This window comes from Dunckerocampus dactyliophorus, chromosome 9 (genome assembly GCF_027744805.1).
Source record: "Dunckerocampus dactyliophorus isolate RoL2022-P2 chromosome 9, RoL_Ddac_1.1, whole genome shotgun sequence".
NCBI classification, from domain to species: Eukaryota; Metazoa; Chordata; class Actinopteri; order Syngnathiformes; family Syngnathidae; genus Dunckerocampus; species Dunckerocampus dactyliophorus.
The window spans coordinates 29,072,320-29,360,677 of NC_072827.1; the positions used below are offsets into that span (position 1 = coordinate 29,072,320).

General features: G+C 41.3%; 7 protein-coding genes, 1 non-coding gene and 1 pseudogene across 12 annotated transcripts; 5 read left to right on the forward strand and 4 right to left on the reverse strand.

The window, feature by feature from the left end:
* The first annotated feature begins 2,191 nt into the window (after positions 1–2,191).
* On the forward strand, positions 2,192–2,278 carry trnay-gua (transfer RNA tyrosine (anticodon GUA)). The gene is given in 2 exon segments: positions 2,192–2,228; positions 2,243–2,278. It is a non-coding gene; the product is annotated as a tRNA-Tyr (tRNA).
* An 8,667-nt stretch (positions 2,279–10,945) lies between these two features.
* Positions 10,946–136,476, forward strand: igsf3 (immunoglobulin superfamily, member 3). 2 transcript variants are annotated; one of them, XM_054786138.1, is made up of 9 exons: positions 10,946–11,693; positions 43,555–43,932; positions 85,687–86,106; positions 93,461–93,847; positions 101,516–101,923; positions 106,766–107,185; positions 126,032–126,442; positions 130,271–130,720; positions 131,950–136,476. In XM_054786138.1, exons 1-9 carry the CDS (start codon positions 11,654–11,656, stop codon positions 132,198–132,200), a joined length of 3,165 nt encoding a protein of 1,054 aa, XP_054642113.1. In that variant the 5' UTR covers positions 10,946–11,653; the 3' UTR covers positions 132,201–136,476. The 2 variants fall into 2 exon arrangements, with proteins under 2 accessions (XP_054642113.1, XP_054642112.1); XM_054786137.1 differs by having other exon boundaries at positions 10,947–11,693; positions 43,552–43,932.
* A 17,463-nt stretch (positions 136,477–153,939) lies between these two features.
* rpe (ribulose-5-phosphate-3-epimerase) lies at positions 153,940–156,613 on the reverse strand. The gene is made up of 6 exons (XM_054787241.1): positions 156,427–156,613; positions 156,029–156,108; positions 155,804–155,943; positions 155,598–155,732; positions 154,674–154,760; positions 153,940–154,596 (listed from the first exon to the last, which is right to left on the reverse strand). The coding sequence occupies exons 1-6, from the start codon at positions 156,546–156,548 to the stop codon at positions 154,474–154,476; spliced, it is 687 nt and encodes a 228-aa protein (XP_054643216.1). The 5' UTR covers positions 156,549–156,613; the 3' UTR covers positions 153,940–154,473.
* A 36,222-nt stretch (positions 156,614–192,835) lies between these two features.
* Positions 192,836–200,715, reverse strand: ackr3a (atypical chemokine receptor 3a). The gene is made up of 2 exons (XM_054787132.1): positions 200,575–200,715; positions 192,836–196,064 (listed from the first exon to the last, which is right to left on the reverse strand). The coding sequence occupies exon 2, from the start codon at positions 196,038–196,040 to the stop codon at positions 194,904–194,906; it is 1,137 nt and encodes a 378-aa protein (XP_054643107.1). The 5' UTR covers positions 196,041–196,064; positions 200,575–200,715; the 3' UTR covers positions 192,836–194,903.
* Positions 200,716–224,144: 23,429 nt separating this feature from the next.
* LOC129187801 (NAD(P)H dehydrogenase [quinone] 1-like) lies at positions 224,145–227,522 on the forward strand (annotated as a pseudogene).
* Positions 227,523–229,832: 2,310 nt separating this feature from the next.
* LOC129187749 (NAD(P)H dehydrogenase [quinone] 1-like) lies at positions 229,833–231,549 on the forward strand. Its single transcript, XM_054787404.1, has 6 exons — positions 229,833–229,981; positions 230,063–230,227; positions 230,547–230,677; positions 230,741–230,854; positions 231,082–231,183; positions 231,253–231,549. The coding sequence occupies exons 1-6, from the start codon at positions 229,978–229,980 to the stop codon at positions 231,547–231,549; spliced, it is 813 nt and encodes a 270-aa protein (XP_054643379.1). The 5' UTR covers positions 229,833–229,977.
* A 2,812-nt stretch (positions 231,550–234,361) lies between these two features.
* Positions 234,362–245,273, reverse strand: LOC129187315 (ribosyldihydronicotinamide dehydrogenase [quinone]-like). The gene is made up of 9 exons (XM_054786391.1): positions 245,126–245,273; positions 241,805–243,935; positions 239,779–239,930; positions 235,930–236,123; positions 235,684–235,848; positions 235,233–235,363; positions 235,058–235,171; positions 234,728–234,829; positions 234,362–234,658 (listed from the first exon to the last, which is right to left on the reverse strand). Exons 4-9 carry the CDS (start codon positions 235,931–235,933, stop codon positions 234,362–234,364), a joined length of 813 nt encoding a protein of 270 aa, XP_054642366.1. The 5' UTR covers positions 235,934–236,123; positions 239,779–239,930; positions 241,805–243,935; positions 245,126–245,273.
* Positions 245,089–271,720, forward strand: LOC129187313 (vang-like protein 1). Of its 4 annotated transcripts, none has more exons than XM_054786386.1 (10): positions 245,089–245,194; positions 254,757–254,901; positions 256,206–256,380; positions 264,095–264,523; positions 264,789–264,964; positions 265,573–265,706; positions 268,133–268,168; positions 268,882–269,029; positions 269,654–269,888; positions 270,539–271,720. In XM_054786386.1, the coding sequence occupies exons 2-10, from the start codon at positions 254,840–254,842 to the stop codon at positions 270,797–270,799; spliced, it is 1,656 nt and encodes a 551-aa protein (XP_054642361.1). In that variant the 5' UTR covers positions 245,089–245,194; positions 254,757–254,839; the 3' UTR covers positions 270,800–271,720. The 4 variants fall into 4 exon arrangements, with proteins under 4 accessions (XP_054642361.1, XP_054642360.1, XP_054642364.1 ...); XM_054786385.1 differs by having other exon boundaries at positions 245,091–245,194; positions 254,685–254,901; XM_054786387.1 differs by lacking the exon at positions 245,089–245,194 and adding an exon at positions 252,813–253,549 and having other exon boundaries at positions 254,685–254,901.
* Positions 271,721–272,609: 889 nt separating this feature from the next.
* casq2 (calsequestrin 2) lies at positions 272,610–279,810 on the reverse strand. The gene is made up of 11 exons (XM_054786390.1): positions 279,205–279,810; positions 276,757–276,841; positions 276,576–276,676; positions 276,383–276,494; positions 274,115–274,188; positions 273,917–274,047; positions 273,446–273,491; positions 273,304–273,358; positions 273,082–273,182; positions 272,942–273,016; positions 272,610–272,801 (listed from the first exon to the last, which is right to left on the reverse strand). Exons 1-11 carry the CDS (start codon positions 279,439–279,441, stop codon positions 272,610–272,612), a joined length of 1,209 nt encoding a protein of 402 aa, XP_054642365.1. The 5' UTR covers positions 279,442–279,810.
* Between the last annotated feature and the right edge of the window lie 8,548 nt (positions 279,811–288,358).

Here is a 288,358-nt window from a genome sequence, read left to right on the forward strand (position 1 = left end):
AATCGGTTGATGTCGGAATCGGAAATTGAGAGTTGGACATTATCTACATATCGGTTATCGGCAAAAAAGCCAATATCGGACATCCCTAGTATTTACCCAACAAAAAATTTAAATAAATAAAAACAACAGCTACTAACTGCTTAATTTTATATTAATAATGATAAGAAAATACTGGTTATTATTTGTATTATTATTGTTATTATTACAATTATACATGCATAGTTATTTGGATAACTGCACAAATCCAAATGCACCTTTTGATTAAAGTTTCCCAATTCAAGCAATAAAAAATACATTGAAATAAACACAATTTAAAAATACATTTATTTGTGGCTCAAATACAAATTTGTTCCCGTAATATTGCAAAAAAAAATTCCTCATACAATACTGCAACTTTATTCTTTTAAAAAAGTTTTTGTCATTTTTACAAATGTTGTGAACTGAATATCAAAATGTTATTCTGTTATTATTACTATTAGTATGAGTTTTTCCTCATAATATCATCATTTTATTCTCATTATAATTTTATTTATTTATTTTATATATTTTTATTTTACAACATTTTTGTCACAATATTCCCACTTTATTCTTGTAATTTTCATAATTTTCATGTAATAAATGTAAAATTCCAACTTTTTTCTGTAGCTAGATAAGATTGCTGGATAATACACACGTGCATGTTTTCAGGTAGGACATGATGGATAAGCGTCTGCTTTGTTGTTGTTAGGCAAGAGCCAAAGACAAGACTGTACCTGTCATCTACGGTGCGTGTATGTCCATGTGCGAGTTGTGTAATCTCTGTGTTTTTGTGACTTTCAAGCCAAAGTAGCTTTACCCAGAACATGTACTTTTCCATTCTTGCAGTATGTTTGTGAGTCAAGTACACTGCACATGAATAATGGATGACAGTCAGCTGGGTTTGCACCCACATCATCAAGATGAAGAAGGAAGACGAGGCAGACAATCAGAGAGAGCGAGGCGGATGAAAGCGGGTCTCTTATTTCACTATTTTTCTTAATTACAGGTGATTTGATGTGTTCTTTTTGCTTGTTTTTTTATGCATATACTGTATTGTACATAAACATCTGTTTTCTCTTTCATGCCACCACAGAAGGGTACAAGTGAGCCAAAAATGAGATGTACGATGATAACCACAGAAGTAGAAATGGAACTCAAAGGAAGGGTCTGGCTGCCCAGTACAATACAAACAATACTATTTGATACCATCACAGGGCTTTATTAATTCCAGCAATAGCTATAAAACGCCAGCAGGTGACTCCATTTCTTACCTATGGAAAATTTAGAGTCACCAATTAATCTAACATTACAATTTTCGTCATGAAATATAACAAATTGTTATGAATGTTTCTTTGAAATTATTTTTTCTCACAAAATTGTGACTTTCTTCTCATAAAACTATAACTTTTGTTATTGAATATAACAACTTTACTCTATAATTCTGACTTTTTTCTCATAATGTTACTACTTTAGTTTGTCAATATTATGGATTTTTTGTTTATAGCAACTATTTTCCTCACAATAATATGAATTTATTGTGGAAAAATTATTACTTTTTTCATGTTATCATGTTTATTTTTTTTGTTACTTTTTTTTAAAAATTCCCAATATTTTTGTGTGTAATACTACTACGTTATTCTTGTACAATTCCAACTTTTTTGTCCTAATGTTACTACTTTATTGAATTTGGAACATACAATATAATGCATCCCTGTGGTTGGGACAAAATGCACATTCAATTTAAGAGTTTTATTGTCATATGCACAGTAAAACAGGTAGTTATACTATGCAATGAAATTCTTGTTCTGTTCATTCTCCCCAAAAAAGAAAGAAAGAAAACACAAGAAAATGAATAAGAACAGAAGAAACATTAATGGAAATAAATTAAGCAACAACAATAGAAGAACAAAAAATAGAAAAAAACGGGAGAGTGACACAGAGACGTCTGCCACGGAGGGCGCCATCGTGTAATCATGTGTAGTGTAATTCATGCAACAAATATGTGGCAGAGAGAAAACTCAGTTTCCCTTCATAATCATGATTTTCCTATGTAAAGTCAGCCCAATACATTAGATGTAAACATTCCAAGTGGGAATATCAGCAACAGCTAATGGTGATCTACCTGATATCATTACTGTGCTAGTCTGGCTGGATCAGTGGGGTAGTGTGCATTCCTTCGATAGCTCAGTTGGTAGAGCGGAGGACTGTAGTGGCTGTTGTGGACATCCTTAGGTCGCTGGTTCAAATCCGGCTCGAAGGACTCCATTTTGCTTTTGAACCGGAGGGTGGATGACATGACAGCTGGTGAATGTGTCTTTATGTGGACATACTGTACATTTATTTACATTGTCGTGGGCGAAATATGCATTTTTTCATGTCTGTTCATTAGTGCTTGACATTTCTACTTTCTGCAGATATACGACTATGGTTGTTTTGCCGTAGTTGTTCGTTTCAGTAAAGTGATAGTTGATCGACCACCTCTTCGTCTTTCTCTCAATGTCCGGACAAAACCTACGGTATTTTGTATCAACACTAAAACATCACAATCTGCGAGATGTGTAACCCAGAAGAGTTTGCAGCTGTGGAATGGGCGGATTACGCGTTTCCCAGCATGCTTTGCTGTCGTTGAAAATGATCACTTTTGACTGGCTTATGCGTCTTTAAGGTGTTTGTACAGACAGTGTAGTACTTAAAGTGCTGCCGTTTTTAGCTGTGTACACTTCAATTATTTTGACTTTTGGTCTGAATCTGGAACCTTTGTTAAGAATGGTTGTGAATTTCATGTTCCCTCGCTACATCGTGGTTCACCTTTCACGGATTCACTGCGCATTGTGTTGTGCGTTATTGTGGTGTATTAGAGCGCTCTATCGGTCCTCTGTTGTGTGTGTCTGTTATTGTATTTACTACTGCTACCAGTAGAGGGTGCTGTATACTCATGTTGAAGACGTGTGCAGCTCCACCTGTCTCAATGTGTTTACGTGCCTGTAGGAGCATATTAGGAACCCACAGTAGACAATAGCCAGCTGAATATAGAGCCACAACAGTCCTTATTGGCTAAGGGAGAACCCGCTCATTGTGTTCTGCATCCTGATTGGTTGTAGACCATTGTCAATCAATCTCCTTTGCGCCGTCGCTAGCAAACCAGCTAACTGCGTGAGCTGCTTGCTAACCGCCAATAAACAATAGAAGAAGAAGAAGAAAAAGCAGCAGCTAACCGGTTAAATGAATCTTCGGTTCAAGGAGTAGGACGAGGAGGAGGACGACGGCAGGAGCAACATGTTTTAACAAGGATACAAAAACGCTACAACCCAACGACGCCATGTATTCACTCCATGTCAGAGGAGTGAATACACGTGAGTCACTTGATCATTTATTGTGTCCAACCTAGTACTATTATTAAAATTCAAACAAAATTTGAACTTTGAGAGTTTAAAATGTGAAAAAATGTTCATGCCTGTCTGAGAAAAGTGTATAAAGTGTATTGTGAGGGGCTTTACAGCCTTAAAACATATATAATAACTGTAAACAAATAAAGTTGGCTACTTTGCGGATTTCACTTATTGCGGGCTCTTTTGGGAACTTATCCCCGCGATAAACGAGGGAACACTGTATACAATATCGAGTCCACTTTTAAAATGATAATGCCAGAGGAGTAGTTTGCATCGGAGGAATCGCTTAATTACGCAGATCGCCCTAAGCACTTTGTCTGACAAGGTCCGCATGGCAGACCAACTCAACGCTATTTTCCAGACTGTTCCGCAGACTGGATGAAATTGCAGCACAGGCCAGATTCGGCCCCCAGGGCCTGAGTTTGACACGTATGAAGTAGAGTATTATAATAGCATGCATGTCATCATCAGGTGTCGTGACTTTTCAAAAGGAAAGAGAAGCACTCAGTCTGATTAAAATGTGAGGCAACGTGACAGAGAAAGGGAATGAAGATGTCAATCAAAAGGTGAGAAATGGAAAAAAAGGACACTTAAGTGTGGAAAAGAAGTGCTTGATGGTCATTTTGTATTAATGGTCTGCATTAGGATACCCCTATGATGAATCATTCATCTGATGGAAAATGGAAGCTAATGCTTGGTGAGGCAAAGTCCAGCCAAAGTAACTTTGTTGTGTGTGCAGCAGCTTGCAAAACTTTGATTGTTCCTGGGAATAAGTCTACTTGCATGACGGCTAAATTGCGCCTTTGACGACACGCCGCCTCAGCTGTGCACAATCACAGGTTAGGGCCGATTGAGTGTGTATTCTTGTGAGCTGGTGTTTAATAACTGGGCTCTTTGGCGATGCTGGTTACTCACGTCACTTGAAATCTCACCTTCAGTAGACGGCTTGGAATGTTGTCTTTTGCATGTCGTCTAATTTAACCTTGCAATATACTCGGGTCTTCCATATTACTGACGTTTTTTCCATTTTAATGTGAGTTTTTCTTGGCTTGGAAAGTGCTTTACAGCAGGCTTTGTCCACACTTTAAAGGAAAACTTCCCTTTTCACCCACAATCTTTATGTGTTCCAAAAAAAAAGGTGCAGTTTTCCTTTAAGGTTGTGACCTAAATTTGGCCAAAAACATAACGTTTATTCATCTATAAATTATATCATACATTAAAGTTAGAGTTACATAGAAAAACGACCCAAGCTAAAATTCTACATTGACACCAAAGTAATGTATTAATTCCATTCATTTCAGCACTCATGTTTTTATTGTTCAGTGAAATAACTTGATTTTACTTTAATCACAATGTATTGACTTGCATGTATGGCATAAAATTGCCATAACACCGCCAGATGTGTCCAGTTTTATGATGACAGCTTGACCCTGGAACGGATTATTTCTATTAACATTATTTTATACATGAATGGTTTGTCTTACTTTTAATTTGCAGTGGTTAACTTCTCCTCTCGTGTGTAACCTTGTAAGAAAGTTACTTCAAATATTGCCTGTAGGGTCAATTTGGGTTTATGATGTGGACAGTTTGACCATCTATTATCATTATTTCCCACTTTATTTGATGTCATCTATGATGAAAACTCTTCCACGCTGACCTCTCTTTGCGCACTTGCGCTACATTGAACGCATCATCTCAACAAATAGCGATAAAGGCCACTAAAATATTAATATTATCAAAGAAATTAAATGGCTCTGCACACGTTTCATGCAGTAGCAGGACGCCGGTATGAAGTGCTGCCTCCTCTGTTTCCATGGAGACCCAATACACCCCCTTCCCCTCCCCTGCACCCATTTGCAAATATTCTTCTGAATATTTTCCCCCGGAGCAAACATATTTCAGGATACTCCCCATAGCTGGCTTGGCTGTGTAGTCAAAGGTGATCTGATTGCTCTAACAATGTCCACTCAAAGCTGGCAGGCGGCATGTGCAAAGTGTGCCATCACTCTGCCGTGCAATGACGAGTCTGTGGAGAGCGGAGCTAAATTTAGGTGCAGCAATATGTAGACCAGGTGTAATGAACGTAGCCAGCTGGATTCAGCACTGTTGGATCTGGGCGGCCCTCTGAAGAACCAGTAACTGATGTCAGAATGCTTTTTTTTCATAGTTCCATTGCCAAAAGGCGAGGTAAACCTACAGTATATCCCACCTCCTATACGGACCACTCGGCTCATTCCAATTACAGTTGAACGTCTAAGGTACGGACTATTTGGACCACACGGAAAATAAATCATTTATGACCATTTTATCTTTGAAAACATTATCATCATTTTACAGGAGTAATTGTTTTTTTTTTCAAAGAAACTGTTTTTCACCAGTGAGGTCATAGATCTTTTCAGCAAAAAAAATTAAGAAAAGAAGAAAGTTACAATTTTAAAAAGTTGCATTTTTTTAAAATAAAATTTGAATTTTATGACAAACTAGTCTTAATTTTGATGAATTACTGGAAAAAGTATAAATTTCAGCTTTATACTCTTTTTAGTGAAACATGATTTAATTCTCTGTGGTCATAATCCGGATTTTTTGACAGAGTTTTTTTTAAGAAAAAAGTGAGAATAGTTAAAAAATATCTTTAAAATTGTGATCTTACAATAAAAAATATATATATTGGATAAAATAAAGTAAATTTTGACAGTTCGCACATAAACACTATTTTTTCTAGTTCAAACTTACAACTTTATTCTCCAAAGGGCACTTTTTCAAAAACCTACAGTATGATTTAATTCTCTGAATTCTCTTTCAAAATTGCAAGAATTTACATTTTGCACTGTTGGTTCTAAAAGAGGTTCTAAATAGAGCTTCAAAATGCAAAAAGGCAAAAAAAAAAAAAAGCCTTAAGTCATGAGGAATGCCCCCTGCATCATTTCACATAGCCAGCTACCGTTTGACAACCCTGCACGAGTTGAAGCTCCATTGTTGGATGATGGCACCCCTCCACTGTGCCGTGTGGAACACATCTCAGGTGGGATTTCCTTGTCATGCCAGTAACATTGGAAGCTATCAGGACCATAAAGGTTACATTTTTTCTCATCAGAGAATAAAACTTTTCCCACCTTTCAATGTCCCATGTTTGATACTTTCCTGCAAATTCCAAACAGGCAAATTAGTGGCATTGAAGGATACGAGGCCTTTGGAGACGTTTTTTGTTGTTAAAACCCTTCTCTTGCAGATGCCGTCTGATGGTTATTGGACTGCACTTGGCACCAGTAACAACCTTCATTTGGGCCGAGGATTGTCCCATGTCTTGATAGGCAGCCAATCAGATCCTCCGGCTCAGGGCTGGTGGCATTTTTTTGGGTCTACCACTTGACTTTTCTGTTCCGTAACCCTAAGGCTCTTTTAAAAAGTTTAAAATGACTGTCTTACTGTGTTCAACCTCAGCAGCAATGGGCCACTGAGAGGCTTTGCTCATGCAGCTCAACAATCTGACCGCGTTCAAAGAGAGAACACTTTTTTGCCTTTGCCATCGAGAGATCACGACAGTGTGAATACCTGACAGAAAGTAATACCGAATCCACGTTTTTGCCAAGATCTTGGCTTTTAAAGGCTGTGGTCTTAAACTTTTGATCAGCTGATGAACGGCCCGCTTCAGTTTAATGCTCGTTTGTAATAAATTGCTTCCTCCCCCCAAAAATTGTCTGGCTCCCATTTCTTCTTTTTGCATTTTGAAGGGCTTAAACTTTTGATCAGCTGACAAAAAACAGCCTATTTCAGTTCATTGTTGTTTTCAATAAATTACTTTTTCAAAATGCTTTTTGTCTTGTTTTTGTAAATTGTAGCTCTACTTTAAACCTCATTAAGATCCAAATGTTCAAAATGCAAATTCTAGCAATTTTTCAACTGGTGTTATGATTTCGATTAGGAGTGTATTTCCATGCTTTCCTATGAGAAAGATCAATGCTAAATTCGAGCGTCGGGGTTCCACAGCAGAATGTAGAGCTTATTATTAACACACTGTGTTGGCCTCAAGGCTGGGAACTATTTGACTGCTTGTTGAGGAAGCTTGAAGAGAAGTCCACCAGCAAAGCAAAAGTTCCAAATGAATAATAACATTTAAGTTGCGTCCAAACAGCGTTTGGGAACTTGCCATTCCCTGTTGATAAATGGAGTAGCAGATGGATCCGTCACTCGTTTGTATGCACACGTAAAGGCCTGCTTATTTATTTATATTACACAGCAGAGAACACCGGGTTTCACTTCCTCGATTCTAGATTTTTTTTTGGTCCGCTCACTAACACCGATGCGGTGATGCGCTTGGATCCATTTTTTTCTTCCCAGCATACTTTCACCCATGCTGTTTATTTTGAGATCATCCCCAATAATGCTGCAGATTTATGCAAGTCAATAATCACATGTGTTATGCTTAACCACTTTCAGCAGGATCTGGGTCTGGATTTCACAAACTTTTCACTTCGCCCGGGATCCAAAATGATCAAAATATAATATATTCTGCCATAAAGTACATGTAAAGTATTTCAACAACGTCGCTCATTTGCCAGCCGCCATTTTATTACATATTCTCAACAGAAACTTGGATATCGAGTAGTCATTGTACAACGTTAATAGCCGTACACTTTCACCCTCCACTGAAAACTCAACACACATACATCATCAAAATTAAAAGTTCTCAAACTTTTTGCACCAGCTACCACCTAAAAAAATGTTTTTGCTTTACCACCCTTATTTTTAAGGGTTTGCCTACAGTCAAGCATGGTGGTGGTGGCGACATGGTCTGCGGATGGACTGGTGGAGCTGCGGTTCATTGAAGGAAACATGAATTCCACCATGTTATTTTCAGAGGCTGGCGAAGCTACACTAATATACAAGCTGTACACGGACTACTCCAAAATATAGCCAAGTTTCATTTCTATTATATTGTCCTTTGAGAAGATATGATATAATAGTTACTGAAATGTCCCAGGTATACTCACTTTTGTCACATACTCTAGGTCCAGAAGTATTTGCACGGTACTGTAGAAATGAAACTTGGCTATACTTTAGAGTACTCAGTACGGCTTTGTGGTCTGGGGCTGCACGAGTGCTGCCGGCACTGGTGGAGCTGCGGTTCATTGAGGGAAACATGAATGCCAACATATATTGTGACATGTTATTTTCAGAGGATAGTCTATACATCTATACTGCAGTATCTGTACATCTATCCTGCTATACAAGGTGTACAGTGACTACTCTAAATATCAATTTCCATAGACCCATTACCATAGATATACAGCCAGTGTCATAAAAATGGTTGCTGAAATGTGAGCGGTCTACTCACTCTTGTGAGATACAGCAATCCCTTGCGGCTTAAGGCGTCAAATTTCGCAGGTTCACTCAACCATCACGTTTTTTCAATAATATATTAATTGATTCATTAATCATGCTGGTTTGTGGTTGAGTATGGCCTATTAGTAAAGCAAATATGCATATTTCTGCAAATTGTACATTTTTTGTAATTAAAACTAATCATTTTCAAGCATAAAAGTGGCTATATGAACTAAAATATAAATAAAGGGCATCCATAAGACCCATTCAAAGATGTTGTGATGATATGTAGTAATTTACACTGGCCACTAGGTGTCACACAAGCACCAGGCTCGATCGCTGAAACAACAGGCTTTTATTGCAGGTTTGAATTATGCCACAGCAGCGGCCGTAACACACATGCCAAGGTAAAACTCTACTCTGAACCCCTGATGTCACTTTTTGTCTGCATCACAGGAGCACATTTACAGCAACACACACACGCAGGAGTCTTATTTATGTCTTAAATGGCTTATTTTCTCTTATTATGTCTACTTTATTGGGTAATATGAATGTAAAGATGACCATAAGGGCATTATCTTATTTCTAGAGGGCTCTTTTAATGTTAAAAACCCGTATTTAGAAGGTCATAAACGGGTTTTCTATGCGCTTAATAAATAAAATATTTCATTTATAAATAAGGAATCCTATTCTGTAAAAATTCACTTATCAAGGTCAGGTCTGGAACCAATTAACCGCGATAAACGAGGGTTTACTGTACTGTTTTGAGTTTTAGTCTTCTTGGTGTATCCCTACTACCTTAAGCTTGTAATTTGTATGCCAGACCAGTAGGTGGCGGATGTTGGAACTGATGCAGATACTTCAAAGCTGTAAAAATGATTACTAAAATGTTCCTTTTTTGTTGTGTCTCTGCGTTGCACATACTTTACATGGTTCAGTTATTACATGACTGCATTGTTTTAACAACTTTTTCGTTGATTGCTATTGTTTGCCTGACCCCCTCAGTGTCCTGGCTGTGCTCTTAGCCTACATTTTCATTCATTCAAACATGCAAATTGTGACCTCTCCCACCCACCACAGTTGTTGGTGTCTCACACGTCTGGGGCGTCCTGGCGGGGAGGGGGCCAAGGAGCCAGGCAGTGGGTTGTAGCGATACTGCAAATTTTTGTGTCGATTCGATATCAAGTACATACATGTCCAGTATTGCCGATACTGATACTTTGTCGTTGGAATTTTATACTATAACAATATGAACTGTAAATATAGCAATATCAAGAATGAAACAGTTTTGCGCAACGCAACACAAATACACGGAGTTGTGAAAATAATTGTAGAAGAAATAGGGAAAACATTGATCTAATCACGCTAGTGTCAATTCAATACTTCAAACTTAATTTGTTGTCTGTTGTTATTAAAATAATAAAACACAGGAAAATTTATTTTTTATCAACAAATTTTAAACAATATAGACAAGACAATAAAAGAAAATGAACAAATATCAACTAAATCGTATAACTATTCCCTTTCCCCTTGTATTTGCTACACTTGTTTGAGAAATTTCACTCACATCCTTTGGCTTTTTGCCCCCGAAGCCCTCCTGTGTCCAAGAACTTATTTCCTGAGTTTGTAAACAATATAAAATTACAATATTGGGGTGCTCAGAAATAAGCGAGGAAGAAGTAGTTCTTTATTTGGCAGGGAATAGTCATGAACTACGAAGAAACTCACAATGAGTTTGTCAACCCATTGGAAATCGCAGGAGGTCATTACTCAACATAACAGTCTGACTCACGGCATCATACAAGAAAGCAAGCTAAAATCATCACACAGCAACTCAACACGCCACAGGTAGATAACAAACAAACAAGACACTACCACTACTAGTGGAGAATAAAACAACTATGTTGACTCTGAACATGTAACTTTAGCAGCTATTTCCAAAACAGTCTAGCAAAGCATGCTGGGAAGCAGGAAGTGCTCATAGCAACACTACAGTATATTTGAACAACACAGCAAAACCACAGCTATTTATGAAAATATAATAGAACTTTAAAATATCAATGTAATCACACAAGTATTGAACCGATATGGACGCACCCTTGGTATCGACACAATCGGTATTTGGATTGTCCACCAAACAGGCAGCATGCCGGTTAAGTTTTCAAACTGGTGGGGGGAAGCAAACAAAAGTGGCGTTTTTGTTTGGGAGACAACCAGGGAGTAATTTATAAGGCGGACTATTTTTTTCAATTCATTCAGTTGCTTGTCTTTTCTGATTGCAAGTCTTGATTAACGTTGAACTCTTTTTGGACATTAAGGCAGTAAACATTACGACTCTTGTGTTTAATAGTGAGGCCGACTAACATTCATTGATTAATTTGATGCATTGTCTGCTCCGTCCACAGTGCCCGCCCCATTTGGCTTTTACGTGGGCCGATAGTGGGAGATTGATCACATCTCCGGGATTTGCTGTGGAGACAGAGCACACAGGCGGACTGAGATTTGCTCTCTTATCAGATGGACAGAAAACACTAACACGGACTTGATTCAGCTTCTAAACAGTATTTAGTCATTTCATGTCCCCGTGGAGTGTCCCAAGTAGTCGTACCAGACTTGGACTTGAGTACCGCGGATCTCCTCCGCAGTAGTTCGTGGATGTGTGGTGGTAGCACGCCGGGGAGTGGGTTGGGTCGCCCGGGTGCCTGGCACACATCCTCGGTGATAAAACGGCAAAGGTGAGCGGAAGAAAAGACCCCAGTAAAAGAGGCACAGCGCTTGTGGAGGGCGCCGTGGGAGGGGAGAGCACCTTGCGAGGATTTGTCTCGTCAAGACAAGCTGAGCAGGATTCGTCTTTTTTTCCCCCGCTCCTTTTCCGGGTCTGGAGGAGCGTTCATCCAAGCAGGAAGGGGACATCGCAAGGCACGATGACAACCGGTGTGCTCCTCGTCGCCTTAGCGCTGCTTGGTAAGTCATCCAAGAACCTTTTCATGTGCCCTTTTACTGATGGCGTTCTGTTCTAGAATGCTTTACTAATTGGAAGCATAAGTCAGGCGGGCATGTGGAACATAAAAAGTGTCTAAATATGGTCCAATATTAACATCATGTCATTACAAAACTACAAATGAAAAATTCAGTAACATGCATGTAGTTATTTAACAGAAAATATATTTTACATAAAAAAATACATCAATTAAATAAGTAGCAAACAAAAACAAAGAAAAACCCTTTTAAAATAATACAAAAGTCGTTGGAACCTTTGACTTGAGACCTTCAAAGACATCAAAGACGTTAACGTTCTTTTTCACTTGTAGTGGTTATCTTTTTGAAGAAAATAAAAATACAGTTAAATAAGCAATAAAGGGTAATTATTGGACACCTTAAGAAACAAAATTAAAATATTTTCAATAAAATGCAATTTATACAAAATGTATACAAAAATGCATTATATTAAAAATATAATAACTAGTAACCTAAAACAAGGCAGAATAAAACGGATTTTAGTCCTTTTATTCTTGTGTCTTTGTGTTGTGTGTACCTTATGCTGGTCATCAAAAATAAATATACATGCAATTAAATAAGTTATTGGACACATACCAAAATAAAATGTAAAAATTACTTTAAAAAATAATCCAAAATGCATTATATAATTGACAAATAATAAGAAATAATAAAAATAATCTTGGAATCAAGCTTTTGTAACCATATAGATAGATAAATGGACTTCATTAGTGCCTGTAAATATAGTAACTATAGCTCCAATAATGTCTGCTATATACTATCAGAAAAAGGGGCACAGTGAGAGTCCATTTCTGTCCCTTAAAGTACAACCTGCACTTGTGTACCGTACATAGCTAATTATTTGACTCAAATGTAACTGTTGTACGTTTTCCAGGCTGTACAGGTGCAATGATGCCCTTAAATGAAATAATGTGTTTTTTTTATATGTCACTGCGGTAATGACATATGCATGTGAACAGCTGTGCATGTGCTGATGAACTAGGTTAATGTCATATTTAGACTTTAGTCACAGATTAACCCTATAGATGGGCGTGGACAACCTATTGTTTGTTGTTTAACACACACACACACACACCTGGATGATGATGCATCACCTGCAGGATATGACATCACTCCCTTTGCTTGTCCAGTCAGACAGCCATTGCAAGTTTGTGGTTTGCAAAACGTGCGTCACCTTGTTCCACCTCATTGTGTGTCTCATCACCTTATGACACCCTGAGACTGGTAGAAAGAACCCAGCATACATATTGTAGATACAGGCTTGCTGGCACTCAGTGCACACCCCTAAACAAACACCAGATGGCTTTTTTTTGCCTTCCTGGATGGGAGGCCCCGTCATCAGCTGCGGGGTGGTGGAGGGAGGAAGGCGCAAGAGGATTATCGTCTGCGCCTGACTGCCTCTTGCCGTCCCGTTTCAGGCACTTTCGCTAGGACATGAGCAGTGTTCCATCTGAAAACCACCGCAAGAGATCTTATCTACAGTCAAGGCTGCTATTATATAATAAAAATGAATCACCTGGCGAAATAGGAAGCGGTTTGAGCGTGGGGTGGTTGTAGGTGTGTTACAAAACAGTGATTTTCTCACATGGTGATGTGTTGCTTGCATTACGGTGGATATTGATTCTGCAATAAGCGACATGATGCTTAAGTCGTTGGCTTGTTTGTTCGGTTGTCATCCGTGGCAATTGAGGTGATGGGTGAAGAAAGTAGCAGTGGAAACTCTCTTTAACAGACTGTATTTTTTGATGGATACAGGTGAACCTGTAAAGTTGAATACCCGAATGACCGTTCAATTCGGAAAACAGTACAAGCAAAATTTGGGGGGAAAAATCTGCGTCTGGTACTCTGAGCTGGATCAAAACTGGAGAAAGTGATACTTGGTGCACACTTTGATGTGGTTCGCTTCGTGTTCACACTGGCGTTCTTGTCATGGGACCCAAGGCTGCACACTAAAGATGAGTCAGATATTGATTGGGCAGCTTTTGTGAGATATTATGCATATCCTCCAGGATTTCACAATGTTGCAATTCATGCAAATTCAACCAATCCCTTGCAGTTTTGTCCAAAATGTGCTACACTACACAGACCAAAGACAGTGATTTTTATTATTTCTATACCGGGCCGTACTCTCACTGCTTTACAGCCATCACTTCATGATACAAACCTGTATTGCCACAAGACTTTGAATTTGTGGCTTATTTCCTGTTTTCTTTTGATTGAACCTGGCTGTTTTCATGGATAACCTTCATTAACTATATGACCGGTGTACGTTTAGCCAGTTTTTTTTTTTTACACCTATGTGGTGACAGTTTGATCCTGGAAATGAACTATTTCTATTATATCCTATGGATAAACAGTTTCTAATTTCAAGCAAGATACAGGTTGACTAGTGTTCCGGAATAAATTGTGTTCCACTGTAATTTGGAGCTGTCTATCCTTTTCCTTTCCCAGCTAGACAAAACCCAAATTTTGTGGAAATAACAGAAAAAAGTAGAACTCTCTGCAAAACTCCCAACTAGTCAATCACAAAACTTTCCATGCACAGAAAAACAGAAGTAGGTGTAAGAGCCATTCATAGGGAGTCCTCTTACATCACTCTGTTTTGCATCAGAATGTTTAAAGAAAACTGCTGCGTTTGCAACCAGATGCGTGTTTACGTGCGGGTCTCATTTGCGTGATGTAAACCTGATGAAGACCGGCGCCCAAAGGCTCGCAGGTTTTGCTGGCTTTGCAAACACGGAGTGAGATGCTCCAAAATGTGTGTTTTTCTTTGAAGGGTGGGCGTCTGTTTGTGTTTTGAAATTGAAAGAGCTGACCCAAAACATACAACGACTCAACATTTCCATTCTGTTTTAACTGGAAGCAATACGTGCCAGCTACTTTAATTATGGAAAACCTGAGGTGGCTTGGAACTGTTCGGGTTGACCAGGCGTTCATATCGCCCTAATGCAAGTCTTGCTTGCGAGCAGGCCGCCAGGTCAAAGGTCAGATTGTCTGCTCGTCAGCACTCTCTCCAGCCTCAAATTTACACAGACAATTATTTTGAAAGCTTTACAGATTGTTGCTCAAAAGCAAAACAAGAACCCTCTGCTTTTTAGAAAATGATATTCCATTGGTTCCGAAACCTTTTACAGTCGCATATGCGTTCAGACGTTTGACTTGAAGCCATGGACCCCCCACTGCTGCACACTTAGAGAACATAAACCATTTTTTACATGTCATTACACTGAAATATTAAACATGATTAATTGGTTCATTAATTTTATAGTAAGTCATTCTGGTTCACAAATTTGTATCGTGCATGGTCAAATTTGGATAAAAGTTTTACATGAGCACTGGTAAATAGGTAAGATGTGAATTTCTCTTGGAGATGAATAAAGTATCTCAGCATTCGTCCTACACATCTTTTATTTCAGCCTGATGTTGGGATCCTTCCCTTTGAATGGGTTGAACTTGATCTTCGCTTTTGTCCACTTGCAATCGCTATGATTTCAATCTGCATATTAATTTGATACCAAATTGAAAGGGAAAGTTGAACAATCATGATAAAGCAGCATCCAAAGTACAAAAACACATACAAGCAGCGATAAAACGTCATTTTCAGGGGGAATCTCCACTCTCTCATCCTGACACGCACATACATTGACAGTTTTTCACGGTGCGCGGATTGGAACACCAATATAAATGAAACCTTCAAGATTAAACACTCTTAATACACAACATAATCATCAAACGTACTTACTTATTCATGTAACGCACACAGAGCAACGGCGAACCTCATGCCGTGACTCCTTTTTCTTTCTGCTATGACCGTGCGCTCTGTGCTATGAGGCGTTCAGGTGCGCTCGTAATCGTGAGTGTTAGGCGTTAATTGTTTTTCATTTTTATTCACGTACCGCCAGTAGCCCACGTTGGGAACCTAGGTGACATGCCAAACAAGATGGCGGATGTGACCGAGGTCACAGATCAATTTTTTTTTTAACTGTCATGTTTACTTAAATTACTATTTAGAAAATTTCTATATAAATTTATAATTTTTTAGTTTAATATTTTATTTGGGCAGAAGGTTCCATGTACAGTACAAACCCATGGAACCGTACATCAGACTAAATTTCCTCAATTATGGGAAAATTCAATCTTAAATCTATATATTTTAAATAATTATTAAAGATTTTTATGAATTAACATTTTGTCATTGGGTTAAAAAAAATCCTTTCTTAAATATTTTTTAAATGGATGGAAGAATCTCTCAATGTTCTGAACTCCTGTTTCCAGAACACTACTGCCTGGTGGCGTTGTGCCGTGGCATTCGCACTCGTAGCCGACGCCCTGTGCTTCTTTGAGACAGCAAACTAGCTGAGGCGGAACCATTAAGACCGAATCATCTCTGCTGGTTGCAGCCGTCGTGCACTCTGTTTGACCTCAATTGCTCCAGGACATGATTAATCAGTTCCATCTAATCAACTGAATTTTGAACTCACACAGTACAAGCTAGGCAAATAAAAAACTATTTTGATAGGTTTGTTTGGTTGTCTGTCAACTTTGGAATGTTTTTGAGGCTATTTTTAATCAGCTGCTGCTGTATTTTAGTGAGTGAAAGAGCTTTTTAATCAGAACTGGCTTTGTGTTAATCTGTTACTGCGCATTTTGTCACAGTTAGGAATCTGTCATGCTGCAAGTACTTAACCAATTTGTGTCGTCTTTGGGGGGCCACTCCGAAGCATGTCAAACTTCCCCCGGATTCACAGTTTGCAGTGCCACTCCCTGATGCCCAACCTTGTCTCGAATGCGAGCGGGAGCAGCTGGGTGCCCAAAACGCTGCATGACGGGGAGCTGTGTGCATCTTGAGTCAGCTGTTAACTACATTTGGAATGTCTTCCACGTGTTAGCTGACACATTAGGGAACATGCCATAACTCTCTATCTAGCGCCATTAATATGCAACTTTTGTTACATGTGGAGACATGTCGAGTCGTGCAGCCGCCTGTTTTTTTTTTTGCCCCCATCTCTTATTTCTCCACGCCTGCCGTGTTCCGTCCTTATTTGCATCGTAAGCACATCTCCGTGTGCACCCATGACAGCGTGTCTTTTGTGCTGTTGTTTGTCTATTCGGGAGACGATCAGCTTGTCAGTCACCCAGCACCTCTCTGATGGTTCGCTGTAAATAATGATGAAAGCTCACGTGTGTAGTGGAAACAGGCGTCCGCCTGCTGAGGGCTGAGATGTTTTCTTTGTTGACGGTCAATTGTTCTTGCAAGGCAGTGGTTGTTTGTGTTGTTCTTGTATCGGCTGAGGGCCCACGAAGAGGTAGAGTGAGTTGTGACGCTGGTTACTTGTGTTTTCTACCTGCAGGGCAACCTACAGGCCTGTAATACAGACTTTACAGTCAACTATGGAAAGTCAAACCAAATTTCCACATGGTTCTGCTCACATTTTACGCTTTTCCATCGGGAAAAGCAGGAACTTCAAACTACTATTTGGAGCACCTGACCAGCCGGCGGGGTTCCAGTTGTGTTTATGGCTGGTGTAAATCTTGGCAACACAAAAAATCTAAGAATGTTTGACCTGAAACATCTAAAATGACATTTTTTTCTGGTAGATTATTTTGCTTATTTTGATAAATATAAGCCAAATTCCAGTTTATACATTATATCTTAAGATTTGCAACTTTGTTTACCAAGAAAATATCCAGGTAAAAAAAAAGAAAGTATTTTTGACTTGTTGGCTGAGTTGTCGTTCATGTTCCATACTTTCCACTTTGCTGTCTTGCCGCTACTCAAAATCAGACGGCAAGCTACTGGCAGCTCATGAGGAACCTATTGGAGACCACTAATGTAGACCGTTTTCACCTAGAAATATTTTTGAAGTTTGTTGACATGGCAACAGTTTTGGAGCCTTAAAATGCAAACTTTAGAAAATATAATGCAATTTTTTTAAAAAAGGAACCAACATGTAAAAGTGTAAAAGGCGTGCAACGTAGGCATGCACATTTACTGTATTTACTGTGACAAACAGATATTGTTTCTTTGCCATCTATTGGCCTGGCGTGCGTGCACATACAGACGCCCCCTGTTTACAGCGGGTAATTGGTCCCAGACCCGACCGCGATAAACTTCCGCAATACAGGATTCAGTGTTAATAAATTGAATATTTTCATAGTTAAAGCATTGAAAACCTGCTTATGACTTCCTAAATACGGCTTTTAACATGATTAAGAGCCCTGTATACATGAAATAACACCCTATGGCCACCTTGACACTCCTTTTATTCGTTGTTTACACCACATTACAACTCTTACGCTGTAGGGACTCGCGATGGCGCTAGCTAGTGAGCTAACAAGTTAGCCTCAAATTTATTTCTTCTAAACTTAAGAAGCCAAAAACTTACCAGTCCAACACGGGATGGGAGGTGAACTGTTTTTCATTCCGTCATGTGGGACATGCCATGGCTGACCTCATGACCTCATGCAGTGTTAAGGTAATGTAATGTGAAGTCAGGTCTCAATGTTTTGTGTCCTTACTGCCACCTAGTGACCATATTACTACATATCACTTGTATTTCAATATGTTTTGACTAATAATAGACCATGTCTACCACGAAACAATGATCATTTATTCATTAATTCATTTCTGAAAAACGTGATATAGCTAGGGAGTGATAATCGAACTGCGATACTGCGAGGGACGACAACTGTATATAAAATTCTATATAAAAGACGTTTGTTTTTGAATGTAAAATAGTTGACTATTGCTATTTATGACCGTATTTATATGTATTGTTTGTGTTTTTGTATACGGGGAGGCCATAGACCACTGCTGTCCTTTTTGAATGTGCAGTTACCTCTTGGCTGCCGGTACTTCCATTTAAATTCTGTGCAAAAAATGCTGAAGTACAGTGCTCTTAAATAGTTGGCATTTTCAAACAAAGTAGTGAATTTATGGGTTCATTTTTTTTAAATTGTGATATTGAATCGAGAATCATGAAAATTCTCAGGTATTGGTATGAACTACTGAAATTCTGGTAAGCAGGGCAGATTGAAATGTATTGTATCTTTCAGAAGAAATAGCAAGAAATGCAAAACACAGATTCTCTTGTGTTGTTGAAGAAACACCCCCAACCCCCTGACCCTGATGTGATATGTCTATCTGCTTCATATACAAAGATGAGTGAGCGTGTGAAATGAATCAAGTTCTTTAGGGAGGCTTCCTGTCCGTTACAGTCAATCAGCAGGAGAATGACTGAAGCTAACGCAGAAGCATCTCCAACATCTAGTTAGCTATCATCAGGACTCCTCCGCATCAAAACTTCCTGCCAGCTTTTTTGAACGACCTCTCCTCCGTGATTCTATCTCTTCATGTTTTGTCAGAGTGACCCCCCCAAAAACATCTCTGTTGGAACACTGCAGTGTGTTCTCAGCAGCTGAATGAGTGGTGCTCCAGCTTCCTCCTCTTCCTCCTCCAGTGAATAGCCCCTGACCTCCCTCCCCCACTCTATTTCCAAACAATGCTTTCTGCCTAGCCCACCTCCTCTTCAAAGAGCGCTAATTAGAAACTGCCATCTCCTCCCCTCCAGGAGGGTCCAAAAAGGAGATTTTCAACTCCCTCAAGGTTGTGTCAATACATTTCGCTTTTAAAAAGTATGTTTTATAACCATCTACCGCCCAGTGGGCTTTTGGTAGCACACTTAAATAAATATATTCTCTATCTGCAGCATTATGTCCATAAGATGCATGTCATATGACCAGTGAAACGTGACTATTTATGACTGATAACCACATTAGACGATGCCTCCTGCATGTGTAGGCGGTAGCAGGGTAATAAAAGGCACAGTGTAAGCTATACTAAGGCTTTCATTGTTAACAAGGTTAGCAATGCCTGTAATTCATTATCCATGTTGGTACATGTCCATGTTGGCTTGTTTTCCTCGAGAAATATGGTGTCTGATGTTGGGGAAAGTGTGAACTCTTTGCCCCAAAGCCAAGCAATCCCGGCTATTCACGGGCGTTATGTTCCAAGACAAGCTGCATATGACTTAACATCAAATGACGTAACGTTTGATCAGTGTGAAACAATTACATTCACATTGCTTCACAAGTGAAAGTGCATCCTTAAGAAAAATGACGCACAATGTGTTTACTAGTGCAATCACTTTTGCAGTTTTGCTGACTTTTTGGATTACAGTATTTTGGATCGTGTTTGTTTATAATATTCAGTGTGGTGGTTCATTGCATAGCAGAACTACCTGTTTTACTGTGCATATGACAATAAAACTCTTGAATCTTGAATCCATACTCTTGTGTGCTCTTGTACTTTCGCTGCTATAAACCTGGAATTTCTCCTTGTGGGACTAATAAAGGCTTATCTTATCTTATCTTTATCGTGCGCTTTGACTTTGTGGATTATTTTGACTTGTCCTGTTTATTTTATTTCTAGGGATGTCCGATAATATTGGCCCAATATTGGCGTAAAAATGTAATATCGGTCAATATCGGTATTTTTTTTTTTCCCTATAATGAAAGCCGATATGGCCCTTTAAGCGCCACAAGTAACATTCCTGTCGCCATAACAGTCAACACGCAGCATATACTTGAGCCGATGTTTTGCTTAACCGTGTTCGGGGTGGCAGGACTTGGTGGGTTGTCAAAACACCGCTAATGGTGACCGGGGTAGCTCATAGACATACTGTATGTAGCACTGAGCCGTACGCCAACGCCGCCGCCGTGTATTTTTGATATGCTTTTACTTTGATAGCGGTGACCTACTTGAGAGACATGAGATGGTGTGTTTCCCTCTATTGTATCAGTGATATTTACACAGAATACTTGCAAAACAAGGTGTAAAAAGGGCTAAAGTGACATCGCCACCTACAGGCGTGGGATGCGTATTACAGAGTGTTCAGTTGTTTTTGCAGTTGCCTGTGACAGGGGAAGGTTGTTGTCTGTATACAAAATGTTGCAAAGGAAAATTACTTGTATTACATAGTTGTCTTGTGAATGTACCATTGGTTGGATTTGACAATTCTTTATGTTCCCATTTCCAGTTGTAGAACTGGAAACTAATAATTACCGATTGCACTGGAAGGCATCATGCTTGGGCTCCACATTTTGTGTTGGGATTGAAGAATAAATGAGTGAACCCTCCTGCATTTCACAGGCACCTTTATTGCTTTCCTGAACACACCAGCTAAACCCCATCCCCCTCTTTGGGATTTTTTTTGTCTGTTCTGTTTCACCCGCTCCTGCTGTCAGGCTTTGAAAGTGATAATGACTGGCCAGCCAGAGGCTTCCACTTCTACGCCTTGTCTCTCACGCGCGTGCACACACACACACACACACACACACACACACACACAGACAGATCCAACAGTACAAGGTGCTGCTTCATTCATTGTAGCCTTGCATCGCTCCCACACCGGTGGGATTCACGCGGGGTCTTGTAACTATGGTGACCACTCCGCTCCTGATGTTTGACTAACTGCCTGCATGCTTTTCATTATTTTTTTTTAATGTGTATTAGTCTGAAAGTACAGTGTTGCAGCCACACAGAACATTTTGCTCACACTGGCAATATGTGCTTTCTCCCCGTGTTTAAAGCAGGAACGAAAGAGTTGTGTATGTAAGTGTTTTTAATTGCTTATGAATAAATGCATGACTTTACAAGCACGCGTCTTTTGCTGCCTGAAAGGCAAAATGACTGACAATGGTAGAAAAGTCTGTTTGAAGCGGACTAATTAATAGTTAATTAGTTTTCTTTTCCGATCTGCAGCTTAATCCGCAAACTGATAGCAAGCTGCCAGTCACACAACAAAACTCGCCAGTGTACACAAAGTATGCACGCATCTGTCACGCTGTAATCGTGCATGAGTGCAAAATGGATAATGAGGGAAGACGGTGGAGTGTTTTTTTTGTTTTTTTTTGGAGCATGCATTTTGACTAATTAACAACAACACTTAATGTGATTATGCTTGAACATGACACGGTATTAGGAGTAGATTTTTTTGTGTGTGTGCAAAATTTCGGAAGCATTGGACATGTTTGAGAGCAGACTTTTTGTCTTTCAGACTGGATGAGGCATGCTTGTGGGGGATGGGAAGACTAGACTGGTTGGGGGAGCAGGTGTTCTGATGGAGCTAATGTTTTTGGCAATGGTGACACTTTAGTTGTGCTACAGAGAGTGTGTGTGGGCGTGGGTGTGTGCGCGCGCGTGCGTGTGTGTGTGTGTGTGTGTGTGTGTGCGTGAGAACCAGTTTTACAACTTATTGTACCCTTTTTATCTCCCTTTTGTTTATCTCCCATGTTGCCCCTGCAGTTGGAAACCAAACCTGAAGTCATCAGAGGAGGTTTAACTGCTAACTGATGCAGCATCATGTGACTGACTGGCGGCTCTATATTATGTTCGGTGTTCATTCTATCTACAGTATGAACAATGTCCTCTCATGTTACTAAATGAGATTAACACAGTTGAGCGATTCATTCCAGGACACTGGCTGAGCTCCGATTTTGTTCGGCTTTGGAAAAAACATTTTCCCATAGTAGATATCCGTTTCAGGGTCAAAGTGTGGCAATGATATGAAAGGTTTATGAACTGTACAGTTAATTTTTTTTTACATCACAAAATACACTAGCTAATATGACAGTCATAAATTAAAGGGTCCCTGACGCGAGCCATCCACTTTGCTTAAATATGTTATACATTGTTTGTAATTATGTTCTAAATTGTTGGATTTTTGAAAGCGAATGGTAAATTTGCAAAAATATTTTATAGTTCATAGCCAGCCATGACGCACTAGCTCACAGCTGAGCCTCATTTCCGGAAGTAGCAAAGTAGAGTAAGCAGAGTAAACAAACACCTCTCGCGGTAGATCGTCGACTTGGTTCAGTATATTTTTCATCAAAACAGTCGTCATGCCAAAACATGTTGCGGCTGGATGTTCATAGTATCTGAGTGATACTGTAAGTTTTGTTTTCTTTTCGAAAAGAGGAAGGTTTAAGACAACAATGGACAAAGCAAGTGCAGAGAACGAGAGACAGATGCCCACCTCGAGTTCTGTTTTTTGCAGTGATCATTTCACTGATGACTGCTTTGAAGGAACACCTTTTTATAAGAAGCATTTGGCTTGAAAATGTGGCATAAATGCATTTTGAAAATTATGCTATTCCAGCGGCACACAGGAAAAAAATAAGACAACGAAGAACAAACACTACTACATGTATACGTCAAAGTTGGCACAAGAGAGTAAGTCATGTCTTGTTTATATAATGTCTTCCAAACACTATTCCATGATAGCGACAAGGCTGCAAAACATTATACACGTTATATAAACATCTTTTGAATAACATTCGAACAAGAACTGCTGTCAGCCACCACTCACGTCAGGTTTTCACACACAGCCAACTTTCGCTCTCTGACGTCACTCAACAGGCACAGCCCCTTAAGGCGCACACAGCAAGTCACAAATGTTGCAGTAGAAACGCTACCTAAAAAAACAACACACACCAAATGAGCCTGGAAGAGTCGTCGTCCAAAGGCACAGTCGATGACAAGCAATCCCGCAGGCACTGAGAAAAAACAGATGCCGTCTGTAAACTCGCATGTGTAGACATGGCCCAAGTAGACTCTGTCATAGAAGAGCTTCAGGGTTTTTGTTTGTTTTTTTTACGAGACAATTAAAAAAAAAACAAGTAGTAACAAAAAGAGGGATGAACGATTTTGTTTTATAATGCTTGTGTCCTTTTTATGCATAAAATATTTTTTTTATAAATAAAAGGAGAAAAGAGAAATTGGTAGTAATTTCATGTGTGGATATATACTAGAGGTCTAACGGTTCACATGGATGTATTGAACTGTTTCGGTTCTGCATGTTTGGTTTGGCCAATTTGCGTACTGATTCAGTTATATTTTATGCAGTTTTTCTCATGAAATTTATTACTAGAGTGATCTAAGCGCTTCAGGCGGAACTAACGTCCTGGGCGAGTTTCCGCACGGACGCCTCTGAGTGTCGGACACTACGGACTGAGGGGGAGGAACGCATGGCCACAGGCTTACGTCCATATTCAGTTGTTGAGAGCGCTGTAGTACAGTCACAGTACAGTCATGGACAACCAAAATAGCTCATAAGAGTTACCGGTACATTGTTTGGCAGTACAATGCTATAGCTATCCATGTAAGATCTCTTATGAGCTATATTTGCTATCATCATTAGATTTGTCCAAACAAAGGTACCTTTACTTGTACCAGGCATTAAAATGGATCAATAAACTGAAGAAACAAGGGCGGTCTAATCATTTTTTCCATGACTGCATTTGATTAAAGTTCTTGAACCTTGCTACGAAATACCATCACGTCCTCACCTTAGCCAGAAAGTTATACCAGCACTTCATGAAAAAGCTAAAAGTGACGTCAGCGAGGTATCATGTGTGTCCGCTATTTCACTTACGACAGATAGTTGGACTTCACGTACAACAGAGAGATATTTAACTGTAACTGTCTATTAGATGTCACCACAATGGATACATTTCAGTGTACCGTTACACCCCCCCGGGATATAAAATTACCTATATCGGGATATATAATTTTGTTTATCACACAACACTATGATATAGATAATGACTTGTTAATTCAAACCCTGGGATGATTCTGTTTTCCAGTTGTTGTTTTTTTTTTATACAAAAATGCAAACAAAGGTGGAAAAGTAGAACATACAAAAATAAAACACATTTACAGGCAGTGTCAAAGGAGATCTTGTTCAGGCGAGTCCACCTTTTGAAAGATGTGTCACAAAAAAGCCACACAACAACCAAGACATAGCAAGAGACAGGGAAATCTTTTGATGCTGTGGACTCGCATGTTTGTTTTGTCTAACTTCAGAGGCATATTAGTCTCCAAATATCAGTCTAAATTATAACTGCACAACATCAAAGAAGGCGCAGTGCAGTTGTACACCACTGCTAACTACAACCAAGTAATAAACATATTGTTAAAAGTACAATACTTCTCTGACAATCCAAATTTGAGTAATATCATCTCTGAAAAGGCATCTGTGTATTGGATGTCATTAGACTGTGCCGCTAATATCATTTTCCGTATGTGTAGTTCACATGAGATTATCTGAGGCAGACAAATTGTTTTCTCATGCCACCCAGCTGCAGCTTGGATTGTTTATATTAAGGTTGGTTTAAAGAAAGCAATCTGGTTACTCTCACATCAATATTTCCATGCCACTCTGTCATATGTGACCATGAGGCTGTTATTTTTTGGTTATTTTTAGCACAACTGCGATGTGCAGCTGTTAAGCGACAGTTTGAAATGAATCAGTATGTTTCACATGCACAAAAAAAGTGGAAAACACGTCCACATGTAAGAAAAGGTACATAACATTTAGCCTCTGCAGGTATGCAAGCAGCATGTCTTCAGGTGTCTTCAGCTGACCCTGAGTCAACCCTGCGATGACATAGGTGAGGAACCTTCTCACACAGACAAAATGCCATTTGCATAACAATGTCTTTCTCCACATGTACAGAAACAAACTGCATCGGGTGCCACTGATGAGATATTGAAGTTGGCAATCTTTGAAAATGTCATTTAAAGAGTTCCAAAGACTCACTGAGTGCTTATTATCCGTTTCAAACACACACTTCCACATCGTGGTCCAACTGAGAGGCAAATCAGCTGTGGGAGTGGGCGGAAGAAAGACGTCTCTTCAGCAGAGAACGATGGAACATTCGTCTTTCAGCATTCGCTTGATAAATCACTATCATCACTCGCAAAAAGCCTCTGATGAAACAGAACAGTGTAAAACGTGGAGTACAAGTAGCGTTTTGCTAGTTGGCATACGTTTCACTTTTAATATAGTCGTCCCTTGTCACTATGTGGTTTGAATTTTGTGGTAGTTTTTCAAAAACATGAATTAATGATGCTTTTCTTGTGGTTGAATATGGCTGAATATTATCAGTCCAACAATATGGCTATTGAAGCAAATTGTATGTATTTATTAAGCATTTTCAAACATAAAAAAGGCTAAATGAGCTAAAATACAAATACAAGACATTCAGAAGACGCATTCAAAAATGCTGCAAATGATATGTAGTATTCCACACTGGTCACGAGGTGTCAGTAATGTTAGTGTAATGTTTGAAACACAGACATTGTTTGAAGGCAAGTTTTAAATTATCTCACAACAGCCAGAATAATCTTGAGTTAAAATCCCTAATAAAGGGCTGCTGTTGCGGGCATAAACCACAGCAAGCTAAAACTCAACTCTGAATCCCCGACATCACTTCTTGTCCGCCCGCCACTAGGGAGCCCTCGGGAGCACATTTATAGTAACGCATGAACACTCAAGGGCAGTCTCATTCATGGCTTAAATGGCTTATTTACTCTTATTTTGTCTACTATATTGGGTAATACGAGTGTAAAGTTGGCTATAGGGTTTTATTTCAATTTTCAACATTTAGAAGGTTGTAAAGATTCTATACTCTAACTATGAAAATATTCCATATGTTAATATTGAATCCTTCTTCACGGAAAGTAACTTATCACGGTTGGTTCTGAAACCAATTAACTGAGATAAGCGAGGGATTACTGTACTCCACATCTTTCACCACTACATTGTTTCACTGCATAAAAATATTTTTTTGGTATTTGCGGAATCAAAATTCGACTCTTCAGCTCTGGGCCACCTATTATCATAATGCGACCATATGTTTACAATAGAAACAAAAAAAACGGCAACAACAGTCACCTCGGTCTAGCATGCCACAGATCCCACAGTGGTGTATGGGAATTACATGTTGCCCAGACTCTAGCCTTGATGCTACAATTTAGACAGTTGAAAGTGTGTTTAGTAAACCCTACAGGGAACACGCCGTTTTGTGTGTGTCTGTAGCTTTCATGCGAATGTGCATACATACATATGCACTGTAACTCGCACTTGTCCAATGCAATAGGTGCAACATACAACAACGTAACATTAAGGAGTGGGGCAGGAAGACCCAAACATTAGCAAAGCTATGTGAGCTACAGTGCTAACATTACACTCACATTTTAATGGCAACATCATGCTAGGTTAGCCTGTTTGCGGAAGAGAAACTAAATGATCAAACTTACAGCTCCCACGTCTGTAGCTGACTTACGGATAATTAGTAGAGCTCTATTTTAAGATGTATAGTGAAGCCTGCGTATGTTACAAAGCTGTCCTTTGTGAAGCGGTGGGCGTATACACGGGGTTGGCGAGTCGTAGGCGCTGTCGTGTCCATGAGTAAGGAGGTTTTTCCCTTCTTGAGGGCATCAAAACCCAGAACTTCCAATGCGACTGTTTGAGTGCCTCCCTTTTCAAAAGCGGAGCAAATTAAGCGAGGGAGATGATGGCTTTTTATCACGTTTGGTGGTCATAAACGGCCTCTTGGGACACACATTACCGTCAATAAAACATCAATAAAAAGTCAATTTTGCATGAAAGCGGACATTTAAGTTTCAATGTGGTCAATTCAGGTAATGTCGTCAAAGGCCCTCTGGTCCATGTGAGCCACTTCACACTCTTAAAACTATCAAGGTCTTCTATCTGTCAAGTCTGTCCTAACGAAACAGCAGGAAGATGTAGAGCGGCCACATGTGTGCTCAGCTTACACAGCCCCCCAGTGTCTGGTGTGTACACACTCCCACATAGAGTACACTGCAGAAACGTGTCGACTTAGAAGTCTGAATCGGGATCAGGCGTAACCCCCCTGCTGTTCCTGTCCTGCTCGCAACAGCTGTTATGTGCAGCCGCACAGGTGGGGTCATGGCGCTCGTAGCCCACGGGAGCCATAATTTAAGAATAGTTAGCTTAGCGAAGGAGGCGATAGGATGACGTTAAGCGTGTGTAACAAAAAGCAGCGGTCTGATTTCAGGCTTTTATGTGTCGACCAACAGCAGCATGGAATGACCTCCCGGGTTTCACTGACTGTGTAAACATGAGGCAGGCAGCATAGCTTCGAACAGGAGCATGTTTTCATTATGTAACCCTTAGCAGTGTAACGGTACGCCATAATCACAGCTTGGTACACGCCTTGGTTTTAACTTGTAGCTGATCCCAATCTCTACTGAACAATGTCAGCACACTGCTTTCGTCTTATCCACTTGTCTTTGTTTACGTATTTCACCGGGATCGCAAAGTGTTCCCAAACAGATGACTTTAACGACGGAAGAGTGTTTTCAAGCTCTATTGTGTGGGAACTCTGTACGCCTCTGCACCATACTCAATGTTTCGTACGGAAAAGCATGTACTCCGACACCCCGAGTAAAAATGCGTACAAACTATTGGATGCAATTAGATGTGCAGGTGTACATAATATTGTTTGTTCTTAAAGTCTAGAGGTTTCATCTATTTGGAGTGAGTCAGACTTAATGTTTCCTCCAGTTACAGTGGGCAAAAGACCACAGCTCTTTGTTTGACTCGCTCGTTTGTTTTTATATTTGACATTTCTAAACGCTGTGAATTATAGTATGAAGACAAGGTAATTGGTTGTAGGGACAATGCACTACAGTATATCAGCAAATAACAGCTGGTATTTTAGCACTGCCAAAAAAGTGTCTTTGCATTAAATTTGACAGAGCTTTTCATTCTGGATGAAGCACTTTTGGTAATTTAATAGTCTGCCTCTGACCAAGCGGAACCAGAAGTCAGGCCATATTATTGTTGCCCTGATGCCCGATGAGTTTTAAACCGAAAAACAGTGAATACATTACAATTTAAACTGTCTTGAACCATTGATGTGGCATTCACTGATGGTAAAATGAAAACCCCAGCATGCATTCATAACTCATGCTCGAGAGCTATACAGTGAAAACTGTCAGCGCCAGTGCACATTCAAATCATTCAATAGCAGACTAAGTTGTGGTCCTGCCACCTGTTGGTTCTTTTGAATGCCGACAGACTGAATTGGCTCATTGGTCAGTCACCCGATTCTCCATGTTCATTCGGACCCTTCTCCTTCATAACTGAGTCCAGTACATCCCATTCCTGCAATTTACTGTATATTCTATAGCAACTTGTATCATGTATTTTGATTACATGCTATGGCTACCCCCTCCAGTGGGACAGGATTACCAATTGTACTGTGAAAGCTGGAAAATGGTGGCTCATGCATGTCTTTTGTCACCTTATCTTCCAGGCAACATCAAGGCACAGCCCTTTTCTGCCTTTAGCCGGGGCAGCGCCCCGCGTGTCGCTACCAGCCAATCAAATTTGCATTTTCGCTTAGAGCAGTTCTGCAACCCATCATATTTTCAATATCAGTGAAATAACTTTTAGATTGCAATAAAAAAGGATATCATTTCTTAGCTGCTCGTCACTTGTTGGATCACTGATAAATTGGCCATTATCAACATCAACAATCAACGTCATAACTCCTCCTCTGGTTGCTAATCTGCTAACAGCCTTTGAGACACTTTGTTGCTGGTCTGTGTGTCGTGGTGGCCACATCTCTCCAGGTCACTGCTAGGTAGGTGTGGGTGACCAGAAGAAAAGCTCTGACCCACTTGGTGAGAAGTCGTTTGGTACCACGGGTTGTGGATGGTGCATGTATAAATCTGTAACCTGGATTTTAAAACAACCTGGATTTTCAAGGGAAAATTACTGTAAATTCCGGTGTATAAACCGCTACTTTTTTCTTTGAACCCTGCGGCTTATGGCTAAATTCTAATCTCGTGACGTCTCCTTTACTTCAGAACTACTAATAATTGTTTAAATACTGTTCCGTCAGTGAGGAGACGATAGCGCTTTCGTCAGCAGGAGCCAATCACGAGTTATCAGTGCACCCACAATGAGCTTGTCAGCCCAGTGGAAATCACAGGAGGTCAGTATGTACCAGTGTAACAAGAGTCTAACTAAACACTAAATTCATCACACAGCAACTTAACACTCAAAAGGTGTATATACAATATGAGTTTAAAATCAAAAAACAAACCCAACATTTTAAAGTTTCCCAATAAGTTATTGCGTCTGAGCAACACATTCATTGGGACGCTACAATAAAGTCCGCTTGCTCACCTCTCGGCTTTGGGCTCGGGGTTCTCTAGCTCCCTCTGGTGGACAGAAGCAGCATTGCAGCGCCAATTTCTATGTTATCTCCTCCAAATAAATGGTTTTCTCAAACGAAATGCATTCTGGGAAAACTTTTTAAATGTTTTTTTCATATTAAACTCGTATCGAAACATGTTTCTGTATTTGGAGGTATAATGTTTGAGTGGTAAGTTGCTGTGTGTGAGTTTCAACTGTGAGTCACTGTTTTATTGAGTCCTTCAATTTCCACTGCGTTGACGAGCTCGTTGTGAGTTTTTTCATAGCTCATGTTTGGCTTCTGTCAAATAAAGAGCTGACTGGTCCTCACCGACTCATGCACGCCACAATATGCCATTTTATGACATGGACATGTGCGTCTTACACACCGGAATGTATTGGAGTCATTGCAGTAACACCTGTAATCCAATCTGGATGTATTGTATATAAATGTACATGCTGGCCACTATGACCATGTTGACCATGTTGTCTTCTATGGACGCTAGTATTTCTGCTTCTCCACACACAAATAGTATCTGTTGGTGCTGTTTTGGAAAAATGTATCTTACCCAAACCTAAAGGGGATTGCTTCTTCACGCTGCTGGCTTATAATACCTCCCTCGGTAAATGATTTCCCCCCCTGCATGTAAATCTTGTAATCCCTGCACCAACCATGCACACCACCTGGCTGCTTCTCTCTATTTATTTTTTTAAAGAGGAAAATGCTGACCTACAATGGAATCCACTTCCTCTTCCCATTGTAGACTCTGCTCAGATTGAAGCCGTAATGGCCACTTGCTCGAAGTGTTTGTCAGCTGCTGGCCAGCCCGTCTAATGGAAGCTGAAGGCTCGGCCGCTCTTCCTCGGATTTGTTTCTCCGTGTCATGAGCACAGTTGGCAGGCATCTACACCAGAAAACAAGCTGTTTCTTTTCCATAAAAAACATGGAATATCCAATATCTCTTTCTTAAAAACCCGTCCGTATTATTTGCACTGTGGGACACTAGTGAGAGGTTGGCTAAGACAGCCCTGCAACACTGATTTATACAATTTAATGCAACGCCTGATTATCACCGCGGGAAGGACACCACGTCGCAACTGGGAGGACACGGCCTGAATTGTAATATGAGATGCTGCAGGGAGCTCATCAATCATAGGTTCAAGAATGTGAGCTAGCTGGGGAAAGAGATATGAAAGGGAAAATGAGATTCGGTCCTGAAAAGACCGAAACTTCTCCTTAAACCGAAGACATTCTGTAAATCATCGTTTACCATATGTAATTGTGTTGCCGTCATTCCATTTAGGCTACGTTCACACTGCTGGGTATGATGCACAATTTGGAATTTTTGTTTAAATTTTCTGTGGTCGTTGCGAGATGTTATTGTGAACGCAAAGCACCTGGAAAGTCACGTGCATGCGCAAAAGCGCGACATGACTAGCATTTCCGTGTGTTTATTGAAGTACAGATTGCTGCAGTGTGTGCGCTAGTGATGTGCGATACCATTGACTTCATTTCTGATCTGATACTGGGTAAAAATTTAGGCTGGTATCAAAGATACCGATCCGATACTATGTGCAAATTCACCTAATGTGTAGGGTAAATTTTCAAAAGTAGGGTACAGTATTTCAAACCATAGCATAAGGAATACAAGCCATCAGTCATTTATTGATTTTTTTTTTTAAACCCTTAAGAACAGTGAGGTAGTGGGGTGAGTTACGATATAGCCAAGCTAATATACAACATCAGAAAAAAACAGGACACAATCATGTAGCTAACGTACAAAAGGATCACTATTTTGATTTCAGAATCGACTTTGGAGCACAAAGGAGCTGGTATTGATATTTCAGTATCGATCTGCACATTACTAGCGTGCTCTCCTTACGCGTTTGTGGTCATTTCAAGGATTTTGTGAAACGGGAGTCAATATTTTCTCAACCAAATGATTTGTAGGAGATTAAGGAGAATGAGTTTACTTCCATTATCTTAATAATTGGAAGGTTACATCTACCAACATATTTGCCATTGTGTGTGTGTGTATATATAGAACCAACAGGAAAAGTAAATTGAGCCAGTTGCCAGCATGTATAAAATTAACACAAACTTCAGCATATTCTGATTAACCAACATAAAAAAAAATCTGCCTTTATTCATAAATAAATAATAAAGACTACTGAATTCAAACAAAAATCCTGAGCATAGAATATCTGACTGTAAAGCAAAGTCAAAAACAGCTTTCATGCAAAATATAGATTACTGTACCAGCAGCTCTCATACAAGAATACATCTTGCAGACTTCAATATATTATGGATAACCAGAAAAACTAGGCTACCCTTATTCACAAATAATACAAAATATACAAAGGAATAGGCCCAAGAGATCAACATCACTTCCAGTCGTCAGTAATGAAGTGCGCTGTTACGCTAACGTCGCCTTTTCCAAGTTGGGTGGAAAAATAGTTATCACTTGCTCGTTGGTTCTCTGGTCGGCAGCAACTTCAGCTGGCTGTTTTTCATCCTCGTTCGAACCACGTGCTATGTGGTTTCTCATATTTGTCGTGTTCCAAAACATATTTTTAAGCTTGTATGACAAAGCTTGCATACTGTCTGGCTCTTGTCCAGCTCATTTTTACCTTCAACTACATGAAAGCCAAAGTGCTTCCAGACGTTCGCTGTAAATCCAGCGGGTTCGGGTCGGAGTTTACGCTCAGCCATTCTGGTAGCGTCCTTGGTGCACCACCATAAACTCTGCGTGCGGCGCTTCCGCTTTCCGTCTTTTTGTTCCGACAGCATCGATTGTTGACATTTATGAATCGACTGATAATCATCAATGTCCACACCGCAGTGCTTCTAAGAATTGATTATTTCCTCCACCCCTATGTGTGACTTTCTTGTTTTGCCTGCAACACAAATATAATAGGTCTGGTTTCATGGATGACTAAGGAAATGAAAAAATAGTCACATTTGAGAGGCTGAAATCAGGATATTTACAGTACATCTTTAAATGAAATATATCATTGATTACCAAACTAGTTTAATTCATTGGATAATCGATTAATCATCGGTTAATCGTTGCAGATCTAGACTTTTTTTTCCAAGTATTAATTTTTCAATTATTGCTGAATTTCCTTTTTTATTACACAGCATGACCAACAACATTGTTTGGCTTTTGTAACAAACCTCTGTGAGTTAGGTCCCTAATCCAATAAAACATCCAATAAAAGATAAAATTGGAAAAAATGGGTGTGCAAAATACTTTTTGGGTTGTACAAATCATTTGATATGGTTATAGATCAATTTGTGGTGTCATTTTGAATATATTAGTTTTTTTTTGGAACAAACTCTTCAACGTAATAATTTAAACAACCAGCGATTAGAGCAGCACTTCCCGTGCAAGCTCCCCGCACCATGACACAGCAGTCCGGGCATAGTGACAGGGAACTACCGCTGTAGCTACGGAGCCGAATATCCGTCCAACGTGAAGCTAACTTCACCACAGTACACCGCCGACATGTCTGCATGGTGGTCTTGCATTTTCTTCTACTTGCGGGTGGCAGGAGTCGAGTGGCAACCAGCTTTGAGGCTCATTACCGCACCTACCGTGTTGGAGTGCGGCCCAGAGTTACGAACATTATATGGCAAACAGATCGGCCCGATGTCGTGGCTGAAGCCAATATTATCTGATCTTCAAAATACGGCGGATCGGCAGCCAATCCCGATCCTGAAGACCAGATGGGGACATCCCTAGTGATATTGTTTACATACGTTACTACACTGTCAATTATCGATGCTGGTTGGGTGAGAGGGTTTATGGGCTTATGAGTTCAAGGCAAAATACAAAAATATGTAAGCCATCATCAAGGTAAGGTCATGTTTCTATTCCACACCCCACCCAAAAAAGGATTTAAAAGAGGCTGCAGTTGCGAGTCTCACTGTCACGTCGGGATTGATCTTTCTATATATAGACACCAGCAGGCTAATTTTGTCAGGCCTGGATGACTGTCTTGTATACCTTTTTTTACAGAGGACATTTGGAGGTGCTTGCATTTATCAAAAAACATTCTGTTCTTTCACTTTGCAGGCGAGGCTGTCACAGTAAACTTGACCACCGCAATCCATAAAACGCCACTCTTTCAACTACTACTAAGAGGCTGAATGCTTTTAGAGCTCTGCAGGGGAAAAAGACGACCTGCTGAAAAATGTCGTGTTCTTCATCTTTTCTTTTGTGTCACACATATATGTTCTGCACATGAGGCGCTTGTAGATTCTTCTCGTTCTGTGTGGTTTCTCTAGTGTTCAGCATCCTGGAGGCGGCTGTCGCTTCTCTTTCTGGCTTCTCCTCTCTTTGCTTCACCTGACACCCTAACTTATTTTCCCTCTTACCTCGCTTTCTGGGAAGCTTCATAGGGTCTCAGATCGTTGGGATGAGTCTGAACCTCCCCCAAGAGGACGGGACATTGACTGCTTCCACATTTATAATTAATTCATACACGGCTGGTCGGAGTTTATTCTGCTGCCTGTCGCTGCCAATTTCTTTCCCCGAAAAGTTTGCAGTGCACAAGTTAATGGGTGTGAGAGGAACATTTGTTCGTTCACACAATAGGATGTGGGCAGGATTGCCGTTATTAGCTTCAGAAACATAATGACATCCTCATCATTCTGGTACTGTAGACTGTGCCAGTGTTATTTTTGGCGCAAAAGCTTGAACATCTGCTATCAGATTTCAGATGACTTTTTTGTTATTAATAATGAATGGCTAAAGAAGACACTTACTGCTAATTACTGGCAAGTTCTGATCTGAAGGATGATTTCACAGAATGTGGGATATGTGGTAGTTATGACCAATCTGACTCCAACGGAGCGTTCTTTGGACCGTTACCAGCCAAAGGTTTGGCAGAAAGTGTTTTTAGTAAGCACGAATGGAAACATGCAGTTTTGTGTATCTGTAGCTTTAATGTTAACGAGCTTTGTTTGACCACACCTGTCTCTGACATTGTTCACTTTATCTACTTTTCACATATACTGTCAAACCTCGCTTTCCGACCACTTCGGGTTTTTGTATGATTTGGTTTTTGACAAAGTTTACCAAAACTTTGCCTTGCTTTTTCGGCACCGCCTCGGTTGTCGTACAGTACTGTGCGTAACAAACTAGTCCGTTTCACCTGCACTGCGCTGTCATTCCGCTGAATCAAGTTCGATTCGATTCCTTCACAATGTCATGGAAAGCCACAACTTCAAAAGTAGCCGTTTGAGCGCCACTTCTCTCAAAAGTGGAGCAAACTGGTGAAGACAGATGATGGATTTTTCTCACATTTGGTGGCTCTAGGGCAGGCGTTGCCAGCCTGTTGATCGTGATCGCAATGTTTGGGACTTGCCCGGTCGATCGCTGTTCTAAATGTCCTAAATATACGTTTATAGTTAGTACAGGCACTGTTTGCAGCGGACAGCCAAGGGTCCTTCTTAGGACGATTGGCACATTGGAGCCATTCCGGCAATGCGCGTATGCTGTATGTTTGACTGTCTTTACCGGTCATAAAAGTTACCAGACAATACATTACATCAATGTCAAATCGGCTGGGTGGATGAGGACAACCAGTGAATTTGCTTAAATCACATGCATTCCTGGCGCTTCGCTACAATTTCGAAAAAATGAGGAAAATAAATGCATCATCACATCAGGGGAGTAGAGCTTGCCTAGGTTCACGGCCGAGACGAGGGATTTTTAGCTCAAAGGTTGGTGACCACTGCTCTAGGGGACACATAACATCATTTAAAAAGTCACTTTTGCATAATAGGGGAACTTTAAGATATGTATCGCTAAATATTCAAATAAATACAAACTTTTTACTTTACACTTGTCCAGTCTTATTTAAAAGACCTGTTATGACATCATCTACCTAGAGAAGCACCCTTTGAAACCACTCAATTGGGACACACTATAACAATATTTAAATAAAGATTAAAAACATTTAAATAAAACCATATTTTAGGATGAGGTGGACAAATTATAGCTTGATTTGTCTAATTTTGCAAATTACGCCTTTTCATATTACCATAGCACTTTTTCCAAATTACAAAAACATGAAAAAGTTGCTCAGGGTGTTCAAACAGGTGCCAAGTCAGCGTTTGATCAAACTCATCAATAAGCTGTTGTTTTAAGGCTAAATGTTTATGCTGTCATTTTGGCGTTATTTATTGATTTTGAAGAACCTGACACTTCAAAACCCACTTAAAAACTGCTTCAATTGGCATTGTGTGTGCATTGAGTTTGACGAGAATTGAAAGTGTCTGTGCAATTACTCCATTGCACGCACGAGGAATCTCTCCGCATTGTACCCCTCGTTCACTCACCATGTGCGTGTCGGCTCTGAAATAACGAGTCAAAAGCAGCCGAGTCAGACCGTGACAGTGCAGCCTTTTTTTCTTTTTTTGTCTACTGGAGACGATGGTTTCTCCTGTCAAAAATAAGTGACACAGAGGAGAAAGTCACTGTTAATCATCAAAACGCAAATTAGCGCAAGGGGAAATGCAGCTTGAGGTGCCAGGTGGTGGCATAATCTTCATTTGTGCACTTGTCTTATGGCAGTGGAGGTCCGAAATTGCACATTAGCGCATCTGCTCTTGTGCTCTAGGTGCCCTCTATATCACTTACACCCCGCAGTGCTTTTATTATACACCTTCCTAGGTGTGTAATTATCATGTGTCATCGAAGAGTGATGATGAGTGCAGGCACGAGCTCTGGTAGCCTCACTCCTGTTTCCTCTGAGAATAAGACAGTGGCCACAAATGATTGGATTAGTGTGCCCCCCTCACTTCCTCTTAGCATAATCCTCTTTTTTTTTTTTTTGCAGCATCCCGTGTGCGGATGTGTGTGTGTCTCTGTCTCTTTCTGTCCGTGAACATCCGGCACGGGACGCAGGTTGGTTGCGCACTACAGTAGTGTGGGATGCAGCGATGATACATTTGCAAGAGTGAGGGCTGGAGGAGTTTAGGCTGCGTTCACATTTGTAGCTCGGTACTCTGGGAGATGGCCTTGTGTGTGTGTGTGTGTGTGTGTGTGTGTGTGTGTGTGTGTATGTGTTTGACAACGGCGGTCTTTTAATTTTAGAAGCTTTTGGTGAAATCTCAGCTGGTAATAGCAGAATATAAAAATAACTTATGTATTCGACCTAGCACATCGCATTTTGGTTTGGAGTATTTGCATTATCCGTCCATCCATTTTCTATGCCGCTTCTCCTCATTAGGGTCGCGGAGGTATGCTGGAGCCTATCCCAGCTGACTTTGGGCGACAGGTGGGGTACACCCTGGACTGGTCGCCAGCCAATCGCAGGGCACATATAGACAAACAACCATTCACACTCACATTCATACCTATGGACAAGTTAGAGTCACCAATTAACCTAACATGCATGTTTTTGGAATGTGGGAGGAAACCGGAGTCCCCGGAGAAATGCCCAAGCCAGAATCGAACCCAGATCTTCCCGATCTCCAGACTGTGACTGTGCGGCTAACATGCTAACCACTAAACCACCGTGCGGCCGCATTTGCATCATGGTACATAATATTTAACAAAAACAGCCTAATGAAGTCCTTACTTTTTGTATATGATCTTTGCTTTGCAGCCTTTGGTTCCATGACAAAACTACTAGTGTGAAGCAAAACACACGAAAGCGCACACCAAATTGATGTACGTAACTCCGGTCTTGCGTCACCATGTCAGCTAACACTCCAGATACCTGTTCCAAGTGTTTGAGCGGAAAAGGCACAGTACTTTACTGCATGTGGGAATAAACAAATAAACAAATTGGAGTATTCTGGAAAGATGTCTTTAAGTGTCCATCAAGACGCTAAAGGAGCTACTGCACTCTGTTGGATGAATATGGACGCTCCCACATTGGGACTATGGAGGACAGAACTGTATTGGCCTTTCAACATAGGAACAACATACTGTATATAGGGCCCTGTCATTTACGCGTTAACGGAATCGTGGACGGCATCGCAGAATTGTCCAAATAAAACTGAATCTATTGTTAAACGCGTAATCTCACGGAAGTTGACATATTGTGAATGAAACGCTGTCATCGTGAGGAGGAGTGTAACTAGACGTTGTGACTAGATGGCGCTGAATGGAAGGTAGCGGTGTTAGCTGAGTTGATAGCCTGCTAGTGCGGCTGTATTGCGTGTTTACACAGTGTTGTTTTATCCCTTGTTAATGCGAACAAGCGTTTTACGATGCCCGTTCTGAGTGAAATAAGGATGAGAGGCATGTTTATTCTTTCTCCCAGCACCTCTTAACCGTCAACAAACACACTTCCGGCCTTCAAAATAAGAGCACTGTTTACCATATACTGACTTAATTGCGTCAACACAATAAGGGTGTCATAAAAAACATCTTACATTAATAATGCAATCGGAATTGCATTGTTGACTACGTCTGCCTTCACCACAAGCATTACAGTTTGTTGAGGATTTGGACACATTGCTACATGTGTGCAGAGGCTGACATCCCATTCGAATAATTAGCCTAACTAAATGGGCCAATGATGTATTGCATCAATACATGGAAGGATTTTTGCATTTAATTAACGGACATTTTATTTACTGTCACAAAAGTACACACTCCATGCTGGCAAAATACGTGTAAAAGGTAAAACACGGAATTTAAAAAAAATAAAACTGAAAAAAATGAATTTGGGAAAAAATCCAGCAGATTTCATAGGGTCCAGTTGTATATTGATCAGGGTAAAGACAAGGACTTTAACCCAGCATGTGAGTGTTTGTAGTTGTTATAAAAAAGAGGAAAAAAATGTTGACAAATATTTTTGGGGGAAAAAAAGTGCACATCGAGTATCCTTTTTCAAGTTTTTGGTTCGGACCAGAGTACCAAACAGGAAATGTGAACACAGCCTGAAACAGTCTTGGCCCGCTTGTCTGGTGCACACCAGGGTTCGGATGACTGCGTTTCCACTTGACCAAAACAAACCAGAGCTCCTTTTGACAGAGCCAAACAAGTGTCAACGCACTGTTGATAATAGACAAGTGCCAGGCTTTATTGAGCAAAATGGGGACCCCCCCGGGATTAATGTGAGTGAGTGCGTTGGATTATTGTGGGTGTGAGGTAGAGGAATGGAGTTGAAGGTCTGCAGGGTTTGGTATGTCATTGTCAGCCTCTCTAAACAGCCCACAGAGCGACAGGCACTTTGAAGTCTGGTAGAGCTGTTTAAATCCTGCCTGAAAAGACGCACACAAGCACAGAGAGGAGTAAGAGAAGGCTCGGAGGAAGATGATGGCGGAAGAAGGTTACAATGTAATCAGAAGTGCAACTTTGCCTCAGCAGCTGCCGGGCGGTGTGAGTCCTTTGCTGTTCTTGGTTTTTTTTTGTGGGCTGTATGAGTAATACAGTATGTATCCAGCAGTTTGGAGATGAGTCGCTGTAACATGAGAAGCGGTGATGCAGCAGCGGTGCAGCCCTGAGACGAAGCGGGCGCTGCCAGATTAGCGCTCTGACTTCACAGCGAAGTAAAACGGGAATCGGGCCTGAGTCAGAATTAGAAAGCGGATCCTTTTACCAAATGTATCCCGTAGCACGCCCTATGCTGTATTTATATTTGCATTTCCTCAGAGGCATGCTGAACCCCGAGACATACCCTGCAAGTCTGATCATACACTCTCAGGAGAAAGTATTTTGCCTAATGAAGGCCTCAATTAACATTTAATTGGGGTTCTAAAGGCACCAGGTTCTTGCATCCGTGGCTTTTTCCATTGGTGCCATATGTGACTACTACAGTACAAGCTCCCAAAGTGTGATTTTGTATCTTTATTTGTACGGTGGATTGTCACGAGGTGGGTACCTTCAACTGTACTGCTTTTATGGTGGTAGTATCTTACCGGGTACAGGCCTCAAAGGACCCAAAAGCACATTCTGAAGGCATTGGGCCCACGCATGGTCCTCACACCCGTACCAAGGATCACGTGGTGCAGTGGCTGATTTCGTGTTTCCACATTGTAGCAATTTTGCTTCAGAACAACACTTTGTGTGCTTTCCTCTTGATATTGCCACTCGTAATCAAGATTTCCTTGTCTTATAAGAAGGTCAACCAAACAAAGCCTCTTAAATCTTTTTTTCCCAGGCAATGATTGCCTTGTTGAATTCATTTTAAGCAATCATAATGCTCTCTTGCAACCTTGACACTTGCAACTTGGGAACTTATTTTATTTCTTTTTATTCCTGCAAACATTATAGTTACCTTGGAGTCCAATAATCAATGTAGATTCTACCTTGAAGGACCACAATGGATTCCTACGTTACCTGCATTTTTGACAGTGTATTTCTTATTCTACTTCGGCTTCTCTATTTATCTTGGTTCTGGTAATGGTGTCATCTGTTTCAATATGCTTAACAAGTTACATTAACGAACGCCACATGATTACACAATTGCACAATTGATGTTTAACATTACATAGGTAGCTTATGCAACTAGAAGAGGCTCTTGCAGGAGAAAGTGCCTGGGAATGTTGAAATGTTGAAATGCTGAACTGAAATGTAGAATGCATGTTGAAATACCCTAGAAATGTGTTAAAATATCGATCACCAACTGCGGATGGAACCATCAACCATCAGGGTGGGAGACAGCCACTCTACCACCTGAGCCAAGCCACCGTGGACAGAATAAAAAAAAATGTTACATGTAATGTTAAATGTAAAATGAATGTCCACCAATAGGGGGTGACATTGAGATTGCCCTTTCATTTTCAATGAGAAAAATGTCATAGAAAATATTGAATGAAGGAAAATGTGGAAATTAGGGATGCTCCGATCAGAGTTTTATGCTGCCGATACCGATATCTATCACATAGATCAAGTGTAATTTTTGTTTATTTACTATTGGCTATATTAGGGGTCACCAACATTTTTTCTTGTGAGAGATACTTTTACAAAAGGAAATGGCCAAGAGCTACTAAGTTTTCCAACATTTATTTTCATAGCTTATTTCAACCCAAACGAACCGAATATGCTTGTTTTACCAGAACATGAACAGAATGCTGGTATCCACAACTCACACTTTGCATTTCAGAATGCATTTCTTTCTAGTGTTCTCACATTATTAACTGAAAGCGAACGCTTCTCAGCATTTACACAGTGATGAAAGAAAGAACTCAAAAAAGAATGAAACGAAAAGAAGTGTTCAACATAAAAAAGAAAACTCTGCAACTAACATATAAGATATAGATTTAAAAAAATAATTACACATGGACAATTGTTATGAATAAAAAATGAAAGATAAATTAATAAGTAACTAAATGCAGAAGTAAAAAAAAAACAGTAACTAAATGCAGGAGTAAAACAAACGTATAAGGTTTGAATAAATGCAGGATATGTCATGATTGCTAACTTATTAAATAATGATAAATGAATGATTTTGTTGACATTGACATACATGCATCTGCTGTTGAAATGTATAACAATAATTTATTGTCAGATGTAATTTTGTATTATTTCTTCCTGACAATCCTAGGGAATGGGTGAGTAAAGAAAATCCCGACACTGTGTTATGAATGGTGGTCATTATATCTGCCTGGAGAGATATAATATATTTTCCAGCAGGACTGCAGTGTGTAGGAATAAGCAGTGCTAATAATGAGCACTAAATAATTACAAAGCATTTAGCTTATTATCTAAAGCCTTTTATATCATGCCCCCCACAACCCCCACCCCCTCCTTGTATTCCCCGGAGTTTTATCAGTGAACACACCAGGTTGAGTGGGAGTTTTAGCCCTCTTACCGATCTTGAAAGCGATTTCCAGCATCAACGTGTTATTTTAAGATACTGCTTCAATAGAGCAGACGTGCAGATAATTGTATCCTTTGGCCAAATGATGCTATTTTTCCTGTCAGAATGAATATAATAATATTCACTTTCCAAAACTCATACATTTAAGTGCTGCGTCAGATTTTATAACCTGGTAAGTCCAGCAGGGGGTCATTTTCACAAAAAAAAAAAGATATAGGTTATGCTTACTTTTTCAATTTGGGTCACTGTTGTAGCTCCTATTTAAATCCCATTGAAAGACTCTAAAGGAAATACAAGATTTGAGGGGATTTCAGTAGCACATGAGTGGAATGCAATTGACAGAAGACTTGAAGCTGAAGGAAATAAGATGCATGAGGCACTCACACACACACACACACACACACACACACACACACACACACACACACGTGCAGTATCTCACAAACGTACACACACCGCTCACATTTCAGCAACTATTTTAATTGCAGTATATCTTCTCAATAGAAATGAAACGCGCAAATATTTGAGAGTAGTCTGTGTACAGCTTGTATAGCAGTATAGATTTATTGTCTCCTGAAAATCAGTCAACACGTGGCCATAATCTTGTAACACAATTGAGTACAGCGAGTCCTTCCTTTTGTGTGAGGATGCCCCATCGGTGCCCAATTGGGTTCATACAGTATGTGGCCACTCCATCAACTTCATCTTCAGTTCCCTCAGCAAGGCACTTGCTTAGTCTGATCTTGGAGGTGTGTTTGGACTCGCTGTCATGTTGGTGAACGGCCATGCTGCCCGGTTTCTGCTTTAGAATGTCGCAGTACACGTTGGAATTCATGTTTCCCCTCAATGAACCGCAGCTCCCCCAGTGTCGGCAACACTCAAGCATATTGGCCTGTGTTGCCAGCTGTTTTGACATTAATAGCTTTGGGTTGCCGTATTCTGTGGATAGTAAATCTATACTGCTATACAAGCTGCACACTGTCTACTCTAAAGTATATCTATGTTTCATTTCTATAGTATTGTCCCTGATGCTACAGTATAATAAAAATGCTTGCTAAAGTGTTCTAAATGCTCTTATTAAAGTGTGTACACTCATTCATACAACTGGACTTACACTAATGACTTAGAATGAACAAGAGGTTACTATGCAAGAAGGAGAGGATGTGGAAGATAAAAAGCTGTCTGGTGAATTATTAATGCTCAAGCATTGTGACCACTGCCTCATAAAGACAGACACACACACACACACACACACACACACACACACACACACAGCTGCACACCCCAGTTGTTTGTGCAGACAGGAAATAGCATACTTGTCGCTCTGTCTGGATTTCGGGCATGTGTAACTGCTCTGTTGTGTCCGTTCCCAAAAGAGGGCAGGGTGTGTGTGTGTGTGTGTGTGTTTCCACGTTGGCTGAATAGTGAATGTTGTGCGAGTCTATTGGGTGCACATGAGGCAACATTCGCACGCTGCCTGCCAGCAAACACTGCAACAATGTAGCAAACCCTGCTTTCATGTATGCAATATTCAGCATTCAGTTTGCTATAATAACGTGTGCAATTTGTTGCCATCCATTTGTGATTAAATGAAAACTTGACTTATTTATTCACGCCAGAGCGTAACGTGTGTGTGTGTAGAGGTAATTTGAGATTTTATTGGTTAAAAAACAGACATGTTTATCACCATAGTGTTTATTTATTACCCCCCTTTCGCAGCTTACACGCATGCATCCGTTAAAGCTTGTGAGCGGGATTGGATGGCAGCTGTTAAAAAAGCCAAAGTGAATAATTCAAGTGTTAAGCTGTGCTGAGAAGCAGTGTGTACGTGCACACCTCAGCCTCACTCCAGAGAATGTGTACCTGCAGATGTTACTTTTATTTCCTGCGAGAGGTGTGGTGCGCAAACACGACCGGTGCTAAATATTTTAGCCTGCAGTTTTGTAACCCATGTTCTCCATCTCCATGTCTTTCTCTAGCAGGTGCCGCCGTGGCCCAGAGAGTGGTGACGGTGCAGAGCGGGCCGCTCGTCCGGACGGAGGGTTCCCACGTGACCATCTGGTGCAACGTGACGGGCTACAAGGAAGGGGTGGAGCAGGACTTTGAGTGGTCCATGTACCTGGCGTCGGCGCCGGACCGGGAGATCCGCATCATTAGCACGGCCCAGCCCAACTATGCCTACGCCGTTTACAGCCAGAGAGTGAACAGCAAAGACATCTATGTGGAGAGGCTGAGTCGTGACTCGGCCCTGCTGCACATCACCAAAGTGCAGGCCAAGGACCAGGGCCTGTTTGAGTGTTACACGCCCAACACGGACGGTCGCTACCTGGGCTCTTACAGTGCACGCACCAATCTCACTGGTAAGTTTCAAAGGCAACAAATGCTCCTCTTACCACATACAGTATGCTCACATATTTCCAGCTGGACGTGTACTTACTGTAACGTAAATGTAAAGGTACTTTATTCACATGACTACATATTGGTTTGTGGAAGCTCTTTTCTCTTCTACCGCTACAAACAAAAGGGTGAACATTTGTCAAAACACGCACCCCTATTGTTTTGATATTATTTTTCTGACAAACATACCACAGGGCAGTGCTGCTTAAACCCTCACTCAGTCAGATTGACTTGACATTTGTCACACAGCTCGATGCCCGCTACAAAACACACACACACACTATAACTTTTGGGTGTTTTGCCGAATCACCATTAAATTTGGTACACCTTTGAGGGACTGACAAAAACATCTCTGTCAAATTTGAGCATGATTGGTTGAAAAACATGGCCTCCATCAAGCAAAATGTCATTTAAAAAAATACATTTGTAATAATTAATTGTTCAAAGTCATTGACCATTTGTGTAATGATTATAAATATATGTTCGGATGTCTTCTAAAACAGTGGTCCACAACCTTTTTGGACCCACGGACCGGCTCTCGTTTCCACAAACCTCTGGCGGCGGGTGGGGTTTCTCACATACACTTTCGGAGAGATTATAATATCCGTGTTCGATGTGTGTGATAACAGGTTTGCATGAATTAACTTGAGGTTGTGGACCGGACAAACTTACACATTAGCACTCAATAAAGTCATCAAACCTTACCTTCACGCATTCTAACATCATATCAGCGTTTGGGACCAAATATGATATATATAGTATAGTAGTCTATCTGTGCAGCGTGGAAAAAGTTAGATGGTGTGTTCAAAGACCATCGAACAAAGTGGGATGGCTAGCATTTGCAACAAACACGCAAAAACTGTGGGATTTCTAACTGTATATTGTTTTTTGGATTAAAGTAACAGCCCGTATTTCCAAAATTGATATCCATTTTCATAAAATGTTATGTAGTTATTTAAAAAAGTTTTTGTTATTTTTATCATTCGCCTGAAAGTTTCCTACGGCCCGGTTTTTCCCCACCCACGGACCAGTACTGGGCCAGGGCCCGGTGGTTGGGGACCCCTGTTCGAAAACATTTTCAACACAACCCATAAGGGGTGCCGCACATGTCATTGACAGTGCTATAATCCACAGTCTCGACTTTGCTGCAGCACTCCGTTATATCGGTGCCCTCAGTCTCCTCTTGAATGAAACGTGTGGAGTAAATTGGTATCTTCTTTCTAGTCCACTGTTGTTGGCATTTGGTTTTGTTTGGGAGATACGCTGCCATCCATCCATCCGGACTTCCCTCTTCGTCCAGCTCCTCCCGGCGGATCTGAGGTGTTCCCGGGCCACTTGAGTGGCAGTCTCTCCAATGGGTCTACCGTCTGGGCACTCCCCAAGGAAGCGTCCGGGAGGCATCCTGACCAGATGCCCGAGCCACTTTATCTGGTCCTCTCAATGCGGAGGAGTAGCGGTGCTGCTCACTCTCCCAAGGGAGAGCCCCGCCACTCTTAAGGAGGAAACTCATTTTGGCAGCTTGTACCCGCGACCTTGTCCTTTCAATCACCACCCAAAGGTCAGTAGGTGAGGTTGGGAACGTAGATTGACTGGTAAATTTAGAGCCATTCGACTCGGCTCCCTCTTCGGCACATCACTGGCGCACCAATCCACCTGCCAATCTCATGTTCCATCTTTACCTCGCTAGTGAACAAGACCTGGAGGTACTTAAACTCCTCCACTTGGGGCAGGACCTGGAGACGACACTCCACACTTTTCAAAGGAAGAGAACCAAAAATCATTCTTTTTGGTGTGTTTAATGGCATTAGCAGTGCTGATGATTGGTGTGCTGTTTGTGCAAGCACATGAGCAGACAAATGTCCGAACATTTGACCACCGTTCCTAAACAAATGGCAGCTGAAGAGTGTTGGTGTGAGCATGACGGGAATGCCATCAGCTGTGAACGCTTGGTTCAACTCATGCTCACTGCGGTACACTGGTGGCCTCACCTGCTAACTGTCTTACAGCTCACATATAGGACCACAGTGTCTATCCAGCAGGCCCACACAGCTGTCATAGTTGGGAACTCCCTTCCATTCCTGGCGTCATTAAGAATGCAGACCTTTGTTGACCTTTCTCCCCGGGTCAAAGTGCAAATTAACTGGCTGAATATTCCTAATGCACTTATGCTGCATTGCCACTGCACAGTATCGACAGGGCTCAGTTCTGCTTGTCTCTAATCACCTTGGCTTGAGGCTTGTTATCCAGTTCAAAACAGTATCACTTTGGTAGTTGCCAAAAACGTAAACAATGAGACACGCTAACAAACAACAGCAGTGGAGTTTTATTCAAGAGGAGGCTGAGGATGCCATTAAAATGAAACGCTGCAGCGAAGTGGAGACTGCGAATACAGCGTAATACAGATGTAAACGCTTAATAATCATGAGACAAATGGACAATGACTTATGGACAATTGGTCCACATTTTGCAGGATGGAGGCCATGTTTTTGAACCGATCTTGCTCCTATTTCCACACGTGCTTGTCAGAACCCTAAAGGATTTTACCAAATTTCCGTCTAAATGCGTCTAAACATGCTTAAAGTTCCAGTGGGTGTTTTGTAGAGCGCCTTGAGCTGTGTTGTTATTGCAGTTGTTTGTCATTCTTCGAACCTCAGCAGTTGTGTTAACTGTGAATGTGGCGGCACTATTGATAATGCAAGGTATTTATAGACTTGTGTGCGTGCGTGTGTGTGTGTGTGTGTTAGGGGGACTTTATCTCCCTTTTTTCCCCCGTATCGGTAACCTCTTAACCTACTTTTTAGAAGTCAGGGCTGTAGAGTCTCATAGTCCTCTGTCATTGGTCTCCTTTGTGATCCAAGAACAGCTGCACGCCTTCTTGAAGCTTTGGTGACAAATGAGGCCTTGACACCCCCACAGCCGGTTCTCTACTATTCCAACGCCTTTTATCAGCCCTTGACTCTTTCTCTAATGTGTTTAGCTGCTTTTGATCATGCAGCCCTTTTATGAAGGGAGTGTATTGCAAAGACTGCCGTACACGAGGAAGCTTGTAGAACCTCTTGAGGTCATACAGTACATAGATTGTGGGATTTGACCAAATAGGAAAAATAGACCTCTTAGATTTGCTGTAAAGCAATGGTTCCTAAGTACCACCTCAAAAATATTTTTCTTTACAAGTAGCATCAGTTTTGCTCGCATGGTTTAGGCTCCAATATGTGGCTTGTGGTGTATGTGGAAAGTTAAACTTTATTATTTTATTTATTGTAATACTTCAGCAAAGGCCAATTTAATTTAAATTCAATTTTAGCAACAGCATGTATGTGTGTAGTTATTTTATAGAAGATTCTCATAGTTTTTCCAAGCTATATTAATAAAGCACGCTGAATGTTGCCAAGTCATATATTCATATATTTTGCTTAAATTAAGCATTTTCAAGCCTAAAAATGGCTAAATGAACTAAAACACAGATATACAGTATGTAAGCCATTTCAAAGAAGCATTAGAAAACATTGATGTGTAGTATTTTATCCTGGTCACTAGATGTCAGTAATGTCACTGCAATGTTCGGTGAGACACACAAGCACCAGACATGATTGCTGGAACAAGAGGCTTCATTCCGGGTTGGAATTACCTCACAACAGGCACAGTAATCCCCAATAAAAACACAGGCTAATATAACAGCCATTATCCACACAAAGCTCAACTCTGAAACCCTGACGTCACTTCCTGTCCGCCCCTCACTCAGCTCCCCTAGAGAACACATTTATAACAACACATTTATTTTTGTCTTACGTATCTTACTTACTCTTATTTCTATTGGGTAATTTGAGTGTAAAGGTGACTATAGGGGTGTTAATTCTTGTCTAGAGGGCTCTAATAATGTTAAACATCGTATTTAGAAGGTTGTAAACAGGTTTTCAATGCTCTATGAAAACACGGCCGGGTCTGGAACCTTTTAATCTTCCCTTGTTTATCACGGTTACTGTAATTTTATTTTTATTTAAAAAATGCTGGTACCACTAGATACAGCCCGTATACCACCAGCGGTACTCGCCCCACAGTTTGAGAATCGATGCGCTAAGGCCAGTTCAGCCAACATCACAGGATTACAATGTGTTTTGCTGTTTCTTTGGCTTTTTGACTCCAGTGGCAGCATACAGTGGTGTGTGACAAAGATTGTTCAAAAGTGAGATGCATAAAGTACGTCTGCAACACTGTCATCAAAGAGCGTTAAAATGCATATGCAATTAAAATGCATTAAAAGGATACGTAAACATTAGTGTGTACAGTTAGTAAAGGTTTTGTCAAGGCAGCAGTTTCACTCGAGGAACAGATTATTTCTGTTTTCATTGTTTCTGATTTGAAAACTACAAAAAGTTTTCCAACTTTGAACAAACTGGAGATCAAACAGCGTCCTGGAAGACCGCGTTGCCATTAGCGGTTCCACTGTACTACAAATGATAGGTAGAGGATGTGCGTTATAGGGATGTAGGGTGTACAGGACAGGAAGCTTTTTGATGAATTGATAACCTGGACGCTATCCAGCATGATTTCAGGAGAGTGCTATTCCTACTTTGCGTGTTTTTGTTTGCAAAGATGCTATCTGCATTCAAACGCGAGTGAACTATCAGAAGATCATCAGTCTGTACGCTTTAGGATGCTAAACTTAGATCAATCAAATAAAAAATGGGACTTTGCTCAGGCCGCTGTGCAGTGTGCATTTGCTTTGGGCACTGCGGTAACATCCATGAGAATTTAGTAATTGGCTATCACAGCACAAATACAGGATTATTTGCGCTAAGTCACAGAGGAGGGGTGTTAAGCGGCAGGAACGTCACCTTCACTTGATGCTGGAAAAGGTTACATTTCACTTTTCATTTAGGGTTTTTGCATCTGAAATGTTGAATTAATGTCCCTGATGAAAACATGGATGCGTTGATGGCTTTCAGAATGCATTGGAGAGCCATTGGTCAGGTTAAATATGACAATTTAGACTGATGAGTTTGCAGGGATTCGCCTCATTTGCTGTGACAGTAGCAATGGTCCCATATTATGTTGTTTTTCAGTCATTTTAAATGAGTCTCAGAGGTTCCACTTCTAATGCGCTATGTATTAGAAGTGTCTTGGCCAAAATCCAGCCTCAATGCTGGAATTTAGAAGTTATTTTACTGGAAACACGCATTCTGTGTGTCTGTAGCTTTAATGCTAATGAGCTGTGTTTGTCCACGCCTATCTCTGACAGTGTGTGGCTCCAAGAAGTGCTATTGTGTGCAGGAGTGGGACAGGAGGACACAAACGCTAGCTACACTAGCATAGCCATGTAAGCTAGAGCGCTAACATTGCAGTCATTGTTTAACACCAACATCATGCATCTGTTTGCTGAAAGAAAACAAAATGATGCTACTTTCATCTTGACAGCTAACTGATGGATAACTGGTAGAGTCCCTGGCTTTATTTTAAGGTGTGTAGCTTGTTTGTTTTTTTGTTTTGTTTACAAAAGCTGTCCTTCGTGAACTGGTGGTGTATACACAGGCTTCTTCCTTCATGACATCACAAAAAGCCACAGGTTGAATGCTTCTCCTCTCAAAAGTGGAGCAAACAAGTGAGGGAGATGATAGATTTTTTTTTTATGTTTAGAGCTCATAACCAGACTCTCGGGACATATGATTAGGGTATCGTTTACGTATTATCTGATACCGGTGCCAAATTGGTGCTTTTGAAATGTTGCTGGTGCTTAAACGGTGCCCAAACTGTCACTTTAGCTTTGTTTTGTTAATTAAGATCTCCATTAGCTGCTGCAATAGCAGTAGCTATTCTTCCTGCGGTCTAAACACTTTAAAAAACATCTATATTTACATAAAATATGCACATGTACAACATGCAAGGCAAAAGGAGTACAGACATACATGACAGACAAACTTAATAAATGGAAAACATACATTTTTTCCCAAAAGCAATGCCTTTTATTTTTACAGAGTTTTGTGACATGCACGTTGAAGAGAATAGTAATTCAAATACTTAAATAATATAAATAAAGTCACAGCTAAGTAATACATTCACTAGTATATAATAAAATCCACAACAACAAATGATCATAATTAGCACAGCAAAAGGATCAGCAATACAGAACACAAGGAATGTGCACAAATATTTGCAAGCCTTTACCCGATTTTGAGTGCATACATTGCGCTCAAATTGTGTTTGCTAGTTAATCCCACATGCAAGGAGAGTCATGTATTAATTGAGCACAATTAAGTTCGTATGACGACCCGCTTGTGTTGTAATGTTGATGTTCAGAATTCTGGCATTCATGAATACACCTCGCACGCCATGAGCGTGATTGGTGGATAGAGCAAGTGTTGTGTTGCTGTTGCGGAGCGCGACAAAGAAACGTGTGTGGGAATTTATAAGAATATTGTGTTGCAAGTGAGCACTGCCGTTGGCGTGTTAAGGTCGGCAGTAAAGTTTAAAAAGAGCGTCGGACTCTGTGTGTCTCTGTCCTTACAAGACTTGCACAATATCACCTTCAATCACTTGTTGCAGGGGGCTGAGGCAGCATTGATTTAGTACCGAAACGAGGCACCGATAGCACCTTTTGTTTTTTTTGGTTACTACCGTTTACGTCGGGGCCATTGTGATAGAGTTTCGGTACGCACCCCTGCATGTGATACTGTTAGAACATGTTCATCAATGGCAAAATATTGTGAAAATATGATGTTGTCAATAACTCACTCCAGTTGGTTGATGATATTAATTTACTACTTGACAAGCAGTCGGCCATACTGTACCTGCGAGCTACCTGGGCATCACCTGAACCATCTGTGAATTAACATATCCTAATGAGATATATGCATGTCATTTTGTACAGCTCAAGCCTTATGAAGCCGATGTTATTAGCATATTTGTTTGAATTTCCTTACAGATGACATGAAGCTGTATGACATCCCCACCAGCAGTGTAGTACATTAAGAGCGACTTACCCCCCACTTGGTCTCCTAAGTCCAGTTCTGGTTGGATTTTGGTGATGAAGAACGTAGTTCCGCTTAGTTGCGTTATTTGTCTCCTGCTGTATCCCTGTACATTCATGTGCATGTGATGAACACATTCGCGGTAATGCCACTCTTCTTCTGCAACGGAGCGCCGCGTCCATCTTGTTTACGTATGCGTTCCACAGCAGAAGAAGATGCGAGTGTCCTCATCACATACACATGAATGCCCAGGCGACGGCGCGCAGGGATACGGCGATAGACATACTGCATATAACGCCGGGCGTTTTGTGAAGTCCCTTTTTTTTGGAGAAGGCATTTTTGTAATGCAAATGTATGACTCTTTTGAACGCACATTGTTTGGAGAAGCCAACCTCTTTACTCAAATGTCCCCAGCAACTAAGTGGAACTACGTTCTTTATCACCGAAATCGGACCAGACCTGGACTTAGGAGACCAAGTGGGGGGTAAGTCTCTGTTAATGTACTACACTGCTGGTGGGGATGTCACACAACCTCATGTCAAAAAATCCGAATGATCTCTTTAATAATACGACAAGAATTGCGCCATATTGTATGTTAAGCGGAAAGTACACAAACCGAGGCAACATTTTGGCGTATACATTTTTGATGTCAACCAAAAAACACGCTAATCGGGGTGGACGCTAACTGAGGCTCCACTGTCTGTATATTGAATAAATAGGTTATTTTTGTATTCTGCTATATTTTCCAGCTTAGAGTGAACAAAAAGCCTCTAAAATATAAATACACTGTTAGAGCATCGTTGCCTCACACCCACAGAGGTAGCGAGCGCAGCACCTGCAGCCTATTTTCTCTTACATATTTGTCATCCCTGTATGTTTTTTGCTGTCATTGCAGCACTGGTCCAGTCTTTGTTCCGTGTAGCGTTCACATTGGAGCTCAAGTGATGGTACATGCCAGGGTTTGGATGCATTTGCATTCATACTTGATCATAGAAGCCACACCAGCAGGGAAAACGTGGCAGAATTCTTTTTAACCCAAAGAAACACGTGTGAACACAGTCTAATGCAGTGGGCTGTCTCTTCAGTGATGCGCTGTGTGTGTGTGTGTGTGTGTGGGGGGGGGGGGGGGGGGGGGGTTATGTGAGCATCACAACACACCCTCTCTCTCTCTCTCTCACACACACACACACACTCAATTATGAGGGTGACGTCCGTCCACTGACTGACAGCTCACTGCTGTGTGACGAGGCAGAAGGTTTTTGTGGACATAATGACAGTAATGTTGCAGAACCTCGGTTTTTAAAGTAGCAGGGACGTGCGAGGAAAATGGCGAGCCAGACGCAGCGCCAAGTTTCTTTCCATCTGGACGCCTGACTTGTGTGCAGCTTAAGAGTCACTACAAGAGGCCTGGGTAGAGGAATAAAACGCTTAGGTGAGGGTGAGGGCAGGCAAGGGGAAGCTGCCAGCGTCCCTCCAAGGAGAGACCTCGGAGATAAAATGTCTCGCACACACAGTCCTCCAGTCCCAATCAATAGCAACAGACTCAGAAATACAACTTCCCTTGTCTGTTCATCTCGACTTTTTAACCTCCATCCACCAATCCCATTATTTCTCTACTTGTCAACACAAGGCTTCCCACGTGTCTCTCCAAAGATGCTTATCGGCGTTTTTTTCTCCCCTGCATTCTTTCATCCAGGTGTCTATTCAATCACTGGTTCCCTCCATCATTCTGCACTCCGGTGCTTCAATCAGCAGTATTGACAAAACGGTGCCTACCTGGCCAGCGCCAGCTTAAGGCTGAGGCACGGACCGTGGATAAATTGACTCTGGAGATTTGGATTGATGGAGAGAGGAGGAGTCAAAGAGGGGAGAAGAAGTCGGGAGATGGGCCTCATTGTCATTGACTAGATTAGGTCATTAAGTGCATTGTGTTTCAGGGGAATTTGGGAGCAAATCCGATGCATATGTTACCAGTTGATAGTAGGGTTGTGGGTATGGTTTCATATTATCCTATGGGTATTTTTAAAGCGGTGCCAGCGCTTGAACGGTGCCTGAACGAATTTTTTGGCATGCAATTTAAAGAGTAATTAAAATAGTAATTTAAATACTTCAATCATATCAATCAAATTAGAACTAAGTAATAAACTCACCAATAAAAACGTAAATTCACAACAAATTGTCATAATAATCACAGCAAAACCAGCAGCCGTAGAGAAAACAAGCAATGTGCCACAAAATGTGCAAGATTTTTTTAAGCGCGTAGATTCTGCTGTACACATTCCGCAAAATTCAAGCTGAAATTGATCACTGATACATAATCCTGAGCCTGACTGCCAAAATATACTCAAACGTGAGACAGTTTAGATCAGATATTTTGGCATCCTTTACGATGGAAGTGTGTATTTTAACAAACTGTACTACTAGGTGGATTAAGTGCTGCACATGGGGGGGGGGGAGGATCCAAGCCAGTAATCTTACATTTCCATTGCTTAGCTTATAACAGGGTCACATTCTTACATGTGAATGGATTTATTTCCTCCGATGAGGATGGAAAGAAAGAACTAGGCCATAAATATGAAAAAAATCAATTGTTCAACTGGAGAAATGAGGCATTTTGCAGGCGTCTGGTTAAAAAAAAAAAAAAAAAGACACCCGCCAGCTTTGTTGTGCCTCCATTGAAATTCTCTACCTTTTTCCTCCCCGTTATTTAAGTCTGCTCAATTTGTGCAGGCTACTGGCAATTGGAAACCGTATGAAGGCAAGTTATCGTGTAAGCAGTCACATCGGACGCAGACTATTTAAAATGCACCTATGTGTTGCTGGTGGTGTGGTGGATAATGCCCGGAGGAGGTGTAACCAATCACACTGCACTTGAGTGGAAGAGCTCATCATTTATTGGTCACACACCAGTCGGCAATGCCTCACTAACCATCTCCACTACTGCTGCTGCCTCTGTCTCCTTTGTCTTTAATCCAGCGTTTATTCTGCCTTTATGCATGTCACTTTGTGTATTCTCCTCAATTGTCACATATTTAAAAGATGGACAATTTCATTTTCTGTGTAATTAAGCGTTAGTGAATAAAAGAGGAGCTTTCTGCTATGGGCTTCCAAATAATGTGGGGGCTTAATTCTTACATGCATGCCCACACTGGGTGATTCCTATGGTGCATTTTACAGCAGTGAAGGGTGAAACGTGACTTCTTAAGCAGGAGCAGTGTGATACTCTGTCGTCCCGCTGCTCTTTGGACTCGCTCACACACAGGCTGGTGCGTAGGATAAGGACAGCCATGACGGCCATGTCTGCCTGTTGTCCTTTTCTTTGCCAATCTGATGTGTAGGAGGAAGTTGAAGTGACTTTTAAGTGCGGACAAGCATGCGACAGATGGCGCTTAGTCAATCGCCTTGGACCCAAACATTGTAAGGTTTCGCTACAAAGCAACTCTTCCACAACTGTTGATCGGTTTTCCCTCCCAAAAGCTGTAAGTACACGTGACCTCTGAACTTCAAAAACCTGGCGTTACATGCTGGCATCTCACTAGCAACAACAACAAAAAACACAAAACAGCATTAGATATAACACATTTACAAAATGTAAGAACATAATTAAGTTTTTGAGCTGTAGCTACATAAAGTACAAGTTCTAAGTACACGTCTGAAGTCGAAGATCAAGCATCATAAGCGGGCGTGAAAAAGGTCACCTTTAGCGCGTATTTGGCTATTCTTTGTTTGTCTTGTTTTTATTCTAAAAGAAGAACCAACAAGGGTTATTGAAGTAAGAAGAATGTGAGAAAACTCCAGCATTACCATTGTTACTATTGAGTATTTTGTATGTGCAGTCGTCCCTGGCCTCTTCGGCTGGTTAGCATGTTGGCCACACAGTCGGGAGATCGGAAAGACCTGGGTTCGAATCTCCGCTTGGGCTTGTCTGTGTGGAGTTTGCATGTTTTCCCCGTGCGTGCGTGGTTTTTCTCAGGGTGCTCTGGTTTCCGCCCACATAAAAAAAAAAAAAAAACATGTTAGGTTAATTGGCGACTCTAAATTGTCCACAGGTATGAATGTGACTGTGAATGATCGTTTGTCTATGTTTCCTGCGATTGGCTGGCGACCAGTCCAGGGTGTACCCCGCCTCTCTCGCCCGAAGTCAGCTGGGATAGGCTCCAGCATACCCCTGCGAACCTAATTAGAATAAGCGGAATAGAAAATGGATGAATTTTCATTAATAAATCATGGTGTTTTGCAGTTGCATGCGGCCGGTTATTAGTCAAAAATATGCATATTTAAGCAAAAAAATGTTTTTTTTCCTAAGTTAATCAGCATAGAAATGGCTAAATGGACTAAAATACATATATTCAGACGATATATGTAGTAAAGATGATATGTAGTGTTCTACACTGGTCACTAGGTGTCAGTAATGTTACTGTCATGATCGGTGAGACATGCAAGCACCAGACTTGATCAATGGAACAGGTTTTATTTGCAGGTTTGAATTATCTCACAACAGGCACAATAATAATCTATAATAAAAATCTCTAATAACAACACGGACTACTCTTGCGGCCATAACCCATGTCAAGGTAAAACTGAACTCTGAACCCCCAACTTCACTTCCTGTCCACGCTAGAGGAACACATTTACAGCAACACACAGGAGTATGAGTCTTATTTATGTCTTAAATTGCTTATTTTTTGTTATGCCTACTATATTGGTTAATATGAGTGTAAAGGTGACTATAAGACTGTTATTTCATGTTTAGAGGGCTTTAATAATGTTGAAAACCTTATTTAGAAGGTCGTAAAAAGGTGCTACCTTGAAAATATTCCATTTGTAAATAAGGAATCCTACTTTGCAGAAATGTCCTTATCACTTTCGGGTCTGGAGCCAGTTCACCTCGCTAAACGAGGGATTACTGTAATGTTTTACTATAACAGTGGTTACCTTCTTTTTACACTTGTAAACTCACCTTCCAATTATGCCTCTGTCATTCAGTTCTAATGCTTTATTGTTTTTGTACGTTACATTTTGTCCATTTGAAATGAAACACATCAAACACAACGCAATATTGAAGCTCTGCAGATTTGAATGTAGGCCTGGTTCCAATCTGAGCTACCAGTAGGTACTGAAGCTGCTTCCTGCTCCAGATATTGCTGCTGTGAAGCAATCAAAGCGTAAAAACCACTCTTAAGCAGATTCTGCCTCTCAATTTTTGCCCTCTGAAAATGTAAATGATGTCAGACCCTCTATACATTTAGCTTTGTCCAATGCCCACCCTACCGAGCAAGGGTAATGAGAAATATTTAATATGTTTGCAAATACATTTGTTGGTGTGTGCTCGGTACACTCTATATTTGTATTAATGTTTACATAATAGGCTGAAGATGCAGCACTATTCCTCCAGTTGATTTGATTAGTTAAGCAAAGCACCAACCCTCGGGGGGCCCTGCTGCCTCTTCTTAGTGAGATTACCTCAGCATAGCCACAGTTTGAATATGAATACAGCATGAATATGGATGTGCTAACGAGTATTTGTGTTCATGCCTTTTAAAAAATGTGGTGCAAGTAAAGTGTGGAACTTGCTGCATAATAGCCTCCAGGAAACGTGCGGTTGGGAGTCTAGTCGAGGACGGGCTGCTTGCGCGTTCTCCATGCTTTGAAGCCTTATCTGAGCACGGCAAGGTCAGCAGGGGTTTTTCTTGGTCGGTGTTCGACAATGTATCGAGGGGGGAACATACACGCGCACATGTATATTCACAAGAGTACCCATAGGCGTTCACAAGCTGGGTTATTGTAACGCTTGACACACTTGTGAATGCTGCGAGACAATTTCTTCAGAGATGCTCAACCATGTGTGGGGAGCTGGATTTGTTTGAGTAACCTTTTGCCTGGGTAACCCTGCAATGTCATCTCGTGGGTGAAAGTTTGTTTTTGCACAAAAAGTGCAATACGCTTTGCTTTGTGGCATGAAGTGCGGGCAACATATGAGTGAGTCAACAGGTATCCTAGCAGGATCAAGTATTTTACAACCAACATATTATGTTGCTGCTGTAGTCTCAAACTTTGTAATGTTAAAGCTAAAATAGTTTTTCAAAACATGCAGGAAAAATTTAGAGCCCACCACTGTATGTGTTGTGGAATATTAGCGCACCTGTATATAAGCTGCACCCACCAAATTGAAAGAGAAAAACATTTTTTGTGCATCTACAAGTATAGGCCACACTTGTCTATAAGCCGCAGGTGTCCACGTTGTAACATGGGATATGTACACAGAAAGACACACTATAAACCTTGAAATCCTACCTACACTTGCTGTTCCCAGCGTCGCCATTCGTTAGCTTCAATTAGCAGAAGTTGTAGTAATTCTACACTTGATCAAACTTACTTAAGCGTTGTCAGATCAAAACACAATTGCTGCATAAGACTTCCATACACGATATTAGCATCCACTTCACTACTTCCTGAATCAGCACTCCAAGCATCATAGGAACTGTAGTTCTTTTAGCTATAAATTAGCTGCATCATTGTTTAAGTTGCAGGGTTCGTAGAATGTGAAATAAGTAGCAGCTTATAGTCCGCAATTTACGGTAAATAGCTGTACTCAGACACAGCTTGGCGGTGAGAGAGACAAGTGCTCCTGAGTTAATTGTACGTTCATTTACAGTGTATAGTGCCCCCACCACATAACACAATGACATGTATCAGCAGATATCTTCCCAACACAACGTTTAGGAACATGCATACGCATAAGTTTCAGAACAGATAACGTTGATGTGTAGAGGACAGGCTTCACTGCACATCTTAAAACAAAGACTGGAACTCTGCCAACTTTCCATCAGTGACGTAACTGCAGATGCGGGAGCTGTCAGTTTGATCATCATACTTTCCCACAAACAGAATTACCTCTTCATGAATGTAATTCATTACCTTGGAAAGTAATTATTGCGTAATTTTTTTGAAAATCCTTCAAATACGTAAAATTATTCCGGTTTTTGAGCGGGTTTCACGGGCCAGTTGCATCGGGTATTGGCATGTGCCATTTAGAGATGTTTGATGAGATTAGAGTTGCTCACAACGAGCGTAGACAAACACTTTACTCTGGGACATAGTGTACACGTCACATGTATGTTCTTGCCCTCTACATCAGTGATGTTGAATTAGTGCCTGAACTTCCTGAAAGCGCCGGTTTTAACTCGACTGACCCGTCTGGACTCGCCATTGTTGCATCGAGCGTGGCTGTTGTGCATTGAGGTTTGTAACAACACTACCCTCCTGACTCAACTCTGGCATTGATTGGGGGGGAAACACATTTTACTTGCAGCTCCTGTCCTGTGCCTGGCTGAGTGAGCCAGGTCAGATAACCGCTGTTAGATTCACTGCATAGTAAGGCGCCACATTTCACTGTCTAACGGTAACTGTGTTGTAACGTTTGGAATAGTAATTGACTTGATTGCTCGTTGCTGGAAACCAGTAAAGCAGTTATTTATTTTAAACATTGTTACTCCCAACACTGGATATATGATGTCTTTTATGCTGTGCGGAGTGCAGCGTTACAGTGTATATGTACAGTAAAAAGTGGATAAAGTGCACAATAGCGCTTCTTGGAGCCACACACAGTCGGGAATAGGCTTGGACAAAAAAAATAAAAGAAACACATGTTTTTAAAAAAAGTTTTGATAAATAACTACATTGTATTTTATTTAAATGCCTATCAATTTTGGACATAAAAGCTATAATTTTATTGCAAAAGTAATATACTGTTAGAAAGCTCATAGTGGTTTTACATGTTTGTGTCGTTTTGTTTCATTGTTTAGCAGAGCATTTATTCCCAGCGGTTCATGAATGCACCATAGTGTGCGCTGAGACAAAGCAAACGTTTCTCCGATGCTAGACTTATATCTTTCCAGTTCTTCTTTCACCATGTCGTCGTTCCCAAATGCTGATGCATAAAGGTGAGTTTTGATGACTTTATTATGTGTGCATTGAGAGACCACGGTCATATTTATTCAGTGTCAAGTTAATTCCTGCTAGCACCCTGGCTTTCTCTCTGGAAACATACTCCAGGCTCATACCAGTGGTGAGTCTGTGTTCATTGTGTGCTTTTACAGTCATTTGATGTTGTTGGAAGCTACTTTTCTGAGATTTTTGTTCAAAAGTGTGTTGCTGGTAGTCGTTCTTCCTTCATGTTAAGCTTTCACAGCGTCAGTGGTTATCTTAATAAGACGGTTATATTGTGTTATACTGTACCATCCCACCCCGGTCTGCCAGAGGTTTGTTGGAATGTGAACTGGTCCGCGGATTAAAAAAGTTTGTGGACCACTGCCTTAAAGTACAGCGTTGTTGGCTGCTTTTGTTGATAGAACAGCGTCACTAAAATCACCATAAAGTTCCCCTTCAAACATGTTCTTGTCCCCATTTTGGGCTTTTCCCCCCTCCAGGTCTACTTATGCCGGTTTATAGATTAGCATAGCAGCCATCTCATTAACGGTGTAATCTAGTCACAATCTCAATGTTTGCTGAGGGAACAGAGGTGGCGTTAGAAAGAAAAGTGAAATTAAAGTGAAGATGCTTTACGTTTTGGGTGCAATTAGTGTATTTTCACTCAGGGATTGACTGGCGACTAGTCTGATGTAGCCTGTGCCCTACCCCACCCTTGACTCTGAACAGAGTATAGAAAATGGCTGGATGGAGATGATTGACATCCTCCAGTAATGATAGTTTATTCTGTGTAGCCTCTATCTTAGGCTAAGACAGGAAAAGCACATTTCTGCAAAGTAGGATTCGGTATTAATAAATCGAATATTTTCATGGTTAAAGCATAGAAAACATGTTTATGACTTTCGAAATACGATTTTTAGCATTATTAGAGCCCTGTAGACATGAAATAACACCCCATAGTCCTTTGCACTCCTATTTTCTTTGTTGCGCAACACTAATGCGCAGGCTACAGGGTCACTGCAGGGATATAAGAGATGGCTGCCGCTGATAGCATATAGCAAGCTACCACACTCATTAGTTAGCATCCAATTTACAGTCATGGGAAAAATAATTAGACCACCCTTGTTTCTTCAGTTTATTGATCCATTTTTAAATGCCTGGTACAAGTAAAGGTTTGTTTATTTGGACAAATCTAATGATGATAACAAATATAGCTCATAAGAGTTTCATTTAAGAGCTGACATCTAGCAACTTCCATGGTTTTCTTGATAACCAAAAACACTTAAGTTCTTTCATGAATACCTATAGCATTGTACTGCAAAAAAAAAACAACTAAAAACTTGTATGGGCTATTTTTGTTGTCATTGTTGTATTTGTCCCAACAGTTTTAGTTCTATCAGGCATTAAAATGAACAAGAAACTGAAGAAACAAAGGTGGTGTAATCATTTTTTCCATCACTGTATTTGTTCTAAACTTAAAGTGTTTCAAACAGATTGGGGAAGACGGACAAAGAAAGAAGCCAAAAACGTACCGCTTCTACACGGAACGGGAGGAGAGCTTTTTTTCCCACTCTATCATGTCGGACATGTCATGGCTGACTCCATGCAGTATTTTTTGACCAGGCCATGGTCAATGGTATTAATTAATATATATATATTTTTTAAAACGCAATAGAGCGAGGGAGCGCTGTCATCCACGATGTATCGGGGGATGACTGTATTGCGTAATTATTTTTTTTAACCCAGGAATATTAGTCACTTTGGTGTGTCAGACCGCTGATCCTCTGGAAGCTGCATGTGGTTTTGGACGTCCGTCCGTCCGTCCGTCCATCCATCCATCCATCCATCCATCCATCCATCCATCCATCCATCCATCCATCCATCCATCCATCCATCTTCTATGCCGCTTATCCTCACTACGGTCATGGGGGTTTTGGATATATTAGATACAATTGATAACAACAGCTAGAATAGCAGACCTCAGCCAAAGCCAAACAATTCTAAAAATGGCTGTCTGACTTGTTTGAGGGGAAAACAAAATCACAAAAATCAAATGTGACTATGTGCCCTGTCGGTAGGGGGTGCTCTATCTTCTGCGTCTGCTTGTCCCCACTTGACCCCGGTGCACTTGCATCCTAACAGCAAACAGTAAAAAAATACGATTGTACCTGCCCAATTATTCGGATTCTTACCAAAATGAAATGGAAATTCTTTCTGCAGCACCACAACCCTTTACAAAGCTTGATGGGAATTGGTTTTGTTTAGTGTTTGCGTAATTCTTCTTGGTAACAAACTACCAAAAGGCGATGCAATCAACACCTCTTGCCTACTAATTCCAATGAATCACTTCTTATGTTAAATCTTACTAAATCCTTATGAGAACACATTATTTGCAGAGGCGTTACCATGCCCTCAAATCTTCAAAGAATGAATAAAAATGAATAAAAAGCTCACAAGAAACATTGCTAAAAGAAAGAAAAACATACCGTATGTTAGCCCTGTGCTAAAGCAGCCATGGAGTGAAAGTGTGTTTATCCCACCATAAACTGGCAACGCAGGCTGGCAATGGCTCCTTTTGTCTCAGGTCCTGTCCACACGGGAACACTCCTGGGCTTTGCGGTTTTTTGCAGGTTGGAAAAAAAATTGCGTCCACACAGTATCAGATCAGTTAATAGTCACATCCACACGGGAATGCATCGCTGGGTCAAAACGATGTAGCACGTGGAGGTACACGCACATGTGGCGCTGTAAACACACACTCAGGACCACATGCCACACCAACAACAGTTTAGAAAAACAACACATGCGCACAAGGTCTGTCGTCGTCAGCTTTTCTAGAATGACGAAGTGGAATTACTTCAGCAAGTCACTTTAGAGTATACAGAAACACGTCAAAACATCAGGGGAATGTCAGCTGGGAGTCATCCCAGTCTTCTGGCTGTGCCGCAAGTGCAAATGAGCAGACAGAACAGAGCTCCCACTTTGTCAGGTGGGTGTCTGTAATAAGTGGTCGAACAAGTAGGGAATCATTTGTTCCGAAAAATAAAATCACAAAACTGCTCCAGAAGTGACTGAGTTACAGATTTAATTCATATTGTAACCAATTGTAGCCAATCAACAGACAGCAAACATTCAGACACGAGCATTTGTCAAGTAAATGCCTGCATGTGAGTAAATAAACCCATGGCCACTATTTGATGAGGTCGCATTGGAGCTTTGGTTCCATGTCATTGTGTATTAATTAGTCTACAATAGAGGAGACAGACATGACAATTTACCTCTCATGGAAATGTACCTCATATTTAGAGGGGGGGGGGATGTGTGGAACTGGCTCCAGCACACCCCTGCAGCCTTAGTGAGGAAAAATGGCATAGAAAATGGATGGATGGATGGATGGATGGATGGATGGATGGGTGGAACTGGCTGGAAGACAAGCCTTTGTACACTGATTAAAACACAACGGTATGATTTATAAGCTTTATGAACACAGAAACACACACACACACACACACACACACAAAGGGGTATGCACACAAAAAAACGGTCAGATGGCTGAGGCTATAACTGGTTCTGTCCTCAGGGAAGTCTTTAATTGGTCACAGTGCTTTACCATCTGGGGTTGGTGGGACGGATGGTGGGGGGAAAAGGGTTTGAGGTAGGAAAGGGATGAAACCTATTAGGATGTAGTACTGGCACCCTGTCTGCAGTGCAGTCAAGGTATGCTTGATCAATGCTGTTTATAGTGTCACAGCGTACCACTGCACACAGAGACGCCATGTGCAGCGGTGCAAGCATGTGGGTAGATTAAGGAATTGCCATCGTGGTTTTTTTTTTTATGTGTGTGTGTGTGTGTGTGTGTGTGTGTGTGTGTGTGTGTATACGTGCACGTTAGGGTGAGGTTTCGTACAGGATGCTTGCTGGAAGTCCTCACAAAATCCAAAATATGTCCCAACAGCCTCAGGGACTATGGTAAAGACAAACAGTTCCGCTGAGGGGTGTAATGTACATGTTTAATCAGATTTGTGCTACGAAACAGACGCGTACTGAGTTCCCGCACAGTACACACAGAGTGAAGGACAGGAAGTAACTGCCTCGCGAAATTAGGGATGCAGCGGTACACGGGAAAACAGGTCCCGTTCGGGTCGCCCTGCACAGGACAGTCCACCTTATGGATCGGCTGTTGTGGGCATTGTAGCAGTTTCCTACAAAGAAACCTTGTCAACTATTGTCTATTATTATTCAAATGTGCCGGGCCATATTCACTTTTGCGACATACATTTGACCCCTGCAACTTGCCACCAGTTTGACAGATTGACATGAAATCTGGTGGAGAATGTCTGTTGTGATGGGATGAACAAAAGTCAGCGTAGCCCGTGTTCTAAAACGTACAGAAAGCCGGCTATTTGGGTTAGAACCGCTCGCAGACCCGGGCTCGTATTCTAACAAACCCACCCTACAGACTTTGACTAAATGAGCCCAAATCGGAACCATGGATTCTAGACAGATGGCCGATGACCATTTGCGAACAGATTTGGGCTGTGCTGTACTTTGTGGGATCCCACTTTGATCGCTTTATAAGTGGGCCCACAAGTCAGACAAGTGATGGTGATGCCGCTAGCCAATGTGGCTATGATGATTTTTCTCTCCATTGAAAATAAGCGGCATAGACAATGGATGAATGGATGAAAACGTATGGCGGATGTTTCAAAGTTACATATTTCGATTCGAACCGATGAAATGGTCAAAGCATTTGGGCCCCTTGACTTTTGTGAACATTTTTAGAATGCACCATACGGCCTTTGATGATTCACCCAGGTGAGAATTTAGAGCTATTATTATTATATGTGCAGTTCATAAAGCTGATTTTGATTGATTCATACTTTTTACCACAGGATGGCACTGTTGGCCCAAAAATGGTATGCTGAGTAGTAATATTTGCAGTTCAAACTTTCCACCAAGAGATGGCACTGTTTTTCACACTGATGTTATCGTCTACCAAATCATAGTCATGTAATACACATCTTGGTATTCAATAAACATTGTAAAACAATACTCATGAGAAAGGAAGGTGTATTGCATTTGAAAGGGTGTGTATTGTATTTCATTACATTAGTTGTTCATTGGTTGTTCATTAGATGATATTCTGGCATAATGAAGAAAGGTGGAAATGGTGGAAAGGAAAGACTGGTCCAAACAAAGCTGCTAGCAGCTTTATGCAGTGTCCACAAGGGACACATAACCCACCAAATGGAAGACAAATTCTGTAAAGGATGGTTTTGTCCTGAGGGAGACCGCACCAGTGTGGAGCGTAGCGTAGCTGTGATTATGACACTGCATCTCGAGTATTAGGGATGTCCCGATTCGATCTTCAGGATCAGGATTGGCTGCCGCCGCGAGATCTGGTCGATCCGGTGCCGTATAACGTTCGTAACTCTGGGCCACACTCCAATACGGCAGGTGCGGTGATGAGTCTCAAACCTGGTTGCCACTCGACTCCTGCCACCCGCAAGAAGAAGAAAACGCAACACCATCATGCAGACATGTCTGCGGTGTACTGTGGTGAAGTTGGTTTCATGTTGGACGTTAGATATTTGGCTTCGTCGCTACAGCGGTAATTCCCCCGCACTGGCGGAACGCTTAATTGTGGCGGAATCTCATCACAAACACTGATTAACATGTCGAAACTGGGGCGAAAAACCTTGGAAACTCCTGCTACGGAGCGTGAATGGAAGCTAGTGGGGTTAGCTTAGTTTAGTGTAGCTTAGTGCAGCTGTGTGTGTGTGTGTTTGTTAAAAAAAAATCACACCACAGATTGATCTATAACCATGTGAAATCATTAGTCCTGCCCTAGTATTTCGCACGCCCATTTTTACCAATTTGACCTTTTATTGGACGGACTTTTATTGGATTAGGGACCTGACTCACAGAGATTTGTTACAAAAGCCAAACAATATTGTTGGTCATACTGGTTGCTTGCACTATTTGTTAATGCTTTGAAGAGCTAGTTTCATAACCATATTCCATTCCACAAATTCATGTTTGTAACAAAATTATTATTAAAAACAAAAATATCAGTATTGTATCGGCAAGACTATATATATATAAAAAAAAAAATTGGATCGGAAGCCAAAAAATGTGCATCGGGACATCCCTAGCGAGTACCGATGGAGGAAGTTGTAGCCGGTAAAGATGGCAGGGAGGGTGATGCTGAATGGAGGGGTATTTGGTGCCGTTATTTCTTGGCCATGAGGAATAAATCTTTGATGTTGTGAAGGATTTTTGTCAACGATGGCTTTGCGTACAGCTCCCCTCAAACGCTCTTAGAAAGATTTGTCTTTCATACTCCCACCTCTCTTCAGAGTACCCCTCCTCACGCCTCACCATTTAATCTCCCACTTACTCTCCATCTTCTCAACTCACTCACTCAGCCTCATTTCCTGGCTGGGCCTCAGTGAGAGGTAATGTCATAATTGTATGTACACCTATTCTGTGTGTGTGTGTGTGTGTGTGTTTGCACGCATCTTGTTAAATCCTCCTCTTGTGCCTTTGTATAAACAGCGTCTCATATTTGAGTCTTCTCACCGCGAATCCTTCTCTTATCGCAACACTCAGCCTTTTAAATCCACGTCGCCATTCTCCCGCTACAATAACAAAGCCTACCACTTTATTCTTGGACCAGCTCTCACTTCTCTCCTCTCCTCTCCCACTTCTTCTCCTTTTGTCGCACCTTTCGTCTCGTGCTGTTCAATTAGAAAAGCGAACGCATGCAGGGTTCAACAAAGTGCTGAAACTCCTGTGAAAAGTGCATCACGTAGAAGCCCGCCAATGCCGCTTTTGTGTTCGGAATGCACACATTAGTGATGAAGTACAATCGCAATCATATAATGCTTTTTCGTGAAAGTACTGTACTTTAATTATTACTAATACATTACCACACTGACCCCAATATAAGACAATCTTGATTGTCCTTTTGTATATCCTGTTTTTCATATACACAAATGAAATAACTGGTAGATAGCAACAAAGAAAAGATATCAAATTTCTTAGGTGCAGCACAATTGTAGTACTCTCACCCTTGTGGTAAAATTAGCATCATAACGCCACTGTCTCCACACACTGATTTTTTTTTTTTATTGCAAATCAACATTTGCAATAAAAAGAGTTGTAACGCATCAGTTCCAGGTACAATAAGACTCTCCTTCTCTCATTAATGACCATGGCTCACTCGCTAGGTACGAAGCTAACAAGCTAAACGGTCGATGAGAGTTGAGAGTTGACGTGACTGACAAAGAGCTATAAAACCAGGTTGGTCAAAAGTACACCACATTGTAAAAATAAAATTGACAAAAAACTCGGCAAAAATTTGAAAAATACAGCACAATGCAGCGAGAGAAAATGAGAGATACGTCGATACTAATAACCAGTAATAACACAAAGCTGTATACATGCAGTGGAAACTCGGTTAGCGTGTTTTCCGGTTTACGGAAAAAATTTCCATCAAAATTCCGCCTACATTTACAGCGTACTATATGACACTCATCTTGCCGTGTTATTAACACACTGCATGAGTCCAACTCAGTTCTTTATGTATTTTCAGCATAAAACATCCTGTTAGCATTCTTAGCTTGCTAACATAATGGAAACCGGAACCGGAAGTCAGCTATGTTGCCTGTCTCTGATGTCATCGGCAGTTGACTCTCAAAAATGTTAAACACAAAACACGTTTACAATTGACACTTGACAATTGTTTTGACTTTGCACACACAAGTGAAGCGAGTCCTTCAAGTCAAGTAGGGCATTTCTGTATCAATGTGTTACAGGGTAGTAGTATAGAAAAAGGTTGAAAGTGTCAAAAATAATCTGAAAGAAAAACATTATCAGCGGTATCTGCTGATTATAATTTTAATAAAGTTACTTTTAACATCACTGAAGACGTGACTATTCCCAAAGACACGATGTAGCAGCGAGGTCAACACCTCTAACGCCACCTTCCTCTTTTGGCACGAGTTATTTGTTGAATTCAAGAGTGTTTCTTGCCTTCTTTATCAAAATGTGAGCACTTGCAACTTTGTTTGGCTCCATTTTGGGTTATTGAGGTGAGAACCACTATTGAATTTGAGAAATAACTCACGGCAAAACAGGAAGGTGGCGTTGAAGAGGAAGGTGTTGGTCTCGCTGTCTTTGGGAACAGTCACGCAAAGAATCACATCTTCAATGAAGGTCAAAGTAACCTTAAATATTCATTATCATTTTCATTCATTCATCATTTGTATGCATCGATATGCATTTTGAATTGTTTTCTGCATGTAATGTAAAACTATGAAAATGTGTTTTGTGTTTACATTTTTGGCTCTCTGGAACAGATGAGTTGGATGTTGGACCTTCTGGAACTAATTAATGACGCTAACCAAGGCTCAACTGTATACGTCTCTTTAAAATCATTTTTTACCAAATCTAAAATATCAAAGTGGACCCTCACATCGTGTTGACTTGTCAGTATTTGGTCCTCGCTGGAAAACGTTTGTGGCCAGATTACACCGAAGCGTAATCCTAGTCTACATCATACACGAAGTGAAAGCTTTGTGTTTGGACGGTACATTTTGATCCTGTGAAGTATAACCTGTGTACTCTTTGGAAGGAAGCGGTAGAGTGTGGTAGGAATTTCAAGTGAATCCGACTGATAGGGTCAAACTTTGGGGTTTAATAACAGCGCTACCATGGAGTGTATTTGTCCGAAAACTGATATCACAGGCAACACAGTCGGGGTGTGTGTTTTGACAATTTTTCACCCTTTTCTGTGTGTTGGTTCAAGAGTAGAGGAGTTTACTTTCCTTACTCCTACTCACTCCAATTGGCAAACAGATTACAGATTACAGAACTATTCTCAGTTAGTCTGCATCTGCATATTTCTATGGGATTGCTTCAGTATACAAATCCAATGGGGCAATGGAAATCAAGCTGTGCTGGATTAATAAGGCAAACACAAGCAACGTTTTCACTGCACAATCACAGCTGCACATTGGCTTTGCTCCGACCCTTGTTAGCGCGACATCATTGCGGAATCATTTTTACTGCTCAGGCTCTGTGTGAAAAAGGCTACGACTCGCTGATCCTCTCCCATTTGATGTTGTTCGGAGTGTTTAAATGCAGTTAAGAAGAGTAAAGGTGATGAGGATTAAATTACGTGCACAGTACAGAGCAGCTACAAGCACCTGGCTATTTCCAAGATAAATAGCCGGGAGCTCAGTTATATTCTGATACCGCCACTGTTATGTGGTGAAACAGTTTGAAGTGGAAGGATGAATCCTGATGTTTTGCCAGCGTGTAGGCAGCATCGTGATAGCGCCATCCGCTACGTAAATAGCATGACTTCATAGCGGCATCATACAACGTATTCAACAAAGAGAAACATGTCGCAGTAAACAGGACAGGACAACCAGCGCTTCGTCTTTTATTTCTTGGCATGTGGCTGTTTAATTACAAGAGGAAGAAGTGCCTTATGTCATTCCCAATTATTCGTGTTGTCAAACGGAAGGACCGTTTTCTGTTAACTAGTCAATGGATGGTACGATAGATGATCTTGTCTGCTGATCATGGAAACTGACCTGATTTGTGAGCCGCTCCTCTCCCCGGACACTTTGTCCATCTCCTCCTGGCGGATCCCAAGGCGTGCCCAGGCCAGTTGGGAGACATAGTCTCTCCAAAGTGTCCTGGGTCTTCCCCGAGGCCTTCTACCGGTCAGATGTGCCCTGAACACGTCCCTAGGGAGGCGTCCGGGAGGCATCCTGACCAGATGCCCAAGCCACCTCATCTGGCTCCTCTCAATGCGGAGGAGTAGCGGTTCTACTCCGAGTCTTTCCCGGATGACAGCTCTTCTCACCTTATCTCTAAGGGAGAGCCCAGCCACCCTACAGAGAAAACTGATTTCGGCTGCTTGTACCCGCGATCTTGTCCTGAAGGTGTCCAATAATAAATAAAATACTTCTTTTCATGAATGCGACTTCTGGTGCTGCATGGCTTTGCACCGTGCTCCGTGTCGTCTTTGTTTTTTTTCAGAACATTTGATTAAAGGAGGGAGTTTTACTTCTTGACATCTCAGTGACGCCGGGTAGGCTGCCGCATTATCCAGTCATTATCAAGTTTGTTGTCTGACAGCTTTTAATATTTTCAACGTCATTTTTAACACTGTGATTTCTGTAATGTTTGACTCTAAAATGTCAGCGGGAAAAATAGTAAAATACATTTGATCACGTTTGAGCGCCAGATGCAGCCATCAAAAGAGCCACGTCTGGCTCCCGAGCCGTAGGTTCCCTACCCCTGGGCTAGACGGAAGGACAGCAAGGAGACCATGATCCTTGAAGGCGAATAAAGCACATTTGATCGCTTGAGGCAGACGTCTAAGGGTGACGCTTGTCAACCCCCCCCGGGACCTAACTTAGGACGCTCCTTGCCTATCAGAACGTTTCATTCATGATCGACAGGGCTGTTGATGATCTGGCTGCTTTCAACAAGTGGACTTTTGACTTCTTTAAGCAGGAAAGCTAAACGCTTGCATGTTTAATCTCATGTAAAATGTCAATGAAATGCACTAATGAGTATGTTTTGGCAAGTAAACGCACAGCAGATGTTCAGCCACAGCTGAAGTGGTTACCGTTTTCACCGACTAAGTGTCGTCGGCGTGTTGGTGCAACGCAAGTGGCCATTTGGCAAAGCCAGCAGGGCAATTAATGTTAATTACTCTGTGAAACAGATAGAAGTGCCGAGAGGACAGGGGCGATCCTCCGCATCACTTAGCCAGGATGCATGTGACTCAAGCAGGCGTACGGGGGCAGGATGCAACACAATTAGGAGTAAATACGCCTGCGCCTCGCCTACACCTGTCACTGTCATCATTATTATCCATCAGATCGTCAAATCGTCCGCCTCTCAGAGTGCTGCTGAGGCGTTCAATTGGGGGACGAGGACGTTCGACAGGGGGAACAGAGATAATTGGGGTTTAAGTGTGGTGGTGGTGGGGCGGGCATGGAAACATGATGAGGAACAAAGGAAGTGTCGTTCTGCTTGGCGCATTCAAGACACGCCTCAACTACAAGAGCCACAAAGTGTAAGATGATTATTTTTATCATTATTCTCTTTGTAGCCTCACATATAGATCGTGTTCTCCACGAAGGATATTCCTCCCGAGCCTGGGAAATCAAACAAAAAGATTGCGAGCGCCGAACACAAAGTCTGACAAAAGCGAAGTCCACAAACAATCCCCAAGAGTTTTGTTTTTTTTAATGTGCAGTACAGCATAGCACTGCTATCACATAAACCCCTTTTTTATATACAGTATACCCCCAACTTTGGTGTTGGTGCACATTTCATTCAGAACCAGTGTTTGCTTATCCTCATTAGGGTCTCGGGTCCCGGCTGACTTCGGGCGAGAGGACTGGTCGCCAGTCAATCGCTGGGCACACATGGACAAAGAACCAGACAAACACGCTCACATTCATACATGACATGCATGTTTTTGGAATGTGGGAGAACATGCAAACTCCACAACGGAGATTTGAACCCAGATCTTCCCAATCTCCTGACTTTGTGGCCAACATGCTAACCACTAGGCTACCGTGCGGCCCTCACGTCACAAAGAAAGAAACTACATGCAGTCAATAATTTAATTTCCAGCTATTAATTTGTGTAATATTCAAGTAAAGGATAACTGTTCTGTACAGTAAGACTACAGTATGTACGTCACCGTGAAGCAGTGACCAAACACAGCTCTGTCACGGAGATTAAACACTTCCTGCTCTCCAAAATAAAATGCAATACATGATTGTATGCTAGAAATTACCATAAAAAACGACGTAAATGTAACATGAGTGTGGATTAAAGGAATAAACCTAGATGGTGACTTATGTTTATATTTAGTTTGTATATGGTGGAAACACTCCTTCATAACAAATAGTTTAAGAAATGTGCAAACAAATTTCAATTTTAATAATCCTCCACTTCATTCCCAGCATTGTTTGACAGACGTTGGTTGTGGTTGGCGGTACAAAATATGTTGAGAGATTTGCACATAGGACGGTAGAATTACGGCATGTGCTGACTAAATTAAAGTCTGACCTGACTCTCATATTTACAAAAAAAATTGAATTGGAGGTAACAGGCAGGTATATCCTTGAGGTAACAACAGCCCCCACTTCATTATGTCTCTTCTGTCTCTTCTGTAATTGTTGCTTAATTTATTGGTATTTATGTTTCTTATGTTCTTTTTCTTTCTTGTGTTTTCTTTCTTTTCTTGGGAGAATGAACAGAATAAGAATTTCATTGCATAGTATAACTGCTGTTTTACTATGCATATGACAGTAAAACTCTTGAATCTTGAATTATGCAAACGGTTAAAGCTTTTGGAGCCAGAGTTGAACCAAAAAATACCAGTTCAGCACCCCTGCGGATCCATGACAATGGAAAACCAAAGCTCTTAAAACCTACTCTGAACCCGCTTCTAACCAGCCACAGTGGAGAAGGGGTAATAGAGGATTGTTGAGTAGCATTTTTGCAGTAGTTCCTTAAAAACGCTGATGTGTGGTAACAGGCAGTGTGCTACAATGAATGAACTTGAGGTGGTGCACCACCCCGAACAAATACGCACATTAGCATTCATTAACGTCATCAAACCTTACCTTTTATGCATTGCCACATAGTAGTAAATATGAAGTGAAAGAAAAATGTAAAAAAAAAAAACAGCATTGTAGTCAATCTGTGGTGCGTTCAAGTACTGTCAAACAAAGTCGGACGGGTCGTGGCTCGCCAAAACACAAAGAGGCAAAACATAAACCTTCAAAAGCTGGGAGATTTCTAATTTTATATTATTTTTTGAATAAAATAATGGCCCATATTTCTAAAATGTAAATGCATTGACGTGAAATTTGATGTAGTTACTTACAAATTACATTTTTTTTTTCATTTAATTTTTTTTTTTTAAATCATTTCGTCTGAAAGTGGGCGGGCCCGGGACCTGATGTTTGGGTACCCCTGATATAGAGGATCTTTGACTAGTGATGTTGTATTATGTTCTTTAAAAATAGCAGCGTACCGCTGTCATACAGAGCAGTGGTTCTCAACTGATTTGGCTGCGGGACCCACCATCACTCCTCAATGACAAGTGGTGACCCAAATTGAGGGAATTTTTAAACTCTGAAAGTTGTCATTAGGGCTCGTCAAGATATAGATATTTAAAAAATATTGATATTTCTTTTAAGCACAATATAAAAAACCAAACATCATTCATGTTGATATAGACTGGATTTGCCCTGTAACTCTGGAAAAGCTACGCCTCGCTACAGGCGTCATCTCCCGCTAGCACTGGCCTTTGGAAGCACAGGCTAACACCGAGCATTCCAGAGGTCACCGAAAGGTAAACCTAAGGAAACTACTAACCCGGCCCATGTAAATGATGGTGCATCATCTTTTCCTGTGGAACATGGAGACAATGACAATGTGAAAGACATGGTTAATCAGGCATTAAAGCAACAAAAAGCCCCCAAGTATTTGGGTTGCTGCTGACATTGAAACATTTCCTCTTAAACAGAGCACTTTATTTCATATTTCGTTCTTTTGTGCTTTTGGTATTAGTGAGGATTGAGCATTGCTAAATGTTTGTTATACAGTAGATTGATGATTACATAGTGGTGATTATATTTGCCTTTTTCTGTATTTATTTCAAAAATAGAATGGACTATTTTATTTTACCAGCTATCTTTTTATGAGGTTTTTTAAATTAGAATGAAACAGTGTCTAAATTCACTTTGTGGAAAAAATATCAGGACATATATATCGTATATCGATATTCAACACAAATAATGATTGGGATATGAGTTCTGGTCCATATGGCCCGGCCCTAGTTCTCATATAGCTTAAATTTTAAGGGACTGTTTTCAACTCAGCGTGAGCTGTCTCTTTTTGCAGCGCTCTTCTCCAGCAGATATCTGCAGCTGCACGTCAAGTCCCCACTTGATGTTTGCCCTTTTCCACTCAAGCTTGACAGCCGCCCAGAAACTCGGCGTACACCTCACGGCTGCATAGCAAGCGGATAGCGCAGACAAGAACATGAGGTGTATTCACAGTCATCGTGTCATCATTACATTATTATTTTTATTTTTTTCAAGCAAAGATTTGCAACCCACTTTTCGGTCCCGACCCACCAGTTGAGAACCACCGATATAGAGGATCTTTGACTAGCGTTTTTGCGGGTCCAACAGACATTCCTCCCGGAGGCTGGGAAATCAAACAGGTCATCAACCAAAACGACTGAGCGTGTAACACAAAGTCTGACAAAAGCGAAGTCCACCACCTATCCCCCTGGAGTTGGAAGTAAAAAGAAATAAGGAGTGAACATGGAGGAGATTAAAAAAAAAAGACAGAGTAAAGATTATACCAAACGAGACATGAGGCTCTGGAACAGGCAAAAAGTTGGGTGGGGGTTGGGTTTGAGGCTGCAGTGTACGATGGGTCCTCAGCAGGGGTTACATCCATAATACAACACACGAGCATGATCAGTGGAACCTCGATGAAGCGCTACCAGTTTGCTGTTCTTAAGTGTTATGTCACACCATTATCATACATGGTGGAAATAACGTTACATAACGGCACGACCGTGCTCTGGAGAACGTATGTCAGGATGCTGTGTATGATATTAGCCTTGTGAATTGATGATGCTCTCTTCTCCGGCAAAATACCAGCATCCATCACAAGCGCTCGTCCAGAAAGGCAGACTGTTCTATTGTATTTTTAGGAACTGTTTATATTTTCACGCTCTACTTTTAGTTTTAATGGCATACTTCATCAGTATGCTCAGCTATAGTAAATCTATGCCGGCTGTTCTTCAGGAACGTGTTGCTTCTTTTCCAAACAAACAAGTTAATTGGTTTCTGATGTTTAGAATTCATACAAAGCGATTTTAGTCAATATAATCAGTGTAGGGGGAGGAAAAAAAGGCCAAAAAATAATGAGCCAGTTAATAACCCTTATGTATAATTGGGTCAACAGTGAATGCGTACGGAAGCATAACAGGGGATTTCTTTGTTTGCACAAGGATGTGCACAAGCGCTGTGCAAAGCTGTCAATGTTGACGCTGCAGACTTCTTACAAGGCATTCTAGATCATCATATAGCTGAGGACATTCAAGGTTTAGTAAATAAATGTCACATTAGCATTAGGGCTGGGCCCAAATGTCAATATAGTGATATCAAATTATTATCTCTCGTCATACAGTGTCAGTACAATTACATTTTATATCACGATGTCCGGGTAAAGTATCTTACACAAGTGAGTACACTCCTTACATTTTAGCAACCGTTAAAAAAATTGTGTGCACAGCTTGCATAGCAGTAAAGATGAACTTATACACTGAAAAGGACTCAGCACACAGAAATGACTGTCAAACATTTTGTCAACACGAGCGAGTACCAAGATAATTGTGTCTGACCTACAGTTTCCCCTCAATGAACCGCAGCTCCTCAGTGCCGGCAGCACTCAAACCATACCGCTACCACCACCTTACATGACTGTAGGAAATACACAAGTATCCTGCATGTCGGAGTTCATTCTTCTCCTCGGTGAACCATAGCTCCCCTCGGTACCGGCAGCACTTGTGCAGCCTCAGACCATGACCACCACCATCACTTGCGTTGCCAGCTATTTAGACAATAATGGCTGTGTGTTGCGTCATCAGAGCATATGACATAATGGTTGCCGAAATGTGACAGGTGTACTCACCGTACCATACTTTAAACGTCAATATTGTCAACATTCAAAAGGGAAAATACCCATAAAAAAGCTAGTTTTTCTCACCCTGCTTCCAAGTTGTGCTTTATTAAATGGGCCTAATGAATGACGTGACAAACAAGCAACACTATACACTGTATGTTGTGAGTTCTCATTTCACTATGTGGAACTTATACTGCAATGTGAAAGCATTAAAAATTTGATAATCAGGACCGCAGAGTGAGGGGGAAAAATACATTCCTTAATGCAAACATGCCCGATTTGAAAGTTGAACCAAGCAAATGACCCAAATGAAAACAAATGGATCAGCGACTATGCTTAACAAATGAGGCGCTATGAGCTGAACGCCTCATATGTACGATCCAAAGTCTGATTAATGAGGTTTCACAGCACAGCCAATATTCCCGGGAATCCCGGAAAAAGAAGAACATGGGCGGATATGAGCAATCTTAGGGATGCTGCTATGAGATTTTCAGTTTAGGTGTGAGGTAATAATGGTTTAATTTATTTTGGAAATCAAATGTTGACAGTTCAGCATGTCTGAAAAGTAGTAGGATGAAGCAGAGTTGAATTATTCCTTCCCCTTCTCCAAGTCTCTGCAATTACTGGGAGTTTGTTGGCTTCTTGTGTTTAACGTGTATCAGGTTAAACGTTTTCTATCAGAGATCATTGGAATGTTCTTTCCAGTCCAGAAGGTGTGAGGTCTTTCACACTGAGGAGCTATCCGCACGGGAATGTTTTCAGACCAAAACGGCAAAGTATTTCAACGTTTCAGCCTCTCATCCACACGGAAATGGTGTTCTGGGTGTCCTGAAACGCTATTTTTTGAAAACCTGAAAACTGAAAATCTGAAACGTCGTCGTTTTAAACAAAACGTTGACATCACCGACCTGCCCGTCACCGTCACCTGGCCTGAAGCCAACATAATATCTGAATATTTGGACGGACATGACTCATCCCAGTCGATATTTTGATATTTTGTTGTCGTAATGACTTGCAGAAGTGATTCCACTTCTCCTAAGTCTAGATGAGCCCTGGAAAGCGGAAGACAGACTTATGCGCGTGCATTCTTTCTTCTTCTGTGTTTTGGTGTGTCACGTGGTTCCGTCTGCTCACAGCGCCACACGTTGGTGTGCCTTGTTTATTACATCGTTTTCACTCAGTGGTCCGTTTCTGCACGGTGAGGTCACCAATTTTTTTTCAAGCCGTCAAAAAATAAAAAAATCTCAGGAGCGTCCTCGTGTGGACAGGGCCTCAGACAAAAAGGGGCGGAGGGTTCTGGGATACGGCTGAAAAGGTTGATGAGAAAAAGGAAGAGGGCTTTTTATTTAATAAAAAGGGCTCTCCAAAGCTTTCTTTCCGGTGTCACCACACAGTCATCCTTCTTTAAGCTCTGTCCCATTTTCTCCTCACTGGCTCGCTCCACCTCGTCCCTCCCTCGCTTTCTCGCTCGTCTGCAGCCAATTATCACACGTCTTTGTCTCCTTACTGCATCAAGACTTTCTCAGAACACAGCGTGCGCATTTTTTTTTTTATTGAATTCCGAGCCACTCATCATTTAATGCTCTCCTTGATTCTGCTTTATTTGGGTGAGTCATAAAGCGTCTGCAGCATGCAAGGAGGAGACCCCCGTGGCTGTTGCAGCTCATTATACATGGCAAGAGAGGTGCGTCACAACCGGCCAGCGTGCCCCCTCCAACAAGTTCGAAAACTGCAACTGCAGCCCACTGAGTTGTAGAAATAACCCCTGCACTCCTCCTTTACTTTACTAACCCATCCTTTAAAGATGTGCTGCTGCGGGCCTACCCAAACGACACAAGTGTTAAGGCACTCGCCGCCTATTAACCTTTTTCAAAAGAGCACACAGAAGGTTAAACCAATCACAAAGACGCAGTGTATGCTTAAGGAGCAGAGTGTGAACTGTAAAATGCATGATTTTAGACGGCTACAACTCGAATATAATGAAGACATTTAATGCAGGGGGAGTTTAGCCATGAGGAGGTCCCGTTTTTGTGCCATTCAGTTTTTTTTATCAAGCCATTTTGCTGTGTTGAATAAGTATAGATGACATTTGCCAGAGGATATTCATTTTTAAACATTTTTGCGTTGTCACCTTTGTCCCTTAAATTTGCCTGATATGGTAACGCTGCACAAAAAGCGACACATTAGTTCCTCGTGACAAAAACTGTCCAGTTGAAACAGAATTTTTTTTAAACCCATTGTAACAATGTAATGCAATCCTTTATGTTAAGATTTCAATTTGGATTACTGGCTTTCAAGATATAATTTTTATATTTGTTCACCCGATTGTGCTTCTTTTTCCCCATCCAAAGCATGCAACAAATCTTCCCTTTGTTTTTGTTTTGTTAGTGTTTTCTGCAAGGACGTCTGATAAATGTTTGTCTCATTTGGTGTTTGATGACGGTGTTGACATACAGGAAAAAAGTACTAGTCAAAGACCCTCGATATGACAGGACCGCACTGCTGTTTTAAGGACCTCCTGCAAAAGCACGAGTCAAAGATCATCTATATGCAAGGAGCATGAGAGTTGGAGCTCACCTCTCCTTTGTTTTTTTCTCAAAGTAGCTGTAATAGTGATGACAGTTGGAGACCCCTGCTGTGACGTAATAGTTTGGTGTTACCTACTTGGTGTTATTACTAGGGCTGTCAAATTAAAGCATTAATTGTGATTAATTAATTACAGTCATTTTACATACTGTATTTAGTGCATCATTTTTTAAAATCGCATTAATCACATTTTTGATCTCTACTGTGAGGAGCGGTGAGAAGTGGAGAGGAGACTTGAAAATGGAAGAGCACGTGAGAGTTGTGAATGCATCGAAAATACCTCGAGGTGAGGTATTTATACGAGATTTCATAAGAGATCAGATCAATTCATTACAGATCATAATTAATATCTCCATTTTTTTTAATCTCTTGACAGCACTAGTGACTGCATCATGCTTTTGACTCTGTACTGTGTTTGAGCCTGTTGGTTGTGTACGGCAGCTATCCAATAAATTATACACCAATGGAGAGAAAAGAGATTTTTGGGGGGGTGAAACAAAACAAACAAAAGCACACATGTCGCCTTGCCATCAACCTTGACATGCACACACTGAATTCTTTCATTGCCTATTCCTCTTACTTTAATATGCATTCAACACAGTGACAAGAGATGTTTACATGCATGGAATAGACTGTACAGGTCACATTGCATATATTTGCTTTTTTCCCTGATGTATTTGCTTCTTTCTCTCCGCCCACATTTGCACTACATCTTCGTGCGTGTGGACTTGAAAGGGGCAGCTTCAGCGACGATCAGCATCACTCACTTCAGGGAGCGGATTGGTCAGGAGGCAAGATTAAAGTAAAAATATAAAACTTGTAGATGACTTACAACAGGAGGGAAGTGTGTGTGTGTGTGTGTGTGTGTGTGTGTGTGTGTGTGTGTGTGTGTCTAAAAGACTGAATAACACCCGGAATGTTTTTTTTTTTTTTTACGCTAATCTCAAAGTAAAAATATGATCAGCATCAACTGCGTAGTGGAGTTTCATTCGGATGATGTGCGTCCTACTAAATCCCGAATGAAATTATTGGATTTATGGTCAACGTTTTGAGTCATTTTTGGCATGTTGTTGTTGGATAGAGTATATGACATGTCCTCCGAACCTGCTGACAATTAACTTGACAAGGGAGCCCAGATTTAAAGTTGAGGTGCACTCAAAACAAACCTGATCCTTAATGTGGCAGCGAGATCACCACCACCACCTTCCTGTTTTGACATGAGTTGTTTCTTGAATTCAATCGTGTTTCTCACCTAAATACTGTAACCCAAAACGGAGCCAAAAAAAGTTGCAAGTGCCAGCATTTTGAAAAAAGAAGGTGAGAAACACGATTGAATTCAACAAGTAACTCATACGGTGTCTTTGTGGTGTCTCACTGCCACACAGTGTCTTTGGGAACAGTGGAATTATTTCACGCATGGGGTTATAAAATATAAAAACATGTTTTGTGTTAACGTTTGTGAGAGTCAACCACTGATGACATCATAGACGGGCGACGTAACAGTGCCAGCTAATACATAAGATGCTAAAAAGGAAGGACATTTTCTGATTTAAATATATATATATATATATATATATATATATATATATATATATATATATATATATATATATATATATATATATATATATATGAATAATACAGATAAACTTAACAATAGAAAGTTAGTGGCATCGGTCTTGAGAATTAGGAAGTTATCTGTATCAGCTTGGGGAAAAAAATATATAGCACCACATTGCAAGAATGGATTGCAAGAATGGTCCATTATGTAACAATGCAACATTTTTTCACCTTACTATGCAATACCACATTTTGTCGTATTTTGTAATAAAATTTTGTCATAAAAAAGTGCAGCGTCCGTATTTTGTAAGAACGTTTGCAATGTCTCACAAGTTTCTGCAAAATGCATTTTAGATTTTTCATTCAAAATGTGGCATTGTTTCACGATGTGAAAATGGATTGGATTTTACATAATGCACCATTATTACCTCATGTCGTGCTACAATCCCTACTCATAATTTAAAACAATCATTTTAACACAAGTAGAACCATGTGACTTCCCAGTCAGTCAGCATAGAAAGCTTATTGAAAAAGTTAATGTTGAGAATACAAATAGACATAGTGTATGTTTTATAAAGTCTTGTAATACACTACAATAAGTTTCCAGTGTTAAAATTTGGACGTTGCATTAATAAGTTATCATTTGTAGAATAATTGTGAGGAGTTGGGAGCACTGCATTTGCCCCCACAGTCGGTAAAAATGACATTTAGATTAGCACCAGGCTTCAGGTTGACACCCCAGTATGACACACAGTGGTTATGGATCAGGTGGCGGGATAGTCCGATAGTGAACTGTATGTTCTCTCAAGTGACAGGATAAAGTGTGTGTTTGTGCCCGGCAATGCCATCTCATTCTGTTCCTAATCCTCCCCAGATTGAGGTCAGTGGGGATATTGCAAGATCTCCACAGCCTCAGTCCGACCCTCACAAATGTTGAGATTGAGTGAAAGTCTCTCTGATTGGCTAAGGGGACTTAGACCTCGTCACAATGTTAAATGGCTGTGTAAGGAGTGAGGCCAAGGGGCTTGAAGCATCAGCGCGATGATAACTTTCGGTCCTGGTGGACTTGCAGAGGGTTCACAAGGAATATTGGATATGTGTCTGAGGGATGGGAGGGCACAAGATTGCCCTCTGTGATGCTTTGCTTTAGCATCATGTGGGAGTATTGCTATGGCAACGGAAGCTTGTAGCGTAGGTGTGTTGTTGTGGTACCATTTCTATGTGGGCTGCCACTCACTCTAGCTGACAAGTCGGACTTTTATTGCGTGGAGACGTGTAGAAGTATTACATTAAGATTTAAGCATTATTCAGGTAGGGAAATGAAATGCTTTATTGTGGTCTTTCGGGCTGGATTTGGGGTTTTCTATAATATAATGATGATGATGATGATGATAAATAATAATAATACATGACAATCATACATATAGGCCTTCTCAGGACACTCAGGGACACTTTGCAGGTTGTTTTCAAGTGTGGCGTCAAATCCTCTCTTTGAATAAGAGCTTTGTACCTTTTTTGTTATAAATCTGAAAAAAAAAACATTCTGATGTAATGCTTTGAGATCCATTCTTACGTTACTAAAATGTTTTTTTTTTTTGAGCATTTCTTCCTTCTTCTTCTTCTTCATTTAATTTACAAACAAATTATGCTTGACTGCTTTCTTATTTTTATTTACTAAAAATGTTGTTGCTGCAAATATATGCAAATAAATGTTAGCGTTTGTAGCTTTTCAAAAATATTCACATTTAATCAAATTTGCACGTATGCTTTTAAGCATAAAAATGGCTAAATGAACAAAAATAAACTGGTCAAAAAAATAACAGGATCACTAAAATAACACATCCTAGATCTGAATGAGTGAAAGATTCTTATTAAATGCTTCTTTACATAGTTGACAATCACACAAAAATTCCACAAAAAACTAAACAAGTCAAAGTGATGAAGACATTTTGCCAAATCTTCTTAGCATGTTTAATAAATGTACAATGTATTTTATTTTTTTCCATCCTTCCTTGCTCAGGGTCCCTAATTTTGACGACACTAATTTGTGGAACAGCAACATAAGATGGTATCATCCCAATATGGTTCCACATCAATTCGATTACCCAGCAGTAAGACCCACAAATGCCCAGGAAAACGCAGGGACTTTTTTGGAATTTTGTCCATCATCCACGCTATCCTTATGTGAGACACATATGTCTTTCTCTTTTCTGTACGTTCCAAAGATATAAAAGCAGATCAAATGACGGAGCTAAGAATGCAATAATAGGAAACACTTTTTCCGCCTATAAAGCCGTCTGAAAAACACTCCAGAAAAGCACCCACAACCTCTTCATTTGCATGTAATGTGACATGCATATTAAACAAGCTACAGCAACATTGTTATTATTAACATTGTTACGCCGATCGAACTGTGTTACTGGCTTATTGACACCTTGCCACACCACACTGGGTAGCTACTAGCCGGCTAGCGACTAGCTTCAGCACACAATCACCCGCAGCGCATCACAACACACTCACAACGCCTCAGGCGACTACCGAAGGGTTAAAGCTACATTTTGGAGCTGCTGCTGGGTTTTTTTGTTTTTATTTTGCTTTTATTTTGTTGAAGTTGTGGTAATTGTTAAAAGGACCAAAATATGAGAAAATACTGTAAGTATTACATGTTATCATGAATGTACCCGTTACTACGTGGTCACTACGTGGTCACAGCAGGTGTATAAAACCATAAAACCTTGTTGGAAGTTTTTGGAGGTGTTACAATAGCAGTCTTTGCAGGCTGTCTCTTTTTATCTGTTTTTATATCTTTAGAACACACAAAAAAGAGAAAGATGTGCGTTCATGTCGCAATGTAAGGATTGTGGATGGACAAAATTAAAAATAAAAAAGCGCAGTTTTCCTTTAAGAGAGCAAGGTTGCTTCGCCTGAAAGCATTATAAAGTGAACCTCTGCATATAAACACTGGCGCCGGCCTACTTAGAGTCCCATATTAGTAATTATATCATACAAGCAACAAAGGTGTATATCAGCAGAAAAAGCTTTACTGCACCCATGACTAACATAGCTGTAATCACACACTTGAGGTGAGCGAGGATGGGAAGATGGTCGAAGAATTGCAGCAAATTGCTCTCCTTCATGTACGTACTTCATGTACAGTAGCAGAATGTAGCACCTCATTAGAGCTGCTGACTATAACCCACCTTATTGCCCACGTTGCCTTTTCTGCTACATCTATTTTAGCGCCATTTCTCACTCCAGATGCATCAACCGGCTGTGATCCTCTTCTCTCCCTGCTTGTCTGTCTTCTTCTCTCTGATCTGTCTAACTTTGGCCTAGTTTGTGCTGCTTCTCTTTCTGGCTGGCCTCTCTTTCGGTGGAGCTCCTGTTTTTAGATGAACACAGCATGTGTTGTCATTGCCTTTTTGTGCATGTAGTCATGTTTAGTTAATAGTGTGTAGTCTTAATAGAAATATCTTTATATGTCTCATGTACAAAGTACGTGTAAGAGCCTAATAATGACAAAGCCTTTACATTGTGACAAAGAACATCACTGGCATCATAAAACGCTGACGAAGACAATAAAACAATAGGTGATGCTGTTTTCCTGAAACTCTACAACTTTATTTTTTGTTGTTTTTAGTTTACTTCTTTACACCCCAGCTTTTTTTTGTCATTTTACTTTACTAATTGTGTGTTTACTTGGGCCCCATAAAAGGCCTACATGTAGAGCAGGAGTGTCCAAAAGCTTTCCACTGAATGATGAAGGGCCACTTTGATACATTTTGATCATTAAAGGTGCTAAAACTTGTCCAGTGTAGGTCAATATACTGTATTCTAAGCCAGGGGTCACCAACGTGGTGCCCGCGGGCACCAGGTAGCCCCCCACAACCACATGAGGTGCCCGCAAGCCTGCTTTTCATTCAGGTTTTCAGTTAATAATGAAAGAAGAGTAGAAAGAAATGCATTCTGAAATACAACATGTGAGCTCAAGCCCAGGACACTTCATTCAGCTCCTCCTGGTGGACCCTGAGGGGTTCTCGGGCCAGTTGAGCGACATCGTCTCTCCAACGTGTCCCGGGTCTTCCCCGAAGCCTCCTACCGGTCGGACGTGCCCTGAACACCTCCCCAGGGAGGCGTCCAGGAGACATCCTGACTGGATGCCAGAGCCGCCTCATATGGATCCTCTCAATGCGGAGGAGCAGCGGTTCCACTCAGAGTACCTCCCGGATGACAGTGCTTGTCAGCTTATCTCTTAGGGAGAGCCCAGCCACTCTACAGAGAAAACTCATTTCAGCCGCTTGTACCTGTGATCTTGTCTTTTTGGTCACTATCTGGGTCATAGGTGACAAAGCAAATTAGTGTGATATGTAATAATGAATTAATTTTATCCATCCATCCGTCTTCTATGCCGCTTATCCTAATTTATCTGCGGGGGTATGCTGGAGCCTATCCCAGCTGACATTGTGCGGGAGGCGGGGTGCACCTTGGACTGGTCGCCAGCCAATCTCAGGGCACATAGAGACAAACAACTATTCACACTCACATTCATACCTATGGGCACTTTTAGAGTAAAACAAATTTTATTTTTACAATATTCCGATGGTCAATACAAAACTAGCTGTGTGCCCAAAATGGCCCCGGGGCCGCACTTCGGACATTTCTCATGTGCCAGTAAAACTCAGTCTCTCTTTATATACAGCATATAAGGATGCTTTATTTTATTTGTATTTCCTTTTTTTGTTTTGTTTTTACTATAAATTGGCCTTAATCACACTGTACACAATAACATTCAGTCATAGCACTGTGTTGCCTCTAATAACGACCTCTGCTCTCGATGCCATGCCCCAATTAATCGTCATCTGCGTGAATACACAAGCACAACCTTTCCCAAACAAATAACCTGTAGTAACATTTAGTATGACTAGTCTTGTCACGATAGCAAATTTTGCTGGACGATAGTTGTATTACCAATTACTGCCGATAAACGATATTATTGTCAACATTATTTTGAGATTATTTGGCATGAATGTAATGATAATACATGACATAATAATGAGAGTATACCGTATCAAAAGCAGTAAACTTTAATTTCTCAAGAATATTTAACATTGTAAGTGGAATGACAAGAGCTTTAAAAAAACAATAAATTATACGAACAAAAAAACCCTCAATGAAAATAAAATGCGGCATTTTAAAGCGCATGCAGAGGTATAAAACGCTGCTGGATTCATGATAATTCAAATGTACCAACCACCATTTTAGAGCTTTCATAAAAGCTACTACAAGAGGTTGCCTACGGCCCCAGACTTTGGCGGTTATTTGCCTTTGTAGACAGTGCAAAGTTGGATGATTTTGCTTTTTTTTTTTTTAATTTTTTTATTCAGAACACCTAAAACCAGGTTCTCTCTGCCTATGAGTAATCAAGAAACCAATAACGAAACACGATAGGAGGAACTGTGGTATTTAAGATGATGTGTTGTGGCTCTTGTCATATTGTCTTGTGGGGTCCTGGCTGGTCTATAAAGATGTCAGAGCACTAAAGCTCTCTTTCTGTGGTGGCCTCAGTAATCATAGAGATGTTGCTCTTCTCTTTACAAGTCAGGGACCCATCACTGTGATTTTAAAGGTGTTACTTTAAGGCGTTGTTACATATTGTTGCTTTAAATACACTACAAATCTCTCAGCTTCTCCCTGCTCTATTAATTTGTTGTCACACCATCTTAAATTGTGTACACTAAACATTGCACACGTCTACATTCTATCGTCACGTCTGCAGATAAGCACATGCATATGCAATCTATTACAGTAATACATTCAACCTCATACAGTCAGTGTTAGGGTCATTCCGTCCATAGATTACAACATACAAGCACACTTTTGCAAAATGCTTGAGGCTTTACTGAACGCATCTCGTCCTCGTTCATGACCTATGTTAATCCACATATGCATCTCTGTGGAGGCGTGTGCTGGTGTGAGATGTCAGCACACAACAACATGTGAAAGTCGTACGAAGATGGAACCAGGATATGGAGGGCACGCGCCTCCCACAAAAAAAATAATACAACACCCGTTCCTCCTCCACAAATGTCAGTTCATGACGCTACTGATCTGCATGCCTATTTATTTGCACCGTGAAAAGACAAAACCCCTAATTTGTGCGCGGCTGTGTATGCAAGGGAGTCCGGTACATTTAACAGCAGCATCGCTCCGTTTCTTTATGGGCTGTGAGAGAAATGGGTAATTCTAACCTACAACAACTTCTTTTCAGCACACTTAATTTGTACGGTACAACATCTAATAGGGTGTATTTGTATCTCAGCAAACTATAACTGCATGTGATTGTATCTTTGTATTTTTATATTGTATCAGAGCATTGCAGCAAACTGGACCAAAGTCTTGGTTTAATTCATACCGCGATTGCTCCAGTTAACACTTTTGTTCAGTTAACTGCATGGTCGCCGGATGTGTGGTCTACAATGCCTCTAATTAGCGTGGAGTCGAAAAACATTTACAGCTGTGGCTGTAGGAAACCCCCTTGATGTAGTTCTTTCTGTTAACTCCACAAGAGGGCAGTAGATACATTTGAAGACCGGGTGGATGGTCAGAATCCACCAACTTTTTGTACCTCTGCGTGCACTTCAAAATGTCGCTTGCAAGGTTCCGCTGTTGGTGTGATAGTCATGTGTTTCACTTGCTGTACTGTTGTTTACAGTGAATTCATGAGCGGTGTTAGTGCTAGCTGAGCAGTTTGCTCCTTACCGCTATTACAACATTGGCTCTGTTGCTGCTGTGTTGCTCAATATACTTGCTAATAACTTATCATGTGGTCAAAGAGTTGTCATGACCAGCATTACATGAACAGCCTCTCTCCAATTATCGCCTGCTTTCAATTAACGCCCCTGTTTTTTCTTCTTCTTGCAGTTATTGCTGACTCGTTGACAGTAACAGCTCCAGCCCAGACTCTGTCCAAAGTGGAAGGTGATACACTACAACTTACCTGTGAAGTGTCCAGGACCACAATGCAACACACACACTTATCAGTGGGCTGGTACCTGAAGGCCCCAGATGACACGACATCCGCCACACAAGAGTTGCTTACCCTGTCAAAGGACTTTGTTCTACGGTCCGGGGGTCCGTACCGCCAGAGGATGGCAGCAGGGGACCTCAGACTGGACAAAACCAGCGCCACGTCCTACCGACTGACCATCCACAAGCTGCAGCCGGTGGACCAGGGCCTGCTGTACTGCCAGGCTGCCGAGTGGATTCAGGACCCTGATGGCAGCTGGTTTGCCATGACCCGCAAACAGAGCGACAAGACACAGCTCCGCGTTCAGCCCACCGGTGAGTGAAGCGCACATTTGCTGTCAAAGACTAGATAAGCAGATGTACATCAACCATGTGGGCCAGCTTCCTCTGATTGCTGATCAGCCTCTCGCGCTAAGCTCATTAGCTTCCTTAAAAGGGCTCATTCAACCTACACAGACCTCCCACTGGTGCATTTGTGTCGCTTTGAAAAGCAACATTACAAGAACAGTCAGTGATAGTGTAAACATCTCCAAGACAGTAAAAGTATGCACAGCAGGCATTCTTGTGATGTCGTCTCACGATCAGAAACAGCAACACAAAAGGAGTCCATTCCATAGATATTGGAATATTATTATTAAGTTCAATGACGGAACCGTGTACATACGCATGTTTGACATGGATGCAGATCAGTTTGTTTGGGTTCTTGATTCCTTCTAGTGTAGAACCATATTTTTTTTACCTCTTTTGGAGGAGGTGTTATTTGTGGCGTCAGAAGTGGGATCATGCTGAAGCAGTACTTTTTGAGAGTCCCAGTCCGGGATGTACAGTGAAGTAGAAAAATAATGCAGAATCCAAACAAGCAGAACACCCTCTGTGGTGAAGTGTGCCAGCACGAGGGCTACAACAGGGCTACAGTAGCTAGCAACTTGACTACCATGCCATAGAGTCTGGCACTGAAGTGCTCTGGTCAGTGATAAAAGAGTTCCACGCCATATGGTGTCAGAAGTGGCATCGTTAGCTTTGGAGCATCCGTCCCATTGTAGACCGTTAGTACGGTTGTTTATGCGATGTAGACAGTGTGATAAACAGCATGTCTTGCTCTCGTATCGAGGTTGAGGGCTACTTCTGCGAAACCCAATTTGCCTTTTTCTTATTATTTTCCTTTATTTAGCATTTTGGTGTGTGTGTTTTTTGGGGGTTATGACTGATGATAAGGCACAGAATGCCCTTGAATGGCTCAATTCTATTCTATTTTATATGGGGCGTACTTTACTGTATGGGGAGTACTGTATTGACCAAAACACAAGTCTATTTTCCTGCTAGAAAAAGGTGAAAAGACAGGTCGTCTTATATTCAAGGTCTACAAACTTATACATGTAAACCAACAGGTGGCGCCAAATTATTTTTCCCCAAGTGAGTCAGTTTTTGTACCTGTCCTTGTACCTTTTGTACCTGAGATGGAGAGATGCAACCGCAACAACGAGACCCGTCGGTGGGGGAGGAAATGTGTGTCAAGGGTTGCTAGCAAGTTGGAAAACAGACGAGGAGGTAGGATGCTAATTTTAAGGTAACGGTGATCAATGAAGCAGTCATTAAACAATCGTCCAATTGTTTTTTGCTGCAAACTTCCAATTTCTATTTTAGTGATACTGACAAGCTGATTTTCAAAAAGATTAATTTTTAAAACATATTTGTACCAAAATACGGGTCATGAAAAAGAGGGGACATCTTTTATCCAGTTCGTCGTATATGCGGGCCAGTACAGTCAAACTTCCGATTTTGAACACCTACTTTTTGTATGATTCGCTCGAAAATATTTGCCAAAATTTAGCCTCCTGTTATCGTACAACATTTTGTTAAACGTGTCAGTTTGCCCCGTATGACATCATTCTGTGGGATCAAGTGGCCAAACAAAGCACCCTATGCGTTGCTGACTTAGTCTGCGTCCATTTTTTATTGAGCCAAAGAAAGTTTGCGAGTGTCATCAATTTGATTAAAAACAAATGTGTATCATACGTTTCCTTTAAAAAAAGAACTCATCGCAAAGTACAAAGATGGCGTCTGAATGGCCGATCGGGAAGTCTGCATCAATAATAAGTTCCATCCGAGCAAAGACAGAAGAAATAAAGGAAGTTACGAAAGGGTTAAAGGTGTTAACGAAACAGAGGTGACAAATGATCGAAGATGTTTAAAAGTTGTTGTGAGACTCTACCTCGGACGCTACATTCAGCGTTTGAAGGTCCACTAGCCAGTAACGTTAGTCAAGGATCCTCTTGAGTGCATTCGCCTGAGGAAGTGTGCTGACCCTTACGGCCCACAGCAACTGTAATCGGTCACATGTCTAATAGAGACTACGAAGTGGGGGAGGACGAGTCGAAGGAAGGGAGGGAGGACAGTGGGTCAAGTAACACAATGAGGTGGCTGTCCATTGAATATGCATCATACGCAGTATGTCTGCAGATTAGTGGTCCAGGTCATGGCAAGAAGCCTTTTGATTTAAATGAAACTAACAAGAAGATTCCAGTTGTGTCGGTTGAACCTTTTGCGGACCTCATATGATAATTATCTCACAAGTAGTCGGGTGGATCAAACACAATGACAGCTTTGTGGCTCGTCACTGGACGCTCCCGCCTGACTCAAGCTCCTCACCCCATCATAATCCACACGGAAGAAGAAACCCATTGTGTGTTTCCCAGAACTGCGGCATTAGCTCCCATTACCGTGGCAGAACACGGTATTGGGTGTCTCATACAGGCTTCAAATTTGTATTATTATTATTATTTTTTTGCCAATACAGCATCACATCCGCTACAAGATGACGGCGCCCCAGATAGTTGGTGGAGACAGGAGAGCGGGAACAAAGATGTAAAGTTTGTCAGATGACTCCCTGCTACTTCAGGGAAGGAGACAAAAGGCACAAAGAGTTCTCTGTCAGAACCTTTTGTCACTCTCCGTCTTCCCTGTAATCTATAATAGATGGATGTGTTGTTGCATGACGGAGAACACAGCAGAGGTGTGCTGACGTGAGCGCTCAGATTTGATGTGTGTCATTTTTAGATTTCTTCTTGTTTGCTTACTCCAAGACAGAGACGGAACTTGTGTAACATTTTGGGGTGAACTTGGGTTTTTTTTTTGGGCCCGGTGCATATTTGACAGAAGGGAAATGTGATTGGCGAGGGCACAGCACCTCCATTAAGCTCCCGTCATAAAAGATGGAGTAGTTCTCAAGACAGCCCCATCACTAACTAATCACCCACAGCCAGCATCAAAGAGGCAAACCTTGGACCGACTCTTAATGGAGCTTTCACTCTGTTTTTAAGTTTTTTACCCCCTCCATCTTTTTCATAAATCAGTTTTCTCATATTTCCTCTCTGGTCTGATTCTCTCTTATCACTCATATTTTTTGCACTTTTTTATGTTTTGAATGTTTGTTTTTAGCACAAACCAGGTTTCCATATTTTATTTACTTCATCCTCTTTAAAGAGAAACCTTCTCCCTTCCATGATACCTACTTGCTATGGCTTTACTTGCTATTCACGCTCCATCAGGTACGATGAAGTACTAGCTCATCGTTCGCGCATTGGTAGGGGTGTCACAAGACGTAACGATACGTGAGATTGGGTCTACGAGACGAGACAAGATTTAAGGATTACTTTTAAGAAAAGTACAATGAAAACTAAAATATATGACAATATATTGCAATCTACTAACTTAATTTCTACTACATTGCACTCTTTTGCACTCTGTGTGTATGCTAGCGGCCCCGCCTCCACCCACAGGACAAAGAGTATGAGTGACAAAAGGGCTCACTCCGTTCATGCCGTTGTTCTATGGAACAAATGTGCAAAGTTGCTAAAGCAATGCACAGAGTGAACTTTCTTCCTGCCTGTTTTGAGGTGAGAGACGAGGAAAACAGACACGCAGGCACATGTTCATTTATTTTTTTTACACCCCCTATTGTTAAATGCAGTATTTACATGGACACGGCAAAACACTCATATATTTCCTCATATTTGAAAACCTAGATCAAGGGATGGGATTTTGAAATGTATTCGATTTTATTAATGACATGAATCAAAACTTGATTATCCTATCAGGAAGGCAGCGCGCAGGGAGCCAGTGATGAATGGTGAGCTGTCACCAGTCCTTAGTTTCTCTATCAGTATACCTCATCCCCTCTTCGGCTGCTTAAACGCAAAAGATTGTTGTCTGATGAGAGGAGGGGGTCTGACATCCTAATGTATGCAGATTATACAGTTATTTATTTATATATCAGGGCAGCCATTGGGTTTTAGTGCAGATGGCATTGAGCTCCCCAAGGGAAGTCACACATGCGTCTTAGTTATGTCTTAAATGACTTATTTACTCTTATTATGTCTACTATATTGGGTATACGAGTGTAAAGGTTATAGGGGTGTTATTTCATGTCTCGAGGGCTCTAATCATCTTAAAAACTGTATAAGGTATAGGGTCATAAACAGGTTTTCCATCCTTTAATTACGAAAATATTCAATTTCTAAATTATGAATCGTCCTTTGCAGAAATCCCCTCCCGAAAAATATGTTTTTGTCTTTGATTTTGTCAGAACAATTTTGTGAGATATTTAGGGGCTATCCACACGGAAACGTTTTAGTTCGTTGGTCGTTTCAGCCTCTCATCCACGGCGTGAACGGCGTTCTGAGTGACCCGAAACAATGTTTTTTCAAACGCCTTCCAGACTGGGAAAATCTACAACGCCGGCTTGTCGTTGCTGTGTATACAGGCGATATAGGAAAACTGTGACATCACCAACTCACCGCCGTCACGTGACCACAAGTGATAGATATATGTCAATATTTTGACGGACATGACTCACCCCAATCGACATTCTCCTCATATTTTGTTGTCTCCATAATGACTCGCAGAAGTAATTCCACTTCTCGTAAGTCTTGAAAAGTGGAAGACGTCGGACCCGTGCGCATGCGTTCGTTCTTCTTCTGTGGTTTGGTGTGTCACGTGGTTCCGCCCGCGTGTTTGTTCACAGCACCACACGTAGGCGTGCTTGCATATTAAATCGTTTTCACTCCGTGATTCGTTCCTGTCTGGATGCAACAATTTACTAATCCGGCAGAGTATGGATGCAACTTTTTCTTGACCCACCAAAAAAAAAACAACATCTCAGGAAGGTTCCCGTGTGGACAGGGCCTTGGACTTTAGTTCATTTATCCCTTTTTATGCTTGTAAACGCTTAATGTAGGCAAAAAATGCATAGCATTTGCTTTCATATATTTTTTCATATTTTTGGACTAATGAATGGGCCAAATTCAACCACAAAACAGCATGATTTATGCAATATTTTTTTGAGAAACCGTGAGACTGAAGCCGCGGAATTGGAGGTGCGAAGTGGCGATGGACGACGGTACAGTAATTATATTTTATGTGCTCTTATTATTGCTACATTTGTTGGGTTTTGTAGGTGTAGTTATTGTAGTTGTAAACACAATCTCATGTTATCCACTCAGACTTTTGTGCATAATGTGCTCTATAGTATAATGTGTGGTTACATGTGGATATTAACCCCCTTCCCGCTCATCCGCCTGCTCCTCCACATTACAATTTAGTACCAACGGGAGACTTCCAACATTTCCACCGGAGAGTGTTTGTCAGGAAGTGTGTTAGTCTGCGTAATTACAGCTGGAGGCTACCACCAACACAGAGAGAGGCAGAGCAGCCGTTTCTGACACGTAGCCTACCGCGCTCATCATCTGGAAATTAATACTGCAAATAAACCCAGCACACACACACACACACACACACACACACACACACACAAATGCAGTAGAACATGTGCAGAAAGTGAGTGTAATTTGGCTAAGTGGAAGAGCTAGCACCAGTTTGCTCCCTGCAAGTGGAGGAAGGAGGAGAGAGCGCTTGACTCCCTGTCACAATGCTAGAGAGAATTCTAATTAGGTTTATTTTTTATAGCAGAGGTGAAAGCGAGGAGTGGGGGGGTGGCTAGAGCGAGCAGAGCACTCTGAAAAATCAGCGTTTTTTTTTTTTTATCCCAGCCGTGCGCTGCGCTGTGACCTCAACCTTTCCTCTTTCTATTCTCTTGGCATTTCTTCTGTAGCTGCAACTGACACAATTTTAGTGTCACACTGTGCCCCCGAGAATCCTCTTAATATTCTGTCCTATAATTTAGCATTCAGGCAACGCACCTAAAACCGTCTTTTCAGTTTGCAACACTGTTTTGTCACCTTTTTGTGGGTGGAAGGCTTCAAACAATTGGAATATATGGACAAAGCTCTCAGCACAGTGTGTTTTCATTAGGATGCGTTCACTGTACTGGTGTATTGATCCTGTATCAGGAAAAGAGTGTCAGATTATTCTTCTAAATATGAATACAGGTATTGTGCTTCTTTATTGACTTTATGCGGTAAAGGTACGCCATAATCACGGTTCGATACATCACGGTCGGTCATGCTTTGGTTCATTCTTGGTGTACGATATGAGAGCAGAATACAAAAGTGCTTAGTTTTTGTGCAAACAGCTTTAATGATGTTTAAAATGAAACATGAAAAACTGCAAACTGCTAGCAGGTAAATCTTTCGTAGCCCTGTTTTCGATCCCTACTGAACAATGCCAGCAAACTGCTTCTTTCTTATCCACCTGTCTTTGTCCGTTTACGTATTTCAGCAGCAAGGCGAAGAGTACTTAAACAGGACTTGAATAAGAGGGTTTTCAAGCTCTGGCTTCTCTTAGGCATGACCCCTAGTCGATGGCTGGGCTGCACAGTACTTGTTTACAGAATAATACAAAATCAATTTGTAAAATGTATTTGTGAAATGAATTTGAAGATGTTGCAGTATGCATTTTTTAGTCTGTATTTTTAAAAAAACACACAAAATAAACAACAAGTAACCATTGATGATAAACAAGTAACCATTGATGATAAATGTATTTGTTTTGTGCAATTACTACTATATTTATATTTAGTTCATGTATTTATTCAGTGTATTTATGTATTAAATTAGGACACACAGTTGTTCCATTGTTATTACTAAAAACAAAAAAACAAAAAAAAAAGTTTGGACACACCTGATTTAAAGTTTCACAGAACATTGCGATCATGTTTGTTCTTTTTGGTGAGCGGCTGGACCACAGCATGTTTCAAGGCAGTTGGGAAGTAACCAAACATCAGGAGGAATTCACCATTTGGACAATAATGGGCCCGATAGTTGTTTGTTTTGTTTTTTTGTGTTTTTATTTTGACAAATGTCAATAATGTCCAGATCTATTGATCTATTGATCACACACCCACTTACTTGGATTGCACCGTCATTAGATTATTATTCCTTTTGCACATCTCAATCTTACTTTTTCATGATTTCTTTATTTTATAGTGTTTGTGTAACATGTACACTGAGATCTCATTTAGCCTGAGTCAAATTCCTTGTTTGTGTAAGCATACTTGGCCAATAAAGCTGATTCTGTTATATTGGGAAAATATTCCGTTTATTAATATTGAATCCTACTTTGCTGAAATTCACTTATCGCAGTCGGGGTTGGAACCATTTAACTGCGATAGATGAGGGATGACTGTATTTTTAGTTCTTACTATCAATGAGTATTTTAATAAAGGATGTGGAGTGTATCGCTAATGATGTCTTTGACTCGATTTCCTGCACAGATCGTGACTTCAGCATCCAGGTGAGCACGGAGCGACGGCCCTTCACGGCCGGTGAGCCGCTGGAACTCCGCTGCGCCATCGAGGCGCAGAACGTCCCCGAGCGCTTCTTCTCGGTGTCGTGGGTCTTCAGCAGCTCACCGGTGGCCGTGGTGGGCCCCGGTGCCGTGCCCGTCCTGGGCCCCGACTACGTGGCCCGTGAGGCCGCCGGCCACATGACCGTGCGCAAGGAGAGCGCCAACGTGCACCTGCTCAAACTGCAGCACCTGCGCACCGAAGACGCCGGCAAATACATCTGTCGTGTGACGGAGCGGGAGAAGACGCCCACGGGGGACTTCATCGACCGCAGCAAGAGGTCCCGCAATGTTCAGATCACAGTGCAGCCGCTCAGTGAGTAATAAGCCACTTGCTCAGTTGTCCTGTCCTTACTTGTCAATTACACTAAGAATGATAAACTATTCATAAGAGCAGTTTTATCCTCGTTTATCTGTGCTATTGAATGACCGCCCCACTCACCTTGCACACTCTATTGTTGGCTATGAGTAAGTACAGATCACATAATGCTCTTACTCCTAATATATTTTCCCTTTGAGAGGATTGCTAAGGAACTGTAATGTAGAATTATTGCCAGGGAGGGAGCGGGTGGAGCGCGAGTGGCTACAGTATGAAAGCTGCAAAATGTACACTTACAGAGGTTGAACTAACAGCCATGAAATAAGACTACAAAGAAATAAAAGAAGCATCCCCTCTGCAGAGTCCTCCAAGAGGTGCCCCAGGCCGGATGATGGGGTTCTTCCCAGACGGTCCTTTTGGGATGCATGGCGGGTTCAGTCGGGCTTACAGCTGATCACTGCAAATCTACCTTCAAAACCTGTGTTTTTTTTGTTTTTTTTTTGTGGCGGCAGTGTGATTTGCTTTATTCGCGCCTCACTTTTGACTATCAAGTCTCTCTGGACCGGAACAGAGTGTGTCGCCAGCTGCCACTGGTGTTTAAAAAAAAAAAAACATGGTCACCACAATGTAGCCTTTCCTTTCAAGCGGCTAACGCCAGCCAGCCTATCCTGACCTTTTTTTGCGTGTATTGCTAAATGAGCCCGAAACAATGGCCCCAAGCCAGCGAGGGTCTCCAGGGAAACTCTCTCTCTTTATGGAGGGATTTGTTCTTGCAACAAAAGGCGTATGTTTACGGGGTTTACACAGGTTAATTATAGCCGTGGTTATTGGAGGGGAACCTGAAAATGAAGCAAGGCAAACAACGGAGCGGTAGCAGGTTTTTCATGCCCTGAAAAAGCAGACTTAAAGGCCATGTTTCCACCAAGTGGTAGTTAGGTTTGCGAGATCAGGTAAAGCCTAATCAGGCTTGCGTTTCCACCGTGGTGTGTGGAGACAGGATGGCAACAGATACTTAACGGTCCTGTATTATATTGTTTTTTAAATAAGTGTGAGAGGTCCCACAATAGTAAATTGGAAGTGAGCCTTGTAGCCTTGATGTTGGAGTCGCAGGCCGTTTTGTGTGTCTGTAGCTTTAACCCTCATGAGCTGCGTTTTGTCCACGCTTGTCTCCAACAGTGTGTGGCTCCAATAAGAACTATTGTTTATTTAATCCACTTTTTACATGTGCTAGCACATTGTAACTCTTACGTTGTCCAAAGTAATAGATGTCATATATCACATAGAACATCCTAACATGAAGGAATGGGACAGGGGGACACTAGCATTGCTATGCTACAGTTCTAACATTATACTCGCATCATGCTAGGTTAGCGTAGTCGCTAAAGAAAAACAAAATGATCAAACTTAACGCTCCCATGTCTGGACAGATAATTGGCAGAGCTCTGGGCTTTATTTTAAGGTGTGTAGCGAAGCCTGTTGTGTGAAAATACACAGGGCAGACTCATGCAATTAGGGGTGGGTCAGAGGCAGTGTCATGTCCACGAGGAAGGAGGTTCAAAAGTGACGCAAAAAAGTGAGAGAAATTTTTCTCACGTTCGGTGCTCTCAAGACACATTACTCGGGGCTGTCCGATAATATCGGCCCACCGATATTATCGGCCCGTTATTGCCATAAAAATGTAATATCTGTATCATTTTTTTCCCCCTACAATGAAAACCGACATAGCCCCCGAAGTTGCTGAATTTGCTGCGATCCCTCATGTAATTAATACTGAACACTAGGAGATGGCTGACATCTGTAACTTCAATCTGAGCAACTTTTGTGGGTGTGTTTCTATGCAGAGTCTAGGCGTTTATAGACTTTGAAGCCCCGTGTGCGTGCTGCAGCGAGTCCGATCGCCATGGAATCCACACGCAGCACATACTTAAGCCGATGCTTTGCTTAACCGTGTTTGGCGTGGCAGGACGTAGTGGGTTGTCAAAACACCGCTAATGATGAGGGGAGTAGCGGGAATGTAAAAAAAAATAAAAAAATAAAAAAACGCCGAAACAGCATCAGGCAGACACGGTACTATGGTACTGCGGGAGACCCTCCGGCAGAAAATGCACTGCTGCTGGATTCACCAAACTTGTGGAGTTCCTCGAGCCACGCTTTGCCATGCCCAATTGCAAGTATTTCTCAGATGTTTGCATACGCGAGTTGTCCAGTATTGTTTACAGCCACGTCAAGAAGCTGAGTGCTGACGCTGTATCCATTAGCTCCAAGACAGGAGATATGTGATGTTACGCATATCTGTATTGGTATCAGTTGATATCGGAATCGGAAATTGAGAGTTGAGAGACAATATCGGCATATTGGATATCGGCAAAAAAGCCAATATCTGACATCCCTACACATTACTGTTCAAACATTATTAAAAAGTATATTTTGCATAATGGAGGACCTTTTAAACAGGGTAACCCTAAAAACACTACTATGAATCTTCCTTCCATCATTTATATTGCACATTTTAAAACAACCTCAGTGAACCAAAGTGCAGAAATAAAATCAAATACAAATGCAAATACAGTTTCAACAAACAAAATTGATGACAGCAAAATTAATAAACTAACAAAAGCTCCAAAGAGAAGTAAAATATTTATAAATAGGGAACAAAATCAACCAAGATCGATAAGGACTGGGAGCATCTAACCAAACAGAGAGGAAAGCTGTTCCACAATCTGGGAGCTGCCACTGAAAAGGTTCAATATCTTCTGGTTCTCTTCTGGCTTTGGGCACAGCCAACGGGAGCTGCAGACCTCAGGGATCTGGGCAGAGTATAGAGAGACTAAAGCAGCTCAGTCCAATAAGGGGGGGCCATGAGGTGCAAACATTTAAAAACACTCAAATTTAAAATTGGACTCTTAAAAGTAACTGGGCGGCAGTGACGGGAGTGAGTACACAAGTCACTTGTTTTTTTGTCAGGAGACAGGCTGCCACATTCTGCACACTTAATAAGCTCTGGTCCAACACTATACTGTACATGATACAATGAATTACAGTAATCTAAGCAGATTACTCTTTCAAAGTCAGCCTTTTATTTTGGCGAGGTTCCTTGCAGAGAAATGGCAATAGGCGTGTCCTTTCTGTGTTATTGTCGTTCAAGTTTAGGAAATTAGCCCCCATCCATGACTGCACATCATGCAGACAGTTCTGCAGAGTTTTCATGATCGCCTGGCTATCACTTTCAGGCACAGGCAGATAGACCTGCACGTCATCTTCAAAGCAGTGAAAGGAAACTTGGTGCTCTTTTAAAACCGAGCCCAAGGGAAGCATGTATGAGGAGAAAAGGACAGGTGACAAAATTGATCTCCGGGGTGCCTCACAAGACACAGACACGGAAGGAGCACCGGCCCAGCCTTACACAAAAACTCCTGTTTGTCAAATAGGATTGAAACTATTTGAGTGTTGTGCCCTTAATGCCAACACGTCTCCAGGCGAGTTAAAAGAATACTGTATACAAGTATAGTGTAGTGTGTCAAACGCTGCTGTTACGTATAAAAACACAGACTACAGATTCAACCTAGCCAACATTTAAAAGGGCAGTTTCTGTACTGTGCCATGATTTTACCCAATTTTATTATCTATTATTATAGGTTATGTTTTTGCTGGCATTTATCAGTTTGTTTGTTTGTTTGTGTGTTTGTGTTCAAAATAACTTAAAGTTCTGAATGGATCTGGATGACATTTTCAGGATTTGTCGGAAATGGGATTTGGAAGAACTGATCAAATTTTGGGGGTGATCCGGATCACCATCTGGATCCACACATTTTTTAAAGTATCCTTTAACATTGCAAGATAAGACTATTTTTGGCATTTGGCCATATGACTCCACATAAAATGGACAGAGCACTTGGAAAAAAAACAGGACAAGTTTCCAACAGGTTGTACAAAATACCAAAGACCGATCCAAAAAATGTAAGATTATTATTTTGGTGTGACTCACAATATGGCACCTATGGCGCTTGGCGGAGGTCTGCGCTCTCTGAGTGTTAGTCTAGTTGAAGTTAAGACGGGTCAGACATTGATCATAAGCAAGAACGGCTGTTTTGATTTTAAAGCTGGGAAGTCGAGAGTGCAGCCCGGGTGCCATTTGCGGCCCGTGGCTGTATTTTATTATTAAAAATGTAATTTAACAAGAAAATTAAAAAGAAAAAACTGCAAAAATAAAAAAAAAATCCACAGTAATTTTACAAGAATAAAGTCAGAATATTAAGAGAAAAAAGTTGTGATCTGAAGTGAAAAAGATGGAATTTTAGGAGAATAACGTAATATTATGAGGGAAAATAATGTCATTTTAGTATAATATATTAAAAAATCCAAAACATGTACTTTGACCAAACACCGACAAAACGTTACACCTCATTAAAAGTAAACAGTATTCCACGCACAATTTTGCTAAAAGTGGATCAAGGACGTGTGCATGTGCAAATGAGCTGACGTCTACCTTCGTTTTTTTGTCAATATTCAGACAATAACGAAAGTGTCACTCATTGAAAATAAGAGAACTATGGAGTAGTGTCCATGATACATGTTACATTTCGGTTTTCTACTGATCTATTTTTCTAACCAATACACGTTGGGGAACTATTGTTTTACATCATGTTTCCGCACAAGTTTATTTTATTTAACCAGCGCTTGACATTCCAATCACAATGTTAAATGCTCTTGACAAATTGCTTTAGTTCGCATTAGTAATGGTCTCCAAATAATGCTGATCATAATATTGTTTATCGCCGATAATTTGTAGGACAATTATCGTCCAGCAAACTTTGTTATTGTGACAGGCCTTGGCACTTGCATCCTTTTTCAGGAAGTGGCCCTCGGTGGAAAACGTTTGGACACACCTGGTTTAAAGTTTCACAGAACATTGGGATCATGGTTGTTCTTTTTGGTGAGCGGCTGGACCACAGCATGTTTCAGGGCAGTTGGGAAGTAACCAAACATCAGGGAGGAATTCACCATTTGGACAATACTGGGCCCGATAGTTAAAAATGTTTCTGCAGAGACAAGATGGGATAACGTCTAGTGGGCACACAAGAAGGTTTTATCTCTTTAACTTTATTTATTAAATCAGAGAGAGACTGGGTCAAAACACTCACGAACACCATAGAATACTGTATAATAATACTGTATAATAATAATAATATCCACTGGTTTTACAACACAAGGAGACAATCTATGAGTGGAGGTGTTTTCTATGATTCGGCAGAGTGTAGAGGAGGGCACCACACTGTTGGAGTTACATGGGTTTCTAAAAAGCATCTGCGGTTTGTGGCAATTTGACAGAAGATTTGATAAAACAGCTTTGACTGTCTCCTGATGTTTAGTGAGACTGTTTATTAGTATTTGTAAAGAAACCTGAAGGTGGTCGGTCTTCCATTGTCGCTCAGCGCATTTACACCCACGTCTGAGCTTGCAAGTTGTATCATTTAGCCATGGTTCCGTCATAGGCTTAGTGCGTTGTTGTCTACACTCCCACTGCGTCCAAAACCTTGATGCGGGCGTTATTAAAACAAGAGAGCTGTTCGTCTGGAGTAGGGTTACACAAGTCTTTATACAAGACCTCAAGATGAGCTTAAGCTTCAGAGAACAAAGACGCAGTCTGAGGGCGTGTCCAGACGCCAACCTGGCTATGAGAAAATGTTACAGAAAACAAGACAGCAAAATGATTGGATAAATGTGTTTCAAAAATTTTAGTCAAGGTAACGGTGCAGCCCAAAGAAAACTCAAGGTCCAGTGCGTCCTTTTTTGTGTGTTGAGCCCGACACCGAGTCGGAAAGTGGCTATCAAGTTTAAAAAGACTTTGGCCAAGGATCAAGATTATCAACAGACATGGATATTAAAATCTCTAACAACTAAAAATTAATCATAACTCAATGTTAGCTTGCCACTAAGTCTGTGGAGTCTTGTATAAATCTTTATTAAACTTTAGTGGGCAGTATCTCAGAGCGCACAAAACCAGACTATCAAAGCCACTGCTTGGTGGAAACAAGCCTAAAAGGAGGTTTAGAGGAAAAGTTACATGAAATTAATTTATTTTATGATTGCATTATATATTATTGAACAAACACAATGCTCTTGGTCAATCCAAAACCTCAAATTTGAATATTCAAGGAGGTAAACATGAGGCTTTGCCTTTCAAGGAAAATAGCTACGTGTGCACAATTGTTAAGATGCACAATAGTGCAACTGAATGAAAAAACAACTTTTTTTCAAATTCACTTGCTTATTTTCATCTTTTAAGGTGATAATAACAAACAAAACCTCTACAAATAAACTTTAGGTTTAGATCAGGTGAGGAAAAGGGGTCATGCCATTTTTATTTCATCTTTCGGTCTTCTTAAAAAATGCAGGCTTTTCCCTGTACCACTACTCTACGTCCACCGCTGTGCAGTTGAATTTTTGTAGAGTGATCTCAGGTGTTTCAAATGAAAGGGGTGACAGGCGTTCCTGGTTTGACTGTGATAGGAACGAAGAGGCTAACGTGATCTATATTCATATACCGCTCATGTATATGAGGAAGGAAGTAGCCGAGTTTGCCCTAAGGTGAGAAAAAAAGCAACCCTTCCACCACATCCCTTTTAGTTTTTGGGAGCTTTGTAATGTTTCCGATGCGATGAGTTTGAGATAAAGCAGCACAAACAAGCAACAGAGCCTGTAAGGACTTTTTGCAGCCTGTGATCCAAGCTTGTTCACCTCGGTCAACAAGCTACAGCGAGTTCCGAATGACTTAACAACCCTTCCCCCTTCTAACACGAACCCAAAACCACAAGGGTCTCTTCTCTGGCTGTCACTGGGATACGCCTCAGGCCAGAAAAGAGCTGCGATATCAACCTCGAACACAAGCAAACACTTGTGTGCTACACTTCGCAGCAGGATGGTGTTGTACTCCGGGGAATGGGCTCTGTAATTTGTTCCACTGCTCTCATGTTCTCCTGCATGTTTTAACACCAAATGTGTGATTCTTGTTGTCTTGTGGAACTTCAGTTCATTACATGCTGACATTTGAGGCTGTTTTCACACTTTGGTTCGGTACTCTGGTCTGGACCAAAAATGGAAAAAAAAAAAAAAAAAGATACTTGGTGTGAAGTTTGGTACCGTTCGCTTGATTAGTATCTTTTTCACGAGAGACGAAAAGCTGGCCAGTGAAAACATACCGGTGCATGTGCATGAAGTAACGACTTGATTGGACAGCCTTCATGACGTATTACATGATGTAACTCAAATATTCCAAACCAAAATACTGTCTGCTGGTTTGAATATGTTGGTTATTTTTATATTCTGCTGTATTTACCAGCTAAGATTTCATAAAAACATCTAAAATCTACTTTTAAAAGCACCCTTGTCACACAGAGCTGAGAGATGGCACTTCCAACACATTTTCTCTTTCATATTTGTCATTTCTGCATGCTTTTTGCTGTCATTGTACACTGGTTCCTGTCTTTGGTCCACGTAGCGTTTACATTTGAACTCAATTGAACCAAATTCACTTGCAAGCAGCCTGGTTTGGACGATCATGTTACCCAACGAACCATACCAGCATAGCAAACACACCAAAGTTCCTTTTATGTGAATCCAACATGACAAGTGTCAACTTCATTGTTTATTTTGTTTTCCTCACAGAGAGCAACATCACCGTGTTGTTGTCAAGCAACTCCTCCGAGGTCCTGGAGGGCAACATGATGCAACTGACCTGCGTGGTCCACTCCACCACAGGCCCTCTGTCTGTGGTCTGGCGGTGGATGGCCAAGCAGGGAAACGGTCCGGCCCAGGAGGTAGCCTCTTTGGATCGTGACGGCACCGTGCGACACAGCGATGCCTACAAGGAGCGCTCCAGCTACGGCGAGATACGCGTGGAGAGGCTGCAGGCCGACACGTTCTCGCTCTCCGTGTACAACGCCTTGCCCGATGATGAGGGGCTGTACAGCTGCACTGTAACGGAGTGGTTTCAAACGGGAACTGAACCGGAGATGACTTGGGGGAAGATTGGAGAGAAGTCCGCCACGGAGACGATCACCGTCAAAAGTGTTGGTAAGTTTTTAAAAGTCTGAACTGCTTTGCTCCATTTAGTTCAGTTCAGTTTAGTATGTTTTTGGGTCGTTTACACTTTAATAAATTAGAAATGATACGAAGAAAACGCATCCATTCTGTTGGTGTGTATTATTATGCAACCTAAAGGGGGGTAGAATGAAAACAAATGCAGTGTTGTTGTTTGGTCAACAGAGAATTGTCAAGTATATATTACTTTTAGGCACGTTACCATTCAGTATTTCACACCGAAAGATAGACAATATTGACCCAAATTCTAGACGACCCTGAACATAACGGGATCCCTCTTGATCAAGACCTTTTTTCCAGAACCCGAATGTAGGACGACCCCGAGTATAAGTTGACACATCATTATTAGGCTTTCACCTTGCAAAAATATACCGTCTTTGCGTAAACAGCTGTCCGTAAAATTGGTCTCAGTTAACTGATGAGTGATGATGACAATTGTTCAGTTAACTCAAGATGCCAAATGAGTAGGAATAAAACACTCTCACCACCATCCCCGCTACGTACTATTTACTATTTACTGTACACGTGCAAAGCAACAGGTGGCGGCGTCGGTACATGGTAACCACTATTTGTCAAAGCCAAAACCTAAGTAGAGCTGCAGTGTTGTTGGATGCACTACGTGTCCCATTACTTCTGTTCATATAGAATAGAAGAGTACTCCATGGTTTATTCATGTTCTGCCTTGGGGGAAAGAACTATTAGGACACCCTGTCACAACACCTGCCTGTCGTCAAGTGTGCTGTGCAGCAGTGACAATCACTATGGACACACACGCACACACACGCACACGCACAGATTAGTTAGAATCATTAGAATGGAAATTCAGCACCACAGTCTCAGTCGGTCAGTACAGAGTTAAGCTGAAAAACCAGCGGAGCACAACCAAGGGATTAACTGTGTGTCACTGCCAAGAGGAGATGTCCGTTTTTTAAGTGCCTATTTGTTAGTTTCAGGCAAAAACATTAGTTTTAGGTACAAGAAGTGCATTATGTAAATCCGAGGTTTTCTCCTTGACATCTTGTCCGTGTTCGTAGATGAAAGTGTGTGCTCTCCTGTGACGGCCATTTGTTTTATGTGTGTTGTATTTTATCTCCTATTTGTTTGTGTTTCTCCCTCCCAAAAAGTATTATTGGATCCATCCCCCCTGTGCATACAGGTTGCTTCTGCTTGTTTTACACCTAAAAAATAAGAAACAACGTATTTCCTGTTTTCTGTGGTGGCCTACTGAGCACAGACTAGTTTCTACTTTGACTCGCCACCCCCTTGAATCGATTGACAGCCTAATGCTTTAGATATTATATATGGTCACTGTACCTTAATTGAATTCATAGCCTCCTAATGGACTCCTGCTGCCTGCTAACAAAACCTCTGAAGGGCATAAGAGAAAGACGTCCTCTGGGAGCCTTTTTGGGGGGCGTGTTATTGTTGTTACCATAGTGAAACTGTGTGGTACAGAAGCTCGCTTTCCAGCTGATTGGTTTTAATAAGTAATGACTAGACTCGTCTTACCTGTGTAATTGAGTTTTTGTCTTACATATTGCATATATATGTCTTATTTATTTGCATCTCATGTTAGCGTCCAGTTAGCCACTTAGCGAAGGTCAACCTAATGTACTGTATATTGTCATATAAATGGTCATTATGGTGAGGGTTTTATCCAATCAGGAACAGTCCAGGTTTAGCTTGTAGATGTAGTCAGCTGTCTGTGGAGCAGAGGTGTGGACTCAAGTCACGTGACTTGGACTCGTCATAATTTATGATGGGCTCGACAGTGTCATCAAAGACTTGCATCTCGACTTGAATTTTGACATCAATGAGTTGGGATTTGACTCAGACTTTAGTCTGATGACTTGAATATACTTGAGATTTTCAGTGAATGTTTGGGGTAAAATGAGTCAAAGTGTGCAACTAACGTGATCATTAGGTCATTTCCAGCAAGAAAACCTATTTTCCCTTTGAATCTGCCTCATTGAATGCATCCATTATCATCCAGTCAGGTCTAAGAACAAACAATGAATTTGTGGATTGCATTTCTGTGCACTTAAATAAATACTGACTGCTGTGTCAGCACAGTTTTTCTGTGACTAAGTCTTGTCACACTGACCTTATTTTATTCAATGAATAAAACAATTCAAAATGCATTCATTGTATCTGTCAAATGTAAAATGGCATTTTATTTAGGAGACACTAAACGGTGCTTATGACTTGTAAGGAGTCGAAAATTTCAAACCTATAACTTTGGACTTGACTCGACCGGTCTTGTCTTGAATTCAGTTTTGACTTGGACTTGCACATCATTACTTGAGTCTTGACTTGAGACTTGCATAACACTGACTTGTATATTTGCATCACAAAAATGCCTCCTCAAAACAATCAGACCTCACAAAGTGCTCTGCATTATATTTGTCTCCCGCCGTGTCCCTGCGCACTGTGACCTGTCCATTCTTGTACATGTGACGAAGCCGCTCGCTTCTATCAGGTGGTTACGTACCTGTTCTGTTCCTAGACTGATGTAAGTTGAGTTTTGTTGTCAGTCGGATCTTATAGCTAAATTGTCCCCTAAGTCCCACTGCACACTGAAGGGCATATAAAACATACTGGAATTTTCAACAGATAGAGAAAACCCATTTTCCTTATTTCTTGTTTGTCGATAACCACTTAAGTCGAAGTCAATCACCTGATCAGAGAGATGTCCACTTCATAGTAATTAGCATTAGGTACCAGGCAGCAGTAGCTCGTGGCTAACGTTAGCTTCATCAGCACCCCCTCTGGAGTCTTATTCTGAGAAGTAAACAAATCGACAGGTCATTTTTTATCATGTCAGTGCAGGGTTTTTGTTTTTTTTTTTCATCAGTGAGAAAATAACGACACCCCAGGCTAGAATGAAAGCCATTGATTACACAACCTGAAGGACACCGGGGAGGAGGACGGCTGTCACAGAAAGAAGGGATGCGGGACAGCGGGGAAGAAATGACACGAAGGGAGAAAATAAATAATGTAGTGAGTCACATTTCCTCATTTTGCATTCATCGAAATCGCTTTTCAGAGACTTGGCTCTGGATCGTTTATGGATCTCGATCCATCCGAATGTAGGACAATGAACGTTTTTAGCCTAATGAGCATAGTTTCGACTCGGCGGTTAGATGGGCGGAGATCGAACACTGGTGCTTAAAGGAATTCTCTCCCTTGTGTGTTTTTTTTTTTTGCATCGCTGTTAATCTTGAGGCACGCTCTCGCCGTCAATGAAACACACACAGAAATGATGGCAAGCGTGCTGTAACTGGTGTCTTATATACTTGCTGCACTGCACTTGTCACCATAATTATGTAGATGGAGTAGTGCTGAGAACATGTAATCAGTTCTAGGAGGCTGTATATATTGATTTGTAGCATTTTTAGGACTAAATGAACCTTTTTTTTAATCATTTCAGTATGAGTAAAATAACTGGTAGATTACAATATAAGGACATCATATGTCTCAGCTGCCCGACAGTTGTTTGATTGACCATCATTTTCAAATTGGCATCATAGCTTCTCTTCTGTTGTTTGATAACTTGTGAACAACCTTTGAGACACCAGCGCTTGTCCGTGCCGTGGCTGCTTCTCGCCAGGTCACGTGTGTGTTCGCGTGCGAGCGATGGGAAGAACAGCGTTAGCAACAATCACCGTCTCTGCTTCGTGTTACGTTTACAGTCGTCCCTCACCATTTTGCTGTTGGAATTTAACGGCCACGCAGTACCACGTTTAAAAAAAAAAAAAAAGCATAATTAATAAGTCATGCTGTTTTGTGGTTGAATACGGCCTGTTTTTAGTCAAAAAAATGTGTATATTGAATCTAAGTTGACATGATTTTTGCCTAAATTAAGCGTATTCAAGCATAAAAATGGCTAAATGCAGTAAAATACAAACGTAAGGCATTCGGAATGCTGTGAATGATATGTAGTATTTTACACTGGTCACTTGGTGTCACAAACGTTACTGTCATGTTTGGTGAGACACACACAAGCCCACTTGATCACCAGAACACCAGGCTTTTATTGCATGTTTGAATGACCTCACAACAGGTACAATAATCTCTACTAAAACTCTCTGAACACAAGGTACTATTGCTGCAGTAACCCAGTTATGTATTGCACAACCCGGTTGTGACAAATGTTTTCTTTTGCTGGGTTCTGTGTGAAATGAACCAATGCTTAAGTTTAGGATCTACTGTTATGGTTCAGATGCGCCATGTGGAGGAGGAACTTTACTCCCTCTGTTGTGATATTTATCACCAATTCATGTATGGAAATGTTATGGTTGACAGTAAATGACATTTGTGGAACCCCCTATGGTTTGTGGTCATGCGTTGGAAGACATCCTAGAATTAGCCAATTAGTTGCAAAGACGTTTTGCTGGATGGGGGCCATATCCTTCAACCAATGTGCTCATCAGTCCCTTAAAGGTGTGTATTGTATTCTGTTATTCTGTGGCGATTCGGCTAAAGACGCTGAAGTTACAGTGGGTGTCTTGTCGAGAGCATTGAGATATGCGGGAAATTTCAAGGCAGTATCACAGAGGTTTAATAATAGTGCCACCATGTGGGGTGTTTTCTCAGAAAGGTTTTAGCACAGGCAGCACAGCAGGGGTGCAGTGCATGTTTCGGCACATTTTCACGCTTTAGTGTGCGGCGGTTCAGGAATAGAAGAGTTGCAGCACAGGGACAAATTGTAGTCAGTTGTCAGTTGTAGTCAGGCTGTCAAAGTTTGAAGCCATGTTAATCATCAATAATTTTGATGTTGAATTATCAAAATCTCCTCTGTTCTTCCACCACTAGAGTCCTCCTTCATGGTTTCAGCCTCGTCACGGACTCCATCTGTGACTTTCGGAGACTCCTTCGACCTTCTGTGCTTGGTCAAACCACGTCACAACCCTCGTGTCCCAACCTCGGTCACCTGGCGCTTCATACCGGCTGGCACGAAGGCAGCCGACGAGGGAGAGTTCAAGGAGCTGGTGACTTTCACCCGAGAAGGTACACTGAAGTGGGGGGAGCAGTTGCTCGGCCTGGGCACCCGCACCACGGTGGACCGCTCTCATTCCAACACCAACTTCTGGCTGTCGGTGACACGGGCGGGGCGTCGCGAGGCCGGCAAGTACCAATGCACCGCCGTCCTGTGGAGGAAGAACTACGACAACAGCTGGAGCAGAGTAGCCAACCGCACTTCCAACCTGCTCGGAATCAGCGTCCTGCAGCCAGGTAAAGCTGATTCTTGTCATCTTGTCATCCCGACAACACACCCACAGGGGTGCTTTTCCACAGAGGGCTGCATACTGAAAAATCATAAAAAAAATAAATCCAACATAGATATGCTCAGACGTTATATATCGTATCAAACAAGCTGCATCTCAGCTTTGCTGTACGCAACAAGGCCTATTATTATTATCTATTTATCTAGTAGAAATGTGTAAGTGAATAACGTATGTTTTTATTATTTGTTAGTTTAAATGTCCTGCGGGCCAATAAAAAAAAAAACAGCTATCTTGCAGAAAAAGCCCCCGTGCTTCAGTTTGGACACCCCTCGCTTAGATGGTTTCTGCTTGCTCTAATTGCTCTCTGGTTTAGCTACTAATTGGAGTGTGTGTGTGCAGACGTGGGCATTTATGTGCGCGTCAGGGTGGGGTCTCCTAATGGAGCGGGGTGAATGGATCGCTAAAGATCCCACAGGAAGAGAGACAAAGTGGAAGAAGGCAGGAAGACGGGAAGCCAGGAACAGAAACCGTTGCGTTAGAGTGGGAAAGTGTGATAAAGAGAGCAAGGAATCTCTTCTTACTGTGTTTTTTTTTTTCTCTGCGGGGGCATTAAACTGTCCACATCACCTGCACTGGACCTCTGTGCTACACACACAGATGCAGAAAACGGCCCAATTAGTGGCTGAAGTCAAAGACACACAAATACACACCGGTCCAATTTAGCTCGGTCTTGTATGGCTCAACAGCACAATACATAATTCATGATGTAGGTGAGGAGAGCATCCCTGTGGTGCCTAAAGAACCAATTTGGGAGAGAACGAACAAGTCATGGGATTGACTTTAGATCTCAAGACGTGCATTCAAGGGGAGTATCGGCACATGTATTCATAATCAGATTATTCCGTACGATACAGCAGCATACCGAGTTACCACGTGGAACACACTGAGTGAGAGACAGGAAGTGCCTTGCAATATACTGTAATTTCCCAACTATAAGCCGCTAATTTTTTCACACGCATTTTTTAACCCTGCGGCTTAAACAATGATGAGGCTAATTTATCGTGCAGAGTCAGGAAGCAGCGATTTGGAGTGGTGAAGTGGACGCCGATACCACGTTTTGAAGTCTTTATGCAGTGATTGTGTTTTGAGCTGACAAATGTTAAGTAAGTTTGATCAGGAGTAGAATTACTACAGCTTCTGCTTGGACCGCAGCAGTTGTACAACTCCAATGACAAAAATGTCTCAGGTCTCACTGGGGCCAACGAGTGATGCTGGGAATTTCTGAGCACCCCTTAACACTGAGTGGCGGTAAATTGCAGTGTTTAAAGTGTGTCTTTTTGCATAAATATCCAATGTTACAATGTAGAAAGGTACGACCTGCAGTAGTGTTCAAAATAAGAGCAGTCCAATGTGATGAACCACATGAATCCAGGGTTTTAGGATCATTTTTTTTATTGCTATATGGCAAGCAAGTTACCAGTAGGTGCAGTAGATTCTCAGAAAACCAACAAGACCCAGCATTCATGATATACACACTCTTAAAGCTGCACATTCCATCAGTGAGGTCATCAATTTTGTGAAAAATCGGTGTGAATCAGGTGGCCCCTAAGAATGAAGCCTTTGCGGGGGATTCTTGCAAATAGATTGGCTTCACACAGACGTCTAACTGTCACAGTACTTCAGGTAACTCCAGACTGTCTTTGATCGTCGGCTGAGCCTTTGCCATTCTGGTTATTCTTCGATCCATTTTGATGGTTGTCTTCCGTTTTCTGCCACGTGACTCTGGTTTTGCTCTCCATTTTAAGGCATTAGAGGTCATTTTAGCTGAACAGCCTATACTTTCTTGCACCTCTTTATAGGTTGTCCTCCCTCTAATCAACTTTTTCATCAAAGTACGGTGTTCTTCTCAACAATGTCTTGAACGACCCATTTTCCTCGGCTTTCAAAGAGAAATGCATGTTCAACAGGTGCCGGCTTCATTCTTAGGGGCCACCTGATTCACACCGATTTTTCACAAAATTGATGACCTCACTGATTGAATGCACAGCCTTAAGAGTGTATATCATGAATGCTGGGTCTTGTTGGTTTCTGAGAATCTACATTGGACTGCTATTATTTTAAACACTACTGTGCATACAGGAGTATATATATGTACAAAATAGTTTTTCTCTTTTAAATTTTGTGGCCGCACTCAATAGTCCGTAATTTACGGTAGTCATGTGTCTACTCTGTAAACAAATAAAGTGCAGCACAGCCTTTGGCTTTTTCTTTAAAGCAATTAGGGTTATGGCATGTTCTTAATAACAAAATAACGCATTTTCAAGTAATGATGTGTCAGTTTTCTTCACATAGCTTTCTGTCAAAAATGTACGAAGTTGTTCCCACCTAGCCTCATATTTGACGCCATGGATATTTTTTGTTTGCTTGTCCTTCAGCTCGCCTGCAGACAACTTTTGTGTTAACAAAGACGTCACATTTGGGTGATCAATAACTCTTTTACAGCGAGGCAGAGGAATGTATTCGCATGAGCAGCACGGAGCGTCTCTCGTTGCGGCTATTGATTCCCTGAGACACACACGTACAGTATATGCACGCCATTGTAAAGTCATGCAGCAGCACTGTGCTGTGTGTCTGGTGTGACCTTAGCCATCCGCACAGAAGACACAGCATCTACTAGCCCTTCACGACTTATTTGGAAATCGCCACATCATCCTGAAAGCTCATTTGCGTTCCCCAGTGTGCACTTCACACACTCTACAGGGGGATACAACCAAGGTCCTCCTCCTGACTCATATTTTTGGTCATCCACCATGCGATTCTACCCTGATAGCGTAATAAGTGGAAGTCAGTCAGCGACTGTTGCTCAGTCCTTGTCGCACGTTGTCCTTCGTTCATATGGATGATTTGCGCTTTTTCTCTCACTCTCTGGTTTCCTGAATGCTAACCAATCAGGGTTAAGTGAGCAGCTGGCTTCCTGCTCTCACAAAGACTGTGTGAAATGAGGTGTGAGCAAACACAGCCACTGACCAGATACATAATTGAGTGGCTCTAAATCATGTTTCTCCGTGGTACCCACTCAATATGCATGAGCCGTGTGCCCGGTTACATGTGCGCACACGTATGTGTGTGCGCTCTCGCATGAACGGCAGTGCACACGCCTTCCTCGCCATGTGCTTCTGAGAGCTTTTTCTGTGCTTACTATGCATATTCTCACCAAGACTGACTCGCCCCTAATTCCCAGCGACACGAGAGCTGAATTATTTCGGCCTGTTTCCTGACACTCCATTACATTGAGGTCCCATAATGTATCACCGTCATATCATAGAATATACGTATCTCATTGTATACAACTATTATTTATTTGCAATATTAATTATTTTTTTATTTTACTTTAATGATTTGGAATGCATGAGAAAGTGAGAAGTAAAGCGTAATTTTCTTTGACCACATTGTTACTTATTAACAACTACGGACTTGCCAACACGTATTCATTTTTCGTACTCGGCACGCATTTTTGACCCTTAAGCACGCTTGCACTCTCCAGGTACACATTTTGTTGAGTTCAGTTTGTGTCTGAAAGCCTATTCGCTGAACGCATCATCACTGAACACAACAGTGCGTAGACAGCGCAGAGCACAGTGCTTCAGGTAATGCTGCTTCAACACAGAAAAAGACAGACACGGAGTTGTTCATTGTTTTGTGTGCGTTACAGTATATGAACAAGTCTGATTATTAGGTTATACATTAAGAGGGTTTAATTTTTAAGATTTCACGTCTTATGTGGTGTTGGGACTACTGTATTGTAATTTCTGGTGTATAAGCCGTTACTTTTTTCTCACTCTTTGAGCCCTGCGGCTTGTACAGTGATGCGGCTAATTTATGGTCACATTCTAATCTCACGACATCTCATATACTTCAGAGCAGCCATTTTGCGCTTCATGAGCGCACCCTCATCATGAAAAACACACAAAGAAATACATATGAGGTAGCTTTCAAGGTACAGCGATGCAACTTTTGCTCAAGTCTGCCAGTGGATCCTGACAGCGTGGAAAAGTGACGAAAAAGGCTGGACTACTGCGTGGTCGACAGGACAAGCTCAAGCGCTAATTTGCTTTGAAACGAAAAGTGACAACTGAGAGCGACAACTACAGAGAGAGACTGACAAAGTGTGTAACGAAGGAATTATGAGGCTGTTCTGTTCCGACACTGAAGAAGATGCACGGGAAAGATGGCGTACAAAGTTGTGTAGCATTGTTCTGTGTACTAAATATCCCATGTTACAACGTGGACACCTGCGACTTATAGACAGGTGCAGATCTTTTTTTCTCTTTAAATTTAGTGGGTACAGTTTATATTAAGTTGAACATTATTTTCTGTGTATATCCGACTGTCAAACAGCCCCCCTCCGCGAACGCCTTCTCATCCGACTTCAGCGACCGTAGGAGACTCAGCAGATAAATAAATAATTCATTGGAGCTTTTTTGGTATGACTATTTTTAGAGGTGCTAAGATGGTAAAATGTCTTTGTTGTGTGTGTGATTGGTAGAAATCCTCTCCCTGTTCCAGATTGCATGAGCAGAACTCACCACGAGGAGCTGAGTAACATGCACTGTCTGCACTCATGTACTTTATTTCCATTTAGCTTGAATGATCTACCGCAGGCTGCAAACAGTGGGTGGTCTATTGCTTAGCGCCATCAATCTAATGTGTGCACGCAACATGCCAACACAGCAGGGAAGGGGGCTGACCTCCCAGGACCCATGTGTAATTTACGTAGAGAATTTCCATGTAATCCGCCCTCCTCCAAGAAAAAAAAAAAAAGACACAATGCACAATGTGATCCACTTCCGCATACACTGGCTGTATTATTACATTTCACCTGATTGGGTTTTCTCTATTGTGTCTTGCAGCAGCGCAATAACCGCAAACACATGTTCAGCATGGCGGCTCACCGGGGAAGCCTCCGTCTCCGCGACACAATCTAATATCATCCTAACCTAAACTACACACACACTCACTCAAAAATGCATGCACACACACAACTAATTATGCTGAATCTTCCCAAATGGAAGTGGAGTTTAGATTAATGATGGTTCGGGGACTTCAATAAAACATTTTCTCATCATTTTAGCAGGCGCGTGTGCATACGGGCGCACGCGTGTCTGGCATGAGAAGAGGACATTAAGAGGTTATTGGTCGAGCCAGAGGGATGATGGGGATGTAGCCTGGGGAGGGGGGTGTCCTACTTAAGCGTTTCCCTCACCAGGGGTGGGCATTTGACAACATGTCCTTGATTGACTGTGGGGAACATTAACAATGTATTATAATTATTATTTTTGTATTAATATATTGTCAAAAGTGTGAAGAAGCAGGTTTTCCGACATAGATGTTTCTGAGTTATGTATGAAATGTATATTATAATATCCCCTGGGCACTGGATCGATCGCAGCTGGACTGGTCAGGTTGTCTTAGTAGGCTTCATCCGTCCTTGCGCAATGACTGGGGGCACGAACAATAGTCCGGCCTGGTAGAACAGCCCCAGTCTGAGGAGTTGCTGCAGAATCCAAAGTATTTATTCTGTGAAGGTAGAGCCATGTCCGGGCACTCTCTTGAGGTCAAAAATGTAAATATTCTGGACAGAGGAGACGGATGGTTTGAAAGGGTCTTGAGGGAGGCCATCTATGTCAAGTTAAGAAAACCGTCTCTGACCAGAGGGGGAGGTCTACGACACCATTGCTCCCCCGCATAAAATATTGTCCTTTCATCCCTTCCTAAAATATTCCATCATTAAGCCTCTACCAGATAAAGAAGACACAGCCGCCTTGGTTTTAGGCGTGAATATGACCATCATTGCATCTGCATGCCGGAGGCCCCACTCCATTGTATCCTAACGACTGCCACTTGACGCCACAAAAGAGCGAAACCGTTCTTCTTTGTCCCATGTAGTCATTGAGCATGAAGTGATGAAACCTGCTTGATTTGGAGGCGAAATGTCTTCTAAGATAACCAACAGTCTAACTGCAATCGACTCAGTGCCCGGAGAACACAAAGATCAGGATGAATGAGAATATTCACAGGTGTGTTATATTCTTTCAGTAATATATTCAAGTCAATAATGTATTTGTACTAACAGTAAGCATGTCTTAATAAAAGAAAAACACTGCAACAAAATAAACTAGAAGACAATGAAATTTGAACAAAAAGCGTGATTGATGGTTGAATAATTGCATATATTGAAACAACTGAGGCAAAATGAACGACTATGCACTACTTGGCTGCAACCAGCAGAGGTGCTGTGATTCACTTCCAATGAGTTTGCAGTCCAAAGAAGAACTCGAGGTCATAGTTGTGCACTCCGTGATGCCTCCGTTGCTTCAAGACACAATTAACAATCAATTCCACGCTATCGTCAGAATTCTCAATGATCAATTAAGCGACTTATTGCTTATTAAGGCTCTGTACACCTCCATGCTCGCTTGGCTACCTTTCACACGCCTTCTCATTATTCCTTATCTCTCTCCCGAGTTGCGTTATCTTGCCGCAGCGCTTTGAATTTGAGGATTTATGTCGTCGACTCCCCGCAACTTTTATCACGTCTCTCTCTAATAGTTCTCGCGGGTTATCCTCCCCTTTTTAATATGGGCTGGCACCAGCAGATGTGCTCCCTCCTTTCATTCCGGTGAAGCGCTTCCCACCATGCTGTTATTGATAGCGAGCGCAGTCGTCACAGGTTCTCCCTTATCAGGCCATGAATAGAAGCTGTCCGTCTTCATTACGGCCCGCCCTCTCATCAGGCGCTCCATCTCTGTCTCCCCACATTTGGGTTCTCACTCTCCTCGTAAGTCTCTTTTAATGTCTTCCCGGCCCCTCCGCTCTCACTTAGCGCCGTGTTTTTCCTCGGTGTGCGCCCCCAGCTTCTTTACACTCTTGTGATTTTTCAATATTTTATAATTCCCTGATTCCCTCCTCCTCGTTGTGATTCTCTCCATTATGTTTACATTTTTCTCCAAATATCTTCCTTGCCGGTATTTCATGAATAATAATGCTACGGTGATTCTGCTTGCACACAGCGGTGGCGTTATTGTCGGTGACATGGCGGTAAATCTTTTGCTTTTGTTTTTGGGCTGATATAGTTTGCTTTGCCCGCGAGCTCACCTGAGGCGGCACTTATGCCTGCATGCATGCCACTCTCTGCAGCACACTTATTTTTTGTTTTTTTTTTATGTTCTGCCTGTTTTTCCGAACACGCAACATGCAGGGTCATAAGTCTTCAAGGCGTGCACTGAAACGGAAAATCATTTCATAAAAGGCTTTTTAATTCATAGCGCTTGTTTTGAGACGCTCAAGGTCAAGCTCCTTTTCGTTTGTCGTCATCCTCTCACAAAAGCAAACCTGTGTACTCACGAAGACACGCACACGGGTGCATTTCTCTGTCAAACCTTATCTGGGTTTTCCATGTTGCGCCCAATCTGCAGAGATTCTCTCTTCGTTGTGTCTTAAGTATCCATAATCCTTGTTCGGCACGTACCTCGGTTTTAAGGTCATGGTTTGGTTCTTTTTTATAACAGTCCGGGAGCAAAATGCAAAACTGCTTAGCTTTTGTGTGAACAGCTTTAATGTTCATTTTTAATTAAACAGGAAAAAAAAACGCAAACTGCTGGCAGGTGGGTTTGTCCACATGGAAGGTATTTTGTTGCTCCACACCGAAATGGCATTCTGGGAGCCCTGAAATGTGTTTTTTTTTTTTTTTTTAAATGACTTCCAGAATGGAAAAATCTCAACACAGCGACTTGTCATTTCCATGTAGACAAGCAAACCACTACTTTCTGAAAACGATGACATCACCACCCAACACCGTCATGTGACCAGAAGTGACAAGCGGACAAAACATCTGAACACTTCGACTAGCATGACTCACCGCATCTCATCTCCTGATATTTTTTGTCACACCTCCACCATTCGCACTTTTCCCAACCGATTCAAACCATTCCACCATGAAAACATCCAACGTGTCCAGGGCTTCAAACGAACATTCCGAAAATGCCAACCTTTCCCGACATTCCCACTTTTCCTTTGATCTTACTCACTCCACTGTTTCGACGTTTTCCAACCAATTCCGACATTCCAACATCAAGTCTTTCAGCACAATGAATAATATCTGTTTACACATTTAAACATTTTACATTTCTCCCCAAATCCCATTTTCCCAGCAAACTGATCAGCCTAAGGATATTCCTTGCTAACTTAATTACTCAAGTTTTCAACATTTTTCCAGCCATTCGAGGGCATCCACACATACTGGACAAGTTTCTCCACGATTTTTTCATTTCTTCCCCCATTTTGTCTGCTAACCACTCCTTCATTTTTCAACTGATTCATACCATCAAGCATCAAACCGTTCAGCTCGTTCGGGAGTCGTATGAGACCATTTCAGTTTTTTCAAAAAAAAATTCCCGGATTTTTTAAAATCCAAAAATACCACAGAATTTTTCCCATTAAAAATGAATGAGGCATTTTGTCACACCTATAAGTTCCTCCACGATTTTTTTTTTTTATTTATCCCCTTCCATTTTTTTTCCACTAACTCCACCTTCATTTTATCCAAAATGACTCACAGAAGTAATTCCACTTGGTCGTCAGTCTAAACTTTAGAAAGCGGAAGACGACAGACTTTATGCGCATGCGTTCTTTCTTCTTCTATAGTTTTGGTGTCACATGGTTCTGTCTCCGTGTCTGTTTACAGCGCCATAGGTACGTTTGCCTCATGTATTACAGCATTTTCAACCAATGACCCGTTCCCGTCTGCATGCAACTATTTACTCGTCCAACACAGTGCGGATTAGTAAATTTCAAACCAATCCCAGGAATGTTTCCATGTGGGCAGGGCCTTAGGCCTAGGCCGAGTATGTAGGCGTCGTATAGGAAGAGGAAATAGGAACTGTATTTGTTTGCAGAGCAGACGCATGTACCATGTGGGAACCCTGTACGCCTCTGTACCGTATCGAATGTTTCGTACCGAAAAATCAGCCCACAAGCACCATTACACTCCTAGTTGTAAGCATGCTTGTGTTTTTCTGCGTGTCCTACTGTTGCTGTAATTGAAGTCGTAACTCAAAGCTAGCTACAGGGATGCATAGCTAAGTTGCGGCAGCTAACCGACTGAACCTCAGCCAGCTTGGATCAGCAAGCTCTCTTAATGAGCGCATGTTTTATGCGTATTGGAAGACCTGCTTCAAACGCATCCACAGTCTGATGTGTCTTTTTCTCTCCACGCCGTGTGCGAGCATCTTGAGGTGCATTCATTCATGTCGTGTGTGTCCACCTTCTTGCGGCTCGAATCTCAGGGATTGGTGAAGAAGCTACAGAAACCTTGTGCAATGCCAAGGAAAATTGTAGGTTACAGATTGTTTTTTGAGTTGTTTTCCCCTCGAGGACCGGAGGAAAGGTGAATTTTGTCTGAACAACTATGCCCATTCATGGTCATCATCCCTTCCCTCGACTTCCCAATTAACAAGGACCTCTGAAGAAGTGTGCCAAATCCAGCAGAACGGAGCTGTTTTTCCTTTCTTATGCTTCTCAATATTTCTCTCACAATATGTAAAGTGTTTTCAGAAACATAGTGATTAATAAATCGTGCTCTTTCGTGGTTGAATATGGCCTATTAGTCAAAAAAGATGTATGTTTAAGCTAATTTTGCATATTTTTTACCTAAATTAAGCGTCTTCAAGCATAAAAATGACTACATGAACTAAAATACAAATAAGGCATTGAAAAGACTCATTCAAATACATTGATGAAATGAAGTATTCTACACTGGCCACTAGGTGTCGGTAATGTCACGATAATGTTGAGTGAGACACACAAGCATGAGACTTGATCGCCAAAACAACAGGCTTTGTTATTTTTGCAGGTTTGAATTATCTCACAACAGGCACAATTAAAATCGCACAATAAAATCACAGGCTGCTTTTGTGGCCGCTACCCACGCCAAGCTGAAACTCAACTCTGAACCCAAGACGTCACTTCCTGTCCACCTCTTTCAGATCCTCCAGGGAGCATATTTATAGTAACACACACAAGCATGACTCTAATTTAGTGTAAAGGGTTGTTAGTTCATGTCAAGGGGCTCCAATAATGTTAAACATCGTGTGTAGGAGGTCATACACAGGTTTTCTATGCTCTAACTGGGAAAATATTCAATTAATTAATAAGGAATCCTACTTTGCAGAAATTCACTTATCACGGTCGGGTCTGGAGCCAATTAACCGCCATAAAGAAGGTATTACTGCGTTCCTGTCGTAGTTCGCCTAGTGGGATGACTGGACACCATATTGGCCCAAATGTGAGACAGTTCCTCGCCCTACAAATAAGTCTGACAAAGACAGGTCATCTCATTCAGGGCGTAGAGACGTATTCAAAGCTAACCAACAGGTGGTGCCAAACGATTTCTCCCTTGGTGAGTCAAAGCTTTTCCTCCGGTCGCTCCCACTGCACCAGTGGCATGGACGAGATGCCGCCATGACACACACACCCACTGGCATCTCAAAGCAAGTTAACAAACTGATGTTATGATGTTGATTTTCAAGATAATGGTGATCAGCGACGCAGGTGACCTTGGAAATACAGAGAAAAAAGTAGCACGAATGAAATATAATTCAACTGACTTGATGTCTTGTCTGTATTTACAATTGATTTTGTTTTACTTTTCCAAAAATGGGCATGAAGAAGAGGTATTGCCTTATATTCAGGGTCATCTTATAGTCCGGTCAATAGGATGTGGGGCGTATTATGTATGAAAGGATATCATATTTCTGGCCATGATTCATTGATCACCATTATCTTAAAATGAACATCATATCTCCTCCTTTGTACCCTCTGAGACACTTTGTTCGTCACCGGTGTGTGTGAGTGACAATAAGAAAAGCTCTGACTCACTTGGGGAGAAGAGCACCTGCCGGTTTTCATGTATAAATCTCAAGAAACTAAATAGAACACTTCCTGTCTTTTTCAGTGTTTTTACTTTGGGGGAAAAAATACTGTTTATATTCTTGTCAATACGGTAAGTAATACAACTCCGCTGCACGCAGTAGTGGTTTAGTAAAGGCACTCAGTGATGGATAAGTGTTAGCAACAGTGCAGTGATCAGCTGTTAATCAGCTGCGACTGAGACCCCTTTTTAAAGGTTTGCCTTTTCAAGCCTCACAGCGCTGTTGTTTGCTACCATTGGTGGAGGATATCAGCTTTGTTGGCTTTACGTGTGCAGATCCTCATAATTAGCCTGCCTTAATGACGTTAGGGGGATGAGAAGTTGTATCCCTCTGACACAATGGGATCACAGACGCATTGTTGTCATTAGCATAGAAATCATTCTCCCAATTCAGTCAGGAGGGCAGGACGGGTGTCCCACAGCCCTCATTTTCTCCTCCCAGCTGTGTGATGTGGCCACTTTAATGTGTTTTTATGGCATGGCGAGGAGCAGCCAGCCAAAGTGAGATGTTGTCAAGGGGATCAAGTCATGCCTAAGCCCTCAGAGTCCTGACATGCATGGCGGGAGGGGGGTCCCGGCCCGGGATTAACCCCGAGCTGTGCTAATGCTAATGCTAAAGGTAGAGCAGGCTGCCTTTAAGACTCTGTAAGTCCTCTGGAGTGGAGCTGCAAAGACCCCCTGCTGCTTTTCCAAACTCCTTCCCCACCACCCCTCACCATCGACCCCCCTCTAGGAGCATGTTCTCTCTTTTACATCTCTCTCATCTTCACCAAACGCGCCCTCCCTCCCTTTCCACATCTCCTCATTCGCTTCCATTCTGGAGCAGTGTTGCTAACCACTGTACGGTACCCACTTGGCCCCGCTTGACTCTACTTGCTTTTTATGAGGGCTGGTCGTAGGTGAAGGAAGAACCCTAAACGTGTTCATGTTTTTTTCACAGTGAATTATGTAAAAATCTTTATCAAATATTTTAAATAAAAGACAACAACACAATGGAGTGAACAAGAGGGTATTTCCAAAGGGATACTGACACCTAGTGGCCTTTTATAGGTAATGCTGCAATTAATTAGTGCGCTTTATATGGGTGATTCCTCTGAAAGGGGTGCAAGCGAGTGTGCGGTCACGTCGGGGGGCATGACACACAGACTACAGTGATTTGAAGCCATAACAATATCAAAGTATACTACAAACACGTTGAATAAACAAATATGCAAATGAGCTGATGTCTGCATTGACCAACTATGTGAACTTCACAGCATTTCAACATCCGACGCCGCTCTGTGCTGAAAATGTTGAAAAATGTGAAAAGTGTTGGCAATTTCAGTAAAATTTAAATTAAAAAAGGCAAGGTAATTTATTTTTTGTATCAAAAAAATTATCGAACCGTAACACCAACAAATTGAGCCGAACCGTGAATTTTGTGTATCGTTGCACCGCTAGTTTGTATACGAGTGAGATTGATTTGCTCGTGCTAACCCACCTGCAGCACAGTAGTTTTTATTTTTAATGTTAGCGTATTTATTGATATGACATTGTAATTCCTAATATCGGCGCGATAATCATTGAGCACCGCTAGTTAGAATCTACTTGGTAAAGTTGATTTGTGTATGTACACTAAGAGACCTTTTCCTATGTCACAGTAAGTTCCGTTTCTGGTTCTATGGTTACCAGCACACATTTTCTTTTTTTTTACCACCACAACAAGGAAACAGCTTTGTTTGACGTCGGAGCGTACCCCGTGCACGACTGTGCTGTGCGTCGCTCCAATGCATCCCCATTGATATACAGTATGAGCCAGAAACCTCATAACAGATTTAAAGTTAGCCTTGAACTTTTCTTTTGACAAACTGCCATACATTTCATAGGCCGCTGCGGTTTCCAGGGCAACCCAGCCTCCGTGAACACGACAGCATGGCCAAGATAACTTAAATAGGACCACAGGGATTTGATCCTCCACTCAGAAAAGCAACTCGGCAGCGATTAAGCAACAAAATTTAATTAAAAGTGTGATTGTTGCTCTGCGAAATGCATTGGAATGTTTTATCGGGGCGGAATGGTGATCTAATGATGATATGAGGCGTCTCCCAGTTGTGCCTGTTACAGTACAACACTAAGATGGTGCTTGTGATGTCGTGCCTCTGCATTTTCCTGACTCTGTTGTGTCATTACAGTGTACACAAATGCAGACATTACAGCATCTAATTGGCTCATTGAACCCTCATTTCAACCTCGTCCTTTGCGCGTCCAATTTGTCTCCTTTAATGGCAGCGCAGCTGAAAAGTGAGCAGTCATTTTTTTCGTGGTTTGCCCACAAATGCTACAAACAGTCCAGGTTTGATAAGAAAGCATGCTGGCAAAGTGCACACCAAACCCCCAACGCAACGCTGTTGTTTTTTTAGCCAGCGGAGGGAGTCGGTGGGAAGAAGATAACTCCATTATACATTTTAGGATTACTTCAAAGTAGCATGGATGGACAAATGTTCAGAAAAAGGATGCAGGCTGCGATGGGAATTAAAAAAAAAAAAAAATTTCCATCCATGTGGTGTCTTTTAATACCTGGTAGGCTTATTTCCCCCCCTCTTCAAAACAGTTTTGAGCAGCTATCACCTTCCTTCTCCAGGCTGATCTATATGTCTCCTGATCAACTTCTGTCTAATCATCTATCAGCAGCTTCATGCATATTCAAGCGTTCTCCCAACCTGTGCTCATGAATATGAATGCAGTCTTAAGTGAAGTAGGTGCCGCTGTAGCCTCTTTGCCTCGTTTTTAGATATACCTGCCTAATATGCACTTAATGACTGCTGAGCTGCACACCAAAAGCGTTAAAGCAAAGTGAGGGGGAGAATTTCTTAAATTGGACCTCATGAGAGAAAGCTGGAGTAGTTAAGAACCACCAAACTAATGCTGCATTACTCAAAACAATACACGCTAACAAACAGCAGTAATGGAGCAGAACGAGTGTCTCGTGCGTGCATGAGTGACCGATTTTAGCAGAGAGGAGATTGAAGGCAGCAAGAAAACGGGCCACCGCAGTGTCCTTTGCTAAAGCACTGCAACAGGTCTTAGCCTGTGTTTAGTTTTGTCATTTTATCCAAAAGAGAGACTGTGGCCATAGTCACCCTTACACTCATATTACCCAATATAATAGATATAATCACATGCTGATGATGATGATTATGTTATTATTGTGCCTGTTGTGAGATAAATAATGATAAAATCATAAAAGCCAGTGGTTTGGTGATCAAGTCTAGTTCTGTTGCTAGTGACACCTAGTGGCCAGTGTGGACTACAGCGTATGAACATCTTGTATCGCCTTAAAGGAAAAACTGCACTTTTTTTGGAATATGCCATCATCCACAATCGTTATAGGAAACATGAACACGTATTTCTTTTGCTTTTCTGTGCGTTCTAACGAGAGAAAACGAGTTAGCATGCATGAGCCAGCTAACAATGCACGGGAGGTACCCATTTTGGCTATGAAGCCCTCTTAAAAAAAACCCTCTAACAACGTTTTATTGTTTTATATACATGCTGTGATCGTACATCAACAAGTACGATGATGATAACGTGTAATACTTGAGTATCTTGCCGTATTTTGATGATTTAAAACATTACCGAAACGTCTTGCTTTGACATAGCCCGCAGGAGCTAACACGACTTCCGTCAACAACAGCAGCATAGAAACAGACGACACTTACAATGTCCGCTCTCGTTGGGATGGCTGTGTTTTCCAGCACGAGACTTGTTCTTCAGTCCTCGGGTGAAAAATGCTGACAGCGAACGAGCATCTTGTTGAGTCTTCGTAGCGAAATTGAGAGCCAGTAGTATCCACTCTTCCGTCTGTCCTGTTGCAGTGGCTTGAGGCGTTGTGACGCTGAGACGAGCAAGGCGTCGTGTTACTCCGCCGGATAGTATGGTGTTTGGTGCTAGCTGCTGCAATAACAATGTCGCTGTAGCTTGGTTATTATACAGGTCAGTTATTTCAATGGAACACTCTTGGTGGGTTTTGGGGTTTTTTGTGAGGGCTTTAGCGTCAAAATAGGTACCTCCCATGACGTGCATTGTTAGCTGGCTCAGACTAACTCATTTTCTGTCGTTAGAACGCACAGAAAAGAGAAAGAAATACGTGTTCATGTTTCACATAAGGATTGCAAATGATGGGCAAAATAAAAAAAAAAAACTATTAGTATTTTAGTTCATTTAGAACATTTTTAAACACTTAAAAATGCTTAATTTAGGCCAATAATATAATAATACATGAAACTAATACTAGGCGGCCATTTATTAATTTTTATCCTTTTTAATGTGAGAGTGAGGGAGCGATGTTGGAGCCGAAATGGAGCGAGGTTCGACTGTATTATATTCGACATTCTTTTGCTGCGGTGTTTGGTTTTCACGCTGCCAAGAGCCTCGTCGTGGATAAAATACGTCCTTCTGACTGCTGCGTTCAGTGCAGCGCGGTTTTCACAGTTTCAGGTCAACGGTGCTCTTTGAAGTGGGAAAAGTGGCAAACGTTTTGTAGAAATCATCGAAGCAGTTTTTGTTACAACTTTGTCAAACAAACGCGGATGAGAAGACAACCCCCCTGGCGAAGGTGAACGCAAGAACCCGCACTTGAAGTTTGAATGCCAAGTTAAGGCACAACAGAGAAACTGTTGACGATCCCGTGTTGAGGAGGTACCCTGGAGGCTCATTAAGGCAGCGCTCGAAAAGGCACGAACCCCACTCTTTGCTGAGGGAGAGCAAACGTAAACGACGAGCCAGCCTTGTTGGGGTGTGATTGAAACAGCTCCCTTGTGCTCGTGTATGAAGCAGGCCTAATCAATAGCCCGTGCACTAATACTTAGCATCCTTGCATCATATGGATTCCTTTCCTGCATTTTCTCCTGCGACGTTGCAGCAGGGAGGAAGAAAGGCGTCAATATGGATATGTGTGAGAGGACGTGACTGGCTGCTCTATGAAGTCGCTTCTCACTTAATGTCACATTTCACTGGCGGTCTACTCTGGAGGGAGACTTGAAGGTTGTTTTGGAGTAGAGGAGGCAGCATTTTCGCGTGTCTTTATTATTCGTCTCTCGCTTATATTGTGACTTCTCTGTCCTGCATCTGCTTGAGCGAATGCTTAATTAGAATAACTTGTAATAGCTTGCCATGCTTCTTAATAGGGCTTGAATAATTAGCATATTTTATCTTTGAAAAGGCATTTTCTCTAAACACTGATGTACAGCTCCTGCCTTTCAATCTCGCCTTTTTTTCCCTCCTGAACTTGAAATGAGAACAGCAATTTTTTTCTCCCTCCTGTGCCAATCCAATCCTGCATGGCTCATCTTTTGAAGGTTTGGAAGTAAATCTCCTTGTAAAAGAAATGATTGCCAGGATGCTGCTGGGCTGTGCCATCATTAGAGCGTAGGGGACGGGGAGGCTGTCTATCATGGCTCATGTGGACGACTTAGCAACAATGACTCATTTAGCAACGCTACAACAACACCTTATTGTTTTATATAGTAAATGTAACCTAAAGTAGCAAATATGCACGCAACATGTCAGTAGTTGACCTCCAATTTTTGCAGAAATAGAAATAATCGATTCCTGGGTCAAACAGCCGCCATGATACTTGTACAATAATTGCTGTATAAGCCTTGTTTACTCACATTTAACTTAACTGTCATCCATCCAAGTTTGAAAAAAAAAGTGAACCACTAAAACCTGAAAACAAAACATGCTGCCTTAACTTTGATGGTGAATTCCAACATCAGGGGACAATACAAGAGCAGAATGAGAAATCTATTGAACACTGTGCACAATTCTCAATTGACTGATCAGTTCGGGAGCTGTTTTGTGCCCCCTGGTGGACAGCAACAGCCACTACTGTAGTCTCATTGCTTAGATCAATACGTCTGCTCAATAATATAGGCCAGTCATTTGGAGCGTGCTCTAGCAGCTATTTAACTTTGATACCCTATTGATGAACACTCCCTGGACACACACAGCACAATGTGGACTCCTTATCATAACATTATGGACGCCCGCACAATCACTTGACAGGATGTTTATCATTGTCGCTTGCTGTGGTGTAGCGTGCGTCATACCAGGAGACTACGTAGCCCAATTAGCCTAATCTGATAATGTTAGACATTGGACTGTAAGCAAGGAAGTCACACCACCTGACATCGACTCCCCTTGACTTCATTGGCAGAGACACCCTTCTCCCCTAATAATGTCTCCTCGCCGCTTTACAAACCTTCACCTCCTTTTCACTCGTCTGCCGTTGTCTGCTTTGTCATACATTTTCTTTCTACCTTGATGCCGAGCAGCTTTCAGATGTCTTCCATTCCTGTCGTCTTCATGTGGGCTCGGTGTGTGTCACTTCCTGCTCAACAGGTGGTCTTTCACCAAGTGAGAATGCTAGAACTCGCTCCAAGGGCTTTGTGGAGGATTTGGGCATCAGACAAATAAGAAGCTATTATATGTTGGTGCTGATCCAGGACTTTTTTTTTTTTTTGGAAGATGAAGGCCATTTTTTTTACATTTTCTGCAATTTCTCATTCAAGCATTGGCAGTAGGTGGGTTTCTGTGGTGCTGATCCAAATGACGATTGTCCAACCTTGGTGGAGGTTTTTGTTTGTTTAATGGCCGTTACACAAAAACTGCTGAGCCACTTTTCATGACACTTTGTGTAGGGCAGGGGGGAACACTGTTCGTTTTGATGCAAATCCAGGATCCTCACTTATTTGTCCTCAATGACAAAAAATGTCAGCTTCCCAAAAACTGCTATAAAAAAATTCTATACTGTGAAACCTTTGTTTTTTTTCGTACGCCCCCGTTTTTTTAGGATTTGTTTTTTGACGAAAATTATTGGCATAAATACACTCCTGGTCAAGATGTTAAGACCAGTTGGGAAATTGCAAGAATTGACATTCTGCACTGTTGGGTCTTGAGGCTCTAAGTGGGCCTTCAAAAAGAAGAAATGGGAATGAGACAAATCAGCTGATCAACAGTTTAAGACCACAGCCTTTAAAAGCCAAACTCTTGGCAGAAATGTGGATTCAATGTCATTTCCTGTCAGGTATTCACACTGTCATGATCTCTTGATAACAAAGGCAAAAAAGCGTTTTCTCTTTTTGAACGCGGCCATCATTGCTGCTGAGGTTGGACGCAGCAAGACTTCAACAATCCTGAGGGTTGTCGAACAAAAAAAGTCAAGTGGTCAACCTCGAATGTCACTGGCCTTGAGCCGGTGGATCCGATTTGCTGTCCGTCAAGACACGGGACCACCCTCGGCCCAAATGAAGGCTGTTATTGGTGCCGAGTGCAGTCCAATGAACCATCAGACGGCATCTGCGAGAGAACGGTTTTAAGAATAACGTATTCAAAGGCCTCATCTCTTTCAACGCCACAAAACTGCCCTTTTGGAATTTGTACGGGAGCACCAAACATGGGACATTGAAAGGTGGAACAAAGGTTACAGCAAAAAATGTAACCTTGGCGGTCCCGATGGCTTCCAACGTTACTGGCATGACAAGGAGATCTCGCCTGAGATGTTTCCACACGACACAGTGGCGTTGGCGCCATCATGATCTGGAGTTGTGTTACCTTCAATGGAACAATGGAGCTTCAGGTTGTGCAGGGGCGGCAAACGCAGATGGCAACAGGAGAGCATGTCTCTCGCTCTCTTTTTTTTAATTAACAATGAAAAAACAATAACAAATAAAGAACACTAATTAAACGTATTTTGTGTGCAGAAGAATTAGCTTTCACAAACAAATAGCATCTATGAAGGTGACAAAATGTGTCGCTAATCCAAAAGAGGTGTTGTAGTTCTGCCTGTTTCCCTTCCTTCCCTAATCTACTCATGTTTCTCTGCAGAGAGTAAGCTACGAATGCAAAAGACCAACCAGTCAATGGTCAACCTGGAGGACAGTCGGGTCAGGATCAATTGCTCCATCGCCTCCCAGAGCAGCCAGGACTCCCAACATGCTGTGTTGTGGTACGTGAGACGAGCCAAGGGGTCGGAGACCGACGAGCTCCTGCTGAGGATTGAGCGATCAGGCGCCATCGAGTACGGCACTTACGCAGACGAGGAGAGGCTCCGGCGGCGCGTGCAGGCCGAGAGGCTTTCGCCTCGCCTGTATGCCCTGACGCTGAACAGGGCGGAGAGCAGCGACTCGGGGACGTACTACTGCCTAGTGGAGGAGTGGCTGAGCGACCCAGATGGAACGTGGTATCGCCTCTCGCGGGACACGTCCGGGTTCACGGAGGTTCTGGTTAGACAGCCAGGTGAGTGTCTTTGACAGTGTTGTCCTTTTTACTGGTGGATCTGTGAGACCCGTTTTTGTTCCCTTTTTTACAGGGACTCGTACCCCACTGGGGTAAATGGCCTTAGTATTGGAACCTTATTCTGTTGTTGACTTTTATGGTACATTTTCAGTACCAGTCAAAAGTTTCTACACTCTTGCTAATACTATTGAGAGAGAAAGTGTCTCCAAACTTTTGACTGATAGTGTACACTACCAATTGGGCTACATTGTGGCCATCTATCATCACTCACATCATTACTGGACATTTCATCAGGTACACCTGCACAAAATAAGAACCAAAACTAGGGCAAAATGTTATCATTAGAGAAATATCTAGACTAAATGTTCCACTTGCAATTTCAGAATAATTCTAAAAAAAATAAAAATAAAAAAAATTCTGTTATCCAAATCAGCATCAAAATTGATGAGGTTAACAATCCCATATTTAACAATATTTCATTGAAGTGAAAAACATTTTTTATGCTACATTTTTATTGTAAAATGCACTGAATGTTGTTAAAAATGTTTCACGATGAAGCTGATATTAAATTTGTTCACATTTCATTATTCAGTCTGTCACGATAATCGATAAATCGATTAATCGAACGATGCTTCATCTGCTGGGCTCTCTGTAGCACACAGGCTGGATGACAAGAGGGTTCACTCTGCATCTGCCTGTGCACATTGGTTCTGTAGTGGAATGAACGGAGAGAGTGAACCCTCATCTCAGACAGCATCTTTGTGGAGGCGGGGCTGCTAGTGAGTGGATACAGAGTGCTAGCAATTAGCCTCTTGAGGCAGCATACAGTATGCTAACATGAATGAAGGCACAGAAGCGATGGTTTCTGAGGCTGTGTGGGAATATTCTGGTTTTAAACAGAATGAACAAGGTGAGCTACATATGAAGGTGCCTCGGGCAGGAGAGCCTTGGTTGGCAAAGTAAATATAAACGTTGTCAATGTAGTGTCGTTCACTACATTGCAAAAGAAGTGCAACCATTCAATACGGTTATATGGCATACAGTTCATGCCATATAATTGTGATGTTTTCGTGAAACATTAAGAACAGCAACAGTTGTTGATCTCGAACGTCTTTTACTGTCAACAGCTTGCAACTCAGCCAACAACACACAGTACATACAGGCAACTACTGTGTCAAGCTAATGTGGCTCACACAGGTACACAATACTCGAGTACCATCTAGTGGTTCAAATGTGAATTACACTTCTCATGACCATAACTAATGAAAAAAATTGTCTCAAAAAATGTTGTCCATAATATCGATTATCGACGATAATTTGAAACACAATTATTGACCAGCAAAATGTGTTATTGTGACAGGCCTGTTTATTACAAATAATGATAATAATAGTTGTAATATGAATATAACTGTGGCATATTGCAGTGCTGCATCATATTGACAGCCGTTTCAAATATTTTGCCCCTCCTGTAATTAAACCAAAATATTAGTTTTACACCAGTTAACCAACGCCAACCTCAATGATAATCATATCGTTTAATGAATACCTCGCTGACCGTGCGATTTAAAAACAAGTATGACGCAGGTTTACCTAATAAAGTGACTGGATGCTGGGTCTTAGCAGTGGTTTAAACATTTTTTGCATTTTGTCGTTTGTTACTAATGTTGGATTTTTAGATTTTTGACACAGCCAAACATTAAAAATAAGACTCAGTCAAGATTACCCCGAAGAGCACTCTCACCGAATCCTTCTTGCCCACCTACGTCAGTCCTATTTGGACTCCTTTGCATGCACAGTATAAAAAAAGCTCATCTGATTTCCTGCCTTTGCCTCCCCGGGTGCTAACAGCCTTAGCCGCTAACGACAATAACAAGCCGTTCAATATCCTGACGGCAGTCAAATCCGTGGAAGAGATCAGCTGGCACCAAATAGTTTGAAGCCAAGACAGCTGTCAGGCGCCACACGGAAGCTTCTCGTCAGGTCACTTCTTCTGGGAAAAAAAAAAAAGTTTCCAAAGCACTCAAAGGCGTGATGTATTTATGAGGCGTGTAACGGGACGTATTCATCAGCAGATTTTTCAGTACACAGAAATACGGAAACGGACAAGACAAACGCACTGTCTGCTTTGTTCAGTGGAGATGGCAAGCGGGGCGACAAGCTGGAACTAAACTGTTGCACTTCCCTAAATTTGTACATTTTATATATTATCATATTTATTTAGTTGTATTTTATATTTGAGAATTTTATTAAAGAATTAGCTGCTAGCAAATTTCCATTGTTGTTTCATTTTAACGTAATAATGCAGTAAATATTACTGAGCACTCGTGCAATAATGCCACAATTAATAGTGAGCATATAACAATAATGAATTCATTACTACTGAAACTATTTTTATATATTTTAATTTTTGTTTGGGATTTGAGAATTTTATTTATTGGAGAATTACCTGCCAGCAGCTTGCAGTTTTTTTAACTTTAAAAATCATTCACAATGTTTACACAAGCAAAGCAATTTTATGTGTTTTGTTCCCTTATTGCGCCCAAAAAGAACCGAACCGTAACTACCGGGTTACACATTGAACCATGATTGTGGCGCACCGAGTATTCATGTGTATTCACCTCCAAATAAACTCCATGAACAAATAACCTTTAAAATTCTTGAAATAACCTATTCTCTGTATGAATGGATTCCAAGTATATGAAATACATAGCTACACAAATTCAGCCATGTGGGATTACAGTGTATGCAGCCTTGTATTACTGTAGGTGTCTACTGTGTGTTTCAGTTCACAAGGTGGCTTTAATGTATTCCTTCAATGGCAATGCTTGTTTCCTGGGACTCATATATAAGTCAACATTGAGTCAGGAAGGTACAGAATATACACTACATGCTTGTCCTATATTTATAATTCAGCACTATATAGTGTAGATATTTAATGTTGATGATTAATTAACCTGACATGACATAAAACATGCAGCATACACACGAGATTGATTAAGGCACGTTTGTCGGTATAGGTGTGATTATTGTTCCTTTTTTTGTTTGCACACTTTTATGCCTGTTTAAAGGATGATTTGCTAACTGACGAGTAGATTTGAATATATATATATATTTATTTTTTACTGTGTTATACTTTATTAATCACCAGAGGGGGAATTCTCTATCCACACTTGTTTATGGGACGTTAGTCAATTGTCGTTTTGTTGAAATTCAGACTTTTTCCCCATAAAACATAACGGATATGTAGCGAATCTGTTCTACATTCTTAGCGGTCAATTACTGCTAATATTAGGACACAAAAGCAAAAAATGGTGGCCCCACCCCTACTTGAAACGGCAATTCATATGATTATTGTGGCCATCACAGCATTGTTGACGTTTGCTGGAATGTTTCCTTACAGCAAAACAAATGTAGCGCTATAACAGCATAACTGTAAATACGCCAATGACAAGGATTAACCGTCTGAAATGTGATCACGGTTTATCTATAAACTGTATAGCCTCAACTCGCAAATGGGGAACCTTAATCAGTGGTTTGACCGGCAACTGTCCCAAATATACATTTTTTGGGGTCCACAATATGATTCTGATCTTTCAACCTTCACCTAAGCCGAGTCCTTATGGACCTCACGGCAATTTCTTCAGAGAACTTCAACTTCCTCAAGGAAAGACAAATCCAGGGAAACTGAGACTCAAACCACCATTTTCCATCAACTTTTTACAGCAACTAAACAATAACGCTTCAAACAAAATTCAAACAAGACAGTAAGTTGACTTCTAGAATAAAACTTGATTATGTTTTTCTCTATTTCCCTGTTAACCACTACAGAGGCTCGACTGCAAGTAGAGGAGACAGAGTCAAATGTGACTGTGCCGGAGTCCGGATCCATCCGACTGGGCTGCAGCATTCCCTCCCAGTCGTCCCGGGACTCTCGCTTCTCCGTGTCTTGGTACGTCGAGCGCTTTGACGATGAGTATGAAGAGCTGCGTCCGGGGGAAGAAGAGCACGGCGAGCGGGAGTGCGTGTTCTCAATTGGACATGACGCCATTTTTGGGAACGGAAACTGCAGCCCCAGAGAGGAGGCGGGACCAAACTCCCGGTTGCAGTTTGAGAGGACAACGTTGGATCAGTACAGCCTGACCATTCAGGGAGCTCGGCCCACAGACACGGGTCGCTACTACTGTCACGTGGAGGAATGGCTGCTCAACCCTCGTAATGCTTGGTACCGCCTGGCAACCAACAATTCTGGCATTATTACAGTCAACGTGCTGCAACAAGGTGAGTCCGTCCTCACAGCTAAGAATCCACTTCTGACAGCATTCCTGAAGTTGGAGTTGAACCCTTTTATTGGGTTGACTGGGTTTTAATATCAGTTTGGGTGTTTACCCATCCCAAAGGTCCCTCAAACTAGGCTTGCTGTGGAAGGCCTCATGGCTAACCCACTTCTGACACCATTTGTCATGCAATACTGAGGAGTATTCAGATACAAAGCCGTCACGCCCCCTCCCTGGTGGTGGATTTATGTCCCATATAGGTACTGCATTCTAATCATTCTAGTCATCCCATGACTGGGGTCTAATACTCAGGGGTCCTCCATCCCAAGGGTCCTTCAAGCTGGGCATGACTTGGATGACCTTCCACTTCTGACACCATTTGTCACAGAACCCCTTCACCTGAATCTGAGCCCACACTACTGGCACTATTGGGTTTAAAAATTGATCGGCTTCTGTACAGTTTTGGGTTTCTTTGACAAGGCGTACCCATCCCAAAGGCCCCTCAAACTAGGTGTCCCACTTTTGACACCACAGAGCGCTGAGGAGGTGCCAGATTGCATACGCAACTGTAGTGACGACACACATTCTGTCACACTCCCTCCTTTTTGTCCTTCATGTCTGGGATCTATTACTCTGCGTCCACCCTTCAAGTTGGACATTACATGGATGGCTTCACAGTTAACCATTCCACCTCTGAATCCTGTCAACTGAGTTTTAAAATCAGTCAGTTTCAGGTCTCTTTCACAAGAGTCAGCCATCTCAAAGGTCCTTCAAACTAGGCATGTTATGAAAGGCCAACCAAGTGGAATTTGTAGCCAGCTTGCATCCACAACTGGGGTGACCATGCTCACGTACCATACAGGTTCCCCGTTCCACTTATCCTAGTCATGCATTTCTGTGGGCTGTTGGACAGGGGTCACATATCCCAAGGGCATGCACCGGTGGCCTTGTGACCCCACTTCTGACACCATTTGTCAGACTGCCCAGGTCTATTAAGTTGAAAAACCTGTGGAGGGACCACAACACCAAAGCGCCAGCCTATTTTGTATGACTCTCTTTAAACTGTTGGCCAAAGAATGAGCTGTCATTATAACAACTGCTTTATAAACTCCCACTCCAACTCTTACACATGCACTACCGTCGAGGAGGATGTTTAGTGTGGGCGACTGCAAGCATGCATTTCTTGCTTCCTTTCTCTAATGACCTCCATCTCCATTTGTGTCCGTCCAACAGAGTCCACCGTCAAGTCGGTGGTGTGCTCCAACGACGCTCTCTTCTACTTCGTCTTCTTCTACCCATTCCCCATCTTCGGCATCCTCATCATCGCCTTGCTGCTGGTACGCTTCAAGAGCCGCAACAACAGCAAGAGCCAAGAGGGCAAGAACGGAGCCCCCCTCCTGTGGATTAAAGAACCACACCTCAGCTACTCGCCCACCTGTCTGGACCCGCCGGCGCTCAGCCTGCACCCCGGCTCTGTGGACTAAGAAACGCGGTGATGCCCGAGTCGCTGCACGTCGCCGATCCAGTCGGCGCAAGGAGCGTCAGGACTCCGCTGCTGTCTTGATCCATCGGTCAATCGGCTGCCTGTGTGTGTGCGTGTGCAAGAGCAGTGTTATCTCTGTGCCTCATTGGTGTGTGTCTCATTTTTTTTAATTACCCTGAATATTGGTCTATTTTTCAAAAACAACTTTTAAGAGAAGGAACTCAGGCATTGATTGGATGCCCAAAAAAAGTGTCCACAGTCCAATCTAAGCGCACCCACTACGCTGGTTGCCATAGTGATGCTCCGAGGAGACTACTGACTCCGTAGCTGATGACTTGGCAGCCTTGCATGGAGGCAAAGGAAAGGTCCACCTGGTCCCACTATGAGTTTGGCCCACAGAAGAAAATCCTGGCGCGCCACTTCAACACTGCCAGACAGACGGACTTCTGGACCTACCCGGCCCCCTCTCACCCCCTTTTTGGAGACCACAGAGAAACAAATTCAACACATTTCCTTTTCTGTCCTCCACATTTCCACAAAAGATGGGGGGATTGTAAATACCTCCTTTTCTGGCTGTTTGAGTTGTTGAAGGGTGTTGAATGAAATTCAAATATCACACATTTATTTTAATATATTGCCCTATTTTATCTTTACAAGATATCTCTAGATATTGGAAGGCAACTAGTGTGTAAAATTGCGAAATAGCTAAATGGGCCCACTGTAATTATGGTATATTGGTGTCAATGATACCAAACTGGGTATTGTATCAATAAGAAATTTGGTGGTATCACTCACCCCTAAAGTCAACCAACTTGACCTCAGTGAGCATCTCAATGAAACGCCGCAGGTGTGTTTTCCTTGTTGTTTGGCTTTTTTGTGGTGCCGCCGGAGAAAAGGGGTACCGGTGATATCAAAGTGGAAAATGCGCTAATAACCGTAGAACAGGAGAGGAGTCATGTGGGAAAGTACACGTCTATTCTGGCTGCTCAGTACAAAGAGCCAACAGACAATAAGTCTACAATAATAGAAGAACGGCGTACACCACAAAGTGAGGTGAGTGATGAGACACGCCTCCCAAGCATGCACATGTGTTAAAAACATGTTTATTCACGTAGGGATTATCGTCTTTTTACGTTTGTATGACTCAACATATTGTCTCTTTCTGTGCCAAGTCCTCATTCCCCCAAAAAGAGTGGCCGGATTGTAAATACCCCCTGCTGTGACCATTTCAGGTGCTCCGAAATTCAAATCTCACACATTTCAAAAATTGCCGTATTTTGTCTTGAAAGATGACTAGTGTGTAGATACTGTAATGTAGTCAAACATACATGGTATCGTATGAGTACGTGGCTGCGAGCACGTGTTTTGTTTTAAAGATGTTTTTTTCTATTTATTGTTTTATACTTTTTCATTTATTTTTGTTTGTTTTGACTTTGAAATTCTCTGCTGCTTACGTTGCCTGGCAACAGCACCAAGCAGATGATGCTAGAGATGTTCCATTTCCTACCAAGTGATTCAATTCAAGGGTAGACCAGTTCCAACACTGCACAGCTATGATGAATACTACTGTGGCTTCACGTGTAACGTTTGGAAAAGAACAATAAAAAGGTTTTGCTTGTTCTTTTGTGGCACTACTCCTCGGCAGGATTTTTTTTTTTTTATACAGAAAGTGGCAAAGGGTTGAACATTTGCATCGCCTTGCCTAGAATGCAAGAGACAGGACAGCTCCCTTTCACTGCCAGACTGGACCTACAAACCCAACTGTCATCTCAGTCGTGTGAACGTGTATATTGCATGACGATACTGCTGGAGGCATTTTAGATGTTTCGTAAACATGGAACTCTCTGGGTGTTTGCTTGTGGGACAGAGCGCCACGCCTGAAACCGACGCCCGCCCTTCCATAAGCCCCGCCCCTCCCTTCATTACTCACCAACCTCCACTGCCAACTCATGACCATGTGATGTGTGTACTAGAATACTGTTGCATGTATCGCCAGGTTTTCTTAGATACAAACAAAATAACCTCGGTTGGAGACACATGCTTTTCATTTAGCACCACAGTGGTCTCTTGCAAGAATTTAGTAGGAAATCCTAAAAATGTCATACAATACTCCCTCGTTTATCGCGTTTACCAGTCTCAACCGTGATAAGTGAATTTCCGCAAAGTAGGATTCCTACTAATGTTTTTGGAGTTAGAGCAAGTTAGAGAAAACATGTTTACAACCTTCTAAATACAGGTTTTAACATTAGAACCCTCTAGACATGAAATAGCACCCCTATAATAACCTTTACCCAATGTAGTAGACAAAATGTCAGAGAATAAGCCATAAAAACGACTTACAGTAAGCTTTAGTGATCAGTGTAGAATACTACAGATCACGTCTTTGAATGCGTCTTCTGAATGCTTGAACAAATCTTATGCTTGAAAATGCTTAATTTAGGCAAAGAGCATGTAAGAGTTCCTTAAATACGCATGTTTTTTTTGACTAACCATAGACGGTATTCAACCAGGAAACAGCATGACTTATTTATTTGTGTATTTTTGAAAAACCGTGATGGAGAGAAACCACAAAATTTGACGCGAGAAGTGGCAAGTTGGATTGCGCTTCAAACTTCACTTCAGTCTCATGTTTTTTCAAAATATATTAATGAATAAATATCACAAATATATTAATTATTTCACAAAGTGTTTTGTGGTTGACTACAGCCTAATAGTAAAAAAAAAAAAAAAGCGTATTTTAGCATATTTGACATAATGAAGCGTTTCAAGCATTCAAATGACTGAATGAACTAAAATACAAATATAAGGCATTCAGAAAAAGCATTGAAAGACACATTGTGATATGTAGTATTCTACACTGGCCAGTAGGTGTCAGTAATGGCACATTGTTACATTGATGAGACAACAGCCACAGCAGGAAGAACTCTCTGGACACCGGTTAAAAAAAAAAAAAAAGCAGCTCTCCCAATGCTAACATGTGTGAGTCTATGATGTCTTTGTTTTTGATGTCTATTGTTTTTTTATTATGTCTGCTAGATTGGGTAATACGAGTGTAAAGGTGACTGTAGGTGTGTTATTTCATGTTTAGAGGGCTCTAATATTGTAAAAATAATATATATATATATATATATATATATATTTAGAAGGTTGTAAACAGGTTCTCTATGCTCTAACCATAAAAATATTCCATTTATTAAGGAATCCTACTTTGTGATGATTCACTTATCACGGCACTGTCACATCATTAACCGCGATAAACGAGGGGTCGCTGTATTCCCAGTGCATGACTTAAGTGTGAAGTCCTACTAACTTGTCGCAAGAACATGCTCAGAGCTTTTTATTTCCTATTATTATTGTTATCATACGAGAGATTATCTGCATCCTTCATGCCGAAGCACCACTTCAAAAGTAATAAATAGTGTACTAAATAGCCTCCAGCTATGTAACCTTGTAGGCGCGTTTCAAGCATCGTAAACTTTTATCCAGCAAACTTCTACCACAGCAGCTTCACATCCAATTAGAAAATCCATTTAGAACTTGGTAAAGCGAATAGTGTATTCCTTACTGTACCAAAGCACATTTTTCACACACGGGCTGTGCTGTAAATGCAACATGTGCAGTGAAAAGAGTGTAATTGTTAGAGAAGAGTGTGCATGTCCACGTAGAGGTTTGTCGTGTTGAGGTGCTTGGAAATGCTGCCTCATTAAATAACAATGTTTATTGACCAGCTCACCTTGTCCTATGATTAATAGGCTTCCTGTTGGCCCCAAAGCTCCACAAGTTATTGACGAAGCTGCTGGTGGTTTGACAGTAATGGTTGCATTCGTTATTGACTTGCATTTCACTTCAAAAAAAAAAAGTTTATGTGCATTTTCTACTCATTCCTGTCGCCAGGAAGTGGAGGGAAGGGCATGGCCACACCCTTGCTAGAGCTGTACAGACGCGCTCTGACTGGTGTTTTTGTAGTAATAAATACTATTATGAATAATGAGTACCATCCCTAGCTGCCTACAGACGGTGTTGTAGCTGCCTTTGTGAGGGCTGCATGTAAGGACTGTGTGCTGGCTCCACATTTAGCTGTAAAATACTGTGTGGTGATGTTTTCAGTTCAGCCGGTGATGCTCAAGTGATGTATTTTTATATCTCTATGATTTTGTTCTTTTTATTTGGGGATTTTAATTCTGTCCAATAGTTGCCATTGTGACCGTTTAAAAGAAGAAGAAAAAAGGCACTTTGCTATTGTCGATTTATTGCAATAAAATCACTTACAGATGGAATTGTTTTACTTTCATTACCAAAAAAAATCCACTTTTCTGGCATATAGATGGCCATCATAATACAAATCTATATATACAGTATATATACGGTATACTAAATAAGATAAGAAAATGAATACATGACATAGTTTGGGTTTCCAGATAGTTTAGCGGTTTCAATACAATGCAGGCTTAGGGTGTCAAGTTAGGGCTATGAGTTTCATGATAACCTAACCCTCGTTATTAATACACTGTACATTTTTACAACGTACTGTACATGTATACGTTCGTTTTGTCTGTTTACACTATATCAGTTTTGGACAAAGCAGTTCATTGAGCATGTGATGTAACACATGAAAAATGGGCCACAACAAGGACTGTATGTTGTTTGACTGGAGAGGTCTATGCAGAGACTGCAAAATGCAGTACAAGACGAGTGAGCAGCAGTCCCTGTTTAGCTAGCCTTGAAATTTGGCATGAAAGCCCATGTTATTCCAAGATTCGTAGAACCTTGGCACGCCTTTCCTAAGTTAAACTGTTCCATAGTGTTGTACCTCGCGGATCCTGGTAGAAACATCGCCGGGACAACTGACGGTAGAAGCACGCTGCTAATACACATTCAGTCCCAAACTTTTCATCCTTGACCTTTTTAATTAGTTCTTGTGTGTTTTCCCCAGAACAAAAGGCAGTGGTATCAGCCGCCAATAATACCAAATTAAGCCCTTTGTCACTTTACAAATGTCGTTGACATACAAATTGAACATTTTTGGTCCCAATATTGACCCCTGAGGTACTCCACACGTGATATTTAATCTCGCAGACGTGTATTCTCCTAGCTTTACAAATTGCTTCCTGTTTGCGAGGTAGCTTTTAACCCAATTGAAACCCTAGCCTTTGTTTGAAATCCCTTGTTATTATGATGATGATGAAACACCCTTATCTTGAACCCTAATTTAATCTAGTAACCCTACCCCGGCTTGAAACCCTAACCCTAACTTGAAACTCTAACCGCCCTATCTTAAAATCCTAACCCTGGTTTGTAACACTCACCCTGTCTTGAAACCCTAATCCTAGCTTCAAACCTTAACCCAATCAGCTGGAACCTATAACCCTGTCTTGAAACGTGAACACTAATTTGACCTCATAACCCATAACCCTGGCCTGAAACCCTTATCTAACTTGAAACCGGCTTGAAGCACTAACCCTGGCTTGAAACACTAACCCCATCTTGAAACCCTAAGCCTAACTTCAAACTCTAAATCCCTTATCTTAAAATCAATACCCTAATTTGAAACCCAGACACTACTTTAAAACCCCAACCCTACTTGAAATGGGGTATCAGGACAGTGTTATGCTTTCCAATGAGGGTTTCAGGGAAGTGCTGATATAACATGATCAGTATTTCCAAGGCAGTGTTACTTTCATCTCAGCCATGTACAGTAGTTAGGCTTTGACTGTAAAACCAAATTAAAAGCCCTGCAGGCATTTGTGTGTTGTTGCTGTTGAGTCTGCGTGGGATGCTGACCTTTGAACCCTTAACAGCAGGAGTATTTACTTACTCTGCATGCTTGCAGTGCTGTAAGTAAGCGGCAGAAAGTAAAAGGTCGGCATGCCGGAGGACAAATGATGCCAAGCCAGGTAAACACGGCTCTTTGTTGTGCATCTTCTGTTTTCTTTCATGCGCTGGCCTGCCTCTTCATACATCAGTGGCGTGAAGGAGAACGCTGCATCATCGTGTGCTAGTTCCACCGTGCTTTCCCTGTGCTCTGTGATTTGGGGCAGCTAGTGGCAAAATCATCTGTCTTGACTGAAAGGAAGACCCGCATTCAAAGCTTTCTCGCTTAACGCCAACGTTACTGAGCACCAGTGCCTGCTTCACAACTTCTCAGCATGCAAAAAAACATACAGTCTTGTCTTTGAGCATCTATTCGTCTTATTGTCCTATTTTCTTCCCCGTTTGGGCCCTCCATCTTCTTATTTCTCAAGCCATTCGTAGATCTCTTATGTACTACACTGACAGCAATAGTGGTGTTTTACTCCAAAATCTTCATTTGTACATTTTTGTAATGTATTGTATAACACAGAAAAGAATAATATATTATAAAATATTTATTTAGACTTTTTTATTAATTTAAACTAGAGTCAATCAATTAAAATAGTTAATCACAATTAATGGCATTTTGTCCTTAGTTAACTCCTAATTAATCACAGATAGAAGTATGTTTTTATCTATAATAAGTAAGTAAAGTAATCTCTTTGCGGTGAACGATTTGATACGCAGCTATGATACCTACATCAAATTTTATGTAAAGGCATATCAATTTTGGATATGGGCCATTGTTTTATTCAAAAAATAATAGGCCTGTCACGATAACAAATTTTGCTGAACGAGAATTTGGCCTAAAAATTATTGGCGATAATCAATATTATTGATAGTAACAAGAGTACATCGTATCAAAAACAATAAACTTTTCATTTCTCAAGATATTTACCATTGTAACTGGAATGTCTAGAGCTTTTACACAAATGAAACAAACAACATAGTAAATTAAAGACAAAAGAAACCTCAATGAAAATAAAATGGACCATGTCTCTTTTAGCAAAACTTGCACTTGAATAAAAATCACAATCATAACCAAAAACCCAAAAAATAGATCGTCTCTGTTAAGAAAAAAAACACTCCAATAAAATCCACACACACACACGTAGTATTGTAGTGTGTTGTTGAACTAATGTAGGGGATCACATTGGAGCTGGACCACACATCTGAGGTGGCGGAGTAAAATGAAATGTTTGTGCCGTCCTTCAACACGTCGTCTTTCACTCGGTTTTACATTTCAGGAATTGCTGTTTGTCGACTGCCCGATACCCAGAAGCCTCGTCGCAAGACATCCCCTGCTGGGGTCCCAGACCCGCAACCCAGATCTCGAGCATGCATGTATATGATAGGGATGTATGTGGATGACAGCTAACCGCCCCCACCCACCAGAACCCCCAGGAAGGCAGCCCAGCAGACAGGACCAGCGACACCCAGCGACCATAATACAATTTAGAATGTATTTGTGAAAAACATTGAATAGTATTGGACAGGCATTACAAAATATAGTATTTTTAAATAAGTTTTAAATAGGCTTAATGTACAGCAATGAAATCTTAATATTCCTAATTTTACATGTCATTTTACAATTTTGTATGAACTACAATAAATGTTATATAAACAAAAAACGTTGCTTCTTTATGAGGCATAAGTTGTGATATGACAAAAATAATTTACAAGAAAGATGTGATGTACAAAAAAAGTCGTAATTTTACCTGAATGAAGTAGTACTATTACAACGGACGAGTTTGCAATTTTACCACAACTTAACATTGCAAGAAAAATGACAGAAATTCAACCAAATAAAGCCGCAATATAATGAAATATTACAAAAAATGGAGATAATATTATGTCACATTTTATGAAAGCAGTCATTTTTATTTTTTTATGAATTTTTTTATGAAAGCTTTACCGCTAAAAAAAACAAACCCAAAAGCGCCTGTTACTCTCTACAGTTGAGTAAATAATGATATGTCGTATGACCCATTCGTTCTGCAACTGAATGACTGCTCTGTATTGAATATAAAATACATATTGCAAAGCAGTGCCATCTGCTGGATCCAGCGGGGCACTGCCATACGTTTGTAACCCATAAAAGACATAAGTGGAGACTTTGAAGACTCGGGAATCGACATTTGAATATGATATTTTTCTCACCGAGCCAGCTGAGCCTGAGCAAAAGGCGCAAACAAAGACACAGGTTGTTCTGTTCAGGGAGCTGGAGGCATGATGCCCCGTTGCCCTTTGTGTGATACCACACTGCTTTGTGTGCTCTTGACTCACACACTGACGCAAGTATGAGTCAATACGAGGAAGAAATCCTCTTCGGTCTAAGTGCAACATTCACTTTCCCAAGCAAGCCGCATGCCAGAAGAGGTAGAAGATGAAATGTGCTATTGATGCAACAGCAGCAGCATCCAGTCAAAGCTCTACGGCGCCACTGCGGGACATCAACAGACACGTATTAGCAGTTGCAACGCTGGCAAGTTTGCCCATCATGTCAGTGGAAACACAAAGTGGATGTAATGATTCAAACTAAACACACACACCTTGTTTTGCTAATCTAGCCCAGAAGCTGCTCGAGACTGTTTGGGAGAAGGACAGGAGAAACACAACATTGGGAATAGGGCTGTCTCCAACGAAGGATTTTCATAGTCAAATCCGATTCGTTACGTTTTGTCCGTAGTCGATTAATCGTCACACGTTGATGTTGCTGTTTAGCCATGTTTTGGTGAAAATAATTACATTGCAGTGCAAAAGTCTCACACTGCAGGTGATGTGGAGTCGAAACTCATCCATTTTATTCATCGTAGACCACACATCAGCAAAAACGGTCGGTAAGGAGAGCCTGGGCGGTGTTAGCTCATATTCCTCCACGCCTTCCTCGCCTTTGTTTATGTTCTCGATGCCGCTTACAAACACTTCCGCCCTGCTGGGTGGTGTGTATAGACTCTGGTACTCTGGAGATCTCAGGGATGAGTAGAAGATTGGTGATAAAAACGTCCGAAGCTCTTGTCAGGAATAAGATGTTAAACCAAAGCGGTTCTATACAAACAGACACGATATCACGATATAAGAGAGACTGGGCTTCACTGTGTGTACGCGCCGCCATCTGGTTTGCTTTGATTTTAGACGGACCCTTTGGACCTTTCAAAAACTGAAGTTCTTTTATAATATTAACAATAATAATAATAATAATACGACTTTTTTTCCACACCATCATTGGGAACAATTTTCATTCAGTTTTCAGATTATGGCTTTGTTGACTTTTGGAGACTCAAACCCAGGTCTTTCTGATCTCCTGACTGTGTGGCCAACGTGCTAACCACTCAGCCACCGTGCAGCCACAAGCTCGTCAGCCCATTGGAAATCACAGGAGGTCATTACTCAATATAACAGACTCACGGTGTCATCTTACAAAGAACGCTAAACTCATCATACAGCAACTCAACACTGAAAAGGTGGCTAGGAAATACACATTACCAATAAGATTTAAACATATTTTAACGTTTTCCCATAATGCATTTCGTCCAAGCAAAGCATTTCATTGGAGGACAAGCGACATAGAAAATGGATGGATGAATGGCTACTGAGGCACTGCAATGCTGCTTCTGTCCACCAGAGGGAGCCCATTGGGAGGCTGACATCATTGCAGCACCCCGGCAGGCATCAGCAAATGCTTTCCTCGGATTCAATCTATTATGGGAAAACTTTAAAATAGTTGTCTTTATTTGAAACTCATATTGGTACTTGGACTTTTATATTTGCTAGCTACCTTTTGAGTGTTAAGTTGCTGTGTGATGAGGTTAGCGTGTAAAATGAAGTGAAGTGAGTCAGACTGTCATATTGAGTAATGACCTCCTGCGATTTCCAGTGGGCTCATCATGAGTTTACTGATAGCTTGTGATTGGCTCCTGCCACAGAAAGAGTTAACGTTTCCTTGTTGACTTGCGAGCGGCACAGCAAGTAAAGAAGATCTCAAGATCAGAACTTAGCCATAAATTAGCCGCATCGCGGTATAAGCCGCAGGATTCAAAGTTTAAGAAAAAAGTAGCAACTTATACACCGCAAATTATGATACGCATTTTTTCTTGCAACATTTCTTGTAACATTACAATTTTGACTCGACTGTCAGCCAATATTGAGATTTTGTGTTTCCATCACTTCCCTCCCATGATGAATGCATTTTGATGTATTACCACAAGATGTCAGAAGGTCAAGCCAGACAGCCTGTGTGTCTTCCCCATCAGATCAATAAAACGCGTCTCCCGTTAATACACCAGTGCCCTTCATTGCTCCTTCACTGCCTCAGCATAACATGCTGCTATTCCTACTAGCTACAATCGCTAATTTCATGCAAATGAGGTGGAGCCAGGGCCGAGCCAGAACAATAGATGCTAACGAGCCAGTATCAGAGTCGTTCATACCCAACTACAGGGAGCTACACTTCCCTTTGATCGGAGGTGCTAAAGGAAGGAGAGGATTAGACCACCACTCCTCCCAGTCTTAGTGTAAGGAACCAATAGGAGGAGGGCATTGGCACACCAATTCCGCCCTCTCTTACTGTATTTAAGGCCTAGGCTACCAGCACTTGTTAGTTCGCTGACGAAGCTCTTCGGATGAGGAGCGAAACGTTCGACACCTTCTTCACAGAAGTACAGATGACGTCTCAAGAAGCCTTTCCCTCGTTACAATCGCTAACGCACACAAAAAAACACCCCCTGTTGAGCACTCGTGTTCAGCACTTCATGTCTTCTTGCTTTTGACTGCGTCTCTCCTGACTGGAGTGACATCCAAACAGCAAAGACACCAACAGTCCCGCTGCATGTATTATGGATCCAAAACATGCACAAACACGCAACATTTACAAACACACTAAAATACCCTCTCCACATTCATAATTCATACAACTGAATGTGTGTGTGTGTGTGTGTGTGTGTGTGTGTGTCAGAGAGGGATGAACCTGCTAAACATGCTAAATTTAGAGCTGCGTTCACACTTGTGCACTCAGTTGCAGCCTGCTTAGCGTTCACACTGGTATTCTTGTCATGAGGCCAAAAGAACCTGGGTTAGCGCACACCCCGGTTTCGTTTCACATAAAAAATGTACACCAAAATTTTGCCTCTGTTTGCGTGCATTTTCCGGTTAGCATACAATAGCATACAATAAGTATTTTTATCACAAAACGTCCTTTTTAGCTGTCTGTTAGCTTGCTAACACATGGAAACAGGAACCGGAAGTCAACTCTGTCGCCTGGTTGACTGTAGTTCTTTGCTAACTAACACAAAACACGTTTTTATAGTTTTACATGCATAAAACAATTCTAAATGCATATAAATGACCCATGAAAGGGCTTAGTGAACATTTAAGGTTGCTTTTACCTTCATTGACGACGTGACTGTTCCCAAAGACACCGCTTCCTCTTCCTACTTAAGGGTTCATTGGTTCATTGGTTCCAGGCTCGACAACGATAAGTGAATTTCCACTGAGTAGGATTCCTTCTAGGCCATTCCTTCTATAAATGGAATATTTCCATAGTTATGGCAGAGAAAACATGTTTACAATCTTCTAAATACATTATTAGAGCCATCAAGGCATGACAGTCACCTTTACATTGCTATTACCCAATATAGCATTCTGGCGATATGCAAACTGTAGAGGGTCCACAGTTGCCGCCGGGATGCTCTTCATGACCCACATCAAAAAGAGCATCCCGGCGGCAACTGTGGACCCTCTACAGTTTGCATATCGCCAGAACCGGTCCACGGATGATGCAGTCAACACTGCCATCCACACAGCCCTTTCTCACCTACAGGGCCAGGACACATACGTCAGAATGCTATTTATAGACTATAGCTCTGCTTTTAATACAGTCTGCCCCCACAAACTCACAAATAAGCTCCTCACACTTGGCCTGTCTCCCTCCCTCTGTAACTGGGTGTTTAACTTTCTAACAGGCAGGCCCCAGTCAGTCAGAGTCCACAATCGCACATCCAGCTCAAGAATTGTGAGCACTGGGACCCCACAGGGGTGTGTGCTGAGTCCACTCCTCTACACGCTCTTCACCTACGATTGCGTGGCCTCCCAGAACAACACCAGCATCATTAAATTTGCGGATGACACTACAGTCATCGGACTGATCACTGGTGGTGTTGAAACATCATACAGAAGAGAGGTGGCGGACCTCATAGCTTGGTGTCGTGCTAACAATCTCCTTCTCAATACAGATAAGACTAAAGAGATGATCATCGACCCAAGAACAAGGGAAAAGGAGCCACATAGACCCCTGTTTATTGGTGAGACTGAGGTGGAGAGGGTGAAAACCTTCAAGTTCCTTGGCACACACATCAGCGAGGACCTCACCTGGTCTCACAACACCCAACAAATTCTGAAGAAGTCCCAAAGGAGACTGTACTTCCTGAGAAGACTGAGGAAATTTGGCATGTCCACCACAATCCTGAGTTGCTTCTACAGATGCACCATCGAAAGTGTCCTTACCACCTCCATCACTGTTTGGTACGGTAACTGTACAACACGTGATAGGAAGGCACTCCAGCGGGTGATCAAGACCTCACAGAACATTGTTGGGGCAGCCCTCCCCTCACTGCAAGACATTTATACATCTAGAGTCCTACGCAGAACACACAACCTCATCAAGGACAGCACACATCCACAACACTCATTATTCACACTCCTACCGTCAGGCAGACGCTACAGGAGTTTGAAGTCCAGGACCACAAGGCTGGCAAACAGCTTTTACCCACAGGCCATCAGGCTTCTCAATGAAGCACTCAGACACGCCACACGCAACACACACTCATAGCACTTTATTTATTTATTTATTTATTTGTATTATTTACTTGTATTAATGTCTCTTCTGTTGTTGTTGCTTAATTTATTGGTATATATGTTTATGTGTTTATGTTTCTTGTGTTCTTATTCTCTCTTGTGTTTTTCTTTCTTTTCTTGGGAGAATGAACAGAATAAGATTTTCATTGCATGGTATAACTGCTGTTTTACTATGCACATGACAATAAAACTCTCTTGAATCTTGAATCTTGAATCTTGAATCTTGAATCTATAGTAGACATAATCAAAGAAAATAAGCCATTTATAAGCTATCGTGGTTAATATTTTCATTACTGCTATTACCACTGATTATTCACAATTCAGGATTATCACTGTGGCTGTTGGGGCTCTTTTGTTATTTCCATTACGGTCTTTATGGCTTTTGTAGACATTTGCTGATGTAGTCTGTTTGTTTCCGTTATTGTTGTTGCTGTTGTTCTTGTCTTCCTCTGTATTGTCCCCCTCTTGTCCCCACATTCCCCCCTCTGTTTTCTTTTCTCTTCTTTTCTATCCCCTCCTGCTTCGGTCCGGTCGCTCCAAATGTGCATAATAAACATCAAATAAAATCTATAAAAAAGAGGAAGAGTATCTTACCCTTTTGCCTGGTAGAGCAAATCTGTTTAGCATGCAAGGGCATTTAGATCAATAATACTATCTGACCCAAAGGCTGGGCAGGACAAAAAAAGACCCCAAAAAGAACATAAGCCATTTAAGACAGTTTACCTTGTAGGGGAGCAGAATCGATGGCGGACAGGAAGTGACATCGGTAGTTCAGAGTTGAGTTTTAGCTTGTTGTGTGCTATAGCCGCAACAATAACCCGTGTTATTATTATTATGAATATTAACTCCTTCAATCACAACCATTTTTCAAAAGACAACCCCTTCAGTACCGACCATTTTAGACCATTTTGACTGATATTTCTTGGCACACAGAAGATTGTGTTCTATGGTTATACAAACATGGAACCTAACACGAAAGATTAGACTCCTGCCTTTCATCAGAAAAAAAAAAAGTTGTTTCTATCTTTTTGCGTTCTTCAGTGATTAGCAGTAGAACATTGGTAAGTTTCAGGAAAATATCAGTTCCCAACTAAAACAGGGAGAAAACGAAAAGATACATTTTAAGCAGAACTTTCACTTTGACACGAATATTGTTTTGCTTGTGACAGCTCATATATGTAAACAACTACACCACAACATAAACAACCTAAAAAAGGCATTGTTTTACATGAAAATAACAATTTCTTTACAAATATAACACCATGAACTATTTCCAATTGTCACATTTGGAACTAAACTGTTTGTGTGCACACGTGTGCATGCGTTAAAATTTCCCTACAATGCGTAACCTTCTGCACGCTACACTCCTCCATGTTCTTCCACTTCCTCCTTGCTGCCGAGTGTGTTTTTACCTGCAAATGATCCTTACCAAACGCACTTCTGCCACTTTGTGGCCGTTTTTATGGGCTTAAAACGGCTCTAAAAGTGACATCTGTTAGTGCGCAATTGCCTCATCACCTCTTTTTGCCTCTTGCACAAAAAAATCTAAAAGACGTATAAATACGTCTTTGGGATCGGGCCTTCAGGTTTATAAAAACGTATAAATACATCTTTGGTATTGAATGAGTTATTATTGTGCCTGTTATGAACTCATTTAAACTGCAATAAAAGCCGGTTGTTCACGTGTGGCTGCTTCGGTGATGGTCTCACGGAACATGACAGTCATTCCTGACACCTAGTGGCCAGTGGAGAATACCACATTAACAAGTTGGTGTTAATACTGGATTTGTATTTTAGCGCATTTAGCCGCTTCTATGCTTGAAAATGCTTAATTTGGGGAAAAAAATATGGACAATGTGCTAAAATATGCGTACTTTTGGCTTCCAATAGGACGTAGTCAACCACGAAACAGCCATCATTTCTGAATGAACCTTTGAAAAAGCACAATAGAGTGAGGGAGCTGTGTTCGAACCGCAATGTAGTGAGGGACGGCCGTACATGTAAAATGTATGTACTTGTTTTTCTCATCTGTACACAAAAATGGCTCTCATTGAGGATATACTCTCCGCGCTGGAGTAAATAAATGCCCCCGTTAGCATGTGACATACAATTTCACACCCACGCGCATACAAAATAAAGTTGAGCAAGAGTCTCCACTTGAACTTGATTCTTATGCATCATTTACACCGCGGCCGTCCACGGCGCTGCAGGGCATGCAGAGCAGGTCAGTGTTTAGTTAGGATTTGTAAGCATGCTACAGTGTATCTTCATTGGTAACACACTCAGATAAAGCCTTCGTGCACAAGCGAGGCCTGCAACAGCAAACAACACAACAAGCGCAGCAACAACAGCAGGGATGGGCATTCTGTTCTCCTGTGGGAGGGCAGGTAATTATGACTAAGAAGGAGACGGCAAACACTCTCCTAATGTTCCTTTAGCGCTGACGCACAATGATGTATAGCACATCGCTAGAACGGAATGACGAGTGTGAGAGAAGACAGAGCATGAACGCGAGCGGGAATAGATTCAAAAGTGGCAGCGAGAGGAAGGAACAAAAAAAAAATAAAAAATGAGAGATGCAGAAAGTCTTTCCTCCTGGGAGGCAGCGCTACTTCAAACAGCCTCTTTTCATGAGTTCACTGAATATTTGACTATTCCACATACACGACTTCCACCCCCAAGCCCTCATTGTGAATAAGTTTGAAGTCGCAAGCATGTCAGATGTACCCATGTACTTTTATTAGCTGGCGCCAAGACATTTAGCTGCAGCTCCGCTTTAAAGCCTCATTAATGAAACACATGATGGAGTCAACACAAGACGACGCAATACGCTCAGCATCCATCCTACGGCAATACAAGTAAGTATGTTACTGTACACCTGCTAATCACACATACGATGTAGAAAATACTACGCCTTTACAAAGATAATGTTTATTTTTGATTGACAGGGCCAAAGAGGCAGTACAGCTGAATATACATTAAATGCATTTAATATGCAGGTAAAAACAAATTAAATACTGACATTTATGTATTAATGTCTTATTTTTGTTAAATAATGTATTTGTAAATTCAAACGTTACCATTTTTTAACATGTCAATATATTCAATAAATGTACAATAATAGTTGAATTAAATTGTCCTTTTTATTGTATAATCAATTATAAAATGTTATGTTAGGTAATAATTGTTTTTGTTAGCTGATTTATCAAAGTAACAATAAATTCAAATCATAAGCATATTCTTTGAATATATTGATCCATTTATGGTGTTTTTTAATGAATAGTAAGTCCTGCATTTGAAGCATTTAGCATATTTAGGTTGTTTTGATGTATTGATACGTTTCGTATTTATTTCACCATATCTTCTGCAACATATCAAATGCAACAAAGTCAGTTTCGATTTTCATTTTTAAGTCAATATGTTGCATCTTTAATTCCCCCCACCCCCGCCCAAAAGAAAGTTCAATAAATGTGAATAATAACCATAGGTAACCACAATATGAATATAGTTTTATGTATGTTCTTTAGAACTGTACCATCCAGTAATTTAAAGTAACCATGTTTCATTCATATGTTGGATTCTGTATGTAATCCCTTGCTTCCCCAATTCATTCATTTACATAAATAATTCCTTTATTGATACATTATTCCATTGATTTTTTAAAATATAGTGATCCATTCGTAATAGTTTCACTTATTTAACACTTTTTTTGCTGTTCATTTTTTATAAATAAAGAACTTCACAGAAGTAAGGGAATACATTTACTGTAAATACTGTATATTTAACGTGTTTGTTTAACAAAAATATGTCATTATTACCTGTCATGCAACCACAAAATTAAAATTGAATGTAAGGTATTACTTTTTATTAGATATTAACTTAGTAAAACACGTCAAACTTAACAGTACATGTCATGATAAACTGTTTGAATATTTTTTTTCCATTATTATTTCATGCATTAGACGTTGTTCAACTAAAGTCATTTAACCAAAAACAAAAAAGTCGGTCGTCATTAACAATCTACTGTTGAAAGAAGATGCATAGGTCAAATATTGAAACGGAAATGAATACAAATTATTAATTGAACAGTTTCACGTTCATTCATTGTAATTAATGGTCTTTTTTTTAACAATATAGTATTAAATTGATAACATTTCACAATTAATTTAATGAGATTTTTATCAACAAATTTATAAGCAAATTTAGGCACTAGTCATTAATTATCAAAATAGGCACTGCTGTCTCATGTAGAATAAATATACAGTATACCCAACAATACTACCACGACTACTATTAATAATATGATAACAATAATAATAATAATATTTGTGTCTTTGGCCTGAGACACATTCATTTCCAGGAAGGGCACTGTCTAGTTAAAGTTTGCACAAATGCATTACACACTGGAACAAGGAAAGTAGAATATGATGAGAGAGTCGTTATCAAACCTCGGAAGTGTGTCTATTCTCCAGAGTTAATGTGGCAGCTTTCTTTGTGTGATTTAGAAGAGACAAGTTTAGAGTGGAGCTGAAGAGTCCATTAAGTCTCGTCTCACGCGCTGAGATGAAGTCTCAAATCCTCCATCAGTCCATCCATCACCTCCAGTTCTGCTAATATCACTGGAAGGAAGGGTGGACGTGATGGAGCCACCTACTTAAAAAGGAGGACCGTGGTGGCGTGGTGGTTCTTTTTAAGGATAGAGCTGTCTGTCTTTGCTCTGATCAAGTCTCTCCATGCACGTCTACCCAGGAAGGACAGACAGTCCCTCACGGCACTACTCCGAACATCAAAAGTTACACATGATGGCTGTCTGACTCCATTTAGGTGTAAAAGCCTATCTGGGGGCTCTAGAAGGCTTACACACTCGAATAGACTTTATATTAGAACTGGAATGCAGAAGCACAACCGTTAACAAAACTAAGTAGTTTGCAAAGCATATCTTAGTTCCTGTGTAAAAGTAAGTGTGGTATCCATGCAGACTTGAATAATGGTCTTTCTGGAAGCGTTAGCAAGCTACTGTAGCGTAAATGTGACCACTTCAACGTGTAGATAAACAGATACTGTAGATTGTGTGCTGTCTGGGCCAGCAAAACCTTCTCTGCTGGCCTAAACACTATCACAAAGCACTGACCTCCATTTACAACTTAAATTCTAGTATTTTCACCATGAAACTGTGTTTTTTTTTTCCTTGGCTGCACTGCTTCTGTATGTTAGATGTTTTTGTCCAATCAGATTTCAGTTTCTACATGTTGCCAGGTCAAGCTAATCTGCCCAGGGCCTTCAGAATCAGGAGTGCTGGCCCATGTCGGGGCTGTTCCTTTAATCAATCAGATTTCAGATTGGCCTTACCAGGACATCAGCATTTTTTCATCCTTTGATTGGCTGATCAGAGCAAAAGTCTTGGACAAGACAAGTTACGCCCACAAAGGCTGGCTCTCTGGTGTATGTATGTATGTATGTATGTATGTATGTATGTATGTATGTACTTTATTTATCCCACAGCGGGGAAATTTACTTGTTACAGCAGCAAGCAAGCTGCTTATTCTCACTTGTATGTGATAGAATGCTACCTACCTGGTGAGTAGATAAGATGTATTTTATTGACAAGTTTTATGTTTTTGTCATGGTTTCAGATGAATACTGATTCTGAATTGCTCCAGATGATGTTGTAGTGCAGAGGTTGGGAGTTGCCTCAATCCTAGTGAATTTCCCCGCTGTGGGATAAATAAAGTACAAATACAACCCTTTATCGACGAGCCGTTCCATTTAAGTTTGTAACATTTGCCTGAGCGACAAATCCACAAGCACTCCCGCCAATGACCGGTGGAAGTTGCTAATGGTCGAAGCTACTAGCAGACGTCGGGCGTGTCAGTGATGATGTATTGCAAGGTAAGGGGTTAAGTGAGTGTCTTCATTTATTAATAATGGTACTCAAGCGACCTGGCAGTTATGGATAGTTGGAGTTTGGGTTTTTTTTTTCATTTTCATGTGACTGGAGGAACGGTCATTGCGTGTATTTCAAGGGATAGTCATCGGAGTAAGAGGCAACGTTCCCTCTAATGTTTCAAGTTATCAACTCAGCTCCAGTAGATTTTCTTGACTTTTATTTCACACTTCAACTACTTACAGGAGCTCAGGTTAGGCTGACAACCTTAGAATCAAATTATTACTCATTGCGACACAGTTTGTAAGTTAAGAAGAAGAACAGCTGTCACGTACCAGTGGTCCCTCCGGTCTTCTCGTGTTTCAATCATTTCAATAGTCGTGACAAAGATAGTCGAATGATCCTTAAAGAGTCTTGCTTTTTCTCCTTCCTTTTGTTTACTTTGTAGCGCCACCTAGTATTAATAATGTGTAATAACACGTGTCATGGTTCTGTCATATAAGTATTCAAATTCATCACAGTTGCCACATAACTTGTATCAGGGGTTCGAAAGACAAGTGCTTTTACGATCATAATTGTCAGAAGAATTGCCATATTCTTCTATGAATGCGCGTACAGTCATGTGACACTTGTGTGTGACAATATTCCCAAATACGCCAAATTTGACAGAACACTTAGTTGATTATTTAATTTTCATTTCTTTTCTTGTTTACCATTTATTTTGTTAATCATTAGGGCTGTCAAATGAAAAATTGTCCTCTAATTAATCAGTTTTCAAATTAATTAATCATGATTAATCACCATTTCAAACTATGTGTGGGTTATTGCGTTCAAAGACACCACATCATTTCTTAAAGTGTAGATTTTATTTCCTGGGATTCCCAAGTATACTTAAATGCAGCAAATTGTACTTCTGCAGTAAGAGTTAGTGACAACAATATTCACTTAATGTTTTTGTCTTTTTGTTTATTTAGACCAAACATGCACGCATAATAGAGACATTGTGATGTTCGGAGTGTCCCTGAATGCACCTCACTGTAGTCGAGTGGCAATGAAGGAGTGTCGTTCTAAGGAGGACCAGAGACGTGTTTGTGAGTTGGAGATACAGTGTTCCCTCGTTTATCACGGGCCATAGGTTCCCAAAATAGCCCTCAATTTCGCTCTGGCGCCGTTCCGCTGTACTGTAGCGTTTTTGTATCCTTGTTAAACCATATTGCTGCAGCCCTCCTCCTTCGAACCAAAGGTTCATTTACAAGCTAACAAGCTAGCGATGAGACAGGAGACACAGCAGGGCCGAGACTGATTGACAATAGCCTACAGCCAATCAGGATACAGAAAACAATGGTCGGCGCAAGAGGGTCGAGAGAGAGAGAGAGAGAGAGAGAGAGACACTCAACTTCCCACCATGCAGTTCTTCTTAAAGGGCCACGCTCGGCCTGTAACGTTCATATGCAGTAATAAAAAAAAAATAATAATAATTAAATAAATTTAAATAATTTTTTAAAAATTCTGCAAAAGGCGAACTGCGATAGAGGGAGGGAACACTGTACATATATGGTGTTGGAATTGCACCGCTATTGATGTCTTCAGGTCAGAATAAAGTAATAAAAGCGCGCCAGACTCAGTGGGGACACTATTATGTCGTCATAACAGAGAGGGGGGGCTGCTCCTCTCTGTTAGGACGGTTGTGCTGCAGGTCAAAACTCAAGTCAGTCGGGCCGCGATGGCCCAACGATTGTGTTTATGAGGTTGACATGGTGCATGTGTCAGTTACTGTAAAATGTAACCGGTTGTTTAGCGGTTGTCATGGCGTCACTCTGGAGTGCCTGTACTGTACTGTACACGTCAGGACTCGTGCATGTGTGATGCTTGCCGCTTGTAATTGAAAGCATGCATTCACGTCCCTGCTGAAAGTGGCAAAGAGGAAGCACAGCGCAATGGGAGACATCCTATTTCGCTGTCGGCATCTGACAGCTGCCTCACGCCACGCTGCATCACTGCCACTGACACAATGTATGTACTATGAGAACATGTGTCACTACGCATTAAGCACAGGGTTTTTTCTTTAAACACGTTACATACACAAACTGTACCACAAGCACTTTGTCAAAAAAAAAGCATGTGACGTAGGCCCCCCCACGAAAAAAAAAACAGATTTTCAGCATCAATAATTTAAAGGTGTGTGATTTGCCTCAAAGACGTGCTGCATTATTGAGCACGGGCCGCTCGCCGTCTGAAGTATGTCACCAGTGATCCTCATTGACAGCAGGCGTCTTCCTCTGCAAACACGTCTTTAAGACTCCCTGCTGCAACTTTTACTAGCCATTCCTGAATGGTTAGCACCAAGATTAAAGCACTGTATGTAACAGTTGACCCTGAAGCTTGAACATCACGTTGTAGTAACAAAAATAATAAACGCAAAACGTCGCAAACATAAAAATCTCTAATTGAAAGCTGCTGTCAGAGCGCCTGCACAGATGAACCACATCAAGTGGAGGCAAATAGCATTACTTGTTTTAAATGTTGGTTGTGATAAGAAACACATCCAACGACAACACTTTCCACATCTCAAACTGAAATTACTTGCTAATTCTATCAAATCTGTTCGTCAGACTGAGACCGTGGGGCCATAGAATTTTGACTTTCATGTACGAGGCGTTGTTTATCAACAGGGAAGGCTTGCTCAATCCTCAAACTGTTGCTCCTTGAGTGACTCCTGTACATGTTTGTACATGGTGTGGGGAAAATGAGTGTGTTGGTGTGGTGCTGTGAGGCGGATGAGGTGTTTCGGCAGCACACTCCCCACACACGCAGCTCATGATGTGATGTGGGAATACAACAGAGCATCCTCCATTACAACCCATTCCAGGCCTGGTTCTACAGCCGTGCAAAAGGCTGATTATAAAAAGCTTCCCTCTCAGTTTTACTTGCCACACAACGTAACTTGAATGACAAGCATCTCTTCGCACCTGTTTGAAAACGCTCCCTGGTAGTTCAACGTACAAAAGTACATATCCACTTTCAAGTTAGGTCTGTAACAAAAGAGAAAGAACATGCCCCGGTAGCAAAAAGTATACACGCGGCATGTCTGCAAAACGGGTCCGCTGTGGAGTCACTTGCACACCGCCCTGGAAGCATTCCAAGTGCCAAACAGAGATGATTTATTAATATATTTTGCAAAACCATCATAGAGAGAAGCCGCAAAATCCGAAGCACGATATGGCGAGGGGCGACTGCACATACTGTAATATCGTTGCGTACATACACACACATCCATACACAGGGCCTACATAGTGTACATTCACACAAAGATCATTACAGAGTAGTAACTGTCAAGTTCCAATTGCAAGGACACCAAACAAAACAATAACAGATGATCGAAGGCTGTTTAATTAACAAAACCAATTTCCACGGACTTATGTCAAAAGCACATGTATATACAGTTGATAGAAAAATATTAAGTTTGATATATCATTTCCAGGTGGGTAAAAACTATTTTCAGGAATGTTTACAGTTCAGTGTCATTAATTGGCCTCCCATCCAAAGAAGCCTCACCTTCTACATCCAGCACAAAAAACATCCTACCCAAAGAGTGACTAAGTGCTGCGGTGAATGGACAGGTGTGGCGTCGCCATAGTGACTTACCCACACACGCACGTACGCACAAACAAACAAACAAACAAACACCTCAGCGGTCTAACGTGCGCTTCTGTATGGCTTCAGCCACCACGGTGCGCAAAAGGGCGATGACGGAGCGAGGGTCATCGCTGCCGATCACGGCGCTGCCTGACACGATCATGTTGGCACCTGCCTGCAAGTAACAGCAATAGAGAGCAACCATTTTCTGTTTACGTTTAATCAGATCGAGGTGCGTTTTATTTCGCTCACCTCTGCACATTTGTAAATGGTGTCCGGGCCCACGCCGCCGTCTACTTCAATGTCCAGTGAGGGGAACTGATCCCTCAACAATGTTACCTGGCCGCACAGATGGAAAAGACATGAGACAACACGAGGCTAAAATGTAAACAAAGTTGTAGCATTACAAAAAAGAAATGATACGTTAGGAAATGTTGCAGGAATAAAGTTGTGACAGCAAGAGGGAACAAAAAAAGCCATTTTGCAAGAATAAAGTAGGAAAATGATGCCTTCATCTGTGAATCTGTAACATAACTCATAAGGCTATCTAACGTTATGTTATCAGAATAAATTGTTCATTTTGAAATACATTTGTATTCTGACACAGAAAAAAACTTACAGGACCTTATGGGAACAACTTTATGACAAAAAATGTGGGCTTTATGAAAATAAATTCATTAAAAACGGTCATTTTAGGGAGGAAACTGATGTATTTTTTAAATATTATATGTAACATTTATTTAGCGAGGAAAAAAAACAGTAAAGAAAATATATACACTTTTACAAGAATAAATTTGTAATAGTACTTTAAAAAGAGAATATAGACAAAATATGGGGGAAAACTTTTAATGAGATGAGAATTAAATTAACCAGAAATATGCAGAATTCTTTTTTACACAAATATTTAATATTACTTGATAACTATTTGTAATTAATACAGACATGTTGCATGTTGGGAATGAAGTCATTTTTATTTTCAAAGTATTTTATGTCAGAAAAAAATAAATATATATTCTGCTAAACTTTTTTCTAACAATTTCACTCCCCTCCTTTTCATTGCACCCCTTCGCTAACTTCTTTGTACAGACAAGAAATTGCGTAAACAAACTGCTGCTATTTTACTTCCTTGTGTCCTCTCGTGCGGTTGATACTCCCCCTGTGCAATTCATGCTGTACCTTGGACATCATGTCCTCCATGAACTTTTGTCCTCCAAAGCCAGGCTCAACAGTCATGACCAGAGCCATGTCAATCTGGTTGGCCCAAGGTGCTAACATTTCCACTGTAGTACCAGGCTTTATGGCCAAGCCCACCTGCACACAATGACCACAAAAGATCAGCTTATGTTTGTAGTATTTCCTTCTATATGGCGGCACATCCTCACCTTCATACCACTCTGTTTGATCTCCTTGATGAGGTTTCCGGGGTTGCTGGTGGCCTCCAGGTGGAACGTGTACTGGTTGGCTCCGGCTGAAGCCATGGGCTTCACCCACTGCTCGGGCCTGGAAACCATCATGTGCATGTCTGCAAACACCAGCACAGTCACAACAAGATGGATAGTTAGACTTCGAGCTTGTTTTTGTAGATATGGTTTTAAATAGATTCTCACCAAAGAAAGGGTCTGGGCCTAATGACTTTCTCAGGCATTCCACCATGGGATGACCAAACGTTATATTTGGTACAAAATGGCTGGAAAAAACGGGCTTTAATTTAGTGACAAAGATGAGAGATTATACAATCTAATGTTGTCATCTTAACAATGTCAATAAAGTTGAATAGTGCAGTTCTGTTGACGAAATTATTTCAGAAAAGTTACGTGTATTGCGTGCCAGTAAAACTCAATAAAACACTACAAGTATTACACATAGGACACCCTGTTTAAAAAACATATATTATGTTAATTTAATTTAAAAAGCAGACTGTAGATATTTGCAAACTTTCCCTCGTGCACTGCACTTTGACGTTTAGCATGCGAGCTAGCTACTGAAAGACAAGTGATAAACTAACCCGTCCATGACGTCGAGGTGCAAATAATCTGCTCCACACTCCATCATCCGCACACACTCGCTGCCCAGACATGACAGATCACTGCTTAGGATTGACGGGCCGATTTTAGCAGAGTAAGGCATTACTGAAGTTGTTGTTATAGCACTGGGTGCTACACAGCCGGGCAGCTAAACTAGCGATGTCACATTCGAAACATTCAACAAAAAAACTTCCGGTCTTCGTCGTCAACGTAAAAGAAACATGTATCTTCATTGCCAATATATATTTAATAATTTCATTTTTAAAAGATGAATGTAATATAAATTTTAATCCTTTTTTTATCGCACAGTTTCTTCATTAAAATAAAATATTGTGTAATCTTCTAGTCGGCTGAAAAGGGCTTTTACTATGAAAGTACGTTTCAAAAACAGGAAGTGATTGTTATTTTGATGGATGACTTGATGGATAAAATTGAACTCACCGAAACCTTTCACTCCCGCTTTCACAATAAACTATAGCAGTTCCTTGACACTTGATGGCGCATTGCTCCTATGTGAAGAATAAAAATATTCGAGAAGGTATTTGTTGCCATTGCACAGGCAAATTCTAAGGTTTTATTCCACCTAAGATTTATTACTTAGTATTTAACATAGATGTAATTATTACAACTACCTACCGTTTATAGCGTTGAAAAATACTCCCTTTGTTAATTGTTAAGCAATATAGGAAAATGCAAAGTAATTTAATAATAATAATAAAAACAACAAACATTAAAAAAAACAATTGTAAATGCCACTTATTTTGAACGGGCTATGCTAGCTTTTTCCTTACACTGCCTTTTGAACACACACGCTAAAACGTATGTATGCTTTTTTGATTTAAGCGGAAGGCTGGTAAGTTTTTATTTTTTTGGAAAGCCTCTGCAGCGCTCACCTTTCCACGCTTGGTAAACATAATCTGACATTTATGAGTTTTGCCCAACGTCTTGCATTACTGCTGCAATGATGGAAACACATCCTGGCAACGCCAAGTCTGAGTGGGTGACACACAGTCAAGGGTTGCCTCAAATGCATAAAGCTCTTTTTCCAGAAGAGGGCAAACTATAAAAATGGAAGCTACTATGGATTTGCAGCAATAATGGTTTCTGGAAAGGCGTTTTACAAGATTTTGGAGTGTGTCTGGGAATTTGTGAGGTCAGAGGTCAGTGATGTTGGACTTGAAAAACGGCCTGGCTCATAATCTCTCGTCTACTTCATCCCAAAGATGTTTTTTGCCACGATCGTCCACACAAAACTCCTCCAAGCGTGCCTTTATGGACCTTGCTTTGTGCACTGAAGCACGGAAAAGAGCATTCTCCTAACTGTTCCCACAAAATTACAAGCATGTAATTATTGGAATAAAGAACCGGGACTGTGGAACCTCCAAAGTCCAACTTCAGTCACAATATTCAGCGAAAAGTACGCCTCAAATCACAAAAGAAACATAACGTCGGGCCATGGCATCACATTACACTTCAGCAAATCTCACGCGACTTCATCTCAGTGAGAATCTAAACAATTAACCCAACAAGTGTTCTTCTTGGTGCATTGTTTGAGTTCCTCGATCAATCCATTCCATGCATGGATTATTGCACGATTATTGCACGGTTTATTGCACATTTATTGCACGGTTAATGTACAGGATTTTGGGAGCAGATTTTGTCATCGAGTCTGACAGCTGTACGTATGATTTATTTTCAAGTTGTCTCTCCAACGTCAAAGGGTTCCTTGTGTGTGGAAGGATCCTATTATTGTTCCTGTGCCAAAAATGAACTGTCCTAAGGCTATAAATGATTATAGACCTGTGGCCCTCACTTCTGTGGTGATGAAAACTTTTCAGAAAATTGTCAAAGGGGAGCTGTTGAATTTTGTTCAGGCAAATCTGGATCCGTTCCAGTTTGCTTATAGGTCTGGCAGGGGGGGTGATGATGCGATAGGTACTCCGCTTCATCTGATCCTGACACATCTGGAAGATGCAATGACTTTTGTGCACCTAGTTTTTAATGACTTTTCCTCAGCTTTTAATTGCATCCAACCGCATATTTTAGCAGAAAGACTGAAGAGCGTCCACAGCATACAGCATCATGGTTGATGGGCTTTCTATCTGGGAGGGTGCAGCGTGTGAGAGTAAACAGTGTTTTATCTGATGTTCTTTTATCTTCCACTGGGTCACCACAGGGATATGTCCTCTCCCCTCTTTTATTTGTCTTGTATACCAATGAGTGCCAAACTCCATACCCAAATTTGCAGATGACTCTGTGATTGTGTCTCTTCTCAGGGATGATGACTCTGATCATGGCCCGGTACTGTCTGAATTTATGGACTGGTGTAGCACCAGAGTCAAACACCATTGTATGGCTGTTTGTTCTAGTTTTTTATTTTCTTTTTATCTTATCTTAACACATTCTTCACCTATTTGCATCCTTTCCAATCCCTTTATTCTCCCTGCCTGAGCTATGATTTTTTTAATTTTTATTATTATTAATATTTTTCTAAGAAGAAAGGAGGTAAGTGGAGGACACGGAATACAGCTTGCAGCCACTTCCAGGGTGCTGACAGGCTGTTATTTATTGCTCATTTTTAACTGCTGTTCCCTGAGGAGGCTGATGTGTACTCTGAAAAAAAAAAAACATGTGATTGAAAGCCAGGAGTTTAAACACATATAATAAAGTTTAAAGTGCAAAATATACACACACATAATTCAAGTCACCAGTGGTGTAGAAACACTGATGTATAAGCTTAACTTGTGAAATGAGATGTAAAGTTTGTAATAAAAGCTCAGCAGACTTCGGAGGTCAAGCCCATGCAGAACACATTTACTATCTGGATTTATTTGCTTCATTAAGGAGTGGAGGAGTTAGAATGTTGGATATAAATTCTACTTCTTCACGGTTTGTGAAATATATATACGCTTGGAATGATTCTAATGAGTCTGAGGATGAAAGATTCATTATACATGCGTTCCTGCTCTTCAGTCATCTGTATAGGCCATTTTTAAAGCCGTTTACTGTATTTAATCGATAAATACCGCCTCCTTTTATATAAACTATATTAATTAAAAGATATTGTGACTATCCAATGAAAATCATGCAAATGGAGGAGTCTTATAGCCACAATGCAAAAAAAGCACAGATAACGAAGCAAATATTACAAGAATTTTTTTATGACAAAAAATGTATACTTGAAAATACTTGAAAGCGAAAAGACACTACTGCTACAAAAACAAATTAAAAAAAAAATACAAGCATACTTAAAATATTAAAATAAATCCAAAAACAAAAATAGAACAAAATAATAAAACTGTATTTACATGAGAATAAAACTGTAATTTTGCAAGAATGAAGATAATAAAAATAGTACTACAATGAGAACAAAGTGCAAATATTATGACACTAAAATAATAGTTTTATGTAAAAAAAAAAATAATAATAATATTTTTTTTTTAAAGAAATAAAATTTGTGTGGGAATTTTGACATTTTTTTCTTGAAAGAATACAGCTTTATTATCATAATATTAATAATGAATTCCATTAAAATGTATTTATTATCATACTATAACATATTTATTCTAGTAAAATTATTATGATGTTCTCATAATATTACATGTATATTCTCACATTTTTATTCATTCATTTTCTATGCTGCTTAATCCTCACTGGGGTTGCGGGGGTATGCTGGAGCCTATCCCAGCTGACTTTGGGCGAGGCGCGGGGTACTGGGCACCAGTCAATTGAAGGGCACAACCACTCACACTCACATTCATACCTATGGACAATTTAGAGTTGCCAGCGAACCTAACATGCATGTTTTTGGAATGTGGGAGGAAACCGGAGTACTCGGGAGAAAACCCACGCACACACGGGGAGAACATGCAAACTCCACACAGAGATGCCCAACAGAGATTCAAAACCAGATCTTCCAGATCTCCTGACTGTGTGGCCAACATACCAAGTATTATTTGGAAAAAATGGAAGAAAATATGATGGTAATATTACTATATTTTTGTTTATTGTTTTATGTATTATGTATAATTGTTACTTCTTTTTGGTGTATTTTTTTGTTTTAGTATGGCTTCTTTTTTGAACATGTATCATTTTTTTCTTTTTGCTTGAAAACATCAACAATAATATTTTTCTAAATCCGAACCAAAAAAGAAAAACAAGAGTGGGGCAGTTGCAGTCACTATCGAATCCAGCAGATGGCGCTAAAAAAGTGTGTTACTCTTTAGTCAAGCGTGAGTGAGTCGACTTCAAAATGAATCTGTACCTGCCTGGCCTTTCTGTCCCAGTGCAGAAAAGCCGTTGGCTGCTTGTTGCTACGGAAACAGCATTGTAGCAGTGACTGACATATGGCATTTTCTTTTTATTAGTCTTTGGAATTCCGCCTGGCAACAGGTGAGGTGACCAGGGAAAAGAATCTGAGCAATTCTGTTGATTTGAATTCTAATAAGAAAACATGTGATAAGCAGGAACTGCAGTTTTCCTGGTGTGTAGCTGAGCTAAGGGCTGGTGTCTCCAATATTGAATTAGGTGTCTGCGAAATCCATGACAAGCAAAGCTCTCATTTGTGTCTCCGCATGGGAAAGGCCCAGTTGATTCCATGTCGGAAGGAATTCCTGTGTGTACTCTAGGTGTTGCTCAAGAATCGTATTGTGAATGGGTTTATCTGACCCGTCACCTTTGCAGCAGAGGACAGGAACCCTGACAAGAGACACTGTTGTTTTCTTTTTCCTGCAGCAGCTGCTTATTAAGAACTTGGTGCAACTCCAACTTTTGCTCATGTATTATCTTGACGGAGAGCTTCCACCTGCTTCCTGCCAGCAGCTGATTGCGGCCTCCTGAACAGAAGGGGAAAGCCGAACAGCAGGTTTTACTTGTGACGGTCGGAAGGAGCGCGTTTGGAACGTGTGTCCTTGCAGCTTCACGCTTCCTGACCCTTGGATGTCTACTTGAATAGGAAATGAAGGTAGGGGTGTATACATCCTCTATCTGTGGACATCCTTGGAATGCAAAGACTCCGTAGAGAATACTGTATTTCATATCTGCAAATATTCAGTCAGGACTTCCAGTATTTCCCTATGTTGACTCCCTAAAATGCGACTTTGAAGGTGTTTGACCCAAGTCAATAGGAAAAATAAATTATAGTATTTGGCAAAAGTCAGTACACTCCACACTTTTCAGCAATTTTTATTAACAAACAATACTGTCGAAATGAAACGTAGATAAACTTTATAGAAGTCAGTGTACAGCTTGTATAGCAGTATGTGTTTACTATCCGCTGAATCAACCCACAGCCATCATTGTCTAAATGGCTGGCATGGTGATCGTGGTCTTGCGTCATGCTCAGTCGGAAGGAAGGAAGGCGGAGGAGCTCAAGGAGATCAACATCCACCAGCTCCACTGTGATGTCATCATGGAGGAGTGGCGGAGGGTTCCAGTAACAACCTGTGCAGCTCTAGTGAATTCCATACCCAAGAGGATTAAGGCTGTGCTCGAGATCAGTGGTGCTCACACTAAATGTTGACATCAAGGGCACATTTTGGACATGTTCGCTGGTAGGTGTACTCACTTGTGTTGCCAGATATTTTGACAATAATGTGGTGACTTATTTGCAGGGGACAGTACTGGGTGTCCCAAAAAATTGACATCATTTTAAAAGCAATTATCTTGAAAACTATTAAGTCCGGCTCGATGAAATTGAACAGTTTAGGTGTCAAACATCGTGAGTTTATTATGGGACCGATTTCATAACTGTTCAATATGTGCACCGCCTGTGACACGGCTGCACAGTCTTGGGTGAGTGTGTGCGGGCATATTCCAGGACGCAAAATGAATTCCCTTTGGGAGTGAACGGCATGGCTCAACCTTCAACAAGAATTGCCAAAATGATCAGCCTGCGAACTCATGTCAAATCTTTTGAAACACCTTGTAGATTTATACTGCTACCCAAGCTGTACACTGACTGCTCTATCGAAAAATATAAGAACATCCATCCATTTTCTATAGCGCTTCTCCTCATCAGGGTCGCGGGGCATGCTGGAGCCTATCCCCGCTGACCTCGAGCGACAGGAGGGGTACACTCTGAACTGTTCGCCAGCACACAACACAGCACACTCACATTCATACCTATGGACAACTTAGAGTCACCAATTAACCTCACCTGCATGTTTTTGGAGGAAATCGCAGTACCCGGAAAAAACCCCCACACACACGGGGAGAACATGCAAACTCCACACAGAAATGCCCAAGGAATTGAACCCAGGTCTTCCCGATCTCCAGACTGTTACTGTGTTGGCCAACAGGCTAACCACTAGACCACCGTGCGGCCCGTGTAAGAACATATTTGCTGAAATTTTAAGGGATGTACTCGCCTTTGTGAGCTGAATATGTGCATGTCCATGGTTACACGGAACATCTCAACAAAAGGATCAATAAAATCAATAAAATCAAAAAAAGATCAATAAAAAAGGCTGTTCTATTTCTTCTTCAAATAAGTTCATGTTTTTTTTCCTTTCTACTGCCGTTTGTCTTTGTCCTGACACTGAGCACAGCACACTTCAGTGTCCACCACATAATAACCATTTCCTCTGAAAGGCCCCCGAGGGGAACATTGGAGCTTTCACATGTCATAATTTAGCACTTTATGGACGACAGTGTGTCACCTCAGAGCGGCACCAGTGACATTTCCAAGTAGCCATGCGGGGGGGTTATGAAAAGAAAGAAAGACAGCCTTATCGCTGGTATTTCAGGTATTTCATTCCTGAGCAATGCTTTGTCTCTTGACTTCATAAAAATCATATCAGCCAGATTTGACTTTTAATATTAGTTGAGGCAAAAGGGGATTGCTGGATAAAAAAAAAGAAAAAAGAGCAAAAAAACCCACTTGTTTTTCCACCAGTGGAATGTTGGTCCACTTCTCTTCAACGGCTGTGCGAAGTTGCTGGATATTGGCAACTGGAACACGCTGTTGCGCATGCCGATCCAGAGCATCCCACACATGCTCAACGGGTGACAGTTGGGTGAGTATGCTGGCCGTGCAAGAACTTGTGTACGATCCTTGCCACATGGGGCTGTGCTGCAACATGGTCATGGATCGTGCATTCAAAATTCCATCAATAAAATGCACCTGAGTTCCTTGTCCGTAACATACACGTTCCCATAAGCCCACATCACCATGGGCCACTCAGTCCACAACGTTGACATTAGCAAACCACTCAGCCACACTACGCCATACACGTTGTCTGCCATCTGCCCTGGACAGTGAAAACCAGGATTTATCCGTGAAATAAACCCCTCTCCAAAATGTAAGCATTTGCCCACTCAAGTCAGCCAACTGCAGCCAGGTGGAGACCCCAATGAGGACAACGAGCATGCAGATGAGCGTCCCCGAGATGCTTTCTGTTTGTGCAGAAATTTGATAATGCAAACCATTGTTGCAGCAGCCGTCCGGGTGGCTGATCTCAGACAATTTTGGCCGTGAAGATGCTGGATGTGAAGGTCCTGGACTGGTCTGGTTACCAGTGGTCCGGTTGTGAGGTTGTGGATGTACTGCCAAATTAAGGCAGTACATTCAGCATAAGTTAGAGAAATAAACATTCAATTCACGGGCAACAGCTCTGGTGGACTTCCCAGCAGTCAGCATGCCTATTGCTCCTCCTTCAAAACGTGCAACATGTGTGGCATTGTGTTTGTGTGATGAAACTGCACATTGTAGTGTGTCCTTTTATTGTGGCCACCCTAAAACACACCTGTGCAATGATCATGCTGTCTAACCTGTGAGGTGGATGGATTTTCTCTGCAAAGGAGACGTGCTCACTGACACAGACTATCTTCTGCTTCTTGTTCCACGTTTTTCCTTCCGCATTGAGAGGAGCCAGATGAGGTGGCTCAAGCATCTGGTCAGGATGCCTCCATGGGGAGATGTTCAGGCCACGTCCGACCGGTAGAAGGCCTTGGGGAAGACTAAGGACACATTGGAGAGACTATGTCTCTCAACTGGCTTGGAACGCCTCAGGATCCGCAGGGAGGAGCTGGACGAATTAGCCGGGGAGAGGGAAGTCTGGGCTCCCTGCTTAGGCTGCCGCCCCCATGACTTCACCCAGGAAGATGCAGGTTCGTTTTCGGCACATGGCAGATCCACGATACGTTCTCGGCTTCCCCCTGAGGACATTTTTCCCTGTTGCAAGTTTGTATTCTGAGATTATTTACATCACTTTTTGTCAGCCACTGCCTTTTTTGTCCCTCCTGGCGCAAACCCAGCAGTCTAATTATTTTTAGCCTGCTGTTGTGCATAGTTTTTTCCCCTATCCCATGTGCTATGCCTTTTGTTGGACTACACTTATTAGAGTAATATTTTTGCTCCAGTCTGTTTTCCTATTTTTCGTTTGAGTCTGCCTCATATCTCAGGTTCCTCTGCTCACACAGCGTAACAGAAATTACTTTTAAAGGTCAGATGGAGACATGCTTTTGATGTAGTTTTTTTTAAATATGTTCTTGTATTTATATATTCTATCCAGTGCACCACTACATAACTCAATAAGCAAAGAATGGTAAAAAGAATAAGAAAAAGCTAAATTTAATACGATGAAAGTTGATGATTTTACACTGCTATAACACAAATGTAAATGAAATGCTTATTTTTTGTTACATTTTGAAATTACACGATTAAAGTAAGTATTTAAGTAGGTTTCCAAAAAAGGGTTAAAGCATGGTTTCTCAAACTGAGGGTCAGGACCCAAAATGGTTGCAGCTTAATAGGAATATTTTGTAGTAAATGCTGTCAGCTATTTTATTGGCGTCTCTTGTTGTCTTGTTCTGTCATTAGTGTCTGCTAAGTATATGTCCATGATAGGGCAATACATGATCAAGTTGAGGTAAATCCTGGGTTAAAGCCACTGTTGCCAACCTTTCAGTAAGAAAAGTAGCTATTGGCTGTCGTAGAAGTCGCAAGATGCCGGCATTGTCTAATTTGCATGTCATTTGCATACGATTTGTAAAATGCTGTAGGAAAAAAAGCATTACCTCACAGGAGAGACAAAAAAGTGAGTAAAACCACCTTAATTACATTTACAACTACAAATGAACATGATTCTTGGTGTGCTCATTTAAAAAATAATAAATAATAATTCTCACATCACAACTCTTTAAAATGAGCACAACTGAACAGCAAATAACAGATTATGCTGAGTTTATTCTATGGCTCACATTCACATGACTCAGCGTGGTTCGTGAGTAGCACCCTCTTCTGGTGAATATACGTAATAGCACCTCAGCTTCATAATAAATATAGCAAGACAGTCGGCTTATCACTTACTTACATTTACCCGAGTAATTGTAAGATAATCCACTTCATTTTACAAATAAAGCGTAGCAATTGACTAACAATAAAATATAAACACAATAAACACAACCTCCTCTTTTATCCAGCCTTCCTGAAGATAAAGAAACATTTGCGTTTTAGATCTCGGTGTGTAAAACAGGGCGAGCTCCCCCTGCGATACCACGGGGGTGATTTATTTGAACTTTCAGAGCTCCTTTGGGCGGAGCGGACCTGTCAACAGCACCCGCTGCTGCTCAGTGAGAACACAAAACGCAGAACAATACGTGCTTTCACTTTGAAGTCACCAAATACCAGAAGTCGCTAGATTTGTCGCTCGTCGCTTTTGAGAAAATATGTCGTCAAGGGGGGTTGGAATGTCGCCAGTTGGCAGTTGGCAGTATAACACTAAAGCATCACACCTCTAATGCAATCCTTCATGTTAAAATTTCAGTTTGGATTGGTTTTCAAGTTGTAATTTTTATATTTGTCCAACAGATGGTGCTACTGTTTCCCTTTCAAAGCAAAATGCAGCAAAATTCCACACCTTTTACGAAGGGTGCTTCGCTACGGAAACGATACAGTTTGTCTCTGGTGATGTTCGGATAATGGTGTGTATGTAAATAGAAAGACAAGTGTTTGTTATTTTAGTTGTTTTGCTTCCGTCAATAAAAATTTGTGGAGCTATATCAACATCCTGACCTTTAAAGGGTAAAATCCCCCAAAATACAATTAATATTTGATATATACATTTCAGGCTGAAGTCGTTTCGACAATAATAATAATAATAATAATAATACAAATGAAAAAAATGGTCTATATATTTTTTTGGGGGGTAGCTCACATTTTTTGTCGTAGAACCTTGAGTGTGAAAAATGTAATATACAGCAGTTTTTGGGAATCTGACATTTTATGTCATTAAGGATAAACGAGTGAGGATATTTAAAGGACTTCTTAGCGGCTAAATGAATATGGAAGGAATATATACATGTATATATATATATCTATATACAATATATACATATATACAGTATGTTATACATCAACTATATTACCTGTATATTAAACATATTACAGTTATGCACCATAGAAAATGAGGCCAATTATGCTTAGCCTCTAATGCAAGCATCAGCTTCTCAGCCGTTTTGCATTCATTTTTGCTCAGCATGTTAAATCTATTAAGCACTAAAAGAAATAAATGTGTCATGAAAAACATATATAATATTATAATTCCACCAAGTACAGGGTCCGAGCGGGAGTGTGTGTCTTGACCCCCGTGAGGTGTTTCCACCAGCTGTCGGAGCCCACTGCGGAGAGCGCTAAATTGTGGAGGAGTATCAACAAATTCTCACAGCTCCTCCTTGTGAAGTGAAATGAAAAGTAATTAGGGATTTCACTTCCCAAAAAACTGGACGTGTAATGTCATCTACAAACGCTGTTCCTCAGCAGCTGGATGAGATCCACACGGTAACTCTTGCTGACATTTTGTCCTTTACGTCTGTGAGGTTAAACACTCTCCTGATGAGGGCTGACAAGGAGGCTTCTCCAGGAAGGAAGGAAGGGAGTACGCCAACCGTACCGCTGGGCTCTGAACAACGCTAAGACTGATTTTATCTGGCAACAGAAACGCCTGTCAAGACACTGATGAACGGCAATGAAAATTATTTATGATCCTAAGCGTGCCAATGTCGATCTGTTTGTAAGATCTAAATCATTCACATCATGTTTTGGCTTCCACTTGGTGTTCCAAGTCATTAGAAGAATGGCACGTTGAAAGCGGTTCCGTCTCAAATTCAAATAAAGTCTTTTTACAGTCAATGGTGGAGAAAGACATTCATAGTTATTATTCATATTTATTGCCTGGAACATAACCTAGAATTCTATATCAGCATTACAACAAAACACCAATTTCAACCTTCTGAAAAAGATAATAATATTTTATTTAAAGACTCGTAATAACAAATGGCTTATTATTATGACTAACTGCTCATGGGTTCCCCCTACAGTTTTTAAATGTAATACACTTTTATATAGAAATACAACAAAGAAAATAGTAAAACTGTACAGTAGTACCTCGCATAACGTAAACCTCCTTTTACGTAAATTCCACTGAATGTAAAGAATTTATGTAAAGTTTTTGCATCATATTACGTAAGAAATTCCATATAACGTAAAGCGTCAAGTCGGTACAAGTTCAGAAATTCGATTTGAATAGCGTGACAGAGAGAGGGAACAATTTTCCATGACTAACAGAGTACACTTGGTGACGTCTTCTGACACTTCACGCTGTCATTGGCTGATTATCGGGGCACCGCCTACGCTCTCATCTCATTGGTTGACTTATACAGTGCGTACGTGAGTTTGTGTGAGAGACAGGCTTCTCCCTTCAACCTCCCTTCCTCTTCGTAGTCGCCCTTAAACTAGTTCGCACACATTGAAATCTCTTCTTAATTTTTTTACTTTTTTTTGTGTTAACTTAACGTAAAATTACCGTAATCATGGGTCCTAAACCAAGTGTTTGGTTTGGTTTGGTTTGGTTTGGTTTGGTTTAGTTTATTTGAACATGAAGGTTACAATGGAATACATGTAAGTGATAAGAAAAAAAGGGAAAAGTTGTCGATAGAAACCAAGCAGGAAATTATCCAGAAGCATGAAGGTGGTATGAAAGTACTTTGAATATTTTGAAGGGCCAAAGGGGTGAGTTTGGGAAGATCTTGGAACGGATTAGGCTATTTACATGTATTTCACGCTTCGTATAACGTAAAAACCCTATAACGTAAACGTTCTCCGAAGGGATTATTTACGTTGTAGGGGCGTCTACTGTATTGTTAACTGTCAAAGACATCAGAATTGAAAGATACTCAAAGAAAATGGTGATCAGACTTCAATGTTTCTATGAACATATTCCCTTTTTGGCAACTAAATAAATCATTCATCCAGGTTCTAAAAATGAATTTGTGACTATCATTACCTCAGTCGGTATGTATTATTAGACTTACACTACGGCTTGGCTTTCTCTTGCCTGATCTAGAGACTTGATGCAGTCTTTGGCCGGTTTACAAGTGGTCATTACTCACAATGTCACTTTACATGTCCGTCGTTACACACTGCACCCCTGATTGTTTTTTCATCCTTACGTGCTGCACCAACGATTGGTCACGCTTCCTCGGTCAGTTTGCATGTCAACTCTTATGTTTCACCAGTGCTTGGTGAGTCTATAATTCAGTAATTAAACATTGCACCGATGGATTAGTCAGTCTACCTGTCGGTGCACTTTCTGATTGGTCAGTGTTCATGTCAGTCTTTACATACAGAACCAGTGATTGGGCAATCTACATGTCAAACTTAATATCGTCATCATATGCCAGTCAACAGGTGGTCATTGTACTTAGGAGCAGAAGTTGGTGAGTCTACATGTCAGTCATTAAATTCTTCACCAGTGGTTCTCAGCTGGGGGGCCGTGGCTCCATTCTGGGTGGGTCGCAGATAGCCAGTAAAACATTCTATTTAAATATGTAATACACAACTCATGTCAAACTTCAAATGAAATATCTGATTTTGTGGATGCATTATTTGTATGCATGCAGTTATCATGTTCTTCCTCAATTCCTTGACGTTAATCAATTTCTCTAAAATGCACTTTGGGCATGTAATTATTTATATCAATGTTCAAAAGATGACAGCTGATTTTTAAAAGATTTTTTGATTTAAGTTGGATTTAAGTAGGAAAAATATTAATTAATCAAAAAAATAAATGAAGGCATAAATAAAAAATAAATAAATAAAAAAGTCTTAAATAAAAGTGTAAACAAAATAAATAACAATGAAACTGACTAAAATAAAAATGCAAAAATAAATGAAAGTGTAAAAATAATAATAAAATAAATATGACTAAAATAAAAGTGTAAAAAAAAATACAAATACAAATACAAATGGGTTAAATAAAAGTGTAAAAAATAATAATAAAATAGATACAAAATAAAAATGACTTCAGTAAAAGTGTGAAAAAAATATTAAAATAACTAAAAATAAAAATGACTTAAATAAAAATGGGTCGTGACTTTGGAAACCACATTGGAAAATGTGGTTCCCAGACCATTTGAGAAACCCTGCTCTACACCATGTACGGTTCACTCATTCCTCCTTGGTCAGTCTGCATGTCAGTAAATCCACACGGCCCCAGTGATTGGTCAGTCTACAAGCCAATCATTGCACACAGCACTGCTACACTTGGCAGTGTAGATAACAGTAATTGCACCCGACACCAGTAACTGGTCAATCTACATTAAAATCTTTACACATTGCACTAGTGCCTATGTTCCCAAAATGGGGTACTCGTACCCCCAGAGGAACACCAATTATCACTGGGGGTACGTGAATAAAAATGAAAAACAATTAGCGCCTAACACTCACAACTACGAGCGCACCTGAACGCCTCATAGCACAGAACGCACCGTCATAAAAAGAAGAAAAAGAAGGAAGGAGACACGGCATGAAGTTCTTCACTGGTCTGTGTGAGTTATATGAAGAAGTAAGTTTGACGATTATGTTGTGTATTAAGAGTGTTTCATCTTGAAGGTTTCATTTATATTGGTGTTCCGATCCCCGCATCGTAAAAACCTGTCCATGTATGTGATTTACTATACGATTTAAGCATGCAGGCTTCATCAGTTTATGCTCAAAAACTTCATAGGAGTAAAGCTGCCTTACCTGATGAATGAACTGATGAAGCCTGCTCAAACATTATAGTATATGAGAGGCGAAAAGTTGGCGAAGACAACCTGAACAGTCCAATTGCGATCGAGTCAATGCCCTGAAAGTACAATGACATGGATAAATGGGAATATTCAAAGGACTTGGAGCAAAAGTTGGGGGAAAAATCCACACTGTAGTGTTGGAGGTTGAATGGTTGGAGGAATGTGATGGCATGTTTTTAATGTCATTCCACACTTTAAACGGTCATGTATAAATCTTGCCGGTGCTTTGTTATCAAGGGAAAATGTCTTATTTTTGGGAAGACGCACAACCCGACCTTGTGTTGCCCTGCTGGCCAATTAACCACCCACAGAGAATGGATGGAAGCATGGTGGGTTGCAGCGCTCTGGAGACGTGGACCAAGGAGACAGCGCTCGAACAATTCTTGGATTTTATTGCGGGCACAGAACTTTAAGTGTTTTCATTCAGTCTTTAGTAGCCCTTTGAGGCACTTTCTACTTCTTTTACTCCTTCCCTGCTGGTCGCCAGTGTAAAAGGCCAATATTGACTTTGCAGATGCGTTTTTGTCTAACACTTGAGGTTTGGGTTGAGAGTGGAGTGGCCCCTGGCAGAGAGCCCAGTGTGTATCAATGGACATCAGGAGTACAGAGAACATCCTGGAGAGACAGACAGAGTCTGTATTCTGTGTTAGAGGTCATGCAAAACCCCCCTGCATTGGAGTTATGATGTCATCCATCATGCTATCTGTGACAGGCAAATAAAAGTGATCTTCGAGATTAATAGACCTTCTAACTTGGCCTGTGCTGCTATCCTGCAGCCTGAGGAAAGTACAAGAGTGAAACTGCTCCACAGAAATGATGTTGAGAGTAAAAAAAATATTGAGGCACAAGGATCAGCAGGCGCCGTGCCAAAAACATTTCACCTGCTTTTACATCTGGAAGCCACACAGCACCCAACAAATCTCGCTAATGCAGAAACTATTGCCAGCAATGCCTTAGTGTTGTTTCCCAGGCTGGGTGTTCTCTCACTGGGTTACATTAGTGCAGAACTGAAGGATGGAGGTGCTTCATTAGGATAAGAATTCAATTAGAGAGCCTGTTTGGTCTTCAAAAGAGATGCAAAGAACACGCAATGCCATGGCTGAAAATCTTGATTTATAGCTTTAATCCATGCCAAGCGTGACATGGATGAACTGACGACTGATAAAACTCTCATCCATCTGTTCAATGTGCCAGTAAACGCTGTAAAAGAGAAAGGAATTCGTGACCCGACAATGTCCAAAAGGTGAAACCATTTGGCAACTAGAACAAACTAAAGCTCATTAATTAGCAGATTATAGCTGGTCTGTTTAATCTGTACAAAAAAACACAACAATTCACATAGCAGACAACGTCTTGGACAGGAACAACGACTTCATTGTCGTCAATGCCAGTTGCCTGGCAACAGATCTTACATGTACTATATATGCCAAGAGACAGTGAATGAATCAGTGTTTGTTATTTTTGTTACGTTGAGGTTTTTTTTGATATCATTATAAGTGATATCAATATTGTTTTTCAAATAAACAGCCAAAAACAACAACAAACACAGTGGTGTGAAAAAGTGTTTGCCCCCTTCCTGATTTCTTATGTTTTTGCACGTTTGTCACACTTAAATGTTTCAGATCATCAAACAAATGTAAATATTAGTCCATGACAACACAACTGAAATTTAAATTTTTATTATTAAGAGAGTAAAAAAATCTAAACCTACAAGGCTCTGTGTGAAAAAGTGATTGCCCCCCCGCCTCCCCCAAACATAACTTAACTGTGGTTGATCACACCTGAGTTCAATTTCTCTTGCCACACCTGTTCTCAATCAAGAAATCACTTAAACAGGACCTGCCTGTCAAAGTGAAGTAGACCAAAAGATCCTCAAAACCTAGACATCATGTCAAGATCTCAAGAAATTCAGCAACAAACGAGAAAGAAAGTAATTGAGATCTTTCGGTCTGGAAAAGGTTATAAAGCCATTTCAAAAGCTTTGGGACTCCAGCGAACCACAGTGAGAGCCATTATCCACAAATGGTGAAAACATGAAACAGTGGTGAACCTTGCCAGGAGTGGACAGCCAACCACAATTACCCCAAGAGCGCAGCAACGACTCATCCAAAAGGTCACAAAAGACCCCACAACAACGTTCAAATAACTGCAGAGTTACAGTATGAAGCTCTGTTCAAAAGTTCAAAAAGTTCTGATACAAAAACCACTGCTGAACAAAAACAACATTAAGACTCATCTCAATTTTGACAGAAAACATCTTGATGATCACCAAAACCTTTTTGGGTATGACGTGACAAAGTTAAACATTTTGGAAGGTGTGTGTCCCATTACATCTGGCGTTAAAGTAATTTCAGAAACAGAACATCATGACCTTAAAAAGGCAGTTCATGCTGCAAAAACCTACAGTGTGGCTGAATTACAACAATTCTGCAAAGGTGAGTTGGCCAAAATGTTTTTTATCTTCCTTAATAATGAAAACTTTCATTTAGCAACTGCATTTTGTGTCCAGTTGTCACTGACTAATGTTTAAATTTGTTTGATGATCTGAAATATTGAAGTGTGACAAACAAGCAAAAAAAAAAGGAATCAGGAAGAGGGCAAACACCACTGTACATCCTGGAATACTGTGACATATGTAGTATCAAGCACACAAATGGCTAAATGACTGAAAATACGAATACAAGGCACTCAGAAGACACATTTAAAGACTTGATATGTCACTAGGTAATATTACTGTAGCGGCGGGTGTATTGTGTTGTTTATTGTGTATTGTGTAGTTCTGAGCTGCTCCTTAGTGTGTGGGCTATACAAGGCAGTGACATTCTACATGCTGAGTTAGTGCTAGCTTTTAGGAAATACCATAAGTCAGTAGAAGAAGAGAAATAGGAAGGGTTGAACTGTTCATGCTGTGTTTCAGGCATCTGCCTGTAAGACAAAGTGCCCTAGTGTCCATTTCAAATTAAAAGGCAGACGAATTTACATCCATTCTGAAGTGGTGGCAATAGCCAGCAAAAAACAACAAGGGACTCTCCCAATTCTACAGTGTGAGTCCATGCTTGCTATGTTTGATGTCTAGTATGTATTATGTTAGTGTAGCTTGGGTAATACTAGTGTAAAGGTGACTATAGGCGTGTTATTTCATGTCGAGAGGGCTGTAGGGATGTTGAAATTGTATTGAGAAAGTGGCAAACAGGCTTTCTATGCTCTATGAAAATATTCCATTTCTAAATAGGAATCATACTTCACGGAAATTCACTTATCACAGTTGGGTCTGGAACCAATTAGAGGAGGGATTACTGTATTTGCTTATTATTATTAGGCCCCAATGTGGGTCAATGATTGGCAGCAACACTGATTTTCAAGTATTTTTTCTGTAGTGCCAGATTTAAAAAAACAAAAACAAAAACAAACAACAACCTCACACTCGAATTCTTAAGGACAAAAATGTCAGGTTTAAAACAACTGCTGTAGATATGATAATTTTTATACATTCATATTTTTTTACACATTAAAAAATCAGTCTTTCAAAACTTGCTCAGCCTGAAATATACTTATCAAATATGATTTATATTTTGGATGGGTTTAACCCTTTAAAAGCCAGTATGTTTGCATAGCTTCACAGTTTTTATAAAATAAAAATAACATCGCAACACACTACTGAAAAGCAGTTTTAAAAAACAGCTTAAAAAATTGCTGCACGCTTTGAATGGGAAAAGGAGCACCATCTGGTAGGCAAATACAACAAAAATAAATTGAAAGCCAGTAATCCAAATTAGTTTATGTTAAGATAAATGTGGGACAAGGAAAACACATTTTCACTGGTATTCATTGGCTTTCCTATTTTATTCTAACTCTAAAATGTTTGAACATTTTCAAGACAAATTCAACCAGTGTTCATTCAGCACAGCCAAAATGACTTAAAAATAAAACAAACTGAATGGCACTGAATATCTAAAAAAGCGCCCTCTTGTTAGTGTAGTTCTATATGAAGACAGGCTGGCTACGTCGGCCGTAGCCTCAGAAATACCCTACATTGTTTTTTTAAGTTATGATTCAGGGTTAGATTTCCAGTTATATGTCCCAAGCCGTCGTTTTCTGGTGTGTTCAGTGCTGTGATGTTAAATTGGCAGTAAATCGCTGTCCTCTGTCTCCATCGCGTCTGCACCTAACCAATAACAAGGCGATAATCAACTGCACAACACGACCTGGCACGACCCCCGGATTTATTTTGCTGAAGTCCTGACAGTCAGTCACTAAATTTTACTTGTGCATTCCCGCGGTATTAAGACACTCAAGGATTCCTGGCAGGAATTTCCCCGGGCTCGCTGTCTTGTTTTCACTGCCGTGTCCCGGCCCTGCTCGTGGAGGTGAGGAGAAGTTCAAGCACACCAAATCAGCTATCTGCAAGAGCATCTTGATCTTTCACATGCAGGCGGTGTTCTACTGGGCTATTACTATTATTTAACAATCAATCCAGCTTTACACTGTGGAATGAAAAGTGAATGAGCCAACGTAATTAAATAAAGAGTACTAGCAGACATGTAATTGAAATGTAATGTTTTTTAAGGCTGTACCTTTGTCTTCTATGCTTATTATAATAAATGCCAGATGAAAAAGGGGGGAAAAATGTAATTCAGGCCAAGTTGTCATCATCTTGTGTTTGTTTCCAGGTGGATTTACTAATGCAGTGGCGTTTTTATGTGAAAAATGAATAATGGTATGGCACTTACCACATGCTAGGGAAACTACTGAACTGCCTCTTCTTCTTGTCTGCCTCCTTAAACATCCATTTTTTCTTCCAATAACAAAGTAGACAGCTGCAGAGGCAACAACTAGCCTGTTCAATTAATGACAGTCTCAGTGTCAGCACTGAAGTACAACTTTATGGCCTGTGGTTGCTAGGCAGAATCCACAGGGCACAATCATGCGTGCCCCCAAGCAGTCAAAAACAAAAGAAGGACACCTAAATTTACATAATAAGGTCATGTTAACCGGTTTCAAGATATTGAATTTTATTTCAACAGAAAAATATATAAAAAAAGATGACAAGATGGCATACATTAACTGAAAAAAAACATGCAATTGCTTGACATAAAAGATTAAAAGATGACATAAAAGTGTGCAATTCTGTATACAGTGTTCCCTTGCTGCATAGCAGCTCAGCTTTCACAGATTTGCTGTTTCATAGATTTTTCAAGTGCAATTTTACATATTTTTTTTAACAGCGTATGAACGCACATTGTGTTCTGCGTCCTTGTGGTGTATTCGAGCGATCTATCGCTGCTCTGCTGTATGTGTCTGTTATTGTATTTACTACTGCTACCAGTAGAGGGTGTTGTTTATTCATGTGAGAGTAGAAGAAGTGTGCCTCTGGAGTAAGGATTTAGTGCCTCTACCCCATCAGCCGGCTAAATATAGATTAGATGGTCCTGATTGGCTAAGGGAGAACCCGCCCATTGTGTTCTGATTGGCTGTAGACTATTGTCAATCAATCTCCTTCATGCAGCACTGCTGTGTTTCCTGTTTACTAGCGATCATAGTGGTATGATTGGTGGGGGCGCCATTATGGAATACTGTAAATGAATCTTCGGTTCATGGAGGACTACGAGGAGGAGTGGAATACTACTACTTTTAACAAGGATACAAAAAAGCTACAACCGACGGCGGGACGTCAGAGGAGTGAATATGGTGAGTCACTTGATAATTTCTTGTGTCCAAGAGCTGGATCATTAAAATTCAAACAAAATTTGAACTTTGAGGGTGTTTAGACAAGAGAGAAATGTGAGAAAATGTTAACGCCTGTCTGAGTGTGTTGTGAGGGGTTGTACAGCCTTAAAACACATATAATAACTGCAAACAAATAAAGTTGGCTACTTTGCCGATTTCACTTATTGGGAACCTATCCCCCGTGATAAACGAGGGAACACTGTACAATGCTGTAATATCTTATTGGTGAAAAAAAGTCACTGCATGGCGAGAAATGACTCAAACGCACATGCTAGGCTCCACTTTGCTGTAATGGTCTGTTTTCTTGTTTTCGAATCAGTACTTTACCTAACAATGTTAGGTAACACGCTTTTTTCACAACAGTGCCATCTGCTGGATGTGCGTACCGCCTCTTTTGTGTGTGGATGTTTATGTGTCATAAGGGCGGTGTCATGCCACATTTGGGTGGAATCCTAAAAGTTGGAGATGTCAGGAGGGTGCAGATGTAGAGGTTACAGGGGTGTGACTCCTTCTTTTCCTCATCAGTCATTCCTGAGGTGCACATCATGTCCAGATGTTTTTACACATCAGGGTGCACACGGTGGGTACGTCCACCTTTCTCCAAACGTTACTCCTCGGGAATGTTGAAGCCAAGAGTTCACCGTCAGTTAGTTAGAGGTCAACACACCGTGCTGATTTATAAATATACATTTCCCATATGAAATCCTCATGTTATGACTCTCTGTCTGTAAAGTCAGCCTTGACCTCTCTTGAGTTATTTGAGCACTCCTGCTTTTTTATATTACAAGTCGTCCCAGCAGAGCAACACTCGGGTCTGCGAGGCAAACATTCAACACGACAGTAACATCACGACGTAGCTCAACTGTGACCCCAAATGCTCGAGGGCTAAGCTGAGGCTAAAAGACAAAGTTTGCACAGAACTGCTGATCCACTTTTCTTTTCTTTTACCTCAAGCTTTCTCATGCAGGACTCCTCAGAAACATCGGAACTGGGCTAGTGCGCACAGTTGTTACCACAGTGACGACTTCATCCTGCAATCCCAACTGTTATCTCCCTGAACACGCATCTGTCATTCATTGTGTGTCAAATACGGAGAGACAGACGCCAAACCGAAAAACGTTTCAAAAATGTATGGCGAGAAAAGCAAATGAATGCATTAAGACTCCCGTAATCTCTTGTTTATTTGGGTTAATTCAGTGAATGTCCACAAAATATGATCACTTATTTATAAATGGAACATTTTCGTAGCAAGAGCATAGAAAACCTGTTTAAGACCTTCTAAATACTGGTTTTAACATGATTAGAGCCCTCCAGACAAAAAATAACACTTGCATAGTCATCTTTACACTCATATTACACAATATAGTAGACACAATACAAGAAAGTAAGCCATTTAAGATGTAAACAAGACTCGTAACTATAAATGTGTTCCCTAGGGGACCTGGCAGACAGGCGGACAGGAGGTGACGTTAAGAGTTGAGTTTCAGCTTTGCATGAGTAATGGCCACAAAAGTAGCTTGTGTTTTCATTAAGGCTTTTATAAGAGACTTTGAACTCAAACCTGCAATAAAAGCCTGTTGTTCCGGAGATCAAGTGTGATCCTTTTGTGTTCACTGAACCTTACGGCGATACTACTGATGTCCAGTGACCAGCAGGACTGGACTGGGACAAATATTCAGCCCTGGACTTGGTGGTTCAGACTGGCCCCTCGCTCATCGCAATTAAATATGCATATTTTTGACTAATAATAGGCCATATTCAACCACGAAACAGAATGATATATTAACAAATACATATTTGAAAAATTTGAAGCGCAAAGTGGCAAGGAACGACTACAGACCTGTTTATTATCCTTTCTGCCATATTGTACTAAGCAGCCTGACTGTCAGGGCTTCAGCAAAATGAATCTGGGGGTCGTGTCAGCCTAGCTTTGCTTGACTGCTGCTACGTTATGTTGCATTTCTGGTTGACTGCTGAAGTTTTGTGCTAAGTGTTGCATTTCTGGTTCTATCAGCAACACAAAAAGCCAAAGGAAAAGCATGTAGTGGTACTCATATAAAAACACCATGCTTGAGCAAACGGGTGTTTATGACAATCTGAGAAGATCCAGGGCATGGGAATAGAACCAGAGAAGAATTTGTAATAATGTTCACACTGCAGCTGTTCATTATGAACGACTTACCATTTAGTTGTTTTACAGCACAGCTGAAACACTTGAGTTGATTAAACAATTCATTTTAAACGAGGCCACCCGATGATTTTACAGCACTTTTTGCAAAGACCTAAAAGTGTGTTGTCACCCGCTGGCATCGCATGCACCGCACTTGCACGCATTTCAAGAGATGCACGGGTTCAGGTCGTGCTTTTACTGCATGGAAAACCTGGCGTGCGCATCTGCGCAACACAAGTCTTGAAACACGAATGAAGACTTTGCAAGAAAAGTCTTTGATATGTGCCTTTCCATTCCTGGGCCACCTAGTCAGCACTATTCATACACAGCACTACTGTGAACAAAATCCGCATTGTGGGAAGAAGCTGAGGGCGGCATGGGAACATTCTCATTAAGAAAGTGGATTAAAGGCTGAAAATAATTATAAAGTACGAAGACTTTGTATTGTGGGTAACCGTTCTATTTGTGTGTGTTGTTTCCACCCTCTCAAAAGCTGCATGTGCCCAGCGTTGTGGCCTGGTGTGGATCAGGATCACTGCCTGTGTGTGTCCCAGACATGGACCCCCTTTGGTGGGCCCGGGTGATGGATTACGCCTGGAAGTCGTGGAGCTGTAGTTTGTTCTGTCGGAGCAGCTACCACACTGTTATTGATGATGGATACTTTAGTGTGTGTGTGTGTCTGCGTGAGTGACAGGTCACCGGCGTGCTTGTGTGTGTGTGTGTGTGTGCCGCGTTCCAGATGTTAATCAGACATTATTGATTACACAGTGACTAGCAAGTGAAGGGAAGCTATGTGATACTGTAGCAAAGAGGAATGAAACACACACCTATACACACCTTTTCCCTTAAACGTGTTTGTTCAACCCCCTCACCGCTCGTCTAGAGTTACAGCGACCGTGCACCGAGTGTAAGGTCAGGATGGAGAGCCCAGTTTGGATTGCAGCCATTCGCTGTGGCGCTTCCACCGGAGTGAAAATAGCCATCTATCAGTCTGCAGGCACGCACACGAATGGCAAACACACAGAAAAAGCTCAAACAAAAAGAGGATTCCTGACAAAATCAGCCGGTATTTAGGAAATATTCTCGGATAATGCTGAGATGTAATAATAATTTGGGCTGTCAAAAATAGCGCATACGCACCACGGCAAGCCACGGCTCGTCATGACGACAGACTGCAGCACGGTGTAGCTCCCCACAGAGTCTCTGGCGCTCTTTTTAACGTAATTCTTGCCTGAACACATCAACAACATTGCAATTCCAACACCATATACGTAACTCGAACCCCAAACAAACACATCTCTAGTCCATTCGTCATTGCAACGACACTTCCTCATGGTCACTCGACAGACCGCGAGATGCATTCACGGACATTCGGAACACTACAAAGACGTATTTAACACTCGTGTATGTGCGGTCTAAATAGACAGAAATCCAAAGAAAAACAGTAAGTGGATAGTCTAATCACTCATTTTGGAACTCTTAATGCGGAAGTACAATTTGATGCATTTAAGTATGCCCGGAAATCCCAGAAAATTCACTGAAAACACGTGAATTCAACTTAAATGACGTGTTGTCTTTGAACGCAACTCCTCTTTGCTCAAAATAAGGCAGCTAACGTCTGATTCAAATATTCGGTGTCATTTTTTGGGGTCTACGACTTGACTTTTTTGTTCCATGATGTTCAGGATCTTTAAAAAAAAAATAGAATGACTGTCTTACTGCGCCCAACCTCAGCAGCAATGGCACGCTGCGAGAGGCCTTGCTTATGCAGCTCCACAATCCCACCACGTTCAAAAAGAGAACACTTCTTAGCTTTAGCTATCAGGAGGGCATGACAGTGTGAATACCTGACGGAAAATGACAATTTTGAGCAGATTTTGGCCTTTATAGCCTGTGGTCTAAAACTTTTGATCAGGTGATAAACAACCTATTTCAGTTTTTTATTGTTTGTTTGTTTAAATGACAAGTTCCAGATGTTTTTTGTGTCACTCCCCCTTCTTGCTTTTGCATACTGAAGCTCTACTTAAGCATGTTTGAAATGAACTAAATCTTTACCATTAGCATTCTTTTTCATTAATGAGTTATGATTGACATGTCCACACCCATCACTTTGATTGACATGTCGACCGCCCGATGACTGTGTGAACCACCCTGACTGAAAAGCCAGCAAATGACGGTAGGAAGGCGGCACTCGGACGGAAACGCAGTAGGAGAATACATGCCAACTGAGGCGAAGAGTATTTTTAAAAACCCAGGCTCAATGCTTATTGTATTGTGGGGAAAAGACAGGTTTGGATCAGAAAAACATATGAGTGATCCATCTCCCCTCCCCGCAGTCTTCAAATACGTTGTCTCCCATGGCGATGGCGCTTGGTGTTAATGACTATATTAGCTATTTCAAAGTGACCTGTACGGTAGGGTTAATCCCACATCTTTCTGCCTCCAAATCTTTGTTTGTGAACAATGAAATAGCTGCAGCTGCGACAACACTGATGACTGAAGGCAAATAAAGCTGGTAATTGATACTCGGAGGAGACTCAACACACCACAGGGGGTGAAAAGGGGACAGCGGAGGACAAACCCTCAAGTTCAGCTTCTGGAAACCTATTCATAACTAGTGCTGGAGGGGGAATACAATTCTTGGCATGTTTTCATTTGGTCAATTGTGCGGGTGAAGGCTGAGGCTTGGTGTCATACACACAGAATGGGCGTGTTGCCTCTCAGCTTCCCCCAATAGTACACCTCACCCCCCCATCCTCTGCACCGTCCCCACCCGGAAGCGTCAGCTCCCTCCCACCATTCATCTCGCGCTGATTTGTTTTATTTCTCAGGAGCTGTTTTTACAAACTCATTTGTCAAGCTCTGTGAAAGAGTGCCCAGCAAAACAGCGGCAAGGAAACGCTCTTTGGTTTAAGGCGAAAGGGATCAGAGGGACATCACCGCTGCTGTGTAGTCTCACGATGTATCGCAGACGGTCAAATGCAGTTCATATGGATGACTTGTAGGACATGTAGTTTATTTTCTGCCATGGAGACGAAGCACATACTTCAGCCACATGAGCTACAGCGGGACACAGCTGGGTTGCATCATCAACATGCATTATCGCGATAGGGCGAGAGAATTAAATTTATATAGTTTCTGTCACATGCTGTTTATACATTGTTGGGGCAGCCTCCCCTCATTGCAAGACATTTATAAATCTAGAGTCCTGCGAAGAACAAACAACCTCATCAAGGACAGCACACATCCACAACACTCATTATTCACACTCCTACCGTCAGGCAGACGCTACAGGAGTTTGAATCCAGGACCACAAGGCTGGCAAACAGCTTTTACCCACAGGCCATCAGGCTTACACGCCGCACGCAACACACGCACACACTCATAGCACTTTTATTTATTTATTTATTCATTTATTTGTATTAATGTCTCTTCTGTTGTTGTCACTTAATTTATGGGTATTAATGTTTCTTCTGTTCTTATTCATTTTCTTGTGTTTTCTTTCTTTTTTTGGGAGAATGAACAGAATAAGAATTCCATTGCATAGCAGAACTACCTGTTTTACTGTGCATATGACAATAAAACTCTTGAATCTTGAATACTGCGTAACCCTAGTTTACACAAAAGCTAAGCAGTCTTATGCTTTGCATTTTGTTTGCGTGCTGTACTGAATCGAGCCGTTTAAATCAAAGTTATTATGATGTACCGTTACATGCCCAGTAGAATTTCTCACATATTAGACCCCTGATTCATACGAGCAGTACAAAGATGAGTAAAGCAGCCGAGAAACTCTCAAGAAAAAAGTTTCAGTTTCAGAGCAAAAGGGCCGCTAAGGATGGAAGATGAGTACCTCTTGTTCCGTGAATGACACATTTTGGTTGTCACCTAAGGGCGTGACCTGTGTATGAGCGAGACACCCAAGTAAACGGATACCAGGCAAAACTGTCATGTCGTGTTATTTGAAATCCGAAAGTGAAAGTCATTTTACCAATATGAGTCAGTTTAAGAAAAGGTAAAAACAGCATCTCAATAGGATTCAGGTCAGGACTTAGACTTTTTCTTCAGCCGTTCAGAGGTGGACTTGCTGGTGTGTTTTGGATCAGTGTGCTGCTGCAGAACCCAAGCTCGTTCATATTTGTCAATATACAGCCCACTTTTCTTGACATCGCACAAGCCCCCCTCCTCTTGTTACCTGTCCTGCGTCCTATGTACTGTGTTTTATAACCTCCTCACGTATGTAAATATGCACTCTGTATGTCCATCACTGCTGTAAATACACACTCAATGTTTGCAAAGAAAATCCTTATTATACATGTTGTCCCAAATAAAACACTCAGAATTAACCTCCTCGACGTTGATGATGGACGGACTGGACACTTTTCTCCCCTCTTCTTTTGGAATAAATGTCTCCAAAAAGTCACAAAATGCTAGGCGGAGTGAACCCTTTGATGCATGCGCTTGACTGTGATGTTTCGTAGGACTCTGGAGGCATATTTTTCAAAGTAGAATTCCAAATTGTATCACCATTGAGGTGTTTGTAGGTCAAATAAATCATATTTCAAGCAAAATTTGTGGAAAAATATGCTTCTAAAGTCACACAAAAGAATTCTGAACTTTAATCATCTCCATTGGAGACTTACGCCTGGCTAGACCTGAATCAATCTGCCTTTGTTTTAATTGTGGTGAAAGAATAATGAACAAACCAGCCATTTCATACTGATTTTGTAAAGTTAGTAATTACGGGCAAACTCTTTTCAAAGTATATGTATGACATGTGCTAAACTTATTATTACACTTGTAATAACACCCTGCTCCGCCGAGTGTAAAATTTAACAGGGGAAGTGCTATAAATGTGGCATCTCTTGCAAAAAGATGTTTATGAAGCTGATTAAAACTAGGTTCAAACCCTGTTTTTGTCTCAATGAACAGGCTTGTTTTTTTTCCTCTTGTTTGTCCTCGGTGAAATTCCTGAGTCTGACCCCGGACGGCAACCAAGGAGGACATTTGTCTGCTTTCAACTTAATCACAGACAAAACAGCACATGCAGTCGAAAGCTTGATGGGGTTTTCGTCACTTGGGAAAAACACATAAATCGTGCACTGGAGATAAAAAAAAGTCGGCTAGCATTGTCATTCTATCACTATGTCAGGGCAGACCAAATAAGCTGTCATTACTTGCTCCACGTCCGTAACGGATAAATCATTCATGATCCTGCTGAGATGAATGTGATAAACAAGCCCAAAGTCTCCACAGTGGAAGAGTGAGTTGAATGGCTCTTAGAATTTACAAGAACCTCCTGGTACCACAACATTTTCATGCCTAAAAGGGCGTCACATTCGAAAATGGACCAAAGTTTTTGTGTCAGTAGAGTTAGTCGATACTAGTGTTGGGCAAATTACTTTCAAATGTAATCTGATATCGTTACTAGTAAGTTTCCCAAACATTTCTTTGTCTTAAATGTAATAAGTTACCATGAAAAGTAATTATTGCTTTACTTTCTTGAAAAAAAAACTTCAAATATGTCAAAGAATTCGGATTTAGCTTTCGCTCTGGGACGTCATATAGTTTTAACTCGGGCTCGCCATTGTTGCATTGAGTTCTCTTACAGATGTGGCATTCGTGAACGAGTTGGGTCTTTTGAACGGCTCTGTCTGTGAACAATGAGAACCCATTCCCAGCTGCATAAGAGAATGGCTCGTTCTTATAACTTAGGCTACGTTCACACTGCAAGGTATGCACTGTTGAGATTTTTTGTCCAAATCAGATCTTTTATGTGGTCGTTCCCACTACCAAACAAATGCGACTTGTAAAGTCAAGTTTACTCTGCCGCACTTTATGCTCTCTTTGGCGCGTTTGTGGTCATTTCAGGCAGGTACGGTCATTTTGAGGCAGCAGGAGTCAACATTTTCCTAACGAAATGATTCCATATAGGAGATTAAAAAGGAAGAATTTAATGGGGGGACTTGCTGCGATGTCTGTTCCGAGGAGCGTGTGGGCGAATGTCGGAGCCAGGAGTGGTGGGACATTGACGTCAGCCGCTTCACTACCACTTTTTAAAAATAATTTCCACGTGAAAAGAAGTTTTGCTCTGTGTGTGCCGTTATCCAAGACTCGCACGGTCGGGTGTATTCCACCTGACCGTTCATACTGCAGTAGATCGGATTTATATTTACTGCACATACGAACGAGGTCTGAGTCATGTTTGAAAACATTCAGAATTGTGCTTTTAACACTGAAAAATGAAAAAATCAGATACATTACAATTGATTTTGTGTTTTTTTTCTTTGATTTTTGCAAAAATATACAATACTTAGAAAAGGAGATTTTTTCCCTAAATCCAATACAAATAAACAATAATGCGATAGCCTCTCAAGAAGATGATTATTGTATCAAATTGTTATTAATGTGTCGTCCTTAACCACATTTTATGTTTTATCACCTCCACCGAAAGTGTCTGAGCTGATGGTGACACCTCCATAGCGTGGGATGAATAGGGAGATGTCTAGTCTAAACACTGGATCGGGAGTTTTGCCACGGAACGTGGAATAAATTAACCCCCTCCACACCCCCACCCCCACCCATCCAGTGTCAGAGCCTTCAACATCCATGTGGGTCTGGCCTATACAGTTTCATTCTGGAATCTGGAAAAGATTAAGAGTTCTCGCACTCTCCAAAAGCCATGGGATGCTTTTTACGAGGGCTCGAACCCCCCATCAGGTGGTTGAGCATCAGAGAAAACAGCAGGAATCAGTATTTTACAAGTCAGGGTTATCTGTGGAACACCGTGCGTCTGTTTTGACTGGAGATGGGAGTATTGGCCACAGGAGGACTCACTCGGATGCTAATTTGCTGCATCTATACTCAGCATACAAGAAGTGTTGCTCATATTGTAAAACTGCTACAAACACTGCAAAATTATAAGGGGTAGCCAAACTTTTTTCACTGAGGGCCGCATACAGATTATTAATTAATTCATGGATGGACCGCTACGATGTGAACGTAGCCTTAGATGTTTACATCTGTGAATCTGTTCTCATCGTTCACAAAGAGCCATTTAATAGACTCGAGTCGTTTGCAAACGTCACATGTCTACAGTATAGTGTGCATGACATAAACACAATGTACGTGATTGTACATTAATGTTGTTAGATCAATATGTGTTAAGCTATCTGAACAAAACCTCAACATCGTAGCTTTGTGATACAGGTGACAAAGCAAATGTAGTATCAAGTGTAATATCTAATAATATAGCTCAATAACCTTGAGTTCCTTCTAATTTCTTAATAAGCCGAAGGCCAACAAAAAAACGGACCAAAAACAGCCCCCGGGCCGCACTTTGGACACCTCTGTGGTAACCAGTCTAAATGGATCAAATACAAATACGATACAATACACAGTGTAATCTTGGTTTAGCGTATTTTTCGTTTGACGTCGAAAATTCACACTACAATTTTGCCTCAGTTTGCGTGTATTCTCATGGCGCTCGTCTTGTCGGGTTATTAATACGCTGCATCCAGAGTCCAGCTGTTTTCTTAATGTATTTTTATCACAAAACATCCTTGTTAGCATCCTTTTAGCTTGCCATCACATGGAAACAGGAACCGGAAGTCAGCTACGTCGCCCATCTGTGAGTCACGTCTATGATTCATGATTCATGTCTTGAATGAAGGTAAAAGTAACCTTAAATGTTCCTTTCTTTCATTCGTTATATCTATTTTTTATTTTGTATTTTGGTGTGTGTGTGTGTGTGTGTTGTTTTTGTTGTTTTCTGCATGTGAACTATGACTATAAAAGCATGGTTTGTGTTAACATTTTGGGCTTTCTGGTATGGATTAGTTGGATTATTTCTTCAGGGCAAAATTGATTCGGTTAGAGTACATTTCGATTAGAGTCGGCTCTTCTCGAATGCGCTAAAAAGGCTACTGGGGCCACACTGAAACGAGGGGGAAGTACAGGAAACATTTACATACAGGATGTTACAAGAATAAAGTAATAAGGAAAAAAGTTGTGTTGTTATTCAAATATGTTTAATTTAATATTAATTATTTTTATTTTAATTATTTTTCATGTAATTTCTTTTTATTGACTTTCTTTTTAAAGCAACCTCATGTTGCACATAATGAAGGATACAGTTTTTCATTCTCTCTTGCACTCTGAGGACCTTTGGCTTTGCCCGCACGACGTCTGCGGGGGTTGTTGTGGTTGCCGTGACAACCAGCCTGCAGTCAGCTGGTCCCCCCCGGTATAAACAAGGAGACCGCTGAGTTGTTGTGCAAAGGCATTCACTTACAAACATTTGGATGAATGAAAAAAGGTTTAAAAAAAAAAACACGGTGAAGAACAGCAGGGAATGTCCTCACTTGTGTTGGACTCTTTCCAACAGGAAGCTGCCTAAAATAGTCACCGCTGGGGGGAAAGTAGTGCAATGCTAAAGTGCTTTTTTTAGGTCTGTGTGGGCCACCGTAGATGGACACTCTTTACTTAACTGCAACAAATCGGTGGAATCACTTAAGTGGAACCCAGGTTGCTGATTGGACCAATTTGTACACATTTAGAGCGTATATTCCCATCGGAAATATTGGAAAAAGAATGACTGTTCCAGGGTCAAGCTGTTGGGATCAAATTTTTTTTTTTAACTATCCATGCAATGTTTACAAAAAAGAAACATTTTAACATTTCTAACTGTCATATAAGTATCAAAAAAGTGTGCAAAGGTGTGCAAAAGCCTGTAGACGGACGTTTGCGGGCAGTAGCAGTGACGCTTAGTAACGTCATCATCCAGCGCGGTGTGTCCAGGTCAAAACATACGCTTACGTACGCGGAAGCAATAAATGTTTCACACTTGCTTGTGTCGGGGGAGGGAGGAGGAGAGAGGAAAGGGTGGGAAGCCAGAATTTTTGTTCTGTTTATTTTTCGCTTATTCCTTTTGTCACACATTTACACTCGCGTTTCTTATGTATTCTTTTTTTGCATTACCACGTTTCCTTACACTGCTGCACGCCATCTGCCATCACTTCACATGCCAAGTATCTGTTTGCTCTCCCGGTTTGGTCTCATCATCATCAAAGCGTGTTATCATCAGCCCACCACACCACGCTATCCTGTTCAGTGTCTCTGTTAAGCACGTCATCGAGACGGGGGGCCCATCCCGACCCTCTCAGCAGCAAAAGGTTCAAGGAGGCCACGTTACTTGCTAGCTGCTGCACCGTTCTTTTAAATGGCTGCTCTGATCAGGAGGATTATCAGCACAAAAAAGCCCCTGCTGCCATCAGCCCGTACTGGTGAGAAAGTAATTGAAGACACCATACCACATTCATTTGCTGAGGAATGCTTGGCTAAAAAGTTACTGAATCGATTTAAAGTTACTGAATCGTTTTGGATCGTTTCGTTCTACACGAACGTCCCTGAATTGTGTCGGCAACCACGAACTGCGATGCAAATGGAATCGTTATAAAAACGAAGCGTTACACCCCCGTTATGTAGCTTATGCTTGTAGTTAAAAGGATCCTTTTTTTTGGTTAAATGAGCCTTGATTCTGTGAAGCTGTGATCTGCATTCAACTTTTAATAAGATAAATGCTTTCCTGTCCACTTTTACTGACCATCTGCCAAGCATCTGTGCATCCAAGGCTTTTCCTCCTTTCCTGATAACACTGTTGCACACAATCCTTTCTCCCCCCCCCAAAAAAAAATCGCTTGTAATTGAAGACCCTTTAAGACTTGGTCCAGATATAATAAATAACATACAAACACATTCACTGCATGTGCTTCCCTGTTAAAGACATAGAAAAACACAGACGCTTGAAATGACTCCTCACTGGTTCATCATTCATTCATCATGTCATGTCAGTGAGGCATGAAGTGAAGGAACATTCATCTATTTCATCGCCGCTCAATTAACCTCTCTCGTTAAATCAAGCCAAAAGAGACAGGTCCATTAAGAATGTCGCAAAATTATACAAAGCAGCTGCAGCTAGTACTCGATAATAGAACCCCTCCAGTCCGGTAAGCAGAAAACACAATTCTTGCACCATGAAGGTAAGCGTCCTCAGTAATGATTTCACACATATACTGTACAGCATGCTTCAGGTCTTATTGTCTCGCCTCACCCTCTTGCCAGCTGTCTGCACAACCACTACATTCCCCACATGATTTTCATGTAGTTAGGTTAGAAAACAGCACATTTGCATACAAGGTTGCATTATCACCTCAGGACCTCATAGTGGGAATCTGCAACGTCTCTGCGTCACCATCGCAAGATTGGGTGCATCTGAAATTGTATGCTTTGTTCAAACTAACCACTGAAAACGTATTTCTAACATGCTGCGTAGCCCAGCTAACAAACAGACACCAGGCTGGAGGAAACCTTAAAACGCTGGGTGAAGGAAATAAATTGAGGAGTAATTATTAGTTATGACCTCAGCAAGACCTGCATGTTTACCCATTATATTTGAATGCAGAGTACATGTGTAGAAACACAACATTAAAGTGCTTGGGGTTGCCCCCTAGAGGAGAGGAGGGCTACGTGCATGCACTTCCTGCTTACTGTGATAACATGACAATAGACAATCTGGATCAGATCTGACGCTTAGAAGCTGGTTTGATATTACAGCGTCTGTTCTGACCTTGTCTACACATACCTTATCAAATGTATTATCATCTGTTGTCACCAGATTTTACTTTTATTAATTGTATTTATTATAATCCCTTGAAGGGAAATTGAATGAATGAATTAATGGATTAATATTCCGTATTTTTTCCGTCACATACAAAATGTAACACATACATAATTTGTTGGTCATTTCTGAAAAGGACCTCCGCATATTCAAATAAAACATTTTCATACACTCTATCAAATCCGTCAACAGCTAAAAGCAGGAAGGAGCACAAAAGCAAACAGCAACGCACTCAAATGAACAGAAAAGTCAAAAGGTTGAGTGGCAAGAGTCGTCTGCCTCAGTCTGCATGGAACAAAAACGTGGGGGTAGAAAAACCTGAACAGACTGAGAAAGGGGGGGAAGTGGTGACCCGCACACAGTAGGAGCACTGTAAGGTCAAAAGGGCATCACAGTGGAGGGAAGAAGCTGGACAGCGAAGGAAGGTATCATCAACACATCACTCACTTGCTTTGACCTTTAGAAAGCCCAACGCTGCTTCCTGGACAGGACGACCGCCGCGGGTGCTCACGGCTGGTAATGAGATGGGCGACACAGCAGGAAGCTCAGGAACGTATTTAATAAGATCTCAGAGGCTTCACAGAGAAAGTTGTTGAGGTTTAGCCCTGAAATGTAAACTATATACAAAATTGGAAAATGCCATGTACCTTATTTAGTTACTTCTAGTATTACAATACAGTCATCCTTGCTCCACTCCTTGCTCACTCTATCGCGGTTTTTCAAAAATTAATTAATTAATTAATGATCACTATGTGGTTGACTACATCTTATTATTAGTTTAAAAATGCATATTTAAGCAAATGTTGTGTATTCCTGGCCTAAATTAAGCATTTCAAGCATAAAAATGTTCCAAAAAAACTCAAATACAAACATGGTTTAAGGCAGGCTTCTCAAACAGTGGGGCAGGTGCCCCTGGGGGAACGTGAGAGGCAGGGAGGACTTTCAGTATTAGTGCAGACCTGCCGACATGTATGAATTGACTCTTGAATACGCTTGTATGCTTCACTGCTCTCCATTTTGCTGTAGTCTACTGACCACTAGGGGTCACTAGTAACACACACCAGACTTGATCGCCAACGATCAAGGTTTTTATTATTTTATAATTATTATCTCACAACCGGCACAATAACATAATAATAGTCATCATCACAAGTGTGCCCGTATTCCAGCTAAAGCTCAACTCAGGATCCCCAACGTCACTTCCTGTCCACACGTCCTGAAGACATTTATTGACACCCACATGAGCATGAGTCTTATTTATGTCTTAAATGCCTTATTTTCTCTGATTATGTCTACTGTATTGGGTAATATGAGTGTAAAGGTGACTATAGTGGTGTTATTTCATGTCTAGACGGCTCTAATAATTGTAAAAATTTTGTTTAGGAAGTCATAAACAGGTTTTCTATACTCTGACTACAAAAATATTCGGTTTATTAATATTAAATCCTGCTTCGGAACTTCACTTCGCAGTTGGTTCTGGTCCGGTCACTGAAGTTTCATAATTTTCATGTAAAATATGTGCCAACTTTGCTTTTTTTTGCTTTTTCTGTGAGGCCACCAATTAAGTTTCAGTAAATAGTAAAGATCAAAAGAAGTGACGATGACCATAAAACAGTAAGCGGAACTTACCTTGATGAAAGCACCGCTCTGTCCTGGCTGCTCAGTACAACATGGCTACAGGGACAAATCAATATTACCATATTGACCCAAATATTAAATGTTTTTCCCTAGAAAAGAGTCTGAAAAGGGCAGAGTGGTCAAGATTTATACGTGCAAACCAGCCGGTGGCGCCAAACCATTGAGTTAGAGCACAGTCCTGGCTGCTCAGTACAACATGGCCACAGCGACAATAAGTCAATATTACCGTATTGATCCAAGTATGAGACCTTTTTTCTTTTAACTACAAAAAAGTCTCAAAAAGACAGGGAGTCTTCTTCCCAAGCGAGTCTGAGCTTTTCTCCCTGTCACTCACAACTAGTGAGCTGGAGAGATGCTGCAGACGAAAGTGTTCACTTAATAGTGATCAACGAAGCAGAGCCAAGAAATATGATACAAGAGAAATATGATTTTTTTTCATTACGTGATTCCTGTCAACAGTTTGTTTCCAGCATGCAGACAGTCAGGCTGTGTTCACACTTGATTGGTTCCGTGGTCCAGACCAAAAATTGGAAAAAGCACGCTGGTGCGGTTTGTTTAACATCCAAGCTAGTATTTATATCATGGGAGCGCAGGCTGTGCGGTAAAGAACATATGCATAATGCAAGGGTGTCCAAAATCCTTCCAGTGAGGGCCACATACTGAAAAATGCAAGGACGCAAGGACCACTTTGATATGCTAGGAGGTTTTAATGCTGTATGTTTATATGCTGCATTTCAAGAAAAAACTGCATGTCGGCTTTGTGATAAAGGTGTGAACGCATAATATGAGTATGAATTTCGGTCTTTGCTCTTTTTTCTCCACATTTTTGCTGTTGTTGTTTTTTTTAAATTTTCCAAATATTTCAACTTTCTTCTTAAATGATCTATGTCAATTTTATTTTCGGAATATTATGACTTTATTCCCATAATGTTGTCACTTTTTTCCTCAACCTAATTCTCCAAAAATTTTGTTTGTTTCTCATAATATTGCAAAAAAACATCTTTTTTTTCTTTAATACGTCTAGGCTACTAAAACGACATTATTTTTCCTGATAATATTACGAGTTTATGCTTGTAAAATGATGATTTTTTTCTCGTTAGAATAAGACTTTTTCTCTTAACATTTTGACTGCATTTTCCATTTCTGCTTTTTTTTCCATTTCTGCTTTTTTTTAAAAATGTTATTGTAAATGTTATTCTCGTAATTATGACTTTATTCCCATAATATTTTGACTTTATTTTCGTAACATGCTAACATTTTCCTCAACCTAATTTTGCAAAAATTACTTAATCGTTTCTACTTTATAATAACTTTATTTGCTGTTTTGTTTGTTTCTCATATTGCCACTTTTTTTTTTTTATTCTGCCACATCCACCATCTTAGATTTCCAAAAAAGCTTCTAAAATACTTTGAAAGAGCTGAGCCGATGTTACACACACACACACACACACACACACACACACACACATACACCCCCACACACACACAGAGGATGACGGCACTTCCAATCTATTTTGTCTTACATATTTTTGCATGCGTTTTGCTGTTATTTGAACATTTCCTCGTGCCTTGCGTATGTGTAGTGTTCACATTCGACCCAAGTGAACCAAGCCGCATTAGAATTCACGGTCTCGGCTTGTTTGACGCACACCAGCGAGCTCTTTGAACAGAATCAAAACATGACAAGTGTGAACGCACCCTTACCCAAGCACGCTGTCATCCTACCGATCTCTGTCGCTGCACTCGCCATCCCGGCTGTGGCGGGGGTTGCTTTAGAAACCACTGATGACCGGAAAGACTGAGGCACTCGGGATGATTGCAAGGAGGCCAGGCCAAAAGAGGGTTATCGCATATCCCGAGGACAACAGCGGCAGGGCGTTGACGCCGTCATAGGACAGAAGGTCACGCAGTGAGGTTAAAGAAACACTGAAGGAGGGGGAGCAGCAAAGTCAATGTCACACAATGAAGTCGTCTTCCGTGGATTGACGGTTTGTTGTTGGAAATGAATGCCGGAAGGGGACAATGACGAGTACTGTACTGACTTTAGAGCTTTTAAAGCTGTCAGACTATTATGACATGAACAGGAAGCACTGAGGCAAAATTTGGTCTCTGTGTTTAATATATTGGACAAAACACATTTTACAATAGCAAAGAAGTGCCTGCGCTCTTGTAGGCACAACATGAAATCCTTTCAGAATAAATGACACCGTGTCAGCTTGTGAAATGATAATATTTCCCCTGCAGAGGAACGGTGGGGTATCTCACACACACACACACACACACACACACCCTCACAAGACTGCTTTATTTGGTCCCTAATAAACACTTTGTTGTTGCACATCACAGCTGCTGCCTGCACGAGAGCAGTAAAGTTATTCAGTTATTTGGTTGTAAAAGTCAGTAAGTGTGTGGCCCCGATGTGCTGATGCAGCACGATCAATTCCACACACACACACACACACACACACACACACACACACACACACACACACAACCACGTCATATAGAAACAGTATCGTTTATAAGCTGTCATATTTCAGCAGGTCCAGTGGAAGCCTTCTGTCAATGTGAAACTAAAAAGATAATGGGTTTATTACGCCTTCTTTTCACACCACGCAAAAGAGCTAATAGCGCCACCCAATATGTGGCTTTTGTCTCCTGTGAGAAAAAGGGCCAAATGAGGGTATTTATTGGCTCAACCTCCAGTGGGAAGTGATGGAAACACAACTCCATTGGTGACCTCTTTCTCTTCTTGGACAATGCTAGTATGCCCTAAAAATAAAACTCACCTGTATGCTAACAAAGCAGGCTAGCTAGGCTAATTAGCAGTTAGCAGCCATTCATGTCTGAAAAGAGGCTTCAAAAAGTACGCGTGGACACAAGGAATGGTTGCATTCTTTATATTTAAGATTGCCTATAGGTCGTTCAGTGGTAGTCTAGTCATCATTAGGATGTCTCATTTAGGGCGCCCCCCATGGGTTGTGCTCAAAATACTGTGGAAAACACTCTTCTACTCCTGAACAGCTGAGAACTTGACCAAACATGCTCCCATCCTGTGTCGCCTGTGCTTAACTTTTCTGAGAAACAAATGCCAAAGTGATTGACAGCTGTACAAAACACACGGTAACTCCAGGGTGTTTCGTCAAATCACCACAAAATTCAGTACACACCTTTATGGAACGGACAAGCACATGTCTGGGAAATTTGAGCAACATTGGTTGGAAAACGACTGTGTAGCTCCTTGTCAATAAGTTTGTCTGTCTATTTTTCGTACATATCATTTATTATGATTGTCATATGAAGTAGTCACGGTGACAACAACTTCGACCGCTATGTTACCACATTATTGCATTACCTTATGGTTTTCCTGTGCCTTTCAACCAGCAAAGAGTGCATTTGGAATACAGGAAGTGAACGAATGTATCGCAATTGATGTAAAACGGATGGGGGGCTAGGATTAAATAAGCTTTGCTTCTTCCTCCTTGTGGACATGTGCAACGGTGAATTGTAATACGTGACGTATTCCAATGTATTTTGTATGCATGTTCAAATAAATGAAACCACTGCCATTTGTCTGATTATAAAACTGAGAGCATGCATGCTAGCATGTCCTCCAAAGCATTCTGACCGCTGACGCCGTTCACTCTTCAACCGACATGACGTAACGAGGTTTTCATACCGAACGTGTGACAGCAGGACTTGAACGACGAGCCCGCCAGTGTGTGCACTGTAAGCATGAGGCGTAACGTCGAGTTTTTGTGAGTAACATCGCCGGTTATAAATGAGTATAAATAAATTGATTAAACATGTCATTCTGATCACACAGTTCTATCAATGCCCGCCTGGTTATAAACACGCACATACACACACACACACACACACACACACACACACACACACACACACACACACAAAACAACCTTACAAATATAAGGTTTGGCTTTACGGATGAGTAACAATACAGTATTTATATGATATCGCTAATAAAACTGATCCCTAAGTGCTTTTTTTACAATCAGTCCATCAATTCGATGCGTGTCCGTCCACAGGATTTTCTATTCAACTGCAGCAAATGTCTTTCAATGTCACTTCATGTCAAATACGAAGCATCCCGATGAAACCTGTTGCGTAATATCGGACCGGATTGAGATCATTTCAATTGCGGAGCCGAGGGATCCTCATATCTGTGGCGGGTTGTCCACGGCGACAGCGGAGTACTCCGTGTCAGACACGTTGGACGCCTCAATGAGGCGCGCCAGGCCAGTCCGTGTGGAGTATTTAAAGATGAAGGCCTTCATGAGGTCGTAGCGGTAGTTCCTGTTGATGAAGTTGTAGAGGATGGGGTTGAAGCAGCAGTGCAGCAAGGACAGGCACTGGGTGAGGTGAATGGCCACGTAGAGGAAGTTCTCCAGGCCACAGGTCAGCGGAAGAACGCCCAACTGGGAGAGAGAGTCGGCCAGGAGCACGGCGTGATACGGCCCCCAGCAGGCCAGGAAAACCACGATGTAAGCGAGGATCACCCTGCGGCTCACGCGGCGCTCCTGCTCCACCGTGGAGGACGGTGACAATGAGGACGTGCGTGTGAAGGCTCTGGCCAGCAGGGCGTAGAAGACTGCGATCACAGGGAAGGGGAGGATGAAGCCCAAGAGGATGAAGCTCAGCTGGACGCCTACCATCCACTCCCTGGGGTTCTCCTCTGGGTAGACAGGCCTGCATAGCATGCTATCCCCATGTGAGGCCTTCACTGTACGCAGGAAGTAGGTGTCTGGCAAGGAGGCCACCAGGGCCAGAAGCCACACCCCTACACACACCACGCGGCGGATCAGCTTCCTGCACATGCCGCCCTGGTTCTCCCGATGCCACGTCACACTCAGATAGCGGTCCACGCTCATGCAAGCCAAGAAGAAGATGCTCCCGAAGAGGTTGACGGAGAAGAGAAGGTGCGTGAGTTTGCACGCTACCTCCCCAAAAGGCCAGTGGCCGTGCTGGGCCAGCGAGCTTACCCACACGGGCAGGGTTGCGCACACGCACAGGTCAGCCACGGCCAGGTGGGCGATGTATGTGTGCGTCTCATGGCGAGGGGCGGAGTCCCTTTGAGCGCGCACGTTCACCCACAGCACCAGAGCGTTGGCCGCCAGACCCACCACGAAGATGAAGGTGTAGAGGACACACATGGAGTGGAGCAGGGCGCGGCGGTTGAAGGCTGTGGCGCACACCATGGTGTCCACGATGGAAATGTTGGAGGCGGAGTCGGTGAAGTTGAGGTAGCCCAAAGACTCCCACAGGTCCTCCATCTCACTGGTGCTTAGACTCATTTCACTGACACACTGGAAGGGATCCTGCAAAAAGAAGACATTGCTTCATCACTTCATGCAACTCTGGATAAATCTTGAAGTTAACTCCAATTTTCATTTGCACCAAATTTAACACCAGGATGGATTTACACTACATGTCTCAAGAAACCCGTGCAGCCCAGCTAAGCGATCGGATGTCAACTGCCCAAAGCTGCCATCATGCTGTTCTTCATTAGACAGCACATAAATACACAACAATTATCAATGAATACATTTGTATTCCTATCAAGGGACACGCCGCACGGTGGATGAGTGGTTAGCATGTTGGCCACACAGTCAGGATATCTGGAAGATCTGGGTTCCCATCTCTGTCTCTGTGTGGAGTTTGCATGTTCTCCCGTGCGTGTGTGGGTTTTCTCCGGGTACTCCGGTTTCCTCCCACATTCCAAAAACATGCACGTTAGCTTAACTGGCGACTCTAAATTGTCCACAGGTATGAATGTGAGTGTGAATGTTTGTCTATAAGTGCGACCAGTCCAGGGTGTGCCCCGCCTCTTGCCCGAAGTCAGCTGGGATAGGCTCCAGGCCCTAGTGAGGATAAGGTGTTTATGTACCTAAACCGCAAAGATGACAGGTTAGCGTGATTTTCAGTTAACGTCAAAAATGTATGCCAAAATTTGGCCTCGGCTTGCGTACATACAGTGAGCGTATAACATGGCGCGCGTCTTGTGGTGTTGTTTATACACTGCATGAGACCAGTGCTCTTAGTGTGTTTTTATCACAAAACATCTAAAAAATCTTAAGGAAAAACACATTTTTTTTAGTCCAAATCAACACCTTCCTCTTCAACACCACCTTCTTGTTTTGCCATGAGTTATTTCTTGAATTCAACAGTGTTTCCCACCTCAGTAACCCAAAATGGAGTTAAAGAACGTAGCAAGTGTGGTGAGAAACACTGTAGAATTCAAGAAATAACTCGTGACGAAAGAGCGAGGTGGTGTTGAAGAGGAAGGTGTTGATCTCATCAAAAATCACATCTTCCCTGAAGGTTAAAAGTAATCTTAAATTTCCATTTATCCCTTTCGTTCATCATTTATATGCATTTGTATGCATTAACAGTTGTTTTCTGCATGTAAAACTATAATTGTAAAACTATACAAGCGTGTTTTGTTTTAACATTTTCGGCTTTCTGGAGCGGATTAATTGGATTTACATTATTTCTCATGGGAAACATTGATGTCTGTTCCAGTTAGAGTCTGACCTCTTGGAGCAAATGAATGTTGTGACCCAAGGTCCCACTGTGTATGTTTAACAACTTCACTGTTTAACTTGAATAATGATTTAGAGTGCATGAGAAAGTGGAATACTTCAGCGTATCCTTCAAATGCAACTACTGCAACTCTACACCGGGAGGCTGCCATAGCTGTTAATGCTAATGTTGATTTGACCTGGCACTGATTAGACACCCAGGAGGTTAATTGCTTTTGTAGACCACACGCTCGCCGCTTTTCCGCTACATGCTTTTCACTTGGCAGATACATGACATCTATAGGTTAATACAGAGTAGGGTTGTCAAAGTCTGGCTCAGGGACCAGCTTTTCTTTACCTGTAGCATATTCCAAAAATAGAATGCCCAGCACGCCGTGACCTACATGCTTGGTTATTAGCATGTATTATAAGCAAAAGGGGAAGCATATCAAAATGTCGCCCTTTTTTCCCACATTTTTCTCAATGCTGCCCTTCAGTCAAGAGACATTTTTATTTTACTCTCTGGACCCTGGATGTGGGTTTTATTTTCATCAAGTTGCACTGCCTCATAAAACAGCCATTTGTGGTCTTCCACCTGATTGTGAGGAATTTGAATGTGGTTCACTAACTCCAACATGGCTTTCATACTTTCATAAGCCTCACTGTCGCCAAACTGCCAACATGATTGATGAGCGGTCCAGGCATGTAGGGGTGGTGGTCACAAACAAATGTTTGCATTAGCTACCCTAGCAGAGTGCAGATTAGGCATAAGGAAGCGGCACGGAGAAATCCAAACAAGTGTATTTCCGGGAGAGTTCCTGGCATTCCAAATTAAAGCGCCGGTCAGTGTGGGTTGGAAACTTGATCCCACTTTAAAAGAATGTTTTCACTTTACGTGTTTCTTTTTTTTTCTTTCCTTTCCCCCTGCCTCGAAGCGAGCAAGGAGAAGGTCGCAGAGGAGCTGTCACCGAGCGCACAATCAAAGAAAATGCAGCTCATAACCTCGAAGACGTCATTTTTTTTACAACATCTGAAGATAATAACATGTGAGTATGTGCACACAATTTTAAATAGGGGCACAGATGCGGTAAAGGCTTTGCTGCCCTCTAGGCAGCTGGAGGAACTCGCTGCATGCAGTCCCCTTTAAGAAAAGAACGTGAGAAGAGAAGACTGTCAGCATTCTCGTCAGTAGTTAATAGAAGGTTAAAATAAGGTTTAAGGAGCGTTTGTTTTTAATGTATTAACGGTGCTTAACTTATTTTTACACTTGTAATGTATGGCTGTGTACTTGCCAAAAAAAAGAAATGAAGAAAATGATAGATTCTTGTCAACACTCTGGCTGGAGGTGGCCTGATAGCTCACAGGGGACAGAGCAGTGTGGCATGCCAATAATCCCGCACCCTCCTCTCGAATGAAGCAAGCAGAGTGACATTTTTGGGCCGCATTGCTGCCCTGTCTTCACAGTGTGCTGTAATGTCTCTTTCAGCTCCTCCGACGGGACGCCCGCTGTGGTGTGAGAGGTCGGGAGTGGTGGTGGTGGTGGTGGGAGGGGCTAAAAGGGGACATCAAAACCAGAGCACGAGTGCCTTAACCTCGCTTGATGCCCCACAGTGACCTGTACACCCACGGAGGGGAACCGTGTGTCCCGACATCAGCGGGAGGCTCGACACCAGGCAAAATACTCCCTCCGCTTTGTAAACGAGGGTCGCTGGATGGATGAAATGTGACCGCCTTTTAAAGAACATTCTCCAGCACCTAGAGAGCCTGATTTCACATTATTATATTATATTACATTATTATATCACATTATATGTCACATTATTATATATTACTATTTGCCAATCGTGGAGCTAATAAATAATTAGCTGCAGCACATGAATCCATCAGTCGTAATGTGCAAAAAAATAACTTCTATCGCTTTAGTTATCATTATGCATCCATTTGGTAACCGTTTTCTGTTATTCTAAAGATTTTGGGGCTTATTCTTCTACTTATTTCACTTTCACATGCAAAAATTCTCATTTCTTGACAATCTTATACTATTTTTCCCTGTTCTGTGGATTTCAAAGCTTTACAGCCTTGACGTGAAGTTCGACTCAACCAGCAGATAGGAGCAATCTTAACCAGAGAGGGATTTTCAATGCTGAGATAATCTCTCACAATGGTCCCTTTAATTCCCTTATATTATATGGAAAATACCTGAGCCAGGTAGCTCGGCGGGCTTCAAGCTAATTAACCCTTTAACGCCCATGCCATCAGATAACACACACACACACACACACACACACACTCTCTCTCTCTCTCTTTCTGTCTCTGAGGAAACGCTGCACTGTCTTTGATTCAGCCCTCCTATTTTTCCCTCTCCAGTGAAAATGGTTTATTATTATTCAATCTTCCATTGAAAGTTACATTTATTTTCCTAATACATCAACTTTCAATAGATGGAAACTTAAAAATAAAGTAAAATTTAGCAGCTTAATTACACACAAGGACTAAATCTAAAGGACCTGTTTATTTTATAAACACTGGTGTTTCTTTCCTAATGAAAATAATATCATACAAAAATACAAAAATAAACAAAAAAATAACAAAATTAAAAAACTACAAAAAATAGACAAAAATATAAAATACAAAAAATATATACTTTTTTTCCTTATAACTATCAAAAAATAGAATACAGCACATTTTGTACTTCCAATAGTGTCTGAGACTTACTTTAATGCATAAATATCTTTTCTAAGGGTCAAAGTTTACAGTGTGTGTGTGTGTGTGTGTGTGTCTGCGTATGCGTGTGCGTGTGTGTGCGCGCAGCTCTCCCCTGACTCAGCTCGCCTGCATCCAAATTAGCTTAAAAAATGCCTTTTGTCTCTCAATACACAGACAACAAAACAATAAAGGGGTTTCATTTGCAAATGTCACCAAACAAGAATGGCGCAGGTGCAACATGTTTTTGTATTGTTTTGTCACAAGTTTCGGCTGTCACTCGCTATTTATTTAAGGCAGAGCAGCCGTTTGGTGCCGCTATGGACAAATGCACCGGCTTGTCTCTAAACACGCCACGGTGCTTCTTTCGGGAGACAAAGTTGTCTTGACAATCAAAATGAAAGACGGCGCGGTAATTCGGTGTGTAAAGCATGCAAACACTCGAAGAGCATCATGCATCCTCACTGCATGTGTCACATTACATGAGGAGTGTCAACGAACTGAGCAGACATCGAGCATCCACCCATAATCTTGCGCCAAACAGCGTTAAAGTGTACCAACACCCACTTCTCCGATACCACTTGAACTCATCGTTCCAGCTTACCTCTCTGCCGGTTCTTCTTCTACGTTCGCTGCAAGCTTCTCCGGTAACTTCACTTTTTTTGCATCCAGTCCCTGCGCGCACTCCGCTCGGGGCTTTCCTCACACCACAGTGACTCGATGACTCGTCGTGCACTTGCTGATACTGACAAGCAACGCCTCCAAGGCTGGACCTTGCAGGCACACAATGTATGCGTATTGGCAGGGGCATCGTCGTCACGTCGAGGCGGGTTTCGGCCGGGAGAGGGACGAGGAACGTGCTTAGCCTGCTTTTTTAGCACTACAAAACAATCTTTGATGCACTCACATGCCACAACATTATGCACACCTGCACAACCTAATGGGACCCAATCAGCTGTATCAAAACTTGCTTTTAACGAAGATACTGTATTGTATTGATTCATGCATCGTCACTAATGTATTGATGAACGTGCTTGTGTTTTGCAGTGGTGGAGGACTGCACTGCATCATACTGAGAGCCCTTTCTAATATTGTGTCCTTTAAATAAGAGACTAATTATTAGAAACAGCTCTGCAGTTCTGCGCGATTGTTTCATACAGATTTGATAAGAGATGAAATATAGTTGAAATATAGTTTTTATTTTATTTTATTCACGTGACTGTATGTATTTTAAAGGAACAACTATTTTTAGGGGGGAATGTTGCCCATCGTTCACAATCCTTATGTGAGACATGAACACACGTCTTTTCTGTGTGTTCTAAAGATATAAAAACAGATCAAATAGAAAAGAGGCAGACGTAAGGGGATCCAACTATGCCGCCGACAAAGACCGCTATTAAAACACCTCCATCAAGGTTTTATGGTTTCATATACACGCTGTGACCGTGTAGTAACAGGAACATCCATGATAACATGCAATGCTTACAGTATTTTGCTGTATTTTGGTCCTAAAAGCATGACCGCAACTTCCTTCCTTGGCGTATTGATTTCACATAGAAACAATGTCGCTGTAGCTTGGTTAATATGCATGTCACATTATATGCAAGTGGAGCGTTGTTGCTGCTGTTTTTGGAAGGCTTTATAGGCGGAATATGTTTTTTCCAATTACGTACAGTAATAAGCTGTCTCTTTTTATCTGTTTTTATATCTTCAGAACGCACAGAAAAGAGAAGGACATACTGTATGTGTTCATGTCTCTCATAAGGACCGTGAATGATGGGCAAAATTGTTTTAAAAAGTGCAGTTTTCCTTTAAGCTATCACTTCTACTCATAAACCTCTGCACACAAAAGGGTGCCTGTGCTATGATTGATCAATACTGTTACTATTGCTAGGGATGCGCCGATCACTCATGTCTGCTGCGTGGAACTTAGCTGCCAACACATGCCATGAAAACTATCTTGCAGGGGTAGCACCTTAAAAAGCTTTCATTTAATACGGCGTTTGAAGAAGAAACACTTGACGGAGTATGGTCCGTTTTCGAGGCTCACGGTGTGATCATCAGTCAAACGGCAGGTAACGCAGCCAAAACACTGGACAATGCTCGCCCGTATGTGCGTGGGGATCACAAGGTTAAGCAAATAACCTGAAAAATAATTGAATTCATCGGACCAGATGACCAACCTTTGTCAGCGGTGGAAGACAGCGGCGTCACCAGCTGCTCTCTCACTTGGAGCCCACTTACGTAGCACCTGGAAGTCCTGCTAGGGCGCCGCCAATGTACTCTCACATCCAAAGTCTCCTTAAAGAAGGCCCCTCATCCTTGGCAGCCTTGGCCAATGGCACTCATCCGAAATACATTGAAAAATGTATAATTAATCCATGTGATTGGTATCAGCCGATTTCACTCATGGATGATCGGAATCGGCATCATAAAACCCTGATCGGAGCGTCCCTATCAATTACTGATCAATACTTATTAAACTCTAAAGTTCTTTGACGCCCCATTTTTAGTCGGATTGACTTGAAATTTCTCACACAGCTCAGTGCTGCTCTACAAAACACCCACTGTAACTTTAGGATGTTTAGATGAACCACCACAAAATTTGGTACACGCCTTCAAGGGACCGACAAGCACATGTCTGTCATATTTGAGCAAGATCGGTTGAAAAACATGGCATCAAGCGTGCCACGGGCCGGACTTAGCAACTAATTGGCCATAAGTCATTCACCATTTGTCTACCGATTATATAAACCTTGGAGAATATCTGTACAGTATAACATGTATGCTAGCATGGCTTCCAGAGCATTCTGAGCACACGCACCACTGGAACTGAGATGATTGGAAACAGCTTTACAGTGTCAATCAAAACTCAGCATTATTATCTTTGGAAAGGAAGAATTTGCGCTCTTGTATTAGAGACACATGAAAAGAAATGCTGCACTAAATATTTCCTGCACACGCATGCCGTAGATTCTCTCTTACTTAACGGCATGCGTTCTATGTGATCACACCAAACATACTGGTCTACTTTCAACCGTTTTGGACCGGGGCCTCGCCCCACCACAACTACTTCACTATGAAACCAGACTCAGTCAATCACATCCAGTGTGTCCTCCACCCAAAACCATCTAACAGGTTAAACAGCAGCGCAAGCAACTGAAAAGCCTTATGGATAACGTGAAGATGTGGTTGAAGCCACATGAAAGTTTTGGTTTTAGTCAGGGGTTTTGCTATCATGACTCACTAAGAGCGGTCTCTCTTTGAAATGACCTGTTTGCTTTTTAACTCTTGCAGAATCGTAAAAGCACATTTCGAACTAAAATGTGTTATTCCGCATGAGAGCACATTTCACAGACTCCTGTCTGCATGCCAAAGCAACAGGTGACAATGTCACCCTTTTTTACCTAAACCACAAAAAAGACGAGACATAATTTAAAGCAGGTGATAACTGGAGGGAGGCTTTTATTTCCAAAGTGTGACAACTCACAGGTTATTTTTTAAACTGTAATAATGATCTGGAATGCATTAGAAAGTGAAAACGAAATTGTAGCTGTCTTTGGTTTATTCATTTGTTGTAAACAACGGTACATCAAGTGTGAAATGCATGACAGTTAAGTATTTTACAGCGTATGCAGAGGTAGATAAAGTTGCTAGATGTTGATACTTCAAATGCAGCTACTGCCACCTTGTGGACTTAAGTTTTAAAAACTGATAAGCAGGTGGCCGACAGTTTTGTAGACCATGCACCTGGCAACTACAGTACAGAGGGGGATAGGTTCCCAAAATAGCCCGCAATAAGTGAAATCCGCTAAGTCGGATATGTTTTAAGGCTGTAAAACCCCTCACTATACACTTTATACCCTTTTCTCAGACAGGCAATATTTTCTCACATTTCTCTCTTGTTTAAACACTCAAAAAGTTCAAACCTTCGTTTGAATTTTAATGCTCAACCTACAGGTCGGACACAAGAAGTTATTTAGTCACTCATGCGTATTTCACTCCTGTGACCGTGCCCTTTCGTCTGGGCGCCTTTCCGCTGTACTCCTCCTGTTGCAGTCCTCCTTCGAACCGAGGATTCATTTGCAAGCTAGCAAGCTAGTGACGACAAAGGAGACACGGCAGGGCGGCACGAAGGAGATTGATTGACAATGGTCTACAGCCAATCAGGACGCAGAAAACAATGTGCAGTGCAGACAGACGAGCGAGAAAAGAGAGAGATGCTCAACTTCCCACAATGCAATTCTTCTTAAAGGGCCAGAAGCCTGTAACAGCGTTTATACGGTGTTATAAAAAAAAGAAGCACTAAAAAAATTCAGCAAATCCGCGAAAGGTGAACCGCGATAGAGCGAGGGAACACTGTAAAGGAGACTCAGCGATGAATTGAAAAGAGACGTTATCTGGAGCATTTACCATATGGAAAAAACAACATTCATTAAAACAACATTCAGCATTCATTTAAACAACATTTTTTGTCACTAGACACCGAGAGCCAGTGTCACAAAACAAAAACATAATGACAATATTCATGGTGGGCCAGCACTAGTGATTCTGAAGGCCCTGGGCAGATGAGAGTAACATAGAAACACTTAGAAGCTGAAATCTGAATGGACAAAAAAAATCAAACATCCACATGCACGACTGGAAGCAGTGCAGCCCGGATGCGTGCTATTAAATGAAAATAACGGGCTGTTGGAATAAAATCGTACAATTTCATAGAACAAATACTCAAATTTAGGTTGTAAATGTAGGTCACTGCTTGTGGTGGTGTTTAGGCCAGCAGAGAAGGCCTTGCTGGCGCTGACTGCGCACTACTGGTGGATTTACAAGTTTGTAATCAGATTATGAGAAAATATAAATTAGCAACGCCGTTCATTCCATTTATGGTTAAGAAGAACCGGTTCCTGAGCCGTTTTTATTCGGTCTGCCTCCTCTGAGTGTAAAACGAGCATAAAGTGGACTTACGAGGTTGTTATCTGACAGCGACAAAATCGAGATAAACCGATAAACAAGCCATTAAGGAGATAACGAACCATGTTGTTACATCACACAAGGGAGGAGCGACAGCTTTGAACGAATTCATTTCGCAGTGACAAAGACAAGAAAAGCTGCATGTGTTCATGTGGACGTGGCCTCATGTTTTCAATTCTGGTGGCCTGCTGGCTGCTTCAAGCACAACAATTAACCTCAAGTTCAGCGCAAAAGGATAAGGAGACGAGCTTGTGGAATCTGCTGTGATTAATACTGTTTGCCTTGTCACATCCCCGATAAGAAGCTCACAAGTGGGTTTTGAACTTTTGCCAGGTGTAAACCGTCCAGCTTGTTTGCTCAAAAAAAAAAAACAGCGATCACAGACTGGTACAGGTCACTCTGCTCACATTTATTACGGCTGAATGCGGCGATGAAATACAGCCAGCAGCCTGCTGAGTGACCTCATTAAAGAGCAGTGGAGTGAATTCAGTTTCAATGAGGCTTTAAAGAGAGCTCCCACTCTGCACGCATACCCATTGTCCTCCATATCAGTAGCATCAGGGGGATTTATAAGCCTCTCGCAGAAACATCCGCAGCCCCGCACGCCGCTGCCAACCTCTGTTCTGTACTCCCCATTCACAGGGGGGCCACACTGGGAAAGCAGGTGTGTGTGTGTGTGGTGTGAAGCCTGAGAATACAGTCTTTGTCAGGAACACAGTGGAGGAGTGGGATACTATTTTGGAGTAGTGGAAGGATACAGCAAATCATTCAAATGTAATGAAAGGATGTGAGATGAAATAGAAGGGAATAAAGTCATAAATTGGAGTAATGTCTTCTTCTGCAGCATTAGTCTTCATGCAGTTATCTTCAGTGTCGATAGAGACACTAATGTGCACCGTAGGACTTATAAATAAGGTTAAAAATGCTTAGAAAAATGTATTATTGGACTCCAAGTTGACTTTTGGACCTTTTCCGGATTGTAAAAGTCTATAGCTACGTTCCAAAACTTTAAACATCAAGTATCAATGGTACAAAAACAGTATTTTCAAGCCACTGTGCCACTAAAGAACAAATGCCACCGGTCGATGTTACATGTAAAACGGCTATCAAATAATATCACTTCCTTTTGTTTGCTTCTATTGCCTCTAAGTGGCCAGAAACTTTACAATACTTTTTAGCATGTGAGCAGTCAAAGGCATCAACATATTGACTTTAAATGTAATCTGATCCAAGATGGTGGGGTCAAATCAGTACACACCCTCTTGCAGGCACTCTTGGCAATCACAATTTTCAACAAATACCTTTCAAACTATCCACTACATTTCAGGGGCTTTTAAAATGATATTGGATTCAAGTGGCGCACTGTAGGAACTTTCATTTAATAATTGCATTTAATACCCTGACCAAGAGCTGTAAAAGCAGGGCTCTCCAAAGTGCATGTTTTTTTTCACTATGCAGCCCTGGTAGAAAACATTTGGACACCACTGTATCAAAGAATCAAGACAGTGTTGGAGAGGTCCACACTTGAGCAACAGCAATCGGCGAGGACACAGTCTGCATTCGGATGTGCGGGACGGGAAGGGGTACTAATAAATTTCCTTCAAGCTTGGTAGATCTGCAAGTGGTTACGTGTTAATGGTCATGAGCAAGCAGGAAAGAAGAACTGGATATTGGATGAATGTTGGAGAACCTGGTGCCGGACTGTGCTTTGTTCACAAAACAGCTTTCCGCACAGTGGCAAAAGCAGAGAAGCAGTGATGGTGAGGCAGGTCTTTAGCTTCCCTGAAAACAAAAATTCTTCCCACTGGTTTAGATACACAATTCGCACATCCAAAACAACACTTTCTGGGTGCCGTTTTGAAGAAAAAGTGACATACAGTACGATACTGAGCAGTGGTCGCTGCTGGGCAAACGGAAAGTTGCCACATATGGACTTCCTAACGTTGTGACGTGAGAAATTCAAAAGACCTTTGAACATAAGTTGGAAATGTAGGATAGGCGCTCTTTAAGGATGATGTTGAAAGTCCAAGAACATGCCTGTGAACATTGTCATTCATGTTGTTCATTCATTTTCTAGTGGTTAGCATGTTAGCCACACAGTTACAGATCGGGAAGACCAGGGTTCGAATCTCCGTTTCTGTGTGGAGTTTACATGTTCTCCCCGTGCGTGCGTGGGTACTCCGGTTTCCTCCCACATTCCAAAAACATGCATGTTAGGTTAATTGTCAATAGGTATGAATGTGAGCGTGAATGGTTGTTTTTGTATATGTGCCCTGCGATTGTACCCCGCCTGTCGCCCGAAGTCAGCTGCGATAGGCTCCAGCATACACCCCAGTGACCCTAATGAGGAGAAGCGGTATAGAAAATGAAGAAAATGGATGGATGGATTGTGCAGAGACATTCCGCCTCTCATCCGAGCAGGCGTCATCCGTTCATGCTCAAAGACTTGGTCTTCTAAGACAACAGTCCAGTTGCGATCGATTCAATGGCCTGAGAAGGCTATCAGACACAAAATGACCTACACATACTTGGCAAGGCAGTTGACATCTTCATCATGTTGGAAAACGGACAAGAAAGGGAATCATGCTTTGCTTCAGAAAGTCACAGTACATGTTGGAATTCATGTTTCCCCTCGATGAACCGCAGCTCCCCCAGTGCTGGCAGCACTCATGTGGCCGCAGACCATGACTGTCAGCAAGACATAATTACTGTATCTTGATACCTACTTGTGTTGCCAACTATTTAGACAATGTTGGGTCATTTTATAGTCAAATCAATACTGCTTACAAGCTGTACACGGGGGTGTCCAAACTTTACCACCGAGAGCCCCATAATGAAACAATGAAATGGTGCAAAGGCCACCTTATTATTTTGTAAGGCAACACATGTAGATACCCTAAGAAGTTATAAATACTTCAAGAAATAGACGTGTGTGATATAAAACATTAAATAAAAAAATTATTATTATGAAACTTGGGTCTTTGCTCTTTTTTCCCAATTTTGCTGTTGTTTCTTTTTATTTTCCAAATATTTCAACTTTCTTTTTAAATAATCTTAGTAAATGCTCTTCCCATAATTTTCTTACTTTTTCCCCTTCCAAATTTTCCAAAATGTCATAATATATTAATATTTAAATTCTATGCGACTAAAAAGACATTGTTTTTCTTCATAATATCACATGTTTATTCTTGTAAAAATTCATTGTTTTTTCTCAGCAGACAACAAGTTTTTCCTTTTCATATTTGGACTTTATTCGCGTAAAATTACAGCAGTTTTTCATTTCTGCTGTTGTTTTTTTATTTCAGCTTTCTTCTTGTAAATTTTCTTCTTGTAATTATTATTGTTATTGTATTATTATAATTATTATCCCCATAATATTTGGATTTTATTTTTGTAACGTTGTACAAATTTTTTCCAAAAAATATAACTTTGTTTGTTGTTTTGCTTTTTTCATATTACGACTTTAAAAAAATAACATCTTTTTTCTTTAATATCTCTACTTCATGCTAATAAAATGATGTTATTTTTCCTCATAATAATACAAAGTTATTCTTGTGAAATTATGACTTTTTCTTGTTAGAGTACAACTTTTTTCTTTTAATATTTTGACTTTATTCTTGTAATTCTTGCATTTTTGCTGTTGTTGCTGGTTTTTTTTCATTTTCTTGGCAAATTTTGAATGTGCAGCGGGCCAATAAAAATACAGCAGCGGGCCGCAAATGGCCCCCAGTTTACACTTTGGACACCTCTGCTGTACACTCACTACTTTAGAGTACAGGCAAGTAGTCGGTCCCATGAGAAAATATCAACATGTATGCTGGATTTTGAGGGGTGTACTCACTTTTTTGAATAGCATGCGTGGCTCCTGAGTTAACGTTGCAATCCAAATGATGCGTAAATCTCTTTTCCAGTACGACCACTGGCACACTGACGCAAACAACAGAAGGAAATCCCATTGCTTGTCTGCCAGTCCTGGGAGAGGAGCCCCTATTCCTGATGATAAGACTTCAAGTGCTTTTGTCACATTTTACGAGATCGCTATCCAAATTCAGCCAGTGCTTTTCAGTGCAAGACCCAACGGCTAAGATTTGCTCAATATGAACACAACAGCTATTTTTATGTGTCGGTGCTCAAAATAACACTCGCTGACCTTCATTTGTCCATTCTTCCCAAGTGTTTTTCTTTCTCCTGTCACATTTTTTTCCGGCCGCAACTGTTCTTACAGTATTTAAGTTCATTACACACATTCATAAACAGAATGATCCCACGATAAGGAGAAGGAAAGGGGTGGGAGACAAGGAGGAGGACGGCGGTGACGTCAAAGAAAAAGAGTGTGGGAGAGCAAGTTGAGGCGAACAGAGGAAAAAAAGATTGAGTGACTTATTGCTAATGACTTTTCTTTCTATTGTCGTCTAGGCCCGCGTCCCTGTGGGGGGTCTCACAGACGCTTGCTATTTTTGTGCAAATCTCTATTCAGCAGGTCCCCTTCTCAAAACTCCTTCTTAAGCACATCTTCAGCAAACTCACTCCTCTGCATTTTCTCCCTCACATTCCTCCTTTACATCCGATATCATTCAATTTTTCTTCTCCCTTTTTTTCATCTCTAATTATTTTTCAGAGCGTATGCAAGTGAGGATGCGTTCGGATGTAGTCTTTGAACGGTCAGAGGCGCCACAAAAAAGGGTTTTTTTCAATCATGCTTTCTTTCAAAACCCACAAAGGTCTCGCTGTGGTACAGAACAAGAATGCCTGAATGAGGAAGAAAAAATAATGAATTGCAGACACTAGAATATGTTTCAACAGTGTGGCCTGTGACCTCAGCCCCGTTCCATCTTGTATCACATCGCCCTCGACATCAATACAATTTGTCGTCAAACCGTCATCACTGAAAGTTTGAACGATATTGTTTGAAAATTGCACTGACAAGGAAGATCTTGTTTTGACCTTTGACCACGCCTACCACCGAGAGTTGTGATTAGTATCAGTAATCCCTCGTTATATCACGGTTTACTGCTTCCAGACCCGACTGTGATAAGTGAATTTCCACAAAGTCGAATTCCTTATTTCAAATATTTTTGTAGTTAGAGCATAGAAAATCTTGTTTATGTCCTTCTAAATACGGTTTTAAACATTATTAGAGCCCTCTAGACTTGAAATAACACCCTACAGTCACCTTTACACTCCATCCATCCATCCATTTTCTATGCCGCTTATCCTCACTAGGGTCGCCATATTGTACTGAGCAGCCAAGACAGGCGTCCAACAAAACAGGGCTTTGATGGTGTTTTCATGCAACTTCTACTCATCACTAGTGACATCCTGCCTGCTATAAACAAGGCAACCTTTTTGTGTTCTCCTAGGATTTGTTCATGCAGGTGCATGTTTTGCAGAGAGGTAGCGTCCCGGTTGAGAAATGAAGCTGTCAAGACATTCCTGACGTTGACAGAGCATCCCTCCCTCGCCGGCCCATAAATGTGCGTGTGAAACCTGAGTAACACCTAAATGTCAAAACATGCAAAAAGGAGTAATTTCCTATCTCTGTAACATATCTTTAAGCAAGAATTACATATAGACCAGGGGTGTCCTAACTATTTCCACTAAGGGCCGCATACTGAAAAATCAAAAGATGCTGGGGCCGCTTTTACATTTTTTTTCTAAACCAACCCAAAAAAAATATTTCATATAATGTATGTATATATTTACACATATAAAATATATTTATTCATTTTATCAGTGACAAAGCGTATTGTTATTATTATGGACTGTTTCTCCTTACATTACTTTTTGGCTGATTTTTTTTAATTTTTACAAATATTAACGTTTTACTTTTTCCTCATACTAATATGACTTATTCTCATAATATTTTGACTTTATGATCATAACATTATAGCATTTACCAAACCCAATTTTCCTACAATTTCAACTTAATTCTTTGTTTGGTTTGTTTCTTATATTACAATTTTTTTTCCTACAATATTTCAACTATTTTTTCTGTTAATACAATGACTTTACTGCCTTAATATTTTGTCTTTATTTTTGTAAAATTACTGTTTTTTTCCATTTTTGCTGTTGTTTTTTAAATTTGTATTTTTAGAATGTGCTGAGGGCCAATAAAAAAGCAATAGCGGGCCGCACTTTGGACAACCCTGATATAGACTGTTCTGACACAACATAACAACATAATCTCATGTAGTCACCAACCTTTTTGAGCCCAAGATCCGTGGTCTCGACTATGAACAGAGGCACCCCCTCCCCACCCTCATTGTAGAAAGGGTTTTAAAAAGTGATACATATTTAAAGACAAATCTTTCCCTTTGCTCTGTTTTTTACCATTTTTGCTGTATTTTTGTTAAATTTTGTCTCTGCAGTGTGCCTCGAGCCAATGACAAATGAACCATGGGGGCTGCGAATAGCACGTACTTTGGGCACCCCTGCTCTTCGTCTGGCTTGATGGCTGCCTGTCGCGGGCAAGTGATTGTGGCTGAGAGGAGAGGATGAGCATTGGGCCATATACAAAAATAATGTAAAAAAACATAAATTCAATTGGTCTTTTTTATATTAGGCTACATTATAGGACCAAATTAGCATGGTTCTAAACCAATGCAAACTACAACCACAATAATAAACATATTGTTCAAATACTACCTTATATCATTATGCATCTTTATCATATTACCGTAGTATTTTAGTCACAAAGCAAAAGTCTAAATCGTTTGGCACATGACCCAGACAGCTTATTTCCACTGAAAGGTCACGGAAGAGGAGGGTAACATCAAACAAGGAAGAAACCATAAATTTTGAGGGGGCCTTGTCTCTTTAAAACAGACTATACTACCAAGTGTTTTTTGGGAGGGGGGGTTCAGAGTGCACTTCTTGTCATAAAAATGTCAATGCCACTCTAATGAGCTGACACACACTATAGCAAGTAATGCCGTGCAAATGGGAGTGTTGGTAACTGTGTCCGTATTGACAGTACGTAGAAGGTAGGTCAACGTTTTATTTGGATCACTTTCAAATTTTGTGTGTTTTGGTTCAATAGGAGGACTGCCGTCCCCCCTTGGCTCCAAATTAAACTTTTTTCACAGAAAACAATATAAGAATACCACCACCGGCTAGCATCTGTTACCAATAGTGATTTCAGAGAACAGATTGGACAAAAAATGTCTATAATTTTTACAATTACAAGTTAATATGATTTGTTGTTCGGCCCGAAAAGGGGGATTTGGCTTTAATGGCTGTCTCTCACTCACAGCTCATGCTCAGACACATGCCCGTTGTGCGCATGCACGTGCATGCAATTACATGCAGTCTCAAACAGCTCACGTCACCTTTTCCTGCGTGTGGTTGTTACGTGTGCTGTGGCTTGCGTGCGCCGCGTAGGAAGCAGTCGGGATACTGTACGCTTGAAAACCAAAATGTCTAACGAATTAGCTTAGCTTGCACAGCAGATGCATAAAAGCAGCCCAAGTGTAGTTTTATATCACATGATATAACGCCATCTAAACTTAGTATAACATGAATGAGTCCTTAAAATAGTTACTTGTTAATCACTAACTTATCAAGTCAGATTTCACAGCTTTGAACTTCCTATCTCGGTGGACCCCATAAGGACCTCTGGCTGTACCCAAAGCTGCCTGACTAAAACAACAATAACTCCACAGTCTGTAGGTGGATCAAAGAACAGCAAATGTGAAAATTAAGTGATTTACAACAGTAACCGTAAATAAGATTTCAACATGGGACAAAAAAAACTCTTTAATTAGTTTTGATTTTTCTCTCACAGATTGAGTGTCATTCAAAAGCTAGCTGCTTTTTGTTTTCAGCATTATACCACATGCAGTCATATTTACATCAATGTGAATTACTTTTGTGGCGTTCCCTGTGGGTTGTGCACCACAAATATCCTCAAAGCTTTATAATCATTAAACAAATGGTCAACGACTTAAGGGAAGTTTGTTGCTAAGTCCCACCCATGCCGTGATGGCGGACATGTTTTTCGACCAACCTTGCTCAAGTTTCACAGACAGGTGCTTGTCGGTCCACAAACGGTGCGCATAGAGAACACTGAGCCGTGTGAGAAATTTCAAGTGAATCCAGTCTCATGGGGTCAAATTTGTTGTGTTTAAAGCTGCGGCCATTTCTTGTGTCCCTGCAGTGATTTTGTAGCCTGCCCATTAGAGTTGTGCGATGTGGTGTAAACAAAGAATAGTAGGAGTGTAAAGGTGACTACAGGGGTGTTATTTATGCCTAAAGGGCTCTAATAACCGTAAAAACCGTATTTAGAAGGTCATCTATGCTCTAACTGCATTTATTACATTACATTTATTAATATGGAATCCTACTTTGCGGAAATTCGCTTATCGCAGTCGGGTCTGGAACCAATAAACGATAAAATAGGGACGGCTGCATTGATCATATTATGACACAGACTTTTAAAAAATCCTGTTTATTGAATTATATTTATATTGAGGTCTAGCTCACCGCTGCCTCTCTTCTTCACTTGTTGTGTGACCTCAGTGAATCTGTCAGTGCCTTCCTGCTACGCTGTTGACCATGACCAGCCGTGGCTCACTCCATTGACTACGTCCGTCATCTCTGAGGGCAGCAGTAACTCATGGAAGAAGCCTGTTCTGTTTCCCCTCCACTGTACCCGTTGCATGCATTTTTTCCACACACGACACGCCATAGAGAGAATATGCCAAAAAAACGTTAGATAGCCGAGAAAATGTCGCTCCGGGGGACGTCCAATATGGACTTCTGAATGGCAGCATCTATAAATGGGCTGCATGACGGCGGACAAGGCGTCCATCTCGTTTTGTGGCCTGGGGGGGGGCTGCGGAGGTAAATTAGTAATCCTATCCTGACATACCAGATGTGTGCTTGCTGACACAAAGTTCACAGGTAAGGCTGCTAACTTTCACCCCTATTGTCTTGTCATGCGGGGCGAAAGAAAAATAGCCCATCAGTGACATTGGAATGCACTTATTTTCTGGAGCGTTTGAGCAGCTACTAGCATTACTGGGAGGTGTTGCTTTCCTCACCATTGGCTTGCGTATATGACGGACTGTTATACAATAAATGTCATCGCACTTTTCAAAAAACAAGATTTTTGGTCATCGTTTCATCATAGGAGGGCATGTACACATCTGGAAAGCGCTCATTACAAGCTTTCATTTGAAGTATTACTCTATGTATTTTGTTGCAAATGCATTTTTGACCCTGTAGCGAGTAATATTTGACAAAAACACGTCATCTGAGCAGCTATTTTTCTTATCAGTCATCGTTCGAGGGAATATTGAGGACATGTCTCATAGATCTGGAAAGCTGTCATTAATGGCTTTAAGACAAGATATGACTCAATTAAGGTGACCAAATGTCCTGTTTTCCCATGACATGTCCTGCTTTCACATCCTGTCCTGGCCGTCCTGTTTTTTTTGTTTAGTTTTTTTAAGAAAGTGATGAGAATGTCCTGTTTTTCATTGACCGGTGCATGTGAGGTAATCCCGGAGAGGCTGCTGCGTGGGCCAAAAAGCCAAAGAAAAAGAAAAACATATGCAAGGAGTGGAAGTGCTCATGAAACCAAAAAAAGCTAGAAAAAAACAATAACAAAATGTAAGTACTCACTCAATAAAACGTTTTTGTCATACTGCTGTCATAGATAAACGACTATGTAATACGAGTGAAATGAGCGAGTTTTCATCTTGGCTGTGACACGTTCCGGGAACCAGATTCAAACAGCCATGAACTCACAGCAAATATTCACAACAATAACACAATAATAATATTCACTGGTATTATGTTTTGAGGAGTATGATATGTTTTACTGGCAGTGATAGCCGCTGGCAGCTATCAGCTGGCTGTCTTCAAACTGTACACAACTGAAGACGAGTGGCAGCGATTGTTGTTTAGCTAACAATTTGACATGAAAACCCATATTTTGTTCTAAGATTCATAGTCATGCAGCAATCAAAAATGACCTTTTAGATTTATTGTTGCACCTAGCATGTCATAACCAAGCCAGTTACGAATCAACACTTTATTAGCCTATCACGAGGCTGGCTACTATAGACAATATTAGTAGGAAAAATGTGGATTGACGTACTGCCACCTATGTGGAACGTCTTGTGGGTTATTGACTTTTTATTTCCATCTGTGGGGGGCAGTGTCAATACAATGGTTGTTTTCTGAAATACCGAAGCATCTGATGTGGCGAATGGCATCTTTTGGATATGTGAATAAGCTTACTCCTTCTCCTCGAGTGTTCATCAGAGCACTCTAATCCTCTGATACTTGCCGAGTCCAAGTGTCCTAAAATGGGGGGCGTCGAGCACAACAGCTGTTTAAATTCCCAAATTCTTGCAGCTTTAGAGGGCACATTTTCCAGAAAATATTGTTTTCGGTAATGACAATATGGTCACCCGAGACTCAATGTGCTTTTTTTTTAGAATTTTGATCTTGCTATTGTGTGGAATTTGACACAGTAATTTAAGCAGTCTCCGGGTCAGGGCCCATTACCACCAAAGACCAATTGGTGAAGCGTCTATATACCTGCTGTAAGTCCAACCAGCTCAGTGACAATCCGTTAAAATTTGCAGAAAATGATAGAAACCAGGTCACTAACGATGCAACCAAGGACCTAGTATTTATATGTAATAACACAGTGAAGGATGCTCGCCATTAAAAGTTTATATATCATTTGACTGCAGAGGTGGACCCATTTTAAAACTTCCATTACTGTAATAACAGGTTTCTCCGCCATCCATCTACTTGTATCTTAGCAGAACAGTTTGACCTCATTTCTGTTGTCAGTGCATGATATGATAATGAGTACTATCATCATGAGATGATTAAAATAAGTGCCGTCTGCATCATCTTACTCAGGATCAAATCTCTCTTTGAGCCTCTACTTGCTAAAATGCAACCTATTCTGACAGTTGTCTGTGCTAGTGTCCTGGCGGCGTGCTTGTTAGTAACTTCAAATATCTGGACAACATTTTTAAAGTTATTAAAACTCTTCAAATTTCTTGTTACAAGTACAATTTGGTATTTTACAACGGAGACGTCCCCTCTGAAGGTCAATAATGACCATGTAATGGCTGCAGGACACAATGGATTTTTGTCATCCATTAGTCGCACAGAGACACTGAGTGGGGTCAGCGTGGTCATATTTATTGATAAGAACATTCTGTCTCCTTTTAGAACGGCAATACGTCATCCTCTCTTGTCAAGGGTGGTGTTCCCCAGGGGTCTGTAGTAGGGCCATTGGAGTTGTCCCTAGACATGCTGCCGCAAGGCGAATCAATGACAGACATGATATTTCTTTGTATGGATATGCTGATGACACAGACATTTACATCCTTGTTGGTAATACTTACCCTCTTTTTAACTGGAATGCCTTTCCTTCATTCATTTATCAGTATAGATTAATTAGAGTACTGCATAATTAACCATGGTTTGTATATATAGCCTGTTCATCCATATGTTATCGTTAATTTCATCCATCTGTGTCTACTTTCTTGTTGTGTGTTACTGTGCTGAAGGTTTCATGAGCATACTGTACAAGCAAACAATTACAAAAGCCTCTAATTTGTCATACCCTCGCTGGATCAAGTTTGTGGACATTAAAAGCTAAACAAGTCACTTCAATGTAAACAAAATGACATTCCACTTGCGAGCGTGAAATGTCGTGCTTCCCAAGCGCTTGGGCTTGCGTGGAAACCCAAACACTGCAGGCTTTATTGGATGTAAACACAACTCACACAGCCCTCAAACGAACTCATTGAATAAATATGCTGACGGACTATAATGAATCACTTTGATGGGAAAAGCTCTAAATGGTGAAGTACAGTATAGAACCATTCAAAAATATCCCGAAGTACAAAAAGATGGAGAAATAAAATGGATACCAGGTGGTTCCTATTCGTGGTTTCACAGCAGACACTCAAGTAAAGGGAGATTTGCAGCAGTCAGGATGTGACGACCAGGGAAGCATCTGGAGTTTAAGTCCTCTGTGACTCGAGCCCCAAGTGAGGGGCTCCCGCTCTTAAAACCTGGTTTCCACCAAGTCAATCAATCAAACTTTATTTATATAGCATACACACATTCACAAGTCATTAGAGCTGGTAGATCAAATGGCAAGACAAAGCTGACAGGAAACATCATCATCATCGTCGATGAGGAAGCACATGAGGCAGCGGAAGGTAAAAACAGCATATCAGGATTAAAAATGGTCAAATTCAACAATAAAAATGAAAAAATAACAGCGGCTTCAAATATGTAAAGAGCTCAACATCAATCAGATCACACATATTGTCTCAAGATGCGGCTCAAAAACTATAATAGTAGTGAGTAAAGCTCCATTTTGACCAACAATGTGCAACAAATAAAATTGCTCAACATGTTATACTGTTTGCCTGCAATGGTCAAGACATTGCATGCTATGCTGCTTGCTGTTATGCCTCAAAGACAAAGTAAGACATTTTTCTGTAAAACAAGCACTGTCTGGGTGAGCTGGATGAGAGGAAACCTGTGTATTACTGTGTCCATCAGCAATAGTCAAGACGATGCATGCTATGCTGCTTTCTGCTCCGCCTCAAAGACAAAATAGGACATTTTCCCATAAAACAACCATTGTCCTGGCGACTTCGGTGAGAGTAAACCCAGAAAACCGAGGCAAATAGTGTTTCTAAACATGTGTATTACGATGTTTGCCTGCAATAGTCAAGACACTGCATGCTATGATGCTTGGGGCTATGTCTCAAAGACAAAAGAGGACATTTTCCTGTGAAAACAGGCATTGTCTAGCGTTGAGCAACGTTGAGCAACTACGGTTGCTCAACGTGTGTATTACTGCGTTCATCTGGACATTGCATGCTACGCCGCTTGCTGCTGTGCCTCAAAGTCAAAATGTGGCGTGTCCTCGGGAAACAAATATTGTCCTAGTGAGTCGGATGAGGAGTAACACAGAAAGACTTTACAATGTTGTCAAGGTGACACAATCTATTTGAATCAATGCCCATACAGTTTATTGCACTGCGTTCCTTAGTCGTGCATAGTTAGATGTTATTTTTCAAAATCAGCTTCAAGTGCTTTGATGTCATGTGGAATAGTCAAGATGTCGCATGATATGCCGCTTGGCGCCGTACTGCGAAAAAGGAAATTATAAGGGAGAGACATGAGAACAACCGCCAAAGACAGCAAAATGGGCCGAGGAGCAAGCGGATGGATGGATGTGGGGCTGCTGGCGCAGGTCTGCTTCTCATTATGGAGGTATAGAAAGGATTCCGAGAGGAGTGTAAAGGCTGTCAGTGTACTTTATCTCCTCTGACTCACAAACCCACCGTCCAAAGACGCCTGTGGACCTCCCAGCCACACCGTCCATCTCTGTCTGTGCATATGATGGCTCACATCAGGCTGCACGTACCAGGCACTCAATACATCAGAGCCTAAATGGAGACCAGGCAGGCATATTGTCCATCCGTCAAAACCAAAGCGGCAGGCCTTCCTTGCCTGGATCCCATCAGAGGCGGTCGATCTGAGTCAAGTGCCTGTTATGGGAAGTGGGGGGGTGGGCTCTGACTTGTGGAACTGCTTGGGGGTGTAGAAACATGCCTCAAACTGAACACTGAAAACACTAATGAGCAAAAAGTGTGTGAAAAGCCTGCTTGTGGAAAAAGGTTTCCTGTGTATTTTCACACAAAAGAAGGATGGAGACGAGGATGAAAAGGCCTGAAAGACACATCCTGCACCAGTTGGTAAAATAAGGAGGAAGGAGGCCGTGATTGTTTTTTTATCACACACGGTGGAACTTGTATTTGTGGAGTTGTTCCTCCGCAGCTGCCGAAACAATTTTTTTAAATCATTATTCTATCCAGCTGTTCAGTTTGCCATCACAGTATCTTAGGATCACATCCTGGTCATTTCCACATGCAATAGTATGTCAACACTGGGATTTGGTGAAGAATAAAGCTATTAACATGAGTTACATCCTTTCCCACCAAAGACAAATTGAAGCCTTTTCACAGTGACCATAAAAGCCTGCTGTATATTTCATCATGGCAGGTGGCAGGTAAGGCAGACGCTCAACTGCCACCTGTCATGATGAAAAAAAATAATAATAATAGTAACATAAAATAAATATTAATATTTGACAGTGAACTGTATTCTAAATGTATTTTCTGTATGATTCCAATCGTTTTTAACATTTGCTTAAGTAAATATCGCTGAATTTGCACATTTGCTGTTCAAATACAGGGCAGAAACCTACGGTGAGGCTCTCTTGAGTTGAGTTGGAGCATGGCGCCATGTCAGCCATCTATCCATCCACCTTCTTCCGCTTATCTCATTTGCCTGAGCCACCTCATCTGGCTCCTCTCAACGCGGACGAGCAGCGGCCCTACTCTGAGTTTCTCCCGGACAGTGGTCCTCACCTTATCTCTAAGGGAAAGCCCAGCCACCTTTCGGAGAAAACTCACTTTAGCCGCTTAAACCATCTTGTCCTTTCGGTCACTACTCAAAGCTCATGACCATAAGTGAGGGTAGGAACGTAGATCGGCCGGTTAATTGAACGCTTTGCCTTTTGGCTCAGCTCCCTTTTCCGATGCAGGGTCCGTATCGCTACAGACGCCACACCAATCCAGAGTTTGTCAGCATGTGGCCAATAAAATGTATGAACATTTTATACCCCATGACTTTCTAGAGCCTGCGTAATGTCTTTAATGAATGTGACGTCATTATCCTTGCTAATTGGACAATAACATACACAGAAACGTTGAAAGTCTCTGATGATATCGTCAAGTGAAGTCCAAAATAATTAAAAATGTGAATTCAGTCCAAGTCACATGACTCGAGTACACATCCCTTGATGTTCACAGATGGTCTTTTCGCTTAAGATTTCCACTTTAGTTCTTGTAAGTCGATGCGTATTTATTTGTGGAGCATTAGCACGGTATTGGCAAAACTCGCTTCCTAGCTACCTTTCGTTAAGGTTTCATGGAATATTACAATATTCTTGACATGAATTTATACCTCCACTTAAAAACTGGGCATTATGAGGTTTACACAGGCAAACCTTTAAGGCAGCAAGTAAAACCACAAAGACACATTCATAGTTTTCTTCCCCACCTCAAGGTTGCAGTGACATTTGGGGGATTTACTTTCTTACCAAAAGGTCAACAAGAAGCTCAGTGACTCTAAGCTCTGCAGTGGTGTTAAATACAAACTTATTTCCACTGCTACCTTAGAAATGAGTACAGGAATTTGACCAAATATGCGTTTGCCAACATGTCTTAATATGACCACAGCAGTGCACCATTTAAATTAATAAGTCTATTAAAAAGTGCAAACACTTAGAAGTGAGGTGAGGTTTGACTAATCGATTCAATCATGTCGAGCAGAGCCAGATGTGTTCTGAGCCCGTGGTAAATGGGTCTCTGTGTCTGTGTCACATGTCACAGGGTTAACAACGGGCCGGCCATTAAACAGTGAGACCCACAGCCCGGAGAAAGTGTGACTGAGATGCTAAAATGAAGGGGGGACCAGAGGTCGGCAAAGAAATGAGGTGAATTATGTTGTATGGTCTATCGTCGCTGTTTCAAAACTCACTCAATTACAACCTGCTTGAGGAAATTGAAGCAAGGCTATATTAAGATTGGCGACAGGAAAGGTTTGGAATGAAACACCATCGTGGTGCTCCTAGAACCGCTTTATGTTTACTGAAATGCCCCCCTTTTCCCGCCGTGTCACAGTGAGGCTATTGTGTGCTCGCCATCATTACGGAACTGAGGAATTCACTCTGACATCTGAGCACAGTGCTCCCCACGAAACCACACCGCATGCTGCAGCCTCTGCAGTCCAGTTCGTCCCTGAGCCTGCGGAACCAGCACCACCAGTTCAAGTCTTTACAAAGTCTCTTTTACGCAGACATCATGCATCATTGCCCTCATCATTGAGTGCCATTGCCATTTCTTACAAGCTTGACATGCCGTAACCGCAATGAGATAATTCACACCACACACTTAAACACAGACGCTGTCCCACCTGTTACGGCTCTGATACTCATACCTGTCAACCCTCCCGTTTTCCCCAAAGCCTCCCATATGTTGAAATGCCAGTGTTAACAGGAATGCTGATACTATCTCCTTTGCCCCCTAATTCCATGTCAGTGCTGTTTATACAGAACAGCATCACAGAAAAAAAGTCAATGTGAAAGGCTGTATTGACTTTGGTGTCCCTCAAGGCACCGTGCCTGATCCGCTGTTGTTTTTTGTTATTACTTCATTTCGCACAGAACCCAGCATGGCAAGACAAAGCATTGCCACAACTGTGTGTGTGTGTGTGTGTGTGTGTGTGTGTGTTTCACTCAGCAACATAGCATGTAGCGATTCGAAATTTAGACGCTAGGATGTTGGAAAAATAAGTCTGCTGTGACGTATACAATGCTATATGGCTACATATAGCCATATATATATATATATATATATATATATATATATATATATATATATATATATACAGGATATAACTGTCAGCAACTGGTGTCACGCATAAAATAATTGACAGCGACAATTGCTTACAGTACAACAGGGCAGGAAAATGTGCTTTAGAACATGCACAGGAAGTTACTTGTGAAATGGGGCCATATGAGATTGGAATATGCTCCAGCACTACAGAGCCAGCGTAAACGCTGGCTGTCTCCGCCCCCTCCAAATGCTTGACAGGCACCTAAAAAAAAATTCAAATTTCATGTCAACAGACCCATTCCAGACCCAACCTTGATAAGTGAATTTCGGCAAAGTAGGGTTCCTTATTTATAAATGGAATATTTTCATTGTTAAAGCATAGAAAACCTGTTTACGACCTCCTAAATACTGTTTTTAACTGTATTAGAGCCCTCTAGACATGAAACAGCACCCCCATATTACTCTTATTACCTAATATAGTAGACATAATAAGAGTAAATAAGCCATTGAAGACATAAATAAGACTTGTGCTTGTGTGTGTTGCTACAAATGTTCCCAAGGGGAACTGAATGGCAGGACTGACAGGAAGTGCCATCTGGGGTTCAGAGTTAAGTTTTAGCTTGGCATGTGTTACAGCTGTAACAGTTGCCTGTGTTTTTATCAGGGATTTTTATTAGGTAGTATTGTGTCTCACCGAACTTTGCAGTAACATTACTGTCACCTAGTGACTACTGTAGAAGATTACATCAATCTTTTGAATTTGCATGTTTTGAATGCCTTATATTGTATTTTAGTTCATTTCGCCATGTTTATGCTTGAAAATGCATTGGTCTGCTTAAATATGCATACGTTTTGACTAATAATAGGCGTGTTCAACCACGAAACAGCATGATTTATTCATGAAAATATTTTTGAAAAACCGTGATGAGTCAAGCCGCGAAATTCGAACCGCAAAGTGGCGAAGGACAAGGGTACATCATTTCTGGTTCCAAAAAAGTTTAAAAAGTTCCCTAACAAAAGAAACAATGAAGCAAGTCTGATCAAAAAAGTTAGCAAATACACCCGTAAAATGAAGTAATTTTATGTCGATGTCGCTTCAGTCGCCAGTGTTTACTACAACACCGGAAGCTAAATAGCTGGGGAAAAAGAGTCGTGCGTGCTGACTCTCAAGAAAACACTGCCCTGAGTGTTTTGATGGAGAATTACACATGAAGCGCTCACCCCCGGCCGACGCTGTAAAAGGATGGTTTCGCTGTAGCATAATTCAGCCTTTAGGTGGCTACATGTTGGCGCGAGACATTTTAGGGTCCCACAAAATTGACTGAACAAGGCACACACAGGATTTTGGAAATCCTGGGCTTTTCTGCCATGAATAGTGTGTTGTGAACAAATTTGAACAAGGCTCCATGCATCACTGTGACCATTATGTTGCTCACTTGTGTGTATTTGGGTTTCCAGAAAAGCAAGACTAACCTTTCCGGAGAGTGGTGAGCCGGTGCCCACTTCCTGCTATTGAAGCATCAGAAAATGGCTTTGCATGGCCTGGCTGGTGGGAGAAGTGGATGGACAATGGGAGAGTAAGATGGACAATAGATCAGAGACTGTTGACTAGTCGTCACAAGTAAACACTGAAAACCCGGCTATTCTAAATCCGACAAGCCTTTGACAACAGTGTTGGAAGTTCATCGTGATATGCTTGCTTTTAGCGGCATATCTTTAAAAAGCCGTGCATTTTCCATATGTGACGTGATGCCTGCCAACAGGTCGTTATGGAAGCACGAGGCTAAAACACAACACTCATTCAGGGTATCTTGTCATGTTGCTGCATGTCTCATTTCTTCCATACCAAAATAAAAGCGTCTCGTCACACCTCCGCTTGTGATTTGTTGTGGAAACCACCAAGCCGCTTGCAAACGAGGAAGCGGCCGCTTGAAACCAGATGGTGAGTGAAGATGATTTGTTCAAAGTGAAGCACTAACATGAATTTGACTCATTCAAGCTTTCAACTGGAGGCCTTAAAAGTGAGTTACAGGCGCCTCTTTTTGAAGGACCAAAAGAGCCTTGTTCACCGTGTCCTTCAGCTTTTGGTTCCTACTGAAGACGAAACTTTGTTCTTATCTGCCATTAAAGTGTTCCTCAAGGCAGTGAAGACATTACAAGTATTATTAAGACTCACGAAAGTAAGGTTAGGCCGTTTGTCAAAAACACAAAGTCAGCATTCATCTCAGGCCATTGCAGCACAAGCATATTTTACAAGCTAAATGTATTAATGACTTTAAATTGTTGATGTTAAATTGTGTGATTAGGTATGAATGTGAGAGAGAATGGTTGTTCGTCTGTATGTGCCATGCGATTGGCTGGCGACCAGTCCAGGGTGTACCCTGCCTCACGCCCGAAGTCCGCTCCAGCGTACCCACGACCCTAGTGAGGAGTAAGCGGCATAGAATATGGATGGAATTATTTGTCAGGTAATAACGAAATAATGAAATATAATTGTTGAAGGTCACACTGGATTCTCAGGGTAAACAATTAACATTTTTAATATGTACTTAGTTTTTCTTCAACTATATTTAACAGCTCTGCATATCTTGATCTGCATTTGATTGGTTTAATGGATGGTTAATGGATGAATAGTTCAAGAATCCTTTCATTTTTCAGCAGGTGGAAAAAGTTTGGATAACCCTGATGTAGCGCATCAGCTGATTGGCTGATGGCCTTAATTGCTGACTGCAAGCACCTGTGTGACAACCTTGAACACCTGAGGCGTCCTGTATAAAAGCACCTCACAACCTGTGTTACCCACCTCAGCTACAACATCTGTGTGTGTTGTTTGAGTGCTGGTTCAGAAATGGGTAAGCGCCATCCTGCAAACCGCCTACTAGTTTGGTTTGCTTGTGTTAATATTGTGTCTTCTCCTCTTCTTGTGTTGGCAGCAAAGAAAGTGCTCATTGTGTATTCCCACCAGAGCTCTGGCTCATTCAACGCTGTGGCCAAAGACGCTGCTGTGGAGGTTTTGACTGCTCAGGGCTGCACGGTGCAAGTGTCTGACCTCTATGCCATGAAGTTCAAAGCCTCTGCAACACCTGAGGACATCAATGGTTGGTTATTGATGTACACCTTTACCACTAATGTAGCTGCAATTGATATTTGTAGTGCCCCCTGTGGGTGGTGCTTAAAATGTTTTGGTGCTGGCATGGATGTAATACAGATCCTCAGTTTTATAATATAAGTTGTCACTTACTTATGCACAATTTAAGTCTCTATGCCCCTGCCAAGATGTTTTGCTTGATATATGCCATGTTAACGACTCTTAAGTTCTAGTTATGGGAGACAGGGTAATCATGAATGGGGTTACTATAATTTTTATTAAATTTAGGGGTTTAATAGTGCCACCATGTGGTGTCAGGGGAAAAATGCACAAGCAAAACAAGGTGGGTGTGCATACTTTGACACCTTTCTAGCCTTTTTGTGTGCAGCTGTACAGGGGTTGAAGCGTTAACTTGCATGGACAAATTCATAGCAATCAGGTGTAGGCTCTGTTTCATCTGATATCTATGATCATGTCAGTGAGTCATTAGCAAACGTTACAAACTGAAGTCAATGCTCAACTTCTAATTCTATACTCGTAATGAAATTATGTTCCGTTTTATGTATATATTTTGACCTGGGAGGGATGCTGCAAAATATGTGAAAATGAGCAAATGTACACGTGCTAATTTTTGGAAAGTTTGTTTACCAAGAGTAGTTTTGACTGACTTGAAACACTGGACATAGAGTTGCTCTGAATAAGCCACTAATGCTTATTTATACACTGTGGCAATTTAATCACTACTCTGTATTTACTATGAAAATGTGTTCATGGGGCGGGTGGTACTGCCCCTCTTTTGCACCTACTGCATTGTCACCAATGTCCTCTTTAGGTGCGGTCAAGAATCCTGAACACTTCCATTATGCCGAGGAGACCAAACTGGCGTGGGAGGAAGGAAAACTGTCTGACATCACGGAGGCGGATCTAGTCATCTTTCAGGTATAGTTTGAAGGCCATCAGTGAGGTTTTACCAAAGGTGTCTAACCTGACCTTTCTTTCCAGTTCCCATGTACTGGTTCAGCCCACTGAACTCTAAACTACGTGGAAGGGGCGTCACGGCTGACCGCATGTAGCCATTGTCGACCATTTTGTTTCACCCAAAAAGCACACATGCATACATACACGTGTATCTTCATTCACTACATTATCGTTCGGTATAAAAATTAACAAATTTAATTGAAACAGTAAATTTACTAGACTCAAATCAAAATATTCCTACCTCCTATGGTGACAATGCATAACTCAATTTCAGTGTTAACAAGGTATTGTTATACCTACGTAGTATCAAAGAAATGCCACACCTACCTTTTTTAGAACATGATCAGGAAAGGCAAATATTGTTGGAACTGCATTTTGTCGTAATCTAACAGTCTGGCCAGTCCGGTAGAAGTTCTCCTCGGTGAAATGACGAACAGAGTTGCGATCTGGCTGCAGTAATCCACCGGTCTCTCCGCATATTTACTACCCATTGCTTTAGAAGTTGAGGTTGCAGTGGAAATCTAAAGGAGAATAAGGGCTCATTTACAACTACTTAGATGAAAAGATGCTTACAGATTTAAAGGATCTCTTTTTAACTAAGCATTTACATACCTGTGACATGCAAGTCCCTTCTCGCAATTTTCACGAGTATCACGATTTGTGCAATTAATCGCAGCACAAGACTGCATCTCGAACTCAGTTTTTTAGGCTTTCTTGTTTTGGGTGAAACATGGCGACTTCTATACTTCCAGTGGCGTCAGGCCTCCAATGCGCAGCAAGCGATCGGGGCCGTTCCACGTATAGCGTTCAGTGGTTCAGCCTTCCTGCTGGATGGACCGGGTGCTCACACTTGGCTACGCATACTCTGAAAGGCGATACAGCCAGGGACTCTTCAAGGTGAGCTTTAAATGGAAGAGAAAGTGGTGCAAAATGAGTATTGACCTGTGCTATGTGGTACTCGACACCAGCTTTACTTGTACAGTGTTCTCTTTATTGCGGGATAGTCTTAAAATATCTTGCAATAAGTGAGATCAGTGTAGTAGCCAGCTCTTAAGACTAAACTCCTCACAATACTCAGATGGGCATTAACAGTTGATTTCACATTTCAATGCTCTTATGTTGGACAAAGTGACGCGCGTTCATCCTGGCGCTGTTTGGCTGTAGCATTTTTGTATCAAAACATTGTGCCTGCCGTCCTACTCTTGAACCAAGGATTCATTTAGCTGGTTAGCTGCTTGTATTTGCTAGCCATGGCATGAAGGAGTGACTAGTCTACAGCCAATCAGGATGCAGAACACAATGGGTGGCTTCTCCCTTTGCCAATAAGGACTGTTGTGGCTCATTTAGCCAGCTATTGACTACTGTGGCTTAATATGCAAGCAGAGGCAGGTAAATACAGGTGGAGTGGCACACGTATGAAACACCCTCTACTAGTAGCAGTAAATACAATAAGATGTATACATACTGTATCGCTCTAATACACCACAATCTGTTTATACACATTATCCCCGAAATGGTGACTCTGTGAAAAGTGAACCGCAATGTAGCAAGGGAACCCTTCATTTCTCATTTAACTTGTACAAATTACTTATTTCAATGATGACCAGAGGTGGCAAAAACATTGAGGGGACTTTTTTAGGACAAGGTTGTGCGGTCTTTCACCACTGGCTCCCTTGAGTCCATGTTCAGTGCTAATGGCATCAATGGAGACATGAATGTCACTCTGGCCTCTTCAGGTATTGTACACTTGAACATGTCTTGCTCATTTAACGGCCTACAAACACTAAACATGTACGTCTCTGCAGAACGGCATCCTGCACTGCTGCGGCTTCCAAGTGCTGGCACCTCAGATCTTCTGGGCTCAATCTCGTGTCCCCCTGGAGGCCTGGTGTGCACCCGCTAGCCTTCGCTCCCATGGACTCCTTTGACGGAGACAAGGGCTTCCAGCTGAAGCCTGAGGTCCAGGAGAAACATGCAAACCAGGAGTTTGGCCTCACTGTGGGAACCCACCTGGGGAAGCGTGTGCCACCCAACCAGATGAGGGCTGGGGTTTAACTTTGGTATCCTGTCTCTACTGAATAAAAACAGCCTGCCTTGACTCTACTCCGCATCTGTACTGAATTATTGAAAGTTCAGACTATTGGTTCCAGGACCAGAATCGTAAGCTGTCTTCAAACATTTCTTTTCTGTAATTGTAGTCAATTGGAATTGGGCTCCCTCCTAAAATTTTGCAGTGGAAGTGTAGTGCAGAATTGCTGGTGAAATACATTAAGTTTGGGATTTTTTTCCTCAGCGTTACCCACTGAGCTTACAACCCTTCCAGAAACTATGGAATCACCAGAGGATGTTCAGTTAAATTTTGTCAAATCAGACATGACCCAAAACTAAAGTTAAATTAAAATTGCTTCGTTCTGGTTTTAAGAAACAAAATGGGGAAACAATTTGTAGCAACTTTTTTAAGACCAAGCAGTGTAAAACATGGACTCCCTAAATTCTGAGCAAGATGTATAGAATGTAAAGTGTAAACACCAGTACCTTGTTGCACCACATGGCATGGACTTCAGTGTCAAACGGTACTTTATCTGGCTCCATCTTTCTCTCATTGCTGTTGCCAGATCAGCTTTGCAGGTTGGAGCCTCCTCATGCACCATTTTCTTTAACAGATTTTCAGTTGAATTGAGATTGGGCCTGTTGACCGGCCTTGATGTTGACCTTGTCTTTTTTTTTTTTTTTTTTGCTCTATGGCAAGATGCATTCATCCCCAAGCATCCTTTCAATTGATGGGAAAATGTGTCCAAAATAACAAGCTTGTGCATTTATTGAAGACGTACTGACAGCCATGTCCCCAGTGCCTTTACTTGACATGCAGCCCCATGTCATCCATGACTGGAAGTTTGCATGCTTTCTTCAGGCAGTGGTCGGAACAGCACCAAAGAAAAGTTCCAGCATCACCTTGCCCAATGCAAATGTACAATTCATCACTGAATATGACTTTCACGCAGTCCTCCACAGTCCAGCAGTGCTTTTCCTTAGCCCATTGTAACTTTGTTTTTGTCTGTTTAATGGCTTTCATTTAGCTTTTCTGTATGGAAATCCCATTTCCTTTAGGTGCTTTCTTACAGTTCGCTCACATTCTCCTCCCGTTTTGTTTTAATCCTAATTTGTTTTGCTGTGCATTTTCTGTTTTCAAGACACTTGAAGATTTCTGTCTTGACGCTTTGATGTCATCCTTGGTCTTCCAGTATGCTTGCCTTTAACAACCTTCCCATGTTTGTACTTGGTCCACATTTTAGACACAGCTGACTGTGAACAACCACAATCTTTTACAACATAGCGTGATGATTTACCTTTAACAAGTTTGATCATCTTTGTTTCACTTGACATCTCTCGTGTTGGAGCCATGATTCATGTCAGTCCACCTGGTGCATACTACATACCTGCCAGTGTAACACCACCATTAAGGCTAAACACCCACGTAACCCTTTATCTTTGAACCTTTATCTTTGAACATCGGCACTGATGCCTGGCTTACATTTTTGATAGTAATTTCAAGCAATAACTTCCAGTGGTCCTGCCTGTGAATTTGGTGTCAAATGAAACGAGTTCAGACAACTCCAACCCTCCAGACATCTGGAGCAGTTCATAATCTAAAGCATGGCAAAACCTAAAACACGTCTACTAACCGGAGATGTCAATTTCTCCGTCAGCCATGGTGGACGTAACTTGGCTTGTTGAACAGTTGTGCTGTGATCAACCAGAGGATGGAAAAACTTTATTGTAAGCAATATCAGGGTTCGATTGTTGCTCCCTCGCTCTATCACGTTTTTTCAGAAATTAATAAAAGATCAGTGCTCCGTGGCTGACTGTGGCGTATTATTAGTCCAAAAATATTGAAAGACAAAGGCATGTGTAGTATTCTGGCCACTAGGTGTCAGTAATGTTCCATTGAGGCATGAAGTTAGGTTACTGTCATACTGCATGGAGTCAGTCATGACATGTCCGACATGAAAAGAAGTTCTCCCATTCCGTGTGGAAGTGGTAAGTTTTTGGCTTCTTTGACCTTCTTCCCACTCGGTTTTAAACCCTTTCTTAAAACTAGTTAGCTCGCTAGCTTGCTAATGTTTAAAGCCATGGCTGTCTCTTGTTATTTGTTAGTTATTAACAAAATAATGAAAGATAATTGCAGATCAAAAGATCACAGTAAAGCTTTTCTTCAACTACATTTAACAGCTTTGCATTTCTTGACCAACATTTGATTGGTGGAAGGTGGTTGATGGACAAATCGCTTAAGAATAGCAAAATCCTCCTTTCATTTTTCAGCAGGTGGAAAACGTTTGGACACCCCTGATATATTGAGTCAGCTGATTGGCTGATGGCCTTAATTGCTGACTGCAAGCACCTGTGTGACAACCTTGAACACCTGAGGCGTCCTGTATAAAAGCACCTCACAACCTGTGTTACCCACCTCAGCTATAACATCTGTGTGTGTTGTTTGAGTGCTGGTTCAGAAATGGGTAAGTGCCATCCTGCAAACCACCTACTAGCTTGGTTTGCTTGTGTTAATATTGTGTCTTCTCCTCTTCTTGTGTTGGCAGCAAAGAAAGTGCTCATTGTGTATGCCCACCAGAGCTCCGGCTCATTCAACGCTGCGGCCAAAGACGCTGCTGTGGAGGTTTTGACTGCTCAGGGCTGCACGGTGCAAGTGTCTGACCTCTATGCCATGAAGTTCAAAGCCTCTGCAACACCTGAGGACATCAATGGTTGGTTATTGATGTACACCTTTACCACTAATGTAGCTGCAATTGATGTAATATAAATGATCATTTTTATAAACAGACAAGTTGTTACCCATGCACAATTTAAGTCCAACCTACAGTATGCCCCTGTAAAGATGTTTTACTTGGTTGTGGCTTTTTTTTATATACTGTATATATTGTGAAGTGCATTGAGCTGTGAGAAATTTCAAGTCAATCTGTGTAGCAGTGCCCCCATGTGTTGTATTTGTCTGAAAAGTGGCCCAGGTGAAAGTGGGGATGTGTACTGCCTCCCTTTGTCACTAGTCTTAATGTCCTCTTTTAGGTGTGGTCAAGAATCCTGAACACTTCCGTTATGCTGAGGAGACCAAACTGGCGTGGGAGGAAGGAAAACTGTCTCCTGACATCACGGAGGAGCAACGTAAACTCACTGAGGCGGATCTAGTCATCTTTCAGGTATAGTTTGAAGGCCATCAGTGAGGTTTTACCAAAGGTGTCTAACCTGACATTTCTTTCCAGTTCCCCATGTACTGGTTCAGCCTTCCTGCTATTCTGAAGGGCTGGATGGACCGGGTGCTCACACTTGGCTACGCATACTCTGATGAAAGGCGGTACAGCCAGGGACTCTTCAAGGTGACTTTTTTTTTTTTTAAATGGAAGAAAGTGGTGCAAAATGTTCTCAAACTGCTATATGGGTTCTAGCTAGTGGTACGCTAATACCAGCTTCCCACTTTATTCAGGAGTTTTCTGAATTCCAATGACCTACTATATGTACAAGTGGCTTATTTAAAGTTAAATGGCAGCGGTAGCAAAGATACTGAGGTGGAACTTGGGATTAAAATTGAGAGCCACCTTTTCAGGACAAGAAGGTGGTGCTGTCTTTCACCACTGGCTCCCTTGAGTCCATGTTCAGTGCTAATGGCATCAATGGAGACATGAATGTCACACTCTGGCCTCTTCAGGTATTGTACACTTGAACATGTCTTGCTCATTTAACGGCCTACAAACACTAAACATGTACATCTCTGCAGAACGGCATCCTGCACTACTGTGGCTTCCAAGTGCTGGCACCTCACATCTTCTGGGCTCCATCTCGTGTCCCCCAAGAGGCCTGCACCACCATGCTGGAGGCCTGGCGTGCACGACTTCAAGGACTCCTGGAAGAGGCCCCGCTAGCCTTCGCTCCCATGGACTCCTTTGATGGAGACAAGGGCTTCCAGCTGAAGCCTGAGGTCCAGGAGAAACATGCAAACCAGGAGTTTGGCCTCACTGTGGGAACCCACCTGGGGAAGCGTGTGCCACCCAACCAGATGAGGGCTGGGGTTTGAACTTTGGTATCCTGTCTCTACTGAATAAAAACAGCCTGCCTTGACTACTCCGCATCTGTACTGAATTATTGAAAGTTGAATATTTGTGCTGGAATCTTCAACTTAAATGTGAGGAAAATTCAACTAATTGGATTTCAAAATGCATGTAGGCCCCCCCACGTAACATAACTAAATGAGAATGTGTCCTATAGTGGTTCACCTTGTGAATTTTAATTTAACTTTCAGCATATGAATGCTGTTACAGGTTGAGCCTGGCCCTTTAAGAATCTCATTGTGGGATGTTGAGTGTCCCCCTCTGTCTACACTGCCCCCCTTTGGCTGTAGACCATTTGGCTGCTGTCGCCTGTCATGCTAGCTTGTAAATGAATCTTTGAGGACTGGAGCAATCTGCTAACAAGGATACAGAACTGTTACTGTGCCAGGATCAAAACGGTCACAGAAATACACGTGTCTTGATAAAATTCAAACAACTTTGAGTGTTTAAATGAGAAGTGTATTGTGAGGGTTTTTTCAGCCTTAAAACAATTGTAAAATGAAGTTGGCTACTTTGTGGATTTCACTTATTTCCGGCTATTTGAGGAACCTATCCCTGTGATAAATGAGGGAACACTACTGAACTATTCCATGATCTTAGTCAAACTGTCAAGTGCTTTTTTGGGGGGGGGTCCACGGGCCTTTACTCTGCATCTGTACTGAATTATTGAAAGTTCAGACTGTTGGTTCCAGGACCAGAATCTTAAACTGTATTCAAATGTCTTGTCTGTAATAGTCAATTGGAATTGGGTCTCCTGAAATCTTGCAGTGGAAGTGTAGTGCAGGATGCTGGTGAAATATACAGTATTCCTTTTTTCAAGTTAATATTTAATATGGCATTATTGTGTTCCACGGTCGAATTGTCCCCATAAAGCAGTGCTGTTATGGGTGCCCTGTTGGCATTTGGTACCTGGCCTTCAGTAGGGACTTAACAGGTCAGGATTTTTCCAGACTTTTTTTTTTTTTCTACAAAAGAACTGAACATCCTCAGACTGATTCCATCATTTTTGCCAGGGGTTGTACAAAAAATGTAACGCTACATACCTGCCAGAGTGTAACACCACCATTAAGGCATCCAGACATCTGGAGCAGTTCATAATCTAAAGCATGGCAAAACCTAAAACACGTCTACTAACCGCAGATGTCAATTTCTCCGTCAGCCATTGTGGACGTAACTTGGCTTGTTGAACAGTTGTGCTGTGATCAACCAGAGGATGGAAAAATGTTATTGTAGGCAATATCACGGTTCGATTGTTGCTCCCTCGCTCTATCATTTTTCAAAAATTAAAAGATCACTGCTCCGTGGCTGACTATGGCGTATTATTAGTCCAAAAATATTGAAAGACAAAGGCATGTGTAGTATTCTGGCCACTAGGTGTCAGTATTCTTCCATTCTAATGTACCATCATACTGCATGGACGGCATATCCGACATGAAAAACTTTCTGGCTTCTTTGTCCTTCCCACTCGGTTTTAAACCCTTTTTAAAACTAGTTAGCTCGCTAGCGTTTAAAACCATGACTTTGTTATATAGGGGTGTTATTTCACATCTACAGGGCTCAAAGTTTTAGAAAGTCAACAGGTTTTATGCTCTTAGAAAAATATTTCATTAATATTGAATCCTCTAACAGAAATTCACTTATCGTGTCCGGATCTGGAACCAATTAACCACAATAAACGAGAGAGGACTGGAGTGTTGAAGTTACAGCGAGCACTCCTGATACTGAAGGCCCTGGGAAGATTGGATCAAAAAAAAAATTACTGGAAGCAGTACACCCAAGAGACACTTCAAAATGACGTCAATTTCATGGAAGAATTACAAGAATTGAAGCGGTAAATGTCGGTCAGTGACAACATCCCACAATGAGATTCTTAAAGGGCCAGGCTGAACCTGTAACAGCATTCATATGCTGAAAGTAAAAAAAAAAAAAAAAAAAAAAGGTGAACCACTATAGAACACCATTCTTATTTAGTTATGTTACGTGGGGGGGGCAGACCTACATGCATTTTTGAAATCCAATTAGTTGAATTTTCCACATTTAAGTTGAAAAGATTCCAGCACAAATATTCAACTTTCAATAATTCAGTACAGATGCGGAGTAAAGGCCCGTGGACCCCCCCCAAAAAAGCACTTGACAGTTTGACTAAGATCATGGAATAGTTCAGTAGTGTTCCCTCATTTATCACAGGGATAGGTTCCTCAAATAGCCGGAAATAAGTGAAATCCACAAAGTAGCCAACTTCATTTTACAATTGTTTTAAGGCTGAAAAAACCCTCACAATACACTTCTCATTTAAACACTCAAAGTTGTTTGAATTTTATCAAGACACGTGTATTTCTGTGACCGTTTTGATCCTGGCACAGTAACAGTTCTGTATCCTTGTTAGCAGATTGCTCCAGTCCTCAAAGATTCATTTACAAGCTAGCATGACAGGCGACAGCAGCCAAATGGTCTACAGCCAAGGGGGGGCAGTGTAGACAGAGGGGGACACTCAACATCCCACAATGAGATTCTTAAAGGGCCAGGCTCAACCTGTAACAGCATTCATATGCTGAAAGTTAAATTAAAATTCACAAGGTGAACCACTATAGGACACATTCTCATTTAGTTATGTTACGTGGGGGGGCCTACATGCATTTTGAAATCCAATTAGTTGAATTTTCCTCACATTTAAGTTGAAGATTCCAGCACAAATATTCAACTTTCAATAATTCAGTACAGATGTGGAGTAGAGTCAAGGCAGGCTGTTTTTATTCAGTAGAGACAGGATACCAAAGTTCAAACCCCAGCCCTCATCTGGTTGGGTGGCACACGCTTCCCCAGGTGGGTTCCCACAGTGAGGCCAAACTCCTGGTTTGCATGTTTCTCCTGGACCTCAGGCTTCAGCTGGAAGCCCTTGTCTCCATCAAAGGAGTCCATGGGAGCGAAGGCTAGCGGGGCCTCTTCCAGGAGTCCTTGAAGTCGTGCACGCCAGGCCTCCAGCATGGTGGTGCAGGCCTCTTGGGGGACACGAGATGGAGCCCAGAAGATCTGAGGTGCCAGCACTTGGAAGCCGCAGTAGTGCAGGATGCCGTTCTGCAGAGATGTACATGTTTAGTGTTTGTAGGCCGTTAAATGAGCAAGACATGTTCAAGTGTACAATACCTGAAGAGGCCAGAGTGTGACATTCATGTCTCCATTGATGCCATTAGCACTGAACATGGACTCAAGGGAGCCAGTGGTGAAAGACAGCACCACCTTCTTGTCCTGAAAAGGTGGCTCTCAATTTTAATCCCAAGTTCCACCTCAGTATCTTTGCTACCGCTGCCATTTAACTTTAAATAAGCCACTTGTACATATAGTAGGTCATTGGAATTCAGAAAACTCCTGAATAAAGTGGGAAGCTGGTATTAGCGTACCACTAGCTAGAACCCATATAGCAGTTTGAGAACATTTTGCACCACTTTCTTCCATTTAAAAAAAAAAAAAAGTCACCTTGAAGAGTCCCTGGCTGTACCGCCTTTCATCAGAGTATGCGTAGCCAAGTGTGAGCACCCGGTCCATCCAGCCCTTCAGAATAGCAGGAAGGCTGAACCAGTACATGGGGAACTGGAAAGAAATGTCAGGTTAGACACATTTGGTAAAACCTCAGATGGCCTTCAAACTATACCTGAAAGATGACTAGATCCGCCTCAGTGAGTTTACGTTGCTCCTCCGTGATGTCAGCAGACAGTTTTCCTTCCTCCCACGCCAGTTTGGTCTCCTCGGCATAACGGAAGTGTTCAGGATTCTTGACCACACCTAAAAGAGGACATTAAGACTAGTGACAAAGGGAGGCAGTACACATCCCCACTTTCACCTGGGCCACTTTTCAGACAAATACAACACATGGGGGCACTGCTACACAGATTGACTTGAAATTTCTCACAGCTCAATGCACTTCACAATATTAAAAAAAAAAAAAAGCCACAACCAAGTAAAACATCTTTACAGGGGCATACTGTAGGTTGGACTTAAATTGTGCATGGGTAACAACTTGTCTTGTCTGTTTATAAAAATGATCATTTATATTACATCAATTGCAGCTACATTAGTGGTAAAGGTGTACATCAATAACCAACCATTGATGTCCTCAGATGTTGCAGAGGCTTTGAACTTCATGGCATAGAGGTCAGACACTTGCACCGTGCAGCCCTGAGCAGTCAAAACCTCCACAGCAGCATCTTTGGCCGCAGCGTTGAATGAGCCGGAGCTCTGGTGGGCATACACAATGAGCACTTTCTTTGCTGCCAACACAAGAAAAGGAGAAGACACAATATTAACACAAGCAAACCAAGCTAGTAGGTGGTTTGCAGGATGGCACTTACCCATTTCTGAACCAGCACTCAAACAACACACACAGATGTTATAGCTGAGGTGGGTAACACAGGTTGTGAGGTGCTTTTATACAGGACGCCTCAGGTGTTCAAGGTTGTCACACAGGTGCTTGCAGTCAGCAATTAAGGCCATCAGCCAATCAGCTGACTCAATATATCAGGGGTGTCCAAACGTTTTCCACCTGCTGAAAAATGAAAGGAGGATTTTGCTATTCTTAAGCGATTTGTCCATCAACCACCTTCCACCAATCAAATGTTGGTCAACAAATGCAAAGCTGTTAAATGTAGTTGAAGAAAAACTTTACTGTGATCTTTTGATCTGCAATTATCTTTCATTATTTCGGTAATAACTAACAAATAATTCCAAATGAATGCTGTTGTTTTTTTTAACAGGTTAAGTTTTTTGGTCATCTCCAATTGAAAGTAATTCATAAAATAAACCTGAATATCCAAATACTGACCACAAACTATACAGTATGTACCAATCTACAATCTTAATGAATTAGCAAATAATTACTGATTAATGGGATCAATTAAAATTGAATTCATAATGATAATGATGCATTGCTATTTTTTAAATGAAATTATTCATGAATATTCAAATACTAGTGAGTTTTAAGGCCACATTGAAAAAAAAATCTGAGATTTCGGGAATAAAGTCATAAATTTCCAACTTTTTTTCTCGGAGACAGCTATGAATAGGGGAGACTTATGTGACCTACGGCCTTTGGCATGTGGATAGGGCGGGGTAAGGAAGGCCAAAGTGAAAAAGGGGCTAGGCATGCTAATCTGTTTTGCTGCCACGTCACAAATAAAAGCAAATAATAATAATAAAAAAACATAAAAATAAAAATAAAAGTAAATAATTCCTGGTTATCTAAATACGATATAAATACTCTATATGCCAGTAAATATGTCTTTTAAAATATGCCAAATATGACGAGCTGCGGGCTGCAAATGGCTCCCGGGCCAGACTTTATCCACAACTGCTCTAGACGGACCAGGGCGCAGGAAGTCACTGACTAACCTTCTGTTTTTAAAATGAGCCTCTGATGGCAAAATTCATGTAAGCTTTATAGCCTCCGTATGTTTCCATCACATGATAAACCGCGCACACATAGCTCGGGGCTCCGCAAAAGCAAAGATGCTTATTAATTGTGCGTTCTTTTTTTGCAGCGCATATTAAAGCCACATGAGCAACGCCTGCGACCGGCCTCTGCTGTTGCATGAAAGACAGAAACGAAGTTGGAGGGCGCATCAAAGGCAAACACGAGCTGGTACTAAAAAAAAAAATGAGATGTCACATCTACGCTGCAGCAACTGCTTCGTATTAACACAAACGCCATAGAGGAAACAAACTGCTGTTCATGAGGCCTGCTTCTTTGGTCGTTGTTGTTTTGGACAACACACCCTCCAACAGCACTAAGATGGTGTGTTTTGCTCCAAGCTATGTTTTCACCGCATGATTCCGAAGCTGGGGTTTGTATGTTTACCACAAAGTGCTGTATATTGGCAGCGGCGCAGCCAGGAATGTTTCATTGGGGTGGCCAAGGTGAGACCATTACTCACCAAGGGGGGGCAATAAGCTGATACCTGAATTGTCTAGATGGCCAGTGGCGTGACCAGGGGTGTCCCGTAGCTCCGCCACTGTATATTGGAGTGGAGTACGTGAATAACATAAAGAAAAGGGCTTTAAAAAGGAACATACTGTAGTTTATACCAACACTTTTGTGATGAACTGTGACATCTTGTGGCCATTCCAAAGATTGCATCAACTTAGATCGTATTTTATTGTATTGATTTATTTCTAATTAATTATATTATACATGTTATACATATCGTTATTACTATTACTACTATTTATTGTTTTGAGTTTATTTTTGATGATTAAAGTGAAAATCCCAGTTGAAACTAAACTTTATTTTGTATTTTATAGAAGTGCTGTATCAAAGTATTTGTTGACTTCACCTAAATGTTGTATTGATTTATTTAGAATAAAAAGAATTATGATGATAATTATGTGTAATTTTTCAAAATGTATTCTAGTCGTCCGTAGTTCCAAAGTAGGATTAATAAACAAAATATTTAAAAAACCTGTTCATGACTTTGTAAATACGGGTTTTAACATTATCCGAGCCCGGGAGACATGAAATAACACGGCAGCAGTCACTTTTACACTCCTGTAATCCTACGTGTGCCTCACATTTCACAGGCTACGGGATCACTGCAGGGACATACAGTATATATACAAGCTATACAAGTGAATGACCATTTACCATTTACACTAGCATAGCAAGCTAGGGAGCTAACTACTTAGCCTGTCCAATTTACATATTCTAAACATAAGAAAGTCTTTCAAACGGAACGGGAGAGAAGAACAGAGAAGCCTAAAACGTACCACTTCCACACACAATGAGAGGAGAACGTGATTTTCATTTGATCTCAGCCATGGCATGCCGGCTCAGTAGCCAGTCTCCATGCAGTGTGAAAGGTCATGTGATCTAACATCATGTCTCATAGCACCACTGATGCCCAGTGACCACAATACTACATAGAACTTGTCTTTCAATATTTCCTGACTAATAATATGCCACATTACACAGCGGAGACGCTATATAATATATAGACTATATATTATATATAGTCAACCGCAAAACAGCAATCATTTATTCATGATTTTTTGAAAAAAGGCGATATAGTGAGGGACGACTGTATACATTTTTCCTCCTGCCCACTGCAATATAAGCCACGCAACACAATAATATTACAGAAGGTTACTTTACGATGTAAGACCTGCATCAAAAAGTCTGCCTGATGCAATGCAAATAAAGCAATTTTGATTGACAGGTGTGTCCAATATGTTTATTATTCTGTTGACATTTGCAATATACTGTATATAAAATATTACAATAAAGAAGCAGCCGTCACTCATTAGGATGCGGTGCAGCTGTACATCACTGCAACCTACCTATTTTATTTTTATATTATTGGTTTTGGTGTAGACCAGGGGTGTCAAACTGGTGCCATGGAGGGCCGAGACACTGCAGGTTTTCTTTCCAGCCGGTCACTAAAGCAGGTGATTTTAATGATCAACACCTTCACTTTGAGGGAAGGAGCTCATCAATTAAATCACCTGCTGAAGAAACTGGTTGGAGAGAAAGCCTGCAGCGTCTCGGCCCCCCAGGGCAGGAGTTTGACACGAGTGGTGTAGTCAGACAGAGAGGCCAAGGGCTTTTTGCGTTTCCGTACACATTTCCTTGCCGATGCCACGGTGACTCATGTGTTTTGACTTTTTGTATATAGGGCGAATAAACGTACTTGGGTGAAAGCATGCAAACAGCAACCTTTCTTAGATGAATGTCGCATGTAAACAGAGCATTAGCATTCACCGCAGCCTTTCAGACAGCACCACTTCCATTCCAAGCCAAGTGAGTCATGGAAAATGGTCAACGATGTGCTTTTGGAGTCTGGACCTATGCGGTAACAACACTTTTTTCCAACGTGTGCCGCAGCCGCGGGTCATTTGTGTGTGCGTGGCAGGAAGAAAAGCTGACTCGCTTGGGGAGAAGTTGTTTGTATCGCGTATAAATCTGTAGACCTTGAATATAAGACGACCTGTCTTCCTCCACACAAAATATCTTACGTCTTATATTTGAGTCGATACGGTAATGTGATCATTTGTGAGTGACTTTTCCAGAATACAATTAGAAAACACCTAATGCAAGAAAATGATAACGTGTAGAGAAGCACAGTCCAGGTTTAATCCCTAATGACGCCTCACACACTTTATTCGAAATGACATTGAAATGATGATCCATGATGCATCCAGTGTGTACTCACTGCTGATGAATGATAATGAAAGCTCAACTGGAGCCCCAGTCTAGCCTTTGGACCGATCGTCAGGCTGGCGCTACGACCTTGCTTCTGTTGTTGTGGGGCCACCTCGGCCTCCCTCTCAAGGGGCTACACGGCTGCACGCCTCCTCAGGCTAGCTGTAGGAAAAGGCGTGTCAATGCACAGTTTTCCTGTTGCAATTCCAGTAACGACTTACAAATTGTTACGTTGGAAAACATCTGTAATGTTATTTAAATATTATCAAAATGCATTTGTACAAATAAAGCCTCCTTCTTAATAAATGCCTTAACTCTGATGGACACCTGGTACTCTCTGCAGTTGAGTAACCGATTGCTCCCAGCCACTGTTGAGGAAATAGTTACTCTGAGTAGAACGTGCCTCAGAAGCTATGATAAGACTTTAGAATATGACAAAGTAAACTGTAGCGCCCGCCACAGAGTACACGTCAAAAGGTTTTAGACAGTTCATCATTTTACTCAATGAAAAGGTGCGTCTAAACTTTTGAGCGGTAATGTATATTGGTGAAATGCAACACATAATCCGCTAATATACCTTTTCCAGGCGGGTAACAGGCATCATACAAAGACAGGGGAGATGGTTGTATGCATTGGCACCCACTTCCTCTCACGCTTTCCTGTCCACGTGCAGTTAATCAAGCTCTTACACGTTTGTCAGCCTCGTGAAACCTTTTTGCAGCCAAAAAAAAAAAAAAGAACTCTTCTTCCAGGCCAAGTGATGAAGGGCTGTGCACTGAACTGTGACAGCGCGCTGCACTCAGAGAAACACTCAAGTTTCATTATCAGCACTGGACTTCTTCTCCCTTCCAAAGTCAAACCTCAGCTTAGACATCAAGGACAAGACACACACGAGTGCTTCAGTAACAAACGTAAGTGGGAGCTCTGTACAACCGGAGGAGGAAATAATTAGCGGTTGTGCTGTCTGAGACTATTCTATGCACCAAGATGAAATCAGGGTTTGGCTCCAGAGGAGTACTTTACCTTTAGTAAGCATGCACAACATGACAAGACAATGAATGTGGAGGCTAAACGCTAACAGATGTCTTCAAATGATCATTTTATTGTGTGGAGCAACGCACAACAACAAGCAGTTGCAGTCGAAGTGTCCTGGCTGGTCCACCAATAGTGTAGACCACAAAAGCTTGTAATCTGGGGTCACCATGGTAACAACAGAGATGCTATTTCTTCTTTTTTCCCGCCATGTAAATTAGTTTGAGGTACAGCTGATACATAGCGTGGCTATCAATGATTGAAGCACCCGATTGCAATGCAGCTATGAAAAACAATGCATGGAAATGAATTGCTTATTTTCTATATGTCTTATTTTTTTACATATTTTCTGAGGCAGCCGGCAACAACAACAAGCAACATTAGAGGTGTCCTGGTTGGTTCACCAAAATTGTACACCACTAAAGTACCGTAGGTGACCGGGACCACCACGGGGACAACAAACCAGTGTGCCACAGAGTGGAGCTTTACTTTAAGCACCTTATTGCAATATAAAATATGAATAAAATACACGGAAATAAGCATATTAACTGCATGTTATACTTTCATTGTCTCTGAAGAGAACGCAAATGATTTTCTCCAAATTACATTTTTGCACATTCACTGTTTATGCAAAACACGAGCACTGACTTTTAAAAAAAGAAACATGAAATTAAATAATATTATTCATCAAATGAATGTACTTAATAAAATACATGTATTCATTTAAGTGAATAAAATGTATTGTATGTCAAATTAATTAATGAATGTACTACAAAAACGAGCCAAACAAAGAAAATATGCCGTAATATTATTTTTGAATATTAATATAGTTATAGCGAAGAGCTCTTTTTTATTTAAAAAATTTATATAAATAATTGAAAATTATATAAATTATATTTCTGTTTTAAAAAAAGCATCAGGATAGGAAACTGACAGGGAGAATGAATTCTGCTGAGGTTCATTTGCATGAAATAAATAAGTCTGTCGTGTTATTTACGCCACACCAGCTTATGTTGTGTGATGGCATATTCAGGCGCGAACAAACGTGCAAGGAGGAAGAGGAGGATTTGTGGCCGTGGCTTGCAAACAGATGGTGTCCAGACTGAGGAAGAGGAGGGCTCAGACCTCAGGAGGCCGGGAAGAGGAGACAACAAAAGAGGACATTAAATGATTGTTCTTGTTTCAAGTCAATTTGGCAAAATGACTTAGTTTCTCAATAAAGCACAACGAAGGAAATTTGGCCTCACCTGATTTTGTATGAAAGTGTAGCTGCATTAAATCATTGAAATATGCTGCTTGGTAATTATTTCAACGTTAATACAGGCCGTTTAACAGAATAGGCATAACTCACCATAAAGGCCGACTGGAAGTGGTTTCAATGTGGCCACTAGAGGGCGCCACCATTCCTTTACTGTACATTCCTGCCCGGCTCCTTTATGACAGGCACAGGCATGGCTTACAGCAGGGGTGTCCAAACTTTTTACACTGAGGGCCACATTCTAAAAATGAAAGGATGCAAGGGCCACTTTGAGATTTTGCAAACCAACACACAGAAGCATTTCAGCTTTTTTAGTATAGGTGAAATGCTACTAAAAATGATTTTTTTTCCCCACAATAATGAGTTTATTCTTGTAAAATTGCGACTTTTGTCCTTCATTGGATTATGGCTTTTTTTCTTAATATTTTGACTTTATTCCTGTAAAATTACATCTGTTTTGTTTTTTAATTTCCCAACTATTTCTTTCAGCTTCCCTCTTGTAAATTTTCTTCTCGTAGTTCTAACTTTATAACTTTATATCTTTACATCTTTTCTTTATTTCAACATTGTTACTAAAATGATATTTTTCCTCATTTTACAAGTTTATTCTCATAAAATTGCAACTTTTGGCTCATTAGAAAACCATTTTTTTCCTCTTAATATTTTGACTTTACTCTGGTCAAATTTCTGCTGTTTTCCATTTCTGCTGTTGATTTTTTTTCCAAATATCTCATCTTTCTTCTTGTATATTTTCTTCTCCTAATATTTGTACTTTATTCCCATGTCATAAATTTTACCCCAACTTAACTTTCTAAAAATTACAACTCTATTCATTGTTTTTTACTTTAAAAAAAAACTTTTTTTCTTTACTATTTCAGCTTAATGCTACTGAAATAAACATTTCTTGACTTCCTCATACTGTGACTTTATTCTGGTGAAATGATGGCTTGTTTTCCTTGCTAGATTACAACTCTTCTCTTAAATGAATACTTTGACTTTCCCATTTTTTAATGCTTCGTGTTTTATTTTTTGTAATTTTCTTGTTAAATTACATTTTTAGACTGCTGCGGGCCAATAGAATCACAGCCGTGGGCCGCAAATGGCCCCCGGGCCCCACTTTGGACACCCCTGGCTTACAGCATGTTAACGCCTGACACAAAATCTATATTTATATGTCATTTAGACATCATGTGATATGTTTTTAGTATCAACTAAACCGTCCAAGCACTCATAATGAGACCCAAGTTACTTTGTGGACTGGGCCTCAAAGGAGGAGGACTGCCAGATACCAATCAGTCATCAGGGTCTTCAACATCTCAACATCGTGCTTGTGGAGCCCAGAAAAGTACTCCTGCCAGACAGGAGGATGTCCAGTAGGGTTGTGAGGGAAACCTGCTGCTAAAGTGTTCGTATGAGAGGTGATCCTCCGTATGAGAGGAGAGCTCTGCTGTTTTTAATGACGGAGTGCAAAAACACTCGTCAAAGATCCTCTCTACATGACAGGAGTGCTCTGCTGTGAAACCTGCTAGGTTGTATGACATCTAAGAATGTTCAACTTCAGCCTGGAATGGATGATTTCAATGTCCACTGTTGCCTATGGAAGCAAATGTTTAAAAATGCTAACAAACGGTGTTTGTCATATTGAGACTGCATTATTTAGCTACGTGAGTGTCAAGTTAGATCATGAAGTGTCCATGATAGTTACGCCAAATCTCTTTAAATGCAGCCAATCAGACGTCTCGCTGTCCATGTGATTTATTGTCCTGCATTGAGAGCTTCTGTCAAAAGATTGTCTGAATTTTTGGGGTGGGGGTGTTCTCCCTGTGGAGGGCGGCAGGTGTTCCTCCAGATGAGGTCCATCCATCTATAGCTCCTCTCTGGAGACACACACACACACACACACACACACACACACACACACAGACGTACAAGCAGTCAAATGAGTCAAAATAGACACAAAGCATGGAGAAAAGCCCCACCTGACATACATTTTACTTCCTGTTTTGGCTTAAAGACTCAGTCCTTTATCTCCTACCAGGATCAGGCAGTGGATGTGAACTCCTTTTTGACCCCCTCCATTAGTCACAGGCTGTCTGCGCTGCGTTCCTTCTCATGTCCCTTTACGTGCGTCTCCGCTGTGTAATGTGGCCCGGGGGGGCTTGAGGCATTATTCATGTCCACCGCAGCAGCAGTAGAAGAAGTAGTAGTAACACTACACGCTTTGTCTACACTGTGCACAAAGACAGCAGCCTGCTCGCACGCCAGAAATGACCACAAATAGCACAGAGGAGGATATGAAGGGCATTCAAAGGGTGATTAAGTTCAATAGTTTCAGCCATTCTAGGTCAAAGCCTTAAATGAGGTGTTTGGTCAACATGGACCACATGACTGCATCGCTAGTCACCACAGCTTAAAAGGATACACGTCTTTCAGAACTCGGAGCGTCCCCCACCATCTTCTTGGCCTTTTCAAATGCAGGCTTGGCAAAATCCAAAAGCACTTTACCAAAATCCGTGATAGAGTGAAGCCGCAAATTCAAAAGGCATGGTGGCGAGGGACGACTGCGTTTCTGGCTCTATGGTTATCATCACGCATTTCCCTTTTCCATCACTTGTACCCGATAGTGGTGGCATTCAACACAAAAACGCAAAACACACTGGTGCCGTTAATCCTCGCAAGTGACGGTCAAATTCAAAATTCTACAACTTTGGGCATAAGCATATTGAGGTGCCTTTATAATTAAAATAATTCAAATGTAGCCTTTTTTTTAGATCATTTTTTAATATTTCGGCCAGTTTTCCCATAAGTACCGTCAGAGGTTTGGACACACTTTATGTTGTGCCCCTGAAGTTACACTTTTTACACTTAGATACCTAAACAGTCCGTCTGATAAGAGTGTAATAAAAATGCTCCATACGTAAGGTCCGATGCTTGGTGTGGTTTCCCGTTCAATGGCGCCCTCTGGCGGTGTAAATTAGGCATCGCCCTAATTGAATTGCACAGTGTGTGTGTGTGTGTGTGTGTGTGTGTGCGTGTGTGTGAAGCTCCGTGTGTGTGCTCCTCTTACCACAATGGCCGGGCTCGAGTGAGAGAAGAGACGCGCCTCTCTCCGGAGAAGGAATGATGAGGAAGAAAGGTAGGAGCGCAATCTTCAGCGAACGTGATGGTGTTTTATTTCGTCAATCCCTATGAGGGGTCCTCGTGCACGTTGGCTTTTACCTGCGATATAACGATGCACGTTCACCAGGGCACTGGGCACGCTTTTTAACCATACATTTTAACCATACCACCCTATGTTTTAGCCATACTGTATTTCAACGACACTACATGATGTGTGAAATCGGCGGTACAATGGCTGCAATGGAGGGCAGGGTGCCTCCGCCGCGCACAGCTGGATGAAGCTCCCCTTCCACGGCCTCGTTTGTCCCATCCACGGCCACGATGCATGCATGGATGCACACCTGCATGCATGCATATGCGTGGATTAGCGCTATTATCAGTCAGATACGTTGGTTCTGCTCTTTCGGTTGACTCACGAGGTGTTCTGCAGATGTACTGCGGAGTGGACGATTGTGCACAATGTTGTGTTTTTAAAGGGCAGTAAGTAACAATGTGGCGCGGACTCCATTACACACCCACCCTCTCTGCAAATGTACTTTTATTTCAAATATTCACAATATTCTCATTTGGAATGTTTTGGGGGGACAAGGTTTGAAAGGAACTTAAAGGTAGAAGCTTTTGTATATTTTAAATAAATATAAACATTTAATATACAGTACATTTCTTTGAAATTACATAGATAAAAAATACAGGATTAAATATTAAATATATTATTCATATAGCTTATAACAAATATAGTCATATAAAAAAATCGTGTAAAATATACATTATTTGAAATAATTGCATACTTATAAAATATTTTTGAATTAATAAAAATTGTGTTTAATTCTTTTTTCAAATAAATAAAACTTTAAAATATGAATATTTACATATTTAAGTTATTACACAAAACATTGCTTTCATAAAAATAATATTCTAATTACAGATTATCAAATGAATATTTTCAAATATTTCAGTTTTGTTCAAATATTTTTTATTAAGAAATCTGAATTACATTCATATTTAATGTTTTAATGACTAATGACTATATTATAATTAAAGTATATTAATTAATGTAAATGTGTTAAAATGTTTTTTTAATAAAAAGCTTTTTTTCTATGATTAATTAACATTTTAATATTAAAACAATGTGTAAGATTAATGAATAAAATAAAATATATACAATATTTTTGAAATGTATACAAATATATTGTATTTATTATACAATATATTGTATATATTTGCAGTATTTATAATACTGCAAATGACCTGAGAGACGGAGAAAGAAATGGAACATGTGCATAAACTTGTACATATTTTTGTTGTACTTTTTCTGCTATGCTAGCATGAAACACAGCTAGCACAAAATCATGTGCTTGAATTTCTGTAGCATTTAAATTATATATTTTTTGCATTCTTATAGTTGTAGTTAGTAGGACACAGCAAATAGGCAAAATAATTGCCACCTATGTTTGTGGGGGGGGGGCGGTGCATGAGCCGATGTCGTCACAGCTTGGTGAGGGTCTGCATGAAGGTGCTAATATCGGAATTTATTTTCCCCGTTTGAGGGCATCAGTGGAAGCATCCAGCCCTCCTGGAATCACAATGGCACCGCCCGTGTGTTCATCACCTGGCGTGAACCAGGAAGTGGCCGACTAACTAGCAAACACAACAAATACGACACTAACAGCTAACAGCATAGCTAACATACAGCGGCTAAATTACGTCATTTGAAATAGAAAAGCAGTCTTGTATGGAACGTCAGTGTGTGATGACATCATCCATCACCGTGGTGAAGTCACCCCAGCTCTATTTGTGCTCTTTGGCGACGTCGCTCCAAAAGATAACGGGACAGTTTAAAACGGAGTGATTTGTTTGCTATAGTGTTTGTAATTTGCAGTTTCCGAGAGCTGCTTCTAGTAATTAGCCGCTATTGTGTAGCTCAACAATAGCTTAGCAGGTGTACCTAATAGTGTGCAGTGTGTCATTTTAGCTTTAAAGACTGTAGGCTGTTGCATGAAGGAAGGCAGTGTATGGGTTAATAAGTATGAAGGTGAGGGCGCATGTGAGGAGGGGGCACGGCAGGTGCCATGGCAACCAGGCCTCAGCATGTGATGAGGCTGATCCGGGTCATTTAGGGTGCCGGAATTGCATCAGGGACTTTAATAATAAGGGAATGGCACATTCCACGTCTCTCCCTCTTGGCACTGTTAGTATAGTTTGTAGTTTTGAGTAGCTTTGTATACGTTGGCCTGCAGGGGGCACGTGATCCTCAACCAAAAACTCATCTACAGCACATACAACGAGACAATGCTGCAAACCCCCACATGTCCAAAATCACATGCAGAAATGTTGCAGGGTCACAGAACAAAAGAGAAGTCAGCCAGGCTGAGGGATATCCGCCTTTCCAGCGACACCAGAGAAATGCCTCGTGGAAAGTTGGTGTGATGAAATGGTACATTTTCTTTATGTCACTGGGTTGTAAAAATGTATCCAGGACTGGGAAATATGAAGTCTTTGGAAGACAGATATCCTTCAGGTCCGGCGCCCCTGGTAGCCTGGCTAGTTTTGGTTTTGCTCCCTCAGCTTGCAGCGTTTCTCTCATGCGTGTGTTCTGTGGGGTTTGTGTGTTTGGACTTTGCTGCTTGTTTGCTCCTGTCAGCCACCGTATTTGTAGCACGTTGTCTTTTTTCTTTTAGTTCTTTTAAAGTCCGTATTGACCCCGAATACAAGAGGTGGCCTCTTTTTCAAGACTCCTTTCGGGGAGAGAGAAACAAAATGAATCTTGTGTGATGACTCACTGATCACCATTACACTAATCCCTCGTTGGTTAATTGGGTCCAGGCCTGAATGTGATAAGTGAATATCCGCAAAATAGGATTCCTTATTAAGAAATGGAATCTCTTCATAGGTAGAGCAGAGAAAACCTGTTTCAACCTTCTTAGTACGGTTTATAATACTATTAGAGCCCTGTAGACACACAGTAACACCCATACAGTCACCTTTACACGCCATCCTTCCTTTTCATTCCTCTTATGCGGGTCTGGCTCGTGGGGACAGCATTAGCAGTGGGACGTGCAGACTTCCCGGTCTCCGGCCACCTCTTCCAGCTCCACCAGGAGGACACCGAGGCGTTCCCAGGCCAGCCGTGAGACATATTCCCTCTAGAGTGTCTTAGGTCTGCCTCGGGGGCCTCCTCCCGGCTGGGCATGCCCGGAACACCTCACCAGGGAGGCGTCCAGGAGGCATCGGGACGAGATGCCCGAGCCACCTCAACTGGCTCTTCTCGATGTGAAGGAGCGGTGACTCGACTCTGAGCTTGTATCCGGGATCTCGTTCTCGTGATCACGACCCAAAGCTCAAGACCATCGGTGAGGACCGGTAAATTCCGAGCTTTGCCTTCCGGCTCAACTCTCTCGTCACCAAAACAGTCTGGTCCAGCGACCGCATCATTGCAGACTCCTCCTTCTCCTCCACCTGTGGCAAGACTTCACTCCCAGCCCGAAAAGTGCAATCCACCCTTTTCCGACTGGGAGCCATGGCCTCAGATTTGGAGGTGCTGAGTCTCATCCCAGAAGCTTCACACTCAGCTGCAAACCGCCCCAGTAAACGCTGAAGGTCACAGCCTGACGAGTCCATCAGGACCACATCATCTGCGAATAGCAGAGATGAGATCCTAAGCCTCCCAAACTCCCCCTCGACGCCTAGAAAATCCTTTACGGCCGTATTAGCCAATATAGTAGACATAATAACAGGAAATAAGTGAAGCATTGGGAGAGTTTTCCGTACAGCGTACTTCCTGACATTACTGACTGATTACCTAGTGACCAGTGTAGAATACTACATTTTCATGTCTTTGAATGCCTCTTCTGAACTTGTATTTTTGTTCATTTAGCAATTTTTATGCTTGAAAATGCTTGATTTAGGCCAAGAATACGTCGAAGTGTCAAGTTGCGAGGGATGACTATAGTTTAAAATAGTTTTGGGTAAAACCTTTGAGGCATTTTTTTTTTTGCGTCGCAGTTCCCCGCATTGCTCAGGTGTGTGTGAGTGACGTGAAGAAAAGTTCTGACTTGCGTGATGGGGGACAGTCGTTCATAATGACACTTTTTCTAAGGAATAAATACCGTCTATTTGGGTCAATGCGTAATTTGTCAAACTGTCACCATCATATGGATTGCATGCAAGTGTAGAAACAAGCTAACCACTGTTAATATCGTGAATATGGACACCCTAAAGTCAAATGTAGTGCTATTCCATTTTAACTAGGGATGTCCGATAATATCGGCCGACCCATATTGGCATGAAAATTACCGTAAAGCACCGTGTATAAACCGCACCCGTGTATTAACCACACCCCCATTTTCAGGCTCACGGCGGGGAAAAAAAAATTTTTAGTTCATAAATGCTTGCCAACTCTTTCATCTCAAATCAACATGCGTAAAGGTACTAAGCAGTTTCAAAAAGAAGAATAAAGGAGAAATCTGAACTTCGGCATCTAGATCTATAATATTATGGCTAAGTACAGATTAATAATAACAATAATAATAATAATAATAATAATAATAAATCAAAATAAAGAAATTTGCAATTTTCAGAGATGTTTTGATGTCTTATCTTTCACTACTTCTCTTTTTCTCTATTATTATTTCATTGCATTGCTTCAGTGTGAATTTGAATAAACTCTTGTATTTGACATTGGAAGCTTAGGTTAGCTTCAGTGTATATGAGATGGTTTCACTGTGTGAAAATACAGACAGCCGTCAGATAAGTTAGTTGCATACACAAGCATTTTCAGCAACTGTACAGCAGAGGGCGCTAAAGTCAAAGCAACTGTCTGACCCACAGACGGCTATTCTAAAATGGACTTCTCGTCAATTTCGACGTCTGGTCACAGACCTGTCATCGTGTATAAACCGCACCCCCATTTTTTGCTTCTTACCAGTGGGAAAGAAGTGCAGTTTACACACGGTGCTTTACGGTACATATGGGATCATATATCCATGTTGTTTTTTTTCTGCCGATATTGATATCGGCACGCGAGTGAGTGGAAACTGCACTGTGCTCCGCAGCAACAAGCTTGCTAAAGCCACGATCTGGAAGCATTTCCAAGTTTCGCCTCCAGATTGTTAAATATGCAATTTGCAATGACTGTGAAGCACTGGTAAGCCTTCCTTCAATACTTCTAACCTAATATCACACCCCAGGAAGAGTCTCTCTGAGTCACACGCAGCGCCATGCATCAATATAATGATACGAAGCGACCGATGGAGGCCTCACGGTGGCCGAGTGGTTAGCATGTTGGCCGCACAGTCAGGCGATCGGGAAGATCTGGGTTATATTGGTATCGGTTGATGGGGATATTGGTAAGAACACCAATTGTAACCCCCGTATGTCTCATGTGTGCTTCCATCCGGAGCATCGGCTGTTGCCTTGGCAACATGGGAAGCAAGGGGGCCCCATATTTAGCAATAATAATCAATCAGTGGCACTGAGAGGACATGTGCAGGGTGTACTCGTGTGCGTGTGTATGTGCAAGCAGGGCTGAAGGGGGTGTAACAGCGCACACAATGGCCAAGCATTACACCCAGCGTCCGCACGGTTAAATGAATAAGCCAGTGATTTGATTAAAAACTGTTAACCCCCCCGAGTGCCGACCTCTGGGCCAGAGGAAGTGGAATGTGGGCCAAGGCGAGAGGAGATGCTGTCGAACCAGGCCATGCGGAAAAAAATGGTGGCCGCAGGGATAGAAAAACTATCGCTTACAAACCGGAGGATTAATAGAAATAATAAAGCCGCTGGAGTGGTGATGCACATGCAGCCTCCTGGTTGCCAGATATCAGTTCACCCCCACCACCGACCCCCCCTCCCTTCCAAAAACGAGTTTTCCTTTGAGAGATGTACAGTGAAATACAGCATGTTGCCCAGTGATGCGTGAGCGCGGATGGTTCTGCTCCAGTGCACCCAGAAGAGAGCGAGGAGGTAGAAAGTGACACTAATGTAAAACAAACATTCATTAGTGTGTTTACGTAGCGGGTGGGGAGACGTGCGATCATCACGCATGATCACGTTCACGCACGCATTTGCACCGCCATCTTTTTGACCCGTGAAGCAGAGGATAGGTTTACATGGACAGCAGTGATTCTGATACCCTGATAGCACGTTCACAGCAGTGCAGTTAATTCAGTGTTTGTTTTTCTTCAATTTCGTTGTTTTTCTCATTTTCAGGAGGCTTTAAGATGCTTTGTTCAGAAGTGCTTCATTTTTAAACTTCATTCAACATAACTGTAAATGATTTTGAACTCTTTCCAGTTGAGCGTGAAAGTCGACATGAAATATTATCGTTGGCATTCTAACGTACGTCGTCCCTCGCCGCTGTCCGCTTCACATTTCACACCTTCACTCTATCGTGGTTTTTCAAAAATGTATGAATGAATAAATGACCGCTGTTTTGTGGTTGATATGTAGCATTTCCAAGCATAAAAATGGCTGAATGAAATAAAACACAAATGTAAGGCATTCAGAAGATGCATTCAAAGACATGTTGTGACATGTAGTACTCCACAATGGTCATTAGGTGTCAGTAATGTTGCATTGATGAGACAATAGCCACTGCAGGAGCAGCAACAAGGAACTCTCCTAATGCTAACATGTGTGGTCTATATTATGTCTGATATACGTATTATATGTCTTATTTTCTCTTATTATGTCTACTATATTGGGTAATACCAGTGTATAGGTGACTACAGTGGTGCTATTTCATGTATAGAGGACATCTAATCATGTTAAAATACATATTTAGAAGGTCTTAAACAGGTTTTCTATGTTCTAGCTGTGAAAATATTCCATTTATAAATAAGGAATCTCTACTTTGCGATACCTCACTTATCACGGTCGGTCAGCACCTGATTAACCACGATAAACGTGGGACGACTACTACTACACAGTGGCGTATCAATGTTTCAAATCCATGAATATTGAAATGTAAAAAGAAAGAAAAATGTCAAATATAATAAATTAATTGAGATATTAATAATAAAGACAAATCATATAAGATAAATATTCTATGTATTTACAGTACTGCATATTAGATTAATATAATATATGTAATTGTAATTAATACATTAATAATAAAACAAGAAATAATATCATATAAAAATAAATCATAATAAAATAATTAACTAAATCAATATCCATTAGAAAACTATGAAAATGAGAAAATGATCATGGCTTCACTTGCATGAGTCGACAGTGAAAAGGAGTTGGAGGAAGCTCAGCTTATTTAAACCTGTATAGACTATAGAATTATCTTTTTTTTTATTTAATTAAAAATAAAACAAAATATTTGGGACTGAATTATGTTTATTTTTTTCCATCTAGAAAATAAAAATTTTCTAAAATAAATAAAATAAAAATTTAAAAAATAAAAAATAAAAATTTTCTAGATGGAATTTTTTAATTTTAGAAAATTATTTTCATTAAAATGAAAATAATTTCAATCACAAGTGTTTTATGTAGCAGAGGGGAGCACATATTTACATTGATTACATTTATTTCTCTGCCTCACAAGCAATTTGTTGTGGCGTAATTATATTTAGTTCAGTGTTTAATATGTATTTATATGCATTTCATGTAATTATTTTGACATGATTCACATGATTATTTCTTGAATTTAAATGAATAATTCTTCATATATTTAAGACAGAAAATGCTGATAAATAAACAAATAACATATTATATTGGTATACAAGACTATTCAATTCTGGCAGTAAAGGAAGGATTCAGAATAAATAGACAACATAAGGAAATAAATAATGAGAAAAGAAATTTAAAAAATACAAATATATCCTTGCATATTTACCAAAACCCAAAATACAATACATGTAAAATGTATAGTATATGCATGAAATACATACGTATACAGTATATTATTATTGTGCATAATAGTGTGCAACACGGAAAGTGTACATGATGGTTACCAAATAAGGTAACCGCAATATGACAATTAAACGCCTCACGTGAATAAACATTTGAGTGAAAACTGAGCATGATTATCTTTGTAACGGCAGATTATTTTAATCCATAAGAAAGATGGATGTGTGCAAGAGCATTGCTACAAATGAAAATGTATTGTATCCTAATGGAAATGATCTCTATTTGCTTCATCTCGTCAGACAAATTGCATGAAAACCACGTGTGAACCGTAATCCCTCCATGTACGTATTGTATGTAAGGCTGGCTTGGTCGTGCTGATCGACAGGCAGTTGCCATGACAATAGCCGGGGGCCTCCTAAATGAACGGTCATGGATGGAGAAGCACCGAGACAACCTAATGCATCACACAAGCTGAAAGGCCAGGAAATGGAAACGGCAGCAGCGCGGCGTGATCATTGTGAGACGCTTCTTAATGACTGTGTGTTCATATGACATGAATAAAACATGACTGCCATTCCATGCACACTTGAACAGAATCGCTACCGGAGTCAAACATGGAATATATTTCTTTTACATATCATAGCCTCAGACGTCCCACAATAGTGTTCTGGAAGTGTGTTGTCGTAGCGTCAATGCTAATGATTGTGTTTGGAGAGCGATCATGGTTAAGGCCTGTCACGATAAACGATAAAACCATTCATCGAAAGATAGAAAATCCATAATTTAATGGACATGTGTGACATGTACGTATGCCTGTTCCACTTCCTCGTCTTGTGTAGCACACAGGCTGGATGACAGGAGGGTTCACTCTGCTTGTGTCTGAGCACATTGGTTGTACTGTATAGTCAAAGTAAGGGAAAGAGTGAGCCTCCTGTCAGCTATTCAGCATCTTTGTCACGGTACGTTTCTTGTGCCACAGTTCCAGTGTGGATGTGTTGCAGGGCATTCGTCCGGGCGGTTGGCGCTTGCAGCTCGCGATAGCCAGGGTATGTGAAGTGGTGACGCCCTGCGATTCGTAAGTGCTGCAGGAGGCATCTTCTGTGCCTCACACAGATACATTGAGGACCATATAGTGGCTCAAATGTGACATGACACAGTGATCACTGAATGATAAACCTAATGATAATATGCTCTTAAAAAAAAGGTCGAAATTATCGATTGTCGTCGATAATCTATAGCACAATTATCAACCAGCAAAATTTGTTATTGTGACAGGCCTACTCATGGTGCTTTATTCTCTTTTGACTTGTACACCCTAACGCTACACTTGTCCACTGTAATAGATGCCATATATGTATAGTTGGCAGAGCTTTATTTTAAGAGGTGTAGCGAAGCCTCCCTTTTTTATATATATATATTTTGCTGTCCCATGTTAAGTGTTTAGGGGCTAAAGCCGTGTCAGAGGAAAGCGCTTCTTCCTCCATGATGTCATGAGAGCGGTGCAAACGAGTGTGATCGATAATACATTTTTCTCACATTTGGTGGTCATAAACAGGCTCTCGGGACGCACACATCACTGTTAGATGATCATTGAAAAGTCCATTTTATATCACAGCAGATGTTTATTTGTGCCGTACGTGTCCATGTTTCAGGTCACTGTGGTTGCCGAAGAAGCTCTAGAAGGTTGTAGCTCACTGGCTGTGAATTCCTGGGGTCTTTTATAGGCCTGTTTCCATAGCAACTGCCCCGGTCCTCGCCAAAGCGTTTACCGACCCCCTTCCCTGTTCAACAAAGACAACCCGCCGGAATGGACACTGAGTCGACCCACTCGGGCTACTCCAGCCGCTCGGGGAGGTCCAACCGACACAGGTGAGTTTCCTGTCTGACACTTTGAGGCGTTATTCCTCGTTGTTGTGATAAATTCACACGCTGATGACTTTTTCTGGTGGGAGACGGGTCATGTGATTTGGGGTCACAACGGCCCAGTGGCTCTAATCACTAATTCGCTCTGTCTGGTTTGCAAATGAGGGAATTGTTTGACTTCTGTTTCTTTTCTTCTTTCTGTTCACACATGCACAATGAACTACATCAGGGGTGTCCAAACTGTACAAAATCAAAAGATTTTTAAACCGAAACACAGCCTGCACCTCAGCTTTGTGTTTTCGGCGATAAAGCATATTATCAATATGACATTTTTCTCCTTACATTACACTTTTTTGCTGTTTTTAAAATAACTTGATGTTATAGGCATTGCCTGAGACAGCTATGAAAAAGGGGGGGCTTTTGCGACCTTTCGCATGTGGAGGGAGCGGGGAAAGGAAGGTGGAAGTGAGAAGGGATGGACGTGCTAATCTGTTTGTGCTCACATGCTCTGGTTTAAAATAATAAAAGCTTGCCTAATGCAAAAGGAAAGTATCCTTCCGTCCCATAACGCTATGCTCTATTTTCCCCCCCGACACGTACGTCACGACGACACGTAACATTACCACTTTACTCTCGTCAATTACTACTCTTTTTCTCGTAAGTTTGTGACTTTATTCTCATGAATTTACGACCTTTTTCTCGTAAATGTACGACTTTTTTCTCATACATTTACGAAAATAAAGTCGTAAAGTTACGACTTTACTATGGAAATCGCTTTTCTTTTTTTTTTTCAATGTTGCCCTTGTAGTCCGTCATGCAAGAGCATTCCACGTCTCTTCATTATTTTTCATTTGTCCTCACATGGTGTCACAATGGTCAAAAAAGGTTTTCTTTCACCTTAAAAATGTCCAAAATCTCCACTAACTTAGTTTTTTGACCATTTTAAATCGGATCGTCTCCAAACTTGGTGGATATTTAGTAGGTAGATAGCAGCACTAATGAGTTTGCAGTTTTTGGTTTTTGGCTTGTAAGAAAAGTCAAAAACGTATATGCAACGAGCGCCATCGAGTAATACCTCATATCAAAGCACCTGTCGAGAACGTGCAACGTCTGTAATTATTTTGTCATTTTGTCTTTACATGTGGACACAATGATCAAAAAACAGCTGATTCTCTTCTTCAAGGCAGTCTCTTGTACAGTATGGCATGTCATTCATTAGCTTGTGCAGGCATACCGTACCTAATGGAGTGTCCAGTGCTTGTGTTGACGTGTCCTTAACCTCATGTCCCCCCCGCTTGTCCCCCATCCAGCGAGCGAGGTCGTGAGCGCCACAAGGCTGGCAGCAGTAAAGACAGCAGCCGCTCGGAGAAGTCGGTCATCATCAATCCTCCGGAGACGTCCTCTCAGGATTCACCGGTGCACAATGGCGAGCCGCTGCCGGGAGAGCCCATGCCGGCGGCGTCGGATCCTGGTGAAGAGGGCCAGGTATTAATCCAAAGTGTTCACGTGAGCGCTTTAATGGTTGTGCTGTAATCACAGTGCTTAGCTGGAATAATCACATGACCCAGTCTTACTATTATGAATGCATTGCTGCAAGCTTTTTCATGGTTTATTGCCACACGGACCAACACAATACACACACATGCGTACGATGGTGTCAGGGGATCAAATAGGTCAAAGGATGCTTATACGGTATGTCGATGCTTGTTTTGAAGCAGTGTATTCCAACACTACGGGGAGCCAGACTTTTTACAAGCTTCACTGGATCCCGGAATCATTTGCCCAAATTTGAATGAAAAACAAAATATCCGGCAGCTTATTTACACTTATCAACAATCTCCTGCAGGAAAAGCTAGCTGCGGTTTACCAAGGCTGAAGTGCTGCACGACTTGTGTTGTCTTCGCCTTTCAGTCTCTTTGCTGATGAAACAAATAGGATTGAACAAGCTAAATGGGAAGGCAAGCAGTTAAAAAAAACCTTTATTACATATATATATATATATATATCCGTATATGTATATATATATATATATATATATATATATATATATATATATAATTCTTTTTATTTAATCTTTATCATTTCTTTTTGATTTTATTGTATTATTTTCTTATGAAATAAATAATTTTGTTATTTAATTTGTATTTCTTTTTGAACACCCAGACTTTTTTAAACCTTTATCACGCATATGTATATAATATTTTTTTAATGTTATTTAATTACTTTTCCTATGTTTTTTTCGATTGCATATTTTTCATATTTATATTTAATTTGATTTCTTTGCTACATATTTCTTTTATTATTTATTTTATCTGTATAACTCTTTTTTTTATATTGTGTTTATTTATTTATTTGAATTCAGTTTTTTGTGATGGCGTCTGAGAGGTATTAGTTTACAATAAGTATTATTATTGTGGTTGTAGTTTATTGCATCATCACTCAGGGCTACTTGCATTATTTGGTGACCGGAGGGCAGGCCCGCATACTGAAAAACCAAAAGATGCAGGGGTCCACTTTGATATTTTTAAGTTGTTGTTTTTTTAAGTAAACGTTGTATATGTGTATATTTTTAGGACAAAGCTTTGTGTTAGTTATTATTAGTAACTAATATTAACTAATAACTAATAGCTATTAACTAATATAATTACTATATAATAATAATAATATAATTACAAGCCACGGGCCGCACTTTGGACACCCCTGTTATAAAGCAACAGTAGATGGGAAGAAGAAAAATATTAGAAACAGCCCTCATTATCATGAAACCATAATAAAGAACTAGAGCGCCAACTGACGATTACTTTAATAATCCATTCATCAGTCCATTATTTTGTCAATGAATCGATTCATCTGATTTTAAAAAAAACACCTTTTAGATTTCCCGCCTCTTAGCAGCGGCCCCTTTAAGAATGCATGAATGGACTTTTTCCCTCCCCAAAATCATAGCAAAGAAGGCGAGGAAGAGGAATTTCTCTGACACCGAAATAGAAATAGAGAAGTATAAACAACCAGAGAAGTATAATTAACTGACAAACATCACCGACACTGAGCTGCAAATCAACGAGTCACCGGCACAGACCTCTACATGTGCATCACCAATAAATAAAACATATACTATTTCATATTAATATGTAAATATAAAGAAATAACGAGTAAATAAACTTTAGCAGCAGGCTTTGCGTTTGGCATCAGCTCGTCTGCTCTGGGCGAGGGGCGGTGCCTTGTTTGGTGGTCACGTTGTGAAGCACGTAGCAAGTTGGTATGTCCTGCGCTGGACAGGCACAGCCATAGCCATTTGTAGTTTCACTGTTCTACCACTAGGTTGTGTGAGTGCACATGGTAAGAGTTGTGCATGAATGTATGCATTTTCCGACACACATGTACAAGTGGATAAATCCCACGCTTTGCACGGGGATGTTCTTAGGCATGTCGATGAATGTCCATTGCTCTTTTCCAAAGTCAGAGCAGATGCGTGTGACTATCTTGTTTTGCCTGAAACACAAAGATAATCGGTCTGCTTTCATAGATGACGAAGGAAATTAAAAAATAATCACATTTATGAGGCTGAAATTGGTAGAGTCATAGTATATTTTTAAATGAAACGATTAATCACTTACCAAAATACTTGTGGATTAATTGAATAATCGATTAATCATCAATTAATCGATTAATCGTTGCAACTCTATAAAAATACTACCCAATGAATCCCCATATGAGTGTAAAAATAGAGCTTTGGTATCCTAGTACATTAGTGCTGGTGTACCTAATGAAGTAGCCGCTCAGGTAATTCATCAATTTGTGTGATTAGAAAAAGAATCCATCCTAACTCGAAAAAATTCCAAAGGCCCGAGCTTTTTCTCCATACCCCCCCCCCCCCCCCCCCCCCCCCCGCCTCCTGGAAAAAGAAAGCCACATTCCAGGATGTCATGTGACTGCCAGCTCGTAGCTTCCGTCCATTGTCCGCACCGTAAGATAATCTGCGCTCTCGTAGTCGAGATCGCCCTGCGGACGAATGTGGCACAGCAGCCAACCACGTCCATCACCCGCACCGGTGTCCAACGCGGCCTTTTAGGTCTTCCTCACACAAACAGGCTCCTGTGCATTCTCTCGGGCTGAGATCAGTTTGAGGAAAGCTGATAGGAATAATCAGCCGTGTTCACACGCATGTCTGTGACATGACGCCGGGAGCGCTCTCGTCTCTTGATGCTTTGTGAGGCTCGTTGGATGTCGTGACTCGGTGCCAGAGGGCAGCAGATTGGGTTTCCTGGCAGCATTGGCTCGGGCTAAACCGAAACCACATAATATACTCTCCTCTTTTAGGGGAATATCAGGCCTTACTTCTTTGCATTTGAATGCAGCTACTGTAGCATCCCCTCTCTGATAGGACGTTGACACATCAAAGGGTTCTGTCCTTTCTACAGTAGGGTATGCTATGATAGCATATGATATGGTATCATTTTAATACGTTATTGATAGAGAAAATTATTACATCAATTATGATATCTAGCGTATGGCATCATTAACTCTTTCTATGCCAAAGATGTAGTTATACGTTTTTATAAACGCCGATCCCAACACACACAGAAGCAAAAAGAGGTGTTGACGCAGCACTCCAGCAATGCGTTTCACTTCAGAGCAATTTTAAGCCAGAAAAACGGCCACAAGGTGGCAGAAGTGCATTTGATAAGAGCTCGGCATGGATTGTGTGAGTGGAAGAATCACTCATGACAGCAAGGAGGAAGTGCGAGAGCGTGGAAGACTGTAGCGTGCAGATGGTTACGCATGGTAGGGAAATTTTAAAGCATGCACACGCACACACACGCGCACGCACACGCACGCACACACATAGTTGAGTTCCAAATGTGAAAATTGTACAAAGTATATGGTTTTGTACTTGTAAATAAATTGTTATTTTGATGTAAAACAACCCCTTTGTGTTGTTGATGTTGGTATAGTTCTTTAGATATTTGAGCTGTCGCAAAAGCTAAAAATATTTGTGTCAAAACGAAAACAATGCTTGAAATTGATCTTTTTACAAAAAGCTGGCTTTCTCCCTTTTCTAGTTGGGAACTGATATTTTCCTGGAACTTAGCTATGTTTTACTGCTCATTACTAAAGAATGGAAAAAGGGAGAAACAAACTTTTTTTTCTGATGAAAGACGGGAGTCTAATCTTTCCTTTGGTAGGTTCCATGTTTATGTAGCCGTAGCACTTGGAAGATCAGTCAAAATCATTAAAATGGTCGGCCGGCACTGAAGGGGTTGCCTTCTGAAAAATGGCTTGGATTGAGTGAGTTGATAATATGATATCATGATGCGTTAACAGTACAGCAAATTGTTAATGTAACGATATTGTGCTGTATTTTGGTATCAACCGGCAAATGTATTCTATTGTTAGTGATATGATATCCTGATACATTATTGATACAGCAACATATTGTAACTAAGTATTGTGAATATTATATCATGGTACTTTATCAGTACTAGATTAGCATCAGAATATCTCGATACATTAGCAAAACAGTAATGAAGCGTATATATTAATATCATGATACATTGTTGATACTGCACATATTGTATCATTAATGGTGTAATATATTGTATCACTGATGATATGATTACGCGATACATTATTGATGCAGCAAAAGCATTGTATTGTTGATGAAATGATATGGTGATACATTGTCGATACAGCAAAGAATTGTTAATATTATGATGTCTGTATCGACACAGGAAAGTAGTGTATTGTTGATATGATACCGTGATAAATTATTGTAATGTATCGTTAATAATGATTAGAGTCACAGCAAAAGTATCATTGATGTGATACCTTATCGATAAGCCAATGTATTGTTAATATGACAAATTGATACATTATTGATACAGAAAAGTACTGTATCACTGATGAAATTTTATTGCGATAAATTGATACAGTAATGCAATGTATCATGGTACGATATCACAATTCATTTACAGAGCGACGTGTTGTTTCTGTAATGATACGGTACATGAAATTGCTGTAAATAATGAAATACAGCAAAGTATCGTATTGTTAATGATATGGTATCGTGACGCAATAGCAATCCAGTAAAGCGCCGTATCGTCACCGATATGACTTGGAATCGTGATACATTATGAACTCAGTCAAATATTTTATCGTTCACAATGATAGCGTGATACATTATTGATACAGCATAGTGTCGTATTGTCAATGATATGACAAAATATTGCTCTGACTATCAATACAGCAAAAGTATTAATGATGCTTTATCGATTTGATACATTACATAAGTATCGTATAGTATGATATCATGACACATTATCAGTAGAGCACTGGAGAGTATCATGAATAGTATCACTGTATATGAAACAAAAATACGAGCGTGGGGGGTTCTTTTACTTTAACATCCATATTATTCACAATGTGCTTTATAGTCCTTGAGATACGCAGATGATACGCTTGAATATTGATCACACTATGTCATATTACGACATTTATTATAAGATTGTAATATCGCAAGTGATCGGCGTCCCTATTTCCTGTCATGTACGCTAAGTATGACAACCAACTGTATTGCGGATGTTAAAAGGCCTTTTGTCAGGTCAGATAAGGCTTGTGTTGTGTTGTTGTGTTATCAGTGTACTGTACACAAGCGGCCATATTGAAGTGTCTGACTGGCCCTGGCATGGCAGTAATTCCCTTCCTTACAGCCTCTCTATGCATGCTTTGCATTAACGTAGAGATCCAGCAGCCTGATTAGTGCACAGTTCATCTTGGGGGATTAATCCTCTTGAGAGTTAATGGCTGCAGTGTATTAGCTCTGTCACAGGGTTATTATTTACCAGCTGCAGTACATGACAGCCACGTGACAGCTTGCATTCACGAGCACTTTGCAGGAGAGAAGGCTGCACGTCGATTGCTCCGGTGTGACGCTGGCTTGTTGTGTCTAAAATTGAGACAATGCAGACTGGAGGGTGACAAACAGACGGGGCACCACCACTGACTCAAAAGCAAAAATCCCTGTATCGGGATGCTCACTAAGCTGCTGCGGGGTTTTGGTTCAGCACCACCCCTCTGCAACGTTTCTTCAGAAGTAGTTTTGTATGTTTTGTGTAGTCCTGCCCTGCATGTGTGTCACGTATTTACCATTTGTTGGTATCCCTCACTTCACTTAACATGAACGGCCACATTATATGAATACAGTTTGTATTTTTTCCATATATATCAGTGGTCCCCAACCCTCGGGCCGCGGTACCGGGCCATTTGGTACCGGGCCGCACAGAAAGAAATAAGAATTTCCATTAAATTTTTTTAGGTTTTACTTTGAAAAGTGGTCGGATTCTCTCTGTTACGTCCGTCTCACTTGACGCATGTCCATTGTGCTTTTGCTAACTTGATTCATTTGCATGCAACCTTTGAGGGCAGTTGCTCATGTTCCCTCGCTCCCGTTGGCTGCCACATGACCATCTCGTCCAAAGCCAACAGCTTTCTAGTTTATTCACCGCTACACTTCAGCAGTCAAGGAAGGGAGGTGTTGTTTATAGGCACCGCGGTTACCACGGTAACAGTAAAGTAAAAGTTACCCTTCTTATGCTTTGCAGAAAAAGCTGTTTTGTGCAATATTTCCTTAGAATAAATGAGCATCAAAGGAGACATGTTACACTTGTACGCGCTTGTCCACCTTGGCTGTCACTCATCAGTCTCCTCCCGTTCTTCCCTGCCCCCATCCGCTCCACTAAAGAGGATTTCATTATCCGTAGACAGCAATGGAGGGAAGACTGCCCATGCTGTCCACTGTCCAATAACTGACAAGTAGTGTTGACACATTTTTGAGGGTAAAGCCTCGCTTGTTTTTGTATGCTGTCGTCATGTCTCCTCTTATGGGTTGTGTGTGTGTGTGTAAAAATATGCAGTGTGCGTCTTCACACCGAGGACAGTGAATAGCTAATCACAAGAATGAGTGACAATGCCAACGTGTCTGTCGGGCAGATATGATAAAAGGATATTATTGTAACTCTAATTTGCAATGGCAGGCAAGGAAAGAGTCGTGTGTGTGTGTGTGTGTGTGTGTGTGTGTGTGAGTGTGTGTGTACCTCATCCTCCTGCATGCATGCATGTTGTCCTACATTAGATCAAAGCACGTTTGAAGACTTCTCATTATGAAAGTCCAAGATCATCTCAAAATAGCACAAGGCCAAGAGAAATGACTCGTTATTGCGTGTGTAAAAACACAAGTAAAGCAGCACCATGCAGGAATACTACGTATAACTTAATCTTCATGTGGCCCTGTTGTTCTTATACTAGCTTTACAACCATGTTACAAAAAAAAAGGTCCATTTAAACTAATTAATTACCCAGGAGAGTGTAAAAGTAAATATGTGATAAGTGATTCATTGGTTAACTCTCACTGTCTGAGCTTATTGGTAGTAGTAGTGGTAGTAGTAGTAGTAGTAATGCAGTATTTCTTATCATATTAACCTTTTTTATTCTGTACTGATTCTAAAAACCTTATTTCTGTCAACTTGTTGTGATTTGAAGTCCATTTTCAGTTTGTGTGCAGGGTCAGAAACCAAGCTCTGGTCATGAAATCTATCGACCCAAATTGAATCCAGATCTGATCCAGATTGCACGTCGAGCACCAAAAACAATGCTATTTCGCGTGTTCAGGCACTTATGCAGTAGATCCTCGTGCATTTGCAGTTCAGAATTCACGAGCACGCAAATTCGCAGATTTTGGTCCAAAAATCTAAAAACAATAAATTGATACATTTTCAGAAAATACTCTTTTTAAAAACCAAGTTCAGCAACGTCAAGTTAGGGTTGATGTTAGGGTGAATGATGACTTGCGATGTCATGAATGAAATATTTTGACATTTCACACAATTATTTTGCACATTATCTTAATCATGCGAATGTTTCTTATTTTATTTAAATGTATGAAACTGGCTATAATCAATAAATCAAATATATATAACGTTATTACATTTATTCTGTTCAATTAAATATATTATTCAAATTAAACTTCATGAAATAGGCATTTAACAAAACAATAATATAATCCATTTAAATTATAGTTAAACAAGTTCATAAGTAGCCTGCAGTGTAAGACTGAATATGGGACAATTGTGGATTGATAGTAATAAAGTAAATACAATATTTAAAGATTATGTGCAGCTTTTTATGTCTTCCTCACCTGCAGGATGATAACTGGGGGGAAACCACCACGGCCGTGACAGGCACCTCAGAGCTGAGCATCTCCCAGGAGGAAGTCGTCGGCCTGGGGAAGGGCCTACAGGACCGGACCCGAGGCTTCCGCCGCTATCTCCCCCTCGCTGTGGGCGTGTGTGGGGGCCTACTGGTGCTGGCCACCCCTCTTGTTTTTCTGCTTCTGCCCGTGATCATGTGGCCCGAAAGACTGCAGCCGTGCGGCGCCGCCTGCGAGGGTCTCTTCCTATCCCTGTCCTTCAAGCTCCTCATGCTCCTCACGGCCATCTGGGCCTTGTTTCTGCGGCCGGCCCGCGCCAGCCTGCCGAGAGTGTGCGCGTGTCGGGCCTTCCTCACCACGCTCACCCTCCTGCTCACCATGTCCTACTGGCTCTTCTATGGCGTCAGGATACTCGATGCACAGGTGGGAACATTGGGGCACACTTTGCGCTTCAATTGAGATTTTGTAATATTTTACACTCTCATTTGAAATGTTGCACACAACATGCGCTACAGGCTACTTCAAACAGTAGCATCAGCACTGATTCTAAGGCTAACACAACATGAGAGGTGTCCTGGCTGGCCCACCAGTTATATTTGGTGATTTGGTGTCCCCATAACCACCTTATGCATGTTAACATTATGTATCTGAACACCAGTCATGCCATTAAACCTGCTGCGTGTTGCAGGATGAGGACTACCACGGCGTGGTCCAGTTCGCTGTGTCCCTGGTAGACTCCCAGCTCTTTGTCCACTATCTGGCTGTGGTGCTGCTGGAGCTCCGCCACCTGCAGCCGTGCTACAGCGTGTGCGTCATCCGCTCCACCGACGGAGAAACACGTCACTACAACATAGGACAGCTCAGGTATAGGAACGCACGCGTACATGCGGTACTTTGAGGTACTGCTGCCATTTCTAGTCTAGTCCTGGGGTTCCAAGTGTGCTAAGCGTAAACCACTGCTGGTCGCTCATTGGTCGAGCAGATTCCAATTGGAGATGGACAGAAAGAAATCACAAAAATAGGCACACATTGTAATATTAGCCTGTTGCTGTGCCTTACCTCTGCATGCTGCTATATTATACTCCACTGTGTACGACCTCTACTTTGCTGCAATGCTCTGTTTTCTTCCTGCCCTCAGTCTCCCCTCAAAATCCAAAATGACAAAAGCAAGCACACATGCTAATGTTAGCTGTTGCTGTGCCCTAGCTCTGAATTCTGCCGTATTATACTCCATCGTCTCTACTCTGCTGCAGGGTTCCGTTTTGCCACTGCCCTCTGTCTCTTCTTTAATAAAATGTGTCTCCCTGGTTCCCCTTCATTGTTGGCATTTGTCTGACTGATGTGTTCAATGCAGCTTGGTTTTTACACTTTCTGGTGCTACTATTTCCTACTGGACAAATGAAAACGTAAACCAAGCTGTACTGTGGGCAGTTTTAGTCATTGCCAATTCTGTCCCTTTCACTGAATTTCAGCATCCAGAATGCCGCTCTGACCATTCTGGAGTTTTACTACAAAGATTTTCCCCTCCACAATCCGGCGCTCCTCTCGGCCTCCAAGCACAGAGCTGCCAAACATTTGGCTGGATTGAAAGTTTACAACGTTGACGGTAAGCACATCACATCCCAATGTTGACCTCACATGTTGTACTTACTTGGGTTTTGTGGTACGAGAGTGGAAAGTGGAACATTTAAGGCTGAACATGATCTTTTCCAAGGGTTAGAAACATTTTACTATGTGAGACAAATAATCTGTTCCAGGGTCAAACTGTTGCCATCCTAAAACCTTTACTAACTGTACATTCTTACAATTGTAAAAAGAAGCTAACCGCTTTATGAGAAAAGTAAAAAAAAACGTGTAATTTAAAACATTACTGCTTGTGTCTGGTAGGCAATTCTCTTCAGAGGCTAACTCTCTAATAATATTCCATTATTTCAATGTTACAATGAATGTGGACGTATTGTCGCTTTAGCCATATTGTAATAAGTAGGCAGGGCGCAGGCCTATTCACCACTTTCCTACGTTGCAAAAAAGTGTACAGTACTCCCTCATTTATCGCAGTTAATTGGTTCCAGACACGACTGTGATAAGTGAATTTCTGCATCGGTGGATTCTTTATGTATAAATAAAATATTTTTGTAGTTAAGAGCATAGAAAACCTGTTTAATAACAGTTTTTAACATTATTAGAGCCATCGAAACATGAAATAACACCCCATAGTCACCTTTGAACTCCGATTACCCAATATAGTAGCTGTAATAAGAGCAAATATACCATTAAGATGTAGACTGGTAGAGGAGCTGGGTGAGGGACGGACAGGAAGTGACGTTGGAGGTTCCGAGTGGCCTGAGCTAAGGTCGCAACAATAGCCCATTTTTTTCTGAGGGATTTTTACTAAGGATTATTGTGCCTGTTGTTTTGGCGATCAAGTCTGGTGATTGTGTGTCTCACCGAACATTACGGTAACATTACTGACACCTAGTGACCAGTGGAAAATACTACATGTCATGTCTTTGAATGGGTCTTCTCAATGCCCTATATTTGTATTTTAGTTCATTTATTCATTTTATGCTTGAAAAAGCTTCATTTAGGCAAAAAATGTATTATGTATGCATATTTTGTGATAATAATAGGCCGTAGTCAACCACGAGACAGGATGATTTATTCATATATTTTTGAAAAACTGTGCTAGAGTGAAGCCCCGAAATTCAAAGAGCGATGTGGCGAGGGATGACTGTAGGCCTGTCACGATAATCGATGAAACGCGTAATCGAACGATAGAAAAAAACAAAGTTGATCATTTTGGCGCCTCGATAAATGGGCATTCCTCATCTTGCTGTTGCACACAGGCTGGATGACAGGAGGGTTCACTCTGCTTGGGTCTGAGCACATTGGTTTTTTAGTCAAATTAAGGGAAAGCGTGAGCCTCCTGTCAGCTATTCGGCGTCTTTGTCACAGTACGTGGCTACGTAGTGATTGAATACACTGAGTGCTGGCTTGCAGTTAGCAAGCAAACGCTAATGTGAATAAAAGCACAAAAGCGAATGTTTCTAAGCCGAATGCCACAGTTCCAGTGTGGATGTGCTGTGGGGCGTTCGTCCCGGCGGTTGCCACTTGCTGGGGCGTTTGATCGGCGAAGTGAATGTATAGTGCCGGGCGGCGCCAGCTCACGATACCCAGGGTATGTGAAGTGGTGACGCCCCACGGTTCCTAAGTGCTGTAGTAGGCATCTTCTGTGCCTCACACAGACACACTACACTTGAGTACCATCTAGTGGCTCAAATGTGACATGACAGCGATCACTGAATGATAAACTTAATGACAATATGGTCTAAAAAAAGGTAGAGATTATAGATTCGTGTCAATAAATTATAGCAAAATTATCAACCAGCAAAACGTGTTATCGTGACAGGCCTAGATGACTGTCATTTCCTGTTTTAGGGTTATCATCACATTTTCCCAATTTGCCATCACTGGTGGCCTTCTTGGGTGTCTTCACACAAAACACAAAAAGCCAAAGAAAGAGCAACTAACTATGCTAAAGTCTTACAAGATTTGCCAAAGTCCAACATTTTGTGCAATTTTTCTTTGAAATTCAGGTCAAATTCAAATGATTCAAAAACGAGTCAAATTACTATCATACCTGTCAACCGTCCCGTTTTCACCGGAAAACGGACATATTTTGCCCGACTTTTCCATCCCCTCCCCTGCCGTTATAACAGTTTCCCGTATTTTAAGGCAACATTCAGCCAACGTCTGCTTTACACATCCTGTAGCCGGTAAATTCCGGCCTTCAAAATAAAAGAAGCAAGCCAGTAAAATAACACAGTTGCGCCACAGCAGGCAGTACGCAGTCAGGCAAAAAAACCTCTTGCGTTCCCTTAACTTTCTGAAAATGTTCCTTTATTGTCAAGTTCAAATGTTGATTTTTGATCATTTGTCAAGAATTTGAAGGCAGTATTTCAACACAATTAGATTGCCATTCTTTTAAGTTGTGATCTTCTGCTCTTGATTGCCCCCTTCTTTTCTGAGCAGCTTTGCGAGAAAGACTGAGACGATATCTGTGGGAGAGTAAGTAGTGTGGAAGCAGCTCCCTTCCTCCCCCCCTGCACAGCACTTTAAAAGCACAGGAAGTGGCTCACGTCACGCCTCAGCTCACTCTCAAAGCCCGTGTGCTTGACATAATGGAGACGCCGCATCCCCAACCCCACTAACACACACGACTAACGTTGCACTTTCCACCATCACATCCTCACTGTGTGCACACTGCCAAGGCTTTCGTGATGCTGCATCCAGTGCAGCGTCCTCGTTGGCCCTCCCCCCCTTTCTCTATCAAAGAGCAGCGAAAGGCCTCTAGGGGGCGACGGGGATTTCAAGCCTTAAATAATTCATCAGAGCAATGCTGATTCCTCACATACTCCCACATGTCGACTGCACTCTTGCTACCTTCCCTTTTTTCCCGTGGTTTAGCATCTTTCATACATGTATGGATTTATATTAAAAAATAGTAAGCAAATATTTCAATTCTATTTCTCACAAATATTCATTTGTAAATATTCACATAGTGTGACCGAGGCACATGACGCACCAGGGAAATCACAACTCACCTAAAGACCTTGAATGAACATTGAATCAATGTTTCTAATCACTTCTAATGGCTGGCGCAAGGCCGTTTAAATGCATCCGTGAGAAAGTCGACACTCTGCTTTGTTCTCTGTATGATTCATCTAAAGACCCCACTTCCTTATTATCAATTCACCTCCGTCCTCTTTCTTTGGGTGCAGCTCCTGGGAACACAGCGGGTGCTCAGCCTGCTAATGGAAACCAATCCCAGGCTGCAACCGCCGGCGCCAAACGCAAAGACACCGCCCACAACGAGCTGTACTACGAGGAGGCCGACTACGAGAGACGAGTCCGCAAACGAAAGGCCAGGTGAGAGCAAAGAAGACACGGTAACGTGAGGTATAGACAGGAAGTATACGCCTCACTCGCTGCGATACTACATATCATTACACATTGCTTCCTTTACAAAATAAAAGCCAGCCTGAGTACCGATGCCACTTTCTGAGGATAGTGCATGATAGGCTGCATGCTGCGAGGCTTTACTTAATTCGAGGAGAAAAATGAAAACAGTGTAGTCGAATTGTGCCCAGATCTTTAAAATAAGATAAATAAGCTGCTATGCTGTGATATACAGTACATCATTATGGTTCTTTATTCAAGATGATGCATGATATGCTGCTTGCTGCTAAACTTCCCTTAACTCATGAGAAAAATAAAAAGACTTCACTCGCATTGTGCCCAGATCAGTAAAATAGACACGATACATAGAGGTGCCATGCTGTGATATATGTCGTTATGCTTAGTCCAGATAGAGCATGACATGCTGCATGCTGCTATACCTCACTTACTTCAGGAAGGAAAGAAATGAAAACCCTGCAGTCAGATTTTGCACACATCTGTAAATGTAATATGACAGAGGTGTGATATACAGTACGTGGTTGCGTGTCTTATGCAAGATAGTGCATGATATGCTGTGATTTTGCTGTGTGTCAGGTTGGTGGTGGCCGTGGAGGAGGCCTTCACACACGTGCGCCGCATGAAGAAAGAGGACGAACGCGCCTCACCCTCCGACATCATGGACGTCCGAGAAGCGGCGTTGGCCATCTTCCCGTCGATGGCCCGCGCCCTGCAGAAGTACCTCCGCACCACCAGGAGGCAGCACTGCCACAGCATGGAGAGCATCCAGAAGCACCTGGCCTTCTGCCTCATTAACAACATGAGCCCTAAGGTGAGCTTGTTTGTTTTCCCTCATATGGTGGATGTTTATTGAGTCAACTGCAGAGGGGGCCAGGCATCTATTTTGGGTGTTTACACCTCCAAGCCCATGAGCTTGTGGCGCCCCATGCATCTTTTCCAGCAGTCCAAAATTAAGCATTTTTTGGCCCTTTGTGGCCACCGCACTTTTTGCTCTGCAATGCAGAAGTGGACCACAGCTGCGTGAAGTTCGCTGCATCACATATCATTCTGTCCATAACACGACCCCACTTTTTCAAGAATCCAAATTTTGGCAATATCAGTGAAATAACAGCCAGCAGACATACAGCAACAAAAAAGGATAGCGTATTTTGTATATGCTAACTTGATAACAACCTTAGAGACACGTTTTTCCAGTGAGCTTCGGTGTCTCGCAACCGCATCCCTCCAGCTCACAAATGTGTGTAAGTGACAGAAGAAAAGCTCTGACTTGCTTATGGGTAAAAGGCATATGGCACCACCTGCTGGTGTGCTCATATACATCTCTAAATATAAGGAAAAAACATTTAAATACATATTTTTATGTGATATAATGTGTTGTCATGTTGTCCCTTCAGTCACATGTTCACACAATATGATGTTGGAAATGATGTCATGGACATTTATGTTTTGTTTCTCGCGCAGGCCTTCTTGGAGGCCTACCTGGCCCCGGGTCCCACTCTCCAGTACGGCCCCGAGCGCTGGATGGCCGACCAGTGGATGTTGGTGAGCGAGGCATCGGTAACAAGCAGCCTCAAGGAAGGAAGCGAGTTCACGCTGAGGTGCCTCGACTTTAGCTTAGCCGTCACAGTCAAGGGCATCCCGTACATCCGAGTGACCGAGGAGTACGTGGACCCCAAATCGCACAAGTTTGTGCTTCTGCTCCAGTCGGAAACGTCGGTTTAACAGCGTTCAAGCCTCTCTGGACCTTTATGACTCAAAAATGTCCTGTTTTTGTTGTATTTTGTTACAAAATGTTATGGAAGGGAGGGATGTGCTGGACTTTACCACCGTGACATGCCAGGCATCCTTCTATGCACTACAGACTCATTTGCATGTGGGCGAGTGTGTTATTTTTATGTTTTTTTTAGGATGTGTGTTTTTGTGTGGTGGAGACATTTTCCAAACATCCGGCTGTGAAAAAAAAAAAAAAGAATCTGTTGGTATGTGTACAGTATTTATACGTCATTATTCCCTGCATACTTTTTATATTAAAACTGCTTGGATAATTATCTTAAACAGTTTTTTACTATGAATGTAAATATGTGTTTTGTATATTATGTCAAATCAGTGACAAGAGTGTATTCAACTTTTTTTAATTAGACAGCCCAGATTGACCGTTTTGTATCTCATGCCCTCGTATTACAGCACTTCTCAGTAGCATGAGATGTTCTATATTATATATAAATATTTCATTTTTATGGACATCATTTATTATAAATACTTGGATTTTTTTGGACGAGTAATTAGAGGATTAAAAACTTAAATTGGATGCATTATTTAAATTGAGTTTAAGCGGTGTTTGCAGAGGTCAGCGTCTCACTGCTGCCACCTATTGGCCACTTTTCGAAAACAGTCGAGAGCGTCATGCTCGCCTTGGAGAAAGAATGCTGTATTAACAAATTTAATGTTGTCATTTCACATTAGGACACGTGTTACTGTTGTCACTGATGTAGTTAGCATTTCTGTACATGTCTCGACTACACATGTATCTCGTGTGCGTGCGTGTGAATCAAGCATTTGTTGTGACACTTTTTTTGTACACTAACAGAACAGCAGCTGTGTCAAATCCCCATTTGCTACAAAAATAAAAAGCATTTGTATTGATTTTAGCTGTTTTTAATTGTTAATTAAAATAGAAATAACATAAATATATTTGCTTTTTTTTATTTTATCCTCCTACAAATAAATTAATAATGAGAATTGATATCTAAAATACCGTATAGTACAAAATGATATGGAACGGATGCCAGCCTGTGAGGCTGTGCAAGTGTACGTTCGTAAAAACTCCCTCCCTCTGCCTTAAGAGCTGTGCTGAACACACGGTCAACAGTCCGGTCTTTTGGCCGTGTGGTCAGCGCTCTCGCCTCCCATTACGAAGGTCCTGTGTTCAAGCCCCGCTGCGGCCAGTGCAAAACAAGGTGGGTTACATATGTACTATAATAAATGCAATATTGATTCTCCCCTTCTCTCTGTAATCGCCATTGTTTGCTCATGGCGTAATCGAGGTTTAAGCCCTCACACACTTTTTAAACACATTTCAAATATAAAATATATAGGTACTCACCACGAATGAATGCTAATGCCAGATGATCAATGAACAGATGGAATCGGAGCCACGGTGTTGCCTTAAGCCCGGTCGTCAGGCTAGCGCTTTAAAGCAGTTTTTGGGAAGCAAGAACAGTGTTTTTGTCACTAGGGACAAATGAGCGAGGCTACTTAAAAGACCTCTTAAGAGAAAATACACAGAATACACAATAACCACCCAGTTTGATTTATTAATACTCCTATTGGTGACTGCAGATGGAGGCGCCAATGTGTTGTTATTAGCCGATGTGTGTGGATTATGTCGATTATGAATGATATCATGTTAACCAGGGGTATTTTTGGTACACATACAGTCGTTGAAAATACATGTATGTTCATTAAATGCACGTATTTTCAGTCTTCACATATTCAGTACGGTGATGGATTCGCTGTATGTTCAAGTTGCTGATTACTCATCGTCATCATCATCGTCGTCGTCGTCATCGTCAGCGTCATCATCGTCTTCGTCGTCGTCGTCGTCGTCCTCATCGTCATCTTCTGTGTTGATTTTCCCAGACAGCACGTCTTCGATCCAGTCCTCCAGCTCCTGGGCTGAGGGCAGATCCTCCTCATCATCCATCAGCATCCACACGCTGTCGGCCTGCGCACACGCACACACACACACACACACACACACACACACACACACACACAGGTCAGAGAGTGCTACAAAAAGCCTTGACAAGGACACACACACACACACACACACACACACATACACATAATATCAGATGGACTCACATCTGTAACGTTGACCACACCAATCTGCGGCCTGAACAGATCCACCTTGAAGGTCTTCTCCCAGTAGGGAATCAACTAAAATAAGTATTTAGGCGGTTAAACTGATCCTGAGTTTGAGTCTAAAATGTGTGACCTCTCACCAGGGGGAAGTCATCTGGGTCGATCCATACAATGCTGAGCTCAGGAAGGTGCGTATTATCCCGGGCCACCTCCTTCAGGATCTCCAGGAACTCAAAACCATCTGAAAAGAAGCACAAACGTATGACATTTACATGTACAGTACATTAAACCAAGTGTATTGCACAACACAGCATAAACAGAACCAATGTTGACAGCAAAACAGGGAACAAGGGCTTACTTACCTGGATCCTCCTCCTCTGCAAAAGCCACAATGTGGATGCCTTCGATGTCATCCTCCTGAAAAGCAACCAGAGATGTCAACCCATGTGAGAACATGGGAGAAATAGGAAATTCTCCAAAGTTGTTGCTTCCATGCAGGCCTACCCAGGTTTCAAACATGTCCTCCGCACGCAGCTTTCTCAAGGTCGGCCTGATGACACACAAAAAACAAACAGTGTGAGCTGCACAACAACACAAGTTAACTAACTTATCACTACTTGATGTTTGTGTGATGCTGTCGTACATTTAACATACAGTATATATGTACTAATACATGTTATATCATATACGTAGTATTATTCTGACAAATGATAGTTATAATTCCAATTAAAACTGGGAATATTCTGAATAATTCCAAATAAGAGGATTCAGACAAAAAAGTAATAAATAAAAAATAAAAAGCAACTAAAATCATACAACAAAGACAAGTTTATCATTTTCTATACTGCTTGTATAGATTGTAACTTAAATAGCAGTTTATTTTTCTCTATTTTTTGTTACTTTTTTACATTTTCTTTTTAACTGTTGTGATCAGAATTATAGTTTTTAAAAATGTAAAAATGAATGATTGTTTACCGTCTGTGTTCACTTATGAACTGGACCAGGTCTTCCTCGGAGTGAGGTTTTCCTGGGACGGTGACGGGCTCCTCCATGAAGGGCTCGTAGAAGTCCACCTCGTTCAACTTCAGGGTCAGCTCTTTGGCCACCTGAAGTGAAAGAAAAAATACTTCAGCGACGTGACGGCAGCAATGAAATGCTTATGTGCCCACTCACAGATTTGTCGAAGGTGGCAAAGAACTTAATGTAGGGCTGAAACTGCTCTGCGGCCTCCTTAAAGGCATCGTAGTCTGAGGGGACAGAAAGGCACACGAGAATGTTATCTCACAAGCCTCCTCCATCACACTTGTGCTTTCCAAGGCTGACATTTGCACGTCGGCGGGCGGAAATAGCTGAACTTTGTGCAGCGCTTATTGCTCCCACAGATGGTCAGCTGCAGGTCAAGGATGCAACCGTGCAGCCTGGGGCAGAAAGAGAGAAAGAGAGAGAGAGAGAGAGAGAGAGAGAGCAGCTGCTTGGACAAGCGGGATAAAAATGGAGCTGTAAATCCGTGGAGATGAGGCGGCAAAAATGCACTCATGAGGGAGCGCTGCTGGCCCTTTAATGGAAAGGCAAATATTGTAGACAGCGAGGCACCCTGGTAGCAATGCTTGTTATTAACAATGCTCCTGTTCCTGCTCCTGTCTAAATGCTAATTCAGCACAGTGTATGTTTTACATTTCATACAGAGTAGTGCATCTAGTGATATTCATATGCACACAGAAACGTCCGTACATGACGACGACATTTCTGGAGCCTAAAAACGCAAACGTGTGAAAACTTGTGTCCAAGTGGACATTTTAAAAAACAATAGCGCTATTGCTCCTGTCTAAATGCTAATGAATTCCAGTGCATGTTTTATATTTCATACAGAGTAGTGTTTCTAGTGATATTCATATGTAGACAGAAACATCCGTGCATGACAAGGGCATTTCCAGAGTGTCCAAGTGGACATTTGTCAGCCCAGTGTATGTTTCACGCATAATGCAGAGTAGCGTTTTTAGTGATACTCAAACGTACAAATGAAATTGCATGCATGTCGACGGCAGTCGACGGCACACAACTGAAAACGAGTGTCAAAGTAGATGTTTTCCAGTACAATCAATGCTACTTCAGTCCTGCAATGTTTTATACTTAACACAGAGTAGTATTTGTAGTCAGAACAGTGGTGTACACATGAACTAATCCATAGATATAGTGCTGTTTTTAGAGCAGTATCTTTGGTGTGTGTGGATTCTTTTTCCCCTCCTCTCTTTTCAGGCAAAACTAGTGATATTAAAGTATATAAATAAACTTGTCCCACAGGTTTTTCATTACAAGCAGGCTACTGTCTAAAAGCTAATTCATTCCAGTGTATGTTTTACATGTACGTAATACCCAACGAGTGTATCTAGTGAGATTCACCTTTACAAATAAACTAATCCACTGTTTTAAGGGTTGTATCCTTGTTGTGTGTGTGTGTGTGTGTGTGTGTGTGTGTGTGTTTGTGTGAATTCCTAACCTCAACCACACTTTTGGGGCTGTTTACCGTCTGTTGTTGACTTGACGACAGTGTTTCCGAAGTTTAAAAGTGCAAACGTTTAAAGGTCCCCTATTTTTAATGATGTTCTGACAGTAATATGTGTCCCTAGAGCCTGTTTCTGATCACCGAGCGTGATAAAAATAGATTCTCCCCCTCACTTGTTAGCTCTGCTTTTGAAAGAAGAGGCGCTCAAACGCTCGCTTTTGAAGTTGTGGGTTTTCGTTACGCCATGAAGGAAAAACCTCCTTCCTTGTGGAAATGATACCTCCTCTGACGCACTCTGAGCCAGATGATCATCGTGTATACATCCAAAACTTCACCGAGGACAGCTTTGTTATTGAAAAAAAAAAAAAGCAGGCTTCGCTACACAGCTTAAAATAAAGCATGGTGCTCTGCTAAGTATCCGTCAGCCAGCTACAGACGTGGAAGGTGTAAGTTTGATCATTTTGTTTCTCTCCAGCAAATAGCCTAACCTAGCATGATGTTGCTGTTAAAATGTGTGTGTAATGTTAGCAGTGTAACCCACATAGCTATGCTAGTGTTGCTAGCATTCGCGTCCTCCTGTCCCACCCCTTCATGTTACGTTGTCGTATGTGGCATCTACTACGTTGGAGAAGCGCAGAGTTTGTGTATATGCTGGATAAAGTTTTACAACAGCGCTTCTTGTCCATTAGCATCAGCAGCTCATTAGCATTAAAGCTACAGACACACAAAACACCGTGTTCCCAGGAGAGCTTACGAAATTGTTTGAACTGCCTCTACACTATTGTTGGACTGCGGAGATTTATTTAAAACCTTTAAACACTGGTCTCAAAGTAGAAGTTGTTCTTTTCAGTAGCATTCCTGTTCCTGCCTGAAAATGGTAAAAGCGTAGGACTGGCGCTAGTTGCTGCATAAATTTGGCAATGAAGTCTTTCACTCACGCTCAGAGTCCTCGCCCTTGAAGTAACCTATGACCCGGATGTCCTCCTCCATCCTGTCAAAGGCCCTTAACTCCAGAGCGTTGTCAATTACCTCCACCGGCTCTTCCAATAACTGGACAGACGGGTATGTCATGTGTCATTTTTGGGTTCCATTAAAAAAAATGGTCTTTTACTCTTGAGTGTGTCTACTCACGTCCAACAAAAACTCCACCAGGGTGTTTGCTGAGAGCCAGCCGTCAAACTCGATCACCCGATCAGCCTTGAAAACATACACGCTGCCTTCCTCCTCCAGGCCTGCCATGGGAGCGGATGACACGGCATTGCATCACATTGAAGTGCTCTTATGGTGCTTGATGCTGTAAGGCATTGCTCACCTAGTTTCTTTGACACCTTTGCATCTTTGTGGGAGTCCACCATTCCAAAGCCGATGTCTTTCTCCTCCATGACCTGAGCTACAAGCTGCAGACGAAACAACGAAGAAGAGAGATTGTGCGTCCGATTCATCGGAAAACGTCATTTATGGGTTTCTGAGTATGCCTCTTTTGGAGGATTTCAGGGAGGCACTTAGTGGAATAGATGAAAGAAAAGATAGGTGGAAAAAGATTTTGGAAAGTATAAATCCCAAATTTGACCACCCTGGGGGATACGGAGACACAGTTACATAATTACCCCGATTGTCTTGTTCTAAAATAACTACAGCGTCTGTATTAGTCCAGCAGTTGTTGTAACATAAATAACCCTACTCTCTGACAAGGTGCCTTATACAGTATTTATATCATAATATGCTGTTTTAAATAGAGTACAGTCCAGCTGATTGATGGCCATCTACACCAGGGGTGTACAAACTTTCTCCACAAAGGGCCACATAGTAAAAATGAAAGGATGCTTTGATATGTTGTAAAGTAACACATGTAGATATGCTAAGAAGTTACACATAGTTCAAGAAAAAAATGCATGCCAGCTTTGAGAGCTTTTAGGTGAAAAAGGCCGTTATTAGTATGAACTTGGGTCTGCTCTTTTTTCCCATTTTTGATGTTGTCTTTTTTTTTCTTTTTTCCCAAATATTTCAAGTCTCTTCTCAAATAATCTCATAATATTAGGACTTTATTCCCATCATATTTTTACTTTTATATACGGTTATACGGTGAGAACTTCTTCTCCAACCTAATTTTCCCCAAATGTTCCCACTTTATTTTGTTTTGTTTGTTTCTCATAATGTTATGTTTGTTGTTTTGTTGGGATATTTCAACTCTATGCTGCTAAAATGACATAATATTACGAGTGACTCATATTTTATTCTCGTAAAATTGAGGCTTTTTTCTCACTCGAATACAACTTTTTTCTCTCAGTATTTTGACTTTTTTCTCCTAAAATTACAGCTGTTTTTTTCTCCATTTCTTTTGTTGTTGTCGTCTTTTTAATTTCCAACTATTTAAACTTTCTTCTTGTAAATTTTCTTCTCGTAATTATGACTTTATTCCCATAATATGTTGACTTTATTCTGGTAGCACTGCAACTTTTTCCGTAACCCAGTTTTTCAAATATTGCAACTTTATTCATTGTTTTGTTTGTTTTTAATAATATTACAACTTTTAAAAAATTATGTTTCTTTAATATTTCAACTTTATGCTACCAAAATGATGTTATATTTCCTCTTAATATTCTAATGTTGTTCTTGTAAAATTATGACTTTTTCTTGTTAGATTAAAACTTTTTATTGTTAATATTTTTACTTTGTTCTTGTAAAGTTACTGCCGATTTTTCCACTTTTGATATATATATATATTTATATATATACACACATACACATTTTGGACACCCATACTCTACAGCATTGTACCACATAGGGCTAATTATTAGACTACAAGGTAAGTATTTGTACTCTAACGTGGACCGAAATGCAGCTAAAAGGTCATTTTACAAGTCAATATTAATTATAATGCATGGTTTAAAGACATTGTGTAGCAAAGCGGTGAAGTCCACAGTGAAATAACTCATGTCAGGAGTGCACTGGCATTAGAGGTCAGTACTGTACTGTACGTAACATGAGATGCGCTGGGCACATTGTTTCCTAGTGTGTGATTCAAAAACACACTTGTATCATATATCCCTCATGCTTCATGACTTTGAATGGGAAAGAAGATCATGCATTGTCACACAGTGAAATTAGCGTTGAAAATTTAGCTGAGAAGGCATCTCTACACGCTCAGTGGGTGAAGGTGCAACGCAATGAAATTAAGTAAAATAAAAAAAATAATAAACAGTGAGGTAAAGGTAATATAATAAAAAGTAATATAGAAAGCAATATAATCAAATATATGTCAAACAGTGTATGGTTTGATAGGATTATTGCTAAACATTTTAGTGTATTTACCTGAAAATTTAAAAAGTAAAAAAAAAAAAATAGATTATTAGTATCAAATTGTGATTAGATTCGCAGCATGCCACCTAGCGGCCAATTTGGACATTGCATTAAAACTGACGCTCCCTCCGGAATGCGGTCTTCAGGCGTCAGCGGACAGTTCGGCAGTTTCAACATCCATCATAGCCAACAACTGGGCCTGTGTCTCTGTAGACATCAAGAAACCTACTGGTTGGCTTTCCAAAGTAAACAGGGAAGGCTTTTAATGAATGGTAGTGAGGAACAACATGCATCCACGCCTCACTGGATGTAACTGGGCCGCTGTGACCTTGGAGAGCTGCTTAAATGGCTCCTTAATGTGCATAGCATGAAAGGTCTGCATTGTCTATTTAAGTGTCAGTCCCCCCACAAGGCTGATCCTCCCACCTGGATCTGCACATGTTCCGATCACGCTTCCTACCTCCAGCACCAACTCGGTCATCTGGTGTTGTTTTTGCTGCTCCTTGTTGTCCGCCACGGGTTCGTGGTAGAACAGGCAGAGCATGCCGTACTGCTTCAAGGCTTTTTTGTAGTTCTTGTCATTGATGTCGAGAACGCGGTCTTTCCCGTCATACTGCGGGAACTCCAAGCCCTTCTCGGCCGGGGCTAGGGGTACGAGGCTGAGGCACGGGAGCAGGAGCAACCACAGGGAGAACATGGTGCTTCGCTACAAGCTCCCAAACGTCCACAAAAGTTGGGTTTCGATTCACAGTGGACGCAAAGGTCACACAGGCCCTGGGAAAGGTTACAGTGGAAATCCGGCAGAATCGGAGCGACAAAGTCTGTCAGCGGCGGCACTCAAGCATCCCGAGTTGTCTCCAGAAATACGACTTTTCCGTGCATCCTTTTTTTTGTACCCTCGCTGTGTTTGCTCCTTCACGCCTCACCAGAGGAGAAAGAGGCTTTGAGCGCGGGGAGGAAACCATACATAGCAGCGCTCCACCTCCAGTCGTACATGCACGGCTGCCCATTTTTAGGAGAGCAGTTGTTTGAGGGCTAAAAATAAACTTCCAAGTGAGAAAGAGAGGGGGCGACTCACGGTGCTGGATCAACTGTGATGTCGGGGTTGAGGTTTCGGGGGTGTTCAGTTATTCTGGGAAGGACCAAAAACAATGTGGATGTGTGATTTAGCGCTTTGAGAAGATAACGGCGGAGTAGTTTAGGTGGCAACAGGTGCATGCAAAGGACAACTCTAATAAGGCATGCGATGCCTCAAACAGTTGCACATCTTTTTCTGAGCGTGACTTGGGTTTTGTCAGGAACCGTCCAAAAATGGTCTGGATTCAGACATCTTGTTAGAGGTGAAATGCTCTTCAGTCACAACAAGCCTACACGTAACTCTTTTTGAAGGCAAATAAATGAAATATTTATGGCCAACAGATCATGCTTTTCACTTCCTGAAGACAAAAGTGAAGGCATAAAGGCCACAAAAAAGCAGCAGGTGACGACCTGGCAAAGTAGGAGAATCAAGATTTCGTTACGTGCATACCAGCTCCAGACTACAGGAAAGGATTTTCCCAGTATTTCCCAGTCCTGTATTCAAAATGATGGTTGTGATAAGACGGCTGGATGATATCGTTTATATAAACAACAACGGTGAAGGCAGCAAGACCCACAAATAAGCAGCTGTTCAAGCATCTCCAGGGAGGAAATAAATGAAACATTCTTCAATGGAATGAACACTAAGCATACAATGAATGCAACTCAAGACTTCATGAAGGCAAACAATGGACGATTCTTCAATGGACTCAACCTAAACATACCCTGTAATCAGCTCAGTACTTTTTGAAGGCAAAGACATCGAATATTCTTAAATGAAATTAACCGAAACATAATTTCAAAGTAGCTCAAGGCTTTATGAATGGCAAAAAATGGACTATTCTTCAAAGGATTGAACCTAAACATCACATGGACTCAACTCAAGACTTTTTGAAGGCAAAGACGTAGAATATTCTTGAATGGAATGAAACTAAACATTCTTTGAAAGCAACTCGAGACTTTATGAAGACAAAAAATGGACTATTCTTCAAAGGACTACATAAACGTACCATGAAATCAACTCAAGACTTTCTGAAGGCAAAGATGCAGAATATTCTTTAATGGAATGAAGCGAAACATACTTTAAAAGCAGCTCAGGAATTTAGGAAGGCAGAAAATGGACGATTCTTCAGTGGAATGAACCTAAACATACCATGAAAGCAGCTCAAGACTTTATGAAGGTAAATAAAGACAATATTCTTCATTGGAATGAGCCTAAACATACTGGACCATGAAAGCAACTCAATACTTTCTGAAGGGAAAGAAATGAAATATCTTTCAATGGCCAAGTCAGTGTGCTAATGTCAAGCCGATAGAAGAGGCTTTTAGAGACAAAACTGAAGGCAACAATATCCAAAAACAAGCATTGGTCAATGTAAACATACTGGGAACAAAATTCAAGAGTTTTTGAAGGCAAACAAATGCAATATTCTGGTCAAAAAATGTCTTTGTGCTGATCTGGAGCCAAAAGAGCATGTTTTTCACTTACTAAGGACTAAAGTGAAGGCAGCAATAGCCACAAACAAGCAGCAAGAGAAGGCCTGAAGGATTAATAAAGTATTGTATCACAATACTGGGTTATTATTTGTATGGACAATATGTATTTACAGCACAGCCATCCATCCATAATGGAAACTAACAGACAAACGGGACCATAATTGATGCTGATTTATTGGCCTTTTTTCCACTTAGTGGAACCAGAGCTCCCTAATAACATCAAATGGTTCTGTTTCAGTGCTCTGAAGTCACAGGAGGACAAGAAGAAGAAGCCCATCAGGTTGGAACTGTTTACCCCTGCTGGCCACAACATTAGGAACACCTGCACACTCTAATACAGCTCCGGTGAAAATATATCCAAATATGAAAGTAAATATCAAACATGTCATCCATCACTCCCACATGACCTCATGAAGGATCTCCTCAGTCTGGGTCACATCCAGCCAGCCGTCCCATTGCACCTCCCGTTGTCAACGTGATGACCCAAAACACTGCAAACAGGGGACAAGGGCGGTCAGGTTGAACCAATCATAACACACAGAGACATCTAGAAGGAATGATATTAATATTAGTATGTGACCATTCAAAATGAACAAACAAAACATGTAGTCAAAGTTCTGTTTTATTGATTTTTATTTTATTGTGGTAATATTAATTATCATTGTAAATCAATATAATGTGCTGTGTATCAGGAAATGTTTATATCAAAGCAACTGCATAAATACAAAAATATATATGAAAAAAATACACAATAAACTACGTCATGGGAAAAAATGATGTTTGTTTTTAAGCTGAGTGTAAACTTGCAAATCATTCCAATCAGCAAAGTGATATGTCTGTGCATAGATTCAATGAAATGGAATGTGCACTTCACAGATACATTCTTACTTCCTGCTGTGGCATACTGCTGACTTGTTGATGTACTTGTCGTTCTAAAATACGCCCACAGGGGGAGCACAAGACAAGGGAATGCTGACGTTTGACGACTATGTCTCATGTCTAGTTAAAGATGCAAATACATGACCTCATACTTTTGCGTGGGTTTCAGTAACATGTCAAGTCCAATTGTAAGGTTTTCGTGTGTGCTAATTCAAGGTGGGCTTTCGGTGTCAGCCGTATGAGCAGCGCCCCTGGGGTCGTCTGTGGAAGTGTGTTGGCCTGCTCAAGGACACTTCAGCATCTTTTCTGCTGTGTTTATGTTGCAGCTATACCGTAAGAGAGTCTTCATCATTATGGTTGGCAATGCAGTGCAACACGGGCGCAAAGGGGGGGGATGGGTTGTGTTGACTTTGAGAAACAGGAGAAAATGGAATAATATGAACAACGCGTGCAAACACAAAGCAACACATGCACACAGTAAAGTAAAGCTGAAGTGAAAATGGAAAATTCCACATCTTAAAGGAGTGGTGGCCGGCTGACCAAACCAGGAGGGAGAAAAAAAAGGGGCCAATAAAAACACAGCACTTGCAATTGAAACTAACTTGGCAAATGGTATTGTTGTTGTGGTGCTAACCCAATATGGCTGCTGCACTGGTGCCAACTAATCACAACTTTTCAACACAAATCAAAGTGAACCCTTTGGGGTCTTAGATCCTACCTATTTTTAACCTCAGGAATTTTGTTGTTGGCTCACACTGACAAAACCATGTTACAAAACAGTGACACCAGGGGACCTCTTTGGAATATTTGGAATAATTCTCCAAAAGACAGGAAAGCCTTTTACTTCACACAGTCACCACTGACTTTAAGCTTTGATTTGAATGACTGGCTAGCGTTCCCTTTTATGGTCTTTCACTTATATAGCACTTTTCCACCTCCAAGGCGCTCAAAGCACTTTGACACTGCTAACACATTTACCTACTGATGACGCAACATCAGGAGCAACTGGGGGTTCAGTATCAAGGCCAAGGACACTTCAACACAATCACGGGAGGATGGAGGATCGAATCCACAACCTTCAGGTCGGGAGACACTCTAGCACCTTTATATGACAAATACTCGACTTAAAGGGGATCTATTATGCTTTTCTTCTTTTCTGAACTATAAATGTTGTTGCACTGTTGTATTCTCGTGTTAAACGATGCCAGAGCATCAGATGATGAAGTTTGTGCATTTGGAAGTGAGACCTTAAAGCAGTTTTGGACGGTTCTGCATGCTGAGTTTTTTTTAAACATGGAGTTCCATTGACGTTCGCCCGCTCTGCTTCGCTCTGCTCACGGTGTTAGCACGTCCAGCAATGGCTCCCAGGAAATGTTTGTTCGAGTGTGCCTGAAGAGGCAAGCATCAGGCAGAAGTGGTTGGAGTTGCTGATTCCCGGCCAGAAAGAGAAAAATATGCTCATCTGTCAACGGCACTCTGGACTGTTTTGCGAACATGGGCCAATACGAAGCTGGACTACCCGACAAACTATTGCTGAAGTCCGAGGCCTTTCCAAAGTTACTTGGTCGTGTTGAAGAGTCAGAAGAGCAAGCTGTAAGTAAGAATGTATCAGTGTCCAAACTGTGTTTAGTTTGTGTAAGTAATCTGACAAAAGGGGTTCGGCAGCTGTCCGGAGGTCCTCGAAGTCCTCGTGCCAATGTGCTGAACGCAATGCACAGAGTGAATTCTCTTCCTGCCTCTTCGGAGGCGAGAGACGAGGAAAACAGACACGCGTGTACATGGCACTACATTGAGGGCCGGCAAAATTATCCAGTGCATTTTCAGTTGTGTGATTAATTAACGTATTTATTATCGTCCCAGGCCTAGTGCCCAAAAGACACTTTTTTTTCTGAACGAGAAATCTTGTCACATTTCAATCTTGTAAGATCTTGTGACACGGGATCTTGTGACACCCGTACTAACAAAAGGTCCAAACTTCAAAGGTGATGTCTTCATCATGGACAGAAAAAAGGGCTTCCGCCGCCGCAAATGCAAACAAGGACGTGGAAGAGAGCGGAGCTTTGCCCGATCAAACTGGAGGTCAACCGGCAGGTCACTACTCTACATTAAATATAAGACTCAAATGATAAAGCCACCTGGTTGTCCCGAATGCAGAGTCAGCGCCAGTGTGGCTTGACACACACTCACAAGTTGAGCTCAACAAACCAGGGGCGCTTTGTGACATAACAAGAAGGTTCAGAAAGGCAACAACACAATCCTCAAGGCAAAGCTGACATTTGCAAAAGAGCAGATGAACCCATCAAGCAGCGCCTGGGCTTGTGTGTGTGTTACATAAAAGCTACCGTGCACACTGACACGCTGTCATAACATGCATTAATGTGTTGCATTGGCACATCAGGCCTTTTCAATTCAAAGATTCAAGTCAAAGATCCTCTATATTTGCTGTATGTATACATGGGCCGTTAGTTGAACAACATCAGTCTACATGGTGTGTGTATACATTCAAAAATCAACACGACAGGAATTTGGAGAGAGTATACTCGGTTATATAAATGATGCAATAACCACTTTGTTCTCTTGTTTGTCCACCTGCTTATTTGTGAAGAGCAACCACAGCGTAGGAATGCAATGGTGGGAAACATGAATGGAATCATCCATTACTTACTTCACCTTAGGGGGTGGGAGAATTCCCTTGTACTTTTCCACACACGCTCCCGTGACCAGGCTCCCCCTCCTTCCTTGCGGTGGCGGGCGACTGTTATCTTTCACATCTGCAATCCCGATAAAGATGTTTAAATTACATTCAGTGTTGGCGTAAATGTAAGTGCAAGAATAAGTTCCCATATCATTCACTTAAAGTGATTTTACTTACATATGTTATTTGTTCCCCTCTTAAAAAATCAAATAAAATGTCCATATCAAATTGTATTTATGAAAATGAAGCTAAATGTGTTCCAACATGCTAAATAAACGCTCTTAACTGTTGTCTTAGCACGTGTCCCCCAAATTTGTACACCTCACAAAGTCTGTACCAATATTTTTGTTATTATAAACTCTAAACTTGTGGAATGTTTAGGACTGATTGTTTTATCATCTGTAGCAAGAACATTCAGGAACAATCTGACTAAAAATAGCAAAATGATGTGTACATTAAATAAATGATGGACCATTTATTCATACAGTAATACAATCTTTGTATTTTTCCACACTCATTTTTCCTTTAGCATATGCTAATTAAGCTAAAGGTCCATCATAGCCTGAAGGCTAATCAACTTCAATCACGTGTTTACGTCAAGATTAGTTTTTGTATTACAGTAGTAGTACAGTCGTCCCTCGCCACGTCAAAGTTCACCGTTTCACGCTATCCCAGTTTTGCAAACATATATATGAATAAATCATGTCGTTTTGTGGTTCAATACGGCCTGTTGTCAGTCAAAACATGCATATTTAACTTTTTTACATTTTTTTTGTCTAAATTAAGCATTTTCAAGCATAAAAATGGCTACATGAACTACAAATGTAAGCCATTTAGAAGACGCATTCAAATAGCGAATGTAGTATTCTACAATGGTCACTAGGTGGCAGACAAGTACCGGACTTGATTGCCGGAACAACAGGCTTTAACTGCAGCTTTGAATTATCTCACAACAGGCACATAATATTAATAATATTAATAATCATACGAACCAACACCAACAAGAACAAAGTAATGTACAAAGTATGAAACTGGACTAATAATATCAGTGCAATCATAAACTAGTATGCTCCAAGTGATTCTTCTTGAGGTGTGATATTAAATTACAGGTATTAAAGAAAGGTGCCTTACTTCCCCTTTGCAGCACAATACAGTCTTTGCAAATTGCAATTTACAGCTTGTTGCTGCGTGGAGCACGATGTCATCACTCGCGTGCCAATGCCATTATCGGCAGTAAAAGACATACCGACATCAACCCATATCTCATTTGTATACCGATATCGGCTGATAATATCGGTCGGCCAAAGTCAACGTGTTTGCCATACGAAGTAAATGTGGGTCAAGGCTTGAGGGCTCATCAACACTTTATCAAAGATTTTGCCTTTTTGTTTTTATCAACTGCAACACACTAATCTGATCGCAGGATAAGGGTCCAAACATCAGGGAACGATAACAGCCGAGACATAAACAGATGTTTTTTTTTGTAACCCGAGGCATCACATGTTTAGTTTTCCATTCACCTTCACCTACTTTCTGCAAGTAGCCGGAGTTCATAGTGTCTTGTTGTAAAGCGTCGCCTGATAAGGTGTGTTGTTCTCTGACTAACAGGACTGTTGATAAGATGTCATGTTTTAGCGCGGTGGTCCACAACCTTTTTGGACCCACGGCCCGGCTCGTGTTCCCACAAATCTTCGTGGACCGGGGGGGTGGTGGTGGGGGTCATATAGCGTAATGTAATTGATCTCATTTAGTATGTATTGTGTAAAACTAAGACAGGAACAACATCAAATTGAAAGCACAAAGTGAATAGAGACCCACCATCCACCACTATAAGCTTGGAGTTTGTTTTTCAGAGAGATTATAGCGTAGCTGCTTCACTGATCTGTATTATATATCTGGATAGCTCATACGTCGCACGCCGGAGTGCAAGCCGCTGAAGCCAAAGAGACGCCATCTTACCACTCACATCGCGACGACATTGGCACAGCGTACATAGTGTACAAAGCAGATGAACAAGCTCGCAGAACATCTATATTTTACATTAAAAAGCGGGGAGATTCTCCCATTTCTTGAAGTAACGCAACCTTCGTCCCTTAAACACGATTTGATACGTTATTCTCTATCTTTTGACGACATTAAATGTACGTTTTCCCCTTCCAATTCTCATTGCCTTTGGGACAAAATTCTACTGTGCACCCTGGCTCAGCACTCCCCTATAGCAATGATAGTTTTACTCCTCTAGAAAGAGATTTTAAATTAACTACATATCCCATCCCTTTTTTCCACTAAAATCCATGGTCATGATCCTTTGCTTTTTCTTCTTACTTTCATACAATTCACTATGCTCTCGTCTGTACAAAATATGAATCATAAAAGAGAGTGACTTTGGACAAGTTTTGCTGATTTTTATTTTTTTTGTTGTTTGTGTTATGAAATAGAAATAACCTCTTTTCTGGTATAGAAGTATATTTGAACAAAAACCACAGGAATAATATGTGATAGCCATAATGTGTAATAACCATAAACACACACACACACACAAAAAAACAACAACACTGAAACAAAACCATATGCTTTGGGTAAGACAATACGTTGTTTGCAATCTCAAACATACCGGTATGCATGTTCACTAATATTATTTTCCAGAACATATCATATGAATGAATCCTTTTACGTCAGTCATTCAGCAGCAAAAAAAAAATGTTGTTTATCCAAATGAAGGGTCATGCAGGGCCAACTGTATGCAAACTGGCTTTCTAACTGCACTGTATACAATGCCTGGTAAGCATCATGGAAGCACTGAGATTCTCCCATTCCTTCAAGTAACGCAACCTTCGTCCCTTAAAGAAATACATATATCATGATATAACAGAAAAGTACGTACATTTCCTCTTAGCTATTATAGAGCTATATAAACGTATTAATTCTGGACATACATTTAATCCGAGGAATTTTACACGATCTAAAATATCTGAGAGATCGACAGTGCAAAACCCTTAAATTATCAATCATAAATCTACATTTCAATCATACTTACACGTGAAATGTTCCTCTACAGCCTTTGAACTGGCAATTTGTGCAGTTAATAGCTGCACATGCAGGCATCTTAAGGCAAAATTTGTGTCCAATCCGAATTAATACAAGAAGTTCACCACGAATGCAAAAGCTTGTCCGAGAAGTGTTTCTTGCGAGTAGCAATATGGCGGCCGTTTGCCTTCACAAGTCATCGCCAATGAGCTATCCAGATATGTAATATAGATCAGTGAGCTGCTTGATGCTTGGTGCTAACAGGCAATGTGCTAGCATGAATTAACTTGAAGCTGTGCACACAGCAAATATACACATTAGCACTCGATAACGTCATCAAACTTTACCTTTATGCATTCCCACGGAGTATCAGCATTTGGGAGCAAATATGAAGTGAAAAAACCCCGGTAAAAATACAGTGTAGTTGACCATCTGTGCA

Excerpts from the sequence above, each read along its gene's own strand:
- igsf3 (XM_054786137.1), top strand. The coding sequence starts at position 11,654 with ATGACAACCGGTGTGCTCCTCGTCGCCTTAGCGCTGCTTG. Across the intron at positions 11,694-43,551 it reads CGTCGCCTTAGCGCTGCTTG|CAGGTGCCGCCGTGGCCCAG; the intron begins GTAAGTCATCCA and ends GTCTTTCTCTAG. Across the intron at positions 107,186-126,031 it reads AATCAGCGTCCTGCAGCCAG|AGAGTAAGCTACGAATGCAA; the intron begins GTAAAGCTGATT and ends GTTTCTCTGCAG.
- rpe (XM_054787241.1), bottom strand. The coding sequence starts at position 156,548 with ATGCCTTACTCTGCTAAAATCGGCCCGTCAATCCTAAGCAGTGATCTG. Across the intron at positions 156,109-156,426 it reads CACCTCGACGTCATGGACGG|CCATTTTGTACCAAATATAA; the intron begins GTTAGTTTATCA and ends CGTTTTTTCCAG. Across the intron at positions 155,944-156,028 it reads AGGCCCAGACCCTTTCTTTG|ACATGCACATGATGGTTTCC; the intron begins GTGAGAATCTAT and ends TGGTGTTTGCAG.
- casq2 (XM_054786390.1), bottom strand. The coding sequence starts at position 279,441 with ATGTTCTCCCTGTGGTTGCTCCTGCTCCCGTGCCTCAGCCTCGTACCC. Across the intron at positions 274,189-276,382 it reads CAAGGGCGAGGACTCTGAGC|ACTACGATGCCTTTAAGGAG; the intron begins GTGAGTGAAAGA and ends CTGTCCCCTCAG. Across the intron at positions 273,183-273,303 it reads TGCAGAGGAGGAGGATCCAG|ATGGTTTTGAGTTCCTGGAG; the intron begins GTAAGTAAGCCC and ends GCTTCTTTTCAG.
- LOC129187313 (XM_054786386.1), top strand. The coding sequence starts at position 254,840 with ATGGACACTGAGTCGACCCACTCGGGCTACTCCAGCCGCTCGGGGAGG. Across the intron at positions 264,524-264,788 it reads TCAGGATACTCGATGCACAG|GATGAGGACTACCACGGCGT; the intron begins GTGGGAACATTG and ends TGCGTGTTGCAG. Across the intron at positions 269,030-269,653 it reads GTCCGCAAACGAAAGGCCAG|GTTGGTGGTGGCCGTGGAGG; the intron begins GTGAGAGCAAAG and ends GCTGTGTGTCAG.
- ackr3a (XM_054787132.1), bottom strand. The coding sequence starts at position 196,040 with ATGAGTCTAAGCACCAGTGAGATGGAGGACCTGTGGGAGTCTTTGGGC.
- LOC129187749 (XM_054787404.1), top strand. Across the intron at positions 230,855-231,081 it reads ACAGCCAGGGACTCTTCAAG|GACAAGAAGGTGGTGCTGTC; the intron begins GTGACTTTTTTT and ends CCACCTTTTCAG. Across the intron at positions 231,184-231,252 it reads TCACACTCTGGCCTCTTCAG|AACGGCATCCTGCACTACTG; the intron begins GTATTGTACACT and ends ACATCTCTGCAG.
- LOC129187315 (XM_054786391.1), bottom strand. Across the intron at positions 235,364-235,683 it reads AACATCTGAGGACATCAATG|GTGTGGTCAAGAATCCTGAA; the intron begins GTTGGTTATTGA and ends GTCCTCTTTTAG. Across the intron at positions 234,830-235,057 it reads ACAGCCAGGGACTCTTCAAG|GACAAGAAGGTGGTGCTGTC; the intron begins GTGACTTTTTTT and ends CCACCTTTTCAG.